This window comes from Carassius auratus, chromosome 8 (assembly GCF_003368295.1).
Source record: "Carassius auratus strain Wakin chromosome 8, ASM336829v1, whole genome shotgun sequence".
Lineage (NCBI taxonomy): Eukaryota > Metazoa > Chordata > Actinopteri > Cypriniformes > Cyprinidae > Carassius > Carassius auratus.
The window spans coordinates 3580603-3834578 of record NC_039250.1 but is presented as its reverse complement, the minus strand read 5'-3'; the positions used below and the strand labels follow the sequence as shown (position 1 = coordinate 3834578).

General features: G+C 36.2%; 3 protein-coding genes across 6 annotated transcripts; 1 reads left to right on the top strand and 2 right to left on the bottom strand.

Moving 5' to 3' along the window:
• Positions 1-3442: 3442 nt before the first annotated feature.
• On the bottom strand, positions 3443-40057 carry slc6a8 (solute carrier family 6 member 8). 3 transcript variants are annotated; one of them, XM_026269118.1, is made up of 14 exons: positions 39036-40057; positions 26443-26574; positions 25649-25913; positions 25024-25156; positions 20858-20992; positions 20430-20533; positions 19365-19489; positions 12026-12138; positions 11070-11207; positions 10181-10283; positions 9904-10004; positions 8686-8856; positions 7241-7354; positions 3443-7056 (listed from the first exon to the last, which is right to left on the bottom strand). In XM_026269118.1, the coding sequence occupies exons 1-14, from the start codon at positions 39334-39336 to the stop codon at positions 7048-7050; spliced, it is 1944 nt and encodes a 647-aa protein (XP_026124903.1). In that variant the 5' UTR covers positions 39337-40057; the 3' UTR covers positions 3443-7047. The 3 variants fall into 3 exon arrangements, with proteins under 3 accessions (XP_026124903.1, XP_026124902.1, XP_026124904.1); XM_026269117.1 differs by having other exon boundaries at positions 3443-7354; positions 39036-40055; XM_026269119.1 differs by lacking the exon at positions 39036-40057 and adding an exon at positions 35708-38273 and having other exon boundaries at positions 3443-7354.
• An 8944-nt stretch (positions 40058-49001) lies between these two features.
• Positions 49002-57815, top strand: pnck (pregnancy up-regulated nonubiquitous CaM kinase). Of its 2 annotated transcripts, none has more exons than XM_026269116.1 (12): positions 49002-49231; positions 49679-49781; positions 50010-50141; positions 50278-50352; positions 51262-51400; positions 51582-51705; positions 51850-51925; positions 52012-52124; positions 53141-53219; positions 54587-54665; positions 55284-55374; positions 56604-57815. In XM_026269116.1, exons 2-12 carry the CDS (start codon positions 49708-49710, stop codon positions 56612-56614), a joined length of 993 nt encoding a protein of 330 aa, XP_026124901.1. In that variant the 5' UTR covers positions 49002-49231; positions 49679-49707; the 3' UTR covers positions 56615-57815. The 2 variants fall into 2 exon arrangements, with proteins under 2 accessions (XP_026124901.1, XP_026124900.1); XM_026269115.1 differs by having other exon boundaries at positions 49676-49781.
• A 28127-nt stretch (positions 57816-85942) lies between these two features.
• Positions 85943-245992, bottom strand: plxna3 (plexin A3). Its single transcript, XM_026269114.1, has 32 exons — positions 245785-245992; positions 234041-235323; positions 229664-229846; positions 188444-188584; positions 178454-178554; positions 163271-163394; positions 161947-162103; positions 160063-160162; positions 153590-153704; positions 133023-133223; positions 116498-116594; positions 114111-114301; positions 112756-112904; positions 111875-111995; positions 110313-110449; positions 109413-109580; positions 108888-108981; positions 108545-108784; positions 107825-107968; positions 105316-105550; positions 103639-103781; positions 102871-103127; positions 102253-102319; positions 99589-99735; positions 95422-95581; positions 94105-94208; positions 93892-93988; positions 93266-93456; positions 92345-92514; positions 91892-92104; positions 90916-91066; positions 85943-89667 (listed from the first exon to the last, which is right to left on the bottom strand). The coding sequence occupies exons 2-32, from the start codon at positions 235223-235225 to the stop codon at positions 89572-89574; spliced, it is 5679 nt and encodes a 1892-aa protein (XP_026124899.1). The 5' UTR covers positions 235226-235323; positions 245785-245992; the 3' UTR covers positions 85943-89571.
• Between the last annotated feature and the right edge of the window lie 7984 nt (positions 245993-253976).

The following is a 253976-nucleotide window of genomic DNA, read 5'->3' as shown; positions in this document are numbered from 1 at the left end:
TGATTCAGGTCAATTCAATAACTATCAATTACAAAACAAATTTAATTCAGCTTTAATACTTTGTGAACTGAATCAAATGATTCACTGCGAAAATTTAACTCGAAAGAATGATTCATTCATGAATTGGACATTGTTACTCTCAAGAACTAGTGAATAGCGATATATTTAGTTCCATTCATCATAGAAATCTACCCTACGACTTAAGAAGACATGGAATACTAGAAAAATGTACAGTTTGTGGTGTTTTGTGTTAAACTTCCTTATTCATTGTAATCATGCTGAAAAAACTATCTTTGGAGTGTTGCAAGATCTCGGTGCATAAAGAAGATCTAAAAAGTTGCAAAGGTTAAAGTCTCAAATCCAAAGAGATATTCTTTATACAAGTTAAGAGTTAACCACTCAAACATCTCATTCTAACACCCCCCCACGTCTACGTCACAATGTTGGAAGATTTGCTTAACACTGCCCAAATTTTAACGCAAAGAAAGAAGGTGTAACTTTTATTCTTGCTGTTGCCACCGGCGCCATTTTGCTTAGCATGTGCTGGCTAAGCAAAGCTACTTAGTTTTTGGTCTTCCAAAAGAGCACACAACTAGAAAACAGTGGTTAAGCTGTATTTACAACACTCTTCCAGAAGAGTCCAACCCAAATATTCAGATGTGTGTAGCGCATTTTGCGGAGGACAAGGACGGTTTCTTGTGAGAGTAGCCTACAATGCCGGTGTCTGTTTCTATAAAGTGGAGCAATCGTAACATTGTAAGGACAGTCTGTCGCTTCTGACTCACAGTCTTTAAGTTTACATATGTAACGTTAAAGGATTTGCCACTGATGATTCAAATCCAACTTTTGAGCAGTGTAGAGTAGCGCTTGTTGTTAGTCGTTTCTCCAATCACAAATGCAGACATGGATTTATGTTTATGCAATGCGATATGCAATGAAACATATATATATATATATATATATATATATATATATATATATATATATATATAAAAAAACAGTATAAGTCATTATATTAAGTAATTATGTCCCTACTGGATGCAACAAATGCCTTGTTTGTAATGGGGTTTATTAGTTTGTCACAAACAGCATCACAGTGTTTAGGGGTGTAACAATTCCGTCACATGCTTGAGGCATTCGGCCAATCACAACGCACTGGATAGCTGGCCAATCAGAGCACACCACGCTTTTCAGACCGACGACAGAACGCCACATTTCAGAAAGGTGGGGCATACAGGAAAACAACATATACACAATAATGTACAGTATGTGGACATTTTTATTTTTATTTTTAAACCACAAACACATTGCATTACACCAGTTACACAAAATAATGTTCTTTTTAGCAACATCAAGTGACCCCTCTAAGCTGCTGTCAGTCAGCTGTCTGTGCTGTGTGTTGAGGGTTAACTCGTGCTGTGACACTGACTAACCCACAGGTTCAGGTGAGTTCAAACACGATGGCCGTACTCCAGACAGTAAGTTAAGGGTAAGTTATGTGCTCAAAGTGTACACAAGAGAGCTGTACTTGTCAATTAGCGATGTGTGCACGCCAGAATGATTTTGCTCAGTTAACATATTTATTTAGTAAATATCTCTTAATAAATATCTTAAATATCTCATTACCATGCACTTAAATTATTTATAAACTCTACTGGATTGTAAAACGAGAACTTTTATATACTTTCTGGAGTTGTTTAATGATTCATTTGGCCTTTACTAAATGATTCCCAACACTGAAACGAGGTCAGACTGAAAGTTTGCAAGCACCTCATCCATGCAGGATTTTCCTCCGTGCTGTCCTGCACAATTATGATCAGTATTTTGTGGGTAATTATTTAGCCGTTGATATTAAGCAGATGACTGTGACTGACGTGACTGTGAATCTGGGCCAAACTCTCAAGTCGTGAACTACGTGCTACAGACCAAGTGAGGAGGTAGACTTGATAACCCCACCATAACACATACTAAATATTTATGTTATCACAAAATGACACGACTGCTGTGTTATCAGGCTGCTTTGGGCGTGTTTGCTAAATAAGCTTAGTATACAGAAGATGAAAAAAAGATTTGGACTTATCTATGCCATTTTTAAACTTATATTACATAATTGAATATTACGTAATATCCACGCTATGCACATCGTGTTTCTTTCAGGTATTACAGTAAATTCTATCAGTATAAGCGGACAATATATTCAACAGCTGTTTTTTACTCAAAATATCTACATTCATTGTGATTATACTGCCTAATTGCAGACAATGTATAAAAATGCTTTTTGAATGTGTAAATAAAAGATTACTGAAGTACATTTTACAAAGAAAATACTACTGCAGTGTTACTTAAAAAAATAGACATTTATTTTAATGGAATTTTATGGAAGCCAACCTGAATTATTTGATTTTTTTCACACTTTTTTTCCTCAGAATTGCGATTTTGTGTCTCGCAGTTCTAACGATACAAGCTGAAGTTGTGAAATTAAAAGTATCCAATTTTATCTAAATCCGTGACAGAAACAGGCATCCAGGTACTTGCAGATGATTTAGTAATTACGAAATTTACGAGCAATTTCTGAGTGATTCTTTTTATTTTTATACACTATTTTTTTCTTTTCAGTGTAGAGAAGGCTATTATAGGCCTACAGAGGTAATATTAAACTTATCTTCAACCCAATTCTAGTGCACAAACAAGCTGTGCTTCAAGCTGTAATCCATTATTTTTGAGCGTCACCAGTGTTTACTTGCTCATGTTATGTGAGTGGGAGCTGATTTCAGGACTGAACACCCATCTGTTTCAGGCTCTGGGCAGAAATAGAGCAAAGTAGTTCAGCTAAACATAGTCAACAAACTTCTGCCAGCCACAGCCCGGCTTAATATGGCAGCTGTGCTCTCCTGACAAACTGGCATTTGTCTTTAAAAACCAGTCTGAACCGCATGGGCACCATGACCAGCCCTCCTGCCCAACAGGTCTGCAGCAGACAACAACTGCGCCGCCAGGATACAATTATGTGCTTTGACTAAGATCTTCACTCAAACAGCCCTTATAAATATGTGCTGCAATGCAATGCTTATTATAGTGTCCATCAAATACCTACCACTGCTATAATGCAATGCAGCCAATGAGTGTACTCTAGACTCTTTAGCCCTGAAAGGTCTGACACACACACACACACACACACACACACACACACACATCTATATATATATATATATATATATATATATATATATATATATATATATATATATATATATATATATATATATTTTTTTTTTTTTTTTTTTTTTTTTTTGTAGGCTTTGGGGGACTGGTAAAAATTGGACAGAATCTTAAAAAAAATGTTTGCACATTTGATAAATCAGGCTCTTTCATGGCTCTTATATATATTTCTCCTTGGTCAGTGTTTGAGACAACAACAATAAAAAATTGCAATGAGACGACATTATTTCATGGAGTTCGTTTATTGCCATTTGTTGCTTAGACTTGGGCAGGTGGATCAGCACAAGATCACAGTGGTGGAACATGAAGCCCTTGAGAGGGGTCCTGATAGATGGGAAACTAGCACACACAGTACAGTTACCTTAGCTTTACTACTGTTAGAGTTCAAAATGGACAACAATGGTTACATCACAGTGTGTTACAAACCGCAAGAATGAAAGACGTCAGTGAGCTTATAATCAAGACAGTATCGTCACCCGAAGCTTTGGACTCTCTCATTAGATGATGGTTTGGTTCTACTGAATCTGTAACTAAGATTGATTCTGAGATTGATTTAGCTGTGATTCTCCTGTGCTGTTCACCGTTCCCTTTAAGGACGATGTGAATTCTTTGCTCTCTATAGCTTAACAAATATTCAGCAAACCTTCAGTGTAAAGATACTGTCCAGAACATTTGGCAGAGCACAATAAATGACATAAAACATTTTTTCTTATTTTATTAACATATTTTTTTTCTAGATAAACATTTCTACATGTAATCGCTATTTAATAGAATAATTAATCTACTGACCAACCCAGGCTCTTATCTGGATGGAAAGAAGTGAATTCTTCTAATGGTGATTGATTTGACACATTCTTTAGCCCGAAATCGACTCAGTCTAAGGCCACCCTACATGTTGATGCTGCTAAATTTGTGCTATTAGAATAAGAGTTCAAAGAGCGGATCGCAGCCCCACTATCGCAACACCAAATTTAAAAACATCTAGATGGATTTGTTTCTCACAAACACAGTTTTTCACTTTTCAAGATGTTAATTCATGGACTGTGGAGTACTTGTGGATAATTGTGATGTTTTTACCAGCTGTTTGGAGTCTCATTCTGACGGCACCCATTCAGCACCCATGTAATGCTAAGTTTCTCCAAATCTGTTCTGATGAAGAAACAAACTCATTTACATCGAAATTTTTGTATGAACTATTCCTTTAACTGAAACTGGACTAAATGGTTAACGATTAAGGCCTTTGGTAAACCAGTATCTCTAATTTTGAAGAGGTTAGTCCTCAGATGTCTGAGGGGCACTTAGATCCTTTATTCTCACTACAGACAGTCATAAAGGCATGTTCAACTCTACGGAAATGAATTGATGAAGGGAACTAAAATGGACATTCGTATATATATGTGGGGGAAATAGCTGAATATGTGTTTTTGTTGTTGTTGTTTTTATAAGGAAATGTTCTAGTGTTCCTTAAAACCATAAACCATTGGTTTATGGGAATTTCTACAGTGAGAGATTAAATTATAACCAAAACAACAAGGTAAACTGCATCTCCAATTCAGACGTTCAATGAAAACCAAATCGAGCTGGATTCTGGGTGGTCAGCAGAAAATACTGGAGTTACACACACAGTCTAAAACATTTAACGACTGCAGCACTTGATATTTCAAATAAAACATAGTTTGTGTGCTTTCTGTCTCGTACGCCTCCCGGAATGCTTTGCAGCATTCCACTAAGAATTCCCACTCCATATTATCGTCTTTATCAAAAGTACATACAGCATCAAACGTTAAAATATAACACACAAATATCAATATGTATTTATATTTATATGCATATAAGCAAAATAACAGCCTTCACAAAATAAATCTCTGATTTATTTTACAGTATGTAAATCACAAGAAGAAGAAGAAAGAAAAAAAACATTCTAACACGATTAAAAAGTGCTAGCCGATTATTTTACAACAATGTGCAAATGTATTCTGAAGCCTTACATTGTGTAATCTAATTTGTATATTCTGATTAAATCTAAGATGTCACAATGCTTTAGTGTTTGAGGTGATTATCTACAGGGCAGAATTCCCACAGGTCCCAATGAGGCCGGTTTGTCTTGGTTTCATCTTGGCTATTTGTCTATGGGTTCTCAATTAAGACAAATAAAGGCAACGTTTGGCAACAATGCATCAAAAACTGCAATGTGTTTACAGCAGAACAACAGAGATTACTTGACACTGCACTTGACATTGAAAACATTTCAAATTGAGTTTTCAATAATCGTCTTTTCATTTATCTCTTATATTCCTACTGCTATCTGTAGTTATTGAATCGTTAGTTAAAGCTGGATGAATCTTTATGATAATATGCATTTCTGAGAACTTTACAATGTTTTATTTGCTCTTTGCATTTTTTTTTAAATAACTTCCATTGCGTTCCCATTATGATTTAAAATCATAAACTAAAAATCTTTGAGATCATATTAATACTGCTACTCTAAATATAGAACTGAAACTGTAAACCTCTCATGAAAGTTGGCATGAAACATTGCTTGAAGCCCATTTGAGTATAGTTCTGGCGTGACAACTCTCAGAGGGATTGGCGTGGTAATGTACATGGCAGTGTTAATGTATTTGGTCTTGGCGGAATAAATCTGCTACGCTGCTGTTGCCAAGAGCATGTAAGAAATATTGCTGCTGCAAATATAACACATGAAATAACCTCGATATAAAATACATGATCACATCGTAGCAGATCTATACAGGTGGAGCTGGGGAAGGTGGAGGGCTTCTAATGCAAGCTGCACTGCTATGGTAAGCCCTAGTCATATATTTGAAAGCTGAGCAGCGAGCTCATTGGCTACCGATACAGGAGAGAACCAATCAGCTGTGCCATGTGATAATGATGTCATTAGGTCAGACTGAGTTCGACCTATCGGACTGCACCATCTAGAGTTTCATACCTGAACTCTGTATTAAAGTGATTTATGGTAAAACCGCATAAATGATTAATTGCACTGTGAAAAAGTTATGTTTCATGTTGCCTTTAACCATTCAATCTTTAACAAAATGCAACTTTTGGTTCACAAGCACCTTGGAAAAGTGCCACTTCTTCAGATCAAATTCTGCATGTGTCTGCTAAAAACTCTCTTGATGTTTCCAAACATCGAGCACACAGTACATTTCAGTTGAACTAGGAAGATATTGATTTTATTTATGGCAACCAAAACCATCTCCCGACAAGCCTGAGCAGAGATGGGAAGTTTCGCTCTCTGTTTGGCACTTACAGTAAATGCTGTGATATCACGCATCAGGAATTTTGGTCACCTGTCTCAGACGAAGACACATCAAAAGAAAGCTTTGGCAACTACATGTGGCCTTATTGACATGAAATCTGCAAAGACACATTTCGTTTGATTGTTAAATATGTATCCATGTTTGCTGATCAGTTAAATGCAACGCTGTTTATTGAAGTGTACATTGTTTTAATTTATATATGTATGAGATTTTATGAATTTCAGATTATCGTGCATGTATATGCATATTGGGCCCAATCAAGGATGCATTTATAAATAAATTCTCCCCCTTATGATTCATTTTAACTATGTGCTTCTTGCTCAGATTTGATTCTCGTGTCAGTGCAAACGTTCAGGAAAGTGGCCTGTGGGAATTCTGCCGCTCTGTGAAATAATGTTATAGGCTACACTATACTGTCCCCTCCAAAGACATGCTGATTTTGCCCTGCAAATCTTGATATCTGCAAGTTACTTTGCACATAATTTTTCTTAAAAATCTTGTATATAGTTTGCAGTTTCAACAGGTGGAAGAGGAAGAGCATCTGCTAGAGGATCTGTAGTATGAAACAAAAAGTAACCGTCAATTTCCATCAGCTGTTTTAAGACTAAGATGATGCAGAAATCCGTCAAATGTCAAAAAAAAAAAAAAAAAACTGAAGGTTTCTTCAACCAGCTTGGCTTAGGATGGCTGTCTTAGGATTCCCCTTTGTCCTACATAACACTCTCAAAAATGATCACCTTGTTCTCCTCCGTTCCAGGAGACAGAGAGGCCAGGCTTTTAATGTCAGTGTCAGGGGCCATGTATTCGAGGTGATGGCCCCCCCACACTGGTTTGGTCAGATTTTCCCAACGCTGCAGGAAAAACAAAACATACAATGATTTAGTGATTATTTTCAAGGACTGACAGAGTTAACATGTCAACACGTGCAAATGACGGTTTACAGTTATTTATAAATCAGACACAGATTTATTGTTTTTTTGTTAGCAGCAGCAGTAATGAAATGCAAAATTTGGATGAATATTTTTTCAGTTTTGAGAAACTACATAAAAATACACAATAAAACCCAAATAAAATTACTTAAAAAATCCTTAATTTGTTTCTATGATTTAATAAATTATTCCTTAATTTTCGGTGAATTAAAAGGAACATTAATATGAGGTAATGCAGTAGCACAACATCTCTACTATTTAGTTACAATGAGGTATAAAAAACATTTCCGCCCCTAATAAAATTAACAATTAAATTATTTTTTTTACATTTTTAATAATAATAATAATAATAAATAATAATAAATAATATTTTAATAAATATTTTAGTAAAAAATTACTAAAAGGAATAATAATAAATAAAATAAAAGATACAATTAAGCTAAAAATAAATATAGAAAAAAATACTAAAACCTAAAACAATTAAATCGTAAAATATAAAAAACAAAAGCTAATTTTTATTAATTAATACATTCTATAATACTATAAATAATACTAAAACAACACAATAAGGCTCAACAAATGAAATATCAGCAGAGTTACATTGACCTTCATTTTTACATTTCTTATTTGCTGCAATATTGCAGTTATAATATGAAATGCAGAAATAATAATCTGATTGATTTTAGTCTGGCCTGTATCCTTATATAGATGTCATCCTCACAAATGGGTAAACCCCAAAATAACATTTCGTTTTCCTTCCTTAAAAAGTAACGGAATGCCTCACCGCACTATAAAGGCGCGTGATTAATCACAATTACAATTAAATATGACTGACAGCCCTATTATTTTCCATTTCCTCCAGCCTCCTGCGCTAGTTTTCCTACACAGATCTCAACTCTATTCAGTATTCAGTGTGTGTTTGGAAGCAAACACTGAGGGGTGAAGCATTGTGGTCTGTCTGCAGAGGAATGACAACCATTAGCCTAGTTACTATAAATACACACATCGCTTTCTAATGAGTAATTCTGATGCTTTTCAGTGAGGTAACTGACCCATAGTCCAACTCCAATGCATGGACAGCTACAAGAAACTGCTGTTTCTGGACTGTTTGCACCAACTACTGTTTGTGGGGCTGATGCTCAGAATTTGAATGTTGCACATAAACAGAGCTGCTCGTTCAATGCTCTCCACACATCTTATGTGTTGGTTAATGGAGCAGTGGTCTGAATTGAATAGGATGAAATGGTGCAAACCTCTCTGAATGTTCCCTTGGCTCCAGAGAGCTTGTACACGAGGCTAACGGGGATACAGAGCATGGAGGAGAGAGCCAGACACCATCCGATCACCTCTCCCCACCACGGGTACACATACACATTGTTGTAGGTCAGAGGCTTGTAGTTCAGCAGGTGAAATAGGAAGATACCCTGAAGACATAAAGAACAATATCAGTCAACAATCTAACTGAATAATACAGGAGCATCAGTCTAACAGTCTTTTTTATAGAATTAACCTTATCAGGTCAGGTCAGTTTGATTTTCAAATTGCCTTTATTTCTGGACATTTTGTAATAGTTCACATTTAGGGTCATTAAAGAGCATGCAAAGTGCTGACACATAGACCTGTTTTGGAAAGGATGAAGAAATTTATTAGGACTTCTGACTTCGGATTGACCTCCTTGGTTTCCATGCAATTTGTCAGCATTTCAAAAAACGTTGTTTAAAAGCATGCATTGTATTTATTTATTGTATTGCTTCTTAAACACTGAAATATGAAATACAGTGATTTATAAATGACTGAACTTTGATTCCAAACCGAAGACTTCCAAAGAAAATTCACTGTTTTTGGTTGTTAGTTTTTTGGATCTCAATTACAAAAAAATTACAAATTATAAAAGGCAGAAGTTGTATAAAAAAAGAAAAAAGAAATACTTCCACTAAGTACAATTCATGTTAGATACCAGGGTTATTATAGTTCACTAAAACCTCTATGACATTATCTCATTTTCAGTTAGTTCATCTTGATGCACTAAAATAACTACAGGTAAAAATTTAATTAACATTATAAAAAAAGATACACATAAAAAAATAATAATAATAATGAAAATGACAAAAACACAACATTCCGAAAACTTTAAAGCGAATTAACACGAAAAAAGAAAATTCATTTAAAGAGCTATAATAGTACCTCAATGATACTAAAATAACTATATTCAAATAGTCATGCCAAAAAACATTATTTTTTTGTGTGTCTGTGCAGCTTATTATAACAAAAAAAAAAAACAAGCTACAACAGAGGTTTTCTGTTTTTACATGAATCTTTTTCATTGTGTTGATTTTTGGCCAAGTGCATGGAAACCAATGGGGCTCAGTTTGAGTTTTTGCACACAACAGAAGCATTAAATGGCATAAATATTGACAGGTGTAACAATTGTTAAAATGCATGAACAGTGGGAAGTGTTTTCCAGCACTCACCATGCAAACACATGGAGTTATAAAGGACCAGCACCACTTCATCCACGGGAATGGCCGGTAACCGATCATACGGGCAATATCATCCATGAACCTGTCAGCACCTGCACACAGCGGCATGAAGTCAGCGCTCTTTTGGGTGTGTGTGGGATTACAGCAGTGTTACTGTCAGCACAGGGTCCTACGAGCTGTTCTTATACGAGAAATGCCTACAGGACTCATGATAAGCTGATGAGACGAGAAGAGAATGGAAAAAACAGCTGCACCAAGAGATTCTCACCATAAACCCACGCGACAACCACGCATTCCCAGAATGCTTGCCACAGAAGGGTCATTCCACTGGCTGAATAGTAGTCAAAAAGCTGGAAGACGTACATCCCTCCCTGTAAATGCAAATTAATATGAAATCAAAATAGACCCTTTTTACATCATAAATGCCTCACAACTAGTCATGTTGTTTTACAGAGAAAAAACCCAAATTCAAATATGAATTTTCCCACAAATAGTAGAATAATACAGTGGTAGAATAAATATATACAAGCATACAAATAATAATATGCACTTTTGTAATTTAGGACATAAACACAAAACCTGACTTATGTTCAAGCTATAAATGTCATTTTATAAAACAAAAATATGCCAAAATGGAGGTTGCAACTACAAAATGTTGATTTTTAGTCATTGATATAATTATCAATTATTTTTACATAATCGAATTCTAATATTAAACAGTAATATCATAGCTCACTGATCAAATTCCTAGTTCCATTCTGCATTATTAATATTTGGTTTCAGCCTGAAGTGTGTGAATTATATGCGTCATGAATGTTGTCTCATGTTCTCTTCACAACTCTTTATCACCTTCATCTGTGTTTGAAAAACACAAATGAATCAATATCACAAATGCTACTTGTCAGGTTGTTTCGACTTTGATTCTTTGAAGGCTCCTTGTGTAAAACTGTGAGTCACTGTGAACTTTATGAGTCACATCAATTCCACATACGGCAGCAATTTTGACTGAACAAAGCTCAGCCTCTGAATGAGAGCATGATACTACGAGAGAGGACTTGTGACAAACCATTATATTCTTATCTGACTAACGGCGAGCCACACGACTGATGCTGATATTCTCACAGCTGATGAAGCGGTGTTTCATTAAGAGGACTCACCTGTGTAACCATGGAGAGATCTATAATGAAGCATAATAAACAGCAGATCGCCACAGCAATTTCACGCTGATAGCGCATGTAATACTTTCCAGGGAAAAGATCAAGAATGCCAGTTACGAAACCCTCCACACCAACAAACTGCAGAGAAAAAAACAGGGGTCAAATGTGTTATTAATGGGCTCACTTTAAAATCAGACTCAAAATATTTTCAGTTGCATGGTGATATTATAATCTAAAACACACAAGGGCAGTTCTACAGCAAATGAAAGGAAAATAAAAACCGCTTTGAGATTCAAGTTAGATTTAATAATTTCCACATTTGGAACTTCAGATTCATGGCAGTGTTATTCTACTGTTATAGATTTTATTCATATTTTGAATGATGTTTTTTTGGTAATTTGGTTTTGCATTTTTGTATTTTTTTAATTAGTTTTTTAAGCATCTATTTTTTTAGGTTTAAGTTTGTTTTATAATTTGTTTCATTTCAGTTAGGTTTCTTTATGTTTATGTTTCTTACTAACAAAAATTATATTTAAACCAAAAAAAAAAATGTTTCGTTTTAGTTTTAATAATATACTTAGGAAATATTTAGAAGAAAAAAATGCCACCGACATGCTATTATTATTATTATTATTTTTACATTTTACAGTATTAGTTTGTAGATAAATATTTTATAATATATTAATAAAAAATATTTTCAAAGTCAGTTGATACATTTTTCTTGATCCGATGGCATTTAAAAATTATTTATATTTATTTTAAAGGCAGTAATCAAATAAATCTCCATCAATTTTCTGAAAATATTTTTTTATTTTATTATTTATATTTTATTTATTTATATTTTTATTTTCCAGAATAATTTCACAGATTTCTGTAGGTGGCATTTTAAACTTTGGCCCTTCAAATCATATAAAATCCATGCACGTGATCCTTAAAATGTCTGCATGTGAGCTGACCTGACTGTCCAGTCCCAGCAGCAGCAGCATGACGAAGAATAGGGCAGCCCACACCGGAGCCACGGGCATCAGAGACACGGCTTTAGGGTACGCTATGAACGCCAAACCGGGGCCTGCGGGGAGAAGAGGAACATGAGAGACGTGTCACCACGGGCTACAGGCCGCCCGCATCTCAGACACACATACACACATACAGCACCAACGGAACAGAGAGAGACAGAACTCAATCAGTGAGAAAGAGAGAGAGAGAAGAGAGATAGAAGCACCTGGATGAAGTGAAACGAAGTGAGAGCTTGTGTAAAAAAGGGGCACGGGGAGTTGAGTTTTCTACTGTTTAATGTTTTTTATTGCACCTCTATATGGTTCATTTCAGTCGAATGCTTTTACCGAAGAAGAGCCGTAATGTTGTGTAGGCAGCGTGTCGTTAGAGGCGTGTAATGCATGCTAACATCGCGGCCGTCTAAATCGTTAGTCATCTGCCATAATACTAGTAAGTATCACAGCACACAAGTCCACAAATGTACAATACTGTTAGTTTATAGCAGACAAATTGAATACAAAATTGACTCTCGAGTTTGTAATTGAAATATTCTCGAGCTTGATTTGTATCCTAAAACATAAAGGGACACAAAGAGCTTCTTCGAAATGAAGAAATATAACCTGAGTCGGACGATAATTGTGCATTTCGGTCTAAAATGAGCTACTTAACTATTACAATCATAGCAGAAGCAAAACTAAACACTTAAAGGGGTCACATCACATATTTTTATTATTTAATTGATTCCACTGATGCTGTTTGTAATGTTTTTCATAATAAAAGAGTCGTTGTTCAGTTCATTATCGTGCTAAATAGGTTGTTTTGCCTTTATGACTTCTATGTATGCGGCCTCTTTGCATATGAAATGAGAAGCGAAGTTTAGATGCGCTCACTCGCATTCGTTTTTTCTTTAGCTGCTCCATCCATCAAAAATAGGCTGAATTGTACTGTGATAGGTTTATTAGACAGTCCTCATGGAAACAAGCTGCTCAGACAAAAAACAAACTGCAGTCTAAAGTTGAGATTGTTCTGCTACACAGATGCTAATGTATTAGCTATGCATTTTACTCTTCTTAGCACATCAAACTTTTAAGAATAATAATATATTTCATACTTTGTCAGTATTTCATTACTGTGACCAGAGCGCCATGTTATAGAGTGTCAATTGATGCTTCAGTCATGTGTTGAAATATTATTATTAATATAATAATTATTTTATGATAATATTATTGCATTCATTTTTCAATAAACATTTTTTTAAAATAAGTAATAAAATTTGAATGCAAGTGGATATGTTATGTTTTCTTGATATGCATTAAAGTATTTTATGTAATCTTAAAACCAGTAATCAAAGACATTTCCATCAATGATTCAGATTTCATTTCAGATTTTACTGAATAAATTAACAAATTTGTACGTGTGGCATTTCAAACATTAAAGGTGCACTACATTATTTTAGAAAAACACTTTTGACTACAGTATCGGACCGAATCCCAAAACGCACTTGTAGCCAATCAGCAGTAAGGGGGCGTGTCTTTATCAATGATAGATAGAAGAGAGCACTCAATTTGAGTGCACAGGATGGATATTAGTAGATTGACTATAGATAGAGAGAGATGGCAGTTAAAAACAAAGGAAAATATCAGAGGAACAAAATATTAAAAAGAAGGGTTACGTTAGGCAAGAGGTAGGACCCGCGTAAATTTCAGAGCAGCTTTCCAGCGGTGGAGAGAACTCAAGGAGCAAGAAGGCCTGGAATCGGACGCCGAGGTTGCGTTGTTTTTTTTTCTTCTTGATAGGTGAGTTACTTTGATTTTGTGTCGTTTTCGCACAAATGATCTGTGTTGGCTTTTGCGGTTGCGTATCTACATGTGGGGTAGACATTTCATAATAGGGGCGAGGTCCTGTCGGGGGATGGGCGTGTTTGTTTAGGTGCTTTCAAATTTTGCGCACACATATAAAACCCTCACACATCATCCTTAAACGTTTTCATTTGGTGACTATAAAAAATATGCTTCAGTCACTGATTTCTTATGTTGAGATTCTTCTGCTTCAGAAGATTCTACAGGAACAGTACATGCTTTAACATATTTTCAATATGTTTTACTCTAGCTCTTTAGGAATAATGGTATATATATCATACTTTATCAATATTGCATTACTGTGACTGGACAAGTCATGTTATAGGTGTCAACTGATGCTTCAGACATACGTTGAAATAGTATTCTTATTCATTTATGGTCATTTTCGGTTATTATTCGGTAATAGAGAAACTTGTCATAAATAATAAAATGTGAATACAAATATAAAGAAGTCAGTGATTACATCTGGTAGCAATTGCAAAAAAAGTACAACATATACAGTATATATGTATTGGTTTAATGTTGCACTCTTGAAAGCAGTTATCAAATACATTTTCATTAATATTCTGATCTGGGTTGGTGATATACAGGTAGAACTTTTGGATTATCGTCTCTATCGCAGTTACACGCTCATGCGATGTGGTAATAAAAACGCATTGGTTGTTAGTATTGTGCTCAAAAAACAAGTGATTTGAATCCACTGAAACACAATCTGCAGCGAAAAATAACTCACTTTGCTGTATGTGCGTGCAGTCTGAAAGAGTTATTTTTGCTTATTTATAAACTATAGAATGGTTAAGTACACACTCAAATGTGTCAAAATGCGCATCTTTGCCAGCATCCTCATAAACACAGTAAGTCTTAAGTGAAAGCAATCAGCTGAGAAAGAAAACGTGTAAAAGTATGTTGGATCAGGGCAGCTCTTAAAGTGACAGCAGTCTAATATCTCTGCTGACTTTCATGTTAATCACACAACAAAAGAGAGAAAATCTCTCAGTGCTCTCGTAACTTTAATAAGAATAAATTCATATTAAATTCACAGTGAAGAATATGTAGTGTTTTTATACATTTAATTACTTTGTACAATATACGAAGCATTTTTATTGAATTGTTTTTTGTCCTATTGCTTATAATTGGTTTCTAATTATTTTTTGATTGCTGACTGTTAACTTGTCTTCAGTGAGCTATATCAACAAACAACTAAACTATATCATAATATATATATATATATATATATATATATATATATATATATATATATATATATATATATATATCGTTATCATGGAATAAAAAAAAAAAAATTTAAAAAAAAAAAATATATAAATAATAAATAAAATAAATAAAATTACTCAGATCATAATATAAGAATTTGGTCATATAACCCACCGCTAATGGGTGAAATTTTAACCTTGCAATTTTTATATTTTATATTGCAATTAAAATATTATATATTATAATGATAAAAGCGTCTGCTAAATGTATTAATTTAATTTAATTAAATTTTTCTCCTTAAAAAGTTTTTATGTGAAGACTATTAAAATAAGCTTCAGTCGCTGATATCAAACACTGACATTCTTCTGCTACACATAACAGAATCAGCACATTTTACATACACTACATACACTAATTAGCTCTTGGAGTTTAGGATTTCCAAACTTAGCTTTTAAGAATAATCATATATACCATAGATTTTCATTATTACATATAAATGCTATATATAAAGGCTTCAGTAGTTTCAGTTAATGCTCTGTTTTAGCTGTGTTTTTAAAGAGAAAACATCATGTAAAATTAAATTTCTCATTATATGACCCCTTTAAGGACTAGTAGAGGAGGGATATTTTTGTATTACCAGTGGATATTCTGACACCGGCTTTTAACGAACAACTAGGCCTGATTTATGACAAATGAAGCAAGATCCAGGCAAATGTTATGGAAATACATGGTGAAGAGCCAGAAGAGAGAAGTGTCTTATATTAAGATCAAGTGACTGTTTGGAGAAGGTTAGTGCTAGACGTTAGTGTTTTTTATCATGTTGGGGTTAAATCAGGGGTTGAGTGCCGGCGGTGTTCAGTTTTTCCACACACTGGCTTTGTCTCTTAAGATGGATGAGCCTTATTGTGGAATGAGGCTAGGCTATGCTGTGTATGTTGGGCCTGCCCTGCCTGTGGTGTAAATGCTAACATTAGATATCAGAGGTTTACCTGCATTGGCAGACTGCTCCAGGACCCCTCTTGAAATCGAGATGTGCACATCTCAAGAGGCAAAGTTCCTGGTTAAATAATCCTTAAATTAATACTTAAAGCCAAAATATAGATATAGAGATATAAGTAAATAAATATGAATCACAATATATATATATAGAATGGGACTGAAGACAATCAAGGAAAACTAGTCAAAGCATCAAATTTATGATGGGGAATCTGGTTTGCTTTCTAACTGTAACTGTCATCCGATTGTGTGCTGCAGGAAAATGAAAAATAAGGAAAAGCCACAAACAATGTATCAATGGTTTCCTTCTCAAAATCGTCTGGAATTACAGCACATCAAAACCCACTCGGACGTCACGACACAAGCATACTGACACAGAAAGCCTCATTTAGACCTCGAGATCTATTTCTAAATATCACACTGACATAGACAACACACTACAAGACAAGGACCAACACACACACACACACACAGACTCATTCCTAAACATATACATTCAAAACATGTCTGCTTGTATGTGTGTGCATATATGCATTCTTGATGATTTCTTAAAGGGGCCATATCATATTTTTCCTCCTGGGTTCTGTTTGTAATGCTTTTGTGCCAGAAACATCTTTTTATTTTTTTATTTATTTTTTTTACATGCGGGCAATCATTTTCAGGTTTATGAAATCATGAGGCATGAAATCCAAGCATCCCAAATAAAGTAAAATGCCTCTTCCGTGTAACAGAGTATTATATATACATATATTCATTAAAAAGATAAATGTTAGCTTTCAGATAACATTTAATTTAATTTGAGATGGTTTTAGTTTTAGTTAGCTACAATAACCCTGCTTTATTAGCTACATCTGTGACAGTAGGGGTACCACGTACAGATTTCAGATTATCAACAAATTTTGGCACCCAAGTGACCAAATCTGTCAAATATAAATCTACTGATATGCATTATGTTAAATTTAAAACAATAATATGAACATGAAAAAGAGACTTGAATAAGGTATTACTTAATTGCAATTTAATTTAATATTAAGCTTAATGTGGCATCATGGAAAGCCGACTGATAAGAGCAAGGACATGCGATTGCTCATGATCTGACCCCTTTAAAGCATGCAGTACACTGGTATGTTAACCTCTACATGAATGAGCAGCGATCTGATTAAAATTCATTTCTTTCAAGGACGTAAGGGTCACTTTGTTTGAAGACTGTGGCATCTTGCCAGGTCATTTAAAAATATTATCAGTTCATACTCATTTAGTCTTGCTGCACAGTCTCTCCTTCAGGCCAAGAACACGCTGTCCTTTACTGAGCCTCACAAAGCAGTGCACTGCGTCTGCGCCGCGAGCTCAACTGAGTCTGAAATGGCAGTACTAATTCACCACGCAGGGGTAAGAGGAAAATACCACTAGCACTAAATAGAGCTGTACCAATTTAAATAAAAACTACCCAGATTTATCCATCCAAGGTTTCTTCATGCCTAATTCATAAGCTTTGTGGGGCTAACTTTAGTTTGAATTAAAATTTTACACAAAAGGTGAATTATAATATAGTTAGATAATTTTTTTCTAAAATTCTGTTAAATGCACATCCTACAGATAATAAAAGAGAATATGATTGAATATATCTTTTAACCACCAAATTGTTAAATTATGTTTGTTCGAGTGTGTGAAATTAAGTAACACATTGAATTAAACATGTAATTTTAACGCAGAAATAATTTAAAATGTACTCTAGTAATCTTTGATTATATTTACAGCTTTCTTTACAGTGCATGAAGAAGTTGGCTAAAAAAGCAAACATTTATAAAACATTTTACTAACCATCTAGATTTATGGTTGTTCACTGTTCTTGATGAAATCAGTACAGACAATATAGGGATTCGCTTTCTTTCCCTACATTTCTAGTATGCACTCATATGCATTTTTCTTCATGGAACAGCCTTTAGTAAGACATTTCTGTAAAAAGACATGAATTCAGTGTCAATCTTATAGGATGGTCATGTCATGTACAGATTATTAGTGATAGCTCGAGTGGCAGAAAGCCTTCGTCTGGTGTTCACACTTTAAATGTGAAACATGTAGGCCTATGTGTTATGAACGAACACGTCTGCATGCGTGAGCGGCACACACGAACATGTTGGCCGTTAAATTTCATGCCGCATGCTATTAGTGTAGTCTGTGATCTCTGTTCATTTCTATCATGAATGATCAGAATTTCACTTTGATAATTATTATTAACCTAAACATTCAACTGTAATCAATGTCTATGTAAGTGTGTATTTAAAATCAAGGCATTACATTTGGAGAATTATATATTCCTCAGTGTTTCATAACACAGCAAATGGGAAGAAAACTGTACTAATTGTGATGTCAAATACACACACACACACACACACAATACAAAAATAATGAATGACATACAATTGTTAATTCATGAACCATTATCTTATACCATTAGAAACTCACTCACACAAACAAATATGCACACACACACACACACACACACACTCACACACACACACACACACACACACACACACACACGCACACGCATGCACGCACACACACACACACACACACACACACACAATCCCACATAATACAAAAATAATGAATGACATACAAATGTTAATTCATGAACCATTATCTTATACCATTAGAAACTCACTCACACACACAAATATGCACACACACACACAGACACACACTAACACACAAATACATAAAACAAACGGCTAATTATCTGGCCCCTTTCACAATAATATGACTAACAGCAAATAGCATTGTATATAAAATGATCTTAATTTATATTCTGCTTTCAATTATATTGTCAAATCAACATTAAACATTTACAGCAATACACAATACAAGCCACATATAAAACTGCATTGAAATTAATTTACTGTATATCATCATCATCATCATCATATCACATGTTCATGAGTCACACAATGCATGTTTCATTCATTTTCAGCAGAGCATTCTTGCATTAAATATGGATTTCATAAATTATTTACAAGAACCAGCCCCAGGTCAAAAATCCATTCACTTATGTGTACTAAAAACAAGTGAAAGTGAATTATTAAACACCTGCATTAAGGTGCATGTTCTTTCAGGGCTGGCAGACACATATTATGCTTAAGAAATATACAGTTAGTTGTTTGTCTTACCATCCAAAATAGTACATTATCTGTCATCTGTAATGAAATAAATGACTGTAGACTCTTACCTGATTCAGCCACTTTAGAGATGTCCACACCTTGTTCAGACGCCATGAAGCCTAAGATGGAGAAGACCACGAAACCAGAAAAGAAACTGGTGCCACTATTAATAAAAGCCAGAACAAACGCGTCCCTGAGAAGAGAAAACACAGACATTAACTGTTGGGGCATCTTTATTTAAATCCAGTCAGATGGTTGTGGAACACATTAGATATAATGCATTATAATGTCATCATTTTATTTCAGTTAAAAGACATATCACAATGCCTCCTTATTGTCAGTTAAATATTGTTGTGCATAATTAAAACTACTGCTACAGTACATTCAATCACTTATCTACTCAAGGTTATACATTTGAGAACATAATGTTTTTAACAACATCTTTTTATAATGCACTGCATTCTTAAATCATATAACCTTGAATTTGATTTGTACATATTAAAATGTATCATAACTGTGGTTACAATAATTGAATCATTTTAAATGTATTATTAATAAATGATCATTAATAATAAATGTAATACTGTTATAATAATACTTTTTCAAATATTTAATTCATAAAATGAATAAATAGATATAATTATAAATAATATTGATTTAGACATTAATTATATTAAGTAAGTAATTTAGTAATGATATTAACTGAAGCTGAATTTTATAAATGTGCACGCATTTCAAAATGTCACAGTAGGCTATTTGGTTATGTCTCCTTTTGCTTATTTCAAGTTTTACAAAATCTAAAAATATTTTATTTACAATTTTAAATTGAATCACTCCTGATTGCCAGTGTATATATAACCACCCAAAGTGCTTCGCACATTGAAGTCAAAGAAAAGAACTGCTGATTCAGTGCATCTGGTTACTAATGTATCCAGGACATTTGAGATCTTCTATTAAAGTGAGAGGCTGTTTGCTCTTTGCTAGCCACATCAGTCAAATTCAGCTTCATATTAAACAAGGTCAGGACTCTCGGATTGTGTGAACAGACTAGACATAACACTGGTTCAGAAAGTACACAAGACGTCATAACAAAAATGTGTCCTCGTCTCTTCAAGGCTGTGACGAATGCTTACTTATAGCAGTCATTGTTGAATCGGTTATAGCTGCCGAGGGCCGTGAGGGCTCCGAGCCCGATAGCGTAGGAGAAAAAGATTTGAGTACCAGCATCGATCCAGACCTGAGAGAGACAGAAAGAGTAATGACTGTCAGACATTACCTCTGAAATGATTTCTGAGCTCAAAGTGGCTCCAGGTACTCTGGAGAGAGACATAAAAGTCGAGTTTAATAAAAGTTTGAATGTTCTTAGAAACACTAAACTGAAACAGTTTTAATGTATTGTGTATCAGACCTATAAGCAGAGAGAGAAAAGTAAATGAGAAAAAAATGAAGCGTATTGAATTACTTTTACATTTATTCATTTGGATGAAAGTGTATGATTTTATCCAAAGTGGGTGGAAGGATTGATGCTCTAAAAGCTGAAAGAGAGGACTGGAGGTCTCACCTGTGCCTCTCCTAGCTTAGACCAATCAGGTTTGACATAGTACAGGATCCCATCATAAGCACCAGGAAGTGTGACGCCCCTCACCAGGAGAATAATCAGGACCACATACGGGAACGTGGCAGTGAAATACACAATCTGTCAAAGACAAGAATGTAAAAAGACAGACGGTCAAGTCAACTGTTTTCATATTTCTACAATTCACCGCTTAAAGAAACACCCCCAAAATTTCCAAGATGTAGATGATTTTTGTTCTTCAGATTTTGAGAAATTTAGCATTATATCCCTTCCTCATAAATAGATCCTCTGCAGTGAATGGGTGCCGTCAGAATGAAAGTCCAAACAGCTGATAAAACATCATAATAATCCTTTTTTTGTAAGGATTATATCCATCACTAAGGTTGTTTTAACTTTAAACTGCTTAGTTCTGGCCAAGATATCAGTCTATAATCCATAATGACACTTTTTCCATTACAAAAGTCCCACCTCTGTTGTCCTCTCACATTAAATAGTACCAATATATTTGCTTAGAAGTGGATTACTTGTGAAGTATTGTGATGTTTTTCTCAGCTATTTGGACTCTCGTTCTGACGGCACCATTCACCGCAGAGGATCCATTGGTGAGCAAGTCACGTAATGCTACATTTCTCCAAATCTATTCTCATGAAGAAACAAACTCTACATCAAAATCTACATCTTGGATAACTTGAGGCAACTGTTCAGCAAATTTTCATTTTTGGTTGAATGATTCCTTTAAGGTGTTTATTATTACTGCTAATATTGCTGTCGCTTGGTATTTGAAGTATAAACATTAAACTCATCCTCCAGCGCATGTGCAGCAGCCATGACTGATATCTCAAATCAAGTTTGTTAAGCTGAGATGTGCTATTATTTCTCAAAAAGATCAGACTTCGTAAAACACCCAAGCAACATCCTGGTGACCATGAGTTTTGCATAAGAAAGTAGCAGTTATATTTTATTCAGAATATTTTACAATGTTAATTTCCATGATTAATAAATGTCTTTGTTAGCTACATAATATTCGCATTCATTTATATGCATGTAAAAGCATTTGCTAGACTGATTGTAGAAAGCTACATATAATCCAGATAACATAATCTAGTTGAACTCAATATTATCAGAAGAGAATCTGCTGCGTTGCATCTCTGGAATACATTTTATCTCTCTCGGTTCACAGTAAGGATGGTATTAGTCACATGCTGAGCATTGTGTCAAGTGAATGAAGTTGAGACGCATATACGGCACGTCTCACTGCCTTCTGTTATCAGATCACCACTGATTTTTCAGCAAAGAGAGGTTTTATTGATTCAGCGGCTGAATCCAAACGCTCTGAACTTTGAACTCAGATAATACGAGATGGATTGTTATCAGAGAGCATTTACATGAGACTTGCTCATTCCAAGCCTTGCTGGTTTATGGACTTGGCTCACAAGCCAGGTATGGTCTTACAAGCCTGGCAGCCTTCTGTAATTGCTCCATCTAGACACACAAAAGTAGGACAGCCATTCTAGATCAAGCCCATCACATTAAAAACACGTTGCTTTGCCACAGACCTTCAATTGTTACTGCAAACCCTGTCTCCCGAATTCCCTCGGGAAGATGAGCTCAACTCAAAAAGTACAATGCTGCCCGATTATAACAAAAACACGGTCACAGTTTCAGAGCTTTCGGAATTCTCCACGTCATTCTGGGAAATCTTTGTCTGTCCACAGTCCAGAGCCATGTCACCTGAACAATAATGAATCCCTAAACATCAACGAAAAAAGGCCTAATAATCTCTGTACCACACTAGACACTCACTAGTCAACTATGGGTGAAAATCCACTGGTCATATATAAATACTTGTTATATTATTAGAATAATTTCATTTTATAATTATTTTTATAAATATTCTAATATATGAATATTATAGTATTATGCTATTCTATGTCATTTTATATATTATTTAAAAAATAAAAAATATTTTAAATAAAAAATCTGTATCATTTATTATATATTTTATGAATATTTATTTATATAAATTATTTTATTCAGCTAAGATGCATTAAATTGATCAAAAGTGCCATTAAAGACATTTATAATGCTACAAAAGATTTTTATATAAAAAATTTTTAAAGAGGTATCATGGTTTCCACAAAAACATAAAGCATCACAGCTGTTTTTAACATTGATATTAAAGAAATATTTCTTGAGCAGCAAATCGGCATATTAGAATGATTTCTGAAGGATCATGTGAAACTGAAGACTGGAGGAATGATTTATTAATAGACTTCATTGCGTTAGCTGTCTGATGCATGTCAGTTTAAATCCAATATTTCTACTGTAGATCAGATCAGACTTACATCCATGCAACTTTCAAGTGAGTATAAAGATGCAGAAATAGACCTGAACTAAAAATACTGTCAGTAAACAAACTCTGTTCTAATTCCCATCAGGCCTGTGAATCTGGGGTAATCTGCCGCTTAGTATTTCTGCCCCGTAATAATTAATCAGATTTTGAAATAGCAAATTAGCTCACTGTAACACTGGCTTATTGTGTGTGTGTGTGTGTGTGTGTGAGAGTGTCAGTCGTCTGAATGAGCTTGACTCAACGCTTACTCACAGTGTCCTTTCCATCAATGAAAAACTATGAAGGAAAAACACGAGCTGGGAACTAAATATGAGTTCAAATAACCTACTTTCCACTGTTTGCCTTCTTAAGCTGTTTATTAGGAACATTAAGCCCTGCTTTGAGTTCAAAGGAGTAACTTTAGTGCAGAAGAAATGTGTTCGTAATACAAGGATGACCTTCTATACAGTAAAAAAATGAAGTTATTATATTACTAAGGGTTCATATGATCCCGCCTCCCTGAGAGAGAATGTGGCTGTTGGCCATTTGTACGAGCACCTTATCACGTCCCACTGCAGACACCCACTCGTGACCAACCGTCTCACAGTGCCTTCCTGACAGGGCACCTTGTAATATTTCCCGCCACACCCCCTTTGCAAATAATGTTGCCATGGCTACCTTTCTGCCTCACTCCTGCATGACTGTGACAAAGCAGCAGTGGGTGGAGCTATGCCAATCAAGGTTACACAAGAAAGTCACATTGCACTTGAGAGCACAAGGGAAATGCAATATGATGGAGTTGATTTAATGAATTTATGTGCAGCATAATTGCAAGATTACATAAGTACATATGAAATGACCTGCAGACTGACTGTTAAATTCTCATTAAAGTTTCAAATGAGATAAAAAAACCTGGATTCAACTGGCTAATTGAATTTAAAAATACAAAGTTTATGCTATAACCATAATTGCTCATTGCATCTGGGCCTGAAAAATAAGGCTTATACTGTATATTACACAATCTTACAGTTATACACTCCTGGTCAAAAGTTTGGGGTTGACAAGATTTTTATCTTATTTTATGAATTTGAAACTTCTTATGCGCACCAAGGCTGCATTTATTAGTTCAAAAATACAGTAAAAATAGCAATATTGTAAAAAAAAAAAAAAGTACAACTCAAAATAATTGCTTTCTATTTGAATATATTTTAAAATATAATTTATTCCTTTGATGAAGTGCTGAATTTTCAGCATCATTGCTCCAGTCTTGAGTGTCACATGATCCTTTAGAAATCAGTCTAAAATGCTGATTTGCAGCTCACGAAACAATTCTTATCAATGTTGAAAACAGTTCATATTTTTGTAGAACCCGCAAAACCATTTTTTCAAGATACTTAGATGAATAAAAAGAACAGATCAAAAGAACAGCTCAAAGGAACAGCATTTATTTGAATTCTTCTGTAACATTATAAACATCTTTACAGCCACTGTTGATCGATTTAATGCATCCTTTCTAAATAAAACTATAAATCTATTTCAAAAACAAATATTACTCACCCCAAATGATTGAAAGGCAGTGTATATGAAAAAATATCACCTCGTTTTAAAACAGTACTTTTTGTAAGAAGCTTTTGTAAGAGTAGCTTGACTGTAGTTTAACTAGTGTCTAGTAGCTTCCTCAATCAATACAACATAACCAAACTTGAGTTGTAGTGCATGCATTTGATTCTCTGGTGTCCATGTGACTACACAGCGTGACTACACAGCGTTCACACATGTAATGAGAAGCACTAAAGAAAGAAAGAAAGTGGGTCCTCACCTTTCCTGTTGACTTCACACCCTTCCACACACAGAAGTAAACCATCACCCACACGGCCATAAGACACAGCATCAGTTCCCAGTTAATGACGCCCGGCTCATCCAGTCCCTCAGAGATGTTCAGAACCTTGTTCCTGAGATGGAGCATGACATTCATGAATGAAAGCACTGTATAGTTTTTGTTTTAATCTATAAACTTGTACGTAGCTTGAATGCAGTGACTTTCCAGATCTGCATAGTCTACTGTCACTCAGGGCATTAAAACACACCATGAGCCGATCTGAACGGTCTGTAGACAATCTTCAAATCAATCACCAAAAATATGAAATGCTAACTGCAGATTCAAAAACATCACACAGATTCAAGCTTGTACAGGCAACAGCACGTGCAAATGAAATGCCAAATGTTTCTAACGGACAGCAAAACAGGTGTGTATTGATGTAAGATTAATAACAGTTAACTTTTAACAAGCTGTTAACAACAATCGTTGTTTTCTTAAACACATTCATCTTGTGAAGAGTTTTTATATAACACCCACTTTTATTACGTAAATGTGGGTGGTGAAAGGCATTTCAAATACTGTTTGTTCGTGTATGAAATGAACTGCGTAAAAACCGATCACTCACTCCCAGAATTCAATGATAGGGGAACGCCCATTAGCAAGCTCTTCGCACGTCAGGTTTCCAAATGTTGAGTTGCCAATGGTGCCGTTCTGGCAGTCGTCGTGGCGGAAGATCTCGATGCAGTTTTCAGAGTTCCACGGGTTGTCGCAGGTGGACCAGGGCAGTGTGGAATTGAAGGACTTTATCAAGTAGTAGAAACCCCAGGCAAGTACCATGATGTAGTATGTGTTACAGAAGAACACAATCACCATGGAGGCAAAGCCAAGTCCTAAAACAAAGCAGTAAAACACAACTGAAAAGAAAGCCCTTCTGGTGTAGAGTATCTCTTATATAACATGTGCTGATGAATCATGCATTAATTAAGGGCATCAAACAGAGTCAAATTTGATTTCATGTTGTCTTTGAACTACAGAATGAAGCAAGGATATACTGAAGGACATTCACTTGAAGCTGTACACGTCCTAATAAAGTATTCATCTATCTATAGCTAGCTTTATTAATTTATTAGTGATATAATTTTATATTAATATAATTTAATATTTAATTTGTGATAAGTAATAGTTTAAGACAAACATATTTTGTGGCTTAATTCTGATACAAACCATTTCATTAAAAAATTAAAATAAAAAATATATAAAAAACATACAAAAATTAAAAAAAAGTTACATTATTTTAATATAATATAATATAATATGATACCTAAAAAAAATCATATTTTAAAAGTTGCAATGTTGTAAAGGACAACCTAAAATAGCATCACAGCTTAAAAAGTAAATGCATAAATATAGAGAGCAAACCTTTAAAAAGAGGTGCAATGTTCCACACATTGATGCTCCCAGCCTTCATAAACTGACCCAGTGCAATCTCCAGGAAGAATATCGGAATGCCTCCCAGAAATATGAACAACACATAGGGAATGAGGAACACTCCTGTGAAATACAGCAATAGAGAAAGAGAGGACATATTAAAAATATGGAACCACAACCACAACCCACGTTAGGCATGCAGCATTTCTGGGCAAAATGCATTTTGATGACAGATTAGGATTCATTTTTGGAATGAGATGCACTGACGAACCGATCAGAAACGCATTTTAAAGTCTACAGGCTCGATTTTGAAGGTCAAACACTTGATATAATTTGAAAAGAATTGCATTTTCCATTCATTCTAGTCACAAGGTCTCATGAAGTACCAATAAAATAGTAACTAGAAACATAAACGTTGGTCTCATGATGCATACAATGCCAATTAACCCCAAAAGACACTGAATGTTGCATTTTACACATCTTGACAGTTCCTTTTAAATGGGGGAATTTTCTGCTATTTGTGCACGACACCTTTCCATGTTGGCACGTCACTCAGGATTTGACTGCAACTGGCCGCATTAGCATGCATCATGCGTTCATCATGTGCGGCAACACAACGACGCATCGGCAGCATTAAAGCTTCGCTCGAGTGATCTGAGATTGACAGCCACAGTAGCGGATAAGAGAGGGGGTTGGTCGCCGGTGTGATGCAGATTATCCACTGAAAACCATGCTGGCGTGTTCAATGAAAGTCTTGATGATGTCACCTGGTGGATGGGGTGGGGAGGAGGGCAGCGCATGACAGACAGCGGAAAAAGAGCGATACAATGGAAAAAAAGGCAGAGTGGAAATCCGGCATGCCGCTATACAAACTGACATGCTTACGTAATGCTAGCTCTGCAGGCTAGCCGCTACAGAAGATTTAAAACGATTGCAATCTGAAAAAAATACAACCCCTGCTGCTAATTTAAAAACATTGATATGAATGAAGTGGCTTATTTGGGAGTTCTGCCCGGTGTCCATTCAGAAAACAACAGCTTTTGTTGGACTCGTGACTCAGAAGAAAGCCTTTTGATGAACTGCCTACAGAAGGAAGCACTGAACACAATGTGCTGCACTGACCAACTGTCCATAAAAGACAGCCACTAAACCGTGAGGCTATTCCTTGTGAAGAAGGAAAATATGTTTATGTGGGCTTGTGTCGGGCTGATTTGCAAACAAAAAAGAATGCCACAGCAATGGCCTGCGAGTGGATGATGCATGAAAATGTGAATGCGGGTCAATGCGAGAACAAGCGTGACTCACACACACACACACACACCCGGTCTCGCAAGTACTGCAGTGGCTGACGTCGTTAGCATGGAGAACTTGACTCTGTATCAGCGGGTGCTCATTATAGACTTTCAGAAAAGTGAGGAATCTTTTCATCTCTTTCTTTCCCAGTAGATAAGAGCCGGTGCTTCATTGCTAATGGCGTCTACTGATAGAATTCAAAAAGGAAGTAGGCACAGCTGAGTCACACAGTGGTTTATCTTCCAAGATGTTGCGATTCACATCTTCCCGAAATGTAATACTAACACTTGAGCATTTTGATGTAGCTTTTTCATTTGGAGGATGTCATTTATAGCATGTTTACTCAACTGCAGCATGCTACTATTATGTCAGATGAATTAGAATAACAATTTCTATCTGGGTTTTGGAAGAGTCTCTTATGCTCACCACGGCTGCATTTCATTGTTTTAACTACAGTAAAAACAATTATATTATTTAATATTACTACAATTTTAAATATTTGTTTCTTGTTTTCATTTATTTTAAAATGTAATTTACTCTTGGTGGTGCAGAGCTGAATGTTCAGCATCATTACTCCGAGTCACATGATCTTTCAGAAATAATTCTGATATGCTGATTTGCTGCTCAAAAAACATTTCTAATCATTATCGATGTAAAAAATGATCGATGTTGTGCTGCTTAAAGGGGGGGTGAAATGCTATTTCATGCATACTGAGTTTTTTACACTGTTAAAGAGTTGGATTCCCATGCTAAACATGGACAAAGTTTCAAAAATTAAGTTGTGCGGTTGAAGGAGTATTTCTGTTCCAAAAATACTACTTCCGGTTTGTCACAAGTTTCGGAAAGTTTTTTTCGAGTATGGCTCTGTGTGACGTTAGATGGAGCGGAATTTCCTTATATGGGTCATGAGGGCACTTCTGCCGGAAGAGCGCGCGCTCTTTACTTCAGAAGAAGAAGAGCGCGCGCTCCCATATAGCACAGCACTGAGAGCACAACACACTTCACTGATCAGAGCGAGAGCGTCGCGAAATGTCACAAAAGAAGTGTGTTTTTGGTTGCCAGGGCAAGACAACCCTGCACAGATTACCAAAAGAGAAACAGCATTAAGGGACCAGTGGATGGAGTTTATTTTTACAGAGCATCAACGGAGTTGTGCAAGTGTTTGTGTCCAGTTTGACGCCGGATTTGCACATCGTTTATTTCTTAAGGATAATGCAGTCCCAATGAAAAAGGGTCACGATCGTGTGTTGGAACCGCATGCGGTGAGTAAAACTGCTTCAAATATCTCTGTGTTATTAACTTAGCTATCAGCGCGTAAGCACATCAAGTAAACAACATGCGATGTTGTCATCAAACTGCACTTTCCACATCTACAGCTTAAAAGAAAAAAAAAAGACGACAAAGTGGAACTTAGTCATTTTTCAAAACCACTAAGCAAATATATACAGTTTCAGTTCATACCACATAGAGACGTCGTTGCTGATGCTGCTCTTGTTAAATTTCAGCCTCTGGATCTGATTCTGGATCATAAATATACGCTGAATCTAACTGTTAGCCGTGGTTTGTTTTGTCCTCACAGTGTCACAGCTTCCAGACGAGCTCAACACAAAAGCCTACTCGCGCTCGTGATTCTTTAGCTCCGCCCACACGTCACGCCTCCAGGCACTCGTGTTTTTCCGGGAAAAATCGGTACAGACTATCTTTCTCTTATGAATATAATAAAACTAAAGACTTTTTGGAGTTATGAAGGATGCAGTACTACTCTATAGGTACTCAAGATTAACAGGATATTGAGTGAAAACGAGCATTTCACCCCCCCTTTAATATTTGTGGAAACTGTAATACACTGATTTGTTTTTGATGGATAATATGTTAAATGTTAGGAAAAAGGTTGTGCATTCAGTTAAACTCAAATTCAAAGCAATACGTATCAATAAAATGTGTTTTATTATGTATTGATCATGATGCAAACACTAGCTGAGCTCTTGTCAATACGTATACTGTAAAACTAGCATGCCTTCAAACTAATGTATTGCTTTATATGGAATATTGATTCTGATTGATCAATCGCAACATTCAGATATATTTAGAATAATGACTGTTGCCCATAGCAATGCTGCTTACTTGCCCACTCTTTGCAGCCTCATAGCAGCTAATAAACTAATATTTCTTGTCCATTTATTTATTTGCCAAATAGCCACATAATTCAGTCAGCTGCTGACTATTTTGTGAGTTTATTTTGTGATAATGACGGTACATAATCTCATTAACATTTTCCAGCTCACTACTAGACGTCCACCTCAGGTGTGGTGAGAATATGTTAAGCTTTCTATTCTGGATGGGCAAAAAACAAACAATGGGAGTTAGAGATCGCCTGAATCCTGTTTTCCGACAGTGCAGTGTGAAGCCAATCTGAATGGTTCACATTATCATTTAAAGCACAAACAAGAAGTGCTTTCACTTAAAACACAAGCAGAACGGACTGGGTTCTTGGGTGATAAGGGGAGGCTATAAATATAGATTCCCACACCTCCCCCTACACAACAGATGGATATGGATGATCTGTCTACACATATGGCTCAGTCTATTCAGAAGCCAATGACATTGTTTTCAAATTGAACTTGTCTCCAGCATCAGTATGTACTAGTAAGGGTAGCGAGGACTAGGACTGCACGATATTGGGAAAAAATGACATTGCGATATTTCGTTTTTCTGTGATATATATTGCAATATGAAATCAAATCAAAAAAATTTCTTACAAACAAAAATGGGGTGAGCACACTAACATTCTCATTTTAAATGATTTAAACATCGACACCATCGTGTCAATTGATTAATATGCGCGAGGGAGAGAGAGCAAGACAGCGCTTTTGTTGTTTGAAGATGGTGGGCGTGCGCCAGGGGCTCGCTCGCTCTCTCTCTCTCCCTCTGTCTCTCTCTCTCTCTCTCTCTCTCGTGCTCTCTCTCTCTCTCATGAGTGCGTGCGATCTCTCTCTCACACGTGCGCGCTCTCTCTCTCTCTCGCACTCTCTCTCTCTCTCTCGTGCGCTCTCTCTCTCAAATGATAAACTTTCACTCTATGATGGTTAAGCTGTGCAATTAATCCGCGAATCACATTGCTATGTGACTATCGTGGATTCGTACATCGTGATATCGATGCTTAAACGACTCATCGTGCAGCCCTAGCGAGGACATGCATGCATTCTAGAAAGGCAAAAGACTACATACATAAATACATAAATACATATATATATATATATGCTGTCAAATTATTCATCGTGATTAATTGCATCCAAAATAAAAGTTTTTGTTTACATAATATATGAGTGTACTTTGTTTATTTATGTATATATATATAAACACACATACAGTATATTTTGAAAATATTTGTGCATACATTTATATATTTATATTATTATTTTTTACATTATAGAAATGTATTTAATATATAAACATATCATAGTTTTCTTAAATATATACATGCATGTGTTTGTACTTATTTATATATACATAATGAATATATATAGTAAACTCTCAAATATAATATTAACTTTAGTCCATTTTGCAATTACTTTCTTTGGTGCCTTTGGTTTTCTTTTAGGCTCTCACAAGGCAAACGTAAGATTCAAGTATTTCCATTATTTATTTCCATGATTTCATAACATTTCTGTGACCTCTAATCCATACACATTAATCAGATATCTAGGAAACATGATCTGATAAGATTAATCTAATGTTATTTATACATTTTCTCACAAAGCAAGGCAACTATGCGGATCAGGAAACTGATTTACCTTGAAAAATGGTTATCTGCAGCAATCAGGCTTGTTCTAGCAGGTGACAAATAATAAAAACATGCAAGGTATGGCTCACTTTAAGGAAATGAAGTGTTTTGCACAATTGTGGTTTTGCAAGTTTTGAGATATTAATCATGTCCATACCTAGTAGATTATGTAAGATTTATTCGTAATACTATTTAATTTTTTAGAATTGTAAAATTTCATGTTTAATTCAAAGTAATTTATTTCTAATCATTTGTGAAATTTACTAACAATTTCTGAGTGAAACATTTTCACTACACCAATTTTCTTTTTCAGTGTAGTCTATTCGAATTCCAAAGCAGCAACTACAGTACATTTCCAGCATATTAAAATAACACAAAGATACATTTACAGAGAATATAAATATATAATAGATGAACCCTAAAGCAGCCACAGTAAGGCCCTAGTCAGAAAAAAGGGATTAAAAGATTAACAGACGCTCTTCTTAATCGCCCGTCCACGTGGAGAGAGGAACTGATGTCAGTCAGGCAAGACGCCAACATGTCCTGCTGTGCTGCCATCACTGGCCTTCTCATGCCTTCCCATTGAGAATCAGAAACATTAAACTGTGCTCATTTTAAAATGGAATTTGTATTTTTCCACTTTGTAGGCTTATTAATGTTGGAAATTAAATTTAGTCAAAGTTTGGCAATGCTGACGTGCCTAATAAATAGTTTAACTGGATAAAAGGTGTAAAAGATATGCAACCTGAAATTATATATACATATAGAATTATTTATAATATATTCTTCTTGAATTATTTATTTACCATGCATGTATGTGTGTGTGTGTATGTATGTGTAAGTGTGTGTGTGTGTGTGTGTGTGTGTGTGTGTGTGTGTGTATATATATATATATATATATATATATATATATATATATAGGGAAATCATGATTTTTTTTTTAAGTGTAAGATTTTTTTAATATATACTTATAATTTCTTGACCCATACATGGACTTTATATATTATTTTATTTTAATTACAATTACAATATAAATGTTGAACTTTTAGCTTAAAGGTACAATTTGTAAGATATTTGCAGTAAAATATCCCAAAACCACTAGGCTAGTGTTATATATTTTGTCCAGCTGATTACTAACAATATCTCTAATGTTTTCAACAACTTGTAAATCATGAGAAAATTCCCATTCTAAACAGTGACACGGATCAATGCAGTCGCCTGTCAATGACGTTAGTTCCCCTTTGTTACCGTCTTTACTGACGTAGAAACCACATGACAACAGTGTTGTAGACAAATGCGGTAGTAGTGTCTAGCGTCCAGCAAACCTGCTTCAAGCAGTTCCTTATTTACTTCTTCTTGCACGTTTTATGGTGGATTGTGTTACTTATTTATGGAACATAATTAGTGTTTACCGTCTGCCGCTGGTTCTGTCAACAAGGACAGCACCCGTAAATATAAGCATACGGGCCAACCAAACGACCCAAGAAGAGTTTGGGACAAGAGGAGAGAAAGAGCGAGGATTAATATCGGTGTTGCAATTTCTAATTGGAGAGAGCTTTGCGACAAACCTCAACTAAAAAGAGATGCCGATCTCGCTTGTGTTTTACTCGACAGGTGAGTTGTTTTGATTCGTATCTTTACAGAAGACGTATGCTATTATAACGATCAACAAGATTGGTTTTATGGGGCATATAGGCCAAACGTGGGGCATCGCGTCTCTAGACCTGCACGAGGACGCGTCTGATTCATAGTCTGATCGCGTCTTTTCATCTGCTAAATCCATGATTTATCTTTCCATCTGATTGATGACCGTCAGCAGTTGTGTAGAAGACAACAAATCCCATCATTTCACGCTCCTTCTTAGCGTCATCAAACCACGTGTTTGTTTTTGTTTTGGTAGTGCGCCCTCTCGTGGCAGGTCTTATAACCTATACCTTTAATAGGCTCTTATTAACATTTGACATATTTTAGTTTTTCTTTTTGTTTTTTACTTGCTAAATTATAAATTTTTCTTAGATGTATTTACTTACTGCCAAACAACTTAGTTGTCTGGAATTTCTTTGTGAGCTCAACTACAACTAAGACAAAAAAAAAGAAAAAGAAAAGCATTCGTACATGCATAGATAAATTATTCCAACATTATAAAGAATGAAACAGATGAATAAGTGACAGAATAGTTTAAAACATGGATCATCCTACAAAAGGTACCGTTAAAAAAATATATATAATTTTCAGTATGCAAATACTGTATATATTTAAAAACCAAATCATGAAAAATAATTACTTACATGTTATATGCTTCTTAAAATTTCTCTCTCTATATACACATTTCTTCATATTTTTTAATAACTAAAAAAATAATAGCTTTGTTCATGTGCTGAAGCACAATAACAATAGCAGATTGTTATTAAAAGCGTCACAGTGCTAAAACTGTACTGTGATACTGTACTGCAGATCCAGCACTCAAGGACAGGTAGAGGGCTTTACAGCAGAGATCATAAATCTACTGACTATGTGGCCACCTCGGCTCAGCTTGGCCTCTCTTAACTCTGATGCACCGCTGCACAGTGCTGCTAAAACAACCAGTAACCTGGCAACAGAAATCTGGACCATTGCTGCATCTCACAGTGCATACTGTATATGTGTTAGTGACGGCACAGTGTCAATCCGAGCAGCTCAATAAAAGATCTGCAACCTCAGATAGCACAGACAGAAGAGTGAGCAGCTCGCTGAACTGAACGCAGAGCTGAATAAAGAAACAGATAAGGCAGCTAAAGTGACTTCTAACCTCTACCATTAAGTCGGAGGGTTATCAAGTTATGTGCTCTGAATTTCAAATCTCTAGGCCTAAATATGAGAAATAGTTTTAGTGATTCTTACCTAACTGAGTGCTGCAGATTAACACAACAGGGGTCTCTTAACTTTAATTGGTTCACATCAAGAACTTTAGACTGTTTTAATAGAGACTGCGTTCCCTAAGGGGAATTAGGGAAATTAGCCAATCGTCAGTACAGGTGCAGAGAAACCTCTTGTGAGGTCTATAGGAAATCAATTAGCTCACCAGTGATTTGGCTAGGAACAAATTAGAAACATTGTATCAAAACCGAAAAGTCTCCAGACACCAACACATTGAGTTAAAGAGGGACGCAGAGAAAGATTTTCCTTTAGCAATTACGGCGATATATTAAATAAACAAATGACACAGCAATAGAAAGACCCTCATGCTGTTTGCTTGACGATGTATTTTTCCAAACCCCTCCTTTGCATGACACTGTGGTGATTGATTCGATTGATTTCATTTTCACTTCATCATGCTTGTAATGTCTATTAAAGCAGTGTTTGTGAGTGCAGCGCTGCTTTGTATACAGCGTTACCAGAGAAATCACTATTTTTTCCGCTCCAAAAGCGACACCTAGTGGCTAAGAATGAATTAGCGTTTTCATACAGACCAATGCAAAAAGACCAACAAGTGGGCAGGCAATATGCTAATGTTTCACATTGATGTCAACCTGAAACGGTTTGGGATTCATTTTAAAAACGTCTGGTTTCAATGATTCAGAGTCTTTTGAGAGACAATAACGTTATACATGGTGCATTTACAGATTTAACATTTTGCAGGCTGTTTTCATTCACTAATAGCTGTGTTACACACTGCATGAAAAATCCATAATAAGGGCACTTTAAATAAAATATAGTTTTTATTTTTTACTTTAAGTCATGAAAATCTATTGGTCATCAAAATCTTGCCATTGATTCACTTTCATAACACGGGCAATTTACATTTTGTTCTTCGAGTGATACAGGTTTTTAAACTCAAGAGTATAAGTAAATAACATAATTTTTATTTTTCGGTGAACTATTCCTTCTAAGAAAGACAAAAACCCCCACCTATACACAAATTAAAGATTCCACAGGTTTAAAATTGACCTGGCTAAATTTGTCTTCTGAGAATGCAGAAAGTAAATATCATAAGTATCTCACAGACTCAACCTGTAACGCAGTAAATGTCAAGAATGTGCTGCATGAACTGTATTTACTCCTCTCCTGCCAGCAGGACCTTTTTGGTCTTTGACGGGCCTGATTTGTTTTGGCAAAACAATTCATGAGCCTATCAGTACTGCACACAAAGACGACACGTTGAGTTTGGCGATCTGCATAGGGACAATTTAATTCTGTTACCTTAGAGCTACTTGTTGGGGGTAAAGTAACTATTTGAGCAAGAAGAGCTCCAAGAGTCCATACATCTCATCTTTCTTGAGCTGGCACGTCTTATTTGAATCACTTATTGTTTCTGGAGGAATTGATGGTCTTCGTGAAAAGTTCCCAGCGGTCGGTTTCCATGACCTTTCCCCTCTACCACAGGTGGTTGAGACTTTAGATCCAAAACACACTGACATCCTCTCTATCTAAATAACCAGATGAGAATGAAATCAAGTTATCTGTCAAGACAGAAAGGAATCGCAACCCAAGTGCTAACACAACATTGATCAAGTCTTGACATTTTTCTCACAGCAGGCATCCAGGGCAGTGCCAAAGACAAACACTGCTAGAAGAGGTATCATGATCGCTGTTACAGTTCACACGTTCAACGTAACTTTATACATCTTGGCAAAATGTTCTTTTTAGTCTATAATTGAATAAGACAGGAAAACAATATCGGAATTTTCCCAAGGATAGTGGGAGCAGACAAAAATTTTTATTACAATTTTAATATATGTAATTTATTTCTGTGATGCAAAGTTGAATTTTCAGCATCATTCCTCCAGTCTTGCTTTGCAGTTGCAGTTGCTTTCACTTTCGCTTTAGAACAAGAATACATTGCATTTTAAGAAATTATTAAGATTTGTATTTTTTTAATCATATTTTACAATATAACAGTTTTTACTGTATTTGAGATCAAATAAATGCAACCTTGGGAACCAGAAGAGACTTTAAGAAATCTGAATTATTCCATTTTTTTTGACTGGCAGTGTAAGATCTTCAGAGGATTCTGTAATTATATAAATGATTATGTAAAGTGATTTTCAATGATCCTATAGGTGTTCTCTACTCTAATGCATCTAATCTAATTTTGTCTGGATAATCATCAACTATTTCACGATTTATATAATATACATTCTATCATATCCCCTTAGAACATATTCCCAGCCTCGTTCCTGGAGGCCCCCAACACTGCACATTTTGCATCTCTCCTTTGTCTGACTCAACCATTTCAGAGTCTTGGTGTCTCTACAAATGAGCTGATGATCTGAATCAGGTGTTTGTTTAAGGAGACATGGAAAACCTGCGATGTTGGGGAGGCCTCCAGGAACGTGGTTGGGAACCACTGCCCTAGAATACATCCCCATACATCAGGACAAAAACTCTTTAACACACATCTTTGGTGCAAACATATGGCCATTCATTCAGCAAACACTGGACTGCATCCAGGGCACTGAGGACACTGGGAGATGGTTTCGTCATTCAGGCAAACAATAGTTCTCTTTCTAATGGGCTTGTAAAGTGTTATGCAGACTTGGCCTTCTCATTCTGTAGCCATCAGAAGATGACTCACAGAGCAAAAGAGAGAGAATCAGTGAAGTTGATGATGAGTGACGCACCGTGGCAACTAATGTCAATCGTATCCATCATCCCAAAACACATAATGAGATGACTACCTAGACAGCATTTCAGTCACATTCAAATTAAAAAAGCCAATAAAGTATTACTTTATATTTATATAATTGTTTACAAACTTTTTTTATTCTTTAAGACAAACGTTTTATTTTCCCTTAAAGCTATTTTTGTATGGGCATGTGTGACCTCTAATGGTCGTGTGGAAATGTGTGCTTTCGTGGATTGCGATCAGTGCAATAAGGCTCAAACTAGACATTTATGTATTCTATATAGAGCCATTTCTCCTTCATTATCAATTTTTAGCTGCATTTGATACTCTGAAACAGAAGTGTACAAAGGATGATGTACGATGTCAGTGTGCAGCAGTAGATGAGTGTTGATTTAAGACACACCCCCCGGCTTAAAGGGAAAGAAAAACCAAAAGAACTGGATCATCTTACAAACATGTGATCCTGCACGTACAAAATATGCACGTCCATTGTCTATAAGCAACGTCGTGGGACACTGGTTTAATGATACATTTGATAAACACAACAGCTTAATAATAATTATTAACAAATGTGTACAATGTTTGACAGGTCTTTAAGGCCAATTCATATACTTAGAAACTAATATTCATATACTTTATAATTACAAAGTGGGCACTAAGTAGTATTTGAATCCTTAATTGATACTTATACATAATTGTATTAGAAAACAAAAGATCAAACTCAATGGGATATGATTAATAAAAACTAACTAATCACCTTTAAAAACCCAAACTTTGCTTGAAATGTGTTTTAAATGAATGACACATGATTTGATGCTTAGTTTTGTTATCAATGCAGGTACAGACCGATACTGTACACCGATATTCATGTCTTTACTTAATAATCGAATAATTCTTTAATATAATAACTACCGAGCAGTGGCATCAAAACAGCACCTATAACAACATGGGATATTCAACAGGAAACAACAGTGTTCACAGGTGATACCTTACTATTTTAAGATATTATTTGCAAATGCACTTGTTGTTGATGGGCTGAGCAACTACTTTAAAATGAATACTACTTATATATGTAAGTGCTGTCAAACGATTAATCACAATTAATCGCATCCAGAATAAAAGTTTTTGTTCACATAATATGTGTGTATATTTATTATATAGATATACACAAATGCATGCATATATTTATGTAAAGTTTGTATATTAAACATATATTATTTATAATATAAATTATATGAATATAAATATATACATGTAAATATTAAAAAATATATATACCGTATGAGTGTGTATTTATATATACATAATATACACATTACACACATATAATATGTAAACAAAAACTTATTTTGAATGTAATTAATTGTTATTAATATATACACTAATATATAATTGCTTTACTGTTGTAGTTTAATATAGTTATATAGTCAAAAAGCAGAAATTAAACAAATTTATGCAGTTATATGCATATTCAGTACCATTATACTGAATATATATATATATATATATATATATATATATATATATATATATATATATATATATATATATATATATATGAATGCCTAAGTGTCCAAAACAAATAAGCTTCTTCATTTATCAAGGTATTCAAATCACACATTTACATATACGCACATGCATACAATTATGTATAATATATACATACATATAATAATACTGCTGCATTATAAGCTATTTTGAAAATGAAATGAACAGTAATTTCACCTTTAATAAAATAATTGCTTGGCACTAGGCACTGAATGAATGAATGAACGAATGAGTCGGTTCACAGGAGGTGTCCTCCACCGTGGAGTGACGTCACGGGGAGAGCGGGTAAGGGGGGGGGGGCATGTCATCTGAAGGGATCTGAATGTACTGCAGAGAGTCATCAAGACGTCTTACCTCCACCATTTTTGTAGCACAGGTACGGAAAGCGCCAGACGTTCCCCAGACCCACGGCGAACCCCACACAGGACATCATGAAGTCCATCTGTCTGGTCCACGTCTCTCGCTCGGGGAAGCCCTGCCTCTTCTCCGCTTCCGCCGCCGATATGGCTCCGGTGGCGGCTGATATGGGCCCGCCGTTGAGGGTCCCATTGACGTCTTGATGCGCGTTTCCATTGGGAATGAGATGGCCCTTCTTCTCCTCCACCAGGACCGTGTTCAGGGCGCAGCAGTCTGCGTCCAGAGAGGATTTCTCCATCTCACGTGTAAACAAAGCAAACGAACCTCCTCACGAGACTCGAGAAGGGCTTAAATCAGCAGTCAGAAATAAATATTTGATCTCTTATTGTTCTTGGATGAAGTCAGTTTCTTTTATTCACACCAAGATGTCCCTTTTGTTCCTCTTCAGGTGAACAGGATCTGGTCCTTTACCCTTTTATTTAATAAACCCAGCAGTGGTATTCTTTACGAATGTATTTTTTTTTTTTTTAGTTTTTCCTCAATGTCAAACGGTTACGAGGGATGGCTGTTTGACTCTCTCGGCGAAACTGGCAACGGTATTATTTGTTTGTTTTATTAAAAAGCGCGTTTGGAAATGAAATAATAGATCATAAAAGAAAAAGACACCGATTTGAAACAGCACCTTCAAAAACAATCCACGAAACACTTAAAGGTGAGTCTGAAGAATCGCATGGGCACGTGAATCTCTCAGAGAGAAGGCGACTGAGGAGACTGCGAAACCAAAGCGGCCCTTTACGCGCGCTGATCAGATGAATGTAATGGAATTACATTCACGAAGTGAGCGCCTAAATCTCTTCAGACCATCGTTCTCGTCGGTATTTAACACCCAGAATATATAAATGAGACAAGAGTCGGTGTCTGCGGGAGCTGCGGCTGCTGCTGCTGTCGCTCTGTGCGCGCGGACGGACTGTCTGATGCGTCCGCGCGAAGCCGCTCGATGTTTTAACGGGCTCGGTAACGTCATTTGCAGCTCAGCCCTCCCCCTCCGTCCCGCTTAAGGAAAACAGGGAATGGAACACTCACGTACGCTGCACTGCACACTACTCACTGTATACTACATACTACGCAGCAAGTGCGCTTTTAGATCACTGGAGCTATCTGCGCGAGATCAGTTCTGAAAGATTTTATCACAGTGAGAATGCATTATGTAATTCATTGCAGTTTGGTTCCATTACGAAAAAAAAATAAGATAATAAATCAGCATAAATGAACGGCAGTAAAATCGACTGTTGTGTATAATATGTTTCCAACATAAAATGTAGGGTACATTACATTAACATTTTGTCATTTAGCAGAAGCTTTTATCCAAAGCGACTTACAAATGAGGACAATGGAAGCAATCGAAATCAACAAAAAAGCAATGATAAGTGCTATTTATTTATAGCATATGTATTTTACACACACACACACACACACACACACACACACACACAATTGCTCTGTTTACCGTGGAGTGAATAAATCTGTAAAAATGTTTAAAAGATGAATATGAGACAAACCTACAAATTGTCACATTTTAATATTGGGTGTTTAACTACTGGTGACATCAGCAACCAACAATGACCTGATTGGCTGAGAAAAACAACAGCAGTTAATGACAGACAAATCATAAAAAGCTGTGAAAATGAACCCTAAAATATGTTTCATTAAAATCACCAACAGCCTCCAGAAAGCTGTCAATCTACAGTCCGCAGGAGAATTTGACACAGAATTACAGAAGCTACACAGCAAGATGCAAACCTCTGATCAGCACCAAAAATAGAAAGGCAAGATTCAAGTTTGCAAAAGAACAAACGTGAGCCAGTTCAATTATATTTAATTAATTTTATTGTAATGATGGCTTTATGTATGATGACAGTAGTAGAATGAATGCAGAAGTGTAAAGAATCATCTTGGCTACAAAATGTTCAAGAAAATGCCACCCGATTCATTGGGAAGAGCTTCATATTGCATCAGGACAATGACCCAAAACCCCCTGCCAGTTCAGTCAAGGACATTATCAGGGCAAATAAATGGAAAGTTTTAGATTTCCCATCTCCAATCTCCAGATTTAAACCTAACTGAACCTGAATTTCCTCAGCTGAAGAGAAGACTAAAGTTGGAATTGGCTGCATTACAAGCTTGAAAAAACATTTCAAAAGATAAGACCAAGAGTCGGGTGATGTCTGTGGGTTGCAGACACAATGCTCAGATTGTATGCAAGGGATCTGCAACTAAATATTAGCTTTTAATTTTTTGCATCCGCCTTAAGTTCAACTGTCCCAATACTTATGCTCACATCAAATCGTGGTATGAACTCTAAAAGTGTTGTCCTTTTATTTGGTAAAACATGCATGTTTTAAAACTATGCCCAAATAAGCAGATGCTATATTTATTTTATAAATATATGTATAGATATGTACGTATGTATACATACAATATAAACATTTAGACCTGTGTATACACAAACATACATACATGTGTATGTATATTATATTAGTAAATAAATAAAGAATTAGTTTATAGTTTTTCTTTCGAATTTGAGGTTAAATAGGATATGGACACATTCTACTGTCATGAGAACCACACATTAGTTGTAAAAATGAGATATAATAATAAAAATAAAATAAAAAGTGAATTGATTTAATTAGATCACAGATAAAATAATAATAATAATAATAATAATATTAATATTAAAGGACAACTTGCTTTCAAAAACTTAGGTGTAAAAACTTTGGGGGATGGGGCTAAAGACCATGAACCACTGACATCAAAAAGAAAAAATATAATTAATTAATAAATGCAAACTTATATTTATGTTATATTTATACTTATATTTATGCAAAGTTATGGGCTTTTTGTGCCTTTTATTTTGAGCAGTGAGCGGGATCAGCAAAGGACCTCGAGGTGGGATTCGAACTCAAGTTGCTGTATGCAGACCCTTTTTAACATTACTTTTCTCAAACATGTTTCTCCATAAACATTTAAAACATTTTAATTTTAAAAAGGAAATACTATTATAAATATAATTTGATTTTAAGATAAAAAGACTAGAAAAACTGTAACTAGCAGTAGAAGTGGGAGGGATGTTCAGCAAATGCATGAATGCGGTCAGTAGGTGTAGTATGGTATGAAGTAAACAGGTTATGAAGCTCCATGAGGAATATTAGTCATCAAGCACGTGCTTTTTTTTTTTTTTTGCATTACAAAATACATAAACCTCCCTCTGACCACAGGAGATGCTGTTGTCCCGGTCTGGAAAATTACAAACTTACACGAGGCACTGCTGAGGATTTTCCATTGATTTGACACGCTCTGCCAAGTGGTGAACTAGAAATAAAAATAAACATTTCTATACAGAATTAGAATTATATTTTCATTTGTAATTAGATTTTAAAACACTGTCTGAATGAGATCCCTATTATTTGATGATGGGTTAACTGTATTAAATTAGTATGCTGTTTTGGTAGAAACTGGCTACTATGGAAATAATTGTAAAGGTTAATTCTATCAGAGTCAGCAGCAGGTAGAGTGTAGTGGTAGTTTGTCTGTCATGAGGCTGTAAAAGGTGGAAACAGTCTGTCCTTGTGGGTCGACAAAATTATACAGAGGCCATATTTGTCCGATAATAACCCTGACATTTTTTACAAGCACTTTTTTGGACAGATTTCAAGATTCTTGAATCCCAAATTCTTAGAAAACCACATATGTATACATGAAAAGTACCGACAGATTCAGCGAGTCATACTATAAAAATCTCTGGGATCATATTGACCCTCGAGGAAGCCTGCGATGATTCTAGGAAACCCCACATCTTATCTCAACGATGAGTGAATTGCAGTCATAGGGGACCACAATTCACTATCCTGATTTATTTCCTCATAACTGTCCCAACAGTTTCTAGTTTTAAAGGCATGCAGGCGATAGGGAAATATGCAACTTTCTGTTCATGAAGCAAAGCAAACATACTGTATGTTTCATTTTTATATTTCCTCTGTGTCTTTATGTTACAGATTTAACCCTGCATGCAGCATTCTGTGACATACTGTTGAAATCTCAATGCTAATAACTCAGTCCATTCCAGGAAGTCCATTCCAGCAAATAGAATGAAAGTTGCTCAACATTCTTTAAAAAGCTTCCACTTTAAGCACTTTAATAAACAGTCTGTAACTCTGTATATTTAATATGTTGTGTAGTTATCACAGTAAGCTAATATGCTAACAGTATATTGTAACTTTAAGTCAGGGAATTCGAGAAATGGAGAAGTGAAATAAAGAAGCCCTGGTCATCAGAATAATTTACAGTTTTCATGTTGACTCATGGGTCAGGTGAAACACAAGCCCCATATACGTTAAAATTAGACAGCATTGATTTCAGTAAACTTTAAAATGCCTTCTTCCTGACCAGTTATTATATATGTCATTGTAATACGTTTTACCATACTAGGCTGTTCATTTATTTTTGCCACAATATTAACTAATTGTTGGCTGTACAGTATATATACAAGCTTTCGCTTTATGTGCTTTAATGTATTGTTTGTTCATTTAACCATTTCAGAAAAATGTAAATTGTTTCATTGTAATTTTTGAGGTTTTTCTGTGTTTAGAATCAGGCACCAAACATAAAAATGACTGTCAGTCATAATACTCTACATATTCCTTACCAAATATTTATCTGCTTATTTAATATTTTTTCAGCTACAAAGAGTAGTTCTCTAGACACATTTTTGTATGGTTAAATGTATTCTACAACAGAAGTATTCAGTGTGTGTGTGTGTGTGTGTACCAACACTTCCATGCAACAGTATGAGATCATAAAGATTATTAATTTTTTATATTTATATTATAAGTCTCTTATGCTCATGAGTCATCAAGACTGCATTTATTTGATCAAAAATACAGAAAAAACAACAATATTGTGAAATATTACAACTTTAATAATTTTAATTTTAATATACTTTAAAATATATTTAATGTGGTGGCAAAGCTGACATTTTCATCAGTCATTTCTCCAGTCTTTAGTGTCACACGATCCTCCAGAAATTCTAATACTGATAATAAATATGCTAATATATTATCATTATTGCAAACAGTTTTGTTTTTTTTAAATCTGTGATACTTTGATGGATATTTTGATGAATAAAAAGTTTAAAAGGACAGCATTCATACAAAACAAAGACATATTTTTTCTAACAATATAAGTCTTTACTATCACTTTTGATCAATCTAATATATCCTTGCTGAATAAAAGTATTATTTTCCTTCAAAAAAGGAAAGACGAAGAAAAAAACACTACTGAATTTTGAACAGTAGTATATATTGTTATAAAAGATTTCTATATTCAGTCTGAAAGCATTTGATGTTAATACTTATAAAAATATTAGCATTGTTTTTTTACGCTGCTGCTGTTGTCACTGTCAGTCAGCTCTCATGTGGATCAGAGTTCATATTTTTACTCATTTAAAATTTGTTGGTCCTCACCATGGTTTAGAATCGTGTGCTAAATTAATATAAATGGGCATCTCAATGCAACTTGTTAATACTGTGTATCAGCATAAATGTTTGCCTTTAGTTTTAAGAGGGAAATTCTTCCCATATTATGTAGAACGTCTTGAAAATCTAAAAGATAAAAAAAAAAAAAAGATCTGCAAGGTTACAAAGCTCAAAGTCCACTTCTAAAGGAAATATTTCATTATACAGAAATCACTTTTCAAAAACTAGAACGAATTACTTGTTTGGACAACGATGCATATTTTACGGGATTTGATCGACGAATGGGATGAGGCCTGGTTAAGCTGCATAAGAGATGGCAACGAGTGTTATCACTATATCGGAGACAAGCTAGTGTTCCCAAGACAGACGAACTAAGAGTGGTTACAATCTTCCAGGTTTAAATCATGGTCAAATTGATTTGATTTTGACACAATATTTACACTGAAGCTATCAGGTAAGGAGCATGACATTTCCCGAGCAGGCACTGAGAGGAGCCAATCACAGCACAGACTGACCCAGCTAACCAATCACAGCACATGTCGTATTTCAGAAGGCGGGCCTTATACAGGAACTATTTGAGCCGTTCATACCAGACTGGGGAGAGAGGTATTATAATAATGTAAAATATTTGAGAAATAATGTGTTTTTCAAACAACCTAGTATGAGAGCCTGTTCTAGTCCACCCCTAAAACAAAATCAAGACTTTGTAAAAGAGAATAATGGGACCCCTTTAACACTCAGTAGACTGATTTTTTTATTGATTAGATGAAGTTTTTTAGTTTTCAGTTGCTAGTCGAGTTAACTTACAAGTTGACTATGATAGGTTTGATAGTTTTTTTTACAGTGTTAAAAATGTCTGCGCTCACTCATACAGTGCATTGAAAAAAAAATTGGTAGAAACTGCTAGTAAATTTCCCAATTACAAACAAACGACAATTGATCAATTGAATAAAACATGAAAGTTTAAAGTAGAAAAACTAAAATGGTATTTTCTTATAAAACATATTCCAATAATCTGTGTCTTATTTGCAACTTCGAAAAATAACTTTTCACAGTGTAGATGCAAATGAACCGTCAGTGATATTGGTTCACTTCCACATTTTTTTAACTGCAAAATGATCTGTTCACCAGGCTGCATTTAAAAGCAGATTCAACTTTTGATGCTGCAATATAGATCAGACAGAACTGAGCTTAACAGGCATGTAAAAGCACTCAGTTCTATTTGAGAAACACCGGAAACCTTTATCAGACCAAAAAAGAAGAAGAAATGATTGCAAAGAAGTCTTTCTGAAAGCTGAACGGTGTAAGCTAACCTGATTTGGGGCCTTCAGGTACGGGCGAACACTACTACGACTGCACTTTCACGTTTCTGTTCATCTAAGTTTAGTTTAGAATAGACCCCGTGACTTCAAGAGCAGCTGCCTTGCAAAGGTTATGGCCCTTTTTTATAGCACCTTAGAAATAGCAGCTGCATGGATTCATAACCAGAGCATAACTATGACCCCCACACCCTTCTACCAGCTCAGACTTTGACACGCTTGCTGATTAAACAGTGCAGAGTATGATGATACGGCTGGAATAATGATCGATGTCTTACCTCATACGTTACCAGTCAAAGGTTTCTTTTTCTGAAAGAAATTAATAATGTTAGTCAGCAAGAATGCATTAATAGTGGCAGTGAAGACATTTACTGTATATTCTTACAAAAGATTTCTATTTAAAAAAAAAATTCTAAACTTTCTATTAATTTAAATCATAAGAATCAGAATGATTTCTGAAGGACCATCTGACACTGAAGACTGGAGTAATGGCTTTACGTTTGCATTTTATAATATATTACAATAGGAAACAGTTCATTTAAACTATAATAAACTATAATGAGCATAAGACCTCAAACTTTGAAATTGTAGCATATGATAACCATACTGGAGGACTTCTCTTTGTGAGTAACTCGTCTGGGAAAATCACATGTCACATGCCAGACACATAAAAATAGTGCACAATTCACATATTCATATTGAGACAATGTGGGTCAAAGTTAATAAGGTCATCCAAACGCATATGACATCTGACATATTTACTCCTAGTCAAGACTCATTTGCATAAAGGGCTCATAACATTTTGCAATTGCTGCTCAGGAAACACTTTATTGGCTGGAGTTCACGGTGTTACTTTATAAAAGTAAACAGGTGGGGGTACAACTTGCTCCTGTTTAGGTCACAAGTTTAGTATGCCACAGATAAGAACTGGCACAAAAATCAATACGACCATTCACAGGCGTACCGTCATGCCCCGAACAGCACACAGAGGCTCATTTATCCTACAGCGTAAGATGTTGTTTACCAGCACACTTTCACAGGAAAACAACTTTTCACTTCTCTTATAAGTTTCAATCGGACCTTTCCAGACATTTCTGCAATTACATTTCCTGTAAATAGCATCTCCTGTCTTGAACTGGACTCAATATATTAGTTTTACTTGTGGTGATTTCTGTATCAATGATCCAGCGATAAACAACACAATATACTGACTGGATTGTCTTAAATGTAATCTGAAGTGCATTGATTTTCTGTCCAACTAAAAAAAAGCAAAACAGTCCCTAAATGATCTAAAACAAACTTCTAACATATCTGTTGTTGTGGCAGCTCTGTTTGGTCATATAAGATTATTACAGGGTGATTGATAGACTGCATACGTGTGTGTTTGCACATGATTTGAGGGTGACTGTGAAGACAGCTGGCTTGACCGAGGAGAGAAAACCACCAGCAGATGCAGAATTTGGAAAACATGAGATCCTGTAACAGAGGAGTTATTCTTTATTGTCATTTCCATTTGTCCAGTTTTAAGAGAGCTGAAGCGTATATGCAGTCCTGTGAGAAATCATTTCTTAGACTGATATTATTAAAACTACTATTAAAACTAAAAAGAGGGGACCAGAATGATAGAGTTTCTTGAGCAGCAAGTCAAGATATCGGAATGATTTTAGAATGATTTCTGAAGGATCATGTGACATTGAAGACTGGATGCTGAAAAGTCAGCTTTGATCACAGGAATGAATTTCAGTTGAAAATATATTAAAACAGGAAAACATTTTTTTATTATTGAATTATGACACTCAGAAACAATAAAACAAATTTTTACCCATCCCAAATTTATGAAACACTTTATGAAAAACAGATATATGCAAATGCAACGTAATACATTTTTTTACCAAATGTAAATAATAGTACATAATAATAAATTGATATTAATTATAAATAAATATTATTTTATTTTAAACAATTATAATAATGTACAAACATAATAAATATATGAATCTAAAATGAATATACGCATGAGCAAAATTTGAAATTCATAGATAAATAGTATATATTTACGGTAATCTATCTATCTATAAAAATGTAATGTAATTATGCAATTTTTGTACATTTTATAAAATATTTCAAAAATATTGTAATGAATGCATTATAAATAAATAGATTGGACCAAATAATACTGTTTGCAAAGAATTATTCCCCAGAAAACATATGCAAATGCAACATATATATATATATATATATATATATATTTTTTTATATAGTATTTATTATAAAACAGAGAGATACTAAATTTCTCAAATAGTTGCTGGGGTCTTTGTTTTGGAATTAAAGTTAATCAAGGCTTCCCTCTAGTGGTCATTCTTTTTTACAACATATTTGCTAGTGGAGAAAGAGAAATACAATGTTAATCAACCAATGCAGCATTTTAAAATGGTTTGTAGCTTATAAAAAGCCAAAGGTAAAGTTTTACAGTTCATCTCTGTAATTATTCATCACATCAATTTTCAACAGATTTGATCAGTTTTGTCTTATAATGCTTAGAATATTGTCTTTGCACATGATTTGTTGTTTTGTAAAGGCCTTATGTAATCATATGTATGACTAATGTCAAGTCACATTTCACCTAGTCACATTACCTTCATGTTTTCAGTTCAGATATAAAGGCCAAAACACACAGTAGGGGAGAGAGTCAGCATAGTGTAGGGTTTGTGTGTGTGTGTGTATGTGTGTGTGTGTACACAGTGTTTACAGGGCAGACAGGTGGAATGCTTATACTTGAGTGGAAAACCCCTGTGCCCATACAAGGAGAGCTGCGAGGGCTCAGGATCTCTGGGAGCGCTACCAAAAACAGCCTCAAGAATGTAAACAGAGACAGAGGCTTCTGGCAATCTCAAGGCAACTGAAAACAAACGGTAGCACTTTCCGTTCAGCAAAGCCTGACTTTTATAATGAAGAATGCTTATTTAATGTGCAATAAGCAGATGGCATCAGATATGTCCTGGAGAAAATGTTCATCTGTCCTCGTCATGCATTCAAGCATTACATTTGAGAAAGTCTGAAGCAGTCTTAAGAGACCTGTTGTTGTGTGGCCAACCCTCTTTTTCTCTCTCTCCATCACTCAGTTTTTCTTTATCACTTTCTCTCTGCTCTCTGTGCTTGCTCTCCTGTTGTCCTTCATTTCTTTCAAAAGTCAGTTTTGCTCTGTAAAGCATGTGGGCGTTCAAGGTCATCAGTATAAAATGAATGTGATTTTCGATTAAAGAGAGAGCAGAGAGGCTGTTGGGAGTGTGGTGACGTGAACAGAAACGGCTGCCTTCCAGATTTTCACAGGAGCAATCAGCAGGTAATTGAGCTTTTGCTTAGATCTCTTTTCTAAAGGGTGTTTTGGGGAGAATATCACTGATTATTGAGCTCATATTCCTTCATGTCTAGATATGTCAAGCACAACCGTGCTTGTATAATTGCACTAATTAGTCTATATAAAAAGAGAGGCTTTTGGGGGGGGGGGGGGGGGTGAAATCAGTGAAATCAAACATCAGGGAGAGCATTTGAAACTGTTTCCCCATCAGAGCTTGTGTGGTGGAAAAGAAAATCTGTCATAACTCATTGCTAGTCATTGAAATCTCCAAAAGGAACCAGAATTTGGCATTTGCATGTATTGAAAAGCATTTTCTTGAGTGCTTGTTGCTGTAAAGGGCAAGCAAAATGTGTTGCTTCAGGCTTAAAATGAATGTGCTGATGATTTTGGTACTTCTTTGCATGCTCATATTAGTGTTGTGTGTGTTAGTAGTACGCAGATCACACTTACCCTGCGTTACGATGCCTCTATTGAGAGATCTTCGGAAGAAAGATGACATCAATGCTGTTTATGAGCTGAAAGAAAAACTGGGAGAGTGAGTTCTCATATATTCAATATTTAAGAGTATTCTAAGCAGGTAATGACTTCAGAGTAGATCTTGACATTTTGGTTTACTATACACATTTAAAGACAGAAAATATTATTAAGAAGACTCTGGGGACTCACAACGTGCCCATGCCACACAAACTTATAATTAGCCATTAATTTAGAACAAATCTAATTACAGCTGAATTCTAAATCATATACATGTGTAACGTGTCAGGGGCTCGTTCTCTGAGGTTCGAGTGGCTCAGCACAGATGCACTCAGAAGCTTGTGGCTGTCAAGTGCATCCGCAAGAGAGCGCTAAAGGGAAAAGAATCCATGCTGGAGAACGAGATTGCAGTATTACGCAGGTCAGTGATTTAAAAACATGGGTCGATTCTATTGCATGTCTTTTTGTTTACGTTTTCTTGGTTATTCTAATAAGTAATACAGTGAAATTTGACAGAAATCTTTTGTTTTTGTTTTTTTCCTGTGGTTTCTTCACAGAATAAATCATGAAAACATTGTCTTTTTGGAGGAAACCTTTGAGACTCCTTCTAAACTGTATTTGGTAATGAACCTGTGAGTGGACCTGAGTGTGAAAAATGAAAATATTGCAGTAAAAAAAAAATAGTTATAGTTAGTAAGAAATCTAGACAGACAAATAGACATATAGAACATTAGAACGATAAGATGATAGTTAAAAGACAAACAGAACAATAGATAGAACACTAGACACACAGACAGACAGAGATATATAAAGAGATAGATAGATAAACAGACAGAAGTTAGAACATTAGATAGATAGATAGATAGAAAGATAGATAGATAGATAGATAGATAGATAGATAGATAGATAGATAGATAGATAGATAGATAGATAGATAGATAGATAGATAGATAGATAGATAGATAGATAGATAGATAGATAGATAGAAGTACAGACAGACAGACAGACAGACAGGTAGGTAGGTAGGTAGATAGATAGATAGATAGATAGATAGATAGATAGATAGATAGATAGATAGATAGATAGATAGATAGATAGATAGATAGATAGAAGGACAGACAGACAGACAGACAGACAGATAGACAGATAGATAGATAGATAGATAGATAGACAGAAGGACAGACGGACGGACAGACGGACAGACAGACAGACGGACGGACAGACGGACGGACAGACGGACGGACAGACAGATAGATAGACAGATAGATCAGACAGACGGATGGACAGACAGACAGACAGACAGACAGACAGACAGACAGACAGACAGATAGATAGATAGATAGATAGATAGATAGATAGATAGATAGATAGATAGATAGATAGATAGATAGATAGATAGATAGATAGATAGATAGATAGATAGATAGATAGATAGATAGATAGATAGATCAGACAGACAGACAGACAAATAGACATAGATAGAGATAGACAGACAGACAGACAGACAGACAGTGTTGTGCTGATGACAGTGTGTTGTTCAGGCTGACAGGAGGGGAACTGCTGGACAGGATTCTGGAGAGAGGCAGTTACACAGAGAAAGATGCCAGTCGTGTGATATATCAGGTGCTGCAGGCGGTGAAGTATCTGCACCAGCTGGGCGTTGTGCATCGAGATCTAAAGGTACCTGAGAAAAAACATCTAACACTTTAGTCTCCGTTTTAACATTTTCCCTTTTAGAACTGTCTTTGAGAGCACTACAATACGTTTAATTTAAAAAAGTTTTAATTCCAGCTTTTCACTATGGGTGCTTTACATGCAGCTAACTGGATATTACAATCATATTAAGTTCTCTCTCTTTTAGCCAGAGAATTTACTGTATGAGACTCCATTAGAAGATTCCAAAATTGTCATCAGTGACTTCGGTCTGTCTAAAATGGAAGAGCAGGGTGCTCTTTCCACGGCCTGTGGGACTCCTGCCTATGTCGGTAAGAGGGTTTATGATCATGAAAATGACCTAAGATCATGTGCAGTAACATACAGATTCAAGCTCAGAAAATCATGGTTTTAAGAGTCTTAACCATTGATGAGTTAATACCTCATGAGTACTTGTGTTCACTATGTGTTCGTAGCTCCTGAACTTTTACAGCAGAAGACATATGGTAAAGAGGTGGATCTCTGGGCCATTGGGGTCATTACATTTATTCTGTGAGTGCTGGATTAATATTATTCACTCTACATAAATAAAACTCAACACGAAGAGTCTGTATCAGCAGTTTTTGATTTCCTGGCAGACTTTGTGGCTATCCTCCGTTCTACGATGACAATGACACACAACTCTACAGGCTGATCATAAAGGCTGAATATGAATTTGATTCACCATACTGGGATGACATCTCTGACTCCGGTATGACCACAATAATATCTAATCCCTCTTCCTGCATTTTTAAAATGACCAAATAACATTCATATCATCCTCAATCCGAATGCCCATATAATGATGCTCCATGCCTCCTAGACTGGGTCAGAAGTACCGTATGTATTGTTTTTTAATAAGGCAAAATTACATATTTATATCTGAGATATCCATTTTATTGCTACTGCTAAAGCTACTGTTATGAAATGTGTAAAAATGCATATAGCATTTATATATATATATATATATATATATATATAAAGTGACATTTTGAACTGAGGACAGTTTATGAATGTGTAAAATATTGTACAAAGAGTCTAAATAATGTAAATTTATTTTCAATTCTAAATTTCAATGTTATTTTTAAATGCAATTCTTAATTGTATTTTAAATTTAAATTTTAGAGTTTATAAATACATTTAATTTAATACAGAACAAGCTACTTTTTGTTGAATGCTGTGATTGAAAAGCTTGCTTGTTGATTTTTATTTTTTTACCTAATGCATTATGCATATATTATGCAGTTAAAACACTCTTAAAGGGACAGTCCACAGAAAATACAAATTATTTGATAATTTGTTCACCATTTATCATTTATCATTATTATTGTTTCAAAACTTTATGACTTTGTTTTATTCAATGGAACAAAAGGAAATAGTTTGAAATGTATCATCCATTTATTTTTGTTCAATGAAAGTCCAATGAGGTCTAAAACAACACTGGACCCAAACCAGCTCTACTTACTTTTTTATATATTTATATTGATGCACTGTGTGATCCATTTCAATTATAACCAATGTTTTTAATGCTTTCTGCAATAGCTTAGGAAATAATTGCATGAGATATAGAATTAAAGCATTAATGCTTTCATGAGCAGTTTAAAAAACTTCTCTCATTATATAAATGCAGAATGTTTTGTGCAGCCCTAAACACGACAAATGCTGGCCACATTAAGTGGTATTGATCTTCTTATGTTCTGTGCTTCTCCCTGCCCACTTATGCTTCAGCGAAAGACTTCATAGTTCACTTACTGCAGAAGGATCCAGCGAAGAGGTTCAATTGTGACCAGGCCTTGCAGCATCCTTGGTGAGTCCATAAATAGCAGGACAGAGGCGGACGGGGAGCTGAAGGGTTGATCAGCGGTAAAAAGAGAGGCTGACCTTGAAGAACAGATGAAGAGTTGGGTCACATCTGTGCAGCGGCGTGGGAGGGCGTGCGCAGACAGCAAGAGGATTATGAAATATAGAATAAACAGATGTCTCTTCACCTGCAGCACTCTGAGATCTTTAAGAAGCACAAAACAATTATGATTTTCTTTGCAGAAAAGAAATGGAACAGAGTGCTCAAAGAAGCAATGCATTTAAAGAAGTACAGATAATTGTGGCATAGGATTTTATTTTAATTTTTTTGGTAATTGAATAACATAGATTATAGCTTCCCAGAAGAACGGTTTAATTGCTCAGATGTTGCTCAAAAGAGTCCTTTGAGTTTCCAATTATGCTTCATTCTCTGACCGTCATCTCTGTCTGAGATGTTTCTCTTTACGTTCCTTAGGAGACATAGACAAATTGTTGCCATACAGTAAGACTATAGAGCTATCAAATGAATGTGGAGATCAAACTGGTTTGGAAGTTTTTTCCACAATGAAAAAAAACCTTAATTGGGATTTTGTTTATCTCGCTAACAAATCAGTTTCTAGGATTTTTTTTCTTCTCTCAAATAGAAGTGTGAGATACAAATTCAGAATTGCAGAATGTAAATTCAGAATTTGGAGTTTATATCTCACGATTCTGACATTTTTCCCTCTAATAATTCTGCATAAATCTTGAAGTACTGTTTTTTTTCCTTTGCTGTTGCTAGTTTCTTTCCTCAAGATTCAGACTTTTTGTCTCAGAATTGTGAGTTGTAAATGGAGAAGAAAAAAAAAAGTCTCCATTTGCTCTTCTTTTAATTCTGAGTTGTATATTACTGAACTATGACTGGTGTCATAGTGTGAGGATATACACTACCATTCAAAAGGCTGATGTCGGTAAAATTCTTAAAACATTAAAAACTCTCTAATGCAGACTAAATTTAAAAAAAATATTTAAATATTAATCACATTTTGTAAAATATTTAAATATTTTTTTCAATTTATACTACTTTTTTCCTATGATGCAAAGCTGAATTTTCAGCAACTTTACTCTTCTGCAATCTTCAATGTCACATGATCCTACAGAAATCATTCTAATATGCTGATTTGCTTATTATCATCATTATCATCAATGTTAAGAACAGTTTTTTTTTTCCAAGATTCCTTAATGAATAGAAAGTTCTTTTTCTAAGATTATAAATGTTTTACTGTCACTTTTGAGTGCTTAATAATAGTACTACTCTTACTGACCTCTTGCTAACATTTGAACAGCTGTTTACATGCTTAATTCTGAATGTATATTATTGCTTCTTAACGGCAGGATATCAGGAGGTGCAGCTCTAGACAAAAACATCCATGGCTCAGTGTCGGCACAGATTCAGAAAAAGAGTCACTGGAAGGTAAGAGTGAAGAAAACAAACCTCTCAGTTTCAGCCTCATATTACGGACCACCTGATGCAAACTGTACACAAAAAAGCTGAAATCATCAGTTGCCATCTGGTTGGTTGACTGGGTTGCGTTCAAAACAGAATCTAAAATAAACCAGTTGAGAAGCACTGCATTAGTTACGTCTAAGTGGGCTGTTTTTGAGTAAGATCAAAAACTGACTAGACTTCTAAAGCACAAGAGTCCCATCCTCCATGTGTAATATATAAAATAGCTCTATATGACCCGTGTCTGTGACCTCTGAGGCTGATACAGCACTTTGCATTTGTAAATGTATGGCTAGAGTTACTTTAGCGGCGTATGGAGGCTTTGTTATTATTTGCCGCCAGTCGTTTGTTGCTCTACTCCTGATTGTCTGCCCTGCCATGCAATTACGGCTTGTACCTTTAAAAGGGCAAACGCTGTAATTGCTGTAACTATCAGGCTTTTAGTTCTAGTGCAATAAATGCCTCCAAACACTAGACTGACTCTTCTGCTCTTACATGCAGCGTAAGTTCACTGTTTGCCATTTAAAGATATTTGCAGAAGTTCACTAGATTTTGAAGCATTATCGCCGCTGTCTTGTGTTCCAGAGAGCCTTTAATGCCACCAACATCGTGCGTCATTTAACAAAGAAAACCCACTCCGGGGAAGACGATGAAGGGAAGCTCTCCACAAGTATAGGTGAGGAGACGTCACATGACTGTGATTACCCGCTGATGATATTAAGACAACAGCACTAAAAAAAATAATATAATATAAAGTAACCATATTTTAGACTAAATATGAACATGACTTTTTTTTTGTTTGGCCAACAAGCTGTTGCATAATCGTTAGACCAAAAGCCCAGTTGAGATCAAAAGTTTTCATCCCCAAAATTGTTTATTTAGTACTGACCTGAATAAGACATTTCCATACAGTCCACAGGAGAAAATAATAGTTGCATTTATAAAAATGACCCCATTCAAAAGTTTAAACCCTTAAAACTGTGTTCTTTTTGCATTTGAAGATCAGGGTAATTTTAACTTATTTCATATTCTGGGAAACATGTAACTATATTCTGTAGCTTCTGAAGGGCAGTACTAAATGAAAAAAGAAAAGAAAAAGATATTAATGCAAATGTGCAAGTCTCTATTCTCTTAATTAATGTTTTTTCTTCTTCTGGGGCATCAGTGAGCATTTCAGCCTTCTGTAATACTTACATATGAGTCCCTCAGTTATCCTCAGTGTGAAAAGATGGATCCCAAAATCCTACAGTCATTGTTAGAAAGGGTTCAAATACACATAAATGCTGCAAAACCAAAGAATTTGTGGGACCTGAAAGATTTTTCTGAAGAACAGCAGGCAGTTTAACCATTCATGACAAACGAGAGACTCGTGAACAACTATCACTAAACAAAAACCACAGCTGTGGATCATTCAGGTAAGAACACAGATTTAGAAACAAGGGGGTGTAAACTTTTGAATGGGGTCCTTTTTAAAAATTCATCTACTATTTTCTCTTGTGAACTATATGTAAACGTCTTTTATCTGAAATATCTTGTTCGGGTCAGTACTAAATAAACAATAACATGCATTTCTTATGATCCCTTTTATTTTTGGTAAAATAATTAACATTAAGCAGATTCTGAAAGGGGGATGTAAACTTTTGACCTCAAAGCTTTAACAACTTTTTCACTTCAACATTTTAATAGCTTAAAATGGCTTGCATTCCATTTAGATGAATGAAACTGCTAAGATTTTGACAATGATGACATGAAATTACTTAATTGCATGTTTAATCCATGAAGATTTCACATAATTTCTGTTAAAATTCATTTGGAGTTCACTCTAAAACAGACTTTGGTTTAATCTTTGGTTTAATGTTTAATGTTTTGAGTCAATGAAAACCAATTATTTCACTTTTTCTTCAGGGACCATCTGACAATCTACTGGCAGTAAACTGAGGCTCTGTGAAAGAAATACCAAACATGAAAACTGTGTCATTTACTCATGCTCATGTTGCTCCAAACAATTATGACATACTTTTTTTACCCTCTGTGTGAACAATGAAAGAAGCAGTGAACAAGTTCTTGAAGATCCAAAACTGAAACAAAATAATCATCAAAACAATTGGTTATGAAACATGTAAGAACCAGTCTCATTCAGACAGTAAACTTGGTGAGATGCATCTTCATGCACATATTGAACTATATGCAAAAGAGAATTAATGTCTGAGAACTGCAGTGGAGTTTAAGCTGGCAAGAAAAGGATATTAATCCACTTTCTAAATGCATCTTACAGAACATATGGTGAACGATTCATCCATGCATATGTTTTATTTCTTTTACTTTTTTGACCTCGGATTTTTAAATCAAAAACTTTCGAAATCTTCTGGTGAAAATACAAAAAAATCTTTCCTAGTTACATGTGCGTGACCTTTCCAATCATTTAATATATTTAACCCAATTCTGTTCTACACTGTTTAAAGCCTTTTTTGGGAGATTGACAGCAGGGTTATTATTGTTAACTAAAAGGACATCTTTTGAAATTGCACACACACACAGTATATATATATAACAGTATATCAGTGATGGTAAAATAACACTGATTGACAGTCCTTATCATTGTATGCTTGAGGAAAGAGCACTTCGCTAAACTTGTCTCAAATATGGAAAAATCACACAGGTTTGGAACACCATAAGCAAGACACACTTTTCATTTTGGGGTGTGAGAGCGCAGTGGTCACTGTGTTGGGCAGATTGACACAGACTCTGAAGCACACCTGTGTTTTAAACGCGCCGCTGTCAGTGAGCCTTCTGCCAGAGCTACTGCTGCTACACTCGAGTGGGCTGCCACTGTAAAAACCCCCTCAGTGGAGAGCAGCTCCTTCACAACTCCTGTTTCTACTCCCCGTCTACTTGTATTTGACGCATAACAACATGCTGCTATTTGACAGAACGCAATATTTAGTCATGTAGTACTGTCTGTCGGCTGTGACTACTGCCACTTGAAGCATATCAGTGGCCTTTGAAGAACAAATATGGCATAGAATAGGATATTACAATAGATAAATGAAGTAAATAGTAATTGTTGCCTTGTATCTGTGCTCTCATTACACTGTGGAATAAATGAACTGATCTGCACGTTGTGTTGTGAATCTGTCACAGGGATGATATATGAAGAAAAGGACACAGCCAAAAGAAAAGATTTTGAATGCTCGCCATCCATTGTCTTGCCCTTCATAAGCAATCTCACGAGAGCACACAGCCCATGAATTAAGAACAACAGCCGAGATTGTCCAGCGCTGACTGTAATGATAGGCTGATAAGACAGATACGCTGCCCTCTTTAATTCATGGAAAGAGCTCTACATGCACGGACCAGACGTCAGCTTAATGAAATCTGGCCTAAACTGATAATTCGATCAATTCGGTTTAAAAAAAGACATGAATGGGCAAGATACATGAGCTCATGAGCCGAATATCAGTGAGGATGATTGAGGTTTATATATATATATATATAAGCAGTCAGAACCAAATTGCTTTGTTTCATATTATAGCCTTCTGTGAGAAATGGATTGAAGTTTGGGTTATTCATGAAAATCTCCACTACATTCCTGTAGTTCAAACGTTATCAACACCAAAAAGTCATGAGTGCCATTGCAAAAGAATGCAAAAAAAAAAATAAAGAAAAAAGAAATAAAAATAAAATAGAAAATGTTCTGTTGAAAAAACACACTATCATCAGCATCTGTCTGTCTATCCATCCATCCATCCATCTATCTATCCATCCATCCATCCATCTATCCGTCTATCTGTCTGTACATCCATCCATCCGTTCATCCGTTCATCCATCCGTCTGTCTGTCTATCTATCTATCTATCTATCTATCTATCTATCTATCTATCTATCTATCTATCTATCTATCTATCTATCTGTCCTTCTGTCTATCTATCTATCTATCTATCTGTCCTTCTGTCTGTCTGTCTATCTATCTATCTATCTATCTATCTATCTATCTATCTATCTATCTATCTATCTATCTATCTATCTATCTATCTATCTATCTATCTATCTATCTATCTGTCCTTCTGTCTGTCTATCTATCTGTCTGTCTGTCTATCTATCTGTCTGTCTGTCTATCTATCTATCTATCTATCTATCTATCTATCTATCTATCTATCTATCTATCTATCTATCTATCTATCTATCTATCTATCTATCTTTCTGTCTGTCCTTCTGTCTGTCCTTCTGTCTATCTATCTATCTATCTATCTATCTATCTATCTATCTATCTATCTATCTATCTATCTATCTATCTATCTATCTATCTATCTGTCCTTCTGTCTATCTATCTATCTATCTATCTGTCCTTCTGTCTGTCTGTCTATCTATCTATCTATCTATCTATCTATCTATCTATCTATCTATCTATCTATCTATCTATCTATCTATCTATCTATCTATCTATCTATCTATCTATCTATCTATCTATCTGTCCTTCTGTCTGTCTATCTATCTGTCTGTCTGTCTATCTATCTGTCTGTCTGTCTATCTATCTATCTATCTGTCCTTCTATCTATCTATCTATCTATCTATCTATCTATCTATCTATCTATCTATCTATCTATCTATCTATCTATCTATCTATCTATCTATCTTTCTGTCTGTCCTTCTATCTATCTATCTATCTATCTATCTATCTATCTATCTATCTATCTATCTATCTATCTATCTATCTATCTTTCTGTCTGTCCTTCTGTCTATCTATCTATCTGTCCTTCTATCTATCTATCTATCTATCTATCTATCTATCTATCTATCTATCTATCTATCTATCTATCTGTCTGTCCTTCTGTCTGTCCTTCTGTCTATCTATCTATCTATCTATCTATCTATCTATCTATCTATCTATCTATCTATCTATCTATCTATCTATCACCTACTGTAATTGTTTTGTAATATTTGATCAAGTAGTTATAATTGAATCCAGTAGGGGGCACTTTAGGTCTCTCTCTCTCTCTCTCTTGTTTTTTTTAGAAGATATGCAAGACATATTTCCAAACATCAGTAATTGCAAATTTTTTAATGATCATAATTTATAATAATCATTATTATTTGAATAAGTAACCCAATTCTACAAACTGGTTACTTGATTTCTTGATAAACCTTTTTTGCCATTTTTTTTTTCTTAAAGGAAAATAGTCATGGCCTTTTCTTTTTCTATAAAAATAACTTAATGTATGCAACATTTGATTAAAATCTAGATTTATTTCTACATCTTGAAGCACAGACGATAAATGTACAGTAATCGCACTCATGACATTATTGGCCGGTGTCTTTATGATGATATTGCCATTTGGCAAAGAAGCTTAAGCCTGGCCTAATTATCAGATTAAAGGAGAGATTAATGATTAATGTTTTATTGACATTAAATAAGATCATCCACTCAGCATGATTTACTACATGCTTCAAACAGACACAGAAACAACCAGATCACACAGTAAGATTATGAAACGATCAACCTCGGCGCTCCAAAGCGGTGTAGGGGAGGCAACAGAAGGCCATTTGCACTGAGAGTTATCCATCCTTATCCTAAACTAATGAGACAGACTCCTGAAAGCTTTTCACTGTACATAAAAACCAAGGAAAAAAAATGTCCCAGTGACCCGGAGACTCTTAACAGCTGTAGTCTCAGTCCGAGGGGAGTACAAAAATATGTTAGGTCACACTTTTTTATGTAGAACAACAACAGCAACATTCTGTTCTTATCAAAAGATGGCAGCTTTAATAAAACAGCTCTTGGTAGAACATTAAATATCCTGAAGTATTGCGGTTCCATGAGGAAGCAGTGTACAGCACCGCAGGCAATTACATATTAAACAATCTCAGAATGGTCTGCCAGTTAAGATGTGTTGTCAGGGTGTTCTGAGGCAGAGAGCGTGAGCGAGCTCTCTGATTGGTTGGGGGAAATGTTAAGCTGGCCAATTAGAATGCAGCGCCCCCAGAAGTGTGATTTGAAAGTGCATGTATACCACTAGAACAGCCACAGCTAATGCAGTGAATGAATATATAATGGAGAGGGTTTTAATCAGATATGGACCGGCATGCCTTAAGTAATGCACAGCGTGACCTGGATTACCACTAACAGCTCCAGGCACCTAAACTGTCTCGTCCACTTAACTGCGGTTGAAAGGTCATTGTCTGCTTTCCCAGCAAGCAAGCGTGTGGTTCATGCCTGTGAATCACACGTCTTGGGGTGTTTTTCCAAATCCGAAAGAACTCGAAAAATTAAAAGCGACTAATTAAATGACAGTCTTATTCATGGGAAAGTCCTGCCTCTGAAAAAAAAAAAAAAAATCTAAGCAGGAATTGTTCAATTCTGGACAAGGGGGTGGAAACTTGAATGCATGTATTTTATTTAGCTTTTATGAAAGTTGAAGGCCTATGTGTCTGCATGTCTGTTTTATTTAGTGATGAGCTTTATGGGAAGGTGAAGTTAAAAACATCACATGACCAACTGAGTACTATGAGTTTGAATTAAGTAATCATTTAGCTCACAGAATAAATTAATCATGGCTGACCACGATTCATGATTCTACAATGGCATTGCCAACTGATCATTTTTGCTTTTGCATGGTGCTTAACTAATGCGATGTGAAATAGAATGAAAAAATTGTTTAAAAATTCAAATAAATTAGCAAAAAACACCACATGACATATATAAATAATAATAATAATAAATTAATGTCTTCACCAGAGTCACAATCACAAATGACTCAGGAACTCTTTCTTTCTTGAATAAAAACTAAAGAAACGAAAGACAGATTGTTAAATTATTTATTAATTATGCTAATGATTAAATTGTAAAATGCTACTTATTAGATTACAAACAAATTGCAAATGACTAAAAACTACTTTTCAAAGACACGCATGTATGGTATGAGTTTATTTAACATCAGAGTTCGCTTGAAATGGAGGTTCACGTGCACTCTGGTGCAGTTCGCAATCATATGAACGTAATTCTGTCAAACTAGGAGAGAAATTAGACTACTACTGTTGACAAAAACCTTCAGTGCATTTGTCATGCTGCTGTCATCACAGAAAATATATTGTATTAGTGATCTGTGGAGATCATCATCATATATATTTCACATCCACTTTTTTAATACAAAGCTCACGTTGTCGAAAAATGCACCAAAAACCACATGGTCCAAAAAGTCCAAACCACATGGTGCAGGCACTTAACCCAAAGCTGAGGTCTTGAAACACGACCATAACAGCCTATTTCAGGTTGGAGCGCATGAGTGCATGATGGTTGAAGAATATTCTGCCTTGTTAACAGAGCTGTGCTTACTGCCTACTTGGCTTATATCCATCCCACAATCTGCTACCCATCTGGCATAACTCATTTTAATTAAGATGGTGAATTTCCTAAAAAAAGAGCAAAAGGAAAAGGAAAGTTTGTATGGGGGGCTCTTAGTCACATGAATTCCCTGCTTCTGGTCGTGCAATGACAATGGAAACTGTAATTATGCTGAGGTGTGTTTGAGAACACCTGCCACTGTCCATCTCTGTGACTGCTTCCAGCAGGCCACAGCGCGCCGCTAGTCGAGTCTGACAGCCTGCTGTAGCTACTATAATGCTTCACTGCCCAGCAATAGAGCCAGATGTTTCTAACATGACAGAGCCAATGGAAAAACCCATTAATGCTCGAAACAATAGCTTGGTCTGTCCTCCGCTGTTGCTGGAATTGCAGATCAGAGGGTCTCAGAGATGGTGCTCAGGTAATCTTGCCGGAGTGGCCACTTTTGCTCACTTTTGTGGATAACAATTCTCAATCCACTTATTCTAGAGCAGGGGAGAGTGTGAAAACACACTTTGACTTGACCGAATGCACCTGCGTCTTGCTCAAACACAGACTCATCTGACGCAACAGCAAACTGCTAAATCTTTTCCAAGATGTCAATAATCACAGAAGAAAGATGAATGTCTTCAAAGGGGTCACAAATGACTCAGGAAAGCTTTCTGTCTTGAAGAAAACAACAGAAAATTACTAAATCTTTTCTAGGACACTGTGGCGTGAGTTCATTGAACATCAGGGCCCGTTTGAAATGGTGGTTAATGTGGACTGTAGTGCAGTTCACAATCAGTATGAACGTAATCCAGTCAAACTGGGAGAATTGAATGACTACTGATGACGAAAAACTTCAATGCATTTCTCATTGATGCTTGTCAGCACAGAAATTGCCTTTAGCGAGCCGTTCATGTTCATTACATTTCCTGTAATACATCCATTGAAAGACAGACACCGGCTGAATTTGGAATAGCATACTAGCATACTGTCCTACTCTTACCATTTCTGCCACATATGTCAAAAAGACATCACTACACCTATTTCTGTGATAGGTAATAGGAACATTTTATTCAGACTGCTAAATCAAAAAGAAATTGCTTTTAACAGAAATCTGCAGCTGAATTTGCAATAGCATACTAGCACACACACACACAAAAAAGAATAACTACAAAGAAACGGCAAGTAACAAATTGAATTAAATGTAAAATTTTGTTCAAGAAAGACTGAAAAAGTATTTTCTTGTAACACATTCTTCAATCTTTGTGTTACTTACTACTTAGGAAAAAAATATGTTTTAAGTTGGTATTCTTGTGGAACAGCACATGTTAAATATATACAATTTTCTTATACAAAATTTTACCTGAAATAGACTACCGTTCAAATATTTTGGGTTTACATAAGAAGTCTTTCTGCTGAACAAGGCTGTATTTACTTTACATTAATATTTTGAAATATTATTACAAATTAAAATATATTTTTTCTATTTTTATTTATTTTAAAATGTAATTTATTCCTGTGATGCAAAGCTGAATTTTCATCATCATTGCTCTTCATTAGTCTTCAGTGTCACACAATTGTCAATGTGAAACTGAACTGAAAACAGTAGTTCTGCTCATTGCTTTTGTGGAAACTGTGATGATTTTTTTTCAGGGTTCTTTAAACTTTAAAGGGGTCACATGATGTTGCAAAATGTTTTTTTTTATTTTTTATTTTGGTGTAATTAAATGTGTTTAAAGTTTCAAAAAACACATTTTCCACGTACTGTACATTATTGTTTCTCCTCTATTGCCCCCCTTTCTGAAACGGCTCGTTTTTTTAACAAAGCTTATCGTTCTGAAAAGCGAGGTGTGCACTGATTGGCCAGCTATCCAGTGCTTTGTGATTGGCCGAATACCTCAAGTGTCCCGGTCAGAACATTAGCGACACAAGACAAAAACAATAAAACCTATTACAAACTAGCCATTTGTTTCATAATTATGGATTATAATGACTTATACTGTGTTTTTAAGCGTTGCGTAAACATAAAACCATGTCTGCATTTGATCGGAGAAACTGAAAAAAACAAGTGCTACTCTACACTGCTCAAAACTTGCATTTGAATCATCAGTGGCAAATCCTTTACACATGTGAACATATTTACAGACTGGGAGTCAGAACAGCCGGCATTGTAGTCTCTAACTTACTCTGCTGGATCAGGAAAAGGTCCTCCATAAAATGAGCTGCACACTAAATTTTTTATTAAAACTGTTCTGGAACAGTGTTGTAATTACGGATTAACCACTGATTTCTAGTTGTGTCCTCTTTTGAAAGACCAAACAAAGTATTTTTGCTTTCACAACGCAACAGAATCGCCACAACATGGTGCAGGCGGCAACAGCAAGTATCAAAGTTATGCATTCTTTCTTTGCGTGAACATTTGATCGGCGTTATGCAAATCTTCCCACATCGTGATGCAGACATGTGGAGGCGTGTTAGAACGAGCCGTTTTAGGGGGTGTGGTTGACTCCTAACTTTTATAAAGAATATCTCTTTGGGTTTGAGACTTTAGTCTTTGCAACTTTACAGATCTTCTTTATGCACAGAGAGATTGTAACACTCCAAAGAGAAAGCTTGAAATTGCATCATATGATCCCTTTAATGAATAGTTCAAAAGAACAGCATTTATATTTTGTAACAATCTTTTAAAACCTTACCGACCACATAACTTTGAATGATACAAATGCATATCAGTGTTTGTGATGTCTCTTTGATAACCCTGTAAACAGATAAAACTTCGAGTGAATGGCCCACCCTTTTTAGGCCAATCTGAAAACCAGCCAATCAGAAATGCATCTAATAGAAATGGCATATGGTTCAAGTCATCAAAATGGTTTACACTGCTTATAGCACCTCAGGGTTTGGGGATTCAAACCACAGAAACAAAAACATGAGTAAAACACTGAACCTGGCAAATCACTGCATAGAGCATATGAGTTCAAATATCCAAATACTGTATACTGGTATTCAAGCAAATCTGGTACTGATTTCTCCCTTGGATGAACATACGTGTTTGGTTAAAAAAGTACATTAATCCAATGTATTATGAAAATAAATGTAAATTTGAAAGTGTGAAGAAACCTGATAGAAAAGGGAACAAAAGTGGAAGTTTAGACCAAGCAATCAAACCCAAAGTGAGAAAATTTTTTCGTGTAGAAAATAAGAAAAACCACATGAAGTTAAAGACTCAACAACTTTATCAAATTCAACGAACTGAAAACATTAGCAAAAAACAATAAGAGCTCAGCGTGTTAGTCTGATATTCTGAGAGAGTATGTTCTGCAGTGCTCAAGGCGAGCAGCATGTGTTCAGTGTTTAATGCTCGAGATTTAAAGATTTCACACTAAAAAGAGAAACTACACCGCCTGACTCATTCAGAACAACAGAGGCAACCATAAAAAGCACATTTCGCCAGGATGACAGAAAACAGGCTGTTTTGATTTTCGCTCGCACCTCGACACAAGCCGCACGATTTGAATTAATACAATGAAATGAAACCGTGCCGCCCCGTTCACAAAATAAATGCGGGAATGAATAATAAAATGAAGTCTGAGAAAAGAAAAACAGCCCTTCTTACAGGAGCTGTAATAATAAGTGGGCTAGCGTGCAGCAGAGTTGAGTTTTCACCGCTTTCCAGCGTCACTGTCCTGCCAAAACCTCTTATCTGCCCAAAACAGCCCCTTCGCTCTGGCAAAGCTTTAGCAGTTCAAATCGGGGCTAATGTCTTCCTTTTTGTATGCGAGTCCGATCACATCGCACGGATGAAGTGATTATGGAAATGTCGGGGAGGTGCTGGAAACAGCTTTTGGGGGAGAAGTGAAGAGAGCTGACATTGAGTCGCCAGCGTGGAGAGAGGAGAGCGGGGCCATTGTGTCGTCGAGTTAGGATGATAAAGGCTGTTTTGTGTGTGTGGACTGTTTTCATATAGAGGGAGACATACTACTGCGATTCCCCATTGTGAGGCGAGACAGGGAATAGGAACTGGATCTTTCTCTACCCATTTATTGATCAGGTCCATTCAAAGCCCTGTGTCCATCAAACAGTGTGCCTGTATGTATCCTTTTTGCAATGCACAATCGATGCACTTATGTAGCCAAGCATGTGATTGACATTTGTAAATGGCAGTTTAGCAATATGAACAAATATACTGACTGCTTTAATTAACCAGCACGATCATCTGACAATTTAAAGGAACATACCCTAAAAAAATAATTATATCTAATCATTTACTCACCATGTTACTCACAACATGTACTGATGAGTTTTGATATAATTTTTTTTGGGGTTAGTTATCTATATTAATAAATGAAGATTTTAAATTTCTGATTAGATTTATATATGTTTTTACTTCTTATGGCATATTTTGTATATAGACATTTGATATATGTACATATATTTGCATACGGGGGAACAAAGTGAAATTTAAGCTTTTATTATACGACAATCTTTCAAAATTATTCATAAAAATTATTCATGAATTTTTAGCTGTGTATTCATATATATATATTCACTATATTCTTGCACGTCTGTTTAGATGCTAACTGCATTTCATTAGCTCTGTACTTGTACTCTGCATAATGACAATATAGTTGAATCTAATTTAATCTAAAAATAAAAAAATAAAAACAGGAATACCCATTCTAAAACATAAATAACTTGTTCAGGCAATATATGAATATATTCATTTATTCATTTCATTTAGCAGAGAATTAAATTAAAATCTTAATTAAATTCCAGACAGTGGAAGCAATCAAAAACAACAAAAAGAGCAATGATATATAAGTGCTATAACAAGTCTCAGTTAGGTTAACACAGTACACGTTGCATTGGATTTTAAATAATATAATAAATAAAAAGAAAACAGAATAATAATAAAAAAAAAATTCATATGACTCAAATGATTCGCGGACCCGCTCTGAAGTCCCGATCTGACTCAAATGATTCGCGAACCCGCTCTGAAGTCCCGATCTGACTCATATGATTCAAATGATTCGCGACCCCGCTCTGAAGTCCCGATCTGAACTCAAATGATTCGCGGACCCGCTTTAAAGTCCCGATCTGAACTCAAATGATTCGCGGACCCGCTCTGAAGTCCCGATCTGAACTCAAATGATTTGCGGACCCGCTCTGAAGTCCCAATCTGACTCATATGACTCAAATGATTCGCGGACCCGCTCTGAAGTCCCGATCTGAACTCAAATGATTCGCGGACCCGCTCTGAAGTCCCGATCTGAACTCAAATGATTCGCGGACCCGCTCTGAAGTCCCAATCTGACTCATATGACTCAAATGATTCGCGGACCCGCTCTGAAGTCCCGATCTGAACTCAAATGATTCGCGACCCCGCTCTGAAGTCCCGATCTGAACTCAAATGATTCGCGGACCCGCTCTGAAGTCCCGATCTGAACTCAAATGATTCGCGAACCAGCTCTGAAGTCCCGATCTGAACTCAAATGATTCGCGACCCCGCTCTGAAGTCCCGATCTGAACTCAAATGATTCGCGGACCCGCTCTGAAGTCCCGATCTGAACTCAAATGATTCGCGGACCCGCTCTGAAGTCCCTATCTGAACTCAAATGATTCGCGGACCCGCTCTGAAGTCCCGATCTGAACTCAAATGATTCGCGGACCCGCTCTGAAGTCCCGATCTGACTCATATGACTCAAATGATTCGCGGACCCGCTCTGAAGTCCCGATCTGACTCAAATGATTCGCGAACCAGCTCTGAAGTCCCGATCTGACTCATATGATTCAAATGATTCGCGGACCCGCTCTGAAGTCGCGATCTGACTCAAATGATTCGCGAACCAGCTCTGAATTCCCGATCTGACTCATATGACTCAAATGATTCGCGGACCCGCTTTGAAGTCGCGATCTGACTCAAATGATTCACGAACCCGCTCTGAAGTCCCGATCTGACTCATATGATTCAAATGATTCGCGGACCCGCTCTGAAGTCGCGATCTGACTCAAATGATTCGCGAATCCGCTCTGAAGTCCCGATTTGGATCATGATGACTCAAATGATTCGCGAACCCGCTCTGAAGTCCCGAACTGACTCACACCGGAGGCGCCAGGGGGGGCCAAAAATTGCCTTGACCCCCCACCCTCTTCCTGATTAATATATATATATATATATATATATATATATATATATATATATATATATATATATATATATTCGGGATAAAGATCCAAAAATGTTTCTCTTCAAACTACGCAGAACAATAATAAATAATAATTATTTCGACATTTATTCATACACTGAACCGAGAACCGTTTCTTTCTGACGCGTCCGATTAGAGAACCAATGAGCTGATTAAACTGCGCATGTGTGGTTCAGCGTGAAGCAGACTGACACAGAGCGCATGAACCGAACTGATTTTTTGGTGATTGATTCTGAACCGATTCTTTGCTAATGTTATGATTCTTTGCTAATGTTATAAGCGCGGGTAAACCAAAGGCTTGAATGAAGGGCAATCATCGCCAATGACGTCATTACATCGAGCGCAAAAGAACCGGTGAACCATTTTTTTCAACTGGTTTATTTGATCGAACCGGTTCACTTGAGCACCTGCTCCTCCAAAAGTGCCCTTTTGTCAAAGCAAAATTTTCTCGAATTTTTTTTTTTGTAATAACATAAACTTTTGTGAATGCATGCCCACGCCCAATCATAATATCAGTACAATTTATTAATAATAATTTAGCCGTAAATAAAATGACCAACATGACCTTTCACCTGACAACGACCTCATCCAACCGGGAAGGTTGAGGATCACACTGCACGCGCAGTTTTTAATTGCTAGAGGATATTTTCAACATCGTGGCAGCTGGTAAGTGGTGTTTCATTCTCAGCGAAGTGATTTTGATGTTTATTTACTTATTTTTATTTTACAAGAACGATGTGATGTGAGAACATGCAGATATAATGCTGAAGCCTGTAGTGTAGAAGTAACACTAGCGTGTTGTTTGAGGGAGAAAAGTTTCACAGGAATCGAGGGGTCTGGTCTTTTTTATATTATTTGACTAAACTTCACGTAAAAATAATTATCACAACACTGGTAAGGCTTATTCAGATTTTCTCATTCTCTGAATTATCATGATAAAAATAAAAACAATTCAGAAATGAATTAAAATATAATTATATTTTAAATGTGATGCAAATATTTTTTCTACAGTAGCAACAGTGTTTACAACAGCAAGACCACTTTAGCCTGTAAACTCAATAATATCTATCTGGAAATAAATGTAAAAATATCAATGTCAATAAAAATGCATAATATACCTGACATGAAAGTGAATTGTGAAGGATATGAATAACACATGTAGCCTGTCATTTGTTTACATTGCAAAGGTGTTTTTGTTGTTTAGTAGTAGTAAAATATAGTTATTAACCGTGTCCACTGTATTTTTGTTGGTTTTCATGAGACCCCCCTTGAAAAGACCAGGACCCCCCATTGCCCCCCAATCAGAATTGTCTGGAGCCGCCACTGCTGACTCATATGATTCAAATGATTTGCAGACCCGCTCTGAAGTCGCGATCTGACTCAAATGATTCGCGAACACGCTCTGAAGTCCCGATCTGACTCATATGATTCAAAGGATTCGCGGACCCGCTCTAAAGTCGCGATCTGACTCAAATGATTCGCGAACACGCTCTGAAGTCCCGATCTGACTCATATGATTCAAAGGATTCGCGGACCCGCTCTAAAGTCGCGATCTGACTCAAATGATTCGCGACCCCGCTCTGAATTCCCGATCTGATATGATTCGCGAATCTGCTCTGAAGTCCCGATTTGAATCATGACTCAAATGATTCGCCGACCCGCTCTGAAGTCCCGATCTGACTCAAATGACTCAAATGATTCGTGGACCCGCTCTGAAGTCCCGATCTGACTCAAATGGTTCGAGAACCCGCTCTGAAGTCCCGATCTGACTCATATGATTCAAATGATTCGCGGACCCGCTCTGAAGTCGCGATCTGACTCAAATGATTCGCGAACCAGCTCTGAACTCCCGATCTGACTCATTTACTCATATTCAAACATAATTTTGCACATATTCTAATTAATATTATTATTTTTGCATATATTCAAAATCTGAGAGAAAGATTTTCAGTCTTTCAGTCAAGAAATTTGACAAATTTCAGTATGTTCCTCATACAAACTTATCATATCAAGTTTGTATGAGGAAGAAGACTTGAAAATAGTGCATATGGACTACAAGAAGGTTCTGGATAAATTTCCATGAAAGAAAAAAATGAAATAATGACAGAATTTTCATTTTGGGGTGAAATATGCCTTGAAATGAGTTTATGAACACAGCAAATGGGTTTTTGAATAATCGAATATGATAGGACTTGCTAAAATCACATTTCCGTTTCTAACATATTTGACATGCTAAGACGATGCATCTCTGATTCTGACCATCAGGATCTTCAAAGCAGATGTGATAGATAACACACAGTTTGAGACGCAGTTTGCTCTTCGTGAATGATCAGTGTCATTATTTCACATTTCGCAGTAGGATATTCAAGCTGAAAATGATGATACATTTGCCCGATGTTATCCTAATTGCTTGCGGTTTTGGGGGAATGACTTTTGAAATGAAGGATTAGGAAAATGCAATTTCAGAAAGTACGCCAGTGTGACACATGATGAAGGAGGGCTGCAGAGATAAATGAGTCACATGGGTGACATGGAACAACAGCACAAAGCCGCCGGTCTAGTTCTGAGTCTTGGTTTATTCACAATATGACCCATATTTAATCCCAGTGCAAAAGGTCAGTGCTGAGCATATGTTGAAAATACAAACAGAGGGTACAATGGTTTGGGTCATACAGTAATAAACAATGATTATGTTGCTATTTATTTTAAAAGTATATTACTCATTTGATTTGCTTAAAGGTATTATTAACCCGGAAATGAAGACTCTGTCATCATTTACTCACCCTCGTGTCATCCCATATGTCTTTCTTTGAACTTTGGAGCAAAGAAATATCAGGTAAGATGAAAAATAAGTAAATAAAAAATAACACTTTAAATTCATAGATCACATGAATTGTGCGCTATATTTCTAAACATCTAGAGTCATATGACAAGAAAGAGACTGAAATTTAGCTAATTCACAAAAAATCTGACAGTAAAGAAATGTATAGCCTAATGTTCATGTTTCCAAAATAAATAAATAAACGCTTAAGCATTTTCTATTTATTTAAGACCCTGAAAAAATGCACCATACTTTCCACAAAAATATTAAGCAGCGCAAAGGTTTTCAACAATGATTATAATAAGCATTTCTTGAGCAGCAATTCAGCATATTAGATTGATTGCTGAAGGATCATTACAAATAACATTTCAAAATATATTACCTTAGAAAACAATATTTCACAGTATCACTGTTTTTATTGTGCTTTTGATCAAATCATTCATCGAATCAGCCTTGGAGAGCAAAAAAATAAGAAACTTCTTTTAAACATTCAAATTTTACTGACATCAAAGTTTTAATCGGTTGTGTAGAAATATTCAAATGTTGATCTGTTCCAAAACACAAAGCAGTTTTATTGTTTAAAAGATTTGTATAATAGTGCATTAGTCATATGGACAATTTATGTTGGTGCTTTTCCTTCCTTTACAAGCTTGATAAATGTATCCTACTATCATTGTACAGAAAAGAGCAGCATAAACATTTTCCTAAATATATATTTTAAGTCATGCACTGCAATTTTCATTTTCAGGGTGAACCAATTCGCACACTGATGTTCACATCTGAAGAAACTATATCATTTTCTCTTTCCCTACAGAGGACTAATAGAGAACACCCATCACAACTACAGATTCTTTGCATTAAAGATCTTCTGAAAGCAAAAACTGGTTCGAAATGAATCCATGCCAAAGACTTAACAAATCGATGCACTCTGGACGCATGAGAATTGGAGTTATATAGTGAAAAACTGACAATGATTGACGCATGTCGTCATAACCCAGTATAAGCCAGCTGAGATCAAACAGGAGGATTGTGCCTGTCAAAGCACATTTCAGTTTTTAGGTTATTAATCATGTAAAATTTTCCAATCACAAAAGACGTTCAGTAGACAGTGCCGTCTTCCTCTCTCTCCGACAAATCCAGAGAGTATTAATGCTTTTAAGGGAACAAAAATGGATTGCGCTCTCAAATCAATGTTCAAGTGACAAATGAAACCCCAGAAAATATGAAAAGAGGAATGAGAAGAAAAAAAAAAGCAGAGAGGGGGAGCGAGTGAAAAACTGTAGCTGGGAAGAACTGTGAAACCGTGACCTATTCAAAAGGGATAATTTGCAAAGATCTGTCATGTCTTGATGGAAAAGCTAAGCACATTAATTTAAGACGCCCCGATTTTTTCCCTTGCTGTGGTTTAAGGAGAGAAAGAGAGGGTGAGATGGAAAGCGAGACGTAGAGTAGGGGATTTGCCGTAGTCAGGGATTACGTGCGAGAGCCTTTGATGGTTTCAATTATTACCCAGAGTTTGCACACTCAGAGGAGGGCGACATCAAAGGGTGTGGGCGATTAGCACACTCTGAACTTCCAGGCGGACGGGTGCTAATCTTTAAGGTGACACCAAACATATTGTTGGCAGTCCGATCCAGATTCAGACGTGTCAGGACGCAGCTACTAGGTTAATTAGACCTGCGACCTTTGTCGTCGACGACTGGCACGCTTACTTGGTCTCGGCAGACACACCTTGATCCAGAGTCTCCCGCGGCTGAGACTCTCTGTAAACACTGATGTGAGCTGCAGCTGAAAACGTAAAGGGATTTTGCACACAGAAAGTCAGATCGGGTCAGAGGAGGTGCTGGCCAATAAAAAAAATGGCGGAAAATGGATGAAACAGCAGCCTTGATTTTCTGATTCATCACATACAATGATGCCGACTGTCCTGACGTCAACCGTAACATGACAATGGAGAATTTAAATGGCCATATTTGAATAGACTATTGAATTACGACAGGCTATTTCATCAAGGTTTCATTTACAATGTCAAATGTAAATTTAGAAACTATATTGCGACATAATGGCTGTCTGATTCATTGAGCACATAAAACTCAAATCCTTGTGGTAATTGCTGTCCTTATTTAGAAACTTGTTAGCAACTGTTTCAAAGTCCATGCTTGAACTGTGTAATTTATTCAAAAAAAAAAAAAAGAGAGAAAATTTCTGAAGGAAATCAGTAACTTCAAAGAGCTAATTCTTTTCTGGATTATAATACTATGAGTCACAAAAAATATTACATAGCATATATATATATATATATATATATATATATATATATATATATATATATATATATATATATATATATATATATATATATATATATATGTGATTTTTTTTGTGATCTGATTGATTAGATTTTTTAATAAGAATTATACACAGACTATACTAAACAATAAAACAACCGTTTTAATTTACTGAGGTGACAAGACAAAAGTGTTGCATACTACAGTTTGAAATGGTTATCAAAATGCACACTTTTTAGGCTGTATTCAGTGTATACTGCACAGTAAGCAGTCTGGAGTATTCCTTTCTAAACACAGTCATACTGAGCACTCATTAATCAGCCACTTTTAAATTTACAGTACATTTACTACAGGGACAACCCCACTGGAGTAACCTGACGTTAAGTGCCTCGCTCAACAGTTAAAGCTCATGAGTTTTGCATGGGTTTTAATGACTTCACCACACCAGCCCAAAAAGTACCACTATCAAAGCTCCTGATATTTCAATAACACCAATTAAACCATTTATAAAGTGGCTTAAAATGATCAGCCAACCAAAAGCAGCCAGCAGGAAATATCACCACATCTCCAACTCCAAACACGAAGTACAACACAATTCATCAAACTGGAAGACATTTGGTGGATAGGCCAATTATACCCCTACCCTCTGATAAATGGTTTTATTTTCCTGCGTCATTTAAAGACCATGTGTGCTAATGTTTTATACCGTCCTACGGTTCTATTCTGCCCTTTTCCTTATTACGCTGAAGGCCGTGCGAGGGACTGGACACTTACTGGAAGGTACATTAACTAAGTGCGCAGAGATAATGATTTTTTCCTACTGCCCTACAAGAAGACATTAATTGATAAATGAGAGCTATCTCTTTAGCAATTTTATGCTTTCAGCACTGAGCTTATTGGAGCACAAATATACTCCATGATATTTATCATTTAGTATTAAAACGACAAAATAATTAATCACTGGACCTTATTACAGAAATGGGAAAAACGTGAAACAATAGGATGAAATCCTGATGACTACGTTTACCAGGATCGAAACGGACAAAAATTGCATTGTCGAGAGCATACAGTGGACCTTAATTAAAAAATTTTTTTACAAAACCATTCTTGTGTAATTTGTCACATTAAACTCAATGTCACGATTTACATAAGAAAGGAACTTATAACGAATCTTCACAGAATCTGTCAAATCTTCTGAAAATAACATCCATTGCGACCATGCAGCGGAGGACATGCAAGTCTTTTTGGCCAAGGTTTTAAATCATAGTAGTTTTCACAATTTATCCAGTTAAACAAGACTTTTAGATGTAGACTTTAGCCAGAGTAGATGCCATGTTTCATTATACAATAACAAAGAAAAGACTTCAAGTGACAAAAAATGGTTCGATATGGGTTTCAGTCAATGACACACTAACCTCAGTCTAGCACATCATTTTCTAGTATACCACAACCAGTGATACAAAGAAATGTAGCCACCCAAAAATATTCGAGTTAACTGAACTTTTCGCTTCAACCAAAATCATTTTGAAGGGGTGAAATCAGTTGCATCTGGCACATCTCGTCTCTGTTAGCTTGTATTTTCCACACAAAATCTGGAAAAGCTACGACAGGTAAATATGTCAGCAATGTGGACACATTTCACTAATGCCAACAATTCTGCTGGAGATGTAATATGTAAAATTAGTTTGGCTTAAATATTGACAGTGACTCTTTACTTTGCCAGAACTATTCACAGAAAAACTTTACTTTGACTAGTTTATCGTCTGTGAACATGACAACTGAACGGCATCCTAAGTTCAATTATCCAAATTTAATGATAATTTTTTGGTAAATTTCATGTCAGCTTTGGTGTTTCAGTAAAAAATTAATTGCTGCAGTGTGCATCATTAACCACACAACATATTCTTATGCTATGCTCTTACTTTACATACTCCAAATGACTCTATACAATAATCCTACCAGCCTGAGAAACTTCAGACTCAGTCTGCATTAATTATCTTTCAATTCAAGCCGGGTCAATTGGATCGTAGAGGCATTCACACTGATTTCAAGGTGCAACCTTCATTTATTTTGTGGCTCTGGGCCAGGGGATCTGTGGGGACGGTTGGGGTCCTTCAACAGCACCTGTAGTTGCGTTGATACTTAGCTTAAGGAGCACGCGGGGGAGAGATTTGGCAATGGCTTCTTTCAGGCTACGGTTCATTGATTCCACCATAGCAGAACTTTGAGGGTGATAAGAGCGTCATAGTCCTGCAGGACCCCAGTGCTGCTCTCTCAACTGCATCCAGTGTTTAAGAAACCCTTGTGCTCACTTACTAATGCCAGGATTTAGAGGTCAAGGCACCATCACTGTTGTTACTGTATTTAAAACTAAGCTCTTGTTCTGAATATCTGAAAATAATATGCATGCAGGATATCGTAGAACAAATACCCAAGTTATACTGCATGCTTTCTAAAGACTAAACATTTGCTTGTCTGTGGCAATGATCATTTAGTCAGGGGTGTAGAATCTATTTTAAAATTTTGAGGGACACATTAAATACACAATGTTTTGAAATCAACGTTTTAGGAAAAGCACAAATAAAATGAATACTGTTTGTTTAATATTAATACTTAATAGGCAGAGTGTTCATACAAAACTAACCCACTTACAGGTATGTGTCTCAGTTTATTTTACTTAATTAAACAGGTTGGGGCGCATATCTGACTACAAAACAGGTTTAAAGTCATCAAATTTAGTCAATATACACATGTAGACTACAGAAATTGATTTACAAATATATCCGTACAAACACATTCAAGGTTGGTTGATACATGATGTTGCTGACATGATAATAATGTGTTTAAAGAAAGTCTATAAATACATAGATTTCATTATCAGGACTTACTTAGTGTGCTATGTTTGAACAGAACGTATTGGACAACTAGTCGTGTACAGTCTTTTAAAATGCACTGCACACTCGCCTTTCGTGTATTTAATGAGTGGGTCCAGTTAATTGTGACGGGATAAAAGCGTGTGTCATTTGATGGTTTTAGATCCAACGGGGTCATTCACGAAAAGTTCTGTGACACTTTAAAGCTGCTGTCTGTTCATTAAAATTTTACAGAAGAACCCGTGCCGATGTATAGGCATCGCCACTTGACCTTGGTTAAAGCCAGGTGATTTTGCTCGACTGTCGCAAGATTACATCGATTATTAGTTATCCCTTCATACCGTAGTTTATGTAATCTTTTGCATGAAATTTATTTTTTAGAATTAGAAAAACGACGACTTTATTCAGCATTGTCTTCTCTTCCGCGTCTGTGTGAGAAAGAGTTCAAATCAAAGCAGTCTGGATATCTGGTTCGCGAATGAATCATTCAGTTCACCAAATCGAACTGAATCGTTTTAAACGGTTCGCATCTCTAATACGCATTAATCCACAAATGACTTAAGCTGTTAACTTTTTTTAATGTGGCTGACACTCCCTCTAAGTTCAAACAAACCAATATCCCGGAGTAATTAATGTACTCAAACAAACAGTCCATTGACTGAACTGCTGTGAAGAGAGAACTGAAGATGAACACCAAACCGAGCCAGATAACGAACAAAACATTAACTCGTTCACGAGTCAACAACCGTTTCTGTCATTTCTGAATAAAGTCGTTGTTTTTGCCATTTTTGGACCAAAATGCATTTTCGATGCTTCAAAAAATTACAATGGACCCTCTGATGTCACATGGACTACTTTGAAGATGTTTTTCTTACCTTTCTGGACATGGACAGTATACCGTACACACAGCTTCAATGGAGGGACTGAGAGCTCTCGGACTAAATCTAAAATATCTTAAACTGTGTTCCGAAGATAAAAGGAGGTCTTACATGTTTGGAACAGCATAAGGGTGAGTTATTAATTACATAATTTTCATTTTTGGGCGAACTAACTCTTTAAGACTACTTATACAATTGCTTCACTCCTGCCTTTGACACAGCATTTGTAGCCTATGTTCAGTGAGCCTTGCATCTGAAAAAAGATTGATTAAATGTAAAGTTTGTGTGAGCAGTGGAATGCTTCCCTGCATGACCTGAATGGAAATATTTCACAGAGACATTCATGGCACTCACACAAAATGTCACTCTTTCATTTCCCCATTCTGCAATTTACAATAATTGTTTATCAAGCTCATTTTATGAATTAGGCAGGAATGCCTTTGATGCCGGACAGAATGTGCTGCTCTTATTAAGATTGAGCGAGAATACCTGTGACAAGCGACTTTTTAAAATGCAATTACCTAATTGGATGCAACTGGCCTACTAATTGTAATAAGAGTAGGCAAATCTGTCATCAGACATGATTCCCTGGCTGGACACCATTTTGGAGCATCTGTTCTCCTTTTGCTATTCATAAACAATGTTATTTATAATAGTAAACAGGCATTCACATTGACAGAGATTTGCAGTGACCTGATATTATGTATTTTCAACAAGTGTTTGCAGTGTCATGAGTGTTGTCGTTGTTGATGCATCAAAGTTGAGAATTGGTTAACCTTATGCAAATGGATATGGTGACAGGAAATGAACACCTACGGGAAAACCAACGACACTTTTAAATGGTGTCAGAATATGTGTAATCTGGATTATGTAATCAGAATCCAAAAAATAAGTTTACTTGTAATTAGAGTACATTACATTTTAAATGTTACTTTTTATGGATTACATTATTACATATTATTCACTCAATGGCTGTAAATTATTTATAATGAATTGATTCTCTCTAATTCTTCTTTCTCTTTTAAATTTTGTTTTCTAAAAATCCTGCTGTCATACCATTTAGCTGTGATTATATTCACAAATGTTTCAGAATTTTGATGGAAAAGCACCTTTTAAGCAATTAGACCATGTATGAAACTAATAATTACAATTAAGTATTGCTGTGAAACTGTCATTATCATATGAACTACAGTAACAGCTGATTCTCGAAGCCTGGACAAAAAATATTTCAAACTTGGAAGACTTTGGGCATGTAATGTCATGGATTTTATGACGTTGAGAAAGTGGGCCTGTACACCAGTACCCAGTACCCCCACTACCAAATAATAGCTCTTGAGCGTACCACCACCTCTTCTTGTGCCCAGAACGTGATTTTAGTGTACCGGTACTTTCATTTGAACATCTGTTTTAATAGTTTTAATCCTTTGCCTGCGCTGCTGCTTTTCAGAGCACCCTTCACAATGCACGCTTCCTAATTCTTCCCAGTTCGGAGTCTGGAGCATTTGAACCAGTTTGGGAGTTCGGAGCGGGATCGCGAATCATTTGAGTCAGTTCGGGAGTTCGGAGCGGGATCGCAAATCATTTGAGTCAGTTCGGGAGTTCGGAGCGGCTTCGCGGCTCATTTGAATCAGTTCGAGAAATCGGAGCAGATTCTCGAATCATTTGAGTCAGTTCGGGTGTTCGTAGTGGGTTCGCGAATCATTTGAGTCAGTTTGGGGATCGCGAATCATTTGAATCAGTTCGGGAGTTCGGAGCGAGTTCGCAAATAATTTGAGTCAGATTAGGAGTTCGCGAATCATTTGAGTAAGTTTGGGGATCGCAAATCAGTTGACTCGCTTCGGGAGTTTGGAGCGGCTTCGCGGATCATTTGAATAAATTCGAGAGTTCGGAGCGGGTTCGCGAATCATTTGAGTCAGTCTGGGGAACGCGAATCGTTTGAATCACTTTGGGAGTTCGTAGCGGGTTCGCGAAGCATTTGAGTCAGTTTGGGAGTTCGGAGCGTGAATAATTTGAGTCAGTTTGGAAGTTTGAATGCAGTAGCTCTTTCTAAGGGTATTTTTTCAAAATCATTTTGCACATTTTATTTATGTTCAGTAGTTCTTTCTAGCTCAAGAAACTCCACAAACTAATAAAAGGATTTATTATTAAGGTCACCTGTTGACTGCTGTATATAAAACCCCTTCAATATAGATGTTGTTACCTCACGGGATGAGGGGAGTCATAAAAAAAAAGAAAAAAACAGAAAAGAAAAGAAAAGAAAAGGGAAAAAAAAATTCAGCACATCTTATAGGCCACTTAAAGCACTGCGTTGAGATTATACGGTATTGTTCAAAATAATAGCAGTACAATGTGACTAACCAGAATAATCAAGGTTTTTCGTATATTTTTTTATTGCTACGTGGCAAACAAGTTACCAGTAGGTTCAGTAGATTCTCAGAAAACAAATGAGACCCAGCATTCATGATATGCACGCTCTTAAGGCTGTGCAATTGGGCAATTAGTTGAAAGGGGTGTGTTCAAAAAAATAGCAGTGTGGCATTCAATCACTGAGGTCATCAATTTTGTGAAGAAACAGGTGTGAATCAGGTGGCCCCTATTTAAGGATGAAGCCAACACTTGTTGAACATGCATTTGAAAGCTGAGGAAAATGGGTCGTTCAAGACATTGTTCAGAAGAACAGCGTACTTTGATTAAAAAGTTGATTAGAGAGGGGAAAACCTATAAAGAGGTGCAAAAAATGATAGGCTGTTCAGCTAAAATGATCTCCAATGCCTTAAAATGGAGAGCAAAACCAGAGAGACGTGGAAGAAAACGGAAGACAACCATCAAAATGGATAGAAGAATAACCAGAATGGCAAAGGCTCAGCCAATGATCACCTCCAGGATGATCAAAGACAGTCTGGAGTTACCTGTAAGTACTGTGACAGTTAGAAGACGTCTGTGTGAAGCTAATCTATTTTCAAGAATCCCCCGCAAAGTCCCTCTGTTAAAAAAAAGGCATGTGCAGAAGAGGTTACAATTTGCCAAAGAACACATCAACTGGCCTAAAGAGAAATGGAGGAACATTTTGTGGACTGATGAGAGTAAAATTGTTCTTTTTGGGTCCAAGGGCCACAGGCAGTTTGTGAGACGACCCCCAAACTCTGAATTCAAGCCACAGTACACAGTGAAGACAGTGAAGCATGGAGGTGCAAGCATCATGATATGGGCATGTTTCTCCTACTATGGTGTTGGGCCTATTTATCGCATACCAGGGATCATGGATCAGTTTGCATATGTTAAAATACTTGAAGAGGTCATGTTGCCCTATGCTGAAGAGGACATGCCCTTGAAATGGTTGTTTCAACAAGACAATGACCCAAAACACACTAGTAAACGGGCAAAGTCTTGGTTCCAAACCAACAAAATTAATGTTATGGAGTGGCCAGCCCAATCTCCAGACCTTAATCCAATTGAGAACTTGTGGGGTGATATCAAAAATGCTGTTTCTGAAGCAAAACCAAGAAATGTGAATGAATTGTGGAATGTTGTTAAAGAATCATGGAGTGGAATAACAGCTGAGAGGTGCCACAAGTTGGTTGACTCCATGCCACACAGATGTCAAGCAGTTTTAAAAAACTGTGGTCATACAACTAAATATTAGTTTAGTGATTCACAGGATTGCTAAATCCCAGAAAAAAAAATGTTTGTACAAAATAGTTTTGAGTTTGTACAGTCAAAGGTAGACACTGCTATTTTTTTGAACACACCCCTTTCAACTAATTGCCCAATTGCACAGCCTTAAGAGCGTGCATATCATGAATGCTGGGTCTTGTTTGTTTTCTGACAATCTACTGAACCTACTGGTAACTTGTTTGCCACGTAGCAGTAAAAAATATACTAAAAACCTTGATTATTCTGGTTAGTCACATTGTACTGCTATTATTTTGAACAATACTGTATATATATATATATATATATATATAAGGAATATATTTTCTTTTTTATATCCATATGGAATATTTTACAGTAAATTTAAAACCAGTTTGATAAAAAAAAAAGTAATCTAAAAAGTAGTCTGTATACATTACATAAAGAGTAGCTACTAACTGCAATTTTTATCTTGTAATCTGTAATCAGTAACATACTACAATATGCAAGTAATCTACCCAGTACTAAATATACAATATATATTCCCCACCAAAAAATTAAGTTTATGCTTGGCATAGCTTGCACACATACACCTATTTCTTCCAACAAGAGGTCTTTAGTTGCATTTTGACAGTATAAAATGAAACCTTAGATCTACGCAGTTGAATATTATTTTGTAAATGTAACCATTTAATTGAAAATCTACTTTAAATCTTGTGGAACGTTACCCCCATTATAAGGGTGGACCGTCATTAATCACAAAATCAATGGAGCAGGAATCAGGATGAGACGGGAGAGAGAGAGAGACATGGAGACAGGCAAGAGAGACTCGAGCTAAATCAATGAAATGCAAAATATTTGAAATGGCTGAGCAGCAAAAGGTTGGCCAAGAGATGTTACTGGAAGAGGGGCAGGCAGTTTTTAATTTTCCAAAGTGGTTCCAAAGCAGTGTCTGACGCCTCCGGATTGGGATTAAATTTGGCCTCCGATGATGGAGTGCCATGGTGAAGAGTCCCTGACCCCTTCTATCCTGACAGGTCTGTACGGTTTGAAATCTCACTCTGAATAAATGGAGGGGACGCAAAGTGCAGAGGATCCATTTGAAATGTGCCCTTGGAAAAAGTCCACCCACCCAGCCTGAACACATAGCATACGAAAGCAGACATTTTTATTGAGATGAACCTCTTGTGCTTTCAGGATAATAAATGGGGTCATGATTTCTCCTCTTGGTCACTTTAGCTGCTTCGATCACATCGTTGGAAGTGTTTTTTTGAATAATTAATCAACATTATATCTACTTCTGTGGGCTCTGATGATGTGCTCTTGAACGTTTAGACACAGGAGGTACTGCAAAGAGGCCGGGGCTCCAGTTTTGTCAGAAAATTTACCTGATTGAGAGCTAAATTGGATGTTTGATGTCAAATACAGGTATACTATTCTAAAGTTAGAGTCAGTAAGATTATTTTCATATATATAAAGAATTGAATAGTTTTATTCAGTAAAGCTGTAGTTAATTGATCAAAAGTGACAGTAAAGATACAAAATATTTATATTTCAAGTAAAGAATCCCGAAAAAGGTTATATTCAAAATATTCAGCAGCACAACTGTTTTCAACATTGATTATGTTATTTTCAGTCATGTGACAGACTGGAGTAATACCTGGTGAGTAATAAATTCATCTTTGCATCAAAGGGTCAAATTACCTTTTCAAATATATTCAAATAAAAAAAAATTAATTTGTAATAATATTTCCCAACATTTTTGTCTTTAATCAATGATGAACATGGTGAACTGGAGAGACTTCAAAAACATGAAAAAAATAAATAAAATAACTATAATAATCATACTGACCCCAAACTTTTCAACTTTATTATTTTAGGAATCATGAAAATCATAAGGTTTCTTTAATAATATCTCAATGTGACTTCTGTATTATTAAATTAACTTAAGGCACAGAAGTCAATTGAACGGTTTTGTGTTCCTTATTTCTTTATAAAAGGCATGTTCCCCGGAAATGAGGTTGTTGGTTATTTTAATTCTATTCTTAGGTTTGTTACTTTGAGTTAGAGGTTTATTTAAACCCCTAACCTTAATTACGAGGTATAATGTAATCATGCTTACCTTGGTAAACACTACTAACTACTGAAATGAATCCATAATGAAGAATGTCAGTGCTTTGGTGCCTTGACATCTTCAAGACTGCCTGATTTACATGCTGGAGGTGTGTTTATGAGACAAAGTGTGTCATGCTGATGCAGATGTGTAGTCATGCAACGCAGGAACACATTTCATGTCCCCTCAGAATTGAGAGAGCTGGGTTAATGAGCCCCCCCATCAGTATGCATTATTTATTTAGACGCTCTGCACCCCAGAGGCGGCCTGCCTTTTGCCTGCGCGCTTTTTTCATCTTCTCTCTATTTCTGTAATCCTTCCTTTTTGTTTGTGGGAGCAGCTCTTCCGTTCATCTCAGCAGCTCTCTGTTTATCCCCTTCAGATGTTGCACCTTCTCAGTGGCATAAATATTCTACTATTGATGCTTTGTCTATCCAAAATATCAGCCGGCTTAAAAAAAAAAAAAAAAAAAAAAGAGGAGGAGATGCCACAGATTTGCAAACAAATCATGGAACATGTTCACAGCAGATTGAACAGACAGATTGACGTCTTTCATAAACAGAGGACGTCGCTGGTCATCACACTGGTGGAATAATTGCACGTAATTCCTGCTTCCAAGAACGAATGACATGTTCCGGCTAATTCATCCAAGCTGGAGTTTTACTAAAATTACTCCTGAAATAACTTTACCAAGAGCAGTCATTATGCCATAAGGACCGCCATTCAGAGCGCTATACAGTAATTTGACATTACTTGAAACAGCAGCAGCCTTGCATTCTCTCTAAATGAGAGAGAGCAGTTGAGTTCAGCTCAGCGAGATCCATCATAGTCAACTGATAAAAGTCTGTTTCATCTCTCCAGGGTTGAAGACTGTAGATGTTAGCTTGACCCGACTCGCAAAAATCCCTCCTTCCACCCAAAATAAAAGCTGGCTAAGATAAGAACATGTAAATTAGCGTATGAATATGTATAGAGTGTTACCTGTCATTTTATAATTACCTCAAGACTGAAGTCTCTGTCTGATCTGGTTCAGATCCTGGCCTGTGGCTAAACCACTTTGATCTAATCAGTCCTAATTAATGGAACGAAAACAAGACAACTTTAAGGCAGGTTCGTTAGCATGCATCTTGAAGGTTACATGCCTAGGACAAGCTATGTTCACCCCTGGTGAAGGTTATGGTGATTTGCCATTACAAAGTGACCAGCCGTCTTTCATTTTTAATAAGTGTTGGAGAGTTGAGTTTAACTTTGTACAAATTTTTTTTTTTCTATTTCTGTCATGTTGTTCTGGGTTAGTTCTGCTCACAGTGAAGTCCAAAATCCCATTTTACCTACCTATAAATTAAACACATGGACAAATGACATTAAAAAATAACGAAAAGTTTAAATGTCATAGTATTATTAATCATCTAATCATATTAATTTATAGACTGCCTGGAATAAAGCCTATCACTATGCTGCACGACCTTTTAAAATGAGCTAATGAATGTGGTTCAAGATTTACACTCATTGGGTCTCATTCATGAAACATTCGTAAATATACGAGTAAATATCTGAGTGTTTTGCGCGTAAAGAGAACTTCCCGAAAACTCTTCTCCTGATTCACAAAAACTTCGTAAACGTCAGATGTGATAGTGAAATGTGTTTGTGTGTTAATGAATTCCAATCAGTCGTAAATGGGACGCACGTGCACGCTCACTCTCAATTACCATAAATCACGCCCATTAAATCCGACTGACAACTATATGTGAGCATCATATTATGACACCAAACGAAGGATTTCAACATGTCTTCTCAAAAGCGACTGAAAAAGAAACATTTCTCATCTGCAGAAATTGAAGTTTTATTATCAGAAGTTCATTCAAAATGCCACATTTTATTTTCAAGCGTACTAGTGGCGTATCAGGTCCTAAAAAAGGAAGTTTGGCAGCATATTACAGATCCTATTACTGGCTCTCATAATACAAGTTAAAAGAAAAAACGTATGTAATTAATATATATATTTTTTTTTTTTCAAAATGCTGTGTAAATATGTACCCGATTAAGGTTAATTAAAATGCAGCCGTATTAATGAGCAAAACATTCAGAAGTTAAACGCACTATTTACGCGTGGCTGGGAGCAGGTGTAGATTTCTTTCGTACCAACTAACATTTGGAAAATACGAACGTTTTAATGAATCCGGAAATTTACGCCAAAACCACTATACACCCGATTTACACAAAAATTCGTTCTGCTCGTGTTTCATGAATGAGACCCATTTATATTATTTTTACTTTGCTTTTTCAAAATTTTAATTGAAATTATTTTTTTTCTTTTGAAAGAAGTCTCTTATGCACACAAGGCTTAATTCATTGGACAAACACATCAAAACAGAATTATTGTGATGTATAAAACATTTGAAATAACCGTTTTCTATTTTAATGAATTTTAAAATCGAATTTATTCCTGTGATGCAAAGTTGAATTTTCGGAAGCCATTTTCAGTGTCACACAATCCTTCAGAAATCATTCTAATATGCTGATTTGATACTCAACATTAATGTCGGAAAATCACAAATATTTCCAATAGTATTTTTGTGAAAACCATAAATAAAAAAGAAAAGAAAAGATTCTCTGATGAAGAGAAAGTTCAAAAGAACAGCATTTCTTGTATAAAATACAATTATTTTTAACATAGTTGTTTTTGCTCTCAATTTGGAACAATTTTTATATGTCCTTGCTCAATAAAAGTATAAAAGAAAATCCTACTTAAACTTTCAAATGGTACTGTTTCATGGTTTTCACGAATATAAATACGTGAATATGTTCTGATTAGCTGTGATTTTGCTGCATCATGCAGCAATTTTGCCTTCATTGTGGACAGATAAATAACTTGTCACTGGGGAAAGTGTCATGCTGTGTCTGATTAACACACATCCATTTTCAATCTGTATTCCTCTGTTCAGATATACATGTCTGCAGGTGATGGCCAACTCATTTGGGTGCAATCTAACATAACTGCCTTTCCAATTGCAAAATGGTTTGTAAGAAAATGAAACAATGCAGAAAATAATTAGTCATATTTGTTTCGGTGTTATTGCGGTGTACATTCAAAAAGATCAAAGTACTGTTTATCCGAGTCCAGAAGTGCGTAGGTTTCACTGAGACACTTGTCTTTATTTGAATGAAAACATCAAGCTCTTGAGACAAAATAGTCCTTGCAGATGATTATATATATACAAAAAACAACTGAAAAAAAAAAAAAACATTCAAGAAATATACAGCATCATCCACATATCTTTTAATTAGCAAAAAAAAACAAAAAAAAAACACCACCATGCTTGTCCTTTAAACATTAAGTTAGAATCCAATCTTTCAAAAACTTCGCACAGAGTAAAAAAAAAAAATGGTGCAAATATATACAAAACACTTCATTGCAGCCAGCGTTTTAGACTCATTCTCACAACTCCCTCAAACTTCTTAACGCATTAAAATGGTATTAAAACAATAATTTAAACTAAATAAAAAAAGAAAAATTTCAGTCCAATAATTATACAAAATATATTTATATATTTATATAGAATTAAGGACTAGGCATAGCAGTTGCCCATTAACCAGTCATCCAATCAACCAGTCGTCACAAAGCTCTCCAGACACGTTAATAAACTCCATATATTTCTGAAACTGTAAACAAGTCTGTTACAATAAAATTGATTAAAACATTTGGGATAAAGAGACAAACCGACAAATAAATTAGAATTAATTCATCTGAGACAAAATGTTTTTTTTTCTTCTTCTTTTATAACTAGAACATTGACTGAAATGTAGTTATGGATCTAAAACAGACATTTTCTTCTACTGTATCTACTGAAAAAACACCACAGTTATTTTTCCACTCACTCCGCTCCGTTCCTCACAAGTTACAGGTGCTTTTAAGAGTATGCCGTTTCACCACACGAAGAAAACAAACCGCAAAGCGCCTCATTTGGCTCTGAGTTCTGCTGTACGAAACGAAACAGGCGATTTCTGATATATGGCTATCGGCCGAGGCGTCGTTAGTGTTAGCTCTGTCTTCACCAGTCTACCTAAAAACACCCCGGTGGGCAGTTGCACTTAACGATAGTCAGAGTTATCTTACAGGCAGTATGTACGCGACCAAGCTAAGTCCACTTCCCGCACAGTACGTTTGGCTTTTACTCACAGTATAGAAAATCAGATGTAAACCTGACGGTGTGGTTTCAACCAAGAGGTGCTAAATCAAAAAAATTCAACCACTGATGTTTAGTTTTCAGCTTTTTAAACGTAGATTTATGATTGCATTTCATTTCTCAAAGTGGTTTGTTCCAGACATTGGATATTGGGTTCGCACTGCATTGCTGACGACGCAGCTTTGGCAAACAGGCCGTAATTCCTGATGTATCGTGTTGCAAGAGGTTGAAATGCCATAACTGAACCAGATTCATGAGCTGACCCCATTCCCCCAACAGAGAAAAACAAACCAATGTTCAAAAAGATTCTGCTTAATTATCACCCTGCAACTTTTTCATATGTTAATGAGCCCCACATTTAGTTCAAAACATCCTGCCTTCACAATTCCAACAACAAAAATTTGGCTTTTGATGATGAACGGGGAATCTTATAATCCCATCCAAATCCAAAGGCAGGTTTAATTACATTCAACGAGAGTTTAAAATATCCAGATACATTTTGCAATTGAAATGCACAAGTTTTCAAACCATGATCCTGTGGGATGGGGTTTCGAGCTACTAAACCAAAAGTTGGTCTTTTGTAGCCAAACTAAGGCAATAACGATTAATAGTTATTAGCAAATCCAATACCACAGGGTAAGAATGGGAAAAATCCATCGACGTAAGATGTATTCAGAGGTTCATGATCACTTTGATGGTCATTGAATATCTTTATTCAAACTCAACTAATAAGGCCTGGATAGATTTCCCTACTGTTTTAATGATCCAACATTACGATTGTTGTTTGTTTGATAGAACTGACCTTGGTGAAGAAGGTTTTTTACATTTTAAAGACTATGTTGAAAGCAAATAGTTCTCCCTGTAGTCCTGGGCTGTGATCGTCTGAAGGTATTTTGTATTTAAAATTGAAACGTATAATGAGGCAAAGATTTTTGCAAAATATGCTTAGTTATTCATGCTGTACATTCTCAGTGATTTTACGCAACACAAAAACACAATCGATACGCAACTAGACAGGGCAGAACTCAGAACCACATATAGCAAGAAATAGAAAACAGCTGAGAGTACTTTGAAATTCACGGACGTATCACAATTAGAGTACCTGGAATATAACGGTTTGCATTTCACCTCCGTGGCAGCAGAGGGCGATGCCACCGCTGCAGTCACGGAGATGAGAAAATTCCGATAAAGAGAAGAGGAAATGACTTAAGGCCTTATTGTTTGTGTATACAGACAGAATCGACACAATCGTTATAATCGATCAAGCAGGAACCTTGATAAGGTTGTACGGGGGACGACTGAAGAACGAACGAATTTGTCTAGCTGCGGACTTCTGTGTCAAAAATTGCATTGGCCTGCTGAAACGGCGAGAAAACAATCAAAGTTGGAACTGTCGTCCCTTCGTTGTGCTTGGCATTGTGAACACGTTTTGGCTGCCATTTGGACGGAACAACAACAGGGAAATGAAAAACAGCGTGACTTGCCAACTGCTAACATTGATAATTTAGAGTCAGGACGGTGAATCTGAACACACAGGGAACTCAACTCATGGCTTGCAGGTAAATCTGAGAGTTATTGCTCTAGATGGATCTACTAAATTAAAGATGCCTGTCATCAAGGGACAAAACACGGCCCTCGCCAACGCAGTCTTGGAGAAGAACCACAGAATCCGAGTAAACACTCCAAACCTCACAGTAACACAGCGGTGTACAAAAAAGCAAGGGGAGCAGAAATGCCCCCACCCCTATTCTGGGGTACATTTCAACAAGGGTTCAGGGAGTCATATCTGGACGCAACGAAAAGGCAAGCTTCAAAGGATGCTGATCCATACCTCTTGACAACTAGAGGTCCATTTGGCCCGTAATCACAAAAAAAGAACGAAAACGAGAGAAAAGGCGCTTTTATATGTCTATGGCAATTTCGAGACGAGGAGGAGAAGGTTCCTCCCATTCCACCCAGCCTCAACACTACCCATAATGCATTTGGTCTCCATTATTGATTCATTCCGATATAAATATCTTCATTTCCGTTAATGGAGCTCGTTGTACAATTGTGATTGTTTTAGAGGCATCTCTCTGAAGGTCGATATGAAGAACTGTTTTCAGATTACCCGCCGAATGCATTACTAAAATATGTTGCTGCTTTTCTCTCCCAGAAAGTCAGATATTTTCTTCCATGGCACTATCTTGGCAATTTGGCTTCCAAGGCAAGAGCACATGCACCTTTCCTCATTGGAATGTATCTGATCCACAGTAGTCCGTGTTGAATAGTTTGTTAGGCAGGCCGATATGAACGGCATTCAGTCTGGGCATTAGGGAGTGCGGGCGTTTGGGCGTACAGGTTCTGGTCAAGAAAAACATTGGGCTTCATATGCTGTGCTGTGGTTCCTTTAGAGTTGATTGTCCAGTGTTTTAGCCTCATCTTCTGCTAGCACAAGCTGTGGATGTTCTGACATGGGTTCGGTCCGCCAGACTCCATCAATTCAGTCCTAACCCTCCCCCCAAACCCCCTGATCGCTTCCCCTCCCGTCCCGTCCAATCCGTCACCGTCCTCAGCTGCTGCCAGACATCAGGTTAATGGCTTGTTCCAGTTTGTGTCGTAGCTTGTGTTTGCGACAGTAACCGTCTCTGTCCAGTGCAGTCAAAATCTGAGAGGAGGAAGAGAGGAAAAGGTCATTAACTGAAGGCCGAACCCATGTAATAATTCAATATTCAACATCGTTCTGAGCGTGAGAGTTTGCGGACGCCCACTGGAGCTCATAATGACAATGATAAATAACCTCATCAGATACAGCGCCGCACATTCGTCAAGATCAAACCACTAATACTGAAACAACATTTGCATTTCAATTCAGATCTCATGTGCATCTTTAAACTACCGTTATGGCAATTTGCACAAACACCACCAGGGCTTATGTTTCTCATGATCTTGCAAACTTTTTGATTTAAATGCTTCTCTGCATCCCTGAAATTAGTACTAAGTTGTGCCTACTGCACAACAGTATGAATTAAATGTTTGCATAATTTTTAATCTTTATTTTTCACAAAATTACTCAACTTCTACTTCAAATAGTACATACATGTTATATACTTTATACACACATTATTTACATACAAAAAAAATCACATTTAATATTTATACATTGTTGTTTAATATGCTAATCAGACTACTTTTAGATACCTTTTAGATTGCTTTTGACATATCTTGTTTTTCACATGGATTTAAATGGGATAATCATGTACCATATTGATATACAAATTCAAAGAGTAAGAAAATATATTCTATTTGTTATTTCCAACATGAAGTGCATTAAACATTACATTATAAAATGCAATTTAATCTAATTACAAGTACTTTATTTTTGGAATCTGATTATTATCCAGATTAAATGTAATTGGTTACTACCCAGCTCTGTATATTCTGTACTGCATTCACATTTTTGCTGAAATTTAATAAATATATAAATCACATTATTATTTTTTTTAATATATATTAATATTTTTATTAGTAAAATTATATATATATATTAAATATGTAAAATTTAATAAGTATGCTTATTATTTAAATATATTAATTTGCTTTTATAATTATTTGCATTGTATATATATTTTTTATATATATATATATATATATATATACACACACACACACACACACACATTTGATTAAGTATACTTATTATTTAAAAAATATCTGAAATTGGGTGTTTTTGGATTGATAGCTGACTGAATACTAGTTTATTAGAGATGACACTTATCTCACAAACTAAAAAACCAACCACTTTATACTTAAACCCCTCCAAAAACTTGACTCTTGGCATGCTAGTATACCGGTTACAGTAAGCGTAAACGTGTAACGTTTAGAACGGGATGTAAAATAGAGTCCCAGGTCTCACCTCTTCCTTGTACTTGTTGATGTAGAAGTACAGTTCACTGAGCGCGCTCAGTGTGTTGAACTCGTTGCCATGGAGACGGGACTGCTCTACTAGATAGGCATCCATGTCCTGATCGCTGATACTTGGCATCTTGCTGATGTCTCGGTAATATCTTGGTGAAAACACACACACACACACACCCTGGTTAAAAATCATCTACTTCATATTGCAAATGAAGAGTTTGGAGTTAATCTACTGGAGAAAATGAAAACTACATGGATTAATTTGAGTTTATGCTGCCTATAAAAGACTGTAGTGTGTAAATTACTATTAACTGGCACCTACTAAAGCAAGTACATTATTAGTATTGCTAACATGATTTATTTTAGTATCACCGAGACACTATTTTAGTTGTATGAATATTACATTTTTTTATTTTAGTTAATTTTAGCAATGTTGTGTATATCTGTCATTTTCAATATATTTTTAAATACAATTTTTTTTTATAATTTTATAAAAGTGTTAGTTATTTTATTCAAACTCAACTTAATATAAATAAATGTTTCCTCTGCATCTAACTGAAATAAAATTTTATATATTTGAATGTTTTTACATATTTTCTATCAGTTTATTTCAAGTAGCAAAATGTTTGCTATTGTTTTAGTTAACTATAATAGCCCTGGTTAAAGATGGCAGCCACTAACCTCCATAGTATTTTTTTTCCCATATTATATAAGTCAATGGCTACCAGCAACTTTTTGGTTACCCTTACTCTTCAAAATATATTTTTGTTGTTGTAGTGCTCAACAGAAGAAAGAAACTCACACAGGCTTGGAACAACTTGAAGGTGAGTAAATAATGACAGAATTGTCATTTTTGCATGAACAAAAAATCAGTATCCTAGCAAGTTCTAAACCTAAAGTACGATCTTTCAAGGTGTTTACTAGGCTATACCAATCAGATCAAGTCCGTGGTATTTTGAGGCATGTGTCAGTACCTCTCCACCCAGCTCTTGTAGTTCGGGATGTCTTTAGCATAGAGGAGCTTGTTTGACGGAGAGTCTTTGCCCAGACGATGCTCAGACGTCGAGCAGGAGTCCATGAAGGTCTGAGCCACCACTGACAGACAGGCATCTGTAATGCTGTTCTTGTGGATGTCAAAGACAAACTGAGGGTTTTTGATCACGTTGACCCAAAACCGCAGAGGAAGGCTGGATTAGAAAGAAAGAGAGAGACACAGTACATTCAAATCTGATTATGTCAAAAAAGCTTTATAGTGATTGTGGTCTGTCTTGAATCGCACTAAAGTACATTCTTTTTCAATTGCACTGAGAGCGTGCTGCGCTCCTGAAACAAATGGAACTGAACTGGCAAACCAACAGGGTTTCAAAACAATCCAAACAGATGCTGCCGAATATGAGGTCAAAGACAGGAAGAGCTTCGTATCTCACCAGTTGCTCTTCCAGGTGTGCCGTACGTCCGGGTCGGTGATCTGTCTCTTGTCTGCTTGCTCATCCAGGAAATCAAACATGTATTTGATGGCCAGCGGGAGAGCGCTGCCACGATGGGCCGTGCTGAACACCGTCTCAAAAAGATCGTCCACAAACTTCTGCAGAGTGCCCTAAAAACATGACACATGAGAGTTTACAACATGCTTGGAGTCACATCAGGTGTTTTGAGGCACTATTCACATTTTATTGAAAAAGAAAATGCTAATTGTGAGGTTTTAAATCTTTAATGTTATGGATGTCAAATTGTTCTTTTAGTTAAATGATTGAATGAATGGATTGTTACAACTTTTTATTAGCAGTCCGCTTTATAATTTCCAAATAATTAACTGCAAAAAAAAATTTTTTTTTTTACGAAAACATTTACTGACAGTATTCTTGTACTAAAGCTATACGATTACGAAATGACACATTTTTGACATACTGTACTATGACAATTTCAAAATAACCATGCCATTTATTTGTGTGCGAAGACCAAATTGAAGTTATTTACTAATAATCTTCAATTCTGAAGATTCTTCAAGCCTTTTTGAAAGAAGGCTCACCAAGTATTTATTTAATAACAAATATGCTAAAAACAGTAATATTGTAATGTTGGAATTACAACTGAAAATAACTTTTCTATTTGAATCTATTTTACAATGTAATAAAAATATAAAAAATGATTTACGGTCACCTTTAATCAATTTAATGCATCCTCGCTGAATACAAATATTTGAGTTTTTTTTTTTGTTAACAGTTGATGTTAGGGTGAATAAATGATTTTTTAACTATGGTAAAACACTGCAAAGCATGCTGTATTGAGTGGTTTATTGCATTAAAAAAAAAAACATACGTTTCTTGTGTAGAACGATGTTTAAGTACCTTGGTAGCCAGTAAGCGTGTGAGGTAAATCTCAGACACCATCTTGCTCCCACGATCTCCCTCCCGCTGGTCTGCGTGCTCATGGTTCTTCACCAGGTGCCAGAGTTTGGTGCCTGTCTCTTGGTCAGGTGTGATCATGGGAGCCCTGGATCGAAGGCTGTCTGGACTGCTAGACGTCCTCAGCAGGCTCTCTATGTACAGTACAATCCAAATCAGCATGTTCTTCAATCTGCTTCTTGACAGTGCATTAGAGTTTACATATCTTAGTCTGTACATCTAAACTGTTTTTGAATCATTATCTTTCTAATAGCTGTGTCTCCAAGCCTAGTGAGCCGAATCAGCGTTTACTGTCTTCAAGTATAGATGTCTAAATAAACATCATAATGACTGAAATGGATCATCTTACAGTTAGTCAGACATCTTGCAGTTTACGTAGATTGAAACACAGTCTACAGTGTGTGTTATTTGATTGAATGGCTGGTGAAAAGATCTAAGATTCCCATTTGAGCCAAACATGCTGCAAGTGGCATGACACAAAATGCTGGAAGAATCAATGATATATTCAACAAACATGGCTAAAGCCGAAGATTGTGTGGCGTAAAGCGATCCCAGAGACTGAGGCTTACCGTATCGACTGAGAGAGCGAGTGAACGTGAAGGAGTTGGCGATGTTGTAAGCGGATACTTGCTTCTGAACCAAAGCCACCAAAGACCCATCTGTCACCTGATATCAAAAATGAGAACTATAAAAAAAGCATCTCCATTTTTGTCCAGTACACGACAAGCATTTGCAAATTTGCATAACATAAACGGAGCAGCTGCCAGGAAACGTTGTTTAACCTGGTAGTGCGCCAGCGTGTTCAATCTCTTCCAGTCGCTCTCGATCTTTGTGGTGACGTCTTCATCCTGGAGGATGATTCTGGTCAGTCGACCCTGCCGCCATTCTGGACGAGAACAGTGAACACAATAGTCTTGGATGATGTTTCTGGAGTATCAAAGGTAAAATGTATGCATCGTTCTCTGTACTTTCTCTCTAATAGTCCACACAATGTCAAAATTGATTCTCTTTACAGGTCTTCGCACTGTGCACAATTCACAAGTGGATGCTTTTCTTAAAAAACTGAATCGTTTTCATAATCGTTCTTAAAAATGTAATAACTGTCAAAAACTGACTTTTTAACAAAAGGTCACTCAGGTGGCGTGGAATTATATTACACAAATAGAAAAAGAAGGTTTGTGAAGCCTAGTGTATTGAACTGACAGAAAACAGCAGACACACAGACAGAGAGAGAGAGATAAATAGATAGATAGACAGACAGACAGACAGACAGACAAGGGGTTGTACGACTACTGATTTCTAGTAGTCGATTTTTTTATAATAAAAAAATACTTGTTACTTTTTTTTTTTTTAGCAATAAACGCTTATTAATTCATAGCCTTATGCAGCAATTACATATATAATTGTCAAAACCATTATGACATTACATATTTACATTTTCATGAAACAGCCAGTATTTGTAGCTGTAACAATCACAAAATTTTTCGTATCTGCATTAAGATACAACGTTGTAAGACCGTTATGGCTATCTTTTTTTTCCCATAGTTATCACTGAACAAGTATGCCGTGTTAAACTAATATAATTATTAATTTCTAAAAGAATATTTATAATTCAGGCTGAGAGATGTCATGACAAACGTTTAGTGATCATTTGAACACGACTCGATCAATTCAATGCGCACATTTTCTGGTTTTTGACCAGAAAGAACTGGTTTTTGAGAGACTAACGGGCAGCGCGGCTGTTTTATTGGCTGTTATTCGTTTTTGAAGCCATTAGCCGTGCCATTCGGAATAAGATATTCGACTTCAGGCACACTCCTATTTACATATTTAAATTTTACATGCAACATAGAGAAGGTCATAGAAAGTTACAGCTACACGCAATATTGTAATCCTAAAATTCACGTCGTACTTGCAAACTCTTTGTATGCATTATGGTTAATGCATTCTCGAGTAGTCGATTGTTTCTGACAGCGCCGACTAATGGTTGAGGTAGTCGATCACTCGACTACTCTATATAAGCCCTAAGACAGACAGATAAACATGGCAGGACAGACAGACAGACAGACAGATTCAGACACAGGCGGTGAGTTCTTTACCCAGGTCCATGTCGTCGGCCTGTGGGCGCTGAGAGTATGGGATGCCTTTGTAAACAGCATCTAGCAGCTTGTCCTTCACCTGAGTGATCGTGTCACAGTTTAGCACCTTAACAGGGATTTCTGTACCGGCCTCTCCCTCCGGAGGAATACACATGAGCGTCTGTGACAGAACAACACAGAGATCCGGGATAACATTAGCAACAATAGAAAACATGGCAGTATTGATCAACAAGATGACCAGCAAAGCCACCAAAACATGTCTCCATTAAAATCTAGTGGCAGGCCACACACACTAACATACACATGGACTTAAGAGGCTGTCGAAAGGTCACAGCACTTTTTTTTAATACACTCTACAGCTCTATTTGGTCCGGCTCTGCCAGCTTATCAAAGATTGATCGGGATCCTGTTTCATGCCTCGGCCTGATTTATCATAATAGCCATCTCAACTTTAACTGTTGTGTCAATGGTGAAATATTTATCCGCCTGCAAAGCGGTATTCCGAATATGTGAAACACTCAGGTTTTGATAAAACGGTCACAGATCGATAAAAACAAACGGCAAGAGGCGATTGATCCAGCCACAAATTAGGATTCATATGACATGTCTGAAGGTAAAAAGATACTTTACGCTGAAATGTGTAATCTTTTTGATGTTAAAACACTCAGTTTAATATGCAGAGACAACCATAAGAAAGACATTTATAGGTTTATTCCCCAGAATATGTTGTGCTAACAAAATATTGATCTGTTTCTTTTTATCAGCCTAACCAACACAGCAACATTGAGTCAACTAATGGCATGACTTTTGGTTTGACTGACCAATGACAGACAAAGAAGTGTTCAGCAGAAATTTTAGGGAAAAAAGTAAATGAACAAATAAATAAGTTAAAATTTACAGAATTTGACATTATTACTGTTTCAAGCCCTAACAAAATGTTGATCTGTTTGTTTACAGTATTATGACGAACACAGTAACACCGACTCAACCAGTGGCGTGACTTTGGGGTGGGACTTTTTGTTTCACTGACCAATGACAGACGAGGTTCAGCAGAAATTTCAGAGAAAAACATGAATGAATGTAATAGTTAAAATGTACAGAATTTGAAATTATTGATGTTTTAAGTGCTAACACAATATTGATCTGTTATTTATAGTATTATGACAAACACAGCAACACTGACTCAACCAGTGGTGTGACTTTGGGGGCGGTAATATTGGTCTGACTGACCAATGACAGACGAGGAACTGTTCAGCAGAAATTTCAGAGAAAAAAGTAAATAAATTAATAAGTGTGTTTAAATGCACAGAATTTGACATTATTTCGACATTGGTCACAAATCGTGAGATTAATTATAAAACAGATACAGTTTTTCTGAAAAACGATCCATGGTACCATGTCGAAATAAAACATAGTAACATTGTACATTTAATACTTCTGTCAGTTTGTAAATAAATCTTTTACTGTATAAATGTACTTGACATATTTATTTTTTGCCATAGTTACTATGGTAAAGCCTTCATAAAGCAATAAAACCGTCATGCAGCCATATAGCTTTGATAAAATAAACAAGACAAGCTGTAGAATGTGTGCATCAGCTTATTTATGCAGCCAGTAGCATAAGCAAAATCATAAAAACAGCCCTCAGCACTTATCGAGTGAGTAACACATACAAATAACAGCTTCATAAACAGGCAGACCAGTTACATTAAAGAGCCGAGCGTTTATTATGAAGCCGATGCTTTGATATATCTCCATTCACACCGTGACAACAGTCCATATAAATTCATGAGAATAGCTTTTGTGCGCTTGGGCCGCGTTAATCGTGTGATTAAAACAATGCAGCTGGCACTGGTGCGCGACTGTGCATCTATAATCGCGGCTACTCGCTGATCATTAGCTCTTGGCAATTCCTCCCCTCCAGCCGCGGCTCACACGCGAGGAGTTTGTGATTAAAACCCAATTACACAGTAAATTACGGAATTCTCTCGGAGACGGAGCCCAGCTATATTTAGGACATCCGGTGTTGGTTTAGTAGCGGGATTGGGTTGAAACTCAGAGCTTGGAGGAAATGAGGGTTTTACGAAAGCTTAACACCATAAAGATCAGTTCTCGTCTCTGGCTGTGTATGTGTGTGAGAGAGTGTGTGAAGATGAGTGTGTGTAAAGGTGACTTTAGTGTGTCCTTTAGCACGTGTTCACACACCCACAGGCAGAGTTCCTGGCACAGCGGAGATGTTTAATGCTCAAATGAAGAGTACATAGAGTACAAGTGTAGTTTTGAAATCTCTTTTGTATGAAACATCTTCATTTTATTCACTATAAACATTTAAATGAACATTAGGGATATAAAAATGTATTGACTGCTGCCTCAATCTGAATTGATTACATTGTTACATGATTACTATTATTATACTAATATAGAATTATATATAGTATATATTAATAACATTTATATATGAAAATAACATAAATACTATGGTTGCATCAATATAAAAATGCTGGCTAATACCTAAATAAATATTACATAATATATATAGATATATGATTATAATATATATTTCATATCACATACAGTATATACTATGCTGGCAACAATTCTTTATTAGTATGTAAATTCTACTACTACTACTACTAATTATTATTATATAAATTAGAATAATTATATGTATTAAGATATCATAATATATAATATATATAAAAAATATATATGAATAAATATAATAATATTTATTATCATTACTATTACTATTATTACAACTCTATGTGATAAATACTGCACATTAACGTAGCCATTAAAACGGAGCTAGACATGACAAAGACAATCTAAATGTAATAATATGTCAGAAATTACCATTCACAATTAAATATCAAGAGGGATACAGTTAAATATGCTAAGCTAAATGGACCAATCAGCATTCAGAACTGGAACAATCTAATTTATAATTCATGACGTGTCACTTTTTTTTTTTTTTTTTTTTTTTTACAAAGAACCGAAACGAGGGCAAATATTTACACTCCTAATGAATACATCAAGATACACGCTGTGTTACAGGTGAGCCCCACCTTTTCGGACGGCCCCTAGGGTCCTCTCTTTAGGGGTGACAGCCAAGACATCTGAATAACTGTGCCACGTATTGATTGCCCTAAGCTGATCTATCCTGAATACTGTTGAATTGATGAGCTGCCCTATAGCTTTAACTACCACTGAGGAGCCATAGATTAAAGCTCATTCATTGGTCGGCTCGTATTGTTCCATTCAAAATCAATGCACAGAACTCTGTCGGCGCAGACAGTAAATATGCTCTTTAGTGTAGTCATGTTTGTGTATGCGAGAGAGAGCGTGTAAATCAGCCGCTGTATTTCCTGGCTGTCTGCTGAGATAAATGAGGAGCACTGGGGTTGTTTTATGAGTGCCATGATAAATACTTAGATTTTTTCAGGCATTACAAGCTCTGATCAGGAGCTTCTTTGTTTTTTCTCAATTCACCTTTGTCCCTGTTTCGCCAACTCTGACAAACTGCTCTGAAAGTCACGTTATAACTTACGTATCTAAGGCCAATGGGACACTAATGACCACTAGGATTCTGAATTAAGAACCAGATCTTAGTCAGAACCAGAAAGAAAAAGATATTGGATCTTGCATTGTTCTTACAAATGCAGACAGAATACTGCCATAAAATATTAAATATATGCACGACAGCTATTGAGATGACGACAAAGCCTTTAAAATAAAATACTAACTGAAAAACAGTAATATTGTAGTATTATATTTCATACAAATGCATTTGATTCATATTACAATGTTATTCATACCAAAAACTTGGACTTGGTGTGAAAAGACCTTGGAAAGCATATATTAGTAATATTAAATTAAGTATTAGTCAGGGTAAAACTAAAACCAAAAACACAAGTCCTAAAACTTTAACTAAAACTAAAGAGAAAACTATGAACATAATTATAACGGTACCCTAAAACAATACTGGTATTATTATTTATAGATTTAATTTCTAGCTGGAAGCAAAACTTTTGTAGTGTTTTGGTACTTTTCAAACGTATATTTGAGCTGAAGTCAAACGCTTGTGGTCTTCAATGAGGCAGGCAGTGCTGGGAGACAGGAAGAGGGATTATGGGATATGTGAGAGAGCGTCACCACGGGAACACTGACCAGCTGCTTGTAGTCGATTTGCTGTCGGATGAGCTTGTCTTCGCTCAGGGAGTATCTGGCCTCTCCTGTGATGGCGTCTATGGGACCTTTTTCCATCTGCTGTTTTATAGCACAGTACAGCATAAACAGAGGCTCGCCAGCACACTCCTGCACAGAGAGAGAGAGAGAGAGAGGTCATATTCTACACTTCTGAAGCGTTTTATTTTCTCCCTAAAGTCCACTTATCATGTTAGTCAAGGTCTCCTCCAACAAAGTTTCATATGTTCATTTTCCACATTCTCACTGATCCACAGAATTTAACAAGCTGTGTTTTGCTACTGTACCTTTAAGACCTCTATATAAATAAAAATACCTGTTACGATTGGCTAAGCAATCCATTCGGGTTAATGTATGCATATATAACATCCATAAAAATACTGAGCTAATTAACTATTTCAGTGAATTTCATGAATCAGAAATAAAGTCAAAAGTTTAAAAAGTTGTATTTTTTTTTTAAATGTTCACCTTGTTTATCTTTAGTAAAGACTACACTAGTGAAATAAATTTTGCATTAAATTTTTGTTTATTGTTGATATTTATTCTATTCAAAGAATACAGAAAAAATTTAATAATAAATATACATGATCAAATATTACAATTTCAGCATCGCTATTAATTAGAAATATTTCTTGAGCAGCAAGCTAGCATATTAAAATGATTTCTGAAAGATTATGTGGCACTGAAGGCTGGAGTGGTTCAGCTTTGCATCTAACCAACAGCAAACTTTTGAACAGTAATGTACACATAAAAACTAGAGATCCCAAACCAATTCAAATCACTATGATGATAACTAATATAAAAACACTGAAAAGGAAACAAATCCTATTCAAAACAGTGTTTGCGTCTCATAAACACAAGCTTTGTGTTATGAACATTTTAGTATGTCTTTGTAGAACCTCAGTGCTTTTATTTCCAAAAGAGCAAGGAAATCATGTTTTCCATTACGTGTCTCCTTTAAAACCTTTTACCTTTAAAGAACACGCAGAAGAACTCGAGACGACTTCCTGTGCGAAATACCACAGAACATCAATTCAATAAAATCCCAACGAGCTGTAATTTTCACACAATTCGAAAACGCCTAATTGCACCTTTAAATACAGAGGAAGAAGCTATGAAAGCAGAGAGAAAAGATGTGTTCTGACCAAAAGGAAGCGAAAAAGAGAAACAAGGTGGCGAGCGTTCAGAGAAAGAAAGCGCGGCCGTGAGAATGAAAGACGCGTCCGATCACAGTTCTTTTCAGAGGACATTTGTGAAGTTTGGAGAAGTCTCCAATTACCCACTTAAAAGCGTTTGATGACTAAACAGCGATACGGAGGGGAGGCTATTATTTAGTTCTTAGGCAAGATCAGCTTGACATTATTAATTACAGCATGACATCCTGAATCACACTCTTTTAACGCAGGCAAGAGAGGGTTACCCAGCATCCATTGCAAGCCTAACTGGAAGTAATTCTAAACAACCAGCCTCCGAAACATTTAGTCTTAATATATACATCAAATCCTCATCTTTCTATTGCTTTTAAAGGCTGTCGGCGTTCTGGCTCTGTCTGCTCTTCATAGTCTGCCCATTAGACCATGTTATGACACAACAGATATGTGTCACGGGATCCGAGCCAGGTTTCACAGTGTAAATTCAGATGACACGAACTGACAGCACAAGAGGAAGCCCTAAATATCTGTTAGCAAATATTTGTTACCCTTGTAGGTATAAGTCACCACGAAATGAAAATTCTATGATTTACACACCCTCATTTTGTTCTAAACCTGCATGACTTTTCTTCGTAAAATCTAAAAGTGAACTTAAAGAGTGAAAGCATAAAATGAAAATGGACTGTTAAGCCCCAAAACAATCAAATCAAATAGCCATAACACTAGTCCAGAAGATTTAAGGTGTTTCTTGAACGTTATTGAAAGCAGCATAACTTTGAATGAAAGCTCTGTTAAGATTACTGGAAGAACATTTGTTCAGAGCTTTGAGAGAACCTTGCCTGAAAGTTCACTGAGTATATGTTGTAATATTAAAAGCTTGTTAATAAGATGATGTACATTCCATCATACACATACCGAATGCTTTGGCTCATGATACTGTATATATGAAATTACAAGTACACACCCAGGAAGAGTAACGGAGCCGTACCGAGAAGGCATTTCGTGGTAATTACTCCTAGAGGCCTGTATTGTGGTCAAAACACTTTAACATCTGCACTGATGGGTCGTAAAGACACTGGGCGGCCGGCCAGAGCTACATTCCGCAAGGCAATTGCAGCCTTGAATGCACAAAGGGCCTGATGTTCCCGCCCTTAGCGCTAATAGCCATCTCGATCTGCTTCAGCCTATGTCAGCGGCGTTTGGGTCATCCTGGTGGAACACCTGACAGGATGTGGGATTGAACGAGTGCCCTCCACGCAGCTGATTTCAGGGTTGGGCGGAAGCCGTGGCATTCCTGAGTCGCGATCTTAAGCATAGGCTTTAGCGAGATTTACTAGCAGGCTCTGTGATGAGTCAGGCCATCAAAAACATCAGCGCACCAAAATCTTCTTGCAAAAAGATGCTAGTTAGCCACAGAGCAGTTTGATTTCATGTAGGACTTTACATAGCATGTTATTAAAACTCATAAACCACAAACCTTGAGGAATCGGTGCAGGAGGAACGTGAACCAGTTAGTGAGCATCTTCTCAGCCACCGACTCAGTTCTGAAAAAAAAAACAAAAAACGCAATTCACGAGTTCTGTTGTGTGTTCTGAACAGTTGCTATGGTATTGCTAGGTGGCTATTAATGTGGTTTTTAGCACGTTGCTATGTGGTCGCTAAAGTGTTCTGGGTGATTGCAATACTGGGTGGTTGCTAGGGCCTTTCTGTACAGTTGATAAGGTTGTCTGCATGGTTTTTTTGCAAGCTGCTGTGTGGTTGTAAAATGTCGTAAGCTGTTCTGGTGGTTCATAGGGCATTGCTAGGTGGCTGCTAAAATGTTCTTTTAGCATGTTGATATGTGGTTACTGAGATGTTTTCGGTGGTTGCTAAGGCATTTGGGTGGTTGCTAGGGTGTTCAGGGTGCAGTATTTAGTTTTTTTTTTTTGCATGCTGCTATGTGGTAATGTAGTGTTGTAAGGTATTCTGAGTGGTTTCCAGTGCATTGCTATGCAGTTTCTAAGCCATTCTGGGGTTGCTAGGTCCTTGCTAATTTTTAACAAGTGTGGTGAGGAATCATAGTAACATTGGAGGAACTGCCATGCTCCAAAATTACCGTCTAAGCAGTAGTTTGGGGTGGTTACGGTTCTCCAGGTTCTTTTCGATCAGGTCAGCAAGGAGCTGTTTGAGAACCACAGTGGCATACTCCATCCGTCCCTGCAGCGCCGCCATGAGGAGGGAGGCCACATTGCCACGATCCCGCATGGAGAAGGACCTCTGAGCCTCTAGTGTGTGGATGAAGGTCAGCAGGAACATCTTGTTGTTCAGCAGTTGACTAAACAAGCGCAGGGCCTTCTCCACATTAGCCGGAGACTGAGAGGAGAGGGAACATTTGATTAAACCGAAGAAAAAGCAGGAGAACAAAAACTGAGGATGGAAATGCCAGACAGGAAGGAGATGAGAGAAACATGCGCAACAATGTTGCCTGAATGCATACTTGAAAAAAATCTCTGCTGCGGTGAGATTTAATTGTTCTTTGCTGACTATTTTCAAAAATGTTTTTGGTAAGGCACGTCTCTAGATGGCTATTCCACCAGGGCCTTGCAGGGCTGCTGATTTCATTCTGCCTGAGGTTTTAATTAAAAAGCATGCTGAAAGAGGGGCGTTCGCTCTGAAGCTCACTACTGAGACAGCAGCACCGTAGCTTCAGAGCTTAGGGGATCTTTTTAAAGCACATCTAGGGTTTTTTCTGCTTTCTTTTTTTGGCAGGAGGATTAAAAGAACATGGTCTATGAGTTGTAGTAACCTACTTATAGGCACTTGCAAGTGACAGATGACACCTGGTGACAGAAATCGAACCAGGAGATTTTAAAAGTTCCCTTACGTCCAGCTCCTTTAGAACCGGGTGTTCCTCGATGCCAGGGAACATCACTCTCATGGTGTAGGTACGATACTCCAGGAAAGGGATCTTCACACCGTCCATGTCGTTTGTCAGCTCTTGGATGTCTGTCTGCAGCTCAGCGAATGCTGAGAGTAATAAAGAACAGAAGAGATATGCATCCATCAGACTCTGAAGAACACCTCATATGCTGTGACAGACTGATATACCAGGGGGATATCTCACCATATTTGGAGATTAATGGCATTAGCTACAATATGGTAAAAAAAAAATTATTTTGTGTCATTTCAATTTTGCATCCTCATTAAATTTAGGAACTTCATTAGACAGAAATTGAAAAATATTAGGGAGTTCTTATCAACTAAAGATTTGAATTGAATTGGTTTCCTTTGCAACTTTTCAGTGTAGCTTGTTGTTTTGTTGATGTTAATCAAACACCATTTTCTTTTCTAATAGGGCAGTTTTTACATCAATCACAGAATCAGTTTTGGGAGATTAAATTAAATTATCTATCAATGATTGAAAACATGAAAATATAAACATTTTTCTCTGTAATTGGGTTTTTTTGCACAGTAATATTGACTGTTCTTGATTTTTTTTTCAGAGTTCAGTATTACAGTATGTAAAATGATTATATTTTGTATTTCTGCTATTACTAAATTATACGTAAAACATCATATGTTTCAGAATAAAAAACAATATTTACTAATATATATATATATATATATATATATATATATATATATATATATATATATATACACACTGTATACACACACACACTCACAAATATTATACTGAAATATATTTGAATACATTATAAAATGTTATTTATTCCTGTAATGGCAAAACTGAATTTATACTGGAAGTATCAGACTGGAGATATTACTCCAGTCTTTAGTGTCACATGATCACTTCAGAAATCATGCTAATATGCTGATTTCTTCTTATCATCAATATTGAAAACATTTGCTTAATATTTTTGTGGAAATAGAGATACTTTTTTCAGGATTATTTGATTAACAAATTTTAAAATAAAAGTATTTATTTGCAATGGAAATCTTCTGTAACATATTAAATGTATTTACTGACACTTTTGATCAATTTAATGCATTTATCAAAATAGTTTTTGCTCTCTCTCTCCCTCTCTCTATATATGTCAGCACTTCTGAAATGAATGCAAACAGTTTCAGTCTCTGGGAAACTATGCCCACAAACAAAACACAGGAATGAAAAAAAAACCTATAAAATTGTTGCATCCGCATGCATTCATTCCAGTATCTCATGGCATTCTTTTAACAAATGCATAAATAACACAGCACAGTCTCTGCCTGAGCTACAGATCCTTTTAAAGGCATGAATAAAACCGGTATCAAAGGATGAGGACATTATGACGTCATGACCCAGTTCAATCCCTCCACAAAGACTGCATCAAACTCTGCAAGAATCCAGGCTACTGCAGTGCGAGAACGCATCCGACTCGCTCCCGTTCGGCGCCCACGGGAGACCTCGCGCACAATAAAACAATACATCACAGCTCCGTTTGATTTATCCTATGGGTTAAAACCATTAGTAGCTCATTAAAACACTCTCCACACCTGTGTGGAACAGCTTGGCATGGGCCATATGCACCACAGATGCTGAACTACCCCCAAATCTTACCTTCCTTGCACTCTAGCGCCACCCGGGACTCCAGATTGTCCATCTGCAACTGTAGGCGTTTGAGCGTGCGGTCGGCGTCCCGTGTCTTGCGCTTGTAGGCAATGAGCACGGCGATGATGGCGATGAGGAGGACACCGCCGCCGGCTCCGATCCCGATGATGGCGGGCAGCGTGAGAGTGCTGTCGGAATAGATGTGAAGCATTCCAGGAGAATATTCCAGGCCGCCCACGAGAATCTACATGCACAGACAAAAGAATCTATTAGTATGGGCTGAGCACCAGGCCCTTCAATCTATCTTTAGTGTTTCATAATGAGGGCTTTTGATTTGCTGAGGGCACTCATACTGTTTCTTCTTGAATGAAATCAGCTCGCAATTAGAATTACCACAGAATTATGCACTTGTTCGACGCGTTCACGTCTCGTTCCTCCACCTGCGGCGCGAGAACAATCGCTCATGCCTCCGTCAGACACCGTGACCAATAATCCACATCAAATTACTTCAGAAAGCCACTTTGGCACAGGTGTGCAGGCAATTAGGCAGAAATCAGCAGGTAATAGAGGTCTAGTCAGAGACTGGGGTCCGACTGAGGCATGTACCGGGAGCTCGGCCTTGCGCTATTCGCGGACCAATTAAACGCGGCATCCAGCCGTCTGTCCTAACGAGTTTCACCTTTCTGCGACTGCTCGGGCCCCGCGTGGCTGCATGAATTATTGAGACTCGGTGATAGAGGGGAATAAAGTGAATCATGGAGCGCTGTCGATATGTGTCAGGTCATTAGCCGAGTGATCCCAGCACTCTGGATCCCACTATGTCTCTCTCTCAATCTTTTTTCCCTTTTTATGGGTGTTTCTCTACACTGTAGATTCACAAACTGGAACTCAGCTGAATAATCTGTCCACAGAGTTAGTGATAATCAATCAAACAGGAAGGTGTTGGATCGAATTAAGTGGTATAATGTGAATGTATACCTTACATGGAGAGGAACAGGTCCCGGATTTGATTAGAATTGACTTGTTGTGACGATATTGGTCAGTTCTGAAAGTAATTACTGCACCAAGGTTTGTATTCAGGAAACAGTATTGGCAAAACACTCAGCGATTTAATAACCAAAACTAAATTTTCTAAAGAAATTCATGTCAGGATGCAAAAGTGTGTGCTGGGGCGTTGCTATGTAGTTCAGACTGAGGTGCGAATCTTTATGTTGATAGCAAATCGTTCATTTCATGTTTCACTGATTTGATTAGATTATAAATAAGATTATAAAATAGATTACTATATAAACAGATTTAAGGCCCGTTCACACCAAGAACGATAACTATAGAGATAACTATAACGATATTAGCGTCCACACCAGCGAACGATATTGTTTGTGTATTCTAAATGGATGCGCGTCTGCTGCTTTAAATTCTCGAGCTCATTACAGCAGGATTGATTCTGATTGGTTGGCAATGTTTTTATCATTCATCACAAAATAAAATGGTTCTGAAAGTGATTCCAACGATATTGTTTCTCTGTGCCTTTATCGTTATAGTTGTGCTGTGGACGCCGCTATTCTTTAATATTGAGAACGATTTTTAGAAATATATCTTTATCGTTATCTTTATCGTTATCGTGCTTGGTGTGAACGGCCTTAATAGATAAATAGATAAAAATGTATCTATCCATCCATCCATCCATCACATTCATGTACATTATATTATTCTGAACATACACATACGTTAACATACACATTACAATGTCAGTTCATAACTTTATAGTAAGCATTTGTAATTTGTTTCCGTTTAATCCTTCATATATACGTTTTGATTCAGTCATATTTCAAATATTGAAATGACACGGCTACTCAAAAAGCCAGATGATTTGAGGCATTATTTGTGTCTGTAGCACAAACGGTGCAGGATCAAACGTGTTAAAGTTGAATACTTGAGGTCAAGAGTTCGTTCAAATGACTAACACAAGTATGAGCAAAAATAACAGTGAGGTTTTCCTGAGCAATGACCATTAATGAAAGCAGTTATTATCAATAAAGGAGGCTGAACGTGTCTCAAATGCTCCTTCTAAGCATATGTCAGGGCACAGGAAGGTTATGAAGGATTCCTGTCTGCTGTTTGTAATAATTGTACGAGCTGCCAGGAGAGCAGATAGCTAGATTACGTGGGAAATTGCTTGTATCAGCGCTCCCTATAATCCTAATAAGTACTTAATGCACGGCGAGCCACTTCCAGTTGACCTTTATGTTTTCCGCTTTAGCATTAAGGTAAAAAATGGCCATGCGGCAGTGGCTTATTAAGAGATTGATTAAATGAGAGGCACAATGCCAGAGTCCATGCAAACCAAACATTCAGCATTTCTGCCATCTTACAGCCGTCCATTCGTTTGCTGCCACATTTATTGGTTGATATACAATAAATACGGAGCCATAAATTCTCAGTCAGTGCAATGAGAGGTGAGCATGTTTTGCTGTTTATAATGCATTATGGAGAAATGTCATAGCTGCATGATCCTCACCATCACTCGCTGCTCTCCGGTCAGATCTGGTGAATCACAGAGCAGCTGAGATTCAGAGACTGTTAACAGACAGGGCGTTTCTCCAATCATCACGCTGTAATTCAGGCGGGCGTTGCCAGGAGCAGAGGGGATGAGGTTCTTGCCCTGTTTACAGATGAAGGCACAGAAAAATGAATTTACCAAACATGATCAACATAATTTTATGTTTTTAAATGAATTTAAATGTCATGAAAATTGTCATATAAAATATGTATATATTATATATAACTTTCATGTATAAATAATTATTTCATACATATATATAAAATTCTTTGTTAAATATATTTTTTAAAAGCTTTTAAAAAAGAATACTATATTTTACGTTTCAAATGTTTAAGAAAATTCAGATTTTTTGTATTATGACTTTTTTTTTCATACAGTTCAGCACATTTAAACCCTTTCATTTTTTTTTTATACAGTAAAAATAGTTTACATTTTTAAATACTTTTGTAAATTATAGGTGAACATTCTGGTAGCATTTAGTGTATTACTGAATTTAATGTACGCATAAAAAAAAAAACAATTTATAAAGTTATTTTTATTGCATAATAAATATTTATAATTCTGCATTTTATAATTCTGGGGGGGCAAAATATTTTTGAGTGAAATATGACTTTTTCGTCAAAATGCAAATTAAAAAGATGTAAATACAGGATGAGGAGATTATGAAAAAGGTCATGCCTTCAAGATGATGGGCGATCCTGGCTTGACCTCCAGAATCCCAGCAATCCCAAGGGGGTCAAAGGTGGGGTTTGGATAGTATGTGAAAGGAGTTCCATTGAGGATGAGGAGGGCGGACACATGGTCCAGGATGAAGCCGAACTCATCCGGATGAACTCCGAAATCTGGGACCTGGCGTTTGGTGTAGATGATGCCCGGAGCCAAGCACGTCATCACAGAGTCATTCACCAACGTACAAACCTACAGAGGAACATCCAGACATGAGTTCTTATCCCGTAAACAACAAGCTGTTCGTAATGATGGTGGGGACAGAGAGGAGAAGGACAGCTGGTGGGGAACTCACGTTTGTGGTCTCCACTCCTCCATATTTGGCTCTGACTTTGGGTTCCTGAATGGTTAGCAGATTGGTTCCTGTGACCGTGAGGGTGGTGCTGCCACTATCAGAACAAACAAACAACACTCGTATATGTCTATAGTGTATTGCTAGCGAGTCAGAATTTAGGTTTCAGTGAATAGTAAGCAGCAAAATTATGAAATAAGTGCTGCACCAATTCTATTTTCAGATGGCGGGCCAACTATATTTCTTGTATCTATTTCATCGCACTCAAACTATTTTTATCATCAGTACTTGAGCTTGCTATATGTCTGTATCTTTGTGCTAATCAGACTACAGCGTCATTGACATATGCTAACTCTCTATTGGAAACGGCTGAGTGAGTTTCTGCCCACGTGCAGCATTTCAATTCATTCATTTCTGAAATTCTATTAGGCTTTGGATGCTGCAGACATATTAGCTTGTGTAGACATCAGAATCTCTCTTGGGTTTGGAACAGAGTTATTAAGCGTGTGTGAGATTGTGTTAACATACTTAATGATGCTCCAGTTGGGCTCCACGCTGATTATGGTTGGATCTTCGGAGTAAATGTAATGCGTAACGCTGGTGACTTCGGCCTTGTCAATTAACAGCTTGACAGATGAAGCACCAGAACCTGATGCTGAGGGTGGCGTCACACACACTATCTCACGCACTGTTCTCCTGTTCGAACAAAACATGACGTTTTATTAAACAAAGAATCAAAGCCGGACTACATAAACAGCCTAAACCGTCTCAGAACCATCAAAACAGACCAGCTTAACCATCTTGCCCAGGCTGGGAGACCAGCTAGCCATCTTAGTCTGGTTTAAGCTGTTTCTGAGATGGCTGAGAGGACCTCTAATGTGTTGTGGATGCTGGTTTCTAGCATGACTAGACCAGAATGAACCAGTCTAAACTTGAATGGGAAAAAATGCTGGTCTTTTCTGCAATAAATTGCTACCAGACTGGGTTTAATGCACCTTAATGTCAGATTTAATGGTCTAGAACAAATGAGTGTTTAATAATTACAGAAACTGCATATTTCAGAGAAAAAATTTTTTTTTTGTCCCAGTAAGATAGACCAGATTCACCAGCTGAGTTTAGTGAACCAGTCTAAACCAGGTCTTTTTAGCCAGGAACTGATAACATTTCACAATTTATATCTTCTAAGCAGATGTTTCTCCATTTTGATTACCACACAGCTCGCTAAAAATCACAACTAGCAATGCAAAACTTCCTGGCACAGGAGCATGTGGACATATTTGAGGACGGCCACGAACGTTCATCCGATTTCATGTGGATATGACGGATCTCGCTTCCTCCAAAGCCCAACTGTATCCCACAGATGCCGAGGGACCCAGATGTGATCCTCGCCGGAAGATCCGGTTAAGAGCTGACAGAAACGCTGCTCACCTGACAAACAGACACTGTTCCTGGGCCAAAAACACGGTCACGTTGCTCCCGGCGTCCAGATGTCGGCCTGAGATAGTCAGCCTGGTCCCGCCGGACACGGGTCCCTTCTCCGGCCGCACCCGGTTAAAACTCGTAGTCTAGAGGGACGAGAAAAGCAGCGCTAACTTACGAACAGATGGAGCTCACGAAGCGCGATACGGACGCTCAAGCGTGCGCTTGTTTTCCTCTTTCCTGTACTACATGAAGAGATTACACTCATCACTGTAATAGAAATGTCCTGTTTGCTCTCGCCCCGTGCAGGGCTCGTTTGTTTCAACGCAGGACCTGTCAGGCGCCGTCCTCTCGCAGTAATTAGTTGCATACCTGTGTAATTGGTCAGAGTGCGTGTTTTCATTTGCTTTACCCTTCTGCACAACTGAAGCTGCCTGGACGCTATTGATTAGATGTTGAGGGAATCCAGGCAGGGTCATCCATTTATGTGTGTGTGTGTTTGCGTGTAAAGCTCCTGGGCTCGGGATAATAGACTAATGCCCTATTCCTGCTGGGCACCACTTAAAACTCAGCAGGGAGGAAGGGGTAATTGTGTAATTCTTTACATCCCCCTTTCCTTCAACTATATTATCACATGGGCTCCACCAGTTGATTTGATTGGCTAACGGGATGGAGGAGTGGGAATCCTAACGATTCATCGGTTTCACGTGCAACATCGGATTGGCTGAGTCTCAAAGGATGGATTTGTATTGATTAGTTGCTCATAAACCACTACAAACAAAATGTTAGCAGCGATAAGGGAATCAATATGAAAAGAATGATTAAAATATAACCGCTATGTGTAAAATAGAAGGCAGAAGCCTCTCCGGGCCAGTCAGGTGCCGTTTTGTCATCACATTTAATATTCTATAAATTCACACAGAGCTTAGAAATTACAAGGCTTTTTTCTGACAGAAATGGAATCATAAATTAAAATGAAAATTTAAAAAGTAAAAGAATAAATCAAAATTTTCTTTTCAGTTAAAAAAGACTTTTGTCTTTAAATATTTGTAGATAAAACAGTAAAAATTCTAAAAGTTGAATGAAAGAAATGTTTTTGTTATTCTAAATAATGGTAAAATAATAAATAAAATAAAAATATTAAATATGAATTAATACTTAAATGGTAAATAATATAAAGGATAAAGATGCATATTTAAAACATATTTAAAATTATACATAACTTAATGAATAAATAAATCACTATACATAATCGTTTAAATAAAAAAAAACAATTAAAGAATAAAATATATTTTTACATAACTATTTTAATAAAATGAAATAAGCACTGTATTCATTAAATATTCTAAATAAATAAAAATTGACATTTTGACTTTTTCCAACCACTATGGCATTTGTTCTTTCAACCAATCGCTGAACTGCACACAGGATCATGGGACTGAATTAGGATTCATTAGGACTCCATATTATTGGCTGATAAGGCAACATTCTTCGGCTAAGAGACAGCCAAGATGTCTTAAAATAATATTAAAATAATATGCCTTTCCTAAACAAAGAAATACAGGACGTACCACAAAAGAGTACATCTGAGACGACTGGGTTCGATACTCAGCGCTGCAGTCACCGATACAGAGCTCCACCGGACCACCAGGGGGACTCGACATCAGAGACTCCTCCATATCACACACAATCCTGCAGGACAAGAACAAACACAGAAATCACTCTCGCACTGGGCACTGTCCAAAAACCAGTTCAACTTAAAGATATAGTTCACCCAAAGATGAAAATGTGATGTTTAACTACTCACCCCTAGGGCATCCAAGACGTAGGTGACTTTGTTTCTTCGGTATCACACAAACTGAGATTTTTAACTGAAACCGTTGCAGTCTGTCAGTCTTATAATGCAAGTGGATGGGAATCACGGCTAAAACATACAATAAAACACACACGCAAAAAAAAGTACACAAACAAAACCAAATGAAACCTTGCGGCTTTGATACATTGATGTTTAAAGACACAAAACGATCGGTCTGTGCAAGAAACTGAACAGTATTTATATAATTTTTTACCTTTCATTCACGCAATGTCCAAACTGTTCGAACTCTCCAAAGCGCGTCCTGAGCTCCATACTGTTCCGTTTTTTTGCACAGATCGATTGTTTTGTGTCTTTACACATCAATGTATTGTCACGAGCCACAGGGTTTAATTTGGTTTTGTTTGTGTTGGTTTTTTTTCTGTGTGCTTTATTGTATTTTTTAGCCGTGATTCCCATCAACTTACATTATAAGACTGACAGACTGCAACGGTTTGAGTTAAAAATGTCAGTTTGTGTTCTACTGAAGAAACAAAGTCAGCTACGTCTTGGATGCCCTGGGGGTAAGCAGATAAACAGCACATTTTCATCTTTGGGTGAACTATCTCTTTAACTAGCAACACGTGAAGCATAACCCACCTTTCAGCACTGATGTATTCAGACTGAGCAGGGTTGCAGCGAACTCCCGCCACGCGCACATGAGTGATCTCTCGAACCTGAAGCCCCAGATTCTCTCCTTCGATGGTCACGCGTGTGCCGCCCTCCTTCGGCCCCGTCAGTGGCCGGATCTATAAAGACAGAGATGACAGCTTCTCATTGGAGGATATAAAAGAAACAAATTCTAAGAGTGTTAAAGGTCACCACGTTGAAAGGTGCAGTCTGGGATATTTGTCATGTAGGAGGATTGTCTATTTCAGTTGTGCTGTTAACCATACTTTGAGGGACAATTTATGAAAAATGACATATGGCTACAAAAGTCAGACAAAACATCTTTTGAGGACACCTTTAATGAAGAAAAAGGTATATAGAAAACTTTTAATAAATGAAAATAAATACACACGTTTTGATTCTAAAAATAGTAAATTACTAATATATTAAACATTTTTACATACTAAAGATATATTGATGATTAAATAAATCATACAGATAAATAATGATAAATGAATGTTTGTTTAGAAAATGAATGAATGAATATTTGCAAACTGCAAAATGTTACAAAGGTAAAGATAAATAAATAAATATGTTCTACTTAAAAAAATAAAAAAGGTAAACAAATGGGATAAAAAGACATTCAAGAATAAATAAATAATAAAGATAAAAAACTTAAACAATTGGAACTCTAAAAATGTAAACAATTGAAGTAAACAATAAAGAAAAAAATATTATAATTTAATAATATTTATTAAAAAACTAATGCTGTCAAATGATTAATCACGAAAATTGCATCCAAAATAAAAGTTTTTGTTTACATAATGTCTATACTGTGTAGATTTATTATGTATATATAAATAAACACACATGCATTTATATATTAAAGAAAAATGTTATGTTTATATATTAAATATATTTATATCTAATATAAATTACAATAATATGAATATATAAATGTAAATATTAAAAAAATATATACTGTATGTGTGTCTATTTATATATATACACAGTGCACATTCATATATTTTGTAAACAAAATTATTATTTTGGATACGATTAATCTTTTGACAGCACAAAAAAAAGTAAAAACTTAAAAAAATAAATAAAGATGAATAAGCAAAAAAAGAAAAAAAAAGATTTATAATAAAATAATAATATTATGAGACCACTTTCATGCTTGACAGATAAATATAATAAAATGACTTTCATTCTTGACAGAAATTATTTACCACCTACTCAGTGTCCCTAACATAATCCATGTATTTCCTCGCCGTTTACTTTAATGTTTTAGTCAGGGCTCATCTGAACACAAGGATGGCTTTCACATGACGTGTGTGTATTACCTTAGTGATTCTGGGATGGCTGCAGCGTACGTTGCGGCGTCCAAGATGCATCCAGTTGTGTTCGGGTGATGGACAGTGTTGCTTCAAGAGACACTTCTTATCGGCCAAACACCAGCCACACTCAAACTTGCTGTCTGCCTTCAGACAGAGTCCACAGCTGTCCCTCTGAGCTTCACACTTATACAGGAGAGCTGCGTACACACACACACACACACACACACACAGAGTGAGAATATAGCCGTACTCTCAGCTGGGCAGTTAAACGCAGGCCATGTTTGGAGTGGTGCCAGCTGTGCAGTGCCAATCGATAATTGAACTGTAAGGGGAAGGTAGCCGAGGCGAAACCCACGCCTGCTTTCACTGTGCCGTGATTCATGTGCTGCCCACACACACTAATAACTCTGACCCGAGGCCTCGAGGAAGCAGAAAACCAAGGCGTTCTGCTGTAGTGGGTGTAGAGGTTCAATTCTATACACGATGGCTCTATTCCAAACTCTAGTGAGCTCACTCGCTGGTTATTATCTATACAGACAGCATCCAAACAGATATAGAACCGCAAGTGAGTGATTTGAAATGTTGGTCACAGGTAGCAACTCATTTTTAGTTTAGAGACTAAACATATGCTTAGCTTATTAAGTGTTTTTTAATTAAACATTTTTCAGTAGTGAATAAATATATTTGTATTAAAAAAAACTAAAAATAACCCCATCTAGAAGCAAATAATGTATATAAAAAATCATTGAATGTTTAAAAGTGTCAGTAAGACACAATGTTCATAGTATAGAAAATCTGGAAATATTGACAGATTTTTTTTATATTTAGACAATTTCATATTCAAGCTTATGAGGCATCCACTTTTGCTGCCTATTTTTTGTAACAATATTTATATTAAAAATAGGATTAAAATTTGTAGTTACTAAAATTAGTGCTGTCAAATGATTAATCACATCCAAAATAAAAGTTTTTGTTGACATAATATATGTGTGCCGTGTATATTTACACACGCATGCATGTATACATTTCAGAAAAAAATATGTTATATTTATCTATTAAATATATTTATCCATAATATTGATTATGAAAATATAAACACAGACACGTATTATTTTATATTGTCTAAATATATATATTGTATGTGTTGTGTATTTATATATACATAATATATATACACAGAAAATAAACATATATTATGCAAACAAACATGTTTATTTTGGATGTGATTAATCGCGATTAATCATTTGACCGTATTAATAAAAGTATAATATTTCTAAATACAGTATTTTATATTATATTAGATTATGGGGTTTAATATTTTATGATATTACACATATAGGCATTTAAAATATAAAAATATATCAATAACAAAATATAACATTAAATGCGTCATAATAATATAATACACTTATATTATATTTTAATAATATATTTATAAATATAAAATAAATAAATATGAAATGTTATGGAATATTTATATTTAATTGTATTATAATTGAGTTTATAATAAAATTAAATAAAATATTAAATACAATTTGATATTTAACTTAATATAGATTTTTAGTTTTATGTGCACTTAAAATATTAAAAACAATAATAATGATATGATATAACAAAATAACATAATATTTATAAATATTTGCACAATATTTGACCTTACATTGTCTGCCATCTCGGACAAAAATCTTCACATTTTGGGATTTTCTACTTGAAAAAGAATACAAGTCATGGTGGTTTAGATTTTAGGCCAAAATGAGGTATCTTTGATGGTAGCTGTGGGAAGGTGGATCTCAAGGCTAAATTGGCCATCTGAGCTCAGAATGACAGGCCACTGAAAACACGATCACGGCCTAATAAACACACAACACCAATAATTTAGCACAGAGATTGTATATCTGCAGACACACAGTGAGCTGTGACTTTCTATTCCTCCCTTGCTTCTGAAAGCACTCTGTAATAGCACACCTGATGAAGTTCTCCTCAAGAGATATATATATCGACTCCAGGAGGTCTTTCCACTCTTACTACTCAAAGTGCTCAGAGTAAATGCAAACGGACAGCGGTGTGGACGGGTTCAAAGCTAACGGACGCGGACTCCACACCATCCTCTGCAGTAATGTGAGGTTATATAAGGCTGAAGCAGGCAGGCGCCCTGTTATCAATCAAATAGATCACGGCGACTGAGAGAACACCTGACTAACTAAGTGTGTTTGAACAGAGATAAAGTAAAATCAAATAAAAGATGCATTAAGTTTTACTTTACACAAAGGTAACACACTTCCCACATCAAGAGGACACAGGGAACGTCGATAAAATATGAACTTAAAGAGGACAGCTTCAATATGTCTTCTCCTTAGCTTTAGAAATGCCAGGTGAAGTGTGAGATTTCTTACCTCGCGTGGTTGACGGCTTGTCGATGGGAAAGTCACCGTCCCATACGATGGAGAAATCCACAGGCAGGTCTCCCATCTCATTCCCTTCATACCAGTACTGTGGGAAACAGCAACAGAAACAACATCTATATCAGAATAAAAGGGTTTATACTCTCTTACAAAGCTTACATGATTACATCTTCTTTAGCCATAAGAAAAACGATCCTTTGTAGACTCAATAGCACTCGTGGCAAAATATGCCCAATCACCACTGACATCATGTGAATGTCTCAAGAGACGATTACAGATGAAGATGATGTGATCGTGTCGCTTTGTCCACCAGCCCTGCTCAGAATCAATTCTGATGGCATCATTCCTGACCCAATGGAAATTAACTTAAACCCAGATCTAGAATTTTCTGCACACGCCACAGCACTCCTGGAAAAAACATGGCTAATCACGACCGACATCATCTGGACATCACACCGACAGAGATGATGACAACACAAGCGCGTTTCTGTTGCTCTCTCCACAAGCACTCATTTCATTGCTGATGAGGCCACACCAGGAAAAAGAAAGAGAACAAGAGTTTCAATGACTTCTTATCCTCTTTTCTCATCAAACACTGACTTTTTGTTGTTGTTGACAGCCACAATATATATTTACATTTAGATTTTTGTTTGCAAAGAGACCTACAAATGGGGAAATTGGAAGCAATCAAAATCAACGAAAGGGCAATAATATTATATATGCAGGGGGGGGGGTGGGGGGTTAATGAATGAAGAAATGCAATGCATAAAATTTTTATTAACTGATATTAAAAATAAATGACACACACACAGTTAGTAAGCTGCTATATATATCACAGTTATCATCAACATCAAATTAAATGTACTGAAGTGATTTCACATACAAAAAATATATTTGGAGTAAAGTTGAATTGAACTGACGAATCAGTCATACAGTGCTCCGGACCACGCGCCTCATGACGAGCTCGACGCACCGCCACAGAAACAAGAATGAGATGCATTCTAACATGACTTTAGCATTAAACTCAGTCAGTGAGGGCTCGATTTCACATACAAAAAATATTCAATGCAAGTAAACTGTCTACTTTGAAGAGCCACACAGATGGGAAATCAAAAATTACCTGTATTACAGTGTATGATGTAGCTGTCCATCTGTGTAAACAATGTACAAAGTAATTAAACCAAAAAGTACACGATTTATAAAGATATTGGCTTCTAAAGTAAGGAGTCGACTCTGAATCGCTGAAACGAGTCGTTATAGATTTCAAATCTTTTGCCCATCTCTATGTACGTCACTAGGAACACTTTGCATAATAATCTCCGCCTGCCGTCTTGGGAGAAACTGAACTCTGACCTGCCCCACCCCCCACACAGACGCTCTGGTTGGTGTGAGAGCATCCTGTCAAGGAGACAGTGTGTTTTTAATTGTAAAGGCAAGTTTGTTTTATTTTCACTGCCAAAGAATGAAAATCAGAAGAACCAATGGCTAAAATTCATTTTTACCACAATACCAGAGCAGTACAACAAATCCCCTTTGTTGTGTTCACAACATTTCACTGATGACTGCTTTTCTAATCTCGGTGAGTACAAGGCGGGATTTTCAAAGCGTTTGGCCATAAAAGAGGGTTCATTACCAACTTTATTTAGACCAACAAGCATCTACAAATCACAACACGAAGTATGATTATGAAGTTATGTGTCCGTTTTCTCCCGAGCGTCTTATCAGTATGTGTGCTGTCTGCAGCCTTTATCTGCGCTGATCTTCATTTACAAACACGTCATTAAAATGAAGTGTAACTCCGTGAATACTCATCGAAGAGACATGAGAGAGATATCTATAGAAAGCTTGACATGTCTACTTTAAAACTAAACTAGTGCTGCCGAAAACAGATATTCTGTGACAGTAATCCATATGAAAACAACGCGATGTCAGTTTTTCACGTCTCCCTTCATTATATCTAATGTGACCATGCCCCCGCGCTGAATGCGCTATTCAGATTCAAACTGAAGCGCGCGGCTTGAATACACCCACACAGAAGAAAAAGCAGCGAGACTGTTCAAGTTTTTTATTTTACTGTTTGCTTCGCGGTGAGAGGAATAAGACATAATTCACCCCAAACAGATGCTAACGCATAGTTTACCGTGGAGTTGTGTGCGGAACAACCTGATCAAACCTGACTATGTTAGTTGACCAATCAGAACACAGTATGCTACCGAAAGGTGGGGTTTAAGGAAGCTGAATCTTTTGAACAGCTTCGCAAGAACCGTTTGGGGATCTCTGAGAATTGAGGTAATTTTAAAATTATATTTTGACAAAATGACAATGTTTTTTAACCTTGGATGGATTTAAACCTAATGTACAGGACTTATAAACCGTGATAGGAAGCTTAGAATTTTCATCTTACTGGTTCTTTAATATTTCAATTCATTTTTATGAAAATAATGTCAAAACGTGTTGAAATAATTTTCCAACATACTTATTCTGATCTGTACTATAGTGTTGGGCGATATGGTAATTTTACAAATCGTGATATCGTCAGCACATGAGATCGACGATACACAATATTATTGTGCATGGGTGGAGCAAGAGAGGGACTCTTTGAGCTTTTCATAGCATAACTATTTGGTGTTATGCTATGACGAGCTTGACGCACCGCCACAGAAACAAGAATGAGATGCATTCTAACATGACTTTAGCATTAAACTCAGTCAGTGAGGGCTCGTTTAAAATAGTGCACACGTATAGGCCGTTCAGATTACTTGTTAAAGTGCAATGAAATACTTTATACTGTATATGCAGACGATTGTACGGCCAAAACTATGTATTTTGGCATCACATTATAGTGGAGTGTGCATGAAAATAATAAGGCGGCAGAGCGAACTTAACATCCACAGTGGTTCTCATGCAGTCTTTCTACGTAATCACCACATAGTGAGTGTTATACGTTAAGTGATCAGTCTTGAAGAGAAGGACTGTGAGAACCACTATGGATGATAAATTCGCTCTGCCGCCTTGTTATTATTTTGTCTTTACTTTATTTGTAATCCATGAAAGAGATAATCTCTCATGTTTGAGAAGAGTGTGTTGCCGTGTACCAGCCATTAAATGTAAAAAGTGTGTGACACCAACACTTTATTTTCTATCTCTTTCATTTTCATGGATTTAACGATTTTTCAGAGTCAAAGTGGACTTTTTTAGCAACTACAGACTCTAATCATCTTTTGCGCGTGCTATGTGTGTGTGTGTGTGTGTGTGGGGGGGGGGGGGGGGGGGGGGGTTCTGAAGTGAAATAGCTGGGGAGTTTAATAGCCGAATAATAATAGGCCACCTAATAAAAATAAAAGTAACAATAGTTATTGTTATTATTATTATTATAAGAGAATGAGCCTAATAGCGTCCTGACTATCAACAGAGACATCTGCTTACGTCGATATCACTGACTGTTGTCGATACACGATACGATCGTCTATCGGCACAACCCTACTGTACTTATACAAAAGATGTGACCATAGCATTTTTTTTTTGGGGGGCTATTTAAATGATTAAAAACTTTCCTGACAAATGAGTAAAACGTTTCAAAATTTTGAAGGATAGAGGCAAAGATTGGTAAAGATTTAAAATTACCATTAATTAGCATTCTGGGGCTGCACAGTGATCTTTAAATAGTCTTTTAATGTCATCGTATTGATTCTGGTTGTAAATATGCCTGACAAAATTTGAAGTATATGAACTGTTGTTTTACTGAATTACATTTTAGTGGGTGTCTTCTATAAATCATGGTCAAATTGTATTATAGTCCATTGTTTGCTCACGGGACACATTTTAATGTACAGGGAATTGCTGGGGAAAAGCGGTATTACATTTTGTACTTTGATGGTTGAAAACCCCTTTAACTATATATATATATATATATATATATATATATATATATATATCAGTGTTGCGGGTAACGCGTTACTTTGTTAGAGTACTCTAATTACTTTTTTCCTGAAATGTGTAACTTAACGCGTTAGTTTCGTGCGTAAGTAATCAGTAACTTCGTTATTTTTTAAAAAAAGTAATCCGTTATTTTAAGGAAAGGAAAATCCCGACTGCAGCCTGCTTTTTGTCAGACAGTATGCCTAGGTCTACTGTGCCACCTGCGGATGTATCAGCGGAGCCGAAGCTCTGTGATCGTAAAGTCAATGGCTGTGATACGTCTGTGCCCTGCGCCTGACCGAACTCCCGGCAAGATGGCAGAGAGGACAGCGTTTGGTTTATGGAAGTACGCACATTATTTTCAATTTGTCAACGAAAAAGAAATCGACTGTCGGACAAACGTTTCGAAAATCTGCTTCTGCTACGTTTTAATCACTACTTTGAAGAGTACTAAATGTAAGAGGACTGTGTTACAGCGAATTTAGGCCTGTGACTGTGAGTGACACTTTAATAATAATTAGTTCGGCTATTAAGCAATTTGTCATTTGCCTGTGTGGCAGTGAAGGATTTAATTCGGTTTGTTATCATTTTTGTTTGACAGGCAGCTGTTAATTTCTGTTAGATCATTGGCTGGCTGGTTGTTCATCATTTCTAAATGGATTTAAATCTGCAAGCCTGTTTAAGGTTGTGTTTACAAGTAAGCATACTTGTACTTTGATAACTGCATTATTTAAAGTTAAAGAAAAATCAGGAGTTATCTTGTGGTGCTCATAATATACAGTAGCCTAGGCTACCCGGGCTGGGTAGGTGCGAATTTTGATTAATAATATGTTCTGTGATAATAAATAAATAAAACGCCATGTGGAATAGCCTATTGCTGACTGTCTTTCCTGTTATTGTTATCCTGCAGTGTTAATTTAGTCGGATGACTGACGTTATTCATTGTCGGGAGTCACGACTCCTAGGTGCATTTAAAGGGGCCGGGGGCTATGTCTGTCATGTGTGAGCCGCTGCAAACGGCTTTTAATTTTTGGTAACGCATGAGTACTCTAACGCGTTACTTTTATGAATAGGTAACACTGTATCATAACTGATTACTTTTAATTGATGGTAACGTTGTAACTTAACTAACTACTTTCCAAAGTAACTATACCCAACATTGATATATATATATATATATATATATATATATATATATATATATATATATATATATATATATATATATATATATATATATATATATATATATATATATATATATATATATATATATATATACACACACACACACAAACACACACAGTAACATAAATACTGAAAACCTGCTCATTAAGTCTTGCTATGGAGTGTCTCCAGCATGCGGCTGCAGATCGTCAGGTGCAGCAGAAAGCAGGTGACAGTGGTTTTTACTGTCTGGGTTTTAATTAGCAACACAGAGAGCACTTAGCCAACGCAACCCTGAGAGAATATCACTGATCAGACGCATCGATCGGCGGCTGCTTGCTTAAGAGACTTCAAGACCAGATGAGAAGTCCAAGAGAACTCGAGTAAACCTACCAGAGCGAAGAAGCTCTGACTTCAGCGTTATGAACCGCCAAGACTGCACTATAACTTTGTTTCTCTGATAAACATGAGATCATGCCATTTGAAAGAACTACGAAAACACTCAAGAGACTAATCAGTTCAGCACGTGGTTTAATTCAGTGCAAAATACAACACACTTTTTGCACTGAATGCAAATTGGCTTTATATACATACAAATGGTTTTCTGGATGATTTATGCAGAAATCTGCTTCATTAAAGCACCCAAATTTGTTATAGCATGTGGTGTTTTAGTGCAAAACCTGCAACTTAAAATGGCAGGTAATGCATTGCATTAAACATGAAAAACTGAAATAAGCACTTCTAAAATGTCCACTAGTAATTTTGTTTTATTTACAAATATGATTTTTTTTACAGTGCAAAGCAACATAGCCAACTTGCAAATAAACAGCGCTTAAACAGCATTCTTAATGCATTCTTCCTCAGCATTGAACTGCACTGCATTTATTTCCATTTATGGCCAAACCAAAATCTATTTTGGAAAAAAAAGCGCAAGAACACCCAGCCTCGATGAAACCTCATGCCTCGGCCGGTCATTAGGGCCGATTGAAACGTCAGCTGCTACATCAGCGTTCGTTCAGCCATACAGCCCAGATAAATCACAACAGAGAAAACAAGCGCTGCCACATCGCTCCTCAGCCGTCCGAGAGGCCCTGAAGAGTGGAAAATGGCCCTCGGTGGTGTGTGCGGTAAAGCCCGAGTCTTTCTGCAGCTGTTCTGGGGGGGAGGGGGGATATATGAGAGGAACTCAAGCAAGCTCTGCTGTGGAAAAGGTGGTGAAAAGCTGAACTAAACCTCACTCAACCTGTTGACTCCAGGCACCCAGCAGCCATACACCTCTGAGACACAGCTGCTGGGGTCTTAATTGAGGTCAATTACAGGCAACCCGCATACTGGCATACAGGATCGCAGAGGTCACGGCTTCAACATCATTAACTTATCTTGGAATTTGTTGGGCTGTTATGCACTCAAGCTAAAAGGCCTTTGGACTAATGCATTTCATATAATGGTGCAAAAATCACAGACATTTCAAACAATGTATTTACATAGAGCAGGTCCGTAAATGTCTGCATTCAACAAATTATCGCATTCTTTCTAGCTAGTTAATTTCATTTAATAGGATGAAACGAGCATTACGGATGTGTAAACATTTTGCATAATAACTATTTGCATAATAAAAGTTACATGAACAATGCATGAAAGAGGCCTAATGAGAGACTTTTTAATAAATCTTTTCAAATTGTGTTTTCTGAAAATAAAAAACATCTATGAACACAAAACAAGAAAATAACAATAACATTGCATATAGCCTTTGCTCGTGCTTACGAAAACTGTGAGATGCATCCTCAGATTTCTATAATATATATATATATATATATATATATATATATATATATATATATATATATATATATATATATATATATATAAAATCTTTAATATAATGTTTGTATCTGTATAAAAAATTAATGGAATACTAAAATTATAAAAAATATTAAGATAAATAATAAATAACCAAATAACTTTGCAGCCTTACTTGAAAACTGCATTGACAATATATTTAATAATAATAAATATTATATATATATATATATATATATGTGTGTGTGTGTGTGTGTGTGTGTGTGTGTATTATTATTATTTTTATTTATTTATTTATTTATTTGCATGAAATTGATGTGTTTTCTTCTCTATTGCTTCTCCTGAGTTGAAAGGTTTGCTTTGAGGAGATTAGCCTGTGTGTGGAAATGGGTGGAAGCCTTTGTGTTTGCCCATACAATCCCGCTTATCTCTGCCAGTAGTGAATTGATTTTCCTCCAGCTTGTCTTTCCACTGTATCGCAGCATGTTATGTGTAGACAGCCTGGCCTGGTTCTGTCAGAGGCCTCACTGGAAATGACTGGCAAACGACAGCAAAGTAATCTTACCTCTAAAACCATCCTCAATTTACCAGCAGCCCCGAATGCAAAAAACACAACCCAGGACGGGTGCTATCACAGGAATAAAGGCCATTTCCTCCATTTTGATTTAGCTTTGTACACATCCTTGGGGTACATTTCAATCCCGTTTACACTTTAATCAAAGGTAATAATATCTGCTAGCAACACGTGGGTTTTTAAAGAGACCACTCTTAAAAATTGGTGTGCTCAATAATCCACTTATTGGAGCTAAGTTAATAGGTGCTACCATTTATGGCAGCAGCGATGATGAATATCCGGAGATATTGACTCTTCACTGCTTCTCGAAAAGTAGTCTTCTCTTGAAATTAAGTGATTGCAATTAATTCAAGTGGAACTTGGTAGAACTAAGTATTTAGCCTTTAAAAGGATTTTATTGTTTAAAAGATGTTTTCATAGACCTCATCTCTCCGGATACGCCCGGCTCTAGTTGACCTGTCAATGGCGTCTTCTTCGAGTGACAGAATGAAAATCAATATATCTTAATGACAGAGGACCTGTACATTTAATTAAGTTACAAATTGGACCAGACTCAGCACAAAAAAAGACATAATGGCATCAATGGCACGAGCAGAATGAGCCTGCTGTGTGTGCGGCACTACTTTATGGTAACTTAATTATTGAATCATAGCTATCCCATTACTAACGACAGTCCAGTAATAACAGCATATAATTTACTTCACCGAATGTTGCGTCATGGGCTAATTTCTAGGTTGGGAGAGGGGAATTCTGGGTTATGATAAAAGATACAGCTTCTGTCAGTCCAACTATGATGTGATTCGGTTTGGTTGAGAGCCACTGGAAATAAATAATGGTATGAGCGGTTCTCTTAAAGCGAGGAGGATTAGGAAAGGTGGCCACATGGATGCGCAAGCAACACGCGTCACCATAAATGAGCTGAGCATGCTGACCTAAAGCATTTTTCTGGTGCATCGCTCTTGGAGGGATTTCTTCATTTGGAGGTTCTAGTGCAGCTGAGCCTCCTAATACACAGAGAAACGCTCAGGGAGAAGTTAATGTGTTACATTACGACTGGGACATATACAGTGGATTGATCACCACATTACTTGATAAATTTATTTTAATAAGACCCACCTGCTTCTGCACGGCAACCTAATAGCATTTAGAGTTTAAAGAAGCAAGCCTGTGACTGCACTGAAATGCCATGAACAAGTAACTGAAATTACTTGGAGAAACTTTTTTTTGGCCGTAGTCAGGCTCAAACTGTTCAACCCATGCAACCCAGGTGATCGTTAAAACGTGTTCCTCTCGGTAGTATGGCACAAAACGGCTAATGCCTGATTGAGCACTTGATGAGAATAATAGAATAATGAGGGTGGTTCAAAATGCCTGACAAAAATAACATATAAGTGTTTTTATTCAAAAAGCTTCCGCTACCCTGCATCGAGGATAATGGGGTTCTTTGTGAGGGCTCTCTCCATCAAGAGCCTGGTTCAGAACTTGGGCATTGTGTAAAAAAGGCCTTTGGCGGTGCGTTTCCCGGGTAACACGGCCGGCGCCTGTCGCTAAGGGGTCAGCGGCGCTTAGCAACACTTACGGCTCATGGACTCATTTGGAGTATTTTGCACACCTCTCTCTTCTTGGAAAAAAAGTGAATTTCTTTGGATTTCACTTCAGCCTAGCAAAAAGCACACCCATTACAGGCGTTTTTTTATGACTAAAATAAAATTAAAAAGTACACCGAGAAAGCAGGTGGTTATTATGTTCTGGCAGGGATGAGAACATTTATCTTTTTTTCTGTCAAGCAATGTACTATATGAGCAGATGATGCATCAAACCTATGTTCAAGCTAAAGCTGCTCATTAGTGATTCTTGAGTGCCATGCAACTGAAAAATGGTGAGCCTGGAACAAAGGAAATGGTCAAATATGACTGACATGCGGTCATAGGTTTAAAAATAAGTAAACAGCTGAACTAAAAACAACTGAAAATGTGGCTACGAAATATTTAAGTACCTTGTATTGTTTCCTGAGAGAAAATATTGTTCATTTCATAACTGATAATGAAATCTTTGGAAATATTAATGGACCAATAACATCGCCCTGAGGCACACCTTATTGAAATACCATATTTGTTTTTCTTTCACATGATTTGGTTGTTTATTATCATCATCAAGACTAGTGATTACCAAATAGTTGGTTAGCTTTGTCCAATCAACTTTTAGCATGCTATTACTTCACATTAAATGTTTGAACATGAACACAGTGTTTAACTAGGTAATTTTATTTTATTTTTTTGTTCACTTGCCCTGATTGTTTTTCATTTTCCACAAAGAAACCATGACTACATACCGACTGATTAATTTATTAGCTAGAACAATTAGCATGTTGTCATATTATTGCAACCATCAGCTTTCCCAGTAAAGTTATTTGTAGAGTATATGTGATGTTAAAGCCACACAATAGCAGCATTGTGAAATGCTGAAAAGGCAGCTGTCTGAATTCTAGGGTGAGGCAGGAACGGGAAATGCAGAATGCAGGGCCAGTTAACTTGATTTTTGTCAAAAATAATGACCCCTCAATTCCAGCATAAGTGAGAGACGTGCCCTAAGGGAGACCACTTATATCAAGATAAGAGCTGATTAACTAGCTGTAATACAACACCAATAGCTTGTTTGCCTTTGTCTTCAACACTGTGAGGTCAGGTATGGTATGGAATCTAATGTTAACAATTGCTGAAATTCCATGCTACAAAAAGGGTCATTCCATAAAAAAGTGATTTAAAAAAAATAAGTGAATGGAGTTGAAAATAAACAAAATAAATAAACAAATGTAAAAATTCATTATTCACTAAAATCTATATAACAAATAATAAATACAAACTATTAACAACAAAGAAAAAAACAAAATTATTGTCCACTATAATCCACAATAAATACATGTATTTATTTGTCAGAAGTTAACTGATAATTCACTGAAATCCATTCACACCTATGAAATTCGTAAATAAATACAGAAAAGAAACAAAAGACTAAGTTCTATTGAGAAAAAATGACTGCAGCAAAAACATGATTGAGTACAAATCTGAGGTTGAACTGAAAGTTAAAAAAGCATAAGAGAGAGAACAATAACTACCAAAACCTTATCTTTTTTTTTTTTGCTTCACCTACAAGTAAACGAACAGAGCAATTTGATTAACTTTTTTGAGTACGAGAAAAAAATAGCTGACCATTTCATACACGTTCTCAGGTGACGTGTAAACAGAAGTTGAAACTGATTGATTCGCCGCCGCCCATCCAAAGGCACTCACAATTTCATTAGCATGGACCCCATGGCCTCAAAGTCACCTGCCGTCGGCTCCCAGAAGACTATGCGGTGCCATTCGCCTTGACGGCCATATTGATTGATTCTCACTGCCTCGCGTGTGAGAGAGAGGACACGTGCTGAGGAAGGGAGTGGTGGACAGACGATGACTCTCCTGGGAGTCAGTGTAATCTGTATCAGGGTCTACGCTGATGTTCGATTGCTATTCAGGAAAGATGCATGTCATGAGAGAGATGATGTGCTTTTTCTTTACTGTGTCACTGCTAATCATACTATCAATTAATCTGTGCAGGTCCAGACCAACACAGATAATACAATGAGGTGAGAGACAAAGAGACTGAAGATAAAGGGGAGATGGGGGACGATGAGGAGAAACTGTGAGAACGCAAGGGTTTGGTTTCCCATCACAGTAAGGTAGAAACAAAGATCTCATCAAGAAACACTGCAGTCCAACCTTTCTGGGCAGGTTTAAGTTAGTTAAACTGTCAACATGAACTAGCCATCTACCTGAATCATGCAGCTCCATGCAGACCACAGAACACTACAAGTGAGCGACATCACTCCCATCAAAATTACTGATGTTAACCAATGAACAATCCACAAGGTTTATACAGGGCATGCAAACTAGGTGACAAATACTAACAAATCTATACTAGTTAGGACTATCATGACCAACATGATACTTATTTTCAGAAGAAAAAAAAGACAGCCATTGCAAGCTGACAATGAGAAAAAGAGGCACAAAACAAATGATTTGTGTAGCATAAGAAATATACAAATGAGATTGTTCATCAAATTCATTATTGCTTAATTTAAAATGTCAAAATAAATATATAAATAAATAAAAACAAAATGTTTCTATTTTAAATGTCCTTATAAATAAATAAATAAATAGTCTGGTATGAACCAGTGTCAATACATTACTGTTATTTTGAATTCATACTTAGAATTTATTTAAAAATTTTCCAATTTCTTTTCAATGTAGTGTTCAGTAATTAAATTTTTTTGTTCTAAAAAGTGTCAAATGTGATATTATATATATATATATATATATATATATATATATATATATTTGGGGTGTAACAGTACGTGTATTCGTACCGGACCGTTTCGGTACAGGGCTTTTGGTACGGTGCACGTGTGTACCCAATGACGGAATGCAATATTTTGTGTGCGGAACACAAGTACATTTTTGTGTTTCCAAACGAACATAATAAGTGGCAGAAGTCTCCGCATTCAGCGCAAATCCCGCCCTGCAGCTGATTCTAATGCCGGCAACACACTGGATGCGTGGCGAAAGCGTCTCAGCTGCGTGTCGTGTCCATTTTTAATTCGGCTCCCATGTTAACAGGTTAGAGCTTGCAGACTGCCTGTGTGAGACGCGCATCTCAGGCCTGGCTCGAGCTGCGTGGAAAATGCGTGCATACTAGAAATAGAACCGTAGAATATTTCACACGACACGCGAGCTTGTTGGAAGCATTTCCAGGCAAAATAGATTAGGAAAATATGTTTATATGTCATTATGTACACAAATACATATTAATTCATGACACTTTGATGTTTGAAAGTCTATAGGTTCACATAAATACAGATATAAATGTAATATAAAAAAATAATTAAGAATTTTCAAATATTGCACCTGTCAAACATAGTCTATTTTGTCGTCAATACTGTTGATGGTGTCCTTTATCAGTAGGCTTTATATTTATGCTCAACATGAAGTATAGATATTGTTGTGATGAAGACAAGAGCCTGGTCTGTCGGCGGTCTCCCTGTCACCCACAGCAGCAGGCACGGCACGATTCTGGTGAAGCAGGCCTACAAGCTGGGATTGGTAATGCTGCACTGTAATCATAGTTATTTATTTATATTTTTCATTATATTTTATTATATGATATTGGTTTGAGACTGAGAGTATTTTATTTAGTGGAGAACTTTGAAGCAGTATTTTATTTCTTATTATTTTTTTATTTTATGTATATTTTATTAAAAAGAGTTAAAAAAAAAGAGTGTATAGTAAAAAACAACCTGCAGTTTAATGTTTGCATTTCTTTCCCTTACTGTACCAAAAATGAACCGAACTGTGACTTTAAATATATATATATATATATATATATATATATATATATATATATGCCTGGCCATGCTCTTACATACACAAAACTTAGTCAGCAATTTAGGAATATATTTATGTCACGCTGTGTAACAGCTCTGCAGTCAGTGTGGACAGATAAGTTGCATCACAGCTCCTTCTGACACAAGATGTTAGGCGCTGTGAAATTGTTGGTTTCGCAAGATTTTACAAATAAAAGCCCTGCATAGAAATCCCTATGTCCATATTTATCTGCGATATGTAAATAAAAAGACCTGTTGCCCTCCATATAGTCAATATGCACTGGCATCATCACTGACAGGCAGCTGCAAAACTCACTTTGCATCTAAATGTCTTCAGGTCTGAGGCTACGTTTAGACTGCACAAGTCGCTACATTTCAATTCCAATTTAAATGCATAGCACTGTTGGAGATGGCAGCGCGGGTCAGAGACAGGGAGACTGATGAACAGGAGGAGATGAGTCAAAACAGATGGAAGGACAACAGTTGCACCGGGGTCCTGCGAGGGGACCTTCGAACCGCACGAGAACAGCAGCATGTGTCATTCCGGGAAAGGAAGACAATCAATCCAGCACGGGCGTGAGCGCTACAGACGTGATCTTCATTATTAAATTGCGACGGGACATCAATTGTCTTGTCGCAGGGTTTGGGCTAGTGGATTGACCTTTGACCCCGTCAGGGTACAGGGGTCAAAGGGCACACACTCCACCTCCAGCGTGGCAAATGGGGTTCACTGCATTCCTTTTCACCGGGTCACACTGTCGTGCCAAATTACAAAGCAAGTCCAGCGCCTAGCTAATTATCTTACAAGATTCCCTGAGGTTACCGTGACAACCAGATGGGTCGCAGACGGCAAGCGCCTGCACCGCCCGCATATGAAAGCAAACGGGAGGACGGGGAGAGAGAGAGAGAGAGATTCTCAATGTCAACATCTTGACATGCTCCATTTTTCACTGGGATTGAGAAAACAACACTTTCAGCGTTATAAATTGATGTCTTCGCCGATTTACCCAGATAAAGAGTCGTATTTTTTATGATCAGTGATTCAGCGAGAAGTCACCTTGGCTTTCTCAGCACACTTCAGACAAATTCATCACCATCTCTTTGCCCTACAAGCGATGATTCGCAGCTCATGCTAATATTTTAAATGGAAAAATAATGTCACAAAGCCAAATATAATGAGAGAAAACAATACATTTGTTCGTATGACAATTATTCAAATGCCATCTGGGGTGAGGCTACGCTTGGAAAAATACGCTGATTAATAAATGACATGCTTGCCGTTTAGGATATATTAAACGCAATAGTTCGCTCAAAAATAACAGTTCTGTCATTATTTTCTAACCCTCGTGTCATTCCAAGCCCATATGCTGTCATTTTGTTCTTTTTACTGCTTACCACAGAAAGTAAATTAACTTCAAAAAGATCATTTCCATCATAAAAATGAGTTCTGCACCTCAAGCTTTTGTGACGAACAGACTGAAATTTAAGTCAGTGTGTTTTTATAATCAAATACGACACTGTTTGGGAGCAATTAGATATTTCTCCTTTTCAAGCTGTGAATTTAATTTATGCAAGCAATTGGAATATCAAAAAAATATTTCACAGCATTTTCTTCTCATGTTCAGCAGAACAAAATAGCCAATTAAGGCAAGCAAGATGCAAAGTGAATATGAAAGTGAATGTTTTAATGCACATTTTATAAGTTCCAATCCATAATTTTTTATGCAGTATGTCATTAATCAAATAAAATAAGCCACCGTTTTAAAGTTCGATTTTGAATGATTTTTTAGGTTTTTTAAAATACAATTTAAAAGAACGGTTTTCTATTAGAATACATTTTTAAAATATAATTTATTCCTGTGATGCAAAGCTGATTTTTCAGCATCATTCCTCCAGTCTTCAGTGTCACCTGATCCTTCAGAAATCATTCTAATACACTGATTTGTTGCTCAAGAAACATTTCTTATTATTAATGCTGAAAACCTTTGTGCTTCTGAATATCTTCGTGAATACCATGATTCATTTTTCAGAATTCTTTGAGACACAAAAAGTAGGGCTGGTAAGCGATTAAAATTTGTAATCTAATCGAATTACATGATGTGGTAATTAATCGCACATCAAATTTGGATAAATTACTCTGAAAAGATTAAAGTCATTGTTTTGCAAAGCATCAAACAGAGATTACAAAAAGTAGGTTCAGCAAGAAATATTTTGTTTGATAAAATGTATTACATCTACTCTTTTGGACCATGTGAGTAAATTATGACAGAATTCTCTTTTTTGGTTGGGTGAACTATAACTTTAATAATTTATTTTCTTAAATTTATAATTATTACTATGAAAATATTAAGTTATTTATTTAATGAAATGATACTCTAAATAATAAACTAAAACTGCCAGTAGGTGGTGGTAAATGTCTTAATGGTTAAGTCATAGAGTCATTTATTCATTCGTTTGATTCGTTTAAATGGCTGATTCACTCAGGAGTGAAGTAAATGGTTCTTTATGAATGGTTCAATGAATCATTAGGCTTGTTCAATCGGTGTCATCAAAGAACCGCAAGAGCTTATAGAGCAGATGACTCCTTGAGCTTTTGAATCGCTCTGGCTGTACTTTGATGTCATACACTGATCGGTGCAGCACCACTTCAGACCCAACGCAACTATGGCCAATGGTTCAACTCGCCAAATGGTTTACCAAATTCGTTCAAAACGTGGATTAAGAAATTAAATGCTTGTGTGGGTTGCTCAGAGATGAACAGTTCTGATTTGTCTTTTTCTTCTGTTTTGCAAAATTGAGCATAACACTAAATAACACAATATTTAACTTGTTGTTAAAATGTTCTTAATCTAAACTGTTGTATAAGATGAGTATCGCATTTGCCTCATGTGATATTGCACGTAGCCTACAGCTTGTGTGATATTTATTAATTATGTGATGTAAATATGAAACGAAATTTCAAACGGGCATTTTGCCCCATATCTTGAATTTTAGGGATATTCTCTAGGCTCCATCCCGCAGTAAGTTGTTGCTAGCCTCATATTAGTCATCAATCAACTGTATGAAATGGCAGATGATCCACAAAGGTCTGGGATGGGTAAAGTGGGTTATTTTTCTCGATAATTAATTAATCTAATTTACCAGCCCAATAAAATGATTTAACAAAAGCATTAATTTGAAACATATATGTTTTGCAGTAATGTAAATGTATAAACTGTGACTTTTGTTCAATGTAATGAATTCTGGCTGAATGAAATCATTCATTTCTTTCAAAAACAACAAAATTGTACTGACCCCAAACATTTGTACAGTAGTGTATATGAATGGAATCCAGGATATTTCTAAATGCCACTGGCTCTTGAGTCTCTAATAACCAAACATCATGACATTACATTGATATTTATGGTGTTTTTTTTAGTGCTTGACAATAGGGTGAATAAATAATAACACAATTATTTCTTGAAGAAATTCTGCCGATGCTAAAGCATGTCAACTTTAACCTTCAGATTAAGCCACTGCTGGAAAGAAAATCTAATTTTCCTGCATTAATATCCACTATTTCTCATGTGTTCCTAAACTGAAGAGCAGTTCATATGTGAAAGAGTTGTTGTCTTAGAAATAAAGCAAAGTGCTCTTACCGAAGTGTTCTGGCACTGGATGCAGGAGCTGTTAAAACGGACCGCGGGAATACGCTGGACTTTGCCCTGGATTTTAAAGACGCACTCATAGTTCTTCTGTCCTGACTGAGGCTGGGGCAAGTTCCGAGCTCGCAGCGTGATTGGCCGAACGATCCCCGCCGGTACCAGGATGTCGCTGCTAGGCAGAATCTGCGGGCAACCCTGAAAACGACAAAAAAGACAATACCTTATAATTCAGTCTTGGAGCCAAGCACAAACAATCCCGACTCATAAATATCATAACTGATTCCACTTTCATTCCAAAGATGACACTGATTCCAGTTTATTGAGCTCAAGGACGATAAATAGCATCTATCGGGCTGAAACTTTGCCAACAAATGTGGTATTCGGTCTCACACAAATGCACCAAGAAAGGAAATCGAGGCCATTAGGGCGGGAATAACTTAAAATGTAGCAATCTGAGGCTAAAAACCCTATTACACAGAACTTGAATCCATCTCCATTTTACGAAGCGCGGGTTCTCTCTGCAGATCACACTGATGAAGCGGTAAATGAATATCTTCCTTAGTCCTGCGTGTCAAGTCACGCTAGAAGAGTCATTACAGCCTACTCTACCCATAACTGATTGCGGCATTCATCAAAGACACTCATATTGACGTGACTTCTGATCACACCGATGGAAAATGAGTCTCATATCCCGAGATAATCCAGGAGCAGGTCAGAAACGACGACACTGAGAGAAACAAGGTTCCTGTTTAGGCAAACCACATTAATTGATTGATGATTATCACTTATCGACGGATGTACAGAGGTGTTGGTTGCAAACCAGCTCTTCTCCTTCCAAGCTGTGCATCTGAGGCTATTCCGGACGATCTGTAATCTATTTAACACTGAACAATAATCAGGGTGGCAGTAAAAGCAATTTGCAGGCAGAGGAGACATAAATCAGAGCCACTAGCTGCTCAGCTCAGTGCCAGTCTGAGCCAAAAAAGCAACACGCTTAACAATGATGCAACTATTTAACCCGGACCTCCATCAATCTGCACAGGTTTGCATAACAGCGTGACAATAAATCTCATTTTCATATTGGGTGTTTGTAAGGAAGGATTTACTCCCCGTGGAGGCACGAGGGGTGCACAGGTGGTGACTGCAGCGAGAGGAAGGATAGCATGCCTTCATACTGCAAAATGAGCACGATGAATCACCTTTAGTTCTGCCGAAGATGACAACAGTGAACTAATGATAAATTACTCCAGACGACTGGCCCTTAAACAAATACACCGTCCACGGGCATCAGAAGGCAACTCTGATAAGGCGAAACTAGGGATGGGTGAATTTAATAAGAAAACAAAGCTCGGTCACCGAAAAGGGTTTCAGCTGTTGCAATTGTCTGCAAAAATACTTTTTTCTGCTTCCCGGTATCTCTACTTCCTTAAGCCCCTTTCACATTGCCATTCCGGCAAATACACGGGTAAAGTGTTCCGGCAATTGTTCCCGGGTCGCTAGATTTTGCACTTTCACACTGCCAGTGATTACCCGGGATATGTGCGTGCTTTCACACACAACCCGTAAAGATCCCGTTACGACACGTGACATCAGGGCGTGACGTGTAATGTACGAGTCGAAAACGTTAGGCACGTTATACTTTCACTGAAGCAAGCGGAAAGTGAGGAACTAACTGATTTCTGCTTCATTACAGTTTGCACATATTTTTTCGTCGCGAACATTGATATTCTTTCAAAACAGCCGGTAAAAGAGTTGCACGATAACGTGCGTCATCACTTCAACACGGCATTAGATCTGGCTTTTATTCACACAGCGCTCTTCCCGGGTTGAACCCAGCAATGTTACTAGGTCCCTGACCCGGGTTCAATGCCGGAATCAATCCCGGACGTGTTTGCTTTCACACAGAAGGCGACCCTGCAATGTTCCGGCAATATGCCGGGTCCGACGTGCAGTGTGAAAGGGGCTTTAGTGTATAGTAAAATAAGTATTTTAAAACAATTTTATACAGTGCTGCATGTCTGAATGAGCAGAACACATGTAAAAATAAAAGATTTAAAAGTATACACCAGATGTGTGCTTTCTGGACACCTGGCTGGACTGTATTTCATGCCAAACACTTGCATAATAACAGAACATACTTTGACCAGCCAAAAAGTAAGTTCTTCATCAAATGTATGCAGTACGTTCTGTGACAATACACAACTTCAGATTCAGCTAAGGATGTGATGCTTCGAGCATCAAATAATACTTTGAACAGTCACTGAAAGCAAAAAAAGAAAAAGTAAATAAACTTTCTGATTATATTCAACAGTGCATCAATGAACGGGATTTAGAATTTAACTGAGAAAAACTTTTTAAATTATAACCCAATTACTAAATTAAATGAACAATAGCCAGACAGAATGATGACTGAATAACATAACATCGTAACGATAGACAGAACAACGTAACGACAAACACACAGACAGATGATAGACCGATGGATAACACACCGAGATAAAAGATGGACAGATAGATAGAACAAAAGATAGACAGAGAGAGAGAGACAGACAGACAGATAGATAGAACAAACGACAGATATAGATAACAGATGGACAGAACGACAGGCAGATTCTGGCAGAAATTTGACAAAAACCGAGAGAACGAGACTGAATTACCAAATTTGCAGCACTGCTCTGAGTTCCTGCTGGAGTGGATTACACAACACTAAATCCTTTCTCTTACAAAGTTTCTAAGTACCTCCACGAGAGGCTGATTCAAGGTGATGAGAACGAGGGGGACAAATTACAACCCATGGAGGAGCGCTAACAGACTCCAGTCAGAGATATTTAGCACAGGTGAATCTGCTAATGGACTATAATGGGCTTTTTATCAAGTTTTTTGCCGTTTAGGATCGGGACGCAGCTGCTCCATTGTGTGCGTGCACTCAAGTTTTAGCACATGACATCATTAGTCTCATCCAAAACCACCATTAAGCTCTCCTGATAATTCCTCTGACCATAACTAATAAACGTAAACGTTGGATAAAAAGTCCATCCAACCATCATTAATATTACAATCAAAACTGTCCTTAAATATCACAATAGCTTGGCTGATTGTTGTCTGCTGTCAATTAGAAACCTCCACCATCTTTCCTCTTAACAAACCTGCTAACAACATCCATTGCTGTGTATATTCTGCTCAAATTGAAGGCAACTGCCCCCGAAGACATTTCCTTTCCCGTCCCTCTTAATGTCAGTTTGCTTGTTCTCATTAACAAGCTCCAATCACTACTTAATTATGAATTAAACAAGCCAGGAATGGAGTGCTTGCTGAACGTGTCTCAAAGGTTACAGATAAGCAGAAGAGCTTGTTAACTAAAGAGTGGTTAGGTAATGTCAGCGTTTAACAGTACATAACTCATCACGCCGGGAGCACTGCATGTTCTTCTGATTGGACGAGCCTTGTTTGAAGCCACAGCAATTGAATTCTATATTAACGTGCCATGTTGCCATGGCGGCATCTGTAAACAGCCTACGGTTAGGCTAATGAACTATATTACGCTCAGAAGAATTGTTTATCGAGGATATGATTATTAATATGCTTCATTACTTATGGGACAGCCGTGTCTTTGCATCATGTTGTGGCTAAAACCCAATAGCTAGGCTGCAGGCATTATTTGCATGACCTTAAACAGATATCAACAACAGGATATGATGTCACACCTGCTGTTTGACAAATAAATGTGAACGGTATAATTAATAAATATGTGATACAAATAATAGATGTAAAAGGATAAAACATAATATCTTTAATCATAATATCATAATACTTTTCCAAGACACTACAAACAACGGACCTTGAGGTTTCTAGGTTTCAATGCAGAAATAAAATAAAATAAAATACATTAAAAATAAAATATTTTTTTTAAAGCAAAACTATATACAAATTCTTTATTTACTTCGGAAAAAAACACATACATCTTAAATGTTGTTTTCCAAACAATACATCTTAAAGAATTAATAAATACATTTTTGTTCATAAACTTGCAAGCAGTCTTTTTCTTATTTTAAGGGTATATTTAGTAGTATTCTGCTAAGCTTTTTTGTGTGTGTGCTTAAAACAAGAAATGTACAATCTTACACTGATTGTAAGGCTGGGCAAAAAAAAGTGATTTTTTGTTTTGTTTTTTTGAGGTCGAATCAATATCGATTCTCAAAAGCCACGAATCCATCTTTTCCAATATTTATTTTAGCACACATTTAAAACAAGATCTGATTAACGTGAATCTTATCATTACCCAACACATTATTTTATTGCCCACCCTGGTTTGACAAACCTGTGATGTACAGCTCACACACATTTTTGCAATATTAAATTATATTAAAAACAACATTAAAATAAATTAATAACTAAATACGTTGTGTGAATGCCATGGTTATTATAGTCATTGAAAACTTAAATTCAAATTAAAAACATTTCCATTGCTTGAAATAAAAATAAACATTAACTGAAATAAAATATTTGAAAAAGTTTTATTTCAGTTAGTTGCTTAATCAGCCTTTCTCAATTTAATTCAGTTTGAGTTCATGTACCAAAATAAAACTAAAATAAAAATGAATAAAAACTACATAGACTAAAATGACCCCCCCCCCCCGAAAACTACAAAAACAAAACAAAAATGTAACCAATTAAATGAATAAAAATTAAAATTGAAGCTGATTTAAAATGTTGTTAAAGCCTATAATAGTATTTAAATGACATTAAAACAAATGCTGTTAAGTGCAACTTTAAAAATAGTAAACACTGTACCGCAAAGTCTCTCGTTGCCATATTCGTGCACTGCAAAAACGAAAAACAGTCCAATAAAAACACCCAGTGTTTGCATTCACACCAGCTTAAACGATGAAGTATCCCATTTGGCTTTCAAGTAAGGTTTGGGGCCCTATTTTAACGATCTGAAACGCAAGTGTAAAAGCGCGAAGCGCAAGTAACTTTGTGGGCGGGTCTCGGCGCTGTTGCTATTTTCCCGGCGGGATCAATGGCTCTTGCGCCCGGCGCAAATCTAAAATGGGTTGGTCTGAAGTAGCTTCATTATTCATAGGTGTGGTTTGGGCGTAACGTGAAATAAACCAATCAGAGCGTCATCCAACATTCCCTTTAAAAGCAGGTGCGCAAGTTCCATTATAGATTGCTATTATTATGGCGTATTTACCAGGCGCACGCCAGGAGCGGTTCACATCCGAGGAGACTGATGTTCTTGTAAGAGCAATGAAAGACAGAGAAGTTGTGTTGTATGGGGATGGGAGAAACCCACCCAAAATAGCGTCGGTTAAACAGGCGTGGGAGGAAATAGCCACAATTGTTTCATCGATTTTTTTTTTTCCTGGTTCTTGACGGACAAACCAATTTGTCAGATGTCCTTATACATATATGACCTCAAACAGGTCTGATCCTTAATTACTACAATTAGCCTGAATAATTTGTAAGCTAGATTTATGCCTATTTTTTCACATCTTCGTGGCACACCACAATGATTTCCGTCATCTCATGTGTTAATATTTTTTTTAAGTGTAACAATTTATGATTTGCAAAAATAACTGTTGCATCTGTGTAGATTACATGAACAAAGTGTATGCGCGTTGTGCACGCTATACATTATGGTCAAGCATGCGCCCTTAAAATAGCAGAATGAACAACGCGCAACGCGCCACTGACTTTAGACTAGGTTTTTTCTGGTCAGTGGCGCAATTGTTTAATGGAACAGCAAAATAGCACCAGGGATTGTTTGCGCCGGAACACGCCTCCTTTTTTGCGCTGAACCGCCCAGGGAGCGCAAGTTCATTCACTAGTTTAGCGACGTGCTTCTGTGGAGGGAAAAGCGCGCTTTGCGCGGGTGCAAAATAGGAATGACACATGCCTCGGTGTACAAAGTCAATTGCGCTGGGTGCAAGATAGGGCCCTTGGTGTCTTCCTGTGTGACATCATAACGCCACCACCCGTGTTTTTATGTATCTATGCGGCGGCGGTAACTGTATCCAGCCACCCGAGCAGCTGCTTGTTTCCCCAGTAGGGCTTTTCCCTCGCACTGATTAGCACCCCATTAGGAGAGGCCTGGCAGCTTACTGCCTGTTGACAGTCTCTCCATTAACCTTATTGTGCATATCCTGCTTATCACACAGCTAAGCACTTTTCTCCGTTGAAACATAAAAAGCCGGAGCGGCCAAGGGAGAGAAATTCATGTCACACATTTAGAAAATGCCCCCCCCCCCCCCCCCCCACACACAAACATACGCAAACACACACACACACACACACACACAAAATGCACAAGGAATCATATTTTTTCACTGCAGGTCAGCTACAGGAAAAAACGAATTGTTGCTTACATATATAATTTCCCGAGCAGTCAGTTGCTCAGTCACTCACTCTGTTTTCCTCGTTTTTCCATTCCTTCTACTCTGTTAATCCCATTTTCAGTCTTCATAAGCCATAATCCATGAAATATGCTCCCTTCCCTCAGTGCCGAGAAAAATTAATTCAGTTTCCAGATCACTTGGGAGCTGTTCCAATTAAATGTTACATGATATTTTTGACCTTATTCTTCAGCTAAACCTGATTTTTTTTAATGGCCTGTATAATCTGAGTCGCGGCACGTGTCGAAGTTTCTAAAGCTTTGATTGGTTGATTGGAGCTGGACGATATTTTGAAGGTGCTTTATGAAGCCTGACTTGAAAGAACATACAAACAGCTACAAATTATAGTCAGTATAGAAATGTCAGTTCACTGCAGAGACTGAACTAATAATCAATCCGACAACACTGATGAAAGACATTTAACAATGGGATTTTGGATTTGGTCAAATAATATCATGATACATAAATATGGTTATTAGAAAGCATCATAATATCTGAATATGGTACATCAATCATCTAGTGTCAAACAATACAATGGTATTTTGGTCAAGCACAAATAAAGATGCTGAAAATAAACTAATTTTAAAAGACTTTGGAGAATAAGAGCTGAATGCAGGCAGCTTATGCTCTTCTGTGTCAGCCGCTCCACAAGGACGCACTGTTTTCTTTCAAATCAAAGTGTAAATACACGTAGAAAACATATCTTTGTGTTTGTGTCTGACACAGAAGAGCGTAAGCTGCCTGCGTTCAGCTCATATTCTCCAAAATGACTCTACTTTTGAAGTGGAGGGAAATAGAGGAAACAATATTTTGAATAAAGTCGTTATTTTTGTTTAATTTGCGTACAAAAATTATTCTTGTTGCTTCATAACGTTACAGTTGAACCGAAGATGACAGATGGACTATTCTGACGATGTCTTTCATACTCTTCTAAACCATGACGGTGTAATTACTTGGCAGTCAATGGGACAGTCACAAGCCTCCCGGTTTTCATCCAAAATATCTTAAATTTTGTTCCTAAGATGAACAAAGCTTTTATGGGTTTGGAACGACATGGGGGTAAGTGATTAATGACAAAAATGTCATTTTGGGGTGGAGTATCCATTTAATATCATCGCAATTGTCACGCGCTTCAGTACGAGTAGTAAACAAAAAGCGCACATCTGCCCCATTCATTAACACACAGGCATGAAGGATTCAAATTAAATAGCCTTTTTGTGGCTTAATATTTACAAATACTAGTGAGAGTGGGAGGTTGCAGGGGATATCTCATATATAAAAACACACAGACATTACATTTGAAAATTCTCCAATCCTTTGACAGCTCATTTTATTTGAACCGTCACCTGACGTTGTCTACTTGTTGCATTGATATCAAGATCCCAAAGGCTGCTATGATACTCAAGCCAAAATGTTAGTATTGATCCAACACTAACCATGCAAGACACAAAGAATAACCCTCCTCTTAAAGTACAAATGGAGCACTTGTTATCGCTACAGCTGAAAGACATTCGTTTGGCACAAACAGCCAAAAACACAAAGAAAGCACAAGATCAGCTGCCTCGCTTCAGCTCTAAAAGACTCTTATCAGAAAATCTTCATGCAATCTCGATGTCAGCCTCGGCCATCTCTGTTTTAGCAGTAAAGTGTTTGCTAATCTAAAAAGATAGCTTATCGCCAATGGCTGGCATGAGAAGTGAGGACGAGGGCACTGTTTGCTGTGCATGGAGACTGAAGACGTGAGGGGCGTGGTGTAATGTCTGGCTGCTGACAGACGGCCACCGTGTCACTTCCTGTGTGGCGACGCCGTCCGGCTCGAAGGACCACAGCAGCCAGAGCACTTCCTGCTGAGCTAATGGCGTCTCTGTCACTCATCCCACAATTAATAACCTCTGCCCGCAGCTCATTAATGAAAGAGTCAGGAGGAGGAGGAAGAGAGTGAGAGTGTGAGAATGTGAAAGAAAAAGAAAGATTCCATTGTGGGAACAAGAAAACAGATTGAGAAGGGACAGAAGGAGAAGTGACACTTGGAGAACACTCACGGGGAGGCAGAGCATCAAAGTAAGGAGGAGGAAAAAACAAAAGGCTATGTCAGAGAAAATGAGGGGAGGGAGGCGCCGGGGTCCCGGTGGGAAAAAGGCCCATTTGAAAACGTGTGCGATCTCTCTGTGGTCATTAGTCTTGATGAATCGTGTCCCTGCAGTGCTGCTCTTTAAAGTTAAATACATACATAAGCTAATTAAGCTTCCTGTAATGATGAATGCTACAGAGGGAGAGCGAGATTACGGCTCACCAGCAGCGCTGTCAGTCAATGTCACTCTCACATCATGACACAGCAAATGCAAAACACTCAGTAACTACAACTTTTACAACTTTCTTTAATATACATTCTGCTTGAAAGATCAGTCATTCATACACATTCATATATATATAACAATATGTTTTATTACACATCAAAAATACCAGACTGTTAAGTAGATTTTTCAATGCAAACTAGATGGCACAATGCCATATCTTTATGAATAATCTGACAGTGTAAAATCATAAACATTATAAGCCTCATAAATTAAAACTTTAAAATGTAACATTTCATATACATTTTTATAAAAAAATATGAATGATATTTAAAATAACTATTTTAAAACAAATTCATATTTAAAAAAAAAAAAAACATTTCAATTTTAATACAAAAATAATGAACCAATTTGTTCATATATATATGTAACATGTATATTACATATACTATTATATAGCTATTTCACTTTTATTTTAGGCATTAAAAAATGCTATTATGATGTAGATATGTTTATATATATATTTTTTAAAATCACAAATAATACCTTAAGTAACATTGTGTTAATTTTTTTAATTGAAAATTTGAAATTCTATTTAATCAATAATGTAATTAATGTAGACACACATAGATATAATTTTTTATGGTAAGAGCTTTCTCTCTCTCTCTCTCTCTATATATATATATATAATATATTATTTCTATATTAAAAATGTTAATTGTGAGAAATAATATATATATATATATATATATATATATATATATATATATACATACACACACACATGTATATATATATATATATATATATACATACACACACACATGTATATATATATATAGTTCTCACAATTAAAGTTCTCACAATTAACATTTTTAATGTAGAAATAATATATTACATTTTTATATATTATTTATTTATTTCCCTTTTTTTGATTTTTAGCCATACAATTTAAATACATAATCGTGTGTCACAGATAAGTGTATACAATTTATTATATTATATCATATTATATTATATAATCTCATAGTTCCTGTATTACATTTCACACGACGTGTATGTTCTTTTTTTTTATGTTTTTTTTTTTAAATGTAATTAATAGCCTATTTATGACATAAATAGAACTACAATAAAAGATTACAACAAATTTAGGAACATTTAAAAAAATGCAGTGCTGCAAGCTTTGGCAGCCAAAAAGAAAGAAATTTAGAGCGTCTTGCACCGATAAATCCACAGTCAAACAATTCCCTGCATCAGCTGTTTCAATGCCACACACACACACACACACACACACACACACATATATACACACACTGCCAGAACTAACACTAGTCATAAAGGTTTATACTCCAAAACTCGCATCCAGCATCCTCAGAGAACCCTCATATTTACACAGACGTTTTAGAGATCTTGCTTGACCCCCGAAACTCAAAAACACTTCCATCTTACCGACCACACAATAAGAGAGAAAGAGTTGAAAATGCATTTCTCAGTGCGGGCCGTAATTAGGTGTCCGTGGATCACCCGTTCCTAGAGGTCACCTACCGTGAGCTTAACAAACACGCTGTAGCCTCATCAACACGGCAAAGCTGGCCAACAACCGCGCGTGATGTACAGATATAATGAAAAGATTATGAAGCATTTTAATACAACAGATCAAGAGAAGAAGACCCTTATTAGACCAGCAGCTGCATTCAGAACTGGTCCAATCCAGAAAGGACAAACTTACAGTCACTTTAATTGGCAATGTGAAGGTCAAACAATGTGTGCAAATGAAAAGACATCTGCAGTAAGAAAGCCACTGACTTCAGTCACTGACTGCAGGTGTCATTTGTTTTAACTGGTAAATTCAGTTCATACTATTTTCAAATTTACTTCAAATTAATATTAGCTAGCTTGTTGGTTTTGTTACTGTTTAGTTGTTTATTAAGCCATTTTGCTTTATGAAAACAAATTATATGATCTAAAATAAGCAAATAAACTTAATAAATATAAAATCATCTTGTGAAACTGCAAAAACCAGAGCCACCAGACTCTGAATAGTGTTTGAGAAGCAATCGAGCAGTGTACTTTTGCTATAGTAACTTCAAGGCACTTTTAGACTAGTTTAGTTATAGAAATTTTTGAATTGTTTTTTATTATTTTCTTAAATAACGTAAAAAAAAATCTGGGGTTGGTAAAATTTGTAGATGTCTCTTTAAAAGACATTAAGATTTGATAAAGGAGCACAGTAAAAAATGTAATCTTGTGAAATATTATTACAATTTAAAATAACAGTTTTCTATTTGAATACATTTCAATATGAATTTAATATTTTTTTATTCATTCTTATGATGCAAAGCTGAATTTTCAGCATCACTACTCCAGTATTCAGTGTCACATTATCCTTTAGAAATCATTCTAATATGCTAATTTGAGGCTCAAGATTTTTTATTTATTATTCTCACAGTTGAAAGAGTCGAGATGCTTAATATTTTTGTGAAAACCATGATACTGTACTTTTGAAATGACTGCATTTTTTGATCAACAGAAAGAATATTTTTAAGTCTTTATAGAATAATTTGAATGCATCCTTGCTGATAAAATGTATTAATTTCTTACATGAAAATAATAATACAATTCTTTCCTACCCTAAACTTTTGAAAATATACTTTTCTTCTATTTTTAATGCACCACAAAAACCCCCATTACCATCTGAATGGAGTTTTTAATATAATTTGGGGCCGAGCTCACAGTGAAAGACTCCTAATCAACATGACTTTGGAGGACCCTCAAACAGATGTAGCAATACTCCTCTTGGAAAACACTGCAGTGGAGAGACACAGAGAGAAGCCGGCTGCTGTTCAGTGGATTAGGCCCAGGGCGCTGGAGTGCTGCTGGGAGCTGGAGAGACCCCGTCACACTCGCCCTGTTTACAGTGTGAAGAGTGTTTTTATGTCTGTGTTTTTGAAGCACCTCTCAAAGCCTGGGCCAAGGCACCGAGGCAGAGCTTACCCTGGGAGAAGATGCACTCCACTGAGCTGCTGTCTCTTACACACACACACACATTCCCGTCGGCTTAAGGGCCTGGATCACTGACTCACACACACACTGATCAGAGCAAAAGAACGCCTGTGTATTGTGAATGTAAAAATAAGCCAGTGTGGTAATCATTGAAAGAGCCCACATATGCTCTCGGCCCACGCCAACACAGATTTCGGCCCCCCAGCTAACTCTTCTTACGATAAATGACAGTGAGCTTGTTTCTTGGTTCATTCCAGCTTGAAAATCCTGAAAAGACAATGGGAATTCAATGTGTGATTCAGAAGTTGCTCTGTTCCAAACCCTAGTGAGTTTCTTACTATAATTATTCTGCCTGCTATTACACCTTGAAGCCAAAATCTAAGACGGCTTCACATACTGAACAAACTAATCACTGTATTTATACTACACACTGGCACAGAATTCAGCAGAAGTATGCAAACTGGGCAGTACATCAAAACGGCAAGGTTTGGCTTAGTTGGCTGGCAAGGTCCAGTTAACCCATGGTTGGCAGATACTTTTAGGATGCAAAAAGTAAAAATTTGGTTAAAAAAAAATAAAAGTAAACATTTGTGGAACGCTTAAATGGTATGAATATTTTGTATGGCCTTAGTTTTATGCTATTTGTGTGGAGCACCAAAATAGAAAACAGATTAATAAAATGTGGATAAATGATAAACATTTATATAAATAAATTATTGTATAACAGAGATTGACAGACTGACAGACAGAACAACAGAACGATGGATGGATGATTGGATGGATGAATAGAAAGACAGATGATAGAACAATGGATGGATGTATGGATGGAATGACAGATGACAGAAGGATGGATGGAATGATAGACAAAATATCGATGGATTGAATTTTAGATGACAGAATGATGGATGGATGGATAGATGGATGATGACAGAAAGACAGATGATATAAGGATGGATGTAGAGATGAAGGGATGGATGGATGAGAGAAGGATGGATGGATGGAATGATAGATAATAGAATGACTGATGGATGGATGGATGGATGGATGGATAGAATGAGAGATGATGGATGGACGGATGAATGGATGGACAACAGATGATAGAAGGAAGGATGGAATGATGAATGAATTAATGAATGGATGGATAGATGACAGATGGATAGATCGATGGATCGATAATAGAAGGATGGATAAATTGAATGACAGATGATATAAGGATGGATGGATGGATGGATGATAGAAGGATAGATGATGGATAGATGAATGGGTAATAGAAGGTTTGATGTATAGAATGATAGATGATAGAAGGATTGTATGTATGTATGGATAGAATGACAGATGATGGATGGATGAATGGAATAAGAGATGGAAGGATGGAGGGATGGATGCATAGAGAGACAGATGATATAAGGATGGATGTAGAGATGAATGGATGAGAGCAGGATGGATGGATGGAATGGTAGATAATAGAATGACTGATGGATGGATGATGGATAGAATGAGAGATGATGGATGAATGAATGAATGAATGGATGGACAACACATGATAGAAGGAAGGATGGATGGATGGATGGCTGAATGAATGAATGAATTATAGATTGATGGGTGGATAATAGAAGGACGTATAAATAGAATGACAGATGATAGAAGGATGGATGAATGGATGATAGAATGATAGATATAAGGATGGATTGATGATAGAAGAATAGAAGATGATAGATGAATGGGTGATAGAAGGTTGGATGTATAGAATGACAGATGATAGAAGGATGTATGTATGGATGGATAGAATGACAGATGATGGATGGATGGATGGATGGATGGATTGAATAAGAGATGGAAGGATAGAGGGACGGATGCATAGAATAACAGATGTTAGAAGGATGGATGGATGACAGAATGATGGATAGATGGATGGACAGAGTGACAGACAAACAGACAGAATGATAGAAAGAACAACAGAAAGTCAGACGGACAAACAAGTAGACAGACAGAATCTAAAAAGTTCCTTTAAAAACAACTAATATGTAGGTAAATTGAATATTAAATTCATCCATCAACAGATAAAAGAAAACTATTATGAATACACATTTCATGACTAGGTTTGTGTGTGTGTGTGGAGAGTTTATGATGAACATGTGAGTGACGAATGCTAGCATCTCTCTTCATGGACTCGCTCTCTGAACTGCTGTCCCCGCTCCACCAGGACTCTCCCCTCCAGTATCAACACTGGATGACTCACCACTTTTCGCTGACTAACTCTTTTCTTGAACGAGAGCGAGAGGGGGAGGAGTGATAAGAAGATTGTCAGGCCTGTTGCTGGAGGGGAAGACAGACAAACCGAGAGAGATGGGCATATCTCAGCGCTGCTGGCTGCCTCTGATAAGCACTGATAAGGCATCTCTTTGATGTTCAGTTAAGTGTAAAATTAAAATGCGCCAAAAGCCGAGGGGCGTGCGGCTCCCCCTTCTGCAACTGAAGACGGGGGGGATTTTCCTCTCTTCTCTTTGGCTCCTCCCACGTGCGCCTCTCTCTCTCAAATCAGCCAGGTGTTAATTGTATGGCTGTCTGTCCTGTCGTGCTTATATAATGTCCAAATCATATATCAAATCACTTTCAATTTTTCATCTGGCTATCATTAAGCCTCATTATCCACATCGGCTGATTACAGAGCCAATTAACCTTGTTTCTCTGAGCTGTGGCTGCGCTAGCGTGCATATAGTTAATAATTTCTCTAATTGAAAACTGTAATGTCAGAATTATAGATATGAAAACACTTAGTTGCCTGGCAGCTACAATGACGACATAAAAAGCGGCACTGGCCAAATGAAATATTAATACATCTGGAGACGCTTCTACAAGGTTCTAACCTGATTCGTCACATCTGACCAAACAGATTAAGCGCTTTATTGCAGAGTCGTATTCTACAATTTCATAGCATCTTAGTTTATCTTACAGATGAGTCCGAGAAGCACCATATTTCAGGCAATAATACAGAAAAGCCAATAAATATTTTCATGTTGTGGCCAATAAAAAAAAAGTAACGACTGATTTTAAAATCTAGGACTTTGACAAAAAAAATTGAAAAAACTGCTGCAACTACTACTGCAAATTTTAAACACACAAAAAAAACTATTAGAAAAAAGTTTAAAACATTGAAAAAGTACATTTAGGCTTTGTAGGATTCACAGTATGAAAACGTATGAAAAATAGATTTTTAAAAAAAGAGAAAGTTAAAGGAATAAATAATAATAATAAATTCTGAAATAAACAAAATTCAAATGTCAATAAGCAATATATAGTGTCAATATTCCATTTATCCATTATAAATATTTATATCCATTTTTTTGTTGAAGAAAACATTAAAAAAAAATTTAACAAATAAAATGTGCAGCAAAAAAATTAAAATAATAAATAAAAATACAAAAATACAAAAAAATTGTAGTGGAGTGGACAAATGTTGACAGGCATGTGATATCTAAATTACTATGGAAATACACGCAGTTCTGATCGTTTTTTGTTGTTGTTTTTTAGGCCATGTATTATAGATTTGTAAAACTTGTCAGTTATCAGCTAGCTATAACATAGAAAGGCTTATGTCTTGTTGTTTCCAAAACTCATTGGGCCCAAAAAACTGGCCTGGATCATCCTTGATGTTGAGCTCTGTAAGTTTAAACGTACAGTATGGGATTTTTGGCCACCAGGGGTCACTCAATCAAAATAATAACATAAGACGTACTTTGATGACGTTGGGAAAGAGCGTAGGCTCATGGGAGTTGATGCTCATTGGAACACACGCTCTGTTGCTCCATATCATTCCTCACTCATTCTAACTTAGTATTTTGAGAATCACGTCTTTTCGAACGAAGAGATATATGAATTATGAGACCCCTATCAAATCAATATTCCATCTAGCTAGTAGTAATATATTTTAAAAAAACACGGTCGCCTTTCGTTAATAATTATAATTACGTTTATACTATGATATCGAACAAGCTAGTGAACTGCATTTGAAGCTACTTTATCCAGCTAGATATAGAACAAATGTAGATTTACATTATACTATACATGAGAGCTAGTCCGTCTGCGTTTTACACAAGACATCATCGTTTCACAAAATATACGTATAGATACAGTTAGCTGAATGGATGCATACCTGTTTATCAGAATGCAAGCGAGTTCGGTATCTCTCTGTAGTTTCAGCTTGTCACGAAACTCTATCTTGGAAATGCAACTCCATTATTTACCCGTGTCTTGTTTCTTATCTTGTCCCAAAACCTTCTCGGGTCATTTATTTCACCCGTACGTTTGCGCTCCACAGAACGTGCAGGCAAAGCATAATTATTAAGTTATTGATTGAGGTATAAATACGACAAAATAAATATTAAATATAATAGTCTCGATCGAGGCTAGCTACTACTTTTTCTTCTTCGTCTCGTCTTTGTTTCTGTTCACCTTTGTATTTGGCGGTTCCGCAGGAAGTTAGATAAACTATAGGGGTCAAAGTTTATATGACACCATAGACGGGCGACAAAACGGAAATAAAGAAACGTGCCGTGTCTTCTAAATAAACTATAATTTTCTCCGGATTTAAAAGTTCATGGAAACTGTCGGGATAATGTAAGTACACAACTAAAAAAATATATATAACATAGATATAGTGATTTCTGCTATTTTTAAAGCAGAAAAATTACATATTGCGCCTTTAAAGGTGCCATTGCATGCATTGAATCCCATTGCAATATTTTAAACTGTTCTCTGATATCTACATAGAAGGTATGTGACTTAGGTAAGGACAAAAATTCTAAAGAAATAGTTTTACATGTCCATTTACAACCCTAGTTTTTGTCCCTAGAATGAAACTGTCTGTCATTACCTTATTTGGAAGGGTCATGAATAATAATGTTAAGATTTGCTCTGATTGGCTGTTTTACAGCGCGGCTCATTTCAGTAGCTCACACAGCAAACAGATCTCTACTGTCCGGCGTGAACGATGAAGAGATTAGGCATTCAACCTTAGAAGTTTGAGCCTGTATCAGATGAAGATTCACATTTTGAGAGATATTACAAGAATGATAAGCGTCCGTGGTGTGAACATGATCGCTGCGAGATGCTGCTGGAGTGAACGAGGCTTGAGAGAGAGTTGTGAGTGAGAACGTGAACTATATGTTGCCAGCTCCAGCAATTAAAAACATCTTTGGACTCGTCTTTTCCACTTTTTAACTCTATACAAAGTAAATAAAGTAGGACGTTGTGGTTTACGGTCAGGGATATCTTCATCTTAAACTGCAAAAGATCTGTTATTTTTAATTTGCAAAAGAACTATAATTGCAAAAGATTTGACAATTTCTGATTATTTTTATTTATTTATCATTTATGTTTTAATGGCAATATCTGGCAACACTGCACTGGCTGTGCAGGTCCTGCATAATATATATATATATATATATTGGCTATATATAACAATGATGGCATCAACACACAGCATAATTTCCATAAACGTTCTGGGTCTACAGGGAACCGTAGTGTTACTGTAAATGCAGACTAGACCTTCGATTCACACTTGAATTCAAATCTGCATCTCGTCTCAACTAAAGCTACAGAGTTAGTAAGCTGGGCCACTTTGTTCCTGTCGATGTGGTTTTACTCTGTAATCATGATGCAAAGAAATGCAAGAGAGATATAATTAAAGCGACTGCGTCTGGTATCCAAGCAGCTGGAGAGTCACGTATGCTGTTTTCCCTTCACTCCTCGGTCATCGGGTGCACTGAAACTCCGACAACACAGAGGCAGCCGTAACTTCTCAACCTGAAGACAACGGCCTACAGCTCAGTCAAGTGTGCAATAATGTGCTCCGACGAGAAATGAAAAGCAAAGAAGAGAAAGAAATGGAGAAAAGGAGAGAAGAAAGAGGTGGAGGCGGGAATACAAGATGTAAATCTATTCACAGATTGGGCCAAATCTGTGCTTAGACTATTATTTTCCCTCACCGCAACAGAATCTTGGCTGGAAACATGACACCAAACCAGACATTAAACACTTGGGCCTATTTCAAACATCAGTAAGCACAAACAAAAGGCACCAACAAAAAAGTTGGACAAGTTATTTGGCCCGATACTCATTAGCACCTGAAATTCTGGAAGGAATTACACTGTAGACCCCCTGAAAACACTCGTACATCCATCACAGCGCAGCAGCGCCAAACGGAGAATTACTAAATCAACAGGATGAAGCTGTGATTGACTCAAATCGGCTTTATAGAATGGAAATAAAAATGACTGCATTAGATTCTAACAGTTGTGCAGAAAATGAGTTTCATTTTGCAGAAGACGCAGTTTTCTAAATGGTTACTAGAGTGATCTGGATGGTTGCTTAAACGTTCAGGAGTAAAACCATGACGGCGGATATATCGATAACCAAAGCTACCATTAAGTGTCTTGCAGCTTTGAACAAGAACAAATAAATAAAAAAAAATAAAAATGAATGCCAACAGTACCAATAGCAAGATATCTTAAGAATTTTTTATTTTTAGTGCTCACTAGCGATGGTTTCCATCCAAGTTAAGAATTTTATTCATACGAGAAACTCGAATATTACAAAAACAATGTATTAATGAATGTGATTCACCAATTAATTAATTTCGTTAAATTGAATGCAACATTATAATAATATAACACATAAATATGATAATAAAACTATTAAAATTTGACAAAAAAAAAATAAACAGTGAATCCAAAAATATGTTCTCTTACAGATTAAATATATAGTGTAAAAAAAATATAAAAATTTGAAAAAAAATTATAAAAACATAATTCTAATGAATAAAATAAACTAATAAAATTCCATTATAATTTATCCAAATGTTTTATTTACAAATAAAAAATGGTGCAAAAACTATTTATTGGTAAATTGGTAAAATAAAATAAACAAATCACATAAAGTAAGAATATATTCTTACCAAATAAAAATAAAAAATACTCCAAAACATGTTAATTGGTAAATGTGGATCTCTAATAAATACATTTATCACAATATATATATATTTACATTAAAAAAATAACAAAAAAATGTAAGAATATATTCTTACCAGATAAAAAAAATACTCCAAAACATATTAATTGGTAAATGTGGATCTCTAATAAATACATTTATCACAATATAAATACATTTAATTTACATCAAAAAATTAATTTAAAAAAATGTATTTGCATTTTGGAAAAATGTATTCTCATACATTGACACCTCAGAATCTGCTAAATAAATAAATGGATGGAAGCCCAGTTAATGTGGTGTCATTGCATGAACAGAAGAGGAGTCAAAACTCTTCCAGCTGCTGTGTGAAGGTGCCTCATAGTATTTTGGTTCTGCCTTCAATGCCCAATGTCCAGCAGATCATTTTTCTATTTTATCAAAAATACATAATAAAAAATTAAATGATTGCAAAGGCTTCAGAAAGGAACAGCACAGCATTAATTTACGTTATGAGAAATGTCCTCCGTTAATAACAGCTTGTGAAAAATCTTTTTTCAGTCGGAATGACATTTGCAACAATTCTTCCTCTTATCGTCCAGTGTAAACACATCTAGGGAAAATGCCTGGGCTCCAAATTTCCAGCAAGTGTCAAACGAGACGAACAATGAAGCGTGTGAGAAAGTTCCCAGTGTTTCACAGACCGGGAGTGAAAGAAGTGATTGTGTGATTGACACACACAGATGGACACTTGTGAGAGAAACACAGAGCAGGTCCAGAGGCCGCTGACCAGGTTGGGTCTGACACGGCCTGAGGGGTTGCTGGATGTCAACGGAATAGCTAATCCAAATCTGTCATTATTTACACACCCTTACGCTTGTTTCAAACCTGTATGTTTCTATTTACTCTTATGACACATACAAACTACCAGCATATGGCTTTGGAACAACATCATGAGGGTGAGTAAAGAACACCGTTTTCATTTTTGGAAGAACTATTGCTTTAAATTTGATGCGGACACATAAATGGTTTACTCACTTCCTGTTCCTCCAGGGAGCAGGGCACAAAAGCTTGCATACTCTGTTTAAAAGAATGCCAACCCTCTAGGGCACATCACAGCGCAGGAAACTGAGAACAGACGAGCCGTTCTGAACATCTGAATCTATCTTTCACTTGAGAAAGTGAAACAGTGAGTCATCTAAGCCACACTGAATCCCAAATGAACTCCTAATACATCTGAATCTGATTATGCCGCGTGGCACCGCTGCAGATCAAACCCTGGAGACTGGAACGGTTTATACTGGGGACGCCGGTCAAGCACTCGTTTAGCACCAACAAGTTGATTAGCAAAAAGATGATAAAGATTACTTACAAAAGGATTTTCAAATTTATGATAGGAGGAGAATGTGAAGAGCGACGAGAAACAGAGGTTTAAGTTTAGTCATTATTTCTATATTGCATTTTTTTCCCCTCTTATTTTTAATTTAATCATAAAAATATGAGAAAGATTTTACAACAAAAATTTTCATATATACATACATACATAAAAACATACATATATATTCACTTTTATTAATATAAGCATTATCTAGGGTACATATTTATTTTACTTTTTTTATATTTCATTTTTCTACTATTATAAATAAAATCAATTTTTTTACCTTTTCATTGTTGGACTTTTTTTAAACTACTTTTTGGGTTGTCGTTTTCAGCACATTCTGACTATTTTTGCAAAGACATTTCTAGCATTATCTTCATATTTGATTAGGCAAAATGACTTGATTTTTATTATGCATTTGAGACCACAAAATAACTCCACAAAATAACTCCAATAAATAACTCCGTCGATGCGTTTCATTTACCAGAGCATTGTTTGGTTAGCTGGTCTGGTGTGGTTTCTTACCTCTGCGCTGCTCACTCGACCTTCCTGGAAAGAGCACTCGGCGACGTTATTAGTGCAGATGTGGCGATATTTACACCAGTTGCAGGGGAAAGGGCTGCTAACACACGACGAACACCTGCGGAGGAGCAAACCAAGAGAGAGATACATGAGAGGTCTGTTCTGAGTTCATCTGTGAACTCAGCCCAAGCTTTCCAAGAGTTCAGAGTTAAACCACAGTGTAACTGACTATTAAATCCACCCCAAAACTGGTTATGTTTAATAGTCTTGTTCCAAGTTTCCATAGCATATCTTACATAGTACAAAGTCATTTAATTCAGTGTTTTTTATGCAATAAAAACTGGCTTTGATGTAAAATAATAGTTTTTTTGCAATTTATATAAATTATACAAATAAATAAAGTTAGTATACATTTTATAAAATAATTAATTCATGCATTTTAATGTTTTTGTCCCCCAGACAGTTTCATTTATTACAATAGAAATTATCTAGGTTTGTTTTGTGTAACTTTCACCAGATTGACTTTCCTGTCAGCATCGGAAAATAGCACTTTTTGGTCCAAAACCACCATCTTTCCAGTGCAGAACCAGATTTTCTTCATGGAAACGAACAAACAAGGCCACATTTGGCATTTGCTGTCAATGGAAACTGGACAAAAAAAAAAAAAAAAAAAACCCGCAACCAAACCAGATCTACACCCAGAAATACAAGAAGTTGGAACTACAACTTCAGCATTGATCTAAACTCTCAGTCCTCAACTGAACCTCTGGCTCAAGTCATTCATTCCCTCAATTCTTTGAATACTTAGCCTATAAATCACATCATTGTCCTTGGGAAGTTCTTGAACGAGCCCCGGGTCAGACTTTAACTCTCGTAGAGACTCTCTCGACGTGAATGAAGACGCCGCTGTGGAAATCTGAGCGCTCAATATGTCACAAATCCGCTCTTTCACTTCAACACACACAATTAATCCTCAAGGGCCATTGAACACCCGGCTCGTTCGCGCCGCTTCTCAATTAGTCATTAACCCGACCCTGAAAAAGGCTTTTAGACGGTGGCCCTAATGACACTCCCAATTAAACAGTCACGTCCTGCAGAGAAACATAAGCAGGCGACACCTGTGGACTCAAATGCGCGTACCCGACGAAAGGCCATCCGTGCCCCGAGAATGAAGCGCACGCTGTGAGAAGGTTTGCGGACCCATCCGGACCACATGCGGATCTCATCTGCCACTGGTCCTGTACGGAAAGCCCACGCCATACACCATCCTAATCACATCCTTCCCTCCTGAGGCACGGTTCAGATCGCCTTCAGAGGGCACTCGACAGTCTGAGCACACCACACCTGGAGCTGCATTGCTCAATATAATCTCGTTTCGCTCTTGGGAGGAAAAAACTGCCGTTTGATGCATCCCAGACGTTGGCACTGGCAAAATTACACCAACCGCTTTCTTGCACAACCATCTCTGGCGGAACAATGGAAAGCACACTGATTATCATGGGTCATTTAAAACAAGTTAATGCATTTTCTTTGCAGTATGGGTGCATTTGAACTTGCTAAATCTAATATTACTGCCAACAGGGGTTCTGTGTGGGTGTGTTTTTTAGTGCGCTGGAAGGTTAAGATGCAAACTAGAGCTGATGGAGGAGGGCGCAGCGCTCTACTGCAGCTGAAATGCGTTGTAAATACTGCAAACCGATCTGGAAGTCGAGCCTGAAATATGCAATATGCTGTGTCAGGGGTTTAAGGCCCATCAATTCACTCAGCTTTAATTTGAGCGTGGGCTGAAAAACACAGCACGGCCAAATGGTGACACTCTGATGAAGTGAGTGTTTTACCATCACTGGGAGTCTGGGCTGGACTTTCAGCACAGGCAAATCTGGAGTTTGTGCACTACAGTCAAACTGAAATAAAAAATTGCCCATACTTAAGTTCTTAATACAAGTTTCTGGCCTCGATTCATCTGTGCACATCATTACAAAGGACTTTCTTTTCACAACGCAATTAACAATTTTTTTCTTTTAAATTTCATTTGGCACAAATGTATATTTAATTCTGAGCAAAATTCTAGATGGGATGATGTATGTATAATTATATATGCAAAAAACATCATTGCTGAATAAAAGTATTGATTTTATTTTTTTAAAAAAAGAAAGAAAAAAATTACTGACCAGTAGTGTATATTGTTATTACAAAATATTTATATTTTAAAAACATAGCTTTTTTTTTTTTTTTTTTTATTCATCAAAGTATCCTAAAAAAGTATCACATGTTCTGAAAAAATATTAAGCAGCAGAACTGTTTGGAATTTTGATAATTAATCATCATATTAGAATGATTTCTAAAGGATCATGTGATAATGATCCTAAAAATTCAGCTTTGCATCACAGAAATAAATGATCATTTAAAGTATAATAAATTTAAAAACAATTATTTTAAATTGTAATATTATATCACAATATAACATTTTTTTTCCTGTATTTTTGATCAAATAAATGCAGGCTTGATGAGCAGAAGAAACTTCTTTCAAAAACATTAAAAATAGTAATGTTTCCAAACTTTTGGTCTGTACTGTACACACACACACACACACACACACACACACACACACATATATATATATATACATATACACACTGTATATATATATACTGTATATACTGTAATTTCTGATCAAAATTGTTATTACATACATATATTATGTATTCTTATTCTTTCTAAGACTATCACAAAACATTTTTGCAAATTCAAAAAAAAAAAAAAAAAAAACACTGCCAGATATCATTATCAGCAGAAACCGCAACAACACAGCAAAATAGAAAACCAAACAGAACACAAATCACAACAGAAAACCAAACAGAATTTGCAAGGCATTTATAAAAAAAAAAAAAAAATCAACAAATGTTCCTTATTGTTAAGCTCTATAACTACTCCTTGAAAACCTACCCAACTATTCATAAAAACTGTGAAAGAGGACACAGTCTTCCTTTGATATGCACTTCCTGGTAACTTGAGGCCACGCATTTCTAGCTTGAGCAATAAAATAAAAAAGAGTTTCACATGTTTAATGAATGCCCACATTCACATCCAAAACTAACTAGCACCAGAAAGACACCCTCGCTAACAGCTGCATGGGAAGATGAAACAGAATAAAGAGCTTCGGCTTTATAGAAGCCATTTCAGAAGTAAATATCCTGAACTGCACTGTCTTCCTCCCCTGCCCCCTCTCTCACATCACAGGCTGTCGCTATCCCGCAGGGAAAGAGGAGGTTAAGAGGGAGCCGGGGAAGAACCCATGGGTCTGGGTGGCCGAAGAATTGTGGGAATCAAAGATGGAGGCAGGAGGACGGAGACGAGTAGGTGCCGTCCACCATCGTCACCAGAGGCGAAGACAATCAGCAGGCTAACCGTTCCCACAGGGCTTTTATGAAAACAGGAAATCTGGCACAGGCTATAGGCAGTGCTGGCAAGGTAGCGGGCCTCGCTCGGACGTGGGTTGCCATGGCAACTGCCGAGCCCGACTCGATGGATCAGCACGGGCGCTTGTACTCGCACACACTCACACAGAGCGGAGTGTAGCTTTGAGCATCTCATTTTCTACCTGTATATGCAGCACCAAGATGCAAATTGTCATCGCCACGTGGCGTCTCCCTCCAGTTATCAGGTTTTATCCTCCTTTTGTTTCCCGCTTTCCTTCATTTGATAAAATAATTCGCATTTCCCTCCCGTTTCCATGCAAATCACAACTGGAACGGACAAAATGGTTTCAGAAAAACAAAGGAGGTGCTAACAATGCGTGATTGCGCTGGCTGACTGGGTTAAGTGATGTAAAGCGTTCGAATGAAAGGAGGAGCGGCGGAGGGAAATAAACGAGTGGGTTCCTGTCCTCCAGGACACACCGACACGTCTCCACCCTCTGCATCGACTTCACGATGAATGAAGTGAAAATGAATATAAATATATTAAGTTTGGGCATCACTGTGAATCAACACGGAACTGACCTGAGCTTCCTTAGAGTTGAACTGAGTTCCATTCATGATATTGACTGAACTTAATCGAATCAACATTGACAATATTGTCTTTTAGAGCTGAAGTCGTATTGCTTTCATATTGTGATTTTCATTTTTATTACTGTGAAGCTGCTTATCAACAATCTGTATTGTATGAAGCGTTATATAAATAACCTGACTTGAGGCGGAAGCAGACGACCGTGTGAACGGAGCGCAATAATAACCAAAACCTCAAACGGAAATCACCCCAGCAGCCAACAGCTGGACCACACTGCAATTACACACCAGAGCTAACACCTCTGGAGCAATTACACTCATTTACTGACCACAGACAGAGCTGCAACTCACTTTTTTACTGCCAGTGGGAACTTATTGTCCGTTTCTAAGCAAAATTATGATTGAAGCAGAATGTTTGCTGGTTTTCAGAAATTTACAGATGTTTTTGTTTTCAAATGAGGTTCTCAGGACAACTTAGACATTCAATTAAAAATAATTTTCCATAAGCAAAACCCTCTTAAATAAATAAAAAAATCATAAATGTTACAAACATTTTAACAAATATTGCATATTTGCACTAGATTAAAAAAAAAGAAGAAAACTTTAAAATTATTCAGCCCAAAAATAAAAACTGACCCTCAGAATTTCTTTCAGCAAAATAAGTTTTTTTATTTTTATTTTTTAAGAAAGTTGATAACCAGTTAGTTGACAGTAGCCATTGATTTCTAGTATGAAAAACAAAACTACATAAGTCAGTGTCTACCATCAACTATTTGTTTACCAGCATTCTTCAAAATATCTCTTTTTGTGTGTGTTCAGCAGAAGATAGAAACCTTACAGGTTTCTAACAAGTGGAGGGTGAGTAAATGACAAAATTTGAGGTAAACTAGATGAATCATTTATAGTGCTATCAAATGATTAATCGCGATTAATCGCATCCAAGATAAAAGTTTTTGTTTACATAATATACGTATGTGTACTATGTATATTTATTATGAATATATAAATACACACACACACACAAACACACACACACATACATATATATATATATATATATATATATATACATATATATATATATATACATATATATATTCACATATATATATATACACATATATATATACATATATATATATACACATATATATATACATATATATATATATATATATATATATATATATATATATATATATATATATATATATATATATATATATATATATATATATATATATATATATGTATATATATTTAAGAAAAATATATATTTATGAAATAAATTTTTTTTTTTTTTTTTTATGAAATATAAATAAGACATGTAAATACATGTACATTTTCAAAACACATACTGTATGTGTGTGTGTTTATTTATAGATACATAAATATACACAGAACACACACATATATACTATGCAAACAAAAACTTTTATTTTGGTTTCGATTAATCACAATTAATCATTTGACAGCACTAATAAATTATGGAAATGTAAGTGTTTATTATCGTCCTCTTGCATTATCGACACACTATTTATCTGTTTAATACTGTAACTCGCTTTGACACAATCAGGCATCTTGGTAATGTTCCGGATTTTCGACAAAGGCAATAATTGTGCAAGTACTCATGCTTTCAGAGTAGAATAAAAAACACATGTTTGTCAAGGCAACACTTCAATAATTGAATAATACATCTCACATCAGCAAAAAAAAAAAAAAAAAAGAGAGAGGTGAAAAGGGTCAAGTGAATATAATTACAATTCCTTTTTTTCAACAAGCATCTCATCTCTTCCCTTAAGCACATAAGAAATGTGTGTGTCCAGAAACATCTGTTTTTATAAATCCCATTTAGCACAACAGCATTATAAAAAATGGAGTGCTGAAAAATAGACACTAAAAGGCAGCAAACACATACAGATGTTTACCTACTAGAACAACTGCAGACAGATACCTTATACACTAATATGATGAAACTCCTCTTGATATTGAAAAAAGACATTCAGAAACATTAAGGAAGTTTATTAACAAATAGAAACAGACAAAGCTCTAATAAATGGGAGATTTTCTAAATCATTTTAATAAGCGCTCTAGATTAAACATGCATGTGGTTTTGATTAAGCAAACCCATACACAAACACTTCCTCATCTACAAACATCTGTCTTATCCAGCTCCAGCTCTTCTGCTTTCAATGAGTATCACCACACATCTGTGCTGTGTTTGTCTGCATCACTAAAGCCAACGCCATTTCAGCCATCATGATCTGAACACAGATGTATTTATTTTTATTTTAAATGTAGCTTATCACCATGCAATGAACTTTAAGACTTTAAAATAAGGAGTTAAGATTAACTGATTCATTTAGTATTATGATATAGTTATTAATGATTTTCAAGGTTCATTTATATGATTTGTTTTATAAATATAATAGAACACGTCACAAGGACATCTCTGACGATCGCACTTACGATTGCAAGACGCTGCAGTTGTAGAAGATGAAATCGGTGGTGATGAATTTGAGACCCGTCTCTGTGGACTTCAGAGAGAGCTTCACGACCCGTTTATCACCTGGAGAAGAACGTAAAGAGACAGTAATGAAGAGAAAGGTGAAGAAAATGCAGGAGAAATCAAGTTAGCATGAGAAAGGCCGTTTGAACCAGCGCAGATTCTGTGCTCCTCTCTGCACATGTACTCACTAATGTTCATGTTTCTAATATATTTGATTGCGAGACCATTTATCCACTTCTTCCATCTGTGAGCGAAATGCACTTATGTTTCAAACTAAGCAACCCTTTTGCGTTCCATAATGACTACATCTCTGCCCATCAAATGATACTTGTGGGCCTCACTTCACTATAATTGACATAATATTTCCATTTGGACATGCAATAATTGTTATTAATGGCAATACCAGGCTTCCGGAGTCTAAAAGTTACTATCAGGAGATTTTGAATTCTTAGAGTACCTTAAAAACCAAGGAAAATAAAATGAAAAGTACGTCTCAAAGGTTCAGGAAACGCAGAAGAGATTCATGTAATTTTCAGTCATCACAAAAGGTAAAAAAATAAATAAATAAAACGCCAAAAAATGGGAAACACGTAGGGAAATTTTTAATCAAATTACATTTTATTTCTAAAGCGCAATTTGTTTGAAGCGGCTCTACAGAGCAGCTTAATAGACTTGGTCAGAGTAGATGCATTTCATTTGATGCAAATGAAAACGAGGACGTGAGTGATGGATGTTCAGTCTGACTGTTAAAAGACTGAAAATATGTTTTCTACAAACTTCAGATGGACAAACAACCCTGTAAAACACAGTTTGAGCTTTTCAAAACAATTTGTTTTTGCTCACAGAAAAATTAAACAAGAAATATACATGACACAATTTAATGTGAAAACAAATTAAAGGAATGAATTAAACCTGCACACTGGAAAAACTAACTCTTAGAATAAAGTCTATTATGCTCAGTATTTGATCAAAAAAAAAAAAAAAAAACAGCAATTTTGCTAAATATTATTGCAATTTAAAATAACTGTTTTCACCATCATTACTCCAAGTCTTCAGTGTCACATGAAATCATCAGAAATCATGCTGATATGCTAATTTGCTGCTCAAGAAACATTTCTAAGTATTATCAACATTGAAAATAGTTGTGCTGCAATTCAGATTCATTTTTTTTCCTCAAAAGGTGATATTGGAATAGAAATCCCCCAGGATGGAATGAAAACGAAACCTTGGGACGACCCAAGACTCAGCAGGAGGAGCCCATGCTAAATAATTTACAATATTAGACATGATATTATGATGATTAAAGAAGCTTTTAGTGCTGTGAGTAAGTCAAGCAAACGAGAGATCATCTGTCTGAGATCCTCTGCTGTTCAGACCTTGTCAGATGCCATATTCAATATAACGAGAATGAAAATGGGGTTCAACTTTAGGTTGCATTGAAAATGCATTTTTTTAGTGGACTAAAAATCCGGAAAACATGGGTTGTGTAAATTAGACATGGCCAGGGACATGAAAACAACCTAATTCCAGAATGAATTACACATCTGTCCCTCAGCCTCATTTTCATTCAAGTCAAATTAAACACCTTGTTGACCCTTATTAAGAGTTTTAGTATACCGACAATGGCTCAACCACAGAAAGGTGAAAGAAGGGTTTAATTTAGCTGAAATATATAACAATATATATAACAACATGGGAAGAATTTTTTTCATTAATTTATAATATTACAGCTTTTTAAGATCCAATCATATCCCAAATAGAAAGAAAAAAATCAAGTATCCTCCTATATTATTTACACATGATGTCAATGTTGATGTGAAATGATGGCATTCCCTGTTTCTTACCGTATCCCTGGGTGACAGATGGGACGTCCCGCAGGGGTGGGGACATGCAGAGGATTTGTCCTTTGGCTAGCACTTCTCCTGGACTCTCTGAAAGCTCCTCAAACACACACGTCACCCCAGCCGAGAGGTTCGGGACATTAGCTACCTTCACACTCAGCTGGAAGACACACACACACACACACACACACACACACACACACACACACGTTCTCCTGTCAGACATACTAGATCATCACGTCAGCCGCCTGACTAACATGTGTGAAAACCGTGTTTTAGTGCGGTTCTGTAAGCATTAATGAAAGAAAAAAAGAAAAAAATCAACTAAAAAGTTTCAATTCACCATCATTTTAAAGCTGAAGCAAAAGATGAAGATCGAAGAATATTCTACAAATAAAAAATAATTTTTTATCTACAAATAAAAAATAATCTTTTCTACAAATAAAAAATAAAAAATTTTTTTACTCTGGTATTATATAATGAGAAACGTACATACTAATTTATAATTAAAATAATAAAAAACTATCCAAAATATTTTAGTAATTTTAATTTAATTCACCATAAAAATAACCATATTGATATACTATAATATAAAATTACAGCAACACTAACATTAACACTAGTTAATGCATTAAATATCATAAACTAACAATTATCCTGTTTTATTGCATTTACTAATACATGTTATTATTCAATTCTATATTATTATTTCAAGAAACAGAAAAGATGAAGTCTGAACAACATTCTATAAATAGATGATCTGTCTATAAATCTAAATTTTAGAATGAATCTTATACATGCACAATAAAAAACACTTCTACTTTAGTTGTCTAATAAATCTAACATTATATATTACGAATACTGGTGGCTCTCTGATGAATAGTTTTTGTTTAATGCATAAATTTCAATATAATCAATCCCTGAGCCTCTCTTTTCCATATAATTACAATAAAAACCGGGTCTGTCAAGCTAAAAAAAAGCACCATGAATGCATAATAAAAGTCTTCCGCTGATATATGTTTGATCTGTGTGACAGATAGATATATTTAAGCCATTATTTTATGAAAATGATCCCCTTTGCTGACGTTCTACAGGTTTAGAATAACGCAAGTGTGAGTAAAAAGTGACAAAATATTCATCTTTGGATGAGCTATCCCTTTAAATCATTCCCACCTTGTGATATTCATTCTCATACAGTATGTTTTTATCAAAGCATCCATTATACTAGGAAAGCAATACTAATAAAGGATGCCATTGTGAGTGTTCAAAATAAAAGTGCATTATGATGGTTCCAGCTACTTCTGGTGTAGCATAAAAACTCAGTCACCTGTGTGGGAGCGGAGGTCACGGACATGTTATTAGGAGTGACAGTGATGTCAACACACTGCTTCAGCTCCATACTGAAGTGAAGCGGCTCGGTCCACTTCTCGCATGCTTCCTTTCTGGAGCACCTGGAAACAAACAAACAAACGGATGAGTAAACAGAAACATCCCGGCCTGCACAATAGCCTGTAGTTGGCAGTGCTGGCTTGATAAGGCGTTTGTCTGATTCAAGCTTCAGTGAGCATGATGTTCCTTTTCCCTGTCCACTCAGACCAATGCATGTCAAGTATCCACTGATATCCACAGTCCCCGCAAATGGATCTACAATACAAAACGCTTTTGATGCTGCTGATATGGAGCTATATGCTGGGCAGAACAGACTCATATACCACGCAAAGACAGAGATGTGTAGATTTATATCTGTGCATGAGAGATCAGGGTGCTCTTCGTTATTTACACATGATAATGACTAAAACATGGAGTAATGTGACTTATCCCAAATAATGGTGGAAAACTTTGCAGTTGCAACCTGAATACTGCTGCATAAATATCAGAACCATATCTTTATACTGTTTGAGTGTATGACTTAGACTGTTAAAATGTTAGACTTGCCAATAATTTACAATAAATCAGATCTAGTTAACAAAAAAAAAAAAAAGGAAAAATGTTACTAAAATAAATGTCACAATTTGTGTCAGATTTAATTATCCAGATTATCTGAAAATATTTACTTTTTTTTAAAACTGAATTCACAGTAGATGTAGTGCTATGCTCCATTTCCACAATAATAAAAAGAAGACAATAACGCTTTACATCAAAGTGTAATTCATCAACATTAGTGAATGCATCCAACAAACTAATGACCAATATTTTTTTAGAATTTAAAAATAAATAAAATTATAACATTTCTATTTATTAACTACATTTGATTTATTAATACATTTTTTACATTGTGTTAATCTGTTGTGATTAAACATAAGTAAATAAACTGATAAATATAAATGAATATAATAAATATATAAATGTGTAATGTAGAAACATGACACACCATTAAATCTAACCTTAAAATAACAACAAAACTAAAATTATATAAATAAAAAACAATATATATATATACACACTCTCACACACACACACACACACACACACACACGTATATATATATATATATATATATATATATATATATATATATATATATATATATATATATATATATATATATATATATATATATATATATATATATATATTATTTAAAATGAAATTAAATTTAAGCATTTAGCAGACGCTTTTATCCAAAGCGACTTACAGTGCATTCAGGCTATCAATTTTTTACATATCATGTGTTCCCGGGGAATCGAACCCCAAACCTTGCGCTTGCTTGCTTGCTATTCAGTGCTCTACCAATTGAGCTACAGGAACACTAACATGATATAAGTATTTAATCTAATCTTAAAATAACAATTAACAAATAAAATAATTGTTATGAATAATTTTCAAATTGTACAATAACAATAAATTAAACTAAAATGATATAAATATAAAATAATTGAAATACACAAACAATATACAATAATATAATAAGTATTAAATCTTATCTTAAAATAATAAATATGAAACTTTTTATAATGATTTAGAAATCCTAAAATAACATATAAAACTAAAATGTATATAAATGTAAAACAAATAATAAGTTTGTTCATAATACGTTACCATTGTTGAAAATGTAATATGTAACAAAAAAATAACATTAAATTACACTAATGAAGTCTGTAATAAATTATTTTTAACTGATAGTTAATGAATTTGATGATGTTAATGAATACAATATTAATGTAAAATCTTACATTACAGTTATATAAGGTTATGGTCATACCACAGGTCTATAATCATGGGGGGAAAACTGAATGTGAAAATTATAGAGAAAGATTAGGGTTTTGGTTATCTCCTAAAGGCAAATGAGACAAGCACAGAAATTCGTAAGCATTTTAGTAACAATGATTGCGGAGCCGACACTCTTCCTAAGCTCTTTCATTTGTTTTTCCCGCCAAGCGTCCGTGGGAGTGAGCTGAGTACATCTGCAGGGAAGCATTCATAAACCTGGCACGTTGGTTAGACGTGTTAAGTGGAGTTAAAAGTCGCCAGTGCTTGTGTTAGCCCGCGAATGAGGAGGGTAACGCTAATGTACACAAAGCCTCATCATAACCCGACCCCGATCATCTGTAAGAACAATGTTTGGCACACCATTCATGACACTGTGCATTAAAATACACCAACCTCATTCAAAATCAAGTCACATTTTAGCGACTTCAGCCCTAAACACACCTATTGCTGATTACTGTTATTTGTCAGCAGCGAGAAGTACAGTATAAGCTGATGATGCATAACGAGGCTCGCTAAATTAAATGCGCTTTAATTTTGAGGCCACTCCGGAGAGACTCTAATGAAAAACACACACTGAGGAGAGATAGAGAACAAGCCTTTAAAAGCGCAGCCGCCCCGGATCGCATCAAACACATCACAACTAGACACACAGAAGGGGGGGGGGGGGGAGCTAAATATTTGCCAAAAAGCCCAGGTATCTAATTCATCACGATGTCTAAGATGGCATTATTTTCCATCATCGACAGCAAAACGCCACATTTTTACCTCCAGCGCGCCAGTCTGTCTGGCAAATGAAGCAAGCGCAGTCGATACTGACAATGCCATTATTCACCAGCAACGCACACGGCAGTAATGATTTGTTTTCCCTTAATTATACCCATATGTCTAAGGAAAGAAAAAAGAAACGGGAGCAGTCTTAATTAAAGAGTTAGAAAAGGATATCTCTCGGTACATGCACCTTCAAGGCCTTCCTGCCCCATTTCGCTCTCGTTTTTCTCTCTTTCCTGCGTTCGAGAAATGAGTTTTTGTCCAATTAAACTGCACTTGTCTTTCTGGTGAACTGGAACTAATGTGATTTATGAGACACCGCCACCTTTCTCAGGTAGGGTGGTCCTGAGGTGGTTCCCGGGACACAAATACTCAGGTGACAACAATACAACGACCCACAGGAATGTTTCCTTGAGGAGCGTATTGATCCCTCTTGAAGCGCAGCATGTACAGCAAGCAAATCTGGGGCAGGAAATCAACGAGGGCTGTAAATCGCCCATGACAGGAAGCGTACAGTGAAACAATGCTCGTGTAAGCAAGCATTCGTTTAGCGGACGCTTTTGTTCAAAGGGACTTGTGGAACGCTGAACAAGGACAAATGCTCTGGAGCTTCTTATGATTAAGGGGATTGTGCTGGGACTGAACCAACAACCTTTAGATTGTCATTCAGGAACACAAAGACTGTTAAAATAATAGATCATCCAAAAATGATCATCATGTCACCCACTTCGGTTTAATTAATTTCATTTAAATGTGTTTATTTAGCATTAAATAAATAAATGAATAATACAAATCAAATTGACTAATTTAGTATAAATATATATATTATAAACATTTAAACTATTTATTTAAATGTATTTATTTTTAGGTACACCAAAAATAAGTAAATAAATAAATACATTGTGTAAATATTTTGCAGTTATGTAAACTATTTATTTAAATGTTTTCCTTCTTTTGGAGGAAAACCAAAAATTTTACAATCGATCAATCAATCAATCAATAAATAAACTAGTGTTGACATGTATTCCTTCTTTTGGAGGAACACTAAATAAATATTTTAACTATTTATTTACATTTATTCCTTATTTTAGAGGAACATAATATTACACAACATACTGTATAAAGTATACTGTACCAAAATATACTGTACCAAAATAAATAAATAAATAAGAAAATAGTGAAAATATCACTATTGTCAAGCCTGGCTCAATGCACCAAGTTTGAATGTGTGCATGCATGAATGACAATTCACATTTATTAATTTATTATAAATGTCATGAATGAATGAATGAATGAATGAATGAATGAAGCTTCAAATTTAAGTTGATTCATATTCTATAAACGCTTACATATACATACACACACACACACACTCTCTCTTTATCTACTCTACTCTAAGGAACATATATAAGAAAGATATACAAATAAGATTTACAAGTAAAATAAATCTGAGCTGCTTGTGTTCATTTAATTAAAGCACTAAAAAACACCAGAAAACAAAACAGCATTAGATTTGGTCCACATGACTTGTTTTTTCATTGAATAATTAATTTGCATATCCCCCATATTTAAACTACAAGACTTATGAAAATGTATGACGTTTGATCACTATTGTCAAGCCCGGCACAATGCGTCCTGTTTGCACCAAGTTTGATTATTTGAAAGCATGAACTTCCCATTTCAAATTTATCATAAACGTCTTGCATAAATAAAGAAATAAAATAATCTCTGAGCTGCTCTTTTTCATATACTGAAACAAAAGCACAGAAAAGCACCATGAGTTTGGTCCATTTGACGTGTTCACTGCTGTTTTTCACTGAAAATCTCATTTGCACATGCACATATTTAAACTAGAAAACCAATGGCATTAGCGGTCACTGACGTCAAACCTGGTGCAATTTCCCCCAACACATCAAAGTCTTCCTATGTGTGTGTACAAATGACAAATTTGACATCTATTCATTTACCAAACACATGATTCACAGGAGTCATTCTGCACCAAATGAATGAGATTTAAAAGCTATTGAGATCTGGTCTGTTTATCACACAAAGACTTCAGAAGACCTGGAATATATTGCGTGAGTCATGTGGGCTCTTAGTCTGAAGACAGCTGCTTGGATGCTCTTCAAAATACCTCCGGCTGGTCTTCTGCAGACGAAAACCAGTCATAAAGGTTTGTGGGTTTGCATTTTTGGTTAAACTAAGACTTTAACCTTTACCTAAAGTCCAGGTTACATTCATTTTCCAGCCTTTTCTCGTTGTCTCTCCATCTGAACTAGTTTGACTCATTTCTCCCCAGCTGAGAGCTTCACTCTCTGAGTACCAGCTGAGCTATTCCAATTTCTGAGAAATCTATTATGCTTCCATATTTGGTGTCCTTCTTATGAGGATAATTCCAGGATGGTTTCCACTGGTCTCCCCCCAATTCCAGTCCAAGTAATATTGCTTTATTACTTCTAAGGTCACATTGAACCCTGTGTAAATGGAGAACTAGGGCAGAAATGGGATGAAAACCTTGAAAACTCCTGCGGCCTTTAATGATGGAGAACTCTGATAGCGGCCGTCTGAGGTGACTGGGTGGACAGATTGTTAAGATCGAGTGAGGGGTGAAAGACGGGGCGAGAGAAATCGATGGCGTGCATTAATTGATACACGTAAAGGACTAAGTGCTCTGAGAGTCTCTGGGTCAATCGTGTCTTTGACTTTGATTAGTGAGAGGAACAATGGGAGAAGCGTCCACCTGTTTGACAAGACAACAGTTTTTCTCTGTGCCTTTCAGGACGTCTGTCTGGTACACGACCTTTACTGCTTGCAGACATCAGTCATCAGAGATTTAAACGATAGTTTTCTTTCATTTGACTTTCCCACTTAGTTGCAATCTTTCAGAAACTAGATGTAGCAGATTTAAAGTGCTGACAATTTCCACAGAGTATTCGGTTCTTAAAAAGAGCATATTTACATACTTTATATAGTTATGAAACGTTAACATATTAATAACGCTTGCTGATGAGTTGCATGTTCCAAATAATAACATACATTTTACAAAAGCATTTTGAACATGTAATAAAAAGGACCTATAGAAAATTTATACGAAAATATAGAATATGTATATATTACTCACACAATTTATTATTTCTATCTATCTACCTACTTATCTATCTACCTACCCATCCATCCATCCATCATTCCACCCACCGATCCATCCATAGTATATTTATATACTGTGTATATAAATTTATTACAGTATTTACATGTATATATTTATATTCATTAAATGTATATTATATATACAGTACAGACCAAAAGTTTGGAAACATTACTATTTTTAATGTTTTTGAAAGAAGTTTCTTCTGCTCATCAAGCCTGCATTTATTTGATCAAAAATACAGAAAAATGTAATATTGTGAAATATTATTACAATTTAAAATAATTGTTTTGAAATGTATTATACTTTAAATTATAATTTATTTCTGTGATGCAAAGCTGAATTTTTAGGATCATTATCACATGATCCTTTAGAAATCATTCTAATATGATGATTCATTATCAAAGTTGGAAATAGTTCTGCTGCTTAATATTTTTTCAGATACTTTTTTAGGATACTTTGATGAATAAAAAGTTAAAAAAAAAAGAAAAAAAAAGAAGCTATGTGTTTTTAAAATATAAATATTTTGTAATAACAATATACACTACTGGTCAGTAATTTGGGGTCAGTAATTTTTTTCTTCATTTTTTAAAATAAAATCAATACTTTTATTCAGCAAGGATGTGTTAAATTGATAAAAAGTGATAGTAAAGAATTTTTTTTATCATTTTGAATAAATGCAGTTCTTTTTAACCTTTTATTCATCAAATATAATAGACAGCAGATCTGTTTCCAACACTCATAATAAATCAGAATATTAGAATGATTTCTAAATGATCATGTGATCGACTGATATTACATGTGACACTGAAGGCTGGAGTAATGTTGCTGAAAATTCAGCTTTGCATCACAGGAATAAATGATAATTTAAAGTATAATATATTTCAAAACAATTATTTAAAATTTTAACAATATATCACAATATTACTGTTTTTTCTGTATTTTTGATCAAATACTTCATTCAAAAACATTAAAAATAGTAATGTTTCCAAACTTTTGGTCTGTACGGTACTTTTATATATAAACACAATTTTTCTTAAATATACACACATGCACGTGTGTGTGTTTATATATACATAATAAATATAAACATTACACACACACACACACACATATATATATATATTATGTACACAAAACTTATTTTGGATGCAATTAATCATTGCCCAGCAGTAATTAAATGTACAAAAATGACTAAAATAAATAAAAGTAATAAAACTGACAAAAAGCAACAATATTACTAAAACGTTAACTAAAATTACATTGAATCAAAATAATTGAAAATATATATTGTACAGTAATAAGTAACAGTAATGTGCATAGCTTTATAATCTTAAAAATGTCATTAAATGTATACATTGAATACTTTATTACAATATAATATTACATCAATAATATTAATATGTTGAAAAATATCTAATTACAGAATTGATTTAATTGATATATATATACATACACACAGCTTCATATCACACATACAATACATGTTTTAAGCAGCCAAAAAATAAATAAATACACCTATTATAAGTTTGAGTGCTGTGTTTGTGTAGAAACATGAAAAACATCTTAAAAATCCACAAACATTTGGAGTATTGGATGTTGAACGGCAGGCTTTTTTTTTGAGAGCAGAAGATGTTCTAAAAGAGGTTTCCAGATGAATGCACGTCTCAATGACGTGCGTTTGCTATCAGCCTAGAAGCATCCAGTCCTCCAGAACAATTAGCACAAGTCTCCAGTAGCGTGCTAGTCGTGAGTACACCTAGAGCCGTCGGTGAGGTCAACCAGTAAATGTGCAGTCATTGAAAGACCCAACCATGAATAGAACATTAATGAACACTGAGGGACACTCGTGAGAGCCGCTAACAGTGCCTACAGAGACCTGCGCGCTCTTAACAAACACTGCAACCCAACCAAACCATGACTGATCCATCACATCAGACGAGCGCACAATAATAGGCCTCCTAAAGCTTTTAACCACAGTCCTTTCTACCAGACACTGGACTGCTAATTTTCCCGAATCCACAAGAGCCCTTCGGTAGGAACAGTAATACAATACAAACTCCACCAAATGGGGCTGATTTGAATTACACTGCAAATCCATCTTCCAGCTTCCCCTCGTTGCCATGGACACAAACCATTTCCAGAGATACACTTTGGCGCTTTTCTCCCCCCCTGCCCCCTTCTTCTACTCGGTCTCTCTCCCTTTGGCTCGGCCATGTCGGTGACTAGAGGCTAAAGAGCTCTCGGGGAATTGAATACAAAGCCAAGACAACTAGGAGAAGAATAAGATGCAGGTCAGAGCCGCCCCCTGTCCCCTCCCGAGCCAAAAAACGAGTACGCTTTTGGCAGCGGCTGGCGGTGAAAAGCATCTCTCATGGCAATGGTGCACGGTGCGTTTCCCCGAGGAGAGCGAGTACTGGAAAACAAAACGAGCCGGATGCGATGAAAGGCCTCAGAAACATGGGGTTACATATGTGTGTTTAACAAAAGAGGGCCACACGCATTCAGAAGGAGTTTGAACTGTCGATGAACCACGAAATATCAGATAAACAAACTCCAAAAATGACATTTCAGAGAGAAATTGCATATATTTAGTAGATGCGTCTTGAACATACCGAATCAATCATATTGGAAAAATATCATCTAAAAATGCATTCTACATTACATTAGATTACAAAACACTAATACGCACAAACATACATTTTGCAATGCATAGTAAAATATATAATACATTTTAAATATTAAATTGTACATTGTGTATATATTTATTTTATTTTGAAAACAGAATATTCTGTATATATATATATATATATATATATATATATATATATATATATATATATACATACACACACATATACACACACACACACACACACACACACACTATACATAAAAATATTATTTTTTATTTTTTATTATTTTCTAATTTTAAAATATATATTTAGTCGATTTTTTGTGATTACTTATTTTATATAATTTTTATATATTTAAAGAATTGCATACTATACAAAAATAAAATGTTATTATTAAAATTCTATATAATGTTTACATATACATACATTTATATACAATGTATTTATTCATATATCATAAATAAATAAATTCAATCTATAAAAATTGAATAAATAAATTAGAATGTCATTAGATATACATTTACATTTATACAGACAGAGAGACAGACAGACAGTTAGACTAAAAATTAATGTTTTTAATTTTGCATAAATATACTTAATCTCTCTCTTTTGAGGGACAATGTTAAATATTACATATAAACAAATAAATATTTAGCTTAAGATTTAATTTTTAATGATCACTCATAAGGTGGTTTGCTACAAACAAGGTTTGTTTTTGTGATAAAGAGGTCAGAACCTGAACATCTGTTCGACCAGCTTTTATATCACAGCGAAAACACAAGACTGAGAGCGGTGTCATCGCAACGGGAGAAACGGAGATACGTGCACATGTCCAAATATTAATTATACAGAGAAGGGGTACTGTCTTGTCAACAAAAGAACATAATAACCAGCGAACAAAACCGTGGGGTGTGCCAGTCATTATTCAGCATTATGTGCGCTGATAAAAGACGATAGATCCGCAGGACACCCACTACAAAGGCTATCTGGATTTATGAAGCTGAAATAAATGAACACGGAAGGTTAAGAGCAACCGTTCCAGTGATTATAAAGCGTGTTATGGTGAGATGGGAGGAAGGGGCGTAGTTTTTTGAAGGCTCTTTTTTTTGGCTGTCATTGAGGCGAGAGAAAGACAATGAAACTGATGCGAATGAAAGATATAACGGGATAGAAAACACATGGTTTTCTACATCTCCAAAGCAACAAACAAGCCTCACCATTCGAGGTGTTATTCATGGGTGTAACTTAGTATGAGCTACAGTAACAGTGATAGAATAAGAGCTTAAAAAATTAACTGTGACTCGTCATACTCGCTCAAATATTATTGTATCGCTCAAGAATACACATCAAAAGAAGAGAATAAAGAAAAACATGTATGACTTTAGGTCAAGCCATAGGCACACACACATGTGCATGATGAGCAGTGCATTATGGGATTGTCTGTTCTTCTCACTCATTTTACTTAGGCAATGTGAAACCATATGTCTGTCTAACCTCATCCATCTGTAAACTGACACCAGATCCAATTTAATTCTGCTCACCATAGTTTCAACCTGATTGGAAATTAAAAAGTGAGAAAAATGTCATGTGAATATAAATGTATCTATGTGCAGAGAAAAGTTTTAGTCTCGACACAAGAAATTGCATCTTGTATTTAACGACATTGCAGCATTGTCACTGAAGCTTCAGGCACTGGTGATGGTGATTCACTGAAAAGAACTGATTCATAAGAATTCCTGAACAATTGACTCTTCTGAGCCATTTGTAGTGAATCAAACACTTGCAGCTTACAGCTACTGTTATATTGACAAATATTATGCAATTTGCAGAAACTGACTGGCTGTACATACAACACTGTGCAGCTAAAGAGACATTATCTATGTATGGTAATATTTCAAAAACAAATTTAATCTTAAATCAGATTTTTATCAAATTCACACAAAAAAAACAGAAACCATTCTTAGGAACCAAATCTCTCTGGTTGTGCTTTACGTGTTTGATTTGCTGAAAAGAAATCAAAATCTCAAAAGATTCATTCATCTGGGAATCAGACTACACTGATCTCAACATATAGTCTGACTCTTTTTCTTTCTTAGTGAATCAAATGTGCACATCAAAACCAGTGCAGACCAAATGATTCCTGAACAATTGTCTCGTATGAGCCAGTGCTTCTTAGTGAATTAAATACACACAGCACAATCAGTGTAGTCTGATTCCTGAAGAAATTACTCTTATGAACCATTTTGTTCCAGTGAATTAGAAACATGTAGAATTGACTACTGAATAGTTAAAAATACACTATACAATGGACAAATGATTATAGTAAAGTGTTAAGTGACTAAAGTGTTTATACTTCAAAACTCTGCATTTAATTCAATTCGTTACTTTGTGTATTTTTGCAGTTGTTTCATGCACACTTAGCTGAAAGAATATTAGCAATACATAATCAGTAAAAAAAAAAAGCCACAGTAATTACCACAGAAATCAATTCAACAGCATAAAGCAATGGTCCTAAGAATCAACTTCAATGTGATGTCTGAGATCTCAAAGATAGCTCAATTATTTTTGACAGAAACCTTGTTGTACCTGACACCTCTGTACTGATAATTATCCCGCTAATGCGCTAGTGCACAAGTCATTTGAGTTATTCAGCATTGATTTATTTCACAATGCCGAAAAAGGAACTAAAAAAAAAAGGTCACTTTTTGTATATTTAACCAGTGGGAGTTAAATAATCTCAAAGTTAATATACTGAGATCCTCAAAGATTTACTTTGATAAAACAGACTCGACAGCCCGAGTGCTTGAGACACTCATGTACACCGGGTGTCTCAAGGTTACCTTTTTTTTTTAACTTTCAAAGCAAACAGTTTCCATCGACTCTATAAAGTCACACTCGTCTGTGCGGAACAAAGCCACGCGGCAGACAGCCGAGTCGTCGATGCATTGTCAGATGTCTATGTATCATATTTTTTCATTCATCAGGTGACGAGCCAGTTGAGGTCAAAGGTCAGGCTCTTTGGAGTTTAGAAACGGGGTTTGCGTGCAATGAACACGTCGGCCATTGCTTTGCTTGATCTGCTGCTAATTGCGCTGAGCAGCGGCTGTCACGAGGTCGTGTAAAGTCTGGGGATATGCTATTAATATGCAAACAAATGTCATTTTCCAACGGGTGTGGTAAAGGCTTGCGCTAATTATTCCATCAATCCCAGATTTACATCTTAATTAAAGATCTTTATCTCATTGAAGGTATGGCGACGGTGGAAAATAGATCGGCACTGAGTTTTTTTCTTTTTCTCTCTCTGACGTGTAAAACTCCACAATGGCAGAACAAAGCTGTTTTATCACCTCTGGATAACTTTATCTGTGTCTATACGCCGCTGTCAAAAGCTCGGAAACGTTTCGAATGCTGACTCTGGATCCAATTTGTGTAACTGAACTCTGCTGTAGAGATTTTGAGAAGAGAAGACAATGTTTTGTGTGTCTGTCTTGAATCAGTGATGAAGTACAGACACATGTGTAATGAATGTAGAATGCCCGCCAAAGTCTTCTAATGGTGTAATTGAACTTAAAATATGCACACTCAGTCGTGACACAAAATCCGATTGGTTGAGCCATGTCTGAAGTATCTACAGGAAGGCAGAACAAAGCCGTTTTTTCAACCTCTGGATGACTTTATTTAAATCTAAACGCTGTTGTCAAAAACTTGGAAACACTACGACTGCTGAGTGTGAATCCAACTTAACCAAACACACACAGTACCTCACACTGCAGATATAGCAGATTTCTGCTTCTTTTTTTTTTTTAACAGCTTCCAATGACAATCTGTGATGAAGTACAGACACATTTGTAACGCTGGAAGAACAACTGTTAAAGTCTTCTAATGGTGTAATTGGTCTTCATTCTTGTCTGGCTGTCAGATTATTGACAATATATCTGTTATTCATTTGTCCATGATTGTTTGTTCTGATTATTCACATTATTAGGGGGTATTTTGTCATGTTATTTTGTTCACGCAATGAGTAATGTCTGAAGCTGTACAAATAAAATAACAACAATTACTATAAGTTGTTCTATTAGTTTTGAGGTCACTTTTCTTTTCTTTTTACCATATTTCTAAAATACCCCAAATTAAATCATATAAATTACCATTCAAAAGTTTTTTTCTTCTCAAAAATAATGTTATTCAGCAAATATACGTTAAATTGTAGACTTGTAAAAATCAGTAACAGCCTTTCTGGAACTACAGGAAGACAAAACAAAGCTGAAATAGAGACACATTTGTAAAGAACATAAAATGACTGTCAAAGACACACAACTGTAAAATGAATAGTTGTGACACAAAATTGGATTGCAGGTGCATCTCAATAAATTAGAATGTAAGCTGAAATTAGGGGTGTGACGGTTAGTATATAACCGTGAGACCGGCGGTTATAGTTGAACACCGTCATTAGAACTCTATAACCGGCAAAACCGTGTCATTAAAATATTTTTTAGAAACATTTTTTATCAAAAATTATTTTCATTTTTTAGATAGGATCATCAGATGCGCAATATATCGGGAGACATGGTGTTTACCACTTAATGAAGTTTTGTAAATCGTCAGACATGATATTTACCACTTCATTAAATTTTGCTTTGTAGAAAACCTTTCTTAAAAACGAATTTCGTTTTGAACAAATTTTATCTTAATTTTAATAGATGTTTCATCAACCAATGTCATGTATTTTAATAAATAAAAAGCAAATATAGCAGACAATGATAACCGTGACATGGAAGCACCAGCGCGCCGCGTTCACTTGCTGCACTGTGAACTAGAGCGCATCTCATTGTAAATGAAACTCAGCGTAGGCATATGCCTCATACTCTAGCATTAAATATTTTTGCTGCATCCTTTCTAGAACAGACAATGGCTTTTTTTTTTTTTTTTGCGGCTCGCATCAGCAAAGCATAGACCGCAAAACAATCAGCGGATGGCGGGCGGGTGCGGCTTTGAAATTTGCTCAAAAAACTTTGGCGCGGATGATGAGTTTTGTGACAGATCTCCTTACTAAACGGAGGTCTGAAATATCTTCCCCTTTACCGATCAGAGCGTGCCCTGACACAGAGTTAACCCGCTATCTCCAAGATCAACCAATTGACTCTACGGCAGATCCACTAGCATGGTGGCGAGACACTATGAAACAAAATGAAACACGCTATCCCCCCCCGGACGGTTATGTTATGAACCGTCACATTTGACTCACGTCATAACCGTCATCACCAATTCTGAAACCGGCACACCCCTAGCTGAAATACAGACACGTTTGTAATTATTGATAATTAATTAGCTGTGACGCAAAATCTGATTGGATAATCAACGTTTGCAGCTGTTAAGATACCAAATCAGGACAGTTGAAGCTTTTAGTCTTAGTTTTTTATTCATTTTTATGTTAACATACTCTTAAAATACTACCATTCAAAAGTTTGGGCTCGTAATATATTTTTGGGAAAGAAAATGTTATTAAACAAAGACGGATCACATCGTAGACATGTAAAACTCGTTAATGGTGTTCACAGTCCTGCAGGAAGGCAGAACAAAGCTGTTTTATCACCTTGATACATCGCTGTCAAAAGCTCGGAGATGTTTCGAAAGCCGACTCTGGATCCAATTTGTGTTACCAAACGTGCCTCTTACTACAGATAAAAACTTCCAGTGACAATCCGTACAGGGAGGCCTCGCCGCCCCCATGGTGCGATCTCGACCGGACCACGAACACACACTTATGTCAAAACCTTTCCCATCTCTTTCCCGAAACACTCCATAAATTAAAGAGCGTGTTCTGCGATCACACATGCTCTTCCTCCCCTGGCTTTGACTGAACGCAGCCCACTCTCTGACAGGAGTTCATCCAGTACGGGGGGGGGGGGGGCAGAAAGCCCTGATGACAGCAGATAGGCAGCGTGGGGTGCTGGTAAGCCAGCAATAGCCAGACACATCCTGACGGCAGTAACCAGCCCCCATGACCAGCTGCTGCCTGGGGATCAACCGGAGGTAAGAGACAGAAATGACGGGAGCGAAAGAAAAAAATCTAGGGAACATGTGGGGAGGCCTGTCACCTTCCAAGTCCTGCATGAGGTAGTTGAAATGGCAGCCACCAGCGATGCAGTGCTATGATTGGCTGGCTGGGCTCCAGAATTCCCTGAGGTGTCTTAAAGAGTTTATAAGTGAATCCCGAGTGGAAGGTGACGGAGTAAATATCATTGTTCGTACTGTATTTTTAATCAAATAAGTACAGCTTCAGTGAGCATTTAAAAAACACTAAACCTAGTGTTTGGATTTAAAATGTACAGTCTCTGTCTTCTGGCAAAATTAAACCAAAAGTATGGATGACTCATCCTGCACTACATATTTTATTGTCCAATCAAATGCTCTCTAGGAATGACAATGTCCCTTCCCAGCTACCGATTAACCAATCAGCAGCTAATCACAGTTCACGACAGTGACAAAACTACAGCTTACTGGCTAAAAATGAGGACACTCTTCAATACGACCCATCCAAACTTTCTTTAAACAGGAAGTACTTAAACACAGAACTGAAACGGCATATTAAGCAATTTCTTGAGGTCTGTAATTACATTCAGATAGTCAGAAACGTCACTACCTTCCATTTATATTCTTATCTAATGCTTTATTTCCTGAGACATAGCAAGCATATTTTAGTGTGCGAAGAACTGTTGTAGTCTGTGGAAGAGGAACGAGATTGACTTACTTGTTATGCAGGACACACCAGCCGCAGTGAGGATCTCCTGAGCCCAGACACGTCTTACAGCTGCTGTACTGAGAACAGCTCTCCACAGGCAGACGACTCACCTGAAACACATGACAAACATTCAGCTGACATGACCTCAACACATCGCCCCTGCTAGCCAAATCACTTCCATTTGATTTATTTTTGATAATAGAACAGATCAAATACTGGATACACGACAGAAATGATCGAAATATGTTAAATTAGCAATCAAAAATAAATCTTGCTCTTTATTAATGTTTTTGTTTTCTTTTTAAACAACATTTATGACCAAGAAAAAAAGTAAATAAATAAAGAGAAGAGAAATAAAATCAATCCCAAACTTGGATTTTGTATCTCTATATATACGCAATAAGAATCATGATGAATAATAATTAAAATACGTTTAAACGATAAATGTAAACAGGTTTAGACAGTCATGTGACTGATGCCCTCCAATTGGCTTGTTTCTGGTACAGTAGAGTAGCTACAGCAGTCCAGTTAGTGTCAATTAAAATGAATTTATTTCTGAGAACAGAATGCATACAGTACCTTATGGTCTTTTTTCTTAAGTTTCTAAGATGTCAATTTAGCAAAAAAAAAAAAAAAAAGACTTGAATCCCACAAAATAATAATAATGATTATACATTTAAATACATTTAAACATTTAATACATTACAGTATTTATCTTTATTTTAACATTTTACAATTTTTAAAACAGTTTATATTAAATAAGCATTTCTTTGAATGAATTAATTCGTTTTTCAGATTGTAGGGACCTTGACTGATCATGTAAAGAGATACTCCAACCCCAAAATTAACATTTTGTCATCAATCACCATGTCATTCCAAAACCATAAAAGCTTTGTTCATCTTCTGAACGTTGAGAAAAAAGTTGAATAAAGTCATTATTATTGCTTTCTTCACGTACAAAAAGTATTCCCGTCACTTCATAACCTTACGGTTGAACCACTGATGGCAGATGCTTTTCATACTTTTCTGGACCTTGACAGTGTAATTACTTGGCAGTCAATGGGACAGTCACAAGTTTAATCTTAAAGTCACATTCAAAATACCTTAAGCTGTATTTCAAAGACGAATGTAGCCTTTGTGGGTTTGAAACTACATGGGGGTAAGTGATTACTGTATTTTTCGGACTATAAGTCGCAACTGTCCAAAAATACGTCATGGTGAGGAAAAACATATATAAGTCACACTGGACTATAAGTCGCATTTATTTAGAACCAAGTGAAAACATTACGTCTACAGCTGCGAGAGGGCACAGAGCACAGAGCAACACAGAGCGCCCTCTCGCGGCTGTAGACAATAAAGTTTTCTCCTGGTTCATGTCTCCTAGTTCATTTCTCTTGGTTCATGTCAAATTAATTTTGATAAATAAGTCACACCTGACTATAAGTCGCAGGACCAACCAAACTATGAAAATAAGTGCGACCAAAAATACGGTAATGACAAAATTTTCATTTTGGGGTGGATTATCCCTTTAAGTATAATTTTCCTGTGCTTAGTGCCCTAATATTTCTATTTAACAGCCATCCAATCAGGTTTAGGGATTTGAGTCATGTGACCCATTCCCTGCCATTGACTGTAATCCCCACATGCCCAAGTAGAGTCTCTTTCAGCCCTGGAACACAGTAGTTACAGCAGTTCTCAACACAAGTCCTCAACTCAAACCTCTCGCCCTCCGTCTGAACCACACAAACACGTTCAGCTCCTTGTAAACACTTTCAAACATCCAGGCTTTTCCTTACAGAAGGGCTCAGCGTAGACGGAGCAATGCAGCCGAACGGCAGAGCATCAGCACAGTCAACTCACGCGGAGGAAGAGAAAATATCAGAAAACAGCGCAGGGGGAATTCATAAAAGAACAAGTTGTCCAGGGGACAGTAATATTAAGTGCTGCAGATGTGAAGACTCGCACGGGAGAAACAGCACAAGTGTATTAGAGAAATGAATCAGCTCCCAAAAACACCAGCTTATATAAAATGAAGATGGGAGTTGGAGAGAGTGGGAGGTCTAGGACAGAAATAACATGAATATATTAAATCTAAAAGAGCGGTTTGTGGATCAAAGTTGGTGTGGGCTGTCACAGTCCCGATGATTGGCTTAAGACGCACACCCAAAAGCAGTTGTTTTTGAAAACCGCCTTTAGAAGCTCTAAAAATGCTCATTCCATGGAGTTGTAATCGCCTTTGATCGCTGCCAAGATTAGAGTTTAGAGTGAGAAAAACAAGAGCCACGGAAAAAACACCCACCCTAAAGGGACACGGCTCTGCTTTCAAGTGCAGAGTAGCTGATGGCTCTCCGGCACTGTGTGTGTGTGTGTGTGTTGCGTCAATCAGGACGGGTGGGTGAGGTATAGTCTGCTGGCCCATGTTAGTTTATTCTGTCACATAGCTATGCATAAATCTACGGTCTTATTACCCAGTCCAGACCCCTGATTGACAATATGATGGAAACGGAGCTCAATTACTTCCTTAGCAAAGGCCCCACGGCCTTTCAGCCAAACAAATAATAAAGGTGCCTTATAAATAACCTTATAAATTGATACACTATATGATTGAGTACATAGTGCATAAGTTCATGCGGTGTAAAGCAACTAGATTGCACAACAAAACAAAACAAAAATAAATAAACAAATAAAATGCTTTCAGGTTATTTGTCCAGATTTATTTTACTGTGCTTGGTGCCTTAAAATGTAAATTTTACAGCCATCCAATCAGGTCTAGCGATACAAGTCATGTGACCCACAGCCTCCATTTGGATTGCTTCTGCGGGTGTATAACTCGATTAATGGCCAATTAACTGACAGCAATATCAATATAAACAACAATTCATAAAATAATACTTGTAACTATAATTATTTAACATTTAAAGGAGTCAGGTGACCAATGCTAAAACACTGGTTTGGATATTCAAATATCACAAAACATTAAAAGAAAATTCTAATATATTTGAATATATATGAATAATACTTTTTTTTGTTTGTTTTGTTTCTAATATCAAATACAGCATATTTTCTTTTTGGAAAATGGGCAAAAAGTTTGGATTTTTTTTGTTTGTTATTTTTTCTTATGCTCCCTAATGCCACATTTACTTGATCAAAAATACAGTAAAATAAAAAATTTTTTTTTTGAAATATTACCGTCTAAAATTTTATTTTAATAATAAATAATAATAAAATATATTATTTTCATCTTTGGTGTTACACATTCCTTCAGAAATCATGATTTGCAGCTCAAGAAACATTTCTTCTTCTTCTTGTCAGTGTTGAAGACAGTTTCTGTCTAATATTTTGTGGTCCATTTTTCTATGATTCTTTGATGAATAGAAAGTTGAAAAGCACATAGGAACAGAGGAAAGTGATTTTTGTGCATGCTCAGTATATTCTGTCAGGAACGCTGTCAGTGTTTGATGGATGAGTACAATGTTAGATAAATGAAAGGCTTCATATCTCTTTCTCTCCAATGAAATGGCTGCATTACCGGTGCAATTGGAGGAGCAGGATGGTAAATAATGACGCCGCTCTGAAAAACCTGGCATTCACAGACCTTTTACAGACACACATCGGAGGGCTCCGAGTGGCAGCGGGCCATTTTGCGAGCAAATGCGCTCTCTCACCTATCTGTGCACCTGCCCCAAATGAAATATTCAAATCCACAGACTCCAGCGGTCAGTGTAGGTTATGAATTATTGACTCTTGGCGATTCATTCACGTTTCTTATTTCATAAAGTGCAGAGGGTAATGTGTGTCTAAACACAGATTCTGATTGGTGGAGAAATTAAGTAATCAGTGGCGACCCCTCAGTAAAAGATAGAGTGGTATAAATTAGGTCCAAACTACAGAGAACTTTGAATAATTAGGTAGTCCTTCTTAATCAACATAAAAGATGAATAAAAAAAACAATATTAATCAAACTGCACAAAAAGAAATTCTAATAAAATACATTAAAATGGAAAAAAAACCCCATAAAATAAATTAAATAAATCAACATAAAATAAAATAAAAGCATAATTGCTTAATAAAAAATACATTAATACCGGATGTAAATAAATTAATAATATCAAGCCTTTACTTGAGAAAAATGTTGAACTGGACACTTATACATAAGGATTTGAGCTAGGTTTTTATAGAAGTTTATATATAATTATATATTCGTGACATCGGAAAGCCAATTCATGGATCTTTTTGAAAGATTTAAAAGACAAAAATGTGGAAATAAATCCCACACAATAATTCTGAAGATCAGAACAGCTTGACAGAAAATTCTGTTTTGAACATTTAAAATGTAAATATCATTGAAGAATTTTTCTGTGATAAAAAAATATGTAACAAAAATATATACATAATTTTCAAATAAATATCCAAATGGCTTATGTCACGCTGTTGAGATCATGATAGCTTTGAAAAATAATATTAATATTTAGATTAATATCAGTAATAATAGATTGTCATAGTTAAAAAGTGAAAGTTTGTGTTTGTGACAAACCATGAAACAATAAAATCCAACATAAAAAGTACATAAAACAAAAAAATTGCACGTTACCTTTGATGTGATTTTCAAAGGACAAATGAATAAATAAAAATAAATAAATTAGAAAAAAATTGCAAGTTGCAATTTGCAAAAAAAAAAATCCTACACAGTAAAACAATTTGCTGCAGTGAGGTACTAAAGCTGTTATCAGTAAATGAAATTTAGTTTTCAGCATATACCTGCTTCTCTGTCTCATAAATGGTGACACCTGACACGTCATGATGAGACATGACCGTAAAGCCCAGTTTAACCCCTTGGCTGGTGTTTTCAGATTAATACACTCAATCTATTGGTTTATGATCTCAGCATAGAGAAAGCTTTTAATGAGCACAAGGCCTGATCAATCAGTCAAGGGCCATCTGAAGAACATCCCTTCAGTTCTTAACACAAATATCGATGTCAGGAGTTCAGCGGCGGAGCTTTAACACATCAGTGAGTCTTTTGTGGGAGTGTGACGGTGAAAGAGGGAGACGCTATTAATCTAGTCCCACACTGGAGTTTACAGTGACTCCCTGAAAATCTGGGAATCATCCAGAACCGAGCTGAACAGAGAGACAACACTCCAGATGATGCCTTGTGCTAATGCAGAGGGGTGTTTCTTCAACTAGAAGACTTACAAAGAAAATAAAACACTTTATTCACACTACTTTCATTTCTTTAGTAACAGCATCTAGTAGTAAACACACACGCATCAAAGAACCAAATCTGCCATTTCCTTCTGACCAAAAACAAGCCATTTCCAACACATTTCAAATCATTTTGTCTGAAAAACATTTAGTTAAACTGACTCCTTACATTAAAATATTCTGTTTTCAAGTGATTTTATAATAATAATAATAATAATATATAATTTAATAAAATAAATATATAAATAACTTGCCTTGTTTTTAATTTTATACAATTCTAAATTAATATTTCTATATAATTGTCCTATGGTAAATACTGCAATTGTTATTTCACACTTTGTTTAGATCATAATAGAATTATTCATCAAAACAGCAAAATTAATGATTATTTAATATTAGTAGATATAGATATACATACATTTTATGCAATAAAAGTACATAATTTACCAGTTTTTTTTACTAGATTTAACTTTATCTAACTTTATTTAACTTTATTTATATATTAATAAATATATGAAAAAAAATTCTGTATACTAAAAACTGTATATGTGTATATGTGTGTATATATATATATATATATATATATATATATATATATATATATATATATATATATATATATATTAGGGGTGTAACGATACGCGTATTCGTATTGAACCGTTCGGTACGACGCTTTCGGTTCGGTACGCGGTACGCATTATGTATACCGAACGGTTCGTTGGAGTAATTAATTATATTTGAAAAAAAAAAAAAAAAAAAAGAGAGAGAGAGAAATATAATGATATGCGTTCAACAAGGTAGCCCAATAACCCAAACAACGTAACAGGCAATGCCCCTGACACTCCCGAAGAAGAAAAAAACACCATCTTATATGTTTATGTTAGGCTACTCAGCAGGCGCTCGCTCACTCAGTACGCGCTGAAGGCTCGTTGCAAAATAGCCAATGCGTTTAACAGACTAGAAATGAGAAGATCCTCCAATAACCAACAGGTCTGGTGTTTGGGTGCACTTTGGATTCCCTTTAAGCTATAATGGTGATGGCAAGAGAGTGGTGGATAAAAAAACAACGGTATGTCGCATCTGCAACATGACAGGGTACACCAGCGGGAATAAAAAAAAAAAAATAAAAAAAACACCAGCGGGAATATCTGGGATATATGCGTCAGTACTATCTGGGAAAAGACGAAAAAAAGGAGAAACATGCACGCAGCAAACTATCCCTGCAGCATTTAGAAACTATAGCTTACAGGGAATCCAACCCAAACACCAGACCTGTTGGTTATTTTAGGATCTTATATTTCTGGTCTGTTAAATGCATTAGACATTTTGCAACGAGCCTTCAGCGCGTGCTGAGTGAGCGAGCGCCTTAGGGGCCGTTCACATATCGTGCCTAAAAACGCGTGGAAAACGCTAAGCGCGTCTTTCTCCTCCTTTCCAAAGCGCTCGGGCAGAAGCGCTCATGAGGCGTCTGTCTTTGCTAAGCAACAATGACGTGCTCTCTCCATGAGACGCGGAAATTTCAGCGAAGGATAAATGGATTTGCAGCTCTAAAAATCGCTTGCAGTAGCTCTGCTACTAAATTTATTTCAAAATTGCAATCCATATACAACTATGATCAGCTGATCCTTCATCTTGGCTGAGCTCTCAACGTTGTTACAGGAAAGGATGAAGCTGATTGGTTAGTTCTTGTCACATGACCCGCGGTGCGCTTGCGGCATTCTGAAAAGTTGAGATGTTTTTACATTTTGCTGTATCTAAAACGTATCGAACCGAACCGAACCGAACCGTGACATCAGTGTATCGTATCGAACCGAACCGTGAATTTTGTGAACCGTTACACCCCTAATATATATATATATATACACACACACACACACACACACACATATATACAGTACAGACCAATGTTTTTCTTCTGCTAATCAACCCTCCATTTATTTGATCAAAAATACAGAAAAAAAATGTAATATTGTGATATATTATTACAATTTAAAATAATTGTTTTTAAATGTATTATACTATCATTTATTTCTGTGATGCAAAGCTGAATTTTTAGGATCATTATCACATGATCCTTTAGAAATCATTCTAATATGATGATTCATTATCAAAGTTGGAAACAGTTCTGCTGCTTAATATTTTTTCAGAACATGTAATACTTTTTTAGGATACTTTGATGAATAATAAAAAAAATAAGCTATGTTTTTAAAATATAAATATTTTGTAATAACAATATACACTACTGGTCAGTAATTTGGGGTCAGTCACTTTTTTTCTTTCTTTTTTTTAAATAAAATCAATACTTTTATTCAGCAAGGATGTGTTAAATTGATAAATAGTGATCGTAAAGAAAATATATTATTAGATTTTTTTATTTTATTTTGAATAAATGCAGTTCTTTTTAACCTTTTATTCATCAAATATATTAGACAGCAGAACTGTTTCCAACACTCATAATAAATCAGAATATTAGAATGATTTCTAAATTATCATGTGAAAGACTGGATGTTACATGTGACACTGAAGGCTGGAGTAATGATGCTGAAAATTCAGCTTTGCATCACAGAAATAAATACTTTTCTAAAGTATATTCAAATAGAAAACTATTATTTTAAGTTGTAATAATATTTCACAATATTACTGTTTTTTCTGTATTTTTGATCAAATAAATGCAGGCTTGATGAGCAGAAGAAACTTCTTTCAAAAACATTAAAAATATTAATGTTTCCAAACTTTTGGTCTGTACTGTATATACATATATATACATATACACGTAATATCATTAAATTGTCACAGTTTAAGGTTGAAGAATGTGTCTGGAATAGTCATAAAACAATAAAGACTATACATAAAACCCTTTTATTAGCACGTTTTTATTAGCAACTTTTATTAGCCCCTTTTATTATTAATCATTTATTAATCAATTTGGCATTTTAATAAAGTAATGAAAAAAATAAAAATAATAAACAGGTTAAAATCTGTAAAGTTTTAATCTAAAAAATAGGAGTAGTTTGAAAGAAATAGTTGAAGGAACATCCATATATCTATATTTATCCATCATCTCATGAAGATGAGGTCATCGCACACATCATTAAACTGCTTTACCTTCAAGCGTAACGCTGGTGAAATTAATACCATTATCTGCATGGCTAATTCCTGCCTACACCGCTCCAGGACGCCTGGAGCACGAGAACATTTTATCGTGTTATTTTTCTGAATAGTACTGATAAGGATTTAAAAATATCCTTGTTCTGGAGACTGAAGCTTCGTTCAGCTCTCTCAAAGACAGTAATGTTTTCTGTGCGTTACTTGAACTTCATCCTTCTCAAGGAAACGAACACACAAAAAAAGGGGTCTTTCAAAAATTCACAAAAGACAACAAATTTCTTTCTCCGAAGGAAAGAAACAAGCATTGAATAGAGGAGTAAGAGAAGAAAAAGAAGAAAAAGCTACAGCTGTACTGTACGAGAGTGTCTCTCCGTCTGTTCAGCTGCTGAGGAACTTCGACGTATCCTTCCTCTCCTCCGGCTGAATAATGGAGCATTATGGGAAGGGCTGTTATTCCGCTCGGCTCTGGATGGAAATGCTTCCCCACCATTTCTTATTAGGGCCAAGCAGCTGGGGCTCCCATTCAGAGTCGTGAAGCGGCGTTTCATATTCTGTTTTCCTGTCTCGCAGATGTTAAAACAACATATCTGAGATTCCGGTTCGGGTCTTAAGACAAAAGCGTTGCGCGCCCACTCTCTCCTCACAAATGTGCCTTTATTGTGTCCTCGCCGCATGCCGTAAATGTTTTTGTTGGCTTTATGAAATAAATTAACAGCAAATGGCAAGTGATAAAATCAAGAACAAAAGTGATCTAAAGAGGGCCGCAAAAGCCCACATGGAAAATCTGGGATCCAAAATCTAACTTAAACCTGTAATGTGACAAATTATAAACATTATGAGACATTATTACTTAATAACACACAAATATATATATGTGTGTGTGTGTGTGTGTGTGTGTGTGTGTGTGTGTGTGTGTATACAGACAGACAGACAGACAGATATATAGATTCTACTCTATAAATTGATCTGTATTTGAAAGTAAGTGTAATTGAAATCTTTATGCTGAAGATATAACTTTTTTAATTTTCAATCTTTGAAAGTCTTTTAACCTTTTTTTTTAATTCACATTTTAAAAACTTTTTCACTAGTGGTCTCAGATTTTTCAAACTCAAAGTTCATGACTGAAAACGATGATTAATAAATGATGCATAATATTTTGGTAAAGACATCAGTCTACATTATCGTAAAAAGTTTGGGGTTTGTACGATTTTTTTATTTTTATTTTTAAAGATGCTCACCAAAACCGTAGTTATAAGTAAAATTGCAGAATTATTATTAAAATAACTTTTTTTCTATTGAAATATATTTAAAATTGTTTAAATTATTTATATAAACAGTTGCACTGGTCAATATTTTTGGTGGAACAATTATTGTATTGTATATATTCTTATAATCTGTTTTGGCAGATATTGCAAGTATTTTTTTTTTCAAAATAAATCAATCTCAAAATAAATACATATTTTTTTTCTACTGTATATTCCGAAAAATCTTTATCGGCCAAATAAAATAAACACTGGCTATCAGTATCAGCTAAAATTCCCATTTTGGATCATCCCTGATAAACGAAAACAAAGAAAGAGCTGTCTAAAAGAGACGAAGCCTATCTAGTAGACATGCACAGAATTTTTCCTAGTATTAGTCACCTCATCTCATCAGAAAATAGCTCCCTTTCAGAATAATTCTCACCTGTTTGTCGCTCAGGAGATAGATGTACTGATAATCAGGACTGAACACCATGTCACGGAGAATCGGGCTTCCCTCCACGACGGTGACTGTCTCGTACAGCAGAGCATTCTCTGAAGGCGGCGGTACACCGTCCACCCGGATCTGAAAACAAATCAGAGTTCATTTCAACATGGAATCAATGGTTTCTTCGAAATCTTATTTTAAACGATCCCTCAGTGTATAAAAAAGTCTGTCTTATTTTGTTATGCACCCGCCCACTTTTCAATCAAAACAAATAAAATTCCACCTTACATTATTTCTTCACTAATCATACTTCGATAACAAAAAAAGCAAGTAGCAAGCAAGACTGCCAAGTAAAATACACTGCCAAGGTCCAGAAAAGTATGAAAGGCATCGTCAGAATAGTCCATCTCCCATCAGTGGTTCAACCATAACGTTATGAAGTGAAGAAAATACTTTTAGTACGTGAAAAAAACAACAATTCGTCTCCTCTGTGTTTCTCCCATTTTGGAGAACATCACTGGACACAAACTGTGTACTCTATTCTGTATCAGCCACGACACAGGGATACATTTTCTACGTGTACTTATGCTTTGATTTGAACTAAAACAGCGCGGCTGACACAGAAGAACATACGTTGCTTGAGTTCAGCGGATGTTCTCCAAAATGGCGCTATAGTGATGTTGGGAGAGAAAGTGGAGACAAATTGTTGAATAAAGTCATTATATTTGAATTATTCGCGTACAAAAAGTATCATTTTCGCTTCATAAAATTCAGAACCACTGGTGACAGATGGACTATTCTGACGATGCTTTTCATACTTTTCTGGACCATGACAGTGCAATTTACTTGGCAGTCTATGGGACAGTCACAAGCCTCCCGGTTTTCATCCAAAATATCTTAAATTGTGTTCCAAAGACGAATGAAGCTTTTATGTGTTTGGATGAATGAAAAATATCGCTTAAAATTCCAGGTATTTTACTGTGACTTTACCGCTCACAGCGTTTCTGGTTGGCCGCATATCATCACTTACACATCTGATTATCACTGACACACGCAGTATTATAATTTTCCTCATGAATGCAGAATTCTTTGGCTGACCTAGAAAACGTACGCAGAACTTTGAGCGAACACGAGATTACAGCATCTGATCAGATGTGCGATAAAAATCAATTACATTTTAACAACACACACACGCACACACACTCGAACCCCCGCTGCCTCATCATTAGCGACTCCTCTGTTTCCTCACACTGATAATTAGTGTAGTTGAGCTTGCTGGGTGAAAAAAAGCGAGCTCTAAATATGTCAAATTCAAAACATCTTTGAAGTGACGACTGAGGGAAAAAACTGTGAGCGGCTGACAACCGCATTTAAAAGTCTGAGAGCTCACCTATTTCCCTACCCGCGGAACGTCAGCGCGCGCCTCCGTCCTAATCAATTCTGACGGCAATGTGATAGGAGATTGAAACCAAGCTGTAAGTAAACTAAATTCCCACCGAAAAGGTACGAAATGCCATTTGGGAAACGGCAGAGAGATCAAAATGACAAGAAGAAGCAAACGAAGGTGCGAAGTGAAAAAACAACATCACTCGAAACAGATGCACTGGCAGCGGACTTGGGCCGTCTCCTAAATATCTGGGTCGGTCTGAAGTGACAAACATCGTTAGTCTGTTAATTAGCTGCCTCCTCATTGCAGCAGTTGCAGTAATTAGGGTTGACAAGGTGGCATCAATTAGTCGAAGGCTGCCATATTGGGTGTCACATATCGCCAGCCAAGTCAGAGCCCACGTCTCCCCGGGCAGCAGGACAGAAGGCCTAGAAACACAACGGACTCTGTCTGCGATTCGTCAATTCATGCGCCACCAGCTGTAGTGTCGTTTTTTTTTTTGCAGCCTTTGGCTACAGAGTTCTCTAGGATCGGTTTAACACCAGCCGCCAGGTTTTGCCATACCCTCATGGAATCGGATCAATTCATGAAAGTAGAAAGCAGTTCAGTGGAAAAAGAGAGACGGCGTGTATCGTTCACAATTTAATTGATATGAATACACTTAAAAGAGACAAATCAACTTAACTAAAGGTCAGTTAACCAAGTCAACATGCATGAGTTTGCAAAGTAGACATTAGGGGTTCATTAGAGCCCAAGCATCTGTGAACAGTATTAAAGGTAAAAATAAAATAAAATATCCCAACATCAAGAAACTCTTACTTATTATGGAAGAGAAAATCACAAAGAGAACCAAATTTAGGATTAGTTTAAACAACGGAGGCTACTCAGTGTCTGATACGGGCTGATGATCTGACAGAAAGCAAAAACAACATTCACGTTGAGCTTCGTTTACAGAACAGCTATGATGGTCCAACATGAGAAAATATTCTAGTGGCTTCTGTGTCATAAACTCCATTTAATTAGTTTATTAGATAAAAATGTTTATGTAAAATATCAGTTTCAGATTACACATACACACTATTTATTAAAAAATTCTTAAATATTTTTAGTTAATTTTTGCTTTTTTCTTATTTTTATCATATTTGTCTAATTCAACTAATAGACTCATAAGTAATATTACATAAATTATATATATATAAATATATATATATATAAATATATAAATATATATATATATATATATATATATATATATATATATATATATATATATATATATATATATATATATATATATATGAATATGATTAAATTTTACAATTTATAAGATTTACTATCATATATAAACACACACATATATACTTATATATATATATATAATTATATGTGATTTATAGATTATATTATATTATAAATATATTCACACAATATATATTTAAAATATATAAAAAAGTAATTTATACACACACAAATTAAGAAATTAGCAAATTAAATTTTAAGAGAAACATTATTTTAGAAATGTTATTTCAATTTATATAATGTATCATATGTACATAGATATTTAAACAAGATTTAACAATATTTACATATTGAGATTTAATTTTACAGACATGCGTGTGTGCCTGTGCGCATTATTAGGATAAAAATTTAATAAAATAAGAAATAATTAAAAAAACATAACACAATATGCATTCAAAATTACCTAAAAGCGTAAAAAAAATAAAAAAATAAAAATAATGCACAATAAACGGAGCAATTCCAATAGGGTCCTCGCACTGCAGTGCTCGGGCCCTAATGATCACTGCAGCATTGCTAATCAGAGTCATCTGCTAATGTCGATAATCTCAAAATAGCCAAATATTGACAGATTGGTGTATAACTAGATTAAATGCGTCACAGTGAGCTAAAAAAAACATCTTATTTTAAACCTCAAGAGTAAAAATTATCTTCTGCCACAAACCAAACAAACTTCATGCCAAGCAGCCAGCACTCTTTCTGTCTAACTCGAGTTTCCATCCATCAACACTAATGCAGGGGTGGAAAATGGGAGAGTGGAGGAACTTTTACACTGGATTAGAGGAACGAACAGCCGTAGCATTGATTGTTCTGGGGGTCTTTTAGCCAAAATGACACTGAAATCCCACAGATATCTCTCGATATGGAAGTGAACGTGTACGATGGGCTACAAAAATACCAGCAGCATTCAGACTGGGTGAGCACTGCCCTGCAATCAGGTGCACTTTTCTGCCTGTCTAGAAAAAAAAAATCAGTGGTGAACTTAAATGGCTTTCAGGAGGGCATGTTTTAAGATGTGTACTCTTCTCCCTAGGCGGGGATGTCCTCGCGGCGCACACTAGTGTTTGAAATGCAGAGTGCTTGCTCAGCCCGCCGAGAGCTGACCCCGCGACAACATCAAAAGCCTCAGATGAGGGTAATTGGAATTTAGATAAATATTACCTTCCCCCTTCGTCTCTCCGTCGCTCAAATGATAGCGGGGTAGCAGCGCCTGCCTATCCATCTATTAATTAACCTGCCGGAGTCGTAGCCCTGCGCTGAGGAGAGCGACCAGAAGACTGACGGTTTGATCATAGCCCAATTTTTCCCTCATCGATCACAAAGGGGGCAAAGAGAATGAGGAAATTACTACAGTGGGAGAAAGTGGAAGAGGAGGTCTTTTTTGCTCATTTGGGTGCTTGTTTTTTATCGATCTGAAGTCCTTGTGAGGGCCTGCGCTTCAAGGACTGGGTGAATGAAGCTCTTAAGTGGAGCTGGATTCATTTCTCATCTCTCTCGCTCTCACTCTTCCAGAGTACTGTACAAAAAGATGTTCTTTTTTTGTTCACCGGATTCATCTTCCAACAGCTAGATTATTTCTGCAAGGACAAGAGAGGACAATGGCCTCTGATTCTTTAGAAGCCATTCAATAATAATCAGATACAAAGGTTGCATTTTGATAGACTACAATAGATCTGGTTATTAGTATTAACAAAACCCTAAATGGTAAAACTTGGTGGTAAAAATATCAAATATACTATAGAAATATATAAAAATATTAGTGGTCATTTGAATAAAAAAAAAAAATCACACTTTTTTTTTCCAGAAATGAATCGTGATGCTTTAATAAGGTTCATTATTATCAACACGTTAAACTGAAAACATTTATCACATACACTAACGCACAAATTTTGACAGCACTAAAGAAATATGATTAAGTAAACTAATGTTTTGAAAAAAAAAATACTGAAACACACACACACACATATATATACACATACACACACACACACACACACACATTTATGTAAAATTTAAGTGTATAATATATTTTATAATATAATGGTCCAATAATACTGTCAATTATAACAAACTGGAACGTTTCTGAAAAGAAATAAAAAACATTTGCGAATTACTGATTTAGTATGTACATATATATATATATATATATATACATACATACATACATACAGACATATACATATATACACATATATACATACATATTTACATATATGTATGTTTATATTATATATATATTGTAATTATGTTATAATTATATTATACATTTGGAAATATATATATAATAATACAAAGATGGAGAAATACATAATTCAAACTTATTTATATAGATGTCACACTTTGATGTCACAAAGTGTTTGGCAATTAAATACAAAAACCACAAAAACTAAATAATAATAATCAAACAAAACAAAAGCGGAAGTAAATAGTCGTCAGCATGTTTTTAAAAATGTCCACAGATCTGAAGTCCATGGGAAAGTGTCAAAAGATCAAACTGAATTTTTGAGATGCCATAATCTTTACCCTCCAGTCTGCAGTGCACAGCTTTCAGCCTCCACAGAGTATTTGCTTTAAAACTGAAAATGCCATTGAACAGAGAGAGAAACCTAGCTAGCGTGTGTATGAATGAATGAGACACGGAGAGGGTGTGAGAGACATGCTGTTGACTAACACCCCTGACATACGGAGAGGAGGGCCGGCCCACCAGAGCTTCATTTATCACTCACATCAAAGAGTGAGAAGAGAGAAGAAACAGTGAGAGAAAAGAGTCAAAGACACAGCGGAGCGGATAAAACTGGTTTTGTCAAACAGAAGAGGACGGTCTGAAAACTCACAACATTTAACAATGTGCCAATCCCAAATACAGACTGATCCCTGTTAAAAACACAGTATTTCTCCGCAGATCCTGAAAGACAGCCACACGGAAATGATACGACACAGATATGCTCTACAATCAACATAAATAACTAACTCGCACACTGGAAAGCTCCCATATATAGCACATAAACATCAGCTTGTTGATAGTGGCTGCTAACCTGGTCTTATTTAAAATAGGCTTTAATTTAATCTGCTGCCAGGTTTATGTTTTTATTGGTTCGGACCAATGACTCATAGCACAAAGTTATGTTATTCTACGGAGCAAATGTACCAGACATCCCAGTTTTATGTTACTTTGTTTTCTTTTGAACATGGAATATTATAATAGTAACACAGCAAGAATCCAAAGACACGACAGCAGTAGATAAACTCCTGATCTGTGCAAATACTGCACCTCTGAGACACATTTAAAAGAAGTTTCAACCAGAATTTATAATATAGTTAGTACTGTACAATACAATAAAAGCATGATGGTAAACAAAAGCAGAAAACACCTCTACTCTATTGATTTTCAAAGTTAATGCACTTTACTACTGTATATTCTACACCTATTGCCTGAACTGTAATCGTTTTTTGTGTTGTTGTTTTTTGCTTTATATACAATAAAAACATCACATTAATAATAATAATGTGTTTGTTAAAATAATAAAATATAAAACAGAAACAATAATATTGTAAATCAATAAAATATATTTATTAAACAATAAAAAGAAACTGCCTTCACCTTAAAATAATAATAATGTTAATAATAACGTTTTTTATTATAATAGTTCATCATAAATTACCATGATATAGGCCTATAGTTAAAAAAATAATCACAAAACAAAAAAAAAAATTATATTTCTTTACTTATTTGTAATAAATAATATATAATACATCAATAAAATGCATTTATAAAACAATAAAAAGCAACTATAATAATAATAATAATAATAATAATAGCTATTGTTTTCATCTTAAATCTTCATCATTCCTAATACATAGTTAAAAAGATCTAAGAAAAAATACAATCTTTCTATACTTATTTCTAATAAATAATATATCAAAATGCATTTATAAAACAATAAAAAAGCAACTCCACTTTCTTGAAATCCAATGAATTTTACTATAATAATAATAATAATAATAATAATAATAATAATAATAATAATAAATTGCTATTTTTTTGTTTTGCTATTTATATCATTTTCTAAAAATTATTTTTTATTATAAAACAATAACAAATATAATATTTCATCTTCTATTACTACTTTTAAAAAATTATATCAAATACATTCAAAATAAAAAAAAAATTATGCATTTGAAATGTAATATTGCCTTTATAATTTTTTTTATCAAAACAACTATTATTATTAAAAACAAAATAATATTTTAAACATGTAAACAAACAAACATCTAAAACGTTTAACGCTTAATTCCTAGTATCAGCAAATGGAATTGCAACAATAATGACTGGAAATTGAAACTTTTAAGGTTAATTTACAGATCAAGGCAAAAGATAATAAAAGTAGTCCAACCCACCCGTGCACTACAAGAGCAAGGAACAGAGCAACACAGATTTTGCTTATAAACGTGGACAACTGCATCATTAAGTCACTGAGTTAACCTAAAAAAAACAAAAAAAAACGTATCTGTTCGCTGCATGAATGACTCACTGATTCACTGATGATTTAATAATGAATCAAGCATAGCTAAGTTACTTTTAACCTGCTTTTGTTTCCTTTAGGCATTCAAAACGCCTCCTCTTACATTTAACGGAAGAAAGAAAGTCTATCCATATTTTGGATGCATTATTCCTTTAAATAAATAACGCATATCACCTTTAAGCTCCCACACCTTCAACTAAATGTCATTTCCACTGGATACTGCTGTCGCGGCTCTCCACACGCTGCAGTTAAAGGGGATTATGGAGGTAAATTAGATATATTTTGCCCTCCTGTGTCAAGAGAGGAATGATGGGATATTACACTGTTGCTTCTACATTAAATCTGCCCCATCTTCAACCTCTTCGGGTTCACTCTAGCCTTTAAAAAGGGTCTCCGATTCTGCGTCGAGCCAGACCTATTTTATATGAGCACCCCAGTGATGAAAAAAAAGCCCATCACTGTCTCAGAAAATGAGGTCAAAATCCTCAAGCTGCAAATTCATCCTCTTAGGAGAGTGAAGGAGACAAAAGCGTTGCACCCCAGAAACCGAACAAAGGGTCTGTAATTCAGTTTGAGTTTCCTCAGATCTGGCCGTTTGGGGAGACGAGTCTCGCTGACGCTCACGCCATCAACACCTGCTTTGTCTCACGCTATCCTAAAAAATACGAGCAACTAAACCATCAACACCCTCTTCTTCTGCAGCTGCGGGCACTTTCTACCGCATTCCGTGACCTTTGACCTCTCCTGACCTCTGAACTCCAGTGTCTGTGCATGGTTTAGTTTTAAAGGTCACATGATCCACAGCACTTAATGCTTTCAGAAAGGCATTATGGGTAAGGAATGCTGTGGTGTCTTGTGCGAAGCGACCAGACGTCCTCTGACGCCCTTCACCCTCCACCAGCGCCTAGTTTCACTCAAACAGCAATTACTCAGATTCAGTCATGTATACCAGCCGCTGTATAATGCCCAAATTACAAGCTCGCCATCGCTGGAATGTTTTTATCAGGAACAACCTTTCAATTACCATTTAGTGTTGGTTTCGGATATCCGTACGGAGTAAATTACAGCCCACTCACCCAAAATGACTTCCCCCACATTTTGGGGAAAACGCAATAGGATCGACGCAGCATTAGGTTTTTAATTCATTTGAAACCTTTATTAAATGTTAAATCTTCATTTAAGAACAAAATTGAGAACAGTAATTAAGTAAAAGCGCACTTAATTTGAAAGTCTCCAGAGCAAAACGTAAGTAAACTTTTGATGATTGCATAAACAACAACAATAATAAATAATTATTTTTTAAAGTGTTCATATAATCTAGAAAATATAATATTATTATTACTACTATCATTATTATAAACAACTATTATTGTATTAGTACTATTATTATAATTATGATATTATTATATATTATTAACAACAATAACTCTTTTTTTATAAATACTCTTATAAATCTATAAATACTCTTGTTCAGTGTTGAGTAAGTTACTGTAAAAAAGTAATTACTAGTAACTAATTACATCTTCAACAGTGTAATTAGATTACTGTACAAATTACTCTCCAATATCAACCTTGCCAAATTAATGAAACAAGGATAGACATGATTTTTTATTTTATTGTTTCAAATAAATAAAAGACACATAAATTATTCTGGTCACTCTTTAGAATCCAATTCTCACTATTTGCTAACTATTAACTAGGACTTTTGCCTCAATATACTCCTAAGAGTTATCCCCTACTTTACTTTTTCAAGGGTAAAGTAATTAAATTACAGTAATTAATTACACTCAACATTACTCTTGTTTACCACTTAGTGTTCAGAATTATTATTATTATTATTATTATTATTATTATTAATCCCTAATAATAACATTATTATTATTACTTTTGTGTATTTTCTTATAATTTAAAAGCAACTATTTACTCTTGTTTACTTCTGTTTAAAGTATTAATAGTAATAATAACAATAACAGTAACATTAGTAATAGTAATAATAATAGCAAGAATATTTTTTACTTTATTTACTACTATTTGTTTTTTTTTTATTTACTTTTTTGCCACTTAGTGTTGTTTTTGTTTTCTTTTTGTTCTTATTCTGCTAATGATATTAATAATATTTTAGTAAGACTATTATTATTATTATTATTATTATTATGCATTTTTTATCAAAGCAAATGTTTACTCTTGTTTACTCATGACTTGTGTGTTCACAAAAATGATCAATAATAATAATAATAATAATAATGATGATAATAATAATGATAATAATTATTATTTTTACTATTTTTATTATTATTATTATTATTATTATTATTATTATTATTATTACTGTGGAATAAGCATTATATAGTCCTTAAACATTCATCCTTAAGCTTATTTAAATATGCTTCATTAAAAAAAAAAGCTCAATTCCATTGATAAGATATATATATATATAAAATGCTAAATGTAGTTTCATAGACTGTAAGAAATTCTTAATGTTTATAAATCTCACAAATTCTCTCAATGGCATGGCAGAAAGCTCATTTTGGACCTGGCGTTCTTCTCATTCTTATCTAATTATTCTCCCTATCCCTCCGAAAAACAGTCACCAAAACAAATGGCTGAATTACAAACAAAAGGCAGAGGCAGCATCTGAAACGTGGTGATTTTGTAAATCCCTGCAGGTGCACAGGTGGGACGTGCTGGCAGCAGAAGCAGGGATTTGGGATTTGGGTTCAGGCATCTCATGGGCTGTCACACTGAGCAGAACGAGTGTAGACAGGAATGTTACTTCTCTCACACGCTTGTCACAGGCCAGAGACCAGTCAGGCTTCTCTGATCACTGCGGACCTGCTGCTCAGGAGCTGGATCCCAGCCAAGGGAGCGTCAGCAAACTAACCTCATCCTACAGGAGGGAGAGAGAGAGACTAGGACTTGCTGTAGGGAGAGAGAGCTGAGATGCACTACATTAACCTAGAAATTATCTGTAGGTCATTTTGGTCACATATATTCCAAAGATCTACCTGTGATTAATATGCAAATAACAGTTAGTATTTTTAATGCTAAAAACCTTACTTTTTATGTCAAAAGAACTTTTGACATAATCATTGACTTTCAAAAAGGTCTGACATCAAATAAAAATGCAGAAAAAAAGTCCTTAATTAAATATCACACAATTATACATGATGACATGTATAAAATCCATCTAAAACTTTTGGATTAATATCATTCAATTAAATTCATTATTATTTTCCCCAAAATATTAACAATGGAGTAAGATTACCCTGACTAGTGAAAGAATAATAGTAATTTTGTTTTTTTCCGCCCCCCCCCCCCCAAAAAAAAGGTTTACTGTTATCTGCTCCCACATAGTAGTTGTTATAGTAAAAATAGTAATAATAACAACTTTCATTAATCTATCTAGCTTTCTTTCTTTCTATTTATTTATTTTATAATATTTATTTACATTTATCAAATTTTTACCTAAATAATATCAATGGAATAAATCGTGCCACACATTACCTTGAGACGGAAGAATATAAAATATGAACATTTCAAATTAATACTATAAATATACATGTGAAAAATACACCAAAATAATAATAATAATAATAATAATAATATGTATTTTTTAATATATAGCTTATATTGAAAACTGTTTAATTACATTTAATTACAATTACAAATATTCTGGACATTAAACATTTTTGGATAATTTTGGAACACTTAAATAATGTACAGCAAAAGTGTTAATCTTAAAAGTTAATCTTAAAAGAAAACAGTCTATATAATTAGAAATATAATTAGGGATGTTAATTTCAGCTTGGTCTCATTTCTCCTTTCCTAGAGGACAACTTGCCAAAAAGTGGCACAGGTTACCCCCAATACCCCAGACTTTAGCTCTACTGTGGGCATTCAAGAAGAAAAAAAGATGGAAAGAAAAACAGACAAACTTTCCCATTGACCCCTTGGAGACTTCTTGAATTCCAACGTAAGCTTATTAACCTCTCCTGCCCAGATCCAGACAGAGGCAAAGCCAACATGAAACCGCACTTAATCCAATAATTAATCGCACAGGAAATTGCGTGTTGCTTTTGCACATTCATGCGGTAACGCACAAAACACACACACAGTTACAGGAGTGTGCGTGCTTTGTATGCGTCGGCATATCGTCAGAGATGTGTCTGGAGTTGTGGGTCTATGTTTGTGTTAGCATAAAAAAAGTTCAGCGCAATTCAAGTTTCCATGGCTTTAACCCCATTTGACTTGCCGTTCTACTTTGAAATCTAAAAGGCGATGTCTATTCAGGCCCGAGACTCATCCGAGAGCTACTTCATTCACAAAGGCAAGTCAATTACAGCTTTGCTTTGTCAGGGAAAAAAACAAAACAAAAAAACAACAACAACAACATGCACCAGGGCAAGAAGAAATTTATGAATTTTTAAAATCAAACGTTGATGGATGACGATGCAAATCTACACTGAAGCCTGAAACACAGGAAATATAAAAAGGAAATTGACATTAACGCAATGGTGATTTAGTGCAGCAGAGGTATTGCCTGGCTAGCCGTTCAGGTTCAGTGGCGAGTGTCAGTGTGACTGAACTATTTCCGGCAGGTTATGTATTATATGTAGTAATTGTTGTCCAAAACAATTATTACAAAAATGGGTTTTGCATACAAACATTTCTCATTTCAATTCCAATGTCAAAATGAACTCGGAGTCACAATATGTTCTATTTTAGTATTGTTGAATAAGTCTGCTGGCTATTATTCATACTGCTAATACAAATCATGCAGACTGTTTCAGAAAGGTGTATGATTTTTAGCGAAATAGTTCAATACATGATGCCGATATTACAGAACGATCCCATCCTAATTTATCACAACCAGCACATGTTTTCAAGATTTGGGTTCGTGTTTCTGTTGACTGTGTTCATCCGAGGGATGAGATGCCGTCTTGCACACATCATTAAGTCAACAGCCAGTCCCACTCATTACGTGTTGAAACAGTGTTTGGAACCAGGAAGGACAAACAATAATCATGTCGCCATGTTTGAGAGCAAACACAATTAATGGCTCTCTTGTCATGCTGAAGTGTCCTTCGGGTTAACAAGACGCAGACGAGTGCTGTAGCGCGTTGGCTAGCTGCTTCTTACGCTCGGACAGATTTGAATAATGACGCTACAATTAATTTCAGCTGCATTAGCTTATCTATTAGGAATTTTTCATTGCTATTCCTCATGCTTTGGCGAAAAAGCCCTTTAGCGCGAGTCATAAACAGCAGATCGATCAACATAATGGGAGATTCCTGGCTTGATTTATCACTGGGCACGATAAGCTAATCAAAAGACATGTAAATCGGCGTTTAGGCCTCAAAACTAAAAACAATTATGCATTGACTAAAATACAGATTTGTTTCGGTTTACTGTGCTTAGCCTGGCCTAGAAACCCAAAACGCTGACAACATTAGTGTGAGACTGAAGCTGTCCAGGTGGCTGTCTTCCTCTCTCTGTAGGCTCAAAACAGACATATAAAATTACTTGACGGCCATTCCACACACTTTCAAGCTAAACAGAAAATCAGTCACTGTGGTTTCCCCTTTTAACGGAGCAGAAAGAGCATCATGTGCATCTTAAAAGGAATCTTAAAGTGGTAAAGTTACTGCTTTATGAAACCACCTGGTACTTAAAGGGACAGTTCCCCCTAAAGTGAAAAATCTGACGGCATTTACTCACCTTCAAGTTGTTCTAAATCTCTTTCTTTCATAAAATAACGTTTACAACTCACAACAGCAAGTTATAAAGGTTTGCAATTGCGAGAAATAAAGTCAGAATTGCAAGTTATAAACTCACAAATCATACTTTTTCGCAATATCGAGTTTGTCTCTTGCAATTACATTTTTCTCACAATTGCAATTTTACATCTCGCAATTCTGACTTTTTTTTAAATCACAATAACTAGTTTATCTCTCGCAATTTGGACTATTTTTATTACCAAAACAAGTTTATATCTCGCAATTCTGACAAATCTCAGAATTGTGAGATAAAAATACCTATCGCGAATTATAAAGTCAGCTCACAACAACTGCAAAAAATCGGTCTACAAAACTGGCATTAGACGATGTCTACAGTGAAACGCCGTGATGGACGATGACATCGGGTGGTGGGGGTGGTGCCACCGGCTCAACATTGCAATGTCTATCAGCCATCAGTGATGGACAATGGCATCATCTATCAGCAAAACCCTAATGTCAGTAGGTGCCAGAGACTATTTGGTTAACCACATTCTTAAAGTATTTTTTGGGGATCAGCAGAAGAAATAAATAAAAATTTGGAACCACTTAGTGAGAAAATGGCAGAATTTACATTTTTGGGTGGACTGTCCCTTTAAGCAGCACCTCCTTATCAGAAACATCCAGATTTTCAACACCTAATAGAGCTACAGAAACCCAGACTTCCTGAAACCCTCAAAACAATCCGTGAATAACTCAACGCGATGGCAACAAAGCACTTAGCGGGTCAGTAAATATTCCTCCATCAATTAAACTTTTTTAAACATTAAAGATTTTCTTGGGTTTTAAGACACGCTATGCCTTTAAATAGAAAAAATAAGGAAAAAACACACAGCCGTTTTTCATTTCTGCCACAATGATATTGGCACCTAAGTGTTGTTGGCTTTTGTTTATGTTGCTTTGCCGAGCAGACATGGAAGCGGGTGAAGAAAATGATTGGCCCCATTGTAAAGGGTCTCCATCTCTGGAACCCTGTCCAAAAAAAAAAAGAAAAGAAAACCTTGCCCCTTAGAGCGAGTGTTAACAATACAGCCCGCTTACACTTTTTACTACCTCCCGGCCCTAATAAAAGAACACACCGATATAGAAGCCATTTCAAGGCATCCTATATATTTGTGGCTGACCCGAATTGCTTTTTCTCTGTGCTAAATAATTAAATTTGAGCCATCTGGAAGCTTTGTGATCTAATTCAGACCTTTCTCTGCAGGGCAGGCTGCTGTGCCCGGGATCTCAGCAACATCTTTGAAGGACTGACAGATATGGAAAGGAAGAATTAAGAAACGTCATGCCAGAGAGTAAACGGCGGGTTATATGGTTTAAAAAGTCTAAAGTATGGCGGAGCTGTGGACTGAGGTGTTAAGACTCTGAGTAATGCGCGAGACGGACACTCGTTTGCGGATGACTCACTTGTTTGAACAAAAAGCAAGCTGGCTTGTCTGTGGGAATTCACTTGCTCTCGGTCAATCTGGGAGCTAGTCAAAGCTTAATATTGACACAGACTTTTTATCACTACACAGTTCAGACACCGTAAGGCCCTCTTGACTGGCATCCGGCCGAAAGAGCTCCACACTGCGGCCCGCTTCGACCCCAAACACGTTTACTCAACAAACTTCAAGGCTCAAGTCCATTAAAGTCCACATGTGGCTGAAAAGGATAAGAAAAGAGACACTGAGAACTGGCCATCGCTTTTTTTGCTAAAAAGAAATCTGAATATTTGCAGTCAGATTTTGGTAGAAACAATGCAAGATGTGTAGTCATCAGGCATGAACACTAAACAGCAAAAAAAAAACAACTCTATCTGCTTTGTATTGGGTGTAAACAGATCATTTGCCGACAATTCGGTTTACTTTTAAAGAACAGGCCTTTAGTGTGTTAGATCTATGACTTATGTTTAATATCAATATTATTAGGGAATTTTTCATTTTGCGCAATTATTTTTTGTTTGGTACTTCCATAATGTAGCATTTAAAAATAATTTACTGGTTAATATTTCTTGTTTATTCAGTTTGCATCATTACTATTTGACTTCATACCATTGTTAAAGTTACCGTTTACTCAAAATATAACTAACTATTAAAAATGACTGTCTTTAACTGAAATTGAATTATATAAACCAAAATCTCCCTAAAATTCTAAAACTGAAATCTAAAGCTATATAAATCTAAAATATTAATCTAAAGCTATATAAATTACAACAGAGAAATAAAACAAAACTGACAAAAGTGCATATCATTACACATACTTAACTGAAAGCTGAAAATATAAAATTCAAAACATTAATATTATAACTGTGCAATATACAAATAATACTGAAAGTGAAAATAAATAGAGCAATAAAAATACAATTATATGAAGAGCATCGAGCAGGAAGTATTTCACAAACATCAGATCACAAAAATAATAAAATTAGCATTTAAGATAAGATGCTGAAAACAGGATATGGCTAGTTAGGAAAGGCAATAATATTCAGCAAAAGTTCTTGATGTATCTGGCAGCATTCGAGAAATTTGTGAAAATGTCATGCAAATAGATGGCGCACTTATGTGAAAGCGAACAAGAGTGTGTGTGTGTGTGTGTGTGCGTGTGCGCCATTCTTCCTGTCAGATTAAAAGGTCAATGTGTTTAGCTTTTTCCTTCGAGTCTTTGACTTCAACATTATACTGACACAAAAGCCTGAATGTCCGCCAGAGAGGTTTTACATGAAAGAGAGAACGACGAGCTTCTTTTTCAAAGAAAAACTCACACAACATCAGATCTCTGAGAGAGAGTCCTTTCACTGTTCAAGCAAAGGACTGTGTGGAAAACGCTTAACATTCATTTATACAAAAAAAATCTCATCAACTCTCTCATAGGTCCTAGGCAAACCTTTACTTGCTTATTCATATCCAAACATTAAAGGCCGTTGGCCCCGTTAATAACTGTTATTATAGCGACGGAAGTGTGATTGTTGATTATGAACACTTGAGTCACTCTGAGTGGCGATCTCACTGAGCTCATATTTCCACAGAACAGGTGCTCCCTCGACATGAGGCCTATTTTTGGGGCCTGACCAGTGGCACTTCGCTTCACTTACACACAACTCATTCAGCACTTCCCAGACGCATGCTTCCGAAGTCCCTGAATGTCTGCACCAATTATAAAAAGAGATACCTCAGATTGTTCTTTCATGACGGCTTGAGATGTGTTCAAACATGCTTTTCCACAGAGTCTGAAGTTACCACACTATGAGATTCATTCGCAAAAAAGTACAGCACAGTATTAACAATAAACAAATTTGACAATTATACAATATTACACATAAACAACCGTATAAACATGTATCATATAATTTCACTAACTGTGGGCAAAAATGAGAAGTGCAACTTGGGTAGTCCGATTCACAAATGAAGGGGTCTTAAGAGCAATGAATGAATCATTCAAAAAGACTTGCATGCTTACAAACTATTGATCTGAATCAAACTAACAAATCACTTGAATACACCTTAGTATCTCCTAATACAAGTGCAAATCACCAGCCAATACATCAATAATTTTTCATTATACTATGATACAATTGATAAGAGCTATTGATTTTACTGAATCTCAAAAAGACTTAAACTTACTTTGCACTTAAACTTTTGTTTGAATCAGGCAATTAAATCATTAATCACATTGAATCAAACATAGTGGTTGCTGAATAGAAATCTGTTTCATTTATTGAATAATGAATTATTATAAATTGCCAATAAAAAATACAGCAAAAAATACAAAATACAAATAAAAGACAAAATAAAAAGCATCCTTTTTAGCATCCTAATATAAATGCTAATTAATGTTTTACTTTTTTTTTTTTTTACTTTGTTATTATTTCTTATTTTATATGTTTATGATTTAATATTTGATAAAACGCCCACACATTGCATTTAAATAAACGTGCGTTTTGATTGGTAATGAAGTTATACGTCAAATCATGACGACAGACGCAACGCAATACGGTATTTTTTTTTACGCCTGCTAGAGGGCACTTAACTTTAAAACGTAAATATAGGTCGTAATAAATACTTGCACAAACGACCTATATAAATTTAAATTAAAATTACATTAAATTAAAATTAAATTAAATTAAATAAATTAAACCTATATGATCGTTTTTTTGTTGGAGGACAGGCTCCAAAAAACACACATTTCATTTTGGATATTAATCATGGATTTTTACCTTGGCAAACATGTACACACTGTAGTATATGAATATTACCATTGTTCAAATCCAATTCACATGTTATTCCAATCTGATTCCTGTACTTTGGCACCACCGCTGTTCTTTTTGTGAAAGCTTTTGTGTTCATCTATCAAAGCCCCGAGCTACACGTGGGATAAACCCCATTTTTTGCGATGAAATGGCCTGCTGGAGGGAAAAGGGAATGAAAACACGAATCAACCGCGGAGGATTTCACCTCCTCTCATCTGACCCACTTCTTTCAGAGTGTCATTCGAGAATGTTCTGGTAGATATTTAGCTGCTCGGTCGGCACACACATGCACCTCTGTATCACAAATTAGCCCACAACACCAGAGAACGGCCGGCAGGAATGAAGCCATTGTCCACTACAATAGACGAACAAGACGGAGAGCCACAACAGGACTCTAGTGTCTGCGGCCAGACATCCTGTCTGCTCATCTCAGATCACCGTGTGTGTACCATGGCACGACCTGAGGGAAGTGCTCAGTGGAGCATTAACCCTTCAGGACAGACACTGACGGGCCAGGGAGGTTTTAAGCTCATTAATTGCATCCGACCCCCTCCTTGTCACACACAGATGCAAGATGCACATGGACAAACACACACACACACATGCAGCCGACCACAAAAACAGAAGTACAATAAGAAGAGGGACCACCACGGGTTGCCTCAAAGGCATGCAGGCCTGCAGCCCACCCTCCCCCGACATCCATCTTTCTTCACCTCCCCACCCAGGGAGTGATGATCTCGTCTGGGCGGCCCGTCCTCGGCTAGGCATTGGGACAAATTGATAGCGACAGAGGTAAGGAAGAAATGGGAGCCGCAGGGGGGCTTGTGAATTTCCTTGAATTCAACCCAAGTACCCTGACGCACCCAGCCCCCCACACGCTCCCGGTGTCTTATCTATCATTCAGCGCGGGGCTATCAATGTGTTAAACACATGCAGTGACCTGACTGCAAATGCTCTGATCCTATCAGTCATGTGACCAGCATGAGACAACGGCTGCATGAAGAACAGGTTTGATGGGAAGATAGTTCATCTCGCCTTTAATACGCTGCATGCTGAATATTTCACACAGATATGTTTCATTTGTGCTGCTTTGTGAACTGTCATAGCAATAACTGAATGTGATATGATAAGGAGGCTACTTACTATCATATTTAAAGACTGTAATTAAACAAAATGCTTACTAGAGTGTAGTCTGATTCACAAATGAACAAATCTTAAGAGACGATTCTTTTAATTAGGCATTCAGGCAGACTGAGAAATAAGCAGACTGTATGAGGTGATTGTTTGAATGGATCACTCAATAAGATTCACAAATCTAATAAGATGGTTCTTTTAATGAGACATTCAAGAAGAAAAACTCACAAACAAGAATCTAGAATAAGCTGATTCGTTAAAGGGATCACTCAGAAAGATTCACAGATCTACTAAGATGATTCTTCGAATGATACATTCAAAAAGACTCGGAAACAAGAAAACTGCGTAAGCTGATTCTTTAAATGAATCGCTCAAAAAAACAACAAACAAACAAAAAAATAGAACAAATCTTATAAGATGAGTCTTTTAAAATAAGATGATTCTTTTGAATGGGACATGAAAAAAAAAAAAAAAAAAAAGCATGAGCATATTCTTTAAATGAGATCCAAAAAGACTCACAAAACAAGCAAATTGGATGAGTCAATTCTTTAAATGAATCACTCAGAAAAAAACTGACAAATAATTTAAAAACAAAAATAGCTAATCGATTTCAATCAGAATAACAAATTATATCTTTACTGCTGTAGCTTAAATCTAAGCAGCCAATTTCTTTGCATATTTCAAAAAGTCTCACATAGAATAAGCCAATTTTCTAAATGAATCCTTTTAAAAATACATCCAAATGGACAATTCTAGTGAGTATTCATTTAATGAATCAAACGATTGAGTCGATACTTTTAACAAATCACTCAAAAAAAAAAACAATCAGTCAAATTAATCATATAATAACTAGTGTAGTTTGAGTTACAAACAAACAATTGTTACGAGTCATTTCATTGAATGAACAACATTTAACAACTCAAAAATTAACAAATCTAACAAGTCCATACTCAATGATCCATTCAAAAATAGTTTCAATCAATCGTTTAAAAACTAACAGCTGGCGAACTATAATCTCTTTAAGTGAATCACAAATGACCAAAACTTCATTTGAAATGACATACAGAGAGACATACGTAATGAAATATACAAATTACAAAAATATATTCATCTTGTTTTAGTTCAAAACAATTCTGCACAAAAGAACGGAGTAAGCTATGCAACCTTCATTTTTCTTTAATTTCTCAGACGTGACAGGGAGCGACACATTTGTGGGAATTCACAGAGTGTTGAAAATGCATTTTCTCCTCACGGGGGCTTTAAATAATTTAATGAGGAGCTTTCCGCTCTCTGTGCTTCTCTTCCCGGTTTTATTCTGGGACCCAGAAGATGCCACGCAAGGTCAAGCCTAAACGGGCACACACCAACCATGCAACAAAGCCCTGGACACTCCCAGACTTTACGGCCTAATCCTGCTCTAGACGCCCCGGAGCATTCTGGGAGAACTCGAAGAACGTTCCTCACGACAATACGGCGAACATTCTAATCCAATCTCAGAAAGAGAAACAGAGAGACAGAGGGGAAAGACAATGACATGAGCGAGATGAATGAAAACAAGTCTCTCTCTTGGGAGAGTGACAGTTTTTGCGTTTTCCGTCTCCTTGGTAACGGAATAATAATTGATTTACCGCCCAAGAACCAGCCTCCCATATCAGATTTCCTGCCCTTGAGAACGATTGTGTCATATTTTAAACAACAGCCTGTTATTTCAGAAACCTGAAAACGATTTACTAGCGCTGCAATGTTTACTATATTACTCGCCGCAAACAAACACGCACGTGGCTTTCCCCAGACTGGACAAACTATCATATTAGGAGCTTCAGGCTAAGATTTCTGCCGTGAAGCCGGGCCATACATTTCAGAGCTGTAAGAGAAGCTTAAATCTGCCGATCTATATGACTGATTAAGATATTTTCCAATCTGTCTTTTATAATTGGGAGAGGATATACTGCCTGTCGGAAACAGATTAATAAAAGAAAGACGAGTGAGGTGAGAATAGACTCTAACAGTATTACGCCGCAGCCCGTTTCGAATATGCTGACCAAACAGGACATATGCATTTTAATAATCCGCCGGAAAGAGAAAATACATTATCAATTCAAATGTGCTCAAATGCCCATTCAGTCAGTTAGCATGCACTACATTTAATTCCGCTCCTTTTAACAATAGGCTGAATGGATTCTGCATGCTGGCACCTATCTAGAGCTCGTTTCACCGGCTGATGCTAAGACGCTAATTGAGAACACAGCTCCTTTCTGTATCGGAGTGTCAACGCTGATTCAACTATTTACCAAATGAGACGGTAGAAAAGCACGTTGTGTAGCTGAGAGCTTAGAGGACTTCATTTTTCCGTGCTGGCACCAGTTTTGGCTGCATGCCGAAAGGAGGAACGACGGTACAATTCAACAAAGACCAACACAGGTGTCCAAGTTCTCCTGGGACCTGATCAGGTAGGTGAACTCTTTCAAGGACATGCCTACGTCCTATTTCTCCCCTAAAATCAAAGGAAACACTAGAGTTATTAGCCTAGTTTTAAGACTATTAAGATCTCGTATTGCAACATTAATGACAATTAATCACATTTCCTTACCCCCCCCAAAAAAAAAAAAAGTTTAATTAAATAAAAAAATTATTATTCATGACTCGTTTAATTTTCCTCTGATATTTTGGTCTGATTTTTATTCGTTTCCTTCATCTTTATACTGTTGACCTGGCCTTTTGTGAGGGTCAGTGTGGATTCCAGACCCTACATCACTCAATCAAGATGAAGAGGAGAGGAGGTGCACAGGGCAGTGGGGCTCAGGGGAACTGTAAATGTCTGGGGCGTGAGGTAGCGCTCCTGGGGTAAGTCAATCCTGAGGGCGGCTGGTGGTGGATGGGGATGGGACCACAGGGAGGAAGGGCGGTAACTGTATTTGGTGAAGCATGCAGAATTCACACTAGTCTGTAATCAGAAACACGGCGTGATAGAAGGAAGGTGTCTCACATGTCAAAATATAGAAACAGAGTCATTTCATTCTTTTGTTGAATTCTGAACTGGATATATGGCCAACCAATGTGCACTTGAAAGAAAAGCATGTTCCGAAGAGCAGGTTCATTTAAAGAACAATTGACATTTTAAATGGACAAACATTTAACTTGAATTAGGGACCAGAATATCATAGAAAATATTTAATTTGATCAGTAGGTTAATATCAAGCAACCACAAAGCAACATGTTAAAAACACTTATAATACCTTACCAACCCACATATCTATGGGCTAAAAGCCACTCAGAACATCTTAGCAATATTATAAAAATGCACTCAGAACCCCCAAGCGACCATATAGTAACATTCTAAAAAATATTCACTTAAGCAACCACCAAGCAACATTCTAAAAACGCTTAAAAACACATATTGGAAACCATGTAGCACCAGGTCAAGAATTCACATTGATCAGTTTTGCTGATTAATCGTCACAATAGCCGATTATACTAGAGGTTGAGAATTGTTTCGATTAGTTTGGGGGATTAATCCGCACTCATAGTCGATTACACTAGAGGTTGAGAAATGTATTGATTAGTTTTTGCGATTAATCATCACAATAATCGATTAAACTAGATATCCAGTATTGTGTTGGTTAGTTTGCCATTTAATTGGCACGGATAGTTAATTAGTGTTGCCGATTAATCTGCATCAATAGTTGATTAAACCAGAGGTTGTGAATTCGGATTGATTAGTGTTGCCCATTAATCTGTACCGGTAGTCGATTGCTAGAACAATCGGTTAACGGCAGATGTCCACACCCATAGTTTTTCTGGGCTGTGCCAGTTTCAACTCACAGTTTTTCATTAAATAACTGTGAGAGCTACAATATAACATGCTTTTTCTCGCCGTTTTGCTCTGTTTTTCCAAACAGTGAACTTTAAACTCACTGATGCCAGTTTGTTCATTCCTAAAGTGAACTTTTGCCTGTTGGCTGAATAAATAAACCGTTTTAGATCTGTTAGTTGTCCTAGATGCCACGCAGCATTGCACTTTTTGTCTCATGTGCGACTGCTGTATTTTGTTATTTTGATTAGACAGTCAATAAATCAAGTGTTCTAAAATAGAAGCAAATAGTGTGTTAATAAAATCTAATGACATCACAATGGCATCACTTGCAAGCTACATGCTATTGCGGCAATAATATTTTTATAGGTCCTTCAGTTCGTCGTTCACAAATCCCTCTTTTTACAGCTTGAACATTCCACTGATAAGGCTGTTTAGGTTAGGAGGATGGTTAATTTAAGAACTGTCTGGGACGACTGTGAAACATTTTCACAGTGAAGAGTAGCAGACTCTGATCCATGACATACTGACATGTGTTCGTTGATACATCTGCTCCCCAGCTCCAGTATGGAAACCCTGTGGCTGTAAAAGATCACGCTAGCACACTCAAGATCGCTTAAAACAACCTTCTGGAAGCAACACAAACACTTCAGGAAGGACTATGTCTGAGTGCCTCGACAACACGCCGGTGATGGAAAACAAACATGCCGTCATGTTAACAGCTTTACAAGTCACACGGCGGTCCTGTCTGCAGTCTCTCACCTCAAATGACATGCTCTCAGACAGACTTCTACAACCTCATGTTGTGAGACGTCTGTTTGAATCGTCTGTACCATCAACTTGAATATACAATTCTACACAAACATTTCTAAAGATTAACTTTTAGTAGGTTATATATTTTTGCCCCTAAAAGCAACAATAGTGGAATTGAGCATTCACTATAAAGTACCTAGTATTATCAGATTGTAATCAATCAAAATAATTTCTGATATTGCCCAATTTATTGTGTATTCGTACTCAAAACGCTTATGCAAATGTATTTATCATGCCCTAAATTCATCTGATAGCTCCCTTTTTTTTTTAAACAGACATTGGTTTGCTGGATGACTATTTTTAACTTGCATTGGTGTCTTAAAATATTATGCTCTTGATGTGAAATGCTGAAAATATATCAAGACAAGAGCTAACAATGGTGGGAAAGGATAATACATTTGTCTATGAAATGTCTATATAGACTAACGACCAAAGAAATGGTCCAGCAGAAAGCAAGAGCATGTCCTGTGTGAATGCACCCTGGGCAGTGAGATCACACACTATATTTTGAATATGATGAACAGCACAAGCACACCATCATCATCATAAACGACAGATGAACTTATGAATACCTCACATCTATAGGCGCGGTGGCGGGTGCCTGTTTGTGCGAGACGGAGATGAGAAAGAGGGGGTTGGGTGGACTGATGGCTTCCTCCTTAGGGAAGTGGTGCCTGAGAATGCACTCTCAGGGAGTGCCAGTCAGTCAAGCCTGATTAAACTCTGGGATGATGGGGGGAAAAACCAGAAGAGAGAGACACATACACTATATGATGCTGTTTATAGCCCATCTGAGAGTGAGAGTGGAACATCACCACATCTGCCACATTGCCTCAAAACAAACCATAACTAACAATCAGTAATTACCATTCGAAAAATGCCAAACAATCGGCCAACCATAGCGAGAACTGTATCGCGTGACATCTGCAAATCAGAACACATCACAACAAAGAACTCTTCTATGGTTCGATTGAAACATAAACTTGTACAATTAAAAGGCACAAGGTCATACTTCATTCTTTCCCCACCTTTATTGACATTATTTTTTTTTTACACAATGCTTCTCTACCACTGCCAAGTTAAGCGATCTACGTTTTCACTGCTATACGGTATTACAATGAAATAGTACAGTATAATATGGTAGGGGGCGCTGTCACAAGTAGTATAAATAGTACAGAGCTTCAGGATCCAAAAGTAAGTGAAGTAGAAGATTGAGTAGATAGTTGAGTATGGACAATATCTAAGTTAACATGATCACCAAACACGGGAAAAATGTTGGTGGGCACAAAGAGGTATATAAGGGAGTAAGCTTTGGAAGTGTTGATTGGCTTGGACTGCACATTATGGGTGGGGAAAATTCAATTTTAGGATGCAACGCGATTTCAAGTCAAGGAAAACAGTCTGTCAATAATGCAAAATGACAGTTAAATGCAGTTCATCATTGAATTCAGTGATGTGATCATCCAGCTCAGTTCAGTTTAAATAGTATCTTTGCAATCATTTGCAATCAAGTAAACGAAGTCAGCGATGTGAGTGGGATTCAATTTGTGAAATGATTTGCAAATGTCAAAAATAGATTTTCTAAAAGTTACTTGATAATGTAGTATTGACAGAATGCAAAAGAGGGAACTCTTTAGTGATGAAGAGAAGCGGCTGGACAGTCTGTGGCTGCATGTCAGACACATGATCTATTATTTTTGTTAGTGATTCAGAACATGTCTGTGTTCATTACTATAGGTATGCTGCTACAGGCACACATTTCTTTTCCTGTCATTTCTTTGCAATGCTGGGACATTTGCTGGCAAATGTAAACTTCCAGATGACTTCCTTCACTTCCATTTGTTTTATTAATAAAAAACATTTCAAGTAAATTATTGATAATTACAAATACTTTGCTGCAATAGTCACATTTACAGAAAAAAATAATCGTTTAATCATCGCATCAAAGCCCTATGTATCGTAATCAAACCATTGATTACTAAGATGAGGGAACATCTTAGTTCCCTCATCTTTGGTGGCCACGATTTACTAAGATGAGGGAACAATTTAGCACAACATGGCCACGATTTACTGAAAGGTGCAAAATTTTCTAAACTGAGTGAACAAATTAGCACAGAGAATGATTTGACTGGCAAAAAGGAAGTTGAACATGACGCCGTGTGAGTAAATAAACAATTAAGGCACTGGCAATCACAAGAGGCCACGTGACCGGGTGGCAGCGATGATGTCCCCATGCGCTTGCGCACACAAAATCTGGTCAGCTCAGATAAAAGCCCACAAGTAGTTGGTACAGGGACCAATGCCAGCAAAAGCTAGTCAGTAAACAATAGTTCAGAATCTCAGTGCAACAGAACAGGAATAACAACTCTGTTTGATTATGTAATACTTGAGTTTGTCTGCAAAAGTCATTAAGAGTCTGAATGGGCACCAAAGGAGAAGCAAAGATGCTCAAAATTCGCAAATGGCACATGCGAATATCTGTTCTGTCCATGTTCTGAAATATTTCTGCTCACGTTAAACGTACACTTTGTGTTTAGCTGGTGGGGGATACAAAACATCTATTATTACGACTTGACTCGAGGGTTGCTCAGCTATATGGTACAAACTGCCATTCATAGGCATGCTATTGAAAACAGGCACAATTCATTTACAAATCCATCTAGGGAGACAATCGGCACGGCATCCGTCACTTCCTGGCACTGCCGATGCTAAACACCTCGGAAAGCGCGAGAGCACAGTTAGAGAGTAATTAATTATCTTTCGGGGGAAGGAAGTCATTGTCACTCAACATGGATTTCAATATAGCCACAAACGAGGCACAGCCACCAAATACAGCTGGCAAGACGAGCACGGTCGCATCTGGAGAAAATGAGCGTGCATGACTGACTGATTCAGTTTATTCATTTCTTTCCAAATTTGGATGGATGAAATCTTGCTCATACAAAGTCCTTGAGAAAGCTTTGGAAGTATATCAACATCCGACAGCCTCACAATTGACTTTTGATAATGGATTGTACTTAAAACTTAGAGGAAACAACAGTATTTCAAAATCATATTAAAATGGGACTACACAATTTTAAATTAAATTATTTCCAAATAAAAACTAAAAAGGTTTGCTTAAAAACAAAACAAAACAAAACAAAAAAACATTCAATTTCAGACAGCATCTCCTTCTTCGGATATTTTAAAATGCATTTTGTTAAAAAGGCAGTATAAGTATCTTTGTTAATTAAGCATCATAATGAAGATTTTTAGAGGTTAAATTTATAAAGCGCTTGATTAAAATGCTACGGCAAAATAATCTATATTCAAAATAATCAAAACATTTACATGAACTGAAAATCTTATCTACCTCATGTTATACAACATTTGAAGGTCAATGTTTAAAACCCAAAATAAATATATACACATACACATTTCTATAAAATCGTATATATAAAAACTTTGCTAAGGGTCAATACCAGTTCATAAACAGGGCAAACGAGAACAAGGTCATTAAGCAGGTTTTATTCGACTGCTATTAATGAAGGCAAAGGAAAAGACTCAGCCTTTGTGCGGCCTGTCACTGCGCAGTATTATGCTCTGTTGAGAAGCTTTTCCTGCCTTCCACTTCGTGCAAGACAATACAGTGAACAATGTCCCATAATCATATAATTAGAGTGCAATACAAGACATAATGCCTCAAAGTGTTAACAAGTCTGCATCGTTTGACAGAGAGTAATTTTCCAGTTCTAACTCCCATAAGATTATCAAAAGCAATCAATTTCCATAAAGGTTTTCCATGCAAGGATGTATTTCTTGCCCGTTTTCTCTTAATGTCTTTCTCAATCTGTAATTCTCTCAGATGACTAAATGTGGTGAAAGAGGGTGGTGCTGGGACATAAATTATTTGCTTGTGGTTTTGACAGAGAGACTTTAAATAGATACTAACAGATGAGCTGTTGAGATTGTAAGGCTACTCTCCAAAACAAAAAATAAAAGCTGTATAACAATATATGTTATAATTATAAATACTTATAAAAATGACTATATCAGGATCATACAGAATATGCTTTTTTTCCATTCGTCAAAAAAGAAAAAAAGATTTATCTTGCATTAAAGTGCCCAAATTCACATTTGAATTTTAAAACAAATAAAAAAGTAATGTAAATATATATTAAAACCAAAAATAAATAAAATATGAAAAATGTTTCGCAATATCCTTAAATTCTCAAAATTTTAGTTATAATAAAGTGTTTAATAAAGCAGAGTCTCGTGCCTTTTGCATTTAAATCTTTATTACGCGCAATTCAACAGGTCTTAAATAACTTTGTTTTTCTGCCTCTATAAAAGTGCATATATAATGTTGCCTTGTTTATGTAAAGTTCCTCTTTTTTTGGTTTTAAATCTAGCCAAAACCCATGTGTTGCATGTGAAACACAGTAGGCTTTAATTAGTATACATTTATTGTGAAATGACTGCATTTCCATGTCAATCCATGTTAAATTTTACCATGAACAATGCGCTGTCACTTTAATTCAGAGCAAGCAGCACAGCAAAAATAGACTCGGTACGTAAACGATCGCTGCACTGCTTCACACGCACTGCTCCTGGAACGCACTGACGGACCGCAAGTGTGTGCAGTATGAACGCTGGAATCCGTTAACATGGGTGCATAAAAAAATATGCAATGCATACGGATTATGTGTGAAACAGGCGTCAGCGCTAAATTATCTTGAAATACATGCCGCATGAGCACATTTAATTGAAATAAGTAATTTCAAAATTTGAAGCAAAACTAATTTTGCGAAACTATACTAAATAAAACATCTGAACGAAACAGCAGATGAGGTGAATGAGACGCAGATTCACTCTCTGCCAGTAGGTGGCGCTTATGAACAGCAGTGATAGTGTTTCCTGGGTTACCTCTGAAAACAAAGCAGAGCTGCACTGATGAAAACTACTTAAATATTCATCTTTCAGAGGCTAGATGAAAAGAAAATACCACAAACTTTTCTAAAGATACATTCATATAAACTCATACTCTAATTGCATCACGATTAGTTTGACATCTCAACTGATTTGAATCGTGACATTTTCAACCGGCTCGCAGTTAATCATTTCATCCCTAGTAAAAACAGGCCCTTAAAATAAAGCATTACCAACCTGTTAAATAAAATAACTTACACTGTTGTGCACAATAACATTTTAGTATTAGGCGACGTTATGTCAACTTGTGTGTGCGGCCAGCATCCATAATACAGTTAAGTGAATGAGACAGAACACATAAATATTTATATCGCTCCTGTCTGCACATCATCTGTTGTGAAAGATCAACTAAAGGTGTCAGCTGCAGTGATCCAGTGTAACTTTAGCAGGCGCTACAGAGTTTCCACCGCCTCCCTCCATCTCAATCTCTCCGTCTCCTCTCACTCCTGCCTCTTCCTGGAGAAATGACCTAGTTCCAGGTGCCTGGCTCTGACACGCAGTGCGAAAAAATCCACTTTCACTAGCTCCCTCGCGCCGCTGCGCTCCTCAGATACGAGTCCCACAGTTCTTCAGCCCTGACATCAAACATCAGGCAGGAGCGCTTCTCTCCGGCCCAACAAAATGGAGGAGAAGCGCCTTCCCCCGAGAGCAAACACATCCCGGCCAAACGTTCAGCTTAGTTCACGTCGCGGATTCTTTCTCTCACCTTTTTTGAAACCCATCTCACGCTCTCTGTTAAAAGTCAGGGTAATATTTAGCACTGGAAATTCAGAATCTGGAATCCGTTGCGCTTTCTACCTCAGAAAAGCAACCGAGTCTGGCTGCCTCTGTGACCAATGCATTTGGAAGCTGAAAATTTGATACAAAGAATACAGAATTAAATATTTCCAGCAAACACATTTATGATATTCATGTCTGCTCCTCTGAAAGGGCCTCTGTCGGAATAAACGTGAAATGCGACACGGAGACTCGCTTTGTTTTTGTCGGCGGGTTATTTAGTGAATTGTTTTCTCTAGGCTCGCTAAAGCATATTTACATCTAAGCGTTTTCCTGTTTGCTGTTCAAATAAAGGTTCTGCTGTGGTCATCCAAGACGGAATTGGATGAGGCTGTTGTCGAACGGGGGCAGAGCGGAGTGGCGCGTCTTTCCACCATCTGTCTCTTCTAGTTATTTTACGGCCTCAGATTTGATCCCCTGAGTTGGCCAAAGCTAATTACACTGGACAAACCATATCCATATCTAAATACTCACAGCGGATTGCTTTCCATTATTGGCATGCCAGACAGGCAGAAAAGCTTCTATCAACACAGAGGGAAAGGGAAAAGCGTAAACAACCCGGATTTTCAACCTGCACATGAGGATGCCGGAAAGGCCAAACTGCTGTCATCCTGACATGAGACACACGGAGAACTGCTAAATGTAAAACGGCTGACTGTATGTAAACAGCTCCTTAACCTTTTGACCAATGATTTTCCATAACTTTGGATAACTGGACAAATATTTTTAAGAATGGTTTTATAGAGGCCACAAAAAAAAAACGATTATATATCTGAGTTTATAAAACTAATTTAGAAACAAAGCTTTTTAATGTAAAAATTATTTTGTATTAAATCTACAATATTTGAAATTTTATTGTTGAGGATAACCCCTTGAGAGGAAACATCTCGTTTTCGAGGGGGTCCTCATATATCTAAAATCTAAAATATAACAAATATAAAATAAACACAGCAATTAAAACAAATATTTGTTAAACAATATATTAAATAAAGATAATGCTAAACATTTTTAACATAACACAATATAATAAGATAATACAAACAAAAATAAAAGTATTTAAATTAAATGCATAAATTTAAATATTATATAATAATTAATATATTATTAAATATTACTATTGTATTATATAATAGTGTGTGTGTGTGTGTGTGTGTGTGTGTGTGAGAAAGAGAGAGAGAGAGAGAGCCTGGACCACAAAATCACTCATAAGGGTCAATTTTGTGAAATTGAGATATATATATACATCATCTGAAAGCAGAATAAATACACTTTCAAATGTTGTATGGTATGTTATGATACCGAGATACCGTTATGGCCGAGAGACAACTACTTGAAAATCTGGAATCTGAGGGTGCAAAAAAAAAAAAACTAAATATTAAGAAAATCACCTGTAAAGTTGCTTATACTAATCAAAAATTAAGTTTTTGTATATTAAGGATATATATATATATATATTTACGATTAATTTACAAAATATCTTCATGGAACATGATCTTTACTTAATATCTCAATGAATTTTGGCATTTTGTCCCATACATCGTGTTTTTGACTATTGCAGCAAATATCTCCCAGCAAATAGTGCTCCAGGGTCACATATAAATATATTAGTCAAATTAATAGATCTAAACAAAGAAAATTCTTCATATTAATTACTTAATTAAATACACAGCAAAATCTAAATAATTTCAACCCCCTTAATATTGCTATCAGAAATAGTTAACTGGTAACCTGCAAAATACTAATGTTTAAAACTAATTTTTTAGTTTTTCATGTTTCCAGGTCTTGCATGACCCCTTCTAAAAAGAATAAGATTTTATTCGTTTAAGATTATAGATCCTGCGCAACAACAACAGGACAACAAAGAACATCTGTGAAGCCAAAAACCACGACGCAGCAGATGGATGCGCAACCTGTGTAAACAAAAACACCACAACCTGCAACTTCTGTTTGTTTAAGATCACATATCGTAACACGTCGTTCAGAAACAAAAGGAACGCGCCCAGAAACAGTTTGTAAAGCATTCGGTATCCAGCACCGAACATTTGCTCCAGTATTGAGCAGGTATCAGCGTTTTGTGGCTGTTTCCTTCACAGAATCAGATGGGAAGTGAATAGAGCTAGTGACTGAGAGAATAAGAGCAGTGTGTGTGATCGTACCACGCAGGTCATCCACAGAGCTCTCCTTTGTGAAATCCTTTATTTAATAACTCATCTCTAATCATGTGACAAGACGACTATTTGTACGGGGAGTTTTCGGAGCCCCTTTTCCACTTATCTCTTTAGCAGGACAGACAAAGCATTCAGCCGTCTGCAAACTAGCGCTATCTTAAATCAGACGGCTTGTTTGGAAGAAACGTTTGCTCTCAGTCTGGCCAAAACCACAACAGCCACTCTCGGTGTAATCTTATAGCGTGAAGTCTACCGTGAATTCATAAGCAAAGGGAGTATATCCGATCGGCACTTAACAAAATAACATTAGCGTCCGATATCAAGAGTCCTTTCGCTAGCAAATATGGATTTAAATCTATACGGCGACACGCTACGGGGTTTATTAGTCGTTTTAATGCATCTTTACTCAGATGGAAGGGTCGTTTCCTCCTGGGCAGCGGCTGTGCAATAAATAGCACGGAGGTTGCGTGTAGCTCGAGGAGGAGAAACAAATGGCAAATCTTATGGCTCATTTTAAGCACGCAGCTCCAAGGTTAGCAGCGGCACCGAGGTGAGGCCAGGCGGAAATTGAGAGATGACGGAATGGGAACTGAATGATAAAAAGTGTCGAGCTGCTAGCAGGCAGACTGAAACGCAACGCTTTATTCTGTGTCAAAGTTTAGCCGGAAAAACTGTCGCTAGAGTCCCAATGGGAGCTTCCTCTATGGTAGTGATGAAAAATGAGACACGTCTACACAAGGGTTGGGGGGAATGATGGCTGTCTGCTAATTGGTGTTCTAAATAGGAAGTCCTAAATTATTAGGCAGGTTTTGGATTCATCTGGACCCCAAAAGGACCTTTTTCCTAAAGGACACTCACATAAGACATACAGAACAAAAGGATAGTTATATATTTGATACTGCATCACAAAAGGATGCAACAAGCATACTATACTGATATATATATTGATATATATATTGTTATGGGGCTAAGTAAGCAATCAATCCTGCAAATTAATGCTTAAATGCTCTGTATATCGGTTCAGACAAAGTGAGTACAAATACAAAAATTCTGCTCCTAAAGGGCAAACTTTGCAATATTACAACATTTCCTTAAAATCGCATAAAAATTGAAACAAATGTAATTTCTACATCAGAGGCCTCCTAAAACAATATCTGAGAGGTCAAAAAAAACTGCACATTTTTTTCTATATTTGGGTATGAGAGGGTTAAAGACATGACTTTTTACCCCATTTTACTATGCAAATGGTCTAAAAGCTAAAGCACAATATCTTATTACTTTGTACTATATTACACAATGTCTATATAATCATTATACTGTATTATAATATTCCTTAACTGCAAGTTTTTTTTTTTTAAACTAATAAAAAAAATATTAAATTAAATAATTAAATTGGTCAAGTGAAAGTTTTGTGTGTGTGTGTGTGTGTGTGTGTATATATCTAGTTCCAAAAAAAAAAGTAAGAGAAAAACCTTTGTATAACGCATTTAATGGTTTACCCATAACAGGCATTGCCACAAGGTTATTTAATATCTAAACCAATTTTGTGTTGAATTTCCAGCATAGTGACACACACTGTTAGCGCGATACAAAATGACTCACAGCGTGAAATAAGATTTTGTTCATCCCGTCCATTTCTAGTCGACACAGTTCCTGAATCACAGATAGTCGGGCACTTGCCCAGGGCCCAGACAGGTGCTTAAGAGCTGCCCCCCTAAACACCCCGCTTCCATTTAGGAGATGCGTCTGTCTTGACCTTTAATGAAATTATCAAGCCTCCCATTAAATTATGACACGAGGCGTGAGATAAGAGCCGTGTCTGCGCGGCAGGTGTCCCGGCCGGCCTGATCCTACAACACTACACATATAAGCACTGCTGTTCATTAGCTTGTACGTGTGACAGCCGGGCGCTGAGGTAAAGTGATTACTGCCCATGTGTGGACATACACCTGGCCAGATGATGCTGAACGCAGAGCATCTGGGTCATTCCTGCGCTAAAGCACCTGATGATGTCATCTTCAGAACGATGATGTCATTAAAGAAGACAGAATTTAGGGTTTACTCTAAATACTAACAGGGAGGAAAGTAACATTGAGGACCCAGAATCTGATCAACTGATTATAAATCAAAACAATATTCCTTAAAAAAATAAAAAGAATATTTCTCAATACATTATTTAATAAAAAAAGAAAAAAAGAAAATACCACCAAGGATGTGACAAACATGGCAACAATAGGGAGTTATTTCAAATTTACACCACTTAATTTTTATTCTGTTATAAAAACTGATTTGATTTCAATCTTCAAAAAAACTGCTATTATTTTAAAATGGAATTATTTTTTAAAAACCTGTAATTTTAGTACTATTTATCTACTATTATAGTATTTGATTATATTTAAATTAGCTTTATTTTTATATTTTCTTTTCAATTTCAGTTAATTTTTAGCAATTTTATTCTTTTGAAATCTGTATTAATATTTTACAACATTTAATATCAATTGTTTGTTAATTAATAGATTTTAAGTTATTTGTTTTATTTATTTTATTTCCTTTTAGTTTTAGTAATTTATTATATTATTATTATTATTATTATTATTATTATTATTATTATTATTATTATTATTATATGGCATTAAATAATTATTCATGTACTATAATAATAATAATAATAATAATTTGTATTATTATTATTATTATTATTATAATTAGTATAATTATAATATAATTGTTCTAAATGATTTTACATCATTTTAAAATAATTGTAGTATCATTATTATTATACTTATTATAATCAATAAATAATCATTTAAAATCCTATCCAATAAATTAAGACATAAATGATGGAAATATGGTGTACTGTACTGTACTGTACATGTACTGTACAACAACAACCACCCATCAAGTTGTATAGTATGGTATAGTAGTGCCATTATTAAATCACTGTAGTCAGAAACACATAAATCCAAATGTCTTCACTCACAGCTCGCAAGAAGTGTTTCATGTGGCTATAGCAGGGAAATTTACCCGTTAGCTCTTTTATGAAAGTCTAAATGTGTATTTATAGGCTGAGGCACTTGAACCACGTTTATTGACTTAAGTTTCCATTACATACACTGAACCAGAATCCCATCCTAAATCACACTGAGATCAAAAGCAGCCAATGTTAGTTAGTCTAAAAGCGAAGGTTTACCTCATGCTTGGATGTGATGCAGTACAGTATTATAATGCCAGACACAATTACGGTTTAATACTGACTCAGATAAAGCACACGAATGAACCGGCCCAACAGAGCCTGACGTTTATGAGACTTTAGGGCTGAAGAAGACAAAATGTCAAAATTAAACAGTGGTTTCTAATAAATCCAGTGACATTTCAATGACATTTTTAGCAAGGTAAAAGACTTGAAATCAATAGACTCCATCTAAACATTTTAAAGATCATTAATTAGAAGACATCTGCACCACAAAATAAAAAAAGGAGTAGAAAAAGAACCATCAGCACATGCAAAACAGCTTTGAACAGAAAAATCAACGTCACTGTAACAACATGGCCCCAAGTGACTTAGTTACCATTATTTTTATTTATAAATACTATACAGGGATATAAATAAAAGCTACTAAAATGAAACCGTATTCAATAAAGAAATTACATTTATTATTAATAATAAATCAAATTAAACTATTCTTCTACCAAACAGGCTTTTTACAGTTACCAAGCAATAGCAAGTGTGCATAAATCTGCCATTTTTGCAACAAGACAACGCATCCATCTTCTAGTAGGCCTTCAGAAATGTCAGCGTCCTACATCAGATCTCAAGGAAGGTTTTTAGTAATTGATGATCTGCTAAATGCAAGTCAAGTTCCTTAAGATGGCCTAAAAAGCTGCATCAAAAATTGAATAGCAGTAAATTTAGCAAGTGCTCAGATGGTCCTAACACATCAACATGAGTGCTCAGCGGTGGCGAGAAATCATCTAGCGGCTTCTGTCTGTCGCCGCACCACTGAGGAGAGCAACACATCTGTTACCCAGGTAGAACACAGTCGTCTAATTAAAGGAGTTGAGCAAGACTCCAACACTCTCCCGGCTTCGTTCTTAATGGCACGGGGCTTTGTTATCAAGCACTTGTAATGCATCACAGGTCGACGCTCCAGCGGAGATACGATGCATCCCTACCCACCTCGTTCCAAGACAGCGGATTTACGGCAAACAGATTTAGCCATGATCAAACGTGGCTGAGGGCCGAGCTGCTCGTAAATCAGCCTCCCGGCCATTTCCACACCCACGCCGTGCTCTTCTGCTGATTTACGCCATTAAATTAGCTCCAATTTCCATCTCAATCGCGCTTGGATTTGAATAGAGCCAAAATGAGCCACAAAATGGCCGATGGAGTGGTCAGTTTTCACCTTTCAGACACGTTCCACTCGGACTGCTTTCTGAAGCTTCCATTTGCTCGAGACAAGATGCTAACATGGCGAAATATAAAAGCTGAGGGGAAAAAAAAACACAGGTGATGATGAAGAAGAAATTAAAAGACTCGCAGCTCATGCATGATTATGAGGATTACAGCGACTCAGTTGATGGTGCGCATAAGAAAAGCGGCGTTATTGTGTGAGCTGGGCACACGGTTGCGGCGAAGCACGGGGATTTGACGCTTTTTAACAGGCATTAATCAATTTGAACACTGCGACAGGGACACTAATCTGCCGGATTCAATCATGTATCATACGTCTAAGACTGGGTGCAGAATGAGAATTTTCACCCTGGCATATTTAGCTTTATAAAACATAAACATGATCACACCGAATCACAGGCGGCATGTGTAATAGAATCTGTTTCTTCATTTCAAAATTGCAGAGTTGCATTTGCAATAGTATACTAGCATGCTACTTCACACATGAATATGGGATGTCTCTGTGTGCATGGCAAACCAGAATGACCGGATACATTTGCAAAAATGTGCACTGCAGAAAATACTGTATCCCACAATGCAACGATGAACAACCATTGTGTCATGCAAGATCCTAACCAAGCAGAATCCCATCTGATTTCTTGACAAATCAATCAGTGCCTGATTAGAAATCATAGAAGATATAAGTATAAGTAATGTCTTTTAAATTACATATTACATTATAGTAGTGACGCAAAATTTGGTGTGTTTGATCATGTTGCTTTGTACTTTCAGTTAGCAAGTTAACAGCGCAAAATAGAGCAAATTGTTTGGGAAATGCTCTTTTGATTTGCAGGGATCGCTGTGGTGGAACAGGATCTTGCACGACACTAGCAGTTATAACAGTCATAATCCTTTTTCTTGATTCAGACTGCCAATAAACATTTGTACACAACTTAAAAAAAAGCAAAATAAATATTTATATTTCCATGAAGATAACTTGATTCTAAACTAAACTAAACATTCAACAGGAGTTAACTTGAAAACACTAGCTGTTCCCATTCATTTTCCAAATGTAATTTATGCAAGAAAGCCACAATAATAAAACCACGATCGCAATTTATCATACAGCCCTATTGTAATTAAACAAAAAAAAATCAAATTTTAATAAACTAAATGCATGTGGTTTAGAGACAAAATGTATTAAAAACTTCATAGTAAATAGCAGCCAATGCTATTTTTCAGTCATGTAGCTCCAGGTGTTACTTTTAACAAACATTTTCTAGGAAAAAAAAAGTTTTCATCAGTTTTCTTAGCCATTTTTTTAATGAAATTTGGTTCATGTGTGAAAAATTCCTACTAGAAAAACACAAGGATGGATACTCATGTAGCATATAAGAGTTTGAAATGTTTACAGTAGAATAATGCCTTCTGTTTTCACTATTTTTAATAAACAGCAGGCAGTATTGAGTATATATATATATATATATATATAGAGAGAGAGAGAGAGTTAGTTCTGCATTCCAAACACAGCCAATGACTTCCTCTTTTTGTGAATACAGGAAACACAAGGTCGGGAGGATGAGAGGTCGGCACAGGAAGGGCCATTTTGGTGACATATTACATCTACCTTGAAATCCTTTTAGCCACTAAATAGACCGTACAATAAACTAACATAAAAGCACTCGATTAAGGATTCAGTGGCAGACACGCACATCCATTTGTGCATGTAACACAATGATATACATGCACAAATTCACCCACACTGCCGTCTCGGCAAAATGGTGTTCCATAAAAAACATTCCCTGACAACCTTGCGTTTATTTCCCAGCGGTCAGATTATCTCCTGGCCGTTTTTGCTAAGGTTCAGACCGCAGAATCCTCCGGCAGCCCTGCGGCTCTGTGACCAGCATGTGAAAATCACAGGTGCAGGGGAAAATAGCTGGATGTATTTATTTTCATTTGCCTTTGCACTTGCTGCTAAATATCTCAGCCGGCCGGAAATGGTGCCAGGCTACCGGTTTAAACGCTTGCTTGTAAAAGTACAACAGGAGGGAGAGAATTCCTGATAGACCAGGCATGGATTACTGCAGTCAAAGCCACAGGCACAAATGCTGCACTGTGTTGTGCACAAATGGGATGTAAAACTAGATCTTTACATTATAAGGAGACAACATGATTGTTTGTGTGGAACACCAGGGTTAGAAAATAAGGGGGGGGCAGAGGCAAAAATACAACGGAAAATCATAATAAAGTGAAAAACCGCCTATGGAATTATAAATGTTGTGGCAAAAAAAATTTCTTTGCACGAATTCCTTTTTTTTCATTCTTAAATATCACTGGTAATAGCAACAATGTGAGAATTTGTCTTAATAAAGTGATTATATTTAAATATTTTACATAAAATGGATGCAATGTTAAACAAAAAAAAAACTGTTTATGGTTTAATAAATAAATAAATACATACATAAAGCTTAAATTTAAATGCTGCTTATTACACAAAATAAAAAAATTACCCTGCATAAATCCGAGGTATATGCCCCTACACACACCTACCCCTATAATTTAGAAATGTTGCAAAAAAACTTCCCATGCATACATTTGAAGTATGTGACATAAAAAAAAAGTATATATTTTTTTAAATTCTTAAATATTACTGGTAAATGATACAATATGTATTTTACATGGAAATAAATGAATAATACCATGAAAATAACTTCCTAAAGGAAATGTTACTTTAACATTACTGTCCAATGGGTCAAAAGACAACAGAAGTCACTATGAAAGCACTTTGGTTTGATTTCCTCAGTTCAGTTCATTGCCCATCAGTTGAAAACCATAGTTTTGAATGCTTAGAATACATGAATAGCACACACAATTTGAGGTATCATTCATGTCTATAGCACAAACAGCAAAGAGCCACTTAAGAGACAAAGTTTAGCATTACTATCTATTAGCAAATGTAACAGCCAATTAAAGTTTTGCTAAAAAAGACTGTACATATGCGGGATGATTCAGAGAAACTACATTGTAACAAAACTCTCCAGTATTTTGACTCCAGGAGTCCAAACGACTGACTCGACTTGCTGCCAACTAGGGACAGGAAGCACTAAAGACTCATGGGTGATTTCCGTACAGCTTGAGAAAAGCGGCTTGCTGTCTCTTTTCTCTTGCCAAAACAAACAAGCCATTGCGAGGGGAGATATGGAGCAATTACCCAGCCTTCTCCTGTATTCTCTACACCACATTACAGCAGGTAGACCAACACTCTCAAAACCACTGTACACAATCACCACAACAGGCCTTTCGCAGACCGTTTACAGACAGATAAATGATGCTTTCTGTGGCTAAATGAGTTATATGTAATCATCTATTCATATGCCAATGAAAGACTAGAAACATAGGGTAAAAAAACACTTCTTTATTGTGTCAAGCTAGCATGTTCAAACGCAAAGCTGTTTTGGTAACTAGCATGTTTACTAAGAGTGGAGAAGCGAAAATTCTTTGAAATACAGGAAATATAGCAATAAATGTTAAACATTTAACTGGTTGAGTCGTAAATTAGAAAAAAACGGATACATTTAGTTTCTAATGATTCATTGTTTGATTAAAAACACAGTAATCCAATCTAACTCTAGACTGGAAAGTTCCGTTTTCCTTGGAGTATGAGCTAAAGCCATCCACACTTCCTCCACATCTCCTGTTTATGCGGGAACAAACAGAACATATATGAAATCATAACTACCAGCCTCTAAGCGGGTCTCTCCCTAACACCGAGCGGATTCGTACACAAACCATTTACCACTTCATCCTGACAGAATGTTTGCGAGAAAATACAAACATTACGATTTCCCCGCACCCCTAGTTTATTATGACTCGCGGTCAATACGAAGGCCATATGGATGATGGAGCGTTTCTGTAACATTATATAATCTCCATCAACAAACAGAGCTGCTTATTATCAGCCTGACCACAAGCGGTGTATTCTGTTTATTAACCACGAACAATCGCACGACTGTCAGCCAAGAACTCGAATCCAATCTCCTGTGCATCCCGTGTTTCCAAACAGTCTGATCTGCAGCGATCCAACGGTATATCAGGACATGTTTAGACAAATAATCCCAAACAGGACGTGTCCCACAGGGCTGACCCCAGCACCCTCATTCCGATTGGAGAATGGATGCGTTCGCTTTCATATTCTCCAGCTGGGAGCAAGAACGGCGAACTCACACAAAACCATAGCATATTTTCCTCCCCATCTACCTCATTTTAATTATGAAGTCTGCTGAGAAAGAGCCAAGTCAGCTTCTCAGAGCAATTTCATCGGCCCTCACATCTAATCTAATTCCGTTAATTCTCTCATTGAACTGTAACTTCAAGCAGTCGTGGATAAAAAGTTCCTCAAGATGACCTAATATAAGGCATGCATCAGGCCGGGTGGCTGCTGAGTAATGTTAAACTTTAATGCCGACTGGGTTTCGCTCTCTCTCTCTCTCTCTCTCTCTTTTCATACACAGCTTGAACTATTTACGACCGGCCGAAAAAACGACTCCACCCTCTCGTTTTGGCTCTCTTGAGATCCAGTGTGCATATATGGGCCGAAATGCTAGCTATGAACAAGTCAAGCTGTTGTTTGAGGGGGAAAAATGTAGTAACTTCTGTGGAGAACCATCATAAACTCATCACCAGTGGGCATATTATTCTTTAAACATCCCCAGCTGTTGCCTGCTCCGGTCTGGATGACGGAGTCACAAGGTGGTGCTTTTATTGTGGCTTTATTGGTGTTTTTTTTGTGTACTTGTTGGAATGAGGGGAAAGGTGCTTTTTTTTTAAAGTTGCAGTCTATGTGCAAAACGCCATTCTTTTAAGATCCAGACAAACGGCTAATTCAAGATAAGATATTTAGACAAAAAAATCACTTCAGGTTCATCTGACCCACATCAGAAACACTGGCTTCAAAAACAGCCCTGAGGAGCGCAACAGAGTGTAACAGAACGCAGGGGTCTAGAGATGAGTGTTAAAAATGTATTGACTAAAAAACATCACACACATGGAAGAACGCAAAAAAAAACCTAAAAAAAAAAAACTGTGAGATGACACGGGAGTCAAAGACGTCAGTCTGTTTGCGTAGGGCTGTGCAAACAAACTCACTCTCAGCATAAAAATGAGATCACAACTATGAATCAAAATACCAAATCTATTTATTAAACCCATTTCATATATTTGCGTGTGTGTGCTAGTGTTTTAAATGTTTCTTGAGTAGCAAATCAGCATAATTTCTGAAGGAGTAATGATGCTGCAAATTTAGCATTGCATCACAGGAATAAATTACATTACATCAAATATATTCAAACAGAAAACTGTTCTTTTAAATTGTAATACTATTTCACAAGATTACTGCTTTTACTGCATTTCTAATCAAACAAATGCAGCCTTGGAGAGCATAAGAGACATTATTACAGTTAAGAATTATGAAAACGCTATAGTCAAATACCTAGTTTTTATATCAACATGGAATCAAATCTGCCCCCCATTTAGTATAATGCACTTTCTTGTTCTTGTACATTCTTTTTTAAACTACAACAATAACAAAGGTTTGCCTTTGTAATCATGAAAAAGTAAAAAAATAAAAACAACTTTTTAGCTGATGTCTGTTTGGATGAAAGCAAGTCTCAAGTTGTCACTGAATATCCTTTTTCACTCTGAAATACATCACACTACAGAAGTAACACTGTAGCACACGCTGTTGACTTTGACGAAGTACAGAATCAAAGATGGATTGGAAAAAAAATGATAATGGATTTGTCCATCAACGCATTTTAACTATTACCAAACTCCCTTATCCACATCTTCTACATATCACTTCCCAAGCAAGCAATATCAAGAAGAAACCAAAACCCAGTATCTTTGTAACAGTCAGCGGTGGAAGACACAGAAGGGTTAGTTCTTACCTTCTTGAGGTGGCCACTGCGAGTCCCCACGAACACCACCGAATGACCTCCGTAAGTGTACGCTGCCACGGACGCCATGCCGTCAGTGCGGTCGTCAAACAGAGGAGTGCCCTCAATGACCCTCAGTCCTCCAAGAGGCTGGTTCAGAACCAGGCCACAGAAATCATCGCCAATCTGCTTGGGCTATGGGACAAAATGAGAAACAATGAAGCGTAATTAGTTCATATTCATAAGATTGTTTTAGGACTCAAGTCATGTGTAAAAACAGGTCCAAAAGGGTACATTGAAAATGGGATTAAAATTAAATTAAAATAAATAAATAAAACAATAAGTAATTCAACTAATTCATACCTTATTTAAACTGAATGATTAACTGAAATGAATACATAATATTTCAGATTCATAAAAAAATATATATATATATATATATATATATATATATATATATATATATATATATATATATATTATGAAAGTGTTCGTGATTCTGTTGCAGTGATTTAAAACAAAAATTTGCAAAACAAAACAAATAATTTAGTAAAAAAAAAACGTAAAGGCATTAAATTTATACAAAATAGTGCCATATATTAAAGATTCAGTTAAAACAACTAAAATTATATTAGAATAATTTTAAATAAAATTACATAAAAAGTCCATGTGTCTTTGAAAAATAATTTTTTGCAAGAAAAATGTATACAAAATATTTCATATTCAGTAAAAACGACAACATGAAGTAATCAAGTTAGAAGTTAGTAAATAAAATGAAATGAAATGGAATAAAATAAGTCCACATGTCTCATTAATATAAAATAATTACTCATTGGTGGTATAACGACCCTTAACAACAAATGCTGAATAGTCCATGTTATGCCATTGTTTATTCAGCTTTAGTAGATCTTTGGGACATTAAATCAGAATGCAGAAAGTAAAAATTAATTTGTGGACCAGATTTCAGATTTCAGGACTCAATTTTGCCTGAAGCCTGGAGACCCAACAACAGCTTTCTCCAGCTGTCGTCAAGTCCCAGCATCGCAGACAGGAAGTGCCAGCTAATAGACCAGACAGAGAAGAGCCACCCAAACAGAGACTGTGAAAGTGAGCCCATGGGGATCAGACCGGTGGGCTACCGACCGGTGAGACATGACATCATCCTGCAATCTACCTCACGGTCAGTGCTTTATCACTTCAGACCGAAGGAGGCACCATTTACCCTCCGAGCATCTCTGAAAAGCAATATTTCAGCCATTTTTAATGGCTGTCCACTGACACAAAGGAGGAAAAATTACAGGAAAATCACTGTATGTCATTTCTCCTTAAGTAAACCAGAGTCAGAAGAGTTATTCACAAATCAGTTGTGTTAACTAACATCTGCAACACATCATTTTGCCGAGTGATGATGTCAGCAAGTACCAAACCTAGTCCCCCAGTTAATCCCGGAGGTGAACTATTGACTCATTACCAGGTTCTCGGAGCTCGACGGAAAACACTCTGGACTTCAGCATCCAATGGCACATAAAAAACCCTCAGTAAAGTGCAACGAGAGGTCAGCTTAGCCTGCAGATGAATGACATCAGCTCCAACAGCAAGACATTTCACAGCGGTTATGATGAACATAAAGGCGCAACACGAACAGCTGAATTTTTTTGAACTTTGTGCCCAAATTCTTTGAGGAGATGGGCATCTTAGAGCGTGCCATTGAATGGTGATTGAAAGGGTGATGTTGGATCGTGGAATAGCTTGTTTTAGTGCATGTATATGAAAGGTAAATGTATTAAATGAAGCATGAGCTTGCGGCAGACATGCACACTCTCATTAGAAGGCAGAGGGCCGTTGCCGTGCATGAAAAAGAGCTAATAATAATACCCCGGCAGCCGAGGCGCTGGAATCAGGAGCAGATTTGCATCAGTCATGGGGAACCCTGTTGTTGCACATAAAAACAACCACAGTCACCCCCCCCCACCACCACCCCCAAAGGAACGAGGTCATCGGCACTCGCCATCTTCGCCCCATCTGCTCTAGCCGGGCCGCGAGGTGTGTGCTATTGTTCCCAGCGCAATTACAGCCGCAGACGCAAATTGTCCTCTCGTCTGGTTGTCTTCCAGGCAAGTAAGAAGGAGAAATTAATTCAGCCAGTTTGTGAATGATTTCTGTTTTTTTTTCGAGGGGGAAAACATTGCTACTGTACTGCGAGGAAAGTTTAAGTTTACAAGCAGAGTCACTAAATAACTACCAGACAACTAACATATCAAACGACATGCAGCAAAATGATTCAATATGCACACTAGGGTTCAAAACAAAACTTTTGGCTTCAGTACCTAGAAATAGAAACTGCTGAATATCCATGATACCACTGCATACTGTAAACAATTACTAAACTAATACACATTAAATCTGTCATGTTTAAGCAGAAAACAAATGTCTTAACAACTAGCTACTTATAAATGGCTTATGAATTAAGTGCAAGTCTTTTCCAGTTGATTTAAAATAATTTCTTTGAATATTCCAGTGCATAAGCATTACATATTATCATAATTTAGCAAGAAAATATCAACCATTAACTTGCTTTGCTCAAATAAGCACACATGAACATGAATAATGGCACAAAACCCCAAATTTGACAGTATAAACTTTCTTTAATGCCATTTTTTCCTTGGTCATGCATGCTCAGCATTTCTTGTTGGAATGCCAATGGAATCTGCGTTGATCTTTGTAACACACTGAATATTAACAGAGATAATAATAGTCTATAAATAATTGATTATAAATAATCAAATCAAAATTGCATGCCTTGATGCATCCCCAATTGGCAATTTTGCTTCCATGTAAGACTACTGGTTTTGTACCATGGTACCTTTTGGAGCCATCTCTACTGTTTGATAATTAGCTTCAAAATTACAGGATGTTTAACCACAAAAAAATTAATAACACCTAACCTTTGGACAGAGTTGATGTAAACACACGATTTAAAGGACTTGCGAATCGCAGAACAAGCCTACAGCTAGCTTAGAGGCAGATAAATAACATCAAATCATAAGTGTGATTTGTCACTGAATTACAGGAGACAAATATTAAAGATTCATAAATGAAGCATCAAGGGCTTCCGGAAACAGACCGTTCGTGGTACACTTGACTGGTTTAAAATGTCAGAGGCGTATTGATTTTGATGTCTAGCCATCACCTTCTTCATCTCTCGCATAATAAGCTATTGCTTCCCACCCTGTCTGGTTTGAATAGATTTTTCATCAAAGATACATTACATCAGATTAAGATGTGTAATCATGTTAGACAGTTTCCCCTACACCGGCATTCCTGAGAAGTCTGCAACACGTCACAATTAGGTCAATGGGAATCATGTATTGAATCCACAAATTCGTTTTTCAGGTGCAACAAAGGAAGAAAAAAAAAACAGACAACAGACCAAAGGTCTATTATAAAGTGAGCTTGGAAACCCTCGGGTACCTACTGTGACACAAATACATGCTTTAACAACATGATTTAAACGAGGAGGACGTGTTCCTGGATAAACATTGGAATAACATTGCAATCAATCAATAAGATATGGTCAGGACTTTTAAAAAAATAGATGGTCACAGTTTATTTTAAGGTCAGGTTCTCACTATTAACAATAACTTTTGCCGCTGTAAATTAAATTAGACACTGACATGCATTCTTAAAAGGGAAGTGCATGTCATGAAATGGTGCACTCAAATGGTTAAATATTTGTCGATCTATTGCCATGTATTTAAATTAGTGATAGATATAAGGCAGAGTTGCCCATACTGGGTCCTGGTGGGCCACTGTCTTGCATAGTTTAGCTCCAAACCCAATTAAACACACCTAAAGCAGCTAATCAAGATCTTACTAGGCATACTAGAATCTACCAGGGAGGTGTGTTGATTCAAGCTGTAACTAAACTCAAGCTGGAGCTAAAACCAGTTTGGACACCCCTGATATACTGGTAAAAAATGGGCTGAAACCAATTAATATCCAATATAAGTGGACATAAATTAATAAATTAAAAACATAAATATCTTGAGCATTGGTGGCACTGATGATTTGTGCATTGGGTCAATGACTGAAAAGATTGTGAATGTTCCATAAGAAGGTTGAAAATACAACGTTGATCCAAAATCCTGGAATTCCTTGATGCTTGAAACAACATTTCTGTCCAGTCTTACACACCCCTAAACTTAATCCCAAAAACCAAAAGGTAATTATAAGTTGGTAAGAATAAGAACGTTGGTGTTGTTAATATCAACCCCAAGCGTAACCCTGAACTTACACCTAAAATATGTTTGCTAGACTCCTTGGCATAACAATGACCACAAATACTTGAAATAAAACAGATATAGAGCAAAAATTAATTCAAAGACCCACCGTATTAATACAAGGCAGTTCCTTGTTAAGCAACCATGGCAGAGACAGCTTTCCTTCCCCGCGGTAACATGACTTGATCCTCTCTCTCATGGCCAGGTTGATCTGGTGCAGTGTGAAGAGGCACAGCACTGTTTCTCTGGGTGGGTTAGCCCTGTTCTTCTGACCCTGGGAGAAGATCACAAACAGGACATCCTCATCCTCAGAAAGGCCGAGAGCCTGGGCCAGAATCTTCCCAGGACGGTGCTTGTAGGCGGCTTGGACAAGTCGGTATTCCACGCCATCCTTGGTGCACCCAAGTGGGAATTCGACGTAGGAGTAGAACTCGGTGTCATTGGAGCACATCCGGACGATTTTTGAGGTAAAGAACTTCTCGCCAGTCGCATCCACCTGGGTGAGCTGGGTATCCAGTTGCAAAGTCAGGAAATAGATGTAAGTGCGGCTGGAGAACCCGTAAACGTAGTAAATGTCAAATGCGGGATATTGCGACAGGGTGTCTGAAGGTATCTTGATTTGAGAGGACACAAACTCATCTTGGTAAACCAAGCTGAACATTTCCATTTTCTCCTCATCTGCCACCAGTTTACGGCTGGATAGGGTCGGGAAATACTCGGATTTGCCATCGATGGCGGCGCCGATGAAGAGGCGGCTGTCACCTTTCTTTTTCTTTTTCAAGTCGTCGTCGTCATCACCCACCACAACTCCAGCCATCCCATCTGACTCTTTGGCTCCCGAGAGGTAATGTTCTTTACGGTGATGTGGTTCACCAAGCTTGAAGAGATCTTCCAGCCGCAGGAACTGGCACACGCCCTGCCAGATGCTCCCACAAGCCACCAGACGGTTACCAGCGTAATCAACCAACAGCAATTTGTTGACGTTGTCTGTGAATTCCAGTTTCTGCGTGCATGGTCTTACACTGGGGGGTGGGTAGCACTTGGCATTGTCCTCCACGGGACCAGTCTGGTGCGAGCGCGTTTCGGTCAGATTGGCGGAGAGCTTGTAGACTCGGTTTATCGCGCCGATGAACACCTCACCAGTCTTGCGGTGCACGGTTAGGTGCGTGAGGCTCGTGTCTTTAACCCTGAAGCTCCCGGAGACTTCAGGTGGTTCAGTGGGAGTCATGGAAAATGCCATGTTGGTCCCGGTCAAAACAGAGACGGAAAATACCAGCAGCCACAAGGACCTCATGATTCCAAACCTTCTAATGTGGATGGGGGAATGAGACAAAGCTCTTCCCTCAAGCGTATTCCAGGATTTTCTTCTTTTGCTGTCTCAGTGGTTCATGTCTACAATGAAAGAGAGAGAAACAAGAAAAAAAATAAGTTTTTTTGAAAATGGATTACGCAGGCAAAGCAATGTCTTATCTTTAAAAGTTTAATTGCATTAAAGGTACCATCATACTTCACAATTTCATTTTCTCCCCCAAGGCAATACTTTTTGCACAGAAAAAGAGTCACAATTTAGTCTTCTACAATCTGACCCTTTTAATCAAACAGCCCGCTTCTTGTCAGTTTGTAATATAGTACAATATAGTTTGCACTACTCTTCATCCTTCAAAAACAACCTTTAGTAGCAAAACTACGTGTTTGTATCATTGACATTCTTTGGAAGGATATGCAACACGGCCAGATAAGGCTCTGATATAAAGCCATGAACACATCTGGTAGATTTTCCCACATTTACTGAGAATCCCTGAAGCTCAAACAATTGGTGTCATTATTCGATTCCCTAGGAATGCATTAACTTGATAAACTTCATAAAATGTATACCTTTTGTATATGCCATAAAATGCATGATTAGTGAGGCCACAATTCTGAACAACAAATCAGCATTGTTGGTGCGTAAATGTCAATAGCTAAGTCTTGCACGTATTCATCTGTCTTGTACAATGCATAAGAGGTGCTCTTGCAGACTCTTACCGGAAATTCAGCTTTGAGTTCTAGTAGAATGAACTTTGACAATAACCGATTTTAAAACCCAACAATCAGAATTTCAGCACTTCTGTCTGAGACTCAATCCATCCCTGCCTGCTCTCCATTTGGAGGCATTAGTGACTCAGAGTGGACTGTGAGCCAGTGCGTGACAGCTGGGTAAGGGGATTTTGGGGGTATGTATTGATCGAGTGGCTTCTGTTGGTGCCAAGCCTTGTCACTCCCACTCCTTTCACTCAATGGATTGCTAATAAACCTTTATGGTCATTGCAAGCACTAATCCCAAGCGCATTTGTTAATTAGGAAGCAGCCCTTAACCAGACAGCAAGAACAGGGATGGGAATCGTAAGGAATTTAACGATTCCGATTCAAGGGATTCTGTATTTTTAACAGCACTTTGTGATTTGGCAAAGAAAAGGATGGTCAATAGAGACAAATGTTGTCAAATGATGATTATTTTACATTTCAAAACAATAATGCAGGGTTCCAACACTTTCAATTCAATTCAATTGAATATGACAGGATTTTTCTGAAAAATGTATACAAGACGTACTCAGCCAGACAATGAACATTATTAACATCAATTATTATATGATGCAATCACACTTGTAGCAATATTTGTTAGTTCTGTTTGTTGATGACTTTGTGACTAATATATTTCCAAAACCTACAAAAGTATCATTCTGAGAACACGTTTAACCAATGAAATGAACAAACAGAGTTTGCGGTTACAATTAGACTGGCTTGAAAGTACATTTTATGCAAAATAACATAACTACATAGTACATACAACTTATATTCATTTTAAAAATGGCTTTTCTAGGCCTGGGAAATTTAATTTTAAAAGTTCCTTAACAATGGAAAGCCTGAATAATAGAAAAGAAGACTTCAATTCAATTCAAAATCTAAATGTATAAATTCACAACATGAAATGGTGCACTTATGCAGAAATTATGAATCTCACACACACTGTCCAGAGCTGTTAACCAAATGCAATGAAAATAATTAGGTTTTATTCAAAATAAAAAAGGAACAATTACTGAATACGTATCTTTTTCCATTTTTAAACCCGAGCAAGATGCAAGATCACAGAGAGAAGACAGAAAGAACCCAAAAAATGCAGCGAGAGGTTATAGCACCATTTCATTCGCTCTTGGAAAATTTAACACAAGCGGTTTGCAGATCAAACACATCGGTCGTTTGTTCAATCACTGCTTCCCCCCACTGGGCACAACAGCAGGAATGAAAGAGGTCTGCATGGCTCCTGTTGTCTGTCTCCTTTTCTTTCTCCCTTTCCGAAGGGAAGGGTCGGGAAGGGCCACATTAAGCACACACAGGCGGAATAAGGCTCCACTTCAACCACAACCTAAGCACTACAGTTCTTCTGCATATGGTAGGATATAGGAGTCTAGAAGAGACTATATAGAAGTCTTGCTTCAATATGTCTCTGGAAAACATGTGCTCAAGCTACTGCCACCACATGTTTATTCAATGATACATCACAATATTCAATTCTCATTATACTGTAAAGCTACTTTAGATATTTTGACATGTTCAGTTAATGAAAAAGCAAGTATGAAATCACATTCACCACAAATTGCAAATTTGAACTGTGTCAGCAGGCTTCAAACATTAAAAAAAAAAAAATTAAAAAGTGCATTTACATTTTCAGGTGCATAAAAAAATAATGCATATGAAAACAATGCATTTACAAAAATTCAACTGAAATTTCAACTGGTTTAAAAAAAAAGATAATAAAAAAAACGTGATGGATCCCTGTAATTTAATGTTGTGAGCAATGCTGGAAAAATCACTGCAGACTTCAGGTTCCTAAAATCCAAAATCCTTGCTCATTGTATTATAATGACATATTGTAATACATTCCCTGATTTGCAGGAGAAGCTATTGAACAGCAATCACAGTAATTTCATTAGCACAGTAGAAGCCGGCTGGTCCCAGTGAAAAAACTGAATCCCTAACCCAGAAAAGACAGACAGAGAGAGATAGTCACATAAGCCTCAGGGGGGGATCTGCTCAGATCTAAGCATTACTGTACTTGTTAATAGCAAATTAGGCTGATTTGACTGTCTTTACAGTGTTTCTGGCTGTTTTTATAATGGTAAACACACGACGGGTGGCCACGGAGCTCTGCAAACGCTAAATAATATCGAAATTAAATCATTCGCACTAAATTTCCCATCAAAACGGAGCAGAGATAAAGCAAACAATGAAAGTTGAGGAAAGCATTAGCGTCCATCAGCACTCTAAAGCGTCTAAGCGCTGGCGGAGTAGGCAAATCTGCACCGACCCAAAACAAATATTTATTCGAGAACGTGACAGACGGTTTGGGCGTTCTGCATTTTTTCAAGCGCGTCAATATTTCTGACAAACGCCCCCCTGTGACCTTTCTGCCCGTCCTCGACTGTAAACAAGAAGCTGGGTGGAATCCTGATGAGACGAGCAGCGCTGAGCCCATAAAACCACCAGCTTCACATGCCAGCGCGTGTTTGTGCCTGGGTTTTGTTTAAAGCACCCAGGTGAAATGGACTCATCTATTAGCCTTGTTTTCAACACTAATTTTAGCTCACTGCTGCCCCTCTTCATCACTGGTGATTTAACACATCAATCAGTTTGGTCACTTGCTGGAAAAATAATGGACGGTTTCAGATTGAGCCCTCGAGTCCGATGGCACGGTTAAAACTCAGGCACAAAGAAACACAATATGACACGATATTAGAGCTCGTGGTTAGTGGTTCAGAGAATAACACGATTACCTGACACGCTACAGTCAGGGTGAAGCAAGTGTCGTGATATATCAATAACACAGAACACAGAAAAGATTCATTATTTTCCTTCAAAGGAAAAAAAAAAGCAAAACAAAACCAGTTCTGAAGCCTGTCTGCTGCGCTTTGACACATCCGCTAAATGATTTTAAATGACACAGGCAGGTAATAACCCATACAAATATTTACCATGGAAATCCCAGTCTCTGTCAAAACAACTTAACAAATTACCAATGGAGAGGAAATATAGTGAAAGAAGGACCTAAAGCCTATTTTAAACAAAAAAAAAAAGAAATTGGTAAAAATGTTACGTTACAACAATGTTGCAAAAGCTTTTTATTTCAGATAAATGCTGATCTTTGGATTTTTCTGGTCATCAAAGAATCCTGGAAACATTTACTATTTTAAATATTGATGATAACAATAATAATAAGTGTTTCTGGAGCAGCAAATCAGCATAGAATGATTTCTGAAAGATCATATAATACTGAAGACTGAAGTAATGATGCTGAAAATTCAGCTTTGGCCCCAGGAATAAATTACATTTGAAAACATATTCAAAAAGAAAGCAGTTATTATAAATAGTAAAAATACTTCACAATATTGCTGTATTTTGCTGTATTTTGGATCAAATAAATGCAGGCTTTGTGAGCAGTAGAGACTTCTTTAAAAAAACAAAACTTAAACTTAAAAATCAAATGAAAGCATCAATTGACCATGATACTGTAGTGGAAAACATGTTCACCATGGTAAATCTTTGTATGCTAAATGTTTTAAACATTTACTAAAAACGATATATATTACAGAGAGAGGGAGAGAAATAGATCACTAGCCCATCTAATCAAGGACTCACAACAGCATCCTCTTCTCCTCACTCCTGTAATGAGGGTCAACAGCTCTCCATTAGAACGAAGACGATGGAAAGGGGAAAAAAATCATGTTCTTTTCTTCTTCTTTTCACAGGATTGGACACATCATGATATCACACATGGATGAGTCCACACTGAGACCCATCAGGCCAACACCTCAAATAACTTCATAATGCTGCTGCCTCATGCGTTTCCATCATCACGGCTGTGGTAATCAGGGGTGTTTGCTGAATCATAAATGCATAAACATAAATCTCTTATTCTACTGTCTCCATTTTCAATGTAAAAGAACACCCCGAGCACAATCCATTTACATAAACAGCATGCGCATGGGAAAATGCATATGTATACAAGTGTATGATCTCTAAACTGTATATTAAACAATAAGTAATATAAGTTTAATACAAATAAATATTATAGTATTATTAAATACACATTTCACAATAAAATAAATATAAGATTTATTTTTTCTGTAATAAAGCAACATATTTATAATGAAATATATAATGAAATATGAAATTATATAAGATGTTCTAAAATGATTAGATATTTAAATAACGCTAAACATTAACAACAACTATAGCAAACAGCACTCACGATGCACGATGACAAGCAGACCAATTAAAAACAGCACAGAAGTGACTACATCTACTAAATCCAACTCAGACTTAATGACAAACTGTAGAATCTGATAGATTTATGTGCAATGCTATAGAAATAATCAATATATTGATTCCTAAATCCACTTTTGCCTTGTCCGTTCAATGCGTTCATCTGCCAAAGTAGCAATGCCTTTGTATGATCTTCATTTAGAGCACTTTTCTCAGCAAATATTATGTGTGATTGATTGTGATTTCATCTTACAATGAACTGGCTTATTGTGTAATTATCTAAATCAGTGTTTTTAATTGATTGACAAACCAAATATAAAACAAAACCATTGACAGAAATGGCTTCATACTAATGTGAACTGTTCAAACATTCTTCCCAAGCCTCCTCTTCTCTACAAAAATATTTTTTCAAATGAAAAAAAGAGCAAAGTAAAATAAAACCCAAGTCACTTGATATAACTGACAGAGCTCGAGGCAAATATCATCGGCTGTATCTGTTGGCAAGATGCTGCAGTGCCATAAGCGGCTCTGTCCTCGAGAGACCACAATATTGAGTCAACAAAGGGCCAAAACCTCCATACATTCAATCCCCCAAATAATTCAGCTTCACATATATAGTGCACTTCTCTTCCGAGGGTCACAGCCCTGAGCATTATGAGCTCTCAGGGTCGCAGAAGGCGGCTGAGGAACCTCCACGTGTGCTCCGATTATTTCCTCTTTTTGTTGTTTTAGTTTCGAGTCTCATCCTGTTGGAGGCCAGGGTCAAAAATTGTGTTTACGTTCTCTCTTTCACTCCTGAAATGACCGTCTACGTGAAAACTAAACATAGCAAACACACACTGAAATAAATGTGTGTAGTATCATCACAGTATTCCAATAATCTGTGCAACAATCTCGAAAACATTTTACAGTAGCACTAATGGCACGATAAAAGTGCAAAAGTAACTAAAAATGTATTTACTGACTTACTAACCAAAATCAAAACAACCCAATCTCAAATTTCTACGTTATTATGGTCCCTAAACATTACTCATGTGTCACTCATTTGACTCTTTTTAATAGTCTGCCAAGTGCAAATCATAAATATAAAAAGTTACAGACATTAGTAATGGTAGGAAATGTTACACTTTGAATGAAAAAAAGAGGTTAAAAGTGCAATCTGTTTAGGTTCCGTCCACACGGAGATGCTTTTAGCTGTATACGCATACATTTTATATTGTATAGATATTCCGTCCACACGGATCCGGTGTTTTGGGAAAGTCAAACCAATATTTTTTGAGACCGGTTCCCAGAGCGCATAACTCTGAAATAACTGCCCTTGCGTTTTTGTGTGGACAGCGAATCCGTATATTTTTTGAAACTATGGCATCATCGGCCCACGTCTCGCCCCTAGTCAGACAGCACTATGTCACGTAACAGCAACAAAAACATGAGCAAACACTGAACGACTGTCTATTTATTAACTAACATTAAAATAGATGAATAAATATATTGTAGGGCTGGACGATTCATCGAAAAGTAATCAAAACCGAAATTCAGAACCTCTAACCGACATAATTTTCCCATGCCGGTTATTTCGTTTTTTTAATTCTGTTAATACTTCCCCCTTAAAAGCATACTAGCGTGCGTGTAGCCACATGTCTCTGCTCTCCAGTCAGTGGCAAAAAAGCAAAACACGGAGGTGAACGCCGGTTCAACACATAGTGATGGCGCACGAGCGGTGAGCCTTGTGTCTTCACTAAACTTTGTCAGTTGTATTTGTTTTATGGTTTGGACATTCAAGCGATTAGACTATCGGATGTGTATTATTATATTGAGCTACCATTGTGGCACGAACACTCATATAAACAGTAGCTGTGAAGATTGCGCGCACAGAGAAACACAGAAACTAGTTGTCCATGCTGTCCTGTTATTTATCACTAAAGTAGCTTAGAATCTCAAAACTTATTATAGCATATTTTTCTACTTTTGAAGGTACTAGGTTTTGTTTTTACAACCCACAGCTTCACAATGATATATAGAAACAGTACGACTAATTCACACACGCAATCACTCGTACTGGTACTTTCATAATTTCTCTTTATCTGATCTTTATTTATCTCTTACACCAGCAAAAATCTGTAATAAATATTACGAACATAGATAAAATAACTGCTGATAGTGGGCTATGATGTCAGATCACTCTTTCAATAGGAAAAAACATCCCACCTTCACTAGTCAATAATATTCACAGAAACAAAATAATTGTTCATTAATCGTAATCGAGGTAAAATGTTATATTAATAGAGGTTTTGATTAAAGGCCATAATTGTCCAGCCCTATTATATTGTTCCATGTTCATTTGTATACCGCACACAAGGTTTATGCATAGTCCAAGTCTTCTTCTCTTTTTTAGTGTATCTCTGTGGCAGAATCACAGCGCCACATACTGGTCTGGCATGTATACTACATCATTTTGTGTCAGTTTCGTGTGGATGCTGATATTTCTGAGAAGAGGGGGAAAAAAAGATTGGATAGAGAAAGCTCTTTCTTTGTGTGGACGTAGCATTAATAGGCCTCGTCTTTGACACATCTAATAATTTAACACAAATATTAAAGACTTTAAAGAAGTTTTTTTTATTTGTCAGCTGTTCAGGTACACAAAAATAAAACCCACTTAAATGACAAGTGTCTTCATTCACAAAATATTAAATATGACATCTGGCCTGACTAGGCACTTTTTATCTAATTGAGCTTAAAAACTTAAGTTGCTGGCTCAGATTTGTAAAGTATAATCAAATTGGCTGGACAACTTCAATTTTATTGACTGCTGGACAAAAATGGAGCTGAAATTGCTTAAATTTGATGAGCTAAAGTAATAGAAAAACATGTTTCCACGACTTCTAACTATATCATTTATACAAAAGCAAAATTTGAATCAGTGACTAGTCACCCAACACCAAAAAAATAGGAATATAATTTGAGTCAGAGATAAATTATTCATATTTAGAAGTAAATTACTACTTGAGTCACGCCAACACTATAAACAGTGACATCTGAATCCTCATATTAAACTCACCATGATAATTTAGTTGTTACTGTGGTCACCACAAGCTAATAAGACCACTGCACACTACTAATCAAACAACAGGACGTTTACGCCATCTTTAGTATTTCAAACTTGACTTTAAACCTTAAATCCAATGTAACAAAACAAATCCACCAGCCTAAACCATTGGGAAGGCAGCAGGCAGAGAGAGAAAGAGAGAGCGAGAGGGTTTGGGAACAGACAGTAGCTATTGTTCAGTGATTAGCACCAGCCGTGACTCCACATGGCAGTTGTACTCATGGCTTACTCACAGGACGAGAGCACAACGCTGCCGTTTTATTCCCCACTCAAGGATATACAGAGCCGCTCGTTGACATCACAAGGCCAGAGTATGCAGGACAGTAACCTTGCTCTGAGGCGAGCGAATCACAGCGCAAATTTACAGTTGAGATTTATCCTCAGGTGCTCGGCCGGCGGTAATCTAACAGACAACTAAATAGCATGTGCCCTGATGAAAGGGGTCAGGGGGGCGACGACGGCTGCATTGATATAGAGATGATCACAGCCGGCACAAGGTCACCAGAACTGTGCTTCGATTGACGAGGACGGGTTATTCATTAACCAGCACTGATCTCATCAACACAACATCATCTAATAATGCAGCAAGAAAAAAACACTAGTACTTATGGCTGAAACACACGGAGCGGGCTTGCATTGAATTCAGTGGCCGTTTGTTTCAGTCCTGGGGGTGAAACATGCGGCCTATAATTCATCTCCACATGTACGTGACCAGAAATGCCAGGTAACTTCTGGGATGTTTATCTGGTTTATGTACTGTAATAGAGCCATAACAGCAGACAGTTGTCTCCCCGCTTCCAAACAACTTTCTATTTTTACATCAGTGGCCAATTTGTCGGTTAATGCACTGATTGAATTTATTCATGGAGGTATTTCCAGCCCAAATCAATCCATTTAGGTTCGCTACACTGCAGTTTCATCTATCCTAAAGAAAATTTCATTTCGCATAGGAGCCAATCGAGCAAAACACATAGAAATCTATATGGAATCTCTGTTATTGTTTAGTATCCAAATAAATCAGATTACAAAATAAAATGCAAAACTACTGGAAATGCATAAACATTGATTGATTAAACATATATCCATCTATAAAAAATATAGTATATATATATATGGAGAGAGAGAGAGAGAGAGAGAGAAAAAGAGAGAGAGAGAGAGGGACAGATAAGACAGATGGATAGTTAGCCAGACAGTTTGTGTGTGTGTGTATATATATATATATATATATATATATATATATATATATATATATATATATATATATATATATATATATAGAAAGAGAGAGATACAATTTATTTAAAAAATGTTTTTTAAATAAAATAATAATTGATAATAACTGTAATTTATTATTATGTATAATGTTACAACTTAAATTCCATACAAACCATATGTATTATTTAATATATAGATTTAGATCACGCTCTTATATTAATTTCATTTCCCCATGCAGATCATCTATCATTTCCCCAAAAGCATATATTCCGATATAGAGATCTTAGATTAGAGATTTGTAAAGTGTTGTGTGTAAAACGCGTTTTGCTCGGTTCCTTCCTCCACAGCACCGAACATCCAGCGGAGCTCGTGCTAATCTCAGCCCGGGTTAAAGCATCCCTGATCCGGCTACTGCAGGCAGCCACAGCCACAGCCCCTCTCCTCTCCACCCAGACATGGATCAAACTGGCACCCAAGGATTTGAATGATCAGATTTGGTACAAACCCATCAATTGCATCTTATCGCGGGAATTACCCATGCAAGGAAATAGACGAAATCAATGTGCAAATTAAGCAATACATTTGATTTTAGTTTAGGCTTTAATGGGAGGAACACCATTTGGGTCATTTGCCTAGAGGAAAACAATATTTTAGTCATGTGACTGTTACAGATGTAACAGACAAACAGATCGAGTGCATGATATCACCTTTTTTTCGAGTATCTATTTAATCTGCCTGTCATAATTAAGTAAAACACTGCTTTTTTTTCTTTAATTACGACCCCTGATTGTGGTCTGTACTGTTTATTCAAAGCAACTTACCATCTGAAATGTCAATATGCATGTGTTAGATCCATGCACAACCACCAACAGGCAAGACTGGAATAATTATCCATTGTGTATTGGCTACTAAAAAACAGTCAAGTAATTTCAATGCATATCTTAATGCACAACACAAATGCACAGATTTTTTTAACCTCCTTTTAGCTAAACACTCCTTTTAATGCCCCCTTTGTTCTTGCTGGCATTATTGACCACGTCCATCTGGATCATTTCCACACAGCAGTTTAACCATCTATCTTCTCATCTAACAGATCGAGTTGTTTTTTTTTTTTTTTTATGTGGTAAAAGAAGCACGCGTTACATCTCCGGATCAAGCGTTCACGATTTCGCTACAATAAAGCCATGCATCAGAATGAATCGTTCACGCGAATGTTTGTGTATCACTCGTACCTGTGTTCAAAGTGCAACAGTTACATCCACAGTTGGGTTTTGTAGAGCCTCTCTGTGCGTATCGCAGGCGGATTCGGAGATATAGCTTTATTTTCCAGTGCAAAACGCCCGTATGAAGCCGTAAATGCGCTCAACGCGTCGATGGCATGGTATTCTCCAGTCCGTACCTCAAGAAAGCGTCGCGCTTTACTTTAGGAGCGTGGAGACGCAGCTATCGCTTTAAAATGGAGCGTACCATTCGGACGGCAGGGGAGCAGGGAGACTCGTTTGTAAAGCGTTTATGTTTCGAAGGGACTTAGAATAACTCAGTCACACAATGATTAAGTTTTGATTTAATTTGTTATTAGGAAAGAGCGGAATGTCTTATCATAATTTAAGAACTGCGTAAATGTTTTACAGCGTTGTTGTCAATCATCCCTGTCATAATGAATCCCGCCCTTCGTTTAGGATTCTCTAGCAACCCAGATGTTGAGTAGACTGTAAAAACAGACGGATATGTCTGGATTACAACAATTAAGGTCATGATGCTGGGAGATGAGAAATTGTTTGCATCTATGGCTAATAAATACAGACTAATCATTTAATCTTCCAGTCAACAGACATTAATATATCACCCAAAAAGGAAGATACCACCCTGAAAAGATTAATTTCACTTTCCAATTTTGTTCTTATGAAATCAAATTTGGACTTTTGTGGTTTTGAGTCAATGTTTATTCGTTTTAAAGTCATCTATATGCTATAGCATTCTCCCAAAAGTTGACCAAATATTTTCATGCATTTATGCACATTCATTCTCTTATGGGAAAACGAATCAAAACTATCGATTAATATCATACTTACTAGTGTAAACTAAATTGTAACTAATCAAATGCAATTTATTTATTTATTTATTATACAGTATATAGGAATTTTCCTGAAGGAGAATCAAAATAACAGCAGCAAGATTAAATAGAGAGCAAATTGAGAATTCAGCTGTTTTTACTGCGAAAAAGACCTCTGTGACCTCACAAGTTTTCTCTAGAGTTTCAAAAGACTTTAAGAATGTCTCAAAATGTGCTCAGATCGGCCGGTCTGCATGCGATCAAAAGTTCAACAATGAACAATGTGATCATGAAGCCAAATGATCTGAGCTGTGCGAAAATGTGTCTTTTAAGAGCTTCTGAGACAAAAGCTGATACCTCAATGAAGCGTAACAGAGATCTCCAACAAGCCTCCTAAGCTATAAAAAAGCATCATCTGAGTTTTAAAACATTCTTCTGGGAGCTCCTAAGCAGGTCAAAGGTGTTCAAGCATCTGATTTGCTCTTTGATCTTCTACAACTCTTGGATTCTGCAAGTAAAATATTTCACAGAGGTCACGTGGTAGAGGTCAGAATAGATTCACACTAAAGCAAATGCATTCTGGGTGTCTTATGATGTGGTTCAGAGTGTTATTTTTTCATGTGCAGCCAGTGGTCTGTCCTTTGCTGTTTGCTTTTAATGAAGTTTGATGTAATCTGTTAGCAAATAGCCACGCAATCCAGTTATTCAAGTCATGTGGTGCAGTAAATGGCTGTTTAGGGAAAATGACACACCATGGTAAACAAACACCAAAATCACCTCATGTAAACACAGCAAATCTACAAATCCATGCCTATGGCATTTTAATCGTAAGAGCTAATAGTATTCAGAATGACTTCACTAATATGTGTTTTACAACCTCTGACTCCAAAGGGGAAAATTCAAGTAGTTCCCAGAAAAAGAAGTCTCAAATCTCAGATGCGAAGACAAAGTTTAAATCTAATCCTAACAAGTACAGCAACTAAAATCCAGTTAGTATCTAAATGCAGAAACTACCGAGATCTCAAAATAACTCGATGGCGGTTGGGTGGGATGGTAACGTTTGACTTCCCTGCTCTCCCCCTCCTTCTCCCCCTGTGATCCAGGCAGTGTTTGCTTGGCACGTTCTGCCCAACCCTGTTCTTTTCCTCTGTAATTGTGAGCATCTGTAATTGAAGCCACTTGAGCCCAGCAGCCGTAGTCGTTGGTTCCTCAACCACATCGGGGTTTTGGAGGATGGTGCTGCTCAGTGCCGCTGTGCACATGCAGCGGGCCCGACAAGATAGGATGGAAAATGCAGGAAAATGGAGGAGTACGTGGGAGGACTCTTCTGGGGCTGATGAAAGAGTGTGGTTTGTCCTTGCAAACATAAACCTCATCAGAGCCAAACACTGTTACTTCCCAAAAACTGGAAATTTGATTCCTAAAGGACAGCATTGCATGGGTGCGTTTGGACCCATGGAGGACCATTGGTTTCATTGTGAAATCAGATTTATAAACAAGTTTTTATCTCCTAAGAGCATCCCTCATGTGATTCAGATTCCCAAAGTTCAATCATGCTGAGCTGGAACTGGCTTTCCTTAGAAAAAAGAAACGTTTTTTCATGGAAAAGTACACAAGATGTGCTTAAAATCGAACTCTGAAATGTATTAATCATGTGATTCAAGGTCCCAAGTTCAATCATGTTGAGTTGTGACTAGTTTTCAAGTTTGAGAACATCACGCAATCTGTTTATGTTGGCATTACAAATGACAAACAAAACACAGCAAAGTTTGATTTGACACGCAGCTTGCGGTACTACAGCAAAACGCATATTAGATCGACCAAAATCAAAAAAGGAATTCAGCTGAAAAATCACTCACAGAAAAGATTTTGAGTAATTTAGCATTAATTCTCTTCCTCACCAATGAATCCTCTGCAGTGAATGGGTGCCGTCAAAACGAGAGTCCAAACAGCTGATAAAAACATCACAATAATCCACATCACTCCAGTACAGTTAACAACTTATAAAGTGAAAAGCTGCTTGTTTTTCAAGCCATTGCTTCAAGGTTATTGCTTTCTCCAGAGAAAAAGTAATCTAATCAGAACCTGGTGAGAAATATGCACAGATAAAGCACTGTTTGCAAGAAAAACCATCCAAAATCATTATTGTATGTCAATAAAGGAGATTTTTCACTGGAGAAAGTGTTATAATGGATTATAGAGTAATGTAGATCACTTGTGGATTATTGTTTTTATCAGCTATTTGGACTCTCGTTCTGACGGCACCCATTTACTTTAGAGGATTCACTGGTGTGTGAAGCAATGCTTCATTTCTCCTAGTCTGTTTCCATGAAGAAACAAATTCATCTACATCTTGGATGACCTGAGGGGGAGTATAATTTTTTTAAGGTGAACCATTCCTTTAAATAACCCTGTTTATTTTCCATCCTAAATTCATATGACTATATAGATATGTTTTATTATTTGCATTTAACACTGATTTAGCACCTACTGTTCTGAACTATACTGAACTATACTATTTATGCACTTAGCAGACACTTTTATCCTAAGCGACCGCATCAAACGAATGCAGTTATACACTTAAACACCTTCTAATGACGCTCTCTTTAGTTGATGCAACTAGTTAGTAATCTTAAAGAGGACTGCTTTGCTCAGCCGAAAAATATCATTTAAGCAATAACCTCTCATTTCATGCTACACCATGTGCTATCAGGGGGAATAAAACAACCTTTTCATCAAATGCAATATCTGCTCATTTTTATCATGTCATGCAGCCCCAGTGAATCATGATTTATTACGACTCTCCAGTTATTTGATTTTGCCAGTAAAATGTTTTGCAGAGGTCATGCGGCGTCTCATCTGAAGGTCGTAGTGGGAGACTAGTAAAGCATATTCATGAGATGATGCCACATGTACAGTTTAGTCTGTTTATGGGGCCTGACTGAAACTTTATTAACCTTGAGAAGGATTCCTAATGTTTACCGCAAATGACTGTTGTGTTTGATGTTCTCGTTCTGAAGTTTTAATTCATGTGAGCTATTTTTAGTGCCTTACATTACAAGCAAGTTTGGCTAATTCTTGATGAATTGATCAGCAAATATACATATTAGAATAATTGATGAAGGATCATGTGACTGTGAAGACTCAAAGCTCAGCTTGGCATCACAGGAAGAAATCTCATTTTAAAATATATTCATTTAGAAAACTGTTATTTGAAATTATAATAATGTTTCACAACATATCAATTTTTAATGTATTTCTGTTCAAATAAATGCAAGTCTTGGTGATATTTTTTTTAAAACAAAATGGTCATTATTCCAAACTTTTGGCTTTTGAGTGCCATATAAATGACAAGTTATATGAATAACCATATGATCACAAGTTCTTATGAAGATCTTAATACTTTCAGACAGAACAACTTTTGTGATGGTGAATTAAAACGAAAGATAACTGAGAACTGTAATTATCATGGTACATGCCTGGCAGCCTGTTTATTTGTCTAGTCAACTTAAGATGCAAAAATCAGCAAAATTGCATAATTTATGTGTATAAATGCAAAGAATATCTTAGCATTTGTGCAGCAACAGCCCTGCCACGTGACCTTTAACCTCGTGTTCCCCTCGCTGCCCCCTCTTGGTTGGAGGAGCTCTGTCAACAGAAACCCTGCAGGTTATTTTGCAAGCTGTCTGGAAGAAACATGAAAACCATATAGATGAGACACAGACAGGCTCTTGTGATTGCCATGGTAACATACATTTAGACACAGATCACAAATTAAATTGAATCAGAGATGCAATTTCATTTTATCTCTTAAATGAATGCTGCAGGTTCAGTTCCATAAGGCATACTGTCAATAGTCTCGACGCACAGTTTTCTTAATAAAAAAAGTGTATGAAAAAGTAAACAGGTCCAAGCAATCATATTCATATTTTCATATTTTGATCAAAGCACTTCTATTATTTCTTGCAAGACTACATGCATTTAAAAATAACATGAAACCTAACAAACAAGGTTTGATACTTGCTCTTCCTCATCCTCTGAAATGACTTTCATTTCAGCTGACATTGTTTGGATAATGTTAACTATTAAATATCTAGATAGTTAGGCTTTGTTTTAGGCTGCATTCTGGTAACACCCTCCTTTTAATGATTCACTTAACTAAAATCAAGTCTTGTACGTCATTTTGTCTGCCTTGAATACAGGGTTATTAATATTATAGTATTTTTTTTTTAATATTAAACATATACTATAAAAAATGTATAATTTATTAATTTAAATGTTACTTATTAATTTTTTATTTAATTTTAGTTGCCAAAGCAATGTTCTCATTTAGTTTGATGTGCAAAAATCGCTAAAACCAAAACTAAAACTTCAATAAAATTGTACAAAAGAAGAAAAGAAAGAAATACAAATAAAAATGTAAAATATACAAACACGAAAAATAATTAATAAAAGTATAAGAAAACACAATAAAAGATTACAAAATTAACTCAAATTAATTTGAAAATGGATTAAAATTTATTTTTGGTATTATATATATATATATATATATATATATATAACTATATAAAATAACATCTCAATGATAATATAGAACATAAAAAAAAAATTCTGTCTCTCCACAAAATACATAACATACATGATTAAAATGCATTGCAAATGCCAGTTCGGGTTGACTTCTACTCTATATACTGTAGTTAAATTGCTATATGATAACATACATTTAGTCCATTTCTAGGTGGTTGATTTTTGGTTCAATTACAGATTTCATGTTTAAACCCAATCCACTTCTACATTTATTATACTGTCTCTCTTTGAAAGCTACTCTCGTTTAAGTGTTTCCACATTTACCTCTTAAGCAGACTCATAGCAGAAAGTTTTGCTGGAGCTCAGCTCATAAAGCAAGTGTAAATGGCATGAAGTTTTTGGAACACACACCCGTCCGCGGTGAAGCCCCATGTGAAAATTGATGCCTACATCCTTGTAATTTGCAGAAGTCACCATAAAAAGCGAGCAGCATGCATGACAATAGCTCTCTCATTTAACTGCTGGGCACTCGGGCCCCTGACAGGGCCTGCTTTTCACCCCGAACTGCTCCGTTTGGCTTTTCTCTCCTCTCTTACACTGCACATCTGGCCTCTATAAGCCACTGCAGCTGTTAGTCAAATTACGTGTGCACTTTGGAGGGTCCGAACCACAGAATGCCCCCCTCCCCGAGAGGCCGGGAAGGAACTGGCTGGATTCTGATGAGGGATCTTATTAAAGCAGCGGTAGTCCTTCATTTGCCCCTGTTGCCATAAAGCAGTTTATTTCACCCTTTTCATCTAGAGCTGAGCGCTCACTTGAAAGTTATTTCCTTGTGCCATATGTGTAAACAGAAGACAACCTGACACAGATAATTAAAGACAGACTTTTACAGTGGAAATGAGATTTTTACATTGACTGAAAGAATCTGTGTTTGTCTGTACAAAATGCTGGGGTGTTGTTGTTGGAAGGTTGCTAATGTGTTCTAAGTGGTTGCGAACTGGTCAAAAAAGTCAACTTCCATGTGAAATTGTTCATAATTTGTCATCCACCACATGAAAATCATCAGTTTGATCACTAACCTAACACTAACTAACAACATACTTCTTAAAAAGACACATGATTTTTAGTATAAACATGGCAAGTTGTTCATTTAAACAGAATATTTAAGAAGAGTCTGGAGTTTGTTAGTGTGTGATAATAAAGTGTAAGATATAGCAGTGTTATTTTAATATCATTAACATACTATTACATTTTTGTTAATATTTTGAACTAGATTTTATTTTGATTTCCTGCTTTTACCTAAATTTAGTATTTTTATTTGTAATTTTTGTTAGCTTTATTATTTATTTTTATGTGGTTTTCATTCAATTTTATTTATTACTTTTATTTTGTAGTTTTAGTTATTTAAGTGCTTCACGTAAAAATAAAACATAAATAAAAATAAATCTTGCCTCTGGAACTTGCTGAAAGAAAACAAATATTTAAAGTTTTTGTAATTTTCTGTGCACTTTTGTTGTATTTTTTTAATGTCTATATATTTTTTATTTTGATAAACAAAAATAATTTTTAAACATGAATTTTTTTTTATTGTTAACGTTTTATAAATGTTTTTTTTTGTGTTTATGTTTTTTTTTTACTGTCTATATGTTATCCATACTGTGTAACATAAACGTATTACAATAAATAAAAAGGAATAAAAAAACTGTACATACATGCATACACACACATAAACCACATATGCCTGTATGTTTGTGTGTGTGTGTATGTGTTTGTGTGTGTGTGTGTGTGTGTGCATAGTTTTTTTTTTTATTCCTTTTTATTTATTAGGTTTAGAGATTTTAGTAGTACTTCAAGTTAAACTAAACAAAAATAAGAAATGTTGCCTTTGCAAATAGCTGAAATAAAATAAATTATTTGTATTTCTTTTATTTCAGTAAACGTTTAACAAGTATACATGTCTTTTTATGGTTTCGGTTTAGTTAAGATAAAAACCCTGATGCAGTCAGACATTTTGTTGGACGGCGTGTTTTTGCTGTTTTATTATGCTGTAGTTTTCATGTGGCATTTCATGGCTTTTTGCCATCCTGCGGAAAACATTTGTAAAACTTCAAAGTGGTGCTCAAACAGTTGCCAAGCAACAATTCTTTTTGTACAGTACCCCAAGAGCAGGTTGCACAGCATTGTTGTCAGTGGGGTAGTCCTGTGGGAATTACTGGAGCTCAGTATTCAACACAATATTGGGAAGAGAACATCTCAAATCCTTGTTTCAATGGTGATCACGATCATTGAGCTCCACGCTGAAGTATTTAACACATTACACATACACCACACATTTCTGTGGATTTGGTGCAAAGTGTTACACACTATGTTTATCCAACACTACTATGATGTCAAGACTCTTTAAACCCCATTTGAGTGTTATTTAAATAACACAGGTTTAATTTTATATAAAAACATTTTTATTTTAAAACATATATAAATACATATTGGAGCACATTTTACAAGAGAATACAATTGCTCACATTTTATGGTTAATTTAATGTGTTTCTTGTTATTTCTTTGTAATTACTTACAAGCAATTTCTGTGTGTAAAATCTTTTAAAACATTTTTTTTTCCCAGTGGACACAAGAAACAATTTTGATTGAGAAATTACTAGTATATTTCACAAACAATTGTAAAAAACCAGCAAGTAACATATTTAAATTAATCTGAAATTTGAAATAGCTAAAAAAAAACTAAAATAGATTAAGGTAAAATGTATAAAATATTTGCTTGCAAAATGTATTCCAACAGTACTGAAGGCTTAACTAAAAAATGTGTCAAACTAAAGAAATTAAAAATAA

Excerpts from the sequence above, each read along its gene's own strand:
- plxna3 (XM_026269114.1), bottom strand. The coding sequence starts at position 235,225 with ATGAGGTCCTTGTGGCTGCTGGTATTTTCCGTCTCTGTTTTGACCGGG. Across the intron at positions 103,782-105,315 it reads GGCGCTAGAGTGCAAGGAAG|CATTCGCTGAGCTGCAGACA; the intron begins GTAAGATTTGGG and ends TATTACTCTCAG. Across the intron at positions 93,989-94,104 it reads ACACGCTGGCGCACTACCAG|GTGACAGATGGGTCTTTGGT; the intron begins GTTAAACAACGT and ends TTTTGATATCAG.
- slc6a8 (XM_026269117.1), bottom strand. The coding sequence starts at position 39,336 with ATGGAGAAATCCTCTCTGGACGCAGACTGCTGCGCCCTGAACACGGTC. Across the intron at positions 20,534-20,857 it reads CTAAGCTAGGAGAGGCACAG|GTCTGGATCGATGCTGGTAC; the intron begins GTGAGACCTCCA and ends TGTCTCTCTCAG. Across the intron at positions 11,208-12,025 it reads TGCTGGGACTGGACAGTCAG|TTTGTTGGTGTGGAGGGTTT; the intron begins GTCAGCTCACAT and ends TTTTCTCTGCAG.
- pnck (XM_026269116.1), top strand. The coding sequence starts at position 49,708 with ATGCCTCTATTGAGAGATCTTCGGAAGAAAGATGACATCAATGCTGTT. Across the intron at positions 51,401-51,581 it reads TTGTGCATCGAGATCTAAAG|CCAGAGAATTTACTGTATGA; the intron begins GTACCTGAGAAA and ends TCTCTCTTTTAG. Across the intron at positions 54,666-55,283 it reads AGAAAAAGAGTCACTGGAAG|AGAGCCTTTAATGCCACCAA; the intron begins GTAAGAGTGAAG and ends CTTGTGTTCCAG.